Below are 288358 nucleotides of genomic sequence, written 5' to 3'. Positions count from 1 at the left end.
TGAACTTTAAGCACTTCTTTGGTGACTAAAGAGCATACAAAGAGCACCAAAGAGATCACATATATGTTTTAAGTTACATATGCTTTAGTCAGTTGCTGGATTTTGGATCAAGTAAGCATGGCAGAGTATAAAATCCTATCGGGAAGACCTCTGTAAACACTTCAGCCTCTTCTATCTGTCTATTTTGGTGGCATTTTAAATGTTCAGGTATAGATATAGGTATAAATATACATGAAAGAATTAGATTTTTTTCCCTATTTCCATTTAGGTTGAATCTAGTAACAACTTGTGTTTTATCTAGAGAAGCCTACAGAAAACTTTTTTATCTTTTCTACTCCAAAAATCTCTCCTGGTATTGGAGATAAAACAGCTTTAGACTCTCATAAGCTCTCTTGGTTACCTAACCAGACACAGACAAGTCTTTACCAATTCCCTGACTCATTAAGAACTGGTTAAAAGGCAACTGATCTGGCCCAGCTCTTTGGGCTCTGCACAAGTGGCTGGAGTCAGGGTTTAAATGAGGATGTGGTGCTGGAAGCCTGGGCTGTATTTGTAGCTGTGAGAGCAGGGGAGGGCAGAGCTGTATTCACACATATACATGCCATTTAGGCAAAAGTTAAAGCAGAACTAGAACAATTATTCAGCTCCAAGCATGTTTTAAGGGCAAGATGGAGTTTAGACCCTTCAGGCAGCAAGCAGAAAGATGTTTTGTCACTAGTGTTTGAAACTATGAAAGTGGGACATTTTTTTCCACCAGTGCTGCAATAACCCACTGTGCAAGGCAAGGTTAAATTTTTTCTTTTATCAGAAGCCAGTCCCTTGAAGTGTTGTTAATGTCTGAAATAAAATCTGAATGTCTCCCCAGACAGTGTGATGCTCTGGGCCTCTCTTTTCTCTTTGGGTCCCCATCCCACTGGACATGCCATCACATTAAATGTGTATTATTTAAGTTGACCCATGGGAGAAGGCATGACTGTGTCATGTGCTAATGGCCATATTTTTAGGATTACCTACCAGGATTGTACCTTGGCCACTGGCATATTGCCTGAGAACATAACAATAATTAACAGTCTTGTACCTGCTTCTGTAAAATTTTGTTATTAATTTGCTATTTTTTTACTCTTCTTAATGCCCCTCTGCCCTTCCCTGTTTTATTGCAGGATGGTCTAAGGCTTCTTTGATTTCAGTTGGAATATATGGAGAGAGAAATAACATTTCCTTGCCCTGGAGAGGTGTCAGGACCCATAACTCCAGTGAGATGTGGATGCTTCTCAACAGAGTGTGTGGAAATAATGAAACAAGAGAAAACACCAATAACTGGAGAAACAACTGGTGCTGATGCTTAGCATTTTATGGCATTAGTTAAACAGAAATTTATTTAGACATTGAAGTCAATGGACAAATGAAGTTCTCATCGCATTGGTGTAAGAGAGCATTTACTGACATGCCTCACCAGAGATAAAAATTTTACTGTGCTTCAAAATGCTGGCCTTGGCCATGAGCCAAATTGTGTTATACCTACTTTTTTTTTAGCACAGGGAGATTCTTTCATTAGCTCTGGCTGCAACTGTCTATGACTGCTGCTCTGAAATTTGGTATCCTTACAAAAAAATTGATTTTTCAAGAGAATTGAAGAGCCCGGCTATTTTTACTTGGCAAAACAATGGCTGAGAGGGGATGTGACTGCTAAGTGCAAATACATCAAGGAGCAGTAAACCTGAGGGAGGTGAAAAAAGCTATTTAAGCTAAAAAGTAACTTGGCACATGAACAAACAAATGCTATGTGGCCACGAATAAAATTAGCAAAAGTAGAAGCAGGTTGCCAATGATCCAAACAATGAGGAAAGACCTTTCCAAAAGAAGAAATGCAAGCACAATAGTGAAGCATTTTTAGGATGTAGTTTAACTAGTTCCTGAAAGGGAGTAAGGGGATTCATCTTGTTGCTATGGCTAAGCAGAAAGACCTGAGATCACTTCCATGTCAGGAGGGTATTTGAGCGAATAATCTCTTTCTGCTGTCTTGTTGCATCCTATTTAACATCAACAAAGACTGCAGGTCCAGTAGTGGAAAGCAAAGCAAAGAGGTGGCATAGCATGACTCAGTCAGGTCACTTTCCTGGAAATTCAGAAAGCTGAGAATTTGGTGAATGATACAGAGTGAACCCTCATTCATGTCCCTCTTGAGATGCTGGAGGACTGGAGTAATGTCCAAGATTCACATCAGGACGCAGCCATTTGTTTTTACCAGTTAATGCTTTCCTATTTTCTATATTTAAAAGATATTTAAAGAAAAAAAACTGTAAAAAAGGTGAGATCTCCCAAGCACACAAAGCCAGACACTCTGGGAAAGAGATAATCATTCCAACACCTAAATAACTAATCTTTAGTTAAACTAGTGTTGATTATTAAACTGAACACCTGTCTGCAAGCCTTACAAGTGTCTGTAGGACCACTGATCCTTTGATTAGCATGCTAATTTAACTTTCCATCTTTGAAGAGTACTTCCCTTTAACAGATTCCATAATATTGCTGAAGTGTTTGCTCTATTTCCTGACTTCACTTTTACTCTGTCATGTCACAGCTCTTTAATCACCAAATACTCTTTTGTTAGATGTAAAGAAGACATCAGCAACTTCCAGCATGTCAACTGAAAATATACCAGCAAAAATCAAACGCTTTCTTAAAAATAGAGTTTGACTATTGATATTTAATGTGACACATCCCTTATTCAGCTGCAACAACGTCCCTCCATTCTTTCCAAAATGATGGGCCCACCTGCTTGTACTGATCTAAAATGTGAAGATCAAACTAAACACAAATACAAAGCTATTTTCTAGCTTTTCCCAAAACTGCTAGACAGACTGCTAAGTCTCAAATATCTCATACACTACCATTTACTTAACCATCAATCTTCTAGCTGGACAGCTTATTAATTTTCTCACCAAGAGGTTCCACAAACCACGCTGCCCATCACTTGAAGATTCCACCTTGAGAATGTTGTATGAGATGCTGCCACTTTGTTTGCCTTTTCTTCTGTCCCTTGGCTGAGTGACATGCCAGTTTTGTACAAGGCCCAAGTCTTCATTCCTTGGAGGAGCAACTCTCCCACCAATTTCTGATGAAGTCTTGTGGAGCCATCACCCAACGTACTGCTTAGTATTGCCCAGCCACTTTCCTCAGGAAACAAGCAGTGAAGATCCTGGTCTCATCATCATCATGAGGAAGATCTTTTCACTGTCCTTGTGAGCAGGTGTTGATTAACCTCATTTCCTGGGTGCAGTGTGCAGACAGACTTTGTGTCCTGGGAAGTGATCCATGCACAATTGCCTCACTTCTCAGGACCATTATCATCAACTCTTCCTCTTTGCTGATCCTTTGGAAAGGGGATAATTTTTCCCAGGCTGTTCATTACTGTGAACAAGGGAAGGAGGGGCAGGAACAGCAGCCACAGTTTGACAAATGACCCTTAGAAACAGATTAAACAAATGGTAAAAATTAGCTATGCTACAAACTCCCTTAACTCCCTCTACCTTCACTTTTGCACAAGCGCCTTCCTTTCCACCTGCCTTCCTGTAATAGGCTCAAAGAGATCTTCTCAGGGTCCTTAATTATCAGGAACACATTAATGGAGAGGAAGGATGACCAAAGCACACACAATTAGTCACTGAATATAATTGTAAACCAGGACATGACTAGTTGATTCTCAAATCCAGCATTGCCCAGGCACCAATAGGAATGCCCAGAATGGGAGTGCTCTGCCCTCAGTAATCACTTTCACACCAAAAACTGTGTCACAATGACTTAGATCAACAAGAAAAACCAGTGTGTGCAGTGGAGTAAATTGTTGTCATACCCCCCTCAATGGACCCTCACCATCTCTGGAAATGAGAAGGTGCAGAGTTTGTGCAGACCTTTTTTTGTCTCCCATTTGGAGCTGAGGAGGCAGCAAGGCTTAGAGCACAATCTGTCAGTTTAGGACACCGGACTGGTCAAATTCATCCTAACTTTGTCAGATTTTTTTGAAAGACACCTTCTTGTAGGAATATATTCATGCTGGGAGCTTGAGCGCAAAAATAGTGTTTCTGCATTGGTTAATCTCTAAGGTGTGGATTAATAGAGGCTGTGAAAATAGACCTCTGACCATATCTGGCATGGTTGCTCTTATGGTCTGATGCTGGAGGCTGCAGAGACATCCTTGCCTTCCTGCTCAGCCTGTCCCACCATGTCTCCTCTTGCAACCATGCAGCTGGTAGTGAAACTTAGCACTGGGCCACATCTCCTATCCTTTGCAGGATTGCGCTGACTTCTTTTCCTAAGCTTCATCTGAAAAGGGCCCTTTTCCCTCCTGCTATTGCTTTATGTTAGTCTTCTAGTTCATTTAATGACAATATTTGCATGGAAGTAGTAAACTGAAAAAGACAGCCAAGCTGTCTTCAATTGCCTTTCCAGTTTTGATTAAGGTCACCAAATTCTGCCCTGCTATTAAACAGGTGCATATTTTAAACCTCACTAGAGACTACTTCTTTCAGTAACTCCCTTCTTTGAAGGCAAATCCCTTGAACTAAAACTCTTTCATCTCTGCAAGGAAGATCTTGACTCTGATGAGTCACTTTTCCAATGTGCAGGGGTCTTCTCCTGGAACAATCAAAGATTTTGTAACAGGGTGTTGTCCAAAATGTGGCCCAAAGTGAGGAATGCTGGCCTTGACATTAGACTATATCTGGGTCTCATTTCTCAATGGCCATGACTGAGACCACCTAAACACCCTTTAACACATCCCACTGATGTTGTAAATCCCAACCAATTATCCCATATCACAAAGCCTAACAAAAAGGAAAGCAAAAGCTACAGAGTTGCTTTCCTTACTGTACTTATGTGCCTGTTATTTCTTACCAACAAAAAGTTACTGCATCAGCATATTAAAATAGCTGATTTTCTAAAGGGAATAAATTTCTGTCTTTATTTCTTAATTTTTCTTCACAGTAATGGAGATTAGTCTGAATCAGTCCAAACACTTCACAGGAAAACTTTCATTTTAAATCATCTGCATGAAGTAGAGATCTGGAGAATGGAGATGGAAGAGTTTATCTCTTGGTCAGCCAAGCACAGGGAAGAGAATTCACAGATTAAAAAGACAACAGCGAGCCTGAATAGCATCTATGTCTTTGCATGTGGTGTTTACCAAAAAGTTACATTTTCAGTGAAATGTTTAGAGGGTCCTTTTGGGCTAATGCTGTGTCACAGCTTCACTTTTGCCATTCCATTACTGCTATGAACCTTTCAGTAATAAACACTGAGATTTCATCAGTGTGTTGTGAAGGATTCCTTGCAATAAATCTGGAAGTTTCATTTGTACAATTTTGATATGCACCAGGTTACACACTTCAGTCTCCATCTGTAAAATGACATCTGAAATGCCTGGTTGCCAAACATTTAATATTGCTGTCCTCCTTTTCCAGTGTTACTTTAATTTACAAATAACATGTCAAAAAAATAGCCATTCTTGTACTGGGGCAGATATGTGCTGAGGGCCAGATTGCTTCATCAGGTCAGATGATATCAATAACTTCAGCATGTGAGTATCATCAACCATAGTCTGTAAAAAAGCATCAATATGTGAATATCATCAGCCATAGTCTATAAAGAAGCAGGACACTTGTGCAGGTGCCTGTACACATGAGCACACACAAGTGCATAGGTGTGCACATACATTTGCACTGTAAGGAGCACGAAATACAGTGAGAATTTTAGAAAAATCTTCTGCGTTTTGCCTTAAAAATCCCTAGGTTTGGATACCTTAGAGACAGCTTATCCTTAGCACCAAGAAAGTTTCTTTTCTCAGCATGGAATCCCAATAGTAGCCAGAGGCCTAAGGAGTTTGGGGTACAAAGAAAGGGCCAGGACAATGTCTGACCTTCCATCACAGGCCACACCTGACACCAGCACCTCTAGAAAGAGGACAAGCCTGAGACACGCTGTCCTGAGAGCCATTTGCCCTCTGTCCTTCACTGCCAAGTCAAAGCAAGAGGAAATCTCACTATCAGCTCATGGAAACAGAGCTGTACACAGTACACACAGTCATCTTATAAATAACTACCTATTGCAAGTAGCACCTCATTTGGAAATTGAAAAGTCTGGGTCTCCTAAAAGTGATGCATGTTTGACTCCTGACAAAACCACAAGAGGAACATTTTGGGGTGAAGAGAGAAAATCTGCCAAGCCACACTATGTGAGATCTCTGAAAGATTAGCTTGTTGGACTAAGTGTCTGTGTAGCCCAGCTTCCCTATTTATCCAAAGTTGTAAAGTAGGTAGGATTTCAATACACCACCTACCCTGTGTGTCTCTCCTTGATAAAGGCTTGATTTCTCATTTGGGAGCTAGAAAATTGTCCACTTCAGTGAGAACCTGTTCAAGGAGTACTGCTGGGCTACACAGGGCTCTTTTTCTCATACAAACAGATAGAAGATTAAATCATCAGTTTTGATTGCCATTAGCAATGCAAATAAAAATGTGTGTGTCTGAGTCACTACTAATCCAACACTGTTTCAGGGAAACTGCAATAAAGCCTGTTGTGAGATCTTTGTAAATAATTTTAGCTCCCTTTGAGTCATTGGTTGTACTGATTAACTCCAGGCATGGGGTATCCACCACCTCTCTGGGCTACCTGTTCCAGTGTTTTGCCATCCACATTGCCAAAAAAAATTTCTTCCTTGTATCTAATCCAAATCTGCCCTCCTTTAGTTTGAAACCACTACCCCATGCTCTGTTGCAACAGTCTGCTGAAAAGCTTGTCCTGATCTTTCTTGCAGGGATTATTCAAGGGGACTACAGAAGTGACTCTGAAGTGGTGTGTTCAGCTTTGGATTCCGTGATCCCCTAAGCTGGGCAGCATTTATGTCTGCAGTTGGTTGCTGTAAGTGTTGTGAGCAAGGCAAGTACTTTGAGTGTGAAGTCTGAGGCTGTCAACAGGTTGCAGATAGACAAGTAAGTTCACCACAGTTGTGGTCAGAGATTTCTGCTGCTCTTAGAGGTCAAGTCTACCCTTAGTGAAGTGCTGCAGGGAAAGGAGTTGCCTCAAAAAGGGTCAAGTTTCTAAAGAAGTGAGAAACCAAGAACCACGAGTCATTGCCCATTGCAAAGCCAAGTAATATCACTCTAATTTTTTATGAGGAGAAACACTTAAAATACTAGAATCATTTAGGATTGAAAAGACCCTTAAAATCCAACACACACTGCCTTATTTTTTGCTTCAAAAGGATGAAGCTGACAGAAACACATTTATTTCATTGAATTCGCATAAATTGTGAGCTTCTCTAATTTTGCCAGCCAGGAATTTCACAAGAATATTACCCAGTAAGATTTCCAAAACACTGCTCTTAGGTTTGGAATTTTATGAGAATAGCCATTTCCCTTGGCATTTTGGTGCACTTGCTTCATGTGAAAAGTAGAAACACAGAGGGCTCAAAATGAGAGGGAGAATTCCAGCAAAATGGGAGTCAAATGGGAACTTTCTAAAAGCTATGGTTTGGTATGAGTTTGCTGATGAAATGGGCAGAAATACCTTGTTTTTCTCAGAACCCTGTTCTATCTGGGTCTCTGTCCATATCCCACCAGTTAGGATGGTGGGCAGGGTTCAGTTCTTTACACAGATCCTGTACAGGGAATTTCATTCTGCATGGGAAGAGCAGCTGTTAACAACTCTGTGAGGTCTGAGCTTCAGAGAGTTAACTCACAGCTCACCTCTGAATTTGACTCTGTGAACTAACACAGCAGCTTCCTTCCAAACCTTCCAGTATCTCCTTGATGAAAAATTTTTAAAACAAGATATCAGAACAAAAGTGTGGTTAAAGACTATGTGGTTAGCAGAGAGTTTTGTCTACCCCTGAAAAACAAGAAACTCTAAGTAAATATTTACAGTCTGCCCATTAGAAGTTCAGACACAAACCTACTAGAGCTATTTACAGTTTGCTGGTTAGGAGTTTAGATACACACTAATATCAGCACTCAAGAATTAGTCACTCTTCCTACTCCCATTATGCAATGAATTCAAGAGAAGAGTTTCCTTCTGTGATGTTTGCTGTGGGGAAGGTGTATATAGCCACAGGGCAGCTTGGCCAGAGATGCAGAGTTCCCACTGAGGAGGTGCCATCTCACTAGCATCCAAGGCAGTGTTATGTGAACAATCTGAATCCTTCAAAGTGTCTGGCCATGGCAGAACATCCACACACCTTAGTAAGTTGCCTTGGTCCCCTTTTTATGGGTTTACTTCTCAAAGGTGGCTAAATTGAGAGTGGTTTGACAGGAAGAAACCAGGCAGAGGCCTTCTACATGGGCACCTGCTTTGTTCTAGGCTCTGTTTTCCATGTCATCTGTGTAGACACCAATGCTGCCAGCTGCCTGCTCTTCAGGCTGCTCAATATCTTCAGAGAAACTAAACAAGCAAACCAGAAGCCACAGGTAGGCTCTGTCTGCCTCTGCCCCAGAAAGAAGAACTGTGTATCACAGCTTGTGCTTCACTCCTGCACAGGCACTCACTGCTTCACATTAACCACTGCGTGTGTTCACCAGACACTTCCTGGGAAAAAGCCTCTGGAAACACAGCTTTATACCATTGAAAAGGGTCTGAAATACAGCTATGAAAACAGTTGCCTTTTTTATTTTCCTTCCAGCATAATTTATATTTATTTTTAACATGGCAAAAAGCTTCTAGAAGAATCACTCCATTACAGGAAAAGGACAAAGAAGAGTGAGATTGAAATGTAGCCCAAGCAGGTGCATGTTGCCCTCCCAAATGCTATTTCCTTCTTTCCCATTCCCTTCTCCTTTGACATAGCTGGAAGGTTGTTTTCTTAGCACTGTTGGAAAGTGAGTCAATTGTGAGCTCAAGCAGGATAACTTTGGGCAGCCATGAGTTAAGAATTAGTTAATATTAGTTTAAGTAAACAGTGCTATTAGTTTTACCTTTCCAAAATGTGATAACAAAACAATAATGTAAGTCACCGATTCCTGGCCTTTCTCCAGTATTCTGAAGTTTTGTTATGATTTACTGGATACAACAATGTCAGGCAAATCTATTATCTTTCAGATGGCTGTTTATCTCAAGCCTGGTCTCCAGACCTGACTTTTTTTCAAGGCATGCAGCTTTATCTTGAATTCACAGAGATTGACCTGTCTGACTCCTGCTAGAATATGCTATGGTTACTTTCCAAACGATACACAAATATATACATGAAAAAGCAAAAACTAAGCATATGGTGATGCCAGAATTTTAGTTACATTCTGTGTTGGGGCAAGTTCTGAGTTTATTTTACTTTTAATCTCTCTGGTGGAATGAAACTGGTGGTATACAATAGCATGCCTACATCAAAACATTGGCAGATATATTGAGTCTCTAATTCCACTGACATAAACTCCAGAGTGGATCTCCTTCTCCTCTTGATGCTCTTTACAAGTTCCACTTTTACTTTTTGTTTTGTTGGACTGGTTTCTAGTTTTGTTTTGCTTTCTTTTAATCTGGAATTTGAACCTATTACATGCAATGAAATGACACATCAGTAAGATTAGCTCCAGGCCCCAATATATTAAAGGTGGGGTAATTGCAGTGTGCAATTACTTTACATAAGGTGGGGAATTATAATGTGTGGATCCAGGCCTCATTTAGATTGGTGTTCAGATGTCTAACTGGAAAGGACTCATTGCTGGGTCTGAAAATGTTTGTTGGTGTCTGTTTGTCTTCCAGTCTTTCTATCAGGTCTGACTACTCAGATATTGTGCTTTCTCCTTCCTACTGCAGTGCCCAATAAACCCTTTATGACCATCACACATTGTATTTTCATCAAGTCCTTTTACACCGGGTTTGCTCTTCGATTAAAAACATCACCCCAGAATCTACAGCATGGGAGCACACAATTTTGGAAGAATATTGCATAGAAAAAGTATGTGGTGGATTCTGTGGTATAATTGCTTAGGTATAAGCATTTCCATAGTTAAATAAAAAAAGCTGGTATTAAGTAGGAAAGCTCTGTAAAGAACTGGGTTCATGCTATTCTCAGCATATGGCAATGATGTTTTGTTTCTTATCAAGTATTGATTCACAAAGAGTTGCCACTGCTTCCTGCAGCACAGAGGAACCTTTGCTGCTCTCAGAACCAAAATGAGAACATGAGAATTTAATAACCTACCTGCTTCTCTGTAATACCTCAACAAACCTGTCTCAAGCTGGAGCCCTGCCTTTTCATCTCCTTTGATGCACCCAGTGGCACACATAGAGGAAAAACTGTAAAATACTATAAAACTGCAATTGCATTTTTATTTCATGACAACACACTGGTAACTGATGACATGTCTGCACAGGACCACCTCATTATCTCATTCTTGACAGTGTAATTATGGAGCAGGATGCTGGAAGGACATCTACTTTGGGTTTCTATTTACAACACTAAAATCAAGAGAGGAATTTTCCTGGAGAAGGTCTTGTGCTGTCTCTATGTCACACTAACACACAGAAGAGCCCTGCTGAGTATGAACCTAGAATGTGGTTGACAATTTCTTCTTCTTAGGTTCACAACTGATTTATTGTGAGGCAGTAAAAGTAAGCACAATGTTGATGAGGTTATAATTTGCTTCTCTCAGGGAGATGTCAAACCATTCTCAGTAGTTTTTAGGAAACAAAGGGCTGCCCTAAGAATTTGTGGATGACCCATCCCTGGAAATGTTGAAGGACAGGTTGGATGGGGCTCTGAGCAACCTGGTCTAGTGAAAGGTGTCCCTGCCCACTGCAGCAGACTTAGAACTAGGTGATCTTTAAAGTCCCTCCTAAAAAAAAATCATTCTATGCTTCTGATTCTGATTCATAGCACTGGCAGGCATAACACAGGAGCTGACCATGGGTATTTCTGCTGCAGATGTTGCTCTTCCCTAGGTCCTTCAATGGAGCTTCCCTTGAACTCTGACCTGGCCAGTGAAATAAACAAATTGTCCACCTGCAAGGCACATTACCCAGTCATTTGTCCCACCACCTGTATTAAGCCAGAAATGTAATGGAAAATGTCAATGCCATTGCCTGCTTTGCTCAGCAGGCTCCTCTGGTGTGGAAGACACAAGTCATTAGGCATCCCAGACTGATGCTGAAGGCAGTGTCAGCCAGATCAGGAATCCCAGAGGCACTTCATCAAATGCACTGTCAGACACAGCTGGCTGGTGCTGAAGATGATTTGCTCTGCATGCAGAATCACAGAGCTACATACTGGCATGGGTTGGAAAGGACATCTAAGGTAATCTCATTCTAAGTCCCCTGCAATGGGCAGGACAACATTCCCTAAGCCTGAATATATTCCACTAAAACCAGCATTAGATTCAAGACAAAGTATTATAATGGTTGTGGGAAGAAATCATAAAGAGATTGTGTTAACTTTTCCTCTGATGCAGCCTTCCATCAGCTCCTGAGTCCTAGTGCTAGGACCAGTGTGATGGGTGTGTTGGGTGGTTTCTGGAGAACAAGAGAACAACATCAAGTATTTCCTCTAGAAAAGACATCATGTATGGTGTCTTGACAGGCCTTGCTCTAAGGCACTATTAGTGGACTCTAAATCTGCAGGAAAATGCAAATACTTGCCAGGCAACTAGGTTGGAGTTAAAAGTTTCCCCCTGTTGTCATTGCAAAGATAATTTTCTCTTGTTTTCAATGAAGCCTCTGTTACCAACCTAGCAGCTTCCTGGCTTGCCTGTTAGATGCAAATGGCTGCCCCTGAACTCCAGTCTGATACCCAGGTTGGGGATCATGCTGCCATGTGCCTTTGCAAGACAGCTGACCCAGATTTGCAGTCTTGTCTAGCTGCAAATGCTACGCAACTGGTCACAAGGTCTGGGGCATTCCTGCTTCTGCTCCTTGAGGGGCATTAAAATCTGACCTGTTTACCCACACAAGATATCCCTGGCTGAGCTGCATTTGTTGTGTCCTTGTCTATTTTTCTAATTTTTTCAAATAGTGAATCTCTAAACCAGTCAACATCATCTGGGAACGGCTGCAAACCCCAACATTTTTTAATTATATGCACACATAGTAGTGAACAAAGATTTGTCAGTGATCCTCCCGTTGGCACATCTCTGCTCAAAAGAAACGTCTGTCTTTTAACCATACTCCTCTAAGCCTTTCTTTTATGAGGCATCCTGTTATGCAAGACCTTGGCTGCGATCCAAACCATATTGGGCCCCTTTTAAGCATCCCTTTTACAACCTATCCTTTACAGTAACACACCAGTCCCTTGTTTCCCAACAACAACTTTCTGTACAGAAAGCTTTCAGCCCCAAAGAAGCCTTTAGACGCAGCAGTTGTGCGATTTTCACCATAAATAACAGCTCTTATTAATCAGCAGCATTAATCTATAAAGGCATTATTCCAAAAACTAGCAGCTTTTCAGAATTTGCTGAGAATGTTATGAGAACAGTAACACATAGAAAATCCCTTGCATTTAATTAGTGTTGCATTTCTTTGGGGCTGTAATGTTCAGTGCTGGTAAGATACTGTCTCTCAGTCGTCACTTGGAGTGACCGAGAGGACACAGTGTATACAGGATCGATCTCCTGGTCCCCAGAGGAATTCTCCTGAACTAATCACTGAGCCTGTTATGGGCTTATCTCACAATGACTTAAGAACTGAGAATGAGGAGATCTCGATATCCTGTTACACACCCTCCTTGCGCTACCATCTGGTTAACAAGCCACTGCCAGGGAAATAATTCATCTATCTGTAAGTCTCCATAAAGAAGGCAAAGAGAATGAATTTCTGAATGAAATGTAAAAGCAGGTTGTTACCTAGGACATGGAAGAAATAAAATTAAAAAAAATAGAAGGCACCATTGAGATTCAAAACTCTTGCTGTAGATTGAAATGAAAAATTTAGCAGCTTAGTAAAGACATATTTCTGTCCTGTAGACAGAATACTACCTGTTCTTACAAAGCTCTCCACCTCTAAATAGTGTGAATGTCTTTTAAATTCTTAATATTTTAGTCTTAATTTGATTTTTTTTCAAGCACTATGCAGTGATAGGTACATATAGATGCTTTCCTAGGGAAATTATAGCTGCTGTCTTGCAAATTATGACTCAAACAGACTTGGAGGAAAGGGTATTTTGACAGGAGTATAAAATACCACTGGATTTTTTTCATTATCATTAAACATAAAGCTCAGAAGAGCATATTTTATGCCTGGATTGGCAAATTTTCAGGCCAATTTGAAAGCTGAATTACAACACTTAATTGAGAAAGTGCTTATTGAACCATACTAGCCACAGTCCCTAGCGAAAATGTGAAGGTGTCTGTGCTTAAAGACTGGGCAATAAACCATAATGGATTGCTAACAGCAAATATGTTACAGCAACAAGCACAATTGTAACCTGCTACCATGTCCTCATTCCTGTGACACAAAAAATAAAATCCTTTGCTCTGACATTTTTTTAAATTATGCTGAGTAATTAAGAGATGACAGGTTTTATGGGAAAGAGGAATCAAAATTAAACCTGACCTTCCTGCTGCACACATGGACACCTGCAGAAGTAGACCATGGATCACACAGATACACACATTCCTTTCACAGAGTCACAGAATGGGTCAGCTTGAAAAGGACCACACGAGGTCATCTGGTCCAACCTCCCTGCTCAGGCAAAGTCATCCTAGAGCACCTGGCACAGGATTGTGTCCAGAGGGTTCTTGAACATCTCCAGTGAGGGAGACTCCACAACCTCTCAGGACAATCTGCTCCAGTGCTCGGTCACCTGGACAGCAAAGAATTTCTTCCTCATATCCAGGTGGAACTTCCTGTGCATCAGGATCTGCCAATTGCCTCTTGTGCCTATTGCTTGGCACCACCAAGATGAGCCCAGCTGAATTCTCTTCACACCCACCCTTTAGATATTTATTCACATTATGAGGTCCCCTCTCAGTCGTCCCTTCTCGAGGCTGAACTGGCCCAACTGTCTCAGCTTTTCCTCTGCAGAAGCCCAGAAAATAATGTGTATTTATGTGTATATAGCAAACACCGATAGTCAGACTGCTGTGAAGCCAATCAAGGACTGTTGGCAAAAACAGCCAAAAGTTGTTGGTAATAGGCAAGGACTGTTGATATTAACATGCTGCGAGGAAGAGCATTTCTACTTACCCTGACAACCTCTCTATATTCATTCCAAGTGGTGGACTGCTTCCATCTTCTGTGTATTTCCTGCTTATGCTTGAGTAATGACTTTGCTCTGTCTTCAGTATTCTCCTGAGCAGAATATCTCTTAGGTTTGCTTTTCCCCACTGAACTTAGAACCTGGTCTCTCCACACACTGGATCAAAGGCAACTGGTGAAAAAGAACCTCCTTCACTGTCTTTAAAATGCACAGCTTGCTGGTAAATCCAGCTGCGATCATGCAGCTGGATCCTGCTTTTGGATTGACCTCAGAAGAGTGAGACCCACAGATTTGTGTAATGAGAAAAACAAGGCACTGCTTCTAATGCATTGCAGAACTTCAGGACCTGTAGCAGCCCTCTCCAGACTCTTTCCAGCCTTACCAAAAATGTGAAGTTTCATTAATTTGTGAGGCTAGCCTGATCAGGCTAATGTATTTGGGGAGAATTTAAGTTAGATTATTAAATATATTTTTGGAAGAGAGCAGAAACAGGAACAGGGGAAGAGCATTTTCCCCATTACTTCTTCACCTGAAGCTATCATTGTGCAAACATGATTGGAAACAAAACAAGAATAAATGAATTCATGACTTCAGCAGGGCCTTAATTCATTTGCTGTCAGGTATTAATTTAAGCTGCAACTAAAACAATGGGCTGTTGGGCGCCATTGGTGCAGCTGAAAGCCTGGTGCACATGACTTTTCCACTGGAATGCTTTCAAGGTCTTTTTCCTCTTCCTATCCTAGCTGTGAAACCTTTATGCAAACGGTCTTAGTCACAATTAGATTACATCAAAGAATGTTTGTCTTGGTTTCAAGCCTGCTTGGGCTAAAACCAAGATAAATTGCAAATTGGCTAAAACCACCAAAAAACACCCACTTTTTCTGGTCATTACAGATGAGGAATGTACAGTGCCTTTAGGTCTTATATTTCCACCGCCCTATCCTGTCCTTAGTCAGCAATTTGTTAGGTAATTGGAAAACAAAGTTCAATAGACTGTCTCAGAGTGGGTGGGGATTTTTTCTTTCCCCTTTTGGCTTTTGTGCGTCACAGAGTACTTACAAAGGAATGAACTCACAACCTGACCTGTGTAAAAGTAGGCACATGTGAAGCACAAAGAGAGGAGGCAATCCTCAGTTCATAATCCTCAGAGACAAGTAAATCTTAACATGACAAATGACAAGGGAAGGCAACATTTTTCCATCTTTTCCTCTCCCTCTACAGTGAAAATCAAGGAAAATAAAGAGGTACCAATCCAAGGAAAATAAAGAGGTACCAATCCAACAGGGGAGCTTGTTCTCCTCTGTTGCTAATGTAAAGCCTCTGCCCTAAAAATTGTTTATGGGCTAAAAAATGTAGATGAGGATCATTTTGGTAGTCATTTAAACAGAAATGCCTCTGGATGGACACACCAGGACATGGCACAGCAAAGCTGTGGGAGCAGAGTTAAACACCCTGCAACCAGCCAAGGAGGGATTTGAAGAACAGCTTTGCATTAACCCAAGTGTTTCTCTCAGGTCTTGCCATGAAATAGGTAGTGAAAGTGGGAGCCATGCCTGAGTTTGCCATCCATAGACATGGGAGGCATGGAAATGTCTTGTTTACACCAACAGTGCTGGTGTGAATAAAGATTTTGTCTCTGGTAGCTGACAGGGCTGTGAGGTCTCTCACCACCTCAGGGCTGTGCTGCTCAGTACCATGCCATTTCTGCTGCTTAAGTTTTAAATCAGCATAGCTCAGTAGACATCCATGGATTTATTCTGGACTTTTACCATTATCTTTTAATAGAGGTGGACAGAAAAAAAAAATAAATGAAAAATAGTTAAAGTACAAAAATACTCCTGTCTCGATATAAACCATGAGAAATATTTACTCCTTGACATTTGAATTGGCCAGTTAGCCCAAAATATATTTTCTCAGAAAACAATTCCATGAAGGTACATTTTCAGGGACATTTTTTCAGATTCTTTTCCTTAAGTATTCCTGCCAAGGCTGAAGGTGGCTGCCATGCCTGCTAATGCCATGCGATGAAATCGCTCTTATTTAATCACAGGATGGCATATAGGCAATGCAGAAAATTTTAACAGCTGAGGATTTTAACAGTTTTAATTTTAACAGTTCAGGATGTCAGACAGCAGTTTCAGCTGTGTGCTGCCACATGGAGATGATTAATGTACTCTTCTGGGATGCAGAACAACTGTAATAATCTCTTAGTCCAAACTGCATGAGGAAATTGTTGTTGATGGTCAGCTTCCCAGGTACCTGCAACTGTCTGCATCCTTACCTTCCCTTTCCAAGCACTCTTCACCTCATTTCCATGTCCTTCCATGTCCTTACTGCAGAAGTTCCTCTGGGTTTTGGTTTTTCACACACCACCATTCTTTAAATAGCAACAAGATTATTTTAAGAATAACACAGCCCTTTACAGTCAGAGCAGAGATACAAAGATTGGTCCCTAAGCTAGGATGGAAACTGCAGTTTTAAACATGAATAAAGAGACACGGCTTTTAACAGATAAATGTGTTACTGCACTTTAATTGTGCATGAACGGTAACTGATACTCTAAATGTCACTTTGGACATTGCATGGTTCATTTTTTCTTAGAAGTTGTAGTTTACAAGGTGAAGTGATGCTGAGTTCAGAGAGACAGAATATGGCTCACACTGCTCCCAGCATTACTTTGCTGATATTGGCATACAGCATGGTCTGGTCTGGAACAGTCACAAGAACTTCAAGTTGATGTTTTCATTTTCATAGCCACTGAAGCTGTCGCCAGAGACCAATCAAAAATTCCGTATGGCAAAAAAATCCCCCAAACCACTTTGTGAACAAGCCCATGAAATATAAATCCATCCAATTGACTAGACATATGAGTAATTTACAATGGACTAATCTATATTGTCCCATTCAAGTCTACTGCTCAATATGCAGCACAATATGTCCTGGTATCTTGGCCATCTCCAGCTGTGCGAGGGACAAAAAAACCCTGTCAGAGGAGGACAGCTAGTGCCCAAATCTCAACCAGGAAAGAATCATTGAGTGGGCTTGGTGCTGCACTGAGGCTGGGAGACTGTCCCCCAGGTGTGAAAACACAGATGTGGTCTAGGATATAATGTATACACTGCTTGATGTGATATGGAAGTTAAGTGCAAGCTGATAGATAACCAATCCCACTGCACTATTTTTTGACAAAAGAAAAGATTTTCAAATTAATTCAGTGACTTCCACAGATTTTGAATGCCCTCATGATTCACTAACTACATAGGCATTTTCTCCAAAGCTTTGAAGTACTAAAAGAATGAAAGTATCACTCTAAAAAATACAATTCATATGTAAGAAAGAAATTTTTACTATTATGAAATGTTCTGTTTCTGAGGACGTTGGCAAATGCTTCTTTGATGCTTTGATAATGAAGTAGAAATTTATATTTTCAAAAAGTATGGGTGGTTTGGGGTGAATTCTGTCTGTGTGTTAAATTAGTGTCTGATTTCAGGCCTGATTTACAGAAATGCTGAGAAATGCATCTTTGGAAAACAAGTCATCTAACGCTGCTGAAAATCTCAGTGAGAGTTCAGATCCAAACATAGTTACAAATTTCAGGAATGATTAAGTCACTGGTGGTCTGGTTTTTATCCCTTACAATTATTGTGATGACTTATGAGGTTGGGATCTGTTTCCAGATTTAACGAAAGCATGTGACAGTTCTGATTTGGCATATTCTAGGGTCAAGTGCCCGTGTAAATTACTGACTTGACTGAAAAGCATGGATTAAAATAACATACTAGTTTTTAAAGAAAAAGGCATTGGCAAGCTACTGCAGCCTACATACATAAGCAATTGCCAGCCAGCAAAATGTTTTCAGACTCACTGACAAGGCAGTCTGAGGGATTTCTTATGATCATTTAGTAAGAAACTTTAGAGAGCTCTCCAGGGTGAAAAGTTTTCACATTATTGCATTGGACACACAGCTTCTGTTATACTTGGGTTTCGTGATGCCTGTGTGCCATTAAGTGATTTTTATAGCACCAAGGACCTTATGGACAAGGGTTTTATGGTTCTCTGCTTTGCACTGCCCACACTCACCTTCCACATGCCATGTAGCAGGGTTTGCCTTCCCATCCCATGTCTGCAGCACACAGCAGTCTTCTGTGAATTACTGGGGGTGAAAGATGAACAAATACATGTCTGGTATTAACTATTGTTATCAAATGATAATAAATGGAGCCATTGATCTCATCTGACAGAGCAGCTTGGGTCAAGTGACAATGCAGCATTCCCCACTCTGGAGCTGTTCAGCCAGCCTGGTTTAGGCTGGTTGGTCAGAGGAAGGCTGGTGGTGGTTGGGTCTCCTACAAGATCATCTGGTCAAGGGGCTTCTGGATGCTACTCTTGCCTGGAAATGCCTTAATGGGCTTACAAAAAACTCTCCTTGTCCTCTCTTGAGGCAGTAATGGCACTGCATGGCAAGATTTCTTCTGAGTTTGACATCAGACAAGTGTTAGATTACACGTATAAACCATGAGTTCTTTGGAGTATTTTTGTGATAAGATTCCTAATTCTAGGATGTCCCTGAAGGCAGAAACAGAACCAATCTCAGTAAGATATGGATATGCTCAGTGAAATAAAGAAAACAAACCATATCTAGTGAATATAGAACACATCATATCAGACACAAAAGCATAAGCCAGCAAAAAATTCTGTTCAAACAGTTGAACGAGAAAATTTCTGAAACATTGTACTTTTAGTGTACCCGATTTCTCAGGTATTTCAGGATTTCTCCTGTTTGAGGGCATTGTGGGAGAACTCGGCATTATTTGCTTTTTGTAAATTAATTTTACATCAATTGTGTTTGCTGTCAGAGGTAGAACAAACTATACCTGGGAGCACTTGCAGAGCTCCCAGATCCTCTGTATCCTGAATGTGTGACCTGCATGCTGTTGCATGTTGCAAACCAGGAAAGATAAAAAAGTGACCAAATCACTTTCCCTCCCACCCCTTGTTGTATCCAGCATCCAGAGATGTAACAGCAGCAAAAGTGGCAGATGCTGTTAATCTACACCAAGTGGTCTGATCAGAAAGCGAGAGGTGATGGGAAAATGCCGGTCAGTGCTGACTGTAAGAAGGCATCCAAGACTGAATTCCTGGCAGACTTGGGATGTTTTTATAATTGACTTGCAGGTTGCAAGGGTTTGTTACCTTTTTTATTTTTTTTTTTTTAATTCACATTCCTCAGAGTGATTTTTTCGTTTCTCTCCCTCATTTCTCTGCACAGTCATGCATCACTGCATGATTTTTCTGCCTTGCTTAGTGGTGTAATGGGGAGGGAATGTAGGGGTGGCAGAGAAGTCACTGCTCGTGACCCGACAGTGTGACAGCCATTGTGGCTGGCAGGGAGCAGAGGGAAGGCTCTCAACAGAGCCATTGCCCAAGTTGGTTTTAATCAATTTAATGGTCAACATTCTGGGGAGAGAGGGAGGAAGCGGACCACAGACTAACATGGTGGGGTTAATGGAAAGAGAAGTGATAAAATATAACCTTACAGCCTGCTGTGCAGCAAGTCTCTGAAAGATTAGAAAGTTATCAAGCGAGAGAACAATTAAACTGATTTGTAATTAACTCTGCAGAGAGTAAAACCAGCAGAGTTAATGGAAGGCAAAATGCCACTTGCTGGGTTTGTCCCTAAAAACTGTTCCAGGCCCTAACTCTTTTTCTCTGTCCCCCTCAGCAATGTCAAAGAGCTGGAAACGAGGCTTGGGGCAGCCTTGCCCTGAGTGGGTGCATTTTGGTTCTGTTGGGCTTGCTGCAAGACAATGGCAGTGTTCACCCTGTCACTGCTGCCCGGCACTAAAGATAATCCATGGAGAGAGGGAGGCAATTTTCCCTGATGCTTTAGGCAGCTGCAGAAATGCCCACCATAGGCATGGCAGGTGCCAGCCATGGCTGCAGGCGAGAGCAGGGAGGAGGCAGCAAGCCCCAGCCCCAGCGGCGTGTGTGAGCAGAGCTGCTCCTCCTCTGAGCAGCCACTGCACAGAGCTGGGCTTACAAACAGCAGTGCCCTGCTGATGACCCACAGGGACTGTGGGGACATGGCCAGTGTAAGGCAGACGGATGGCCAGCAGCTGCTGAGGATGGCTGTCTTAGCTCCAGCCCTGGAAACGTTTCCTGCTGCTCCCTTGTCTTCACAGTCATGTTCCCCAGCCGTTATGCTCATGGCTAAGTTTGCTGGAGCAGTAATGTCCTGATTGCTTGTGAAAACATTTGTTTTTGTGGCTTAATGGGGATTTTAAAATAATCTTGCTCAGAGAGCAATGCATCCTCTTGGAGATGCATATTTCAGGACAAACCCTGGCTTACTTTAATGCAGCTCCCATTCCTGCCCAAAATCCCCTAACTCAAGACTACCAGGGCGTTTAACTAAGACAGTCATCCTGTCTTTGGTTATAGACTAAAACACCACTCACAGCATGTTTACTTTGTAGTGTGGCTATAATCTAAACCCCTAAATACTGCCAGCATGTTCCTGCCTTGCCATAATTAGCAGGGTGAAGTCACTGCAACCACATGGCGGTTCTGCAGCGTGACTCTCCTGCCCGGGCACCATGTGTGTGGTGCTAACCATGGCTGTCTGCAGGGAAGATGTGCCATTCATTCAAGTTTCCCTCTTCCCTCTGTGCTCATGGCTCACATGGCTACCTGGGCCACAGAGGTGGAGGAAACTACCCAGGTGGGGGCACAAGTGGGATAGATGGGGTCACTTCAGTGATTCAGGTGGATGAGAGATAATCCCACTTAGCTGAGAACTTTGCTCAGCAGCCCTCTATTTTTGCAGGGTGCATGCCTGTGCTTTGCTGTGTTTTGGGGCACAGTGTGTTTTTTAGTTGCAGTTTATTGCTCTAAAGCTGCAAGCAGCCTAAGAAACTACAGGGTGAAGCTTGTTTTACTTTCTGCAATAATAATGGAAGGAAGAAGAAAGGGAAGAAACAGAGGAGAAGAGATGAAGCAAGGAGAGAGTTAAATAGAGAGGGGGAGGAGGAAGTTAATGAACTTGCTCCATCTAATAAACAGTTTCCTTCTCTCTCCCCATGAATGCTTTTGTTTCACCAGTCTGTGCCAGTTTCCCAGTGCTCCCTGCCCCCACCATCAGAGAGTGAGTCCATCCACCACACAGCACTTGAGCTTTCTCCCTGCCACAGCAATGCCGCAGGCAGAGCAGCTACCTTGAAGGAGGGAGTGCGGAGGCTGATCTTCATGGCCCAGACAAACCCCAATTTCTTTTCTCAGTGTGCCAACAGGGATGGCAATTATTGCCAGGGGGGGTGGTGGCTTTAATGATGTGGACACCTGTTCCCTGAGAAATGGCCTCAGCTCTCTTTGGCACGAGTCACTGCTGAGGCTCCTCAGCCACAAATTGCTTTTCCATAAAGGCAAAGCAGCTTTGTTTATAAACTGCTGTAGATAGGCTGGAGTTTTCATGATGAGAGCACAGAAGCAACAGTCATTACAGCCATATAAATGAGTTTATTTATTCAGCAAGAGCACATCTGCCAGGCTGTCGTGAGGTAATCTGCTGCCGCTATAGCCCACAATTAATGGCTGCTGGGGACAAATGAGATGGGAGAGCAACTTGTGTGTGGGGAAGGGAGAGCTCCACCAGTTTCACAGGGGACCCTGTGCTGCCTGTCCCAGCACTAGCACCTCGTGGTGGTGAGGGACTTCCCCGGGAACACCCGAGGATCTGGGGTGGCAGACCTGGTCCCAGCCTCGATTCAGGTGTGCACAGCAGGAGCGTGCCCGAAAGAGGAAGGTGCTGGGAGTGCAGCCACAGCAGCTACACCCCAAAATGAGCAGTCCAGAGGGTAGGGCTGTCCCCTGTCCTTATTCCTCTGGATGCTAAAAAAGAAGTAAGAAAAAATCCAGGCTGGAAACAGAGAGTGGATTCAAGACTATGGATTTGTAGTCCAGACTGTAAAAATGGTATCCTTCAGGGGCTGTTAGGATTCAGAGCTTTGACTTGGTTCACCAAAAACTTTGGAACGGTATCACTGTTCTCTGTATCACTTTCTTGGCTCTGATTTTGGGGTGGGGGTGAGTGCAAAAGAGGTGTTAATCCAAGGGTTTGGTTTGGCCTCTTGCTCAGCTGGAAATGAATACACTGCCTGTGGCACAGCTCCTGCGGGCAAGTTGCAGGAGATTAGTCGGCTGTCATCTATTTGACCCAGTGAGGCCTGAAGAATTTGCTTGCAATGGCACTAAACTGGTCAAATGCTGAAACATGAAGGACAGATGGAAATAACTGTAAAATGCTGTAACCTGGCATGTCACCAGCACTTCACAGCTTTCATACCGACTGCCAGCAGTGGCAGAAAAAGACATTAACGGGAAAAGTGAAAGCCTAGAAGACCTCTGTTACGGAAGGCAATGCTGAGAGAGGTTGTGAGCTTTTCTGCACAGCTGGGCCTGTAATCTTCTGAATTGCTGGAGAAACATGGCAAAATAAGAGGGTGTCACATGCAAAGAACAGACAGAATTCCCCCGTCCTTTGCCTTCCACCTCCAGGGGAAGGTAGAAGTGAGTGGCAGTCCCAGCTGACACTGCTGCTGCTTGTCTGGTCCCATCCAATGGTCCTGACAGATGTTTTAATCTACTGTTTGAAGAATTACTTCTGCACAGCTCTGCTGTTCAAACATCTGTTTCTGTTTAGATAGACAGAGGCATTTCAAACTGCACTGGCCATGCCACACACTGGGAATTGTTTAAAAGGCAACCCAAGTTGCTTACATTACTCAGCTACAGCATGAGGAGGATTTACTGCAGCAAACCTTGACATATTTTTAAGCCCTGTAAAATAGATCATTCACGAAAAGGGAACCAGTTTGCTTCCTAAATACATCCTTTATAAAAGGGGGTATTTACAGTTATAAATCCATAGAGGCATTGCTTGAAAAGCCAGGGCTTTTCTACTTGCATCCCTGTTCCCATGTCAGGGGGAAAAATGCTTGTTTAATGATGATTTCATTGTCCTTGGCTTCCCCAGCTTTTGTAGTTGAGTGTGTGTGTGTGTTTTTGCTGTACCACTTCTTGCCCTACTGCTGTCAACACCCGCTGATTACTCCTGCTCCAAACAGCCCATGACACATTACATGTCAAAAGATTTCTGTGCTGAGCTTCCCAGCTTCTCAGTGGAAAGAAATATGAAGGAGCTACATTTCAGACAATGGTGAGAGCTCAGTATCACTGAGCCAGTTATATTTACATTACTTTTTGCATTTTTAGATTCAGTATACCTACCATCTCCTTTAATTACCCTTGAAATTAAAGAATATGTTGTCATATCTTTTCCTCTGACTTGCCTAGTTGTTCAAGCCTCGAAATACAAAGCAGATGGCAAGATTTTCAGCTGGTCAAAAATCATGGGATATCACATGTAAGGAATATCCTGACTGCTGACCATCAAGTGAGAGCTGCCATCATCCAGCCCTTTGCCTGCATTCTTGTAACAGGTGGAGCACTTTGTTAATGCATTTGGCTGATTTTCAATGGTGAAATATTCCCCCAGGGTTCTGGTTTTAAAAATAGCAGAAATTGGAGCTCTGTCTACAAAGGGATAGAAGGAGCATACTGTGAGATCTTGCCTCTTTTGTCCTACTGGGAATTGCTGGGCTAAAACCACACACTGAAGGATCATGCTGCTTGTTTTCTTTAGCATTTTTTCTCCTTGTCTGTGACTTTTCAGACTTGTGAGCCAAGGAGGTGAGGAAGAAGTCTCCCTGGTTAGCTTTTCTTTTCCAGTTACAGGCTCCACTGACAAGCACCTCTCAAAATCAAACCTACAACAATACTTTTGTCCTTATACACTGTTTCTATTCTCTATGAACAAAAGAATAGGTTAAAAGGAAGCCCTTACATAAACATGAACACACTGGGTTGTGGCTGGCTGTGTTTCTGTGCACCAATGGTACTTCTATGCTATGCAATACTCAAGGGATTTATTCTCCTTTAGAGGTTTGGTTATAAGACACAGCTTCATCAAAGTCCTTAACTTGTGCAACTCTAAGGGTGTAAATAATACCAAGCTGGGTGAGCAGCTCACCTTCTTTAAATTAGGTTTGTTCAAATATGTTCCTCATTTGGGCCCTGCTGTAATTAGCCTGGAAACAGCGAACAGCCAGTTGCATTGAGCTGAACTTTTCTTTCATAGAAGTGCCAAAAACAATTTAAAGAGACTAATGATATTTCCTGAGATCCACCTGTTGCTCAGTTTCCCTTCAATTAGGCAACAAAGGGGAGGTGCAGGAACCACTTCTTGTTATAAACACAAATTAGTATTCGGACAAATGAAGCTGGGAAGAGAAAGGCAAAGGCAAGGAGAAACAATGAGAGAAAAGCAGCCTCAGCTTTATCATGGGCTGGCCATGCGCAGGAGAGCTCAGGAAGAGGCACATTCCGATGCGGTGCAAAGGCTGGAAGAACAATGCAGTCCTTCCTCAATAAGGCATTTGAACACGCTAAATTATCCCTCTGGACATTATATGGAAGTGAAATACATCAAAGTAAGAAAGGAGGAAGAAACACATTTTTGCCTTGATGAGGCACAGCCCACGATTTGCTGAGACATGACAATGGACTTGTAGTAAAAACACCAAAGAGCAGATGAAGGTTTTTCTGGGGGAATGTAATTGCCTGCCTGTGCTCTGCCACTGTGTGAATGTGCCTTGGGGGCTCCAAGCTTTTGGGCAGCTCTCTCTGCTCCTGCTGCACTCCTGACTGCCTCCACATCCCTGTCCTCTATCATGCAGTTCCTTGACAGTACTCTCCTCTCCATTCTAACACCTTCATTGACACCTATGATCACAACACAGATTTAAGGAGCTACAGTCCCACTGCAGCACTGTCTAATGCCTGTAGGCACACTATTTAAAGCCTGTAGGCACAAAGCAGAACAGAAGATGACTAGTACATTAGTCTTTGGGAACTATCCAGCACCCAAGAGCACCTGTGCAGTGTCCTGGCCTCCAAAGGTGCCCCTTCTATGGAGTTACTGCCCTGTTAAGCAGAAGCCTCTTCTCACCACACAGTATCTGAGGAACCAGATATTTACTGATAGCTGTCAATGGGGGTCAAATGCCCTGTTCCAGCAAGAACTTTCCCCAGGGTTGCCCTAGCAACTCCTTCTGTCCTGCCTGTGACCAAGGATAATGGTTATGAGAATGATCCCTAGCCATCACTCTGGTGAGCCAGGATGAGTTTCCTCTGGTTCAGTGGCCCTTGCTTTGCTGTGGGTGAGGTGTCCAGCTCTGGTCTCAGACTCTGTAGAGAAAGGTACCCCTTATTGGCTTCCCTGTTGTCATATGGGATATTCCAAGGCTCCTCCAAGAAAGGCCAGGAGTAAGAAGAGGTTTTTCGGGTATCCAGGACATTGGGAAAGAAGAAAATAAACCCTTAAACAGACTGTCTTGTAGCTCCTCCATTGCTGAACAGCACCTGGGCTTTGCAGAAGGCTTGGCACTGTAGTTTTGACAGAATGCTATTTTCCTTAAGCTCCCTGATAACACTGACATTGCTGCCAGAATCTTCACTGAGGAGCGTTGTGGATGTGTCCTGAACAGTGGAGACCTGTGTCTGCAGAGGGTGCAGGTTACTCTGCAGTCCCCCCCGCCCCCTGGGGTGCCAAATGCAGCGTTCTCTCATCCCTAAGCCTGCATGTCCTTATCTACTCTGGAAGGAAGCCCAGGTCTGTTCTCCCCCCTGCCTGACATCTGAGGGACCACTCCTGTGCTATGCTCCAAAGAGCACGTTAGTCCTGTGCTGTCAACACAGCCTGGAAAAGCCACTCCAAGGCTTCTCCAAAGGTGTTACTTAGGACACGTTTCACACCTCATGGTCATATGTCTTCCAGACCCAGGTGACATACAGACACTGTTATGGGAACTCAGCAGAGACTGGTGGAAAGAACACTTATGATCTTTGTCTGGGAACCTTGACAATGCTTGTTAGTGCTCTCCTCAAGAAGCTCACTTATTCCTGAATGGTTTGTAAATTCAGATAACCCATGTACTGCCCAAAATATCCCTTCCTTCTCTCTTTGGATCTAAGAGATCTCTTTGTCCCAACACTGGGAGACACCACAGCCAGGTACTTTCCCAACAGATCAGGTAAGAGCAAGTAATTGACTCTTCAGGAGGAGGCTATTCTGCTTTCAATTAGGAAAATTTGTGATGAAATTACATTGGCGCCTATGATTGTGAAGCATTCAGTCTTATTTAGCAGATGCCATCCCATGGTGATGTCCATTTTGGCAACTGTATCCTTGCTTTGACATGAAAATAGTTGCTGTCTAGGTGAGTGTTCACTGAGAAGGGACGTGAAAAACCCAACCCTGTCTTTTAAAGAACTAAAGATCATGCAGGGCAGTCTAATTTGGGTGTATTAATATGGGGCTCAGTTGGGTATGGAGGTGACAGGGATTTGGTGATGAGGCCTCACTGTGGTGACGTGAGCTTGATTAAGTCACAGGGAACAACATCTGCTAATGACCCCAGCTCTGCCATTACTTTGCCCAAGGAAAAAGTTTTCCATATGTGTAGTATTTATGTGTTTACATCCATTTGCATCTCCAAACTGCACAACCACTGTTCACATTGCTCTCAGAGCCTGCTGGCATCGTGTTTTCACAAGTCTGCAAAGTATGGGCCAACTCCTACTCTGACCTTCAAGCAATTTGTGGAGTTCTTTCTCCAGAAGCAAAGCTTCACTTAAAACTGCGGTTGCTTGATTAAATGCTCTTTGGGGCAATTCCCTATTTTACATGAAGGTGGAAGAACACAGAAATATTCCTACAGAAAAAAGATAAAGTTTCAGGCTGGATCACATTCATGAGCACATGAAAAAAATGCCTCCATTAAGAAGAATGTAAATACCCTTGAAAAATGGCCACCTCTCCAACTCTTACATTTGGGTTTTTTCTTGTGTACATGTACTAATAGCATATTAGTACATATCAGGGAGAAAAAGCACCTGCAGTAGACAGTTCACTCAGCCAATCATTCCATCAATGATTTACATCATATAAGCATGGGATTATCATGTTATTGGGAACTGTCAATAAAGTCACAGCATATCACCTTCACTTTTTTTTTTAATGTTGTATTGAGCATGGCAGTGAACCCTGAGCACTGGGTTGGATTTGTCTGAGGATCTGGTACCTGTTGTCCAGTATAAAAATCTCTATGTAGAAAGTAACCTGTGTTGTTACATAGATATCTTGCTGACCTTTGCTTGGGAAGCAATGCACAGCTTTTGCCTAGATACATACATACACATTTATTCAATGGTGTTATGGAAGATATGTATTCCATGAGATTGATGGAGACCGAGGAGAGGAGCTATCTGCTATGTGAGACCTCAAGAAGTCTGTGAGATGCACAGTCCTTTGTGGGGCCACAGTAGGAAGTTCTTTGCTGTGCCTCACAGAGTCTTAAAGCCCATTTGTACTTGCAAAAGCCAAAAAGGTGTGTATGTCTGGGTCTGGGGAAGTGGGAACCTTCCAACCTCCCCATCTTACCTTGACTCAGTTTGACGTTATTTCTACCCAAGTAAAAGCAACAGCTGATTATGTATAATAAAGATAAATGCTACATTACAGTACTGTGTTTATTAAATCACTGCATTTGTAGGGGAGTTCCTTGGCATTGTTTGTCCGTGATATAAATATTTTAAGTCTCTGTCGGTAAGTGAGGCTGGTGTGTGTATATTACATAGTGTACTCTCTTATCCGGTTAAAAAAAGCAACAGATGCAAATTGTCCAAACAAACATTTTGTTTCTCCCCACAGCTGGCCTGATTGTCATCATTCCTTCCAGCCTCAGGCTCCCTCTCTGCTCTTGGTCAAACATGTTACATTTACAGGTGTGGCCTACACTGGTGAGGGACAACCCGAGCCGTGGATTTCCCCTTTCCCCGCTGCTCAGACAGTCTCCCACAGATTCAGCCCCAGTGCTCCACAAAAAGTCAAATTTATATGCATCTATAGTTCTCAACTGCAGGCCCTTTTTCTTTTCCAGTCCACAGTTGAGAGAAGAGAGAAGAGTTTATTTCCCTCTTTGCAGCAACCACTTACATAACTGCATTTATGTTGTTGCATCTCCTCTTAGTCTAGTCTTTAATCTAAACAACCTCAGTTCCTTCAGCCTTCTTTCATAGGTTATGTTTTTAAGCTCTCTCATCACTGTTCCTGGATTGATTCCAGTTTGTCCACATCCCTCTTAAAGTGTGGTGCCTCAGCCTGGATACAGCACTCCAGCTGAGCCCTTCAGCACAGAGGAGTTACTTTTCGTGCTTTATTATGCTCAGCACTCCCACTATACTTTCTATTTCACTATACAAAAAAGAGCAAAGTTATTCACCACTGAGGGGAAAGCAGGCTTTCTCTGTGTCAGAAACAACCATTTCCTCACAGAAAGCTGAAGTAAGATCACACCAGTTGCATCTGAACTAAATTGTGGTGCTCTGCTATGGCTTACTTCATGGTTCTGAGAACTTCACAACTCTTAGCAAGCCACTTTCTGATGAAACTGGGATTTGAGCTTGGCAGTTGGGTCTTACCCTGCTCCACAGTGACCAAGGCAGTGTTTATGAATCCCCTCACAGCTTAGATAGGGGCACCAATGATAGATCTGGGGTGTAAAATGAAGGCTACCAAAATGACTGGCAAGTTCAGCAGAGAGGAAGGAGGAGGAAGGAGATGGCTGTGGGCAGTGAACAGTGGGATCATAGCAGCTACCAGCCAAGGACACCCAGTTTCTGAAAACGGACCCAAAAGAAATGGACTTGAGGAAAGGTAAATTTCACTTGGCATCAAAACAAATGCCTAAGAAAGGGTTATTTCTGATCTAGCTGACCTTGCATTGCACAGATGTCATCACACAAAACCAATATGGCAGAATTACAGGAAAACCACATCAGAGACTGACGTAGACTCCAGCAGCACCGATGAATCCTTGTGCACCCACATCCCAATTGTGTTCAATTCCACAGAATAGATTTCAGGTTAACAAAAGAGTTTAAAACTAGTGAAATGCATGTAGTCAAAGAAAGTGGGATGGAACCACATTTTTAAATGGATCAGAAAAGGTGAAGAAAACTGATGATCACCATGGGACTTGCCTTGAAAGGCAAGGTTAACATGGGGGCCATAAGACCTGAGTGTCCCTGGTGAGTAGCAGCGGGGGCTTGAGGTGTAGGGTGTAGGTACTCACAAGTGGGTCAGTTCTTCATCTCAGAATCAGCTTCCACAAGCAACTCTCCACACCCACTACATATGGTGTTGCTTCATTTGAAAAGTGATATTTGTTTTACAAATGAAAAAGCACCAGAAATAATTTGGTGCAAAGATGAGGAAGTGAATATTATTTAAAATTAAAAAGGTAGCTGCTTCTCTAGCTGCTGTAAAAGTATTTTCTCCGGCATGATCCAAGCAATTGAGAAGGTCCCTTGTACAAATTTAGAACCTTAATTGCAACATTTTTCATTGTCTTATATTAATAAAAAGTGGATTACTTTGGCAAAAAAGTCAGATGATATATGAATGTCTAAACCAGAACTGTTTTCTGTTTCAAAAGTGATTATGAAAGCTATTCAGCAATAGATACTACAGTAAGAAGCCCAGATAGATTCAAGGGTTGTCAAAGGAGTGACCCAAGATCACTTCATTCACCATGACTTTTATAAAATAATCTTGATGCACAGGTGATACCCTGATGAATTGGGAAAGAATTTCATTACATGATGAAATTCTTCATTATTCTTCATTATTTCTACATTAAAAATCTAAATTGGATAACCTGGTGCCAGATAATGGAGTGGTGCATGTAAGATGCAAGCAAGAGTTGAAACTTTGTTACTGTCATTAACACAACATATAGGAGGTTTTACCTAACTAATCAACTTTTAGACATCAATGTTTAGGTAGCTAACTTTTTAAGCAGCCACCCAGATTTAACAACAAGGGCTAAAGTGTTGATGAAATTAGTAAATATTTTCCTTATTTTATGGTGTCATTTTGACTAAAAAAATCACCACAGAATATACTGAAGCATTTAAGTCTGTTTCCTTTTTCATCCTACCAACTCATCTTATTTTACAACCAGCAGGAGGCCCTGCTTTGTTTCTTTGGCTGAGTTATAGACTGGAAAATCTATCTGGGGAATAGATGCTCAAAATTTTCTTCCTGCCTCATGACAACATTATAGCTCTATTTGGAATGTACCTTTCAGGTTTTCTGGGTAAAAGCTTCCAAAGTACACACACCACTGGCATCTCCAGCCAGCCCTGACTCCTTGAAGACAGCAATGTGGGAAGGTGGTGACATGTACCCTGTGCATACAACATTGCCTGCTGTACTCCTGGGGTCAGTATCCTAGAGACAAAGAATTAAAAATACCAAAACAAACCATAAAATGTTAGCAAAACCAGGATGCTAAGCTAGTCACCCATTTCCAAAGTATTTTCCAGCAGAAGCATGGCTCAGGAGATTAAGGAAAACAAGGCTAAAAATCAACTTGAAAATAAGTATTTTCTTGGAAGGCGTAAATAAGCTAATCCATCATCTTACACTTTCTTTTGAAAGTGATAAAACCACCAGTGATTAATAGCTGAACACAAGTTCACATGACAGCATCTCTTACAGTAGCATTTACCATACATATAATAACATGTATAATAACCTTTGTCAGCCCCTGAGATAAGCTGAAGGCTGCCCTTTTGTTTAGTAAATAATTTTTCTATAGAAAGTCAGTTTAGGCTTAGGATGCCTGAGTTCTCTGGTGTTGTTTTTCAGTCCACGATACATTTCTCACTGATATTGCTGATAAAACTATTCTTTATTTAATAGAAAATACAATATTTAACAAACACTGCATTTTGTATATTTCCTACTATTCTTCAGCTGATTTTTTCACCAACCTACATCAAGCTAAAAGAGATAGCTGGGTTTAGATTCACGAGTGACATTTCAAAGTCTAGCATGAATTCCCTTATGCTGTACTTGTTTCCTGGTATGCCTCCTGTGGAAAGTGCTGGAAAACGTAGCCCAGCCCATGCCCATGCCTTGCCGATGGCACAGAGATGCAGGGTTTGCCCTCAGCCCCACCTTGAGCAGGATTTGGTGTGGTGTGAGCCTGTGGGCATTTGCCAGAAGATTGAAGGAGGGGTATTCCATGTGCAGCTTGGCAGGGAGGTGAGGGCAGTCCCTCGCAGCTCTCAGCCCTCCATTGTTTCCCTTAAGCTCTTTAGGGCAGGGATGGTGCTGGGCAGGAAAGCTCCATTCTTGAGCAAGCGCTCTAGCAGACAATATATTTCACCTGGTTTTGATTTGAATTCTCTATACATTTTGCATATATTACAGTATTTCCTAGCACTGCCTTAAATATGTGCAAATGATGCATGTGGAATATTTATATAGTTTTAAACTCTTTTAGTCAGCCATAGTTCCTGAACCAGTTCAAACACCTCCTGTACTTGTGTCATTCTGTGGGGTTTGCAGGCTTTTTGCTGAAAAAGAAAGACAGACCATAGGTAGGATATAATCAGGCTTTTGCACAAAGCTACAACAGTGGGAAATGTAAATAATCTGCTTCTAGTCTCCTCCTCTGAGCAGTGTTGGGTGTTACTCAGCAGGTTGTGCATGGAAATGTCTTATAGATAGTTTTATTCCAATTTGTGTCTCACTGAGCTGCCTGCCTGGGGGACACTAACTCCCATGCAGATCTGTACATTTTCCTCAAAGGAAGTGAGTGCAGAGTGCAACCACTGCTTTTCTTGTTCCCAAGAAATTTTAGCATTAGAAGTATCCAGTGTAGCAAGCAATGCACATCTTACTGGGAATTTTCCAAGAATGGATTTTGTACTCAGAGGATGGCTTATTAACAAGCAGAAAGCAGCCCGACAAATTTTGCATTCACATAAATAGACATAGGATTGCAACAGATGGGGTCTGTTTAGGTTTGGCTTTTTTTTAACAGCACGAGGAAGGGTTCTCAACTAAACTGCATTAGATGATCCATCAGCAAGAGGGTTCAGTCGAAAGGACTGAAAGGGAAAAAAAGTCCCATTCATTTACAGCTACAGCCATCCAAGCTAAAGCCTCTCTCGCCTGACAGCAGCAAGTGGCAAACTTAGGGAAGCAATGGGTCATGAGAAAGGTCCCATTAGATCAGTGGGAGCACACACTAAACAAATACAGTCACATGGATGCACACATTTAAATACTGCCCAAGGGAATATGTGGACATATGTTCAGTGTGGCAGCCTCTAGGCCTCAAGAAAGCTATGTTTAAAAAAAAAAAGAATTCCATCAATCAGTCCCTAGGCCCTGTGAAGTATGAAGATGAAAACTGCAAAGGAAACGTGCTCAGCTCTCTCCACCAGCTGCCCCATTAAGCAGCACTGCTCTGCAATACTGCCCTGGAGACCCTGCAACTTCAATTCCAGTCTCCCTTTAAGCCCAGATGAGAGAGAGAGAGGGAGGGAGAAAAAAGGAAGAATTATAAAGATAGACTAGCATCATTTAGCTTTTTCTTTGACCCATCCTTTTTGCCAGTGATAATGAAATTTACTTTTTGTGTTGGTCTCTGTCCTTTTGAAGGAGCTGACTGAAGCCTATATGGTAATAGAAATGCTATTAGCACAGCAAAGCAGGGTAGAAAGAAAAGACAGACACAAACTCGAACATGATAATCTGACTGTGCCAACTCAGTTGGTGCCAGCCAGGGCTTTGTGATGCCATCTGCAGTGATACTGTCACTGGGGCATTTCCCTGCCTAGGAAAATGGGATCAAATCAAAGTAAAAGAAATGGGTCTGCATCCCTTAGCACTGTACCACTTGCAGATGATAATTTAACAGTTGGATGTGCTTCTCAGGGCCCAGGCACATTGCCACAGTGTGTGCGCAAAGCCTCCTCCACGATCTGCCCAGAGGCAGGCAGGTCAGGGTGGCTGTGTCCAGAGTGGCTGTGCCTGGGGGCAGGCAGAGCAGGGTGGCTGTTCCCAGCAGTGGCAAGACAGGATGGCACTGTCTATGGAGCTGGCAGTATCCAGGCTGTGGCACCCCTTGCTGTGGGGTGCACATCTTTGTCATTCCTGTCATGAGGTTCAGAGTTGTTTGGTTTGGAATAGCCCTGAACAGCTGGATCATCCAGGTCTGTATCCTCCCTAGTGCTTTTGGAAAAGCTATAGAGAGGACTTTGGGTGTATCAGCATCAGCTGTTAGCAGCAGTTTCAAGAGACCTTTTTCTTACCTAGTCTTGCTACCCAAACTGGGCCCAGGATTTGGTTTCTTATCTTGTGTTGCAGCTTGAATTGCTGCTAGTAAAGCCCAGGGTAAAGAATCAAAAAGGCTTTTGCATAATGTCCATCGATGTTTAATTCAGCCGTGCAGTGAGATGTTCTCCTCTCAGATGCACACTCCCCCCAAGGTCCAGCTCTCTCCCCCAGGGGCCTCCCAGCTGACCTTGGTCTCCAGGCAGAATCAAGGTGAGGCCTAATCAGGGAAAAGGGAGGGAGAGCCTCAGGAGCACCCATGTTCAGGCATAGGCACAGGGGAAGGAGCCAATGGGGTGTAACTTAGGAGAAGCCCCTCCAGGGCCTCCACAATCTTGTACCAGGCAGTAACACCACCATTGCAGCAGCACTTGCAGGATGTCACCTGAGATTGTGCTTCAGCCACCAGGCTGCCCCCAGAGAGCAAAGAGACACTTTGAAGGGTGTCCCCTTGCTTAAGGGATATCCTGCTCCCATGTGCCTGAAGATACTTTTCCTAGGAAAAGGAGCACTCTGTCCTCTGTTTCTAGACCAGCCCTCCTGGTGGCCTTGAAGTATATCTTTCAAGAGTCATTCTCCTCATCAGAGTAGGGATTGGATATAGGCAAAGCTGGCTTTTGGAACACTACAATGTTTGAAGCAGCAATGTAACTGTGGATCTGTCACCCCATTTGTACCTACCAGAGTTTGCTGGCCCTGAGGGTACTGGGAAAAAGCAGGATACCTGCTGGGGCAGGACAGCAGGGAAATCTCCTTTTTATGGCATGTTGGAGGAAAAAACCCTAACTTTATGTGAATATCCTGCAACTCTTCAATGCCCTTAGAAAGCTGTGTTGTAGGGGGTTTGCAACAGGCTCAGTCCACAGCAGGCAGTGCTGCCATGGGCCCTGATAAAATTGCACTTGGCACCCATGGGACCTTTTCTTGCTGACAGAATTTGGTCTGTACTTTGGGAGCATTGGGTACAAGGGTCAGATTCTTAGCTTTGCTAGGTAGGAGCTTGTAAGGGTTGTGGAAAGTGAGAAGGCCTTTTGAATGACAGAAGAAAAGCTGTACCAATGTGACTGGTGCAGGTTCTCCACCTTCATGTGCTCAGTGCTCCCTGCCAAAGCCTCCTCCTGGCAGCAGCAGCTGGGAGCTGGTCAGAGGGTGGGGAAGAAAGGTGTGGGGAAAGCAAGGCTTGGGCAGGTTAACATTTGTCCCTTGGCTTTATGCTGATGTCCCAAAAGATTTCATCCCCTCCATCCCCCAAATCAGCCCCATTAATCAGTGGTGAGGAACCTCCAGAAGTGCAACCATTCCAGGGGCCCCATGCTGACTGGACACAGGGAGAGACAGCCCCAGTCCCTACTACAGCACTGGGTATCCATCTGCTCACTTTGGGACAGTCTAAAACCCAGCCTAAGATTCACAACCGCTTGACATTTTACTTCTGAAAGACAAGACCTTTTGAGAAGAAATACACAGGCTTCTGTTAGACTGTAAGCTGAAATATGCAAGCTCACCTCCATTATAGACTTGCTGAAAATTTAAAAGACATCAATAATTTAAAATCTATCTATCTATCTATCTATCTATCTATCTATCTATCTATCTATCTATCTATCTATCTATCATCTATCTATCTATCTATCTATCTATCTATCTATCTATCTATCTATCTAATCTATCTATCATCTATCCATCTATTTCAATATATGCTTGGAAAACTGCTCACAGATAATTATCACTCCCAGTACAGATATGAGTGTTCCCCCCTCCTACTCTCCCTATACACAGAACCCTTCACACACAACAAAGAGGAAGGCAGAAGCCTGCATTTTATGTCCCTTTTGACCTACAACATGGATCTGTTCCAATCTAGCAGGTAATTAAGTGATGAGGCATCCTTTTAATCCACATTTTATGTTCACAATCAGGTCTTTGGGGTATTGATATAATTAAATCATGTGATCCCCTATAATGAAATCCTTAATTAGGGAAAATATAATTAAACTGGGTTTCTTAAAAACTGAATGTCACAGTGCCTAAGTGTGTTTTTCTTTTAAACAGGCAGAGCATTTTCTTTATACATGCAAAGCAATCAGACTAAATCTCCTGCTGATTTTTTACTTAATTTTCTGTTTAAAATACCACTATATTTAATAAATTTAAATGGCACAAAAGGATTTGAAACAAATTTTCAAATATATTTTTTTAAAATTAGCTCAATGCAAGGTTACCATATTCCAGACATTTTTCTTTGTATAACAGGAAAAAAACTACTCAAGCTGAGACCTGTGTTTAGCAAATCTCATGCTCATAATGTTTAAGATTTCAATTATGAAATGATGAAAATGAGACATATTTTTGGCTTCTTTGTTTACTTTTTTAGCATTAAAACATTTCTTTATAAAAGTTGCCATACAGAGAGCTGCTGAAGACCCTGAGGAACTATTCTTTCCCTAAACTCTCTCTAGAACATTATTCAGCAAGTTTTGGTGGGGGCAGAGGAGGGGGAGACAGAGTGGGGACATGGCCCACCTTTGGTCCCTCTGTCTGTCCCCTTTGGGACAATCCCTGTCGGAGGTTTTAGTTTTGTGGACAGAGGTGGCCTTTTTGTCCTCTGTTGGTCCAGCCTGTGGCACAGTGCCACCTGCTTTGTACTTAGACTTTGTGGTTTCTCAGGTAGTGTAATCAGTGACATTCAGGAAGAATGAGGGGCAACAGCCCCTACAGCAGCAGGCAGGGATTTTTGTGGGGTGCACACCTGGTACACAATGGGTGTGTATTTAACAGGTGGGTGCTGTGGAGACCTGAGATGAACTGTCCAGGATAAATTTGTGAGTATAGAGACATCCCTTCATGCAACCTGGCCCATTCATCTACTTGCTTTCCTGAGAGAGCAGCAGGAGCAGAACCCTTCTTTTTTATTTCCCCATTTGTGCTAATAGATGGCAGATTGGTTACAAAATAGCTTTGGGTATCAAAGATCCTAAGCTGACAAGCATCAGCATCTCCTAGCTGCTCAGGGCTGCAGGCTTGGCTCAGGGTCACAGAGGACAAGGGAGGGGCTTGGGTACCACCTCAGCAATGGGCAAATGAAAAGGCTGGCTCTGCTCTCTGTATCCTGCCCTGGATGTCATCAGACCTCTGCTGCCAGTCCTCCCTGTGGGGGCTCTGGGCTGGTAGTGATGTTGTGGTTCCCTTTGAGTTGAGCAGTATGTCTTGTGCTGGAATGAAAAGGGAATGGAGGGATGGAGAAGGCAGCATGTCTGAAATTGCTAGAAAATAGTCTTTGAAAGAGGAAATATAATTTAATATAAGATTGTGCAGAAAGCAAAATAAGTTTTCTCTGTTTCTATTGCAGTAAGATCATCTTTGGTAGCAAATGACATAAAACAAATCTAACCTGCTTTATGTTGATAGAGAGTGAAATGCTGTCTCTTTTAAAATAATTTGATTATAGCTGCAAATACTTAACCACTTGAAAGCAGTGTTTGCCTAGCTGCGTGAGTGCAAGTCAGTCTTCAGGAAGATAAACACATCTTAGACTTGCCATTGACATTTCCAAAGGAACTGGGCTAGAAGCTTTTAACTACTGACAAATTTTCAGGGTCCACAATAATGCTGACCCCTGAAGACAAGTATATAAAATATTTGCATTATTTCTGGAAATAACTCTTTAAGAGAGCACAAGCTTCTGACAAGTCTCCTGAAGGAAGTGGGGAATCCAAAACTGGTGCTTGGGTGAACCCAAAACTGATGATTATTGTTGACACTCCAAGCAAGATTATGTATTTTAGAATTCATTTTTCAGGAAAACATCAGCAGTTGTGAAAAATCACCATCTTTGTAGGACATATGATTTTACCTGTAGTTAATTTCTGACTGAAAATGGCAGAGAGATTGGCATTTCTCTGTCTCCCTTATCCCATAGATAGGATGCTTGATTTTCCACTGGCCTCCTCCAAAACCCTGTACTCCACATCACTTTGTGTTTCTTTGGCTACTGTTTGTGTTTCTTGAAGAGCATTTGCTAACAGGCAGTGATGAAGCACACTCCTAACACCTTTCCAAGGTAACTGTAATTAGCCAGGTTTCCCAGCTTCTGTCTGAGCCTCAGCTTCTCCTGGGCAAAGCTAATATATAAAAGAGCCAATCTAAGGTGTTCACATTTGCGTTTCCATTCTGTGGTGCAATTCTGAATTTCTTCCTAGTCCTCGCATGCTGTACTTCAGCTTGCACCAAGGAGCAGTTCCAAAGATCTCATATTGGATTTTTTTCTGTGCAAAACCAAGCTAAAACACGCGCTGCAAGAGCCCAACGTGATTTACTCCAGCTGCAAGTGGACATTCAGTCCTGGGGATTGCATGAGGGTGAGAGTCAAGAAAAGCTGCAGAATGCACCCAGAGAGCTAACTCTGCCATGGGCTGCGTCAAAAGAGTTGTGACCAGCAGGTTGAAAGAGGTGATTCTACCCCTCTACTCCATTTTTCTGAGTGTGGACATTGTATTTACCTCGAGTACTGTGTCCAGCTCTGGGTTCCCCAACATAGAAAGGACATGGAACTGCTGGAGCAAGTCCAGAGGAGGTCCACAAAGATGATCAGAGGGCTGGAGCATGTCTCTGATGAAGACAGGCTGAGAGAGTTGGGATTTTTCAACCTAAAGAAGTGAAGCCTCCCCAGAGAACTTACAGCAGTCTTCCAGTACCTGAAGGGAGTCTACAAGAAAGCAGGAGACGAAGTTTTTCCAGGGGCATGAAGAGATAGGACAAGAGGGAGTGGCTTTAAACTGAAGGGGAACGAGTTTAGATTAGATATTAGGAAGAAATTTTTTACTATGAGGAAGGTGTGGCACGGTAACAAGTTGCCCAGAGAAGCTATGGTTACCCCACCCCTGGAAGTGTTCAAAACCAGGCTGGATGAGGTCTTGAGCAATCTGGTCTCCAGGAAGTTGTCCCTGTACCTGGCAAGGAATTTGGAACTAGGTGGTTTTCAGGGTCCCTTCCAACCCAAGCCAGCCTATAATTCTGTGTTCAGGGTAGTGGCTGGTCCTCAGCAGCAACCATGTCTGATGGTGCACTTGATGAGGTGCCTCTGGGGTTCCTGGCCAGGCTGAAACTGCAGCCAGAGCTTTCTCCCAGCCCTGAAACACTGAGCCATTGCTGCATCAGGACTGACTGGCTGGGACAGGCCTGGCTCTGAAACTTCTGCAGTAGTGACAGACATGGCACAAGGGTGTCCAGAACTGGGGAGGGAGCCACACTAAAGGAATCTTGGCAATATGTTCCTAGAAAACTTGAGTGTGGAGGCTGGGGTGCAAGCCCAATATTGTGGTGTAATCTCCTGTCTGGCAATTGCTGTACTTGCAGCAAAACCACTGGCAGCTGTGGTTTAATCTCTGGACCACAGGAAAAATTTTCTCTTGTGGTTATATCTGCCTTTTAACACATTGTGTCATGTCTGTGGTGCAGAATGAGAGAGAAATGTGGTTTCCCTGCACACGTTGATGCAGCCACCAGTGTGGAAACAGAGTCCTTAGCAGCACCTTGGAACAGAGGCAAACAGCACACAGCACCCAACGAGGAGAAAGCCAAGAACTACAGGGCCAGTACAGCTGAGTACCTGCTGCACACAGTGTCCACACAGCCTCTGGGCTCCTGGACAGGATCTGGGGGCTGGGGGAAGCGGGGAGGCCAACACCCTGCTCCAGTGCCTACAGGGCTTTCTTCATCTTATGGCTCCTGCTGTACTGAGTGTCAGCAAGAGCTGGAAACCACCAGCACAGGCATATGAACCATGTGTCGGCTCCTCCCATGACAGTCTTGTCATGTTGTCTATTGGAAACAGGAAGAAAATTATTCAAAAGTGCAGACTGGGTAAGCAGTAGCATTGCTGAAAACACCTGGTAATCACAGCACGCCTCAAACTGAGCAAGCAGCACCATGTCCCTGCTCACAATTTTTTTTCAAAAAGTGAAAAACCACAACCTTGACTGGACAACACTTTTGTGCTATGACGGCCACTGAAAATGTTTATTTCAAATGCTTCTGAGGTCTCAGCTGGGGCAGTTAGACTGACTATGGGCTCTGATACTAGAAGGCAGGCCAAAATTACAAAGTTGAGGCACCACGAAAGGCTTCAAGGAGTGATTGACAGGAATAGGTTTGCCTTCCCAGGGAGGAGGGAGAATAGAAAGTGCTACAAGGAGAACATCCCTGTGTATAAAGGGATTGTTGTGTTAATGAGTAAGATCAGCCATTGCTCATCACCTCTGGCACTGTGACAAGATTAACTACATTATGAGGCAACAAAGAGATAAAAGCAATGCAGAGAAAAAACCATAATAACTAAAAAGGTATAATAGACTTGTTTGGTATAGTCATTGCATACATCATTGGAGCAGGGTAGTTTGTGAGACTGAAATCCCACCAACCAATATTTAAGCACAGGGTCAGGCAAACCCACAGCCTAAGGGGACCTCCAGGGGTTCTGGAGGTCCTTCCAGCCAACATTTCAACAGTACTGATGAATAATAGCAATGAACCAACAACATTTTCAGGTTTTTTGTTGTCATGGAAAATGGTGCTGAGACAGCCATCTTCGATAGACTATGTAACCATCGTGTTTTAAATTAAACTATCATGCATACACTGTTTTTTGTCTATCTTACTGTAATTGCTTGTGTTTAGCAAGAGGCAATTTGAAGGTTGTTTATCTTTAGCTCTGATTTGCAGCCTAAAAAGAAGCAAAAAGGAAGACTTTCCATGGCTTTATATCAGCTTAGACAATCAAGTATAAAAGATTGTAAGTTAAGTAAATGATTCAGCATGTTTCTCTGCTCCATAAATAGCATTTTTAGCTGATATGACCAAAGAGAAATTGTTCCAGTGCTTCTCATTCTGCCTTCCTTGGAAAACAAATTTTCCCCAACATTAGGGACATATATTCTCACACAGCAACACTGTTGACTATGGTTTTGCTAAGGTGCTCCACTTGAATATAGTGGCTGCTAGTTGGTTTGGAGTTTGGTTTTGGGTTTTTTTTTTGCAAATAATGTCTCTTAACAATTTGTTTTTGTTGTTGACTGTTTTATGTTTTCTCATATTTTTGAAGAGGATTTTAAGCTTCTCTAATTTTGAGAGTTTTATATGATTCTCTCAAAGTAAGAAAATCAGCTTTATTGTCCTGTCTGTTGTGCACACACTGTGCTGATTTCAGGTTAGTGAAACACCCTGTCAGAGTTAGGCTCCGATCACATGCAAGTTTCACAACAGCATCCTCCTCCGTATAGAGATCCAGATGGAGCCTCTTGTTTGCACATTTGAAGATGGTACAGAAATGTGCAATCTTGTTTCCTCCCCACCCCCCCCTCCAGAATCATGAGATGAATAGTGCATGAAAGACCCAAGAAGCTTAAATGAACATGGTTCCTAACATTAACTGTTATTATAATACTGAATTGCCGCTGATGTGCATGGCTTTCCCAGAGAGCATGTGTCTCCCCAGATTTTAACAGCAGGCCCCAAACTGATGTTTTCACAGAATCAGCACTTTAGACATTTGAGTGCAGCTTCTATACTTAAATTTTGTGCAAAACATTAACCACTAAAGTACTTGCAATGCCAAGTGTCCTGCTCTACCCTCCAGCTTCTTCAGCTACCAGAGAATAATGGAAACTTTGCAAAGTGTCAACTATTTGTTTGATAACTGTCGTATGCTTCAGGAAGATGTATTGTCAATAGTTGTCATCTCGGGAGAAATGTTTAACAAGAATGCCTGTTTGTTTAGCAAAGCTAACGAAGACTTGGAAATTGAGCCTTCTCATAACACACATCACACATGGAGCCCCACAGGACCTCACACACCGGGTTTGCTTCACTGTACATACGTCTCAAGCTCAGCACTCTCAAGTTTTATGAAGATTTTTCTCAGGGCTTAATTTGATGCAACTAGCAGCTATTTTTTTTTAACTATCCAGAAATTGCTTGCTTTACAATTTGCTTCACTGCTACAAAGTTTGTGGCTAGAAATCACAATATCCACACTGTTCCTTTTCTTCAAACATTTGCTTCCAGCTCTGCACTCTGTGTGATGCTCTTTAGTGGCTTCTTCATATGTTCCATTCTCACAAAACAACTTTGCATTTAATTAAATGTACATCTTTTTTACATCTAAACATCAGGCTTTTATTGACAAGTTTGTTTTGGCAGAGAGGGAGTGTGGTAGAGGAAAGCTAATTACAAATTGCTTCTTAAGATAGAAAAAAAAAAGCCACCACAGTGAGACTTCTAGCAAGGAAGAATGGATGGGAAAGGGATTGCTTCAATGGACAAGACGGAGAAGTTTTATACTGGGTAATGTTTATACAGGTCTCTCTCCTGGAGCACCCAGAGAAATAGACTGCATTACAGCACACTCAACTCATTTTATCTTACCAATAGCTCCCACCCCTAAGCAGTGGGGGAACACTAAGAACTAAAAAGCTAAACAGGCTCACCTTCACTGCCTATGGAGAAGGGAGAAGATAATATTTGAAAGTTTCAGGAAGTACATCCCTTCTGTTCTCTCTTTTCCCATTTTCAAAGCACATCCTCTTTTCCACTGTTTCTTTCATCTGATGCACTTTCCATTTCAGGGGAGAAATACCAGTTAACTTGGCAGGCTCAGAGCTATCTCTATCAAGAAGACAGCTCATGCTGCAAACCCCCAAAACATCTTCCGAAACCCAAACAAACTCTACTTTTAAGACTCACTTCTCTCTTTTTTTTTTTTTTTTTCAAGATCCCTGCAAATAACTCACTTCTATTCCTTGGCAAGCTTGCAAACTCAGGTCCTACAACCTCTGCCCTCTCTAAATCTTCACTATGCAGTATAGTCCTCAAGCACACAGACTTCTTTCCTTATTACTGGAGCCAAGAACCTTGTTCCACTGATTGCACGAAGATAACATCACAGGCAGGCACATCTTTCTTTCAGTTGCAGCACTGTCCTCCCCAGCACAGAACCCTTTTCCCTCCCAAAAACAGGGGAGCCCTCTGTCCTCTATTTATCTCCACCTGTCTGATTCTGGCCACACTGGGAAAACACCTGCAGTGGTTTTACTTCCACCCACCTCACTGGAACCAGTAGCTCCCTGTGATATGTTACAAGGACATAATCTTCTTCAAAGCCACTGACACTTTTTCTTGCTGGCTTTTAGCTGTTAATTGGGAAATTAGCCTGAGACTCACACTATAAAAAATCTTTTGTAACTTGAATTCACACCTGAGCCATGCTGGAATTCATGCTTGTGTCCTTCTGGCACTGTGGGCTGCTTTGTGAACTGTGTGTCTAGAACACAATCCATTCTATTGCCACATTGCTGGAAAAGAAGGAGTGATGCCACATGGGGGACAAAGATACAGGCACATCTAGGTAGAGTAAAGCAAAATTTCTTTTCCTTTGAAATATTTTCTAAGAGACAGCACTACTTTAAATTCACAGGCAATTGGAAAGGACAACAGTCCTGTATGATTAATCTCACAGGCAAAAGATAATTAAGATATTCTCTCTATACTGCTAAGAACAGGTAAGTAGAGTTGTCTCTGATCTTTACTTTGTTTTATGTTGGTTTTTTTTTTTCTGGTATAGCCTCTGAGAGGCAACAGCCAAGGGAATTCATAGCAGTCAAACCTGTGCCAGATCACATCACAGCTGACATTGTACCTCCAGCAGCGGCCTCCCACTGGATGCTCCGGGCAAAGACAACAACAGAAAGTGCCAAACCAAACTTTGCTCCCCATGGGCAGTCCCTCGTCCTTTAGCTTCAAAAATACCAGGATCACAAAGAAATCAAGGGCACCACTGTATAAAACTGTATGAGGACTCAGCTGATTGAAATTCTTAACAAAACTCTTGATGTCTTTCAAAAGCAGACTGAGGCTAAGCTCCCACTGACCTAAAGTGGGCTTCTCCTGCTTCTCAAGGAATTAATGGAGCACACATCACTCTTCCTAAGATACCTATGGAAAAAATTTCTTTTAAACCTTCTAGCAACTGATCTGTGCCCTAAGGCAAGTTCAGCTTATTGTGCAGATGAACACTGGCTTCTTTTATTAGGATCTATTCCCAAAAAGTTAACTGTCTATTTGTTTGTTTTGCCCACAATGTAGAGAATTTTGCAAGCTGACCATCAGTCTATTAATGAGCCTCTTCTTATACTTGGCCTAATTTTTCTCTTCATTTATTGAACATGATCTTATGATTGCCCAAGAAATATCTCTAAAAGGAGTGAATTGGCTTTCTCTGCATATTTTTTAGGTACCCAATAATTATTTTATGATAAATCAAAATGAAATGAATGAGCTCAAGATTTTTAGGAGTTTGTCTTCTCTTAAAATTGTTTTCTGATCAAATATATTCACCAATTATAAAGCCAACACCACTGTGATCATCCTGCCTGATCTTCCCTGTAACACAATACTTAAAAGTCCTCTGAATCAAGTAAATGATCTCTTTTTTTTTCTTTCTTTCTTTTTGTTCTTTTTTTTTTTTCTTTTGGAGGTTGGAGAAGAGATGAGAAAAGCATGTGCTTTGAAAGTCTCGGGTAATAGAGAGTCCATCACAACTCTCAGTAAGTAATTTCAGTGGTTCATTGTCCTCTGTTGCAAATCTACCCTTTAGCTTGCATCTGCCTAATTTCAATTCTTTGCTCTAGGTTTTGTTGTCTTCTGGCAGACTGAGGCTGCTGCATTGCCAGATTTCCTTTCCCAGGGAAGGTGCTTGGGCAGAGCAGCAGCCCTTGCTGCTGCATTGGAGATAGACATTTCCTTGTTTTTCACTCAAGGCTGTAGCTCTGTCCAGCTCCCTGCCCTGAAGCCTGCTCTCCCTTGCAACTTTGCTCTCTGACAATCTTTGTATATAAAATGGCTTTTATTTTTCTTCCAGATCACTGATAAAAGTGTTAGTGAACTTGGCTCAAGAAGACATCAGTTGAGAGTCACTAGAAAGATATTTTCTGCTTTCTGTTAACTTTGGAGATGTATCAGTTGGTTTCTGGCCAATCCATCTAGTGTATTTTATATCTTTCTAGCCTCTTCATTAACAAATCTTGCAAGACCAAGGCTTCCATACACAGTCCAAGTGTCTCAGTCACCCAAATATGTAAATTCACTAAAAAGAAGAGAGAAATAACATTGCTTGCATAAAATCTATTTTCTTACTTCCTAATTTGCTGGCAGAAACCATACAACTGCCTTCTAATTCCCCATCAAGTAAATATCACATTAGCTATTGATTAAACATTATTTGTTTGTTGTCACAAGAAAGAAACTCAAAAAAAAGAAAAGAAGGTTTAATGTAGGTAGGAGGCTGTGTGGAGGAACATCTGTTCTCACTAAAAGCATCAGTTTATTGCATAGCATTAATTGCCAGTACCAGGACGGTACAGCAGTGCTTCAGAGTGAAACCACCCAAGGCTCCCACATTCTTACATCAGCACAGGCCTCCTAAACAGCTGTGAGCAGAATAAAAGTCCTCTTTCCCTGTGTGAATAACATTTCCCAGCAATGCATCTAATGTGGAAAGCAAGGGTGGCTTCTTTAGGAAATTGAAGGAAAAATAGGCCTTGTCCAAAAAAACACCCATCACAGCCTTTTTTTTTTTTCCATTTTTTTTTCCTTTGTTTTCTATTAAGGGGAGGGGGAAGCTGCAAGGCTCAGGCAGAGACAAAAGACGAGATTTGTCTTCAAATAGCAGCACTTAAATGCTAAGCCCCGGCCACGGCAGGTGTTTCAATCCCTGATGAGCAGGTGCAGCAAACTGGCTATTGGGTCTTGCAATGCCCTCCAGCCAGATTAGACCATTCATTCATGGAAAGAAAAGGAATGTGCAAAGCCACTGGGGATCTGGCCAAACGCTGGGTGACTCTCAAGACCGCCAAGCTCCGAAAGTGCCCAAGGCCAAAATAATGGGAGCCTCCACTCTAGTGCCTGCCTTGCATCTGTTGCTCTGTGTCCTTGAGTGAGCACGGCAGAGCCTGCGCCAGGCCTGGTCTCGTCCTGCACACCATCCCTTGCCAGCGCTGCTGTCTCCTCCTGTCCTGGGGAGGCAAACCTGGGCAGGAGGGCGATGAAGGGGCATGGCTGGGATGGCTTCTTTCCCCCTTTGGGGTTGAGGGATGGGAGCTGAGAGACCCAGCGGGTAGCTCCCATGCCCCCATGGGTGGGGTGTGTGGGCAGGAAGAGGAGCTGGCACAGGTGGCAAAGGTGTGTGCAGGGCTGCATACACAGCCCAGGCTCAGCCTCTGCAACGTGTGCATCTGGGCTCACATGAAAGTTTAAAGGAATTTCTCTTGATTTGCTTCAAGCCTACAGTTTGAGCTGGAAAAGCAGCATACTTTTGCCTCATGAGTGCGGCTCTCATGAGTGAGGCCCTCAAGGCACCCCAGATACATGGGCAGTCCACACGGGGTGACATGGGGAGAGGGGCTCCTCAGCAGCCGCCCCTCACCAGGCAGCTGGGTCCCACACCCCATGTGGTTGTGCCTGTGTGGGACAGGGCCCACGGGGGAGACACGTGTTTCTCCTAAAACGCTGCCAAATGCGAAACAGCTGAGTGCCGCCTGTGTGGGGCGGCCATGCTGCCAGCAGCTGGCTGAACCCCACACAGCTCCATGGCTGCCAGTGAAGGGGCAGCGTGCCACACGCATTCCTGGGGGGGCACGGTGTGCCTGCACAGGCTGGGGGACCTGCTGGGTGAGCATCACTCCTCTCACTGCTCTTGGTCCTCTCTATGGGTCAAACCTTTCACCTCTCTACCTCCTCCTCAACCACATGCAGCCTCCTGTTTCCCCACTCCTATTTCCCCACACCCTGTAAAAATGAGACAACAGCAGGTGTGTTTGAGGCAGACCCCACAATCCTGCATTTATCATTTGTGGGTGGGATATATGGCAGCCTAAAAGCCAGCAAAGAAATCATATGTATTGACAAAGGGCAGGCTTCTTCCACCTCCTGCTTATTAGCTCCACAACTACCATTAAAACAGACACCTCATTAATGGCTTGTAATGAGCACCAATAAAGCATGTGCTGGCAAATAATAAATATATGTGGTTATTTGAGATGGCAATTACAAGTGTAGCTGATGTTGTTGGATGACTCAGTTCTGAAATATTATGGTTGGGCAGGATTGCACCAGCTAGTCACAGCTTGGTAACAAGGAACTGGCAGATTGACCAGGCCTTCCTTCCCCTTGGAGGATGCTGCCTGCTTTCCTTCCATTCTCTCAGGCAGCTCAGTGGGTGCGATAAAGAACACATTCTCTGATGCATATTTGTGCAGAAAATATCTTCCTGCCTGTAACAGTGCCAACATATACCTGTAGAAATAATTTCTGCAAAGAGTCAAGCTATGTGGCCAGGATCTGGGAAAGCTCTTAGAAGCATGATGAGTTGTAAGCATCACTTGCTTCACTGGAATGGGTATAGAAGTAAGTAGAGTGTAGGTGTTTGTGGAATAGTCTGAGAGTCCAGAAACACTTTGCAAAGCACAAATTATGGTCCTGAACCCTTACATAGGTATGTAAAAATGGTGCTGCTTATTCAGGGAATGAACCTAGAGAACTTGAGGAAGTGAGGATCTAAAAAACAACATAATATAATCACCTCAGTAGGGATGAGTATGGCAACTGGTGATAAGGAAGAGGCAGGCAGCAGGATGGCTGCTCCCTGTGCTCAGGAGCAAGCCTGCTGATGTTGTCTACTCCCTGTTCATTTCTTGCCCTCATGGAGTAGCTCCTGGAGGTTTTTTAAAATTCAACCTAAACTCCCACAGTGGAAAGTGCCAAGGGTAATTCTGACTGTGACTACATGGCAACTGAAACCCAAAAGACAAATCTGTTATTCTGGTAAGGGCACTCTCATGAGCCTTTTGCAAAGCAGTCACCACCTGGGTCTGCCCTGATGTCACAAGTTTCAGGTCCATTGGCTTCACTGGGGACCAGAGCATCCTGTCAAGCCTGCACATCTGGAGAGGTGCAGAGCTCACCCAGGGCAGGGCAGGCTCAGAGCTGACTTTGGACACATGCTTTTCCCCAGGTTTTGGGCAGCAGCATGGGAAGACTACTACAAACTCACATCTGGAGCCATCAGGACAGGCACCTCCATGAAGGAGTGTCTTACTCAGACCCCACTGCCTCCAAGCATCCATGTGCTGCAAAGGCTGGCCATGGATGACGGCTGTGGGAGAGATGCCCCATACACAGCCTTCAGGTTACCAAGATTGTGCCTCCACCTGATTAAATTACACCTGTTCTGTCACTCATGAGCTTACTGGCTTAGAACAAAGGGATGGATTTGTCCCAGAAGGCCAAAATACTATTGAAAAGGCTATTTCAGTAATTTGCCTGACAAGTAAGTGCTAAAAACCCTTAGAAGAGTTTAAAGAACTGCAGTTTTGTGAGGCTGGCTCATCAAAGAAAAGTCTTTAAAAATTAATAATGGACAAAGTAACCTGCCTTATTCCCTCACAAGAAGGAGACAAAGAACACTGGTTATTCCTGCAACTGCCCCCTCAGACTGACCCCCAAGACTGGATGACACCCTGGGAGAGTGGGAGAGCATGGGGCAGGGACATTTCAGGCTGGCATACATGGCAGACAGTGATTTTACTCTGCAATCATAATAAGCACTAGGGGAGAGAGGAAAGGGAAGATCAACAAGCTTCCATAGTGCAAACATACATCCTGGTCTGGCAGCAATGCATCACAGCCATCCTCTCTCAGGCTCTTTGGGTGGGCATGTTTACAGCACAGAGCACAGAGCACTAGCAGGGGCATGAGGAAAGCATCACAGCTGCAGCAAAGAAAAGTTTGGTTAGACCTCCTGAGTTCATCAGAGCATTTCTGATTTTGGGAGTCAGATGACACCTATCTACAGCAGGCAACCCCTTGCACACAGAGGGTATAACAGAGTGTGGTCCTCCCTGTGTCCTGTGTACACCAGCACCACCAAGCATGCAGCCCTGATCTGCTGGCTCCTCTTCTGTCTTCTGTCTAGATACATGGTCTAATGCATGTCTCAAAAAACTTTTCAAACAAGATGCCTTGTGTACCCCCAACTTCTGATGCAGTAATATATGAAGGGTGCAAAGTGGCATGTTTGCCCTTGATTTTTCGGGTTCTGTAGATATCTCATCGTTTACATTTCAGAGGCATCTTTAGCATGTTTCTCACCCCTTACACCTACACAGCCTTTCATCTGTAATAAACTCCTGTAGCATCAAGGAGGTAGGACCCCAGTGGTAGATGAACACTCTCCTGTGTATCTACAATATGCTGGCAGGCTGCAGGTTCAGGCACACAATGCTATGTGTCATCTTGCACAACCAAAATGTAGCTGCTGAGAGTGAGCGTGGATTCTTATGGGGCTGGCTTGAATACTTCAAAGTTGATCCCTTGCAAGCATTTTTTACCTCCAAAGCACTGTGTCTAGAAAGGGAGACCAAAGAAACCTGGGGCTTGAAAAATCCTAAGACACTATCATTTTCACTGCCAGTGCTGCAAATGCCTCCTTTGATACGCTTCAGACAGATGCATTATTTGTGCTGTAATTTGGCATGGATTTTGCTCCCCTATTTGTATAGTGTGCCAGGTGCCTTGCTGTTCATGAACCCAACCCCACTGCTACTAAGGAGCCAGGAAAGCAAACAAGCAGTGGTGACATGCCAGTGGTACAAAACGCTCTCATCTCTGGAGGCCAGCAGTGAGGGCAGGCGTGTAAGGCATGAGCTAATACCCGAACGGCAGCCAAGAGGTTGAATGTGCCTTCTCATTTCCTCTGCTTCAGGAGGTTAAAGGTGGGCCTTTCATGTTCCTTAAGTGTAGCTTTGGTTTTGATGACTCAAACTAATCGCACATGGTTGGACACTTACATTTATAGCAGATTGTGCCTCCTGGTAGCTCTCCCACCACCATGGAGCCTTCTACCCTTTTAAGGAGGAGCTGGGAGTTATCAGCTAGTTGAAATTAATATTGAATTTTATACTAATTCAAATGCTTCATCCTTTTCTCTCCATGTTTTGCTTGCCTCGAGCCCATGATTGCTCGTTTCCTTATCTAGCGTGCCCCCCTCACTTGAATGCTGTCCCCAGCTTGTTTGGCAGCAAGCTCTGCGGACATAGGACTTGTCCAAGTTCTCCTCCCAGCTCTGCCAGTAACCTTTGCAGGAAGAAGTTTCCTATTAAATGTGAGGTGTTAACTGTTCTCCTGCCTACATATTCCAAGATGTTTCCTGCTCATATTTCAGGACCGGTCTGCGATGTTGCAACCCCCACTGGGGCCGTTCTGTCAGTCCAAGCATTTAATTAGCTAATTACAACCTGCTGACATGAATACACAGAATATGGTGTTCGAAGAGCAATTTTTTTTTCAATTCATTTATTATTAACCCCCAGTAAACATCTGATATGCTCTTCCCCGAGGGGACAGAGTGGTAATTGGTCCCTTGAACACTGAGTTCCCTTTCTAATCTGCCTGAGCTGGAGCCGAGTGTCACCATCTGTCAGTGTTTGCATATACAGCCCACTGCGCGTTTCACGTGGTGAAAGGGGAGAAAGAGAAAAAGGAAGCTGGAAAATCTCAGGGAAGGATTTTGAATGTAGTCAGGTCCCAGCTCCTCTGCCTGTCACTCACCGCTCGCACATCTGCACCCGTCCCGGCAGGCGGTGCGGAGGGCCCAGATGAAATGCCCTGCCCAGGGTGCTGCGCTAATTGGGCAGGCTATCGTTAGCCCTGCTTTCTTCCCTGCTTCATCAGGCATCTGTATCATGTCTGAGGTAGGGCTGGAAATTACTCTCCCCTCCAGCATTCTGACCAAAGTGCCACAAAGCAGTGATAGCTGGGTGATTTTTTTGGAGGGGACAAGGATGTCTTACAAATACAAAATGGTATGGGCACCAAAATGGTATGGGCATCCCTGGGGAAGCATCATAGCTGGAGACTCTCTGGTGAGCACAAATCTACCAAATGAGGCTTGGCTGAACTACTCAGTGCTACTGAAAGGAAAGAAACTGATGTTTGTGTTAAAAGAGCTCCTACAGGTCCCCTTGGTGCTGTTCCATTTGGAGCTGTGGCGGTGTGAGTCAGGATGTAGAGAATCCCTGCTCTAAAGAGCCAGGAAGGGCACAGGCAGCAGCAGGGGAGTGGCAAGTGGGAGCAAGGAGCAGGGGGTCGTAGCAGGGCAGGGTGGCTGCTGCAGTGTGCCCAAAGCACAGCTCAGCTTTTCCCTCCAGCTCATATGCCTTATTCTCACCACACAAAGCTTCCTCCCCAGCAGTATCAGAAAGGCTTAAACCAAACTCCTAAGAATTGACATAAAAAAAATCCTAGCAGCTCAGGAAACTTCCGGAAGACTTCTTTATGGCATTTTAAAGCATCTAGACACCAATGCTGCTCCAGTACCTGCTTTCTATGAATGCAGCACCAGTTGCCAAAATGTAGTAAATTCTAGGAAATACCTAGAAAAAACAAGATTCTAGACTTTGATTGCACCCACAGAGACATTTTTGTTTAATATGGTGAGGATTCTCCCCAGTGGTCTGCAGTATTTTCACTGTGGTACATGTGAGGGTCCACAGCTAGAAAAGGCAAAGTGGAAACATAGAAAGAAGCAGGTGAATCTGGGAACACAAAGAGGTAAGGGAACTTTGGTTATAAGTAACAAAATCTTACTTATAGTCTCATTGAACGTTTTCAAGATATCAACAACAAAAATGTGCAACTGTCTTTGAACTTATGGAAATGTAATTTGCCCACATCTGCCTTGGAGGAGGAAAATGCAAGAATCCAAAGGTAACAGAAAATTAAAAAAAAAAAAAGTGAAAAAGAAATAAAGTTCCTGTTAAGGAGGAATGGGGGAACACCAAGTACATTGAGCAAGTTGGTTTAAAGGCAGATGACTGTAGACACTTTGTCTCTGTGCCACTCTGTACAGATGGGGAAAACTGGTGGTTATCCAGAACTTACCCTCTAAGAGTGAATCAAGCATGGACAGGTAACATCACTGAGCCTAAGACCCACACGTTCAACCCTTCCAGGAGAAAAAAACCTTATAGTGCAGCAGCTGGGTGGTTTAAACAGAGTCTAACTTCTGGCTAGACTTCTTTGTCTCCAAAAGTTGATGTTATCAGGGCTCTGGCCCTGACCCCAGCATGGCTTTTTTGTATGTGCACATAGCAATGAACCCATCACAAAGCCAGTTAACAGCATTCTCTATAGCAATGTATCAATTTCTAATTATTTCTGATATACAGCATAGCAGAAATTTCTGCTTTAAGAGACCTTGAGGATCTGTTGTTCTTTAGAAAGCCTTGAGTTGCAGTTCAAGTACAGGCTGGTGATATTTTGCCATCCTGAAAGATCATTCAAAGGTGCTAAGGGAAAAACCTCTGCTATGCACAGATGTGAATCAGAAGGCCAGAAATGTTGGGTTTACAGAGTCTCCTCAGCCTTTAGATCTGGGAACCAAGCATGAACTTCATCTTACTTCAGAGATATTTGGTTGCTGGATCTGGTCCCTCTCCTCCTGCAAAAGAAAGGTTCCATTCTGATACAATTTTTGTGTGCATGGTCCAGTACACCACAGGTGTGTGCCTGTCTCCTTCTGGGACACGTTTTCTCTCCAGGTCCCTGCAGATGGGTGGAATGAGCCTCAGCAAGCAGGCTGACAGCAGCATCTCCTGAGAGGAAGCCTGTAAATCAGTATTTGTGGGTGTCAGGGCAACCCCATGCACATATTTACAGGTGCCCATTTTGCTCTTCAGCAGGGCCTGATAGGACACCATTCCATGGGAAGGGAGAAAGCTGTGTGTTTCTTGAAAGGGGTGGCCCAGCCATAATAGTGGGTGAGGGAGGAAAGCTGCTGGTGGTGATGCTCCAGAAAACAGCTGCTTTTGGTAATTCAACTAAAGTTGCTCAGGGTGTGGAGGCATCCCCAACACAGCTCCAAGGCCCTGCTGCTGCTCTTCCCTATGTGCAGCTCCCCTGGTACCTCCACCACCCTCAAAGCAAGGCTCAGACAGCCACCAGACACTCCCAGCTCACAGTTTTAGGTATTTCTTCCATGGATGGGGGATTTCCATGCACAACCCTGGCTATTCTGGATGAGCAGAGGACAGGGCCCTTGTCATAGGCCTTGGCACATTTGTGTTAAGCAGGTTTTGGGTAGATGCCATGTGCAGATGGATATAGAGCATTTCAGCTGTTCCCTTGTTGTTTGCTACAACAAAAGGACACAATAATTTCACTGAACCCTGCTGATAGCGCAGAAAACGTTTCTCTTCCCTTTTAGCTGGCCTGGCTTTTTTTTTTTTGGCCTTTTTTTTTCTTTAATATGGTATTATTCAAACAGGTTGGCTACTGACAACTGAGATCATGATGGCAAAGACAGTTTAAAAAAATATCATGAATTAATTATTTTCTCCCATGCCCGGCTGTATCACTTATCAGGCCTTCAATGGGAGCACTGGCCCAGCTCCCTTACCACGTGCACACTAATGGCTTGCTCCTCTATTATCCCTTTTGATCAGACACAGGTGGACAACAAGGCCTCCTCCTTGTCTGTTGAAAAAGGTGCACACTGTTGTCAGGGTGATTATATCTAATTACATCCCAGTTAATTATCAGACCTGAATAATTATGGCAGAGCTACTCTCCTCCAGAGATAGGTGCACCTTCCAGATGTCACACTGCGGTCTCCACAGGGCAGTTTCCCAAGACCTTTTGTTGGGATGTGCTGGCTGCAGGAAGGGGCTGCGGGGGAGCTGCTGAGACCCATCAGGGACCAAACAGTCCAGTGGTCTTCACTTGCCCTCCCTGAACTCACAGTTAACTGGGCTGAGTTGCTTTCTGCTGTACTGGTAACAGAGCCCCCGTTCCCCTCCTGCTGCACCACTGGGCTGGAGGAGGTAGAGAAAAATCGAGAGTGAAGTTGAGACTGGGATGAAGTGAGAAGTGGGGAGGAAGAGGTTTTAAGATTTTCTTTCATTTCTCTTTATCCTACTCTGACTTGTTTGGTAATAAATTAATTTCCCCAAATGGAGTCTGTTTTGCCCCTGACAGTAATTGGTGAGTGATCTCTCCCCACCCTTATCTTGACCCACAAGCCTTTTGTTACATTTTCTGTCCCCTGTCCGGCTTAGTAGGGAGGAGTGCCTTTGGTGGACACCTGGCACTGAGCCAGGGTCAACCCACATCCCATGAGTGATGCTTATATGTGTGTCCTGATGGACTAGATCAGGTGATAGCAGTCATCTCAAACCCCATGTGTTCATACTGCCTGCAGCTTCTGTACGGTCTCCTCAGCCTGGATCTAGCTGTTTTCTGAAGTTGTGAATCTCTCTGACAACCTGAAAACAGCAAATATTTTTTTTAAAAATTAATCTATTGGATTCAGTATAATATATGACTGGTTTCACTTCAAAGGCTACTCCAGAGTCTGCACTGTGGGCAAGAGCAAGAAAGAAACAGTGGCACAAAAAACACTCCAAACATTTATCTAAGACATGCATGTCAGGTGTGCAGAAGTTTATAATAGTTTGTATTAAACCCACTTGAATATTTAATTTCATGCTGTAATTGCCTCACTATGAAGACACAACAGAGACTTCTGTCATAGGTGTTTTCCTAGATCCTTAACCTAAAATGTTGCATCCCCATTGTCACTCAGTGAAAAAAAAAAAAGGCATAAAAATAGAATAAAAACAATCAGCTTCCAAGATTCTTTAGTACAATTCTGACATTCTCTTTATATTATAAATATCAAGCCTTTGAGTCTCAGTTTGATCTTGGGCTCAGAAGATGCATCTGCATTACCATTTGAATTTGAATCTGATATGTGATTTTGAATAGTTTCTCACTGTGGTCCTCATGGGACACACTTTTCTTCACAGGGTGGAGTGACCATTTCTACCCAGTGCCTCTCCAGTGGATGAATATAAACCACAGTGCACACACCAGGAGTGCAATGGTTGGGCTGCTGCCACTGAATGTCTGTTCTGTGGGATCAGAGCAGATGCAGTCCCATGGAACAGTCCCAAGGGCACATGGCATGGGTGGTGGGTCCCCAGCACCTGCCGTTCATTCCACAAACCTACTCCTTCCCTGACAAACTACTTGCTGTTAAAGGTTTAGCAACTGATGTCTGGCAGCATTGAGGCAAACGATACATGTGCTAAAAATTTCTGTACTAAATTAGCTCTGAAATGACTATTTTTTCAATTCGCTCACTCCTCTCTTGTGTCTGGATAGTAACACAGGTCAAATAGGTTTTCTGTTTGCTAGCAGTATATCACAACCTACTTTTATGGTATTTATACAACATCAGGACTTTTTCACCTTTTTAAAAATGTGAACTCTCCAGTCTTTTCAGTCTTTTCTCAGATGGGAAATTTCACACGCTCTTTTCCATTCCTGTCACCTTTCTCTGAACTCTGTCTTGCTCTGGTGCAGGCTTCTTGTGAAACTTGGGAGTATTGGGTGTCCAGTCCTGCATATTTTATTCCAAATGTGAATGCATCATCGACGTACATAATTAATTGCTTGCATTTTACACATTATTCTCTATCCTGCTCCTTTTGCAGTCTAACATCTTGCCTGACCAATAAATTAGAGCTGTGATCTGCATCCAAATGATCACTGAGACGTCCACCTGTGACACTCAGCTGCTTTTCCCAAGTCACTGCAGGTAATTGAGAGCTCTGTAAGGCATATGAGCACATCCATTTTTTTTTCTCCCCTTCAGTGTGCAACACTTTGTTTGAACAGAGCTGAACCTTGTATGACACCATGTCACCCATTCATCTAGTCAGATAAGGTGCCTCTGAAGTTGCTCACAGACTTTTCAGAATTTGACTGATTCTGTATTCTTTGCAGATTTAGTGGATTCACAACGGCTTTTTTCCCAGATCTTTCCTGAGTATCCTGGGCAACCCAGGAGCCCATATGGATCCTTAAAAAAACCTGAAAGGCAAATTTTTGCTATGATGAAATATAGATTTAAACTTAATTTCTTTTTTTCCTGCCTCAGAGTTAAACAAAACTCACACATGAGCAAACATTATATGGGAATTTTTTTTCTCTCCTTTTTTTTTTGCTGTCGTCTCTCAGCATCCAGAGCTGTTCCACCCATACAGGTGCAAGCAGAAAAAACAAAGAGTCCATTAAAAATCAGCAAGAGGAGAAATCTCACTCATAGACCACTCCAAAAACACCGAGAACACACTATGATACACGCTGGTATCCACTAACAGCTTTGTGCCTAGCAGGAGTTATGTTCCTCTATTATATTGTAATTAAAACACCACCATTTTCCTTTACTTCTCTTATTGTCTGAGGTTTCAGGAGCACTGAGTGTCCGTCCCCATTTTTATTTCAGTTTTCTTTTGAGGGTAGAGCAGTGCACGATATTGTGTTGCCCAAGACTGGCAGACTCCAATGTGGCGTGGAAGAGAGGGACAGGAAAGGTGCCAAGCAGGAATTAAGTCTGCATTCTACCAGAACAATGCCACATCATGCAGACGTATCCTGGAGCATACAGCACCCTAGTGATAATTTCACAGAATTAATTTTCCCAAAATTGAAAAAAAAAAAAAAAAGGCAACAGCACAGAAAGGATGAGGCAAATTACCAACACTAATCAGTCTCTCTCTCTCTTCCCTTTCTCCTTGTATGATAATTATGATAATTAACAAGCTAACAAGCTTCTAGTAAAAACAGTTCCAGAATTTCAATGTATAATTAATATTTACATCCATAACAAGTTGTCATTTATGGTGCATGTTGATTATCTTTTCTTCAAAGGAAATTGTGCTTTATACTCAGAAAAGAAAAATCCTTCAAGAACTAAAGGATGCACTAAAAAGGCATCCTAAATTCAGAAATCTTGTCCTTATTTGCTATTTATTTATGCAGTGATATGCAAGTGTTTTAACATCTGGGTTTATACAAATTATGAGTGCACATATATAAATAGATGCAGTTTAATCTTTTTCTTCACAGAAGGCCATAAATCCACCACCATACTCAAAATCCCTTGTGTTCCAGGTGCGTCCTTGCCCATAAACCTTGTATCATTTTTTAGCGACCTATAAAACCAAGTTCAGGTGACCAGTCATTTCCAGAAATGATGGGTCCTTTTTATGCAAAACAGCTGCTTGTTCCTGCATGTTTTCTTCAAGAAAAACCCCTACATCTGTAGTTTTTCACATCCTGGGAAATACAGAGCAGGAGGCAAACACTTCACTAAAATAGGGTCAAATTTCTCAATGCTCATGTAGGGTGGTAGCCATGCTCAGATAACACAGTGATGATGGACAAGAGTTGCCTAGAGAAGTAAAAGCTTCTTCTCTTTGAGTATAAAACATCACCCAAGGGCAGCTTGCTAAACTGGCTCCAACAAACACCTTAGAACTGCAGTTTCTGCATTATAGCTGAAGGATACTATAACCTGAGAGGACAGATACTATCTCAAGGGTAAATTTTGATTTGAGTTCCTTTTAACTCATCCAAATGTGATGGTCCTTGTCTCACCTTATGGCAAATGGCTGTCCTCAGACTCTCCCAAGATGATGGCATGTCTTGGTTTGAAAAGATAGGTGTCTGCTAAGGGAGGTAGGAGCTTCCCTTGAAATGGAGAATGTAAATCCCCTCCCTCCACATTGTTATAATTTTGAAAATGAGGGACTCTCGGGCAAAGATATGGGAGTAGGAATAACAGTTCTTTATTAGGGAAAAAATAAAAGTGAAATAAAAATGCAGTAATACAAAACAACACTGACAGAGTCAGAATACAACCTGACAGCCTGTTGGTCAGGGTGTTGGTAGCGGTGTGATTGAATGGTGGCTGCAGCCCTCCTGGAGTGACAGGTGTGGTTCTGTTGAAGTAGTGAGCCTGTAGAAAGGTGGAGTTTTCCTCTGAAGATCCAGTGGTGGTGTAGATGGGCCTGATCTTTCTCTGGGGAACCCAGTGGGAAAAGGCTGTCTCTGGTGTTCCAAATCTCTGATTATATCCAGGTAGGAATGCTTGGCTCCTCCCCCTGGACAGAGCATCTCACAATGGGATGATGTAATTTTATCAGTCATGCAGTGAGACTCAATGGCCCATTAACAGAAAATATTTTCTGGAGGGAGGATTGGTTGTGAAGAGATAAAGAAAACTGCCCTTTCTGGTTTTAACAGGTGGCCCAATTAACAGAAGATAACTGCCCCACCTCTAACAGATGGCAATAGAACACACACCCCCAGCCACATCTTACATTTCCAACTCAAGACATGGCATTTCAAAGGAGTAACTGAAGGAGATGGGACAATGATTAACTCGGCATCAAAAAAGAGGTTAAAAGATGAAGAAAATCTCTAGAGATATACAGAGAAGAGAACCATTGAGAGATACAGCCAAGAAAATTCTGGCAAGATTTACTGTTCTTATTCATTAATATTTGATCCAGCAATGTATGTTCTTTGGCCAGTTGTTTTTCAGGTGTTGTCTTCCCCACAAGTTCAATAACCAAAGGAAGCACAGGCGGTAGGGGAAGGGCTTGCTCCACCAATCCAGCCCCAGGGGAAGTACGATGGTGCTGCAGGGTGGGAGCCAGCTCATCCTCCAGCTCCCTCCAGTGGAGACCACAGCCCATGCCCCCAGGGTACCTGCTTGACAGGAAGGCTGGGAATAGGGAACAAGGGGAAGAAAAAGGGAGGGAATACACACAGGGGAAACTAAAGTGGCTTTGGGTCTCTTTAACACACAAGTATCCTGAAAAGGAAAGGCACTATAAATATCCACAGCCTAGAGAGAAACTCACAGGAGTAGCCAACTTCAGAAGGGAGTCTACACTTGATATTTAAGTTGGAACCAAAGGTAGATTTATTCATAAGTGAAACTGGACCTGAATTCTGGCATTACTTATTTGCTAGATGAGATGAAATATGTGGTCTAGATATACAGTCAAGTCCACAGAACCTGAACTAATTAAAACACTTCATTAAATCAGTCACATCCCAGCTGTGGAGCATGAGCTTTCATCTACCAAGTCATCATTCTGTACAATATTTCATGGCCAAAAAAAAAAAAAGGGAAGAGTCATGACCAGGTGCTTCTTCCAAACTACTACACAGACAGATCCCTATAAACTTTGGTAGCTAAGTCATCTTGTTACTGTTTCTTAAGTGACTAGCAAAGTTTGGACGAATTCCTTACAAATATATTACACTCACTTTGCTTGGATGCTTGCACAAAATTGATTAAATGCACACAAAAAGTGAGAACAGAAATACACCTAATGTGCAAACCTAGAAAATGCCTTCTAAGCTCTGACTCCTATAGTTGTTCCGAGCCTGGAGGTGGGTACATTGCCATGATGAATGAAATATAGAAGTATTGCACACAGAATGCTCAACAGCTGTTGGGCCGTACATTTGATTAATAAGGGCAAAATAATGACACAGGAGACTTAGATTTCTTCCACAAAGCATTTCACCTGGTACCATATGGCAATTAATTAAGAAACTAGGACACTACAAGATAAAAGCTCTTTGAATTTAAGTTTTTTTAATGTATTAAAAATTAACTGATATTTCTCAAAGTGCAATTTGAAGTGGGAAATCTTTCTTGTGTGCTTCAATCTCCACTAAGTGGGTGTGACTTTTGTATATATAACATATATTTATATTTTTATCAGTGAGGGGAAAAAAAAGTTTTAGCATTGCAGGTGGCACAAGATAACACTTCTATTTATCTATGTGCAATTCAAGAATTATGGTAGGAGTTAGGCAGTTCATATGGTCCTTTCAAGCCATAAAATATTGTGATGGAATGAAATCCCTCTTTTCTTGTGGAAACCGAAGCATTTCTCTGCTGTTGTCAGTCACTTACTGAATATGCACTGATCCAAAAGTGTGACTATTTAGAGATTGCTTTGGCAAGGAAAGAGTTCGACAGCTATACAGAGGCAAATTTACAGCAGTGCTACTGTCAGTAAGGAGGATGCAAAACTGCTTTAAGAGGGACTAAATAATAAGCTCCAGGTGAAAAAGAGGAAATAGGAAGGACACATTCTTGCGGGACTTTCAGTTGAATCAGGGGACCCTCTGGGACAGAAAGAACAAATCTACCTAGCCATGATCCTGAATGAAGGCTGCCAAATGGAAAGGAAGTTGAAAAACTTAGAGAGTTTTACCCCTTCCCAACTCTTCTGAAGAATAAGAAATAAAATTAAGACATATATGTGTGTGTATGTGTCAATGTGTGCTTATTATTCTTCAGATCTTTCTCTCATGTTCTTCTTCTAAGCAGTTTGTAAGACTATATTAGAGTCTGGCACAAAGCCTGTCTGTGCCATACCCAGTATGCTTGTACTGGGTCTGCAGCTCCAGAGAACTCCAGAGGACAGAGTTTTGGAAAGGGCTGGATGTGCAGCAGAGGGAGTCCACAGCTCGCAGCACAAGCAAGCCCTTTCCTGAGACCCCACACTGGGGTGTGAGAGATCCCATGAAGAGAATTCAGGTTAAAGACAATTTTGGCTCACTTTTGACTGACACTGAACAAACACAAAAACATTTCTCACAGGTGGGAAACATTGCTTCTTACTTGATGGTGAACTAAAAATTTGACATGGACTTTTATCACATCCTTGGAGGATGCCCCAACAAAGCTTCACTTACTGAACAATCAAGCTCTGTTATTAGCATGGGGAACTCAACTTTGTTGGGACAAGAAGACCACTGGCTGCTTTATTCAGCTAGGCTCTTTTTGATAGTCTGGGTTCAGACCATGGGGACAATGACTCACATCTTAAAATTAAAAACATCACTACACTGAGCATCCAGATTTTCATAGGGTCCCTGTTTGATTAAATGTGTTTTAACTTATAGTAGAGAAGGAAACAAATCTGTTCACATAATAAATAAAATCCTCCACTTGGGATGCACAGTGCAAGACTTGGAGTACCAAGAAGCTGTTCTCATCTCAGAACACAGCTGCAACAAGGACATAATCCAGAGTGGCACCTCTGTTAACTTCCAGCTTGGATTTACTTATTTTCTACCTAGAGTTCTGCCTACATTTAGCTGGTTCTGGAGGTGAGTTAAGTGGAGCAACCAATAGATGTTCTTTTGTGACAAAGTCTCTGTTTAAGGACATGATTTAAAGCATTGTTTTAAATTCACCCCCTTGGACACACTCACTTATTTTGCCTCCCCATGAGGACAGGTGCTGAGTCTACAGAAATGTAGGTGCTATTGGAGATATGTTCACTGGGAAAAAACATGTAGCTTTTCATCATGGTAGATGCACTGATGCTCTCTACTATGCTCCTTGATTGAGGACATTTTATCTGATGCGCCCTCTGACAGAACTCCTTGCTATATGTTATTCTACAAAACTCTTGAGCAAGAGGCAGGGCAAGCTTACTGTGACAGTCATGGCAGGATGGCTTTTCAGACTGGAAGGAAGTGGGTGCCCTCCAGCATGCCATCTTTCAGCTCCCAGAGAGGCTACAGTGTGTAATTCATAGCCCCCAGCTCATGCCTGTGCAATCCACTGCCTCACAGCCTTGGTGGCTGGAAGCTGAAGGTGGCTGGAGCAGACTAGAAGCTGCAATAAGATTTGCCCAGCCATGCCTAAAGGTGAGCTGGGCAGACACTCTAAGCAGTGAGTATGAGTGAATGGGCTTAATCTTCAGGTGATCTCAAATACTTCTGAATTGATTCGACAGGCTTTTGTGCCTGCTCATGGATGGCAAGACCTGTGATGGGCATGGGATGTGAATGCATCATTGCTCTCCCTTTAGACAGGATAATACAGTCTCCTTTGTGGATAATTCTCAGCATGTAGAGAGAGCTAGAGAAAGCTAGTAGCTCTTGCCAATCTTGCTCTGCATGGGACTTTAGGGCAATAACTCCCTGGAAACTCCCTATTGTTCCCAGGAGAAAAGCAATCTACGAATCTCTTGACTCAGCCCAGGACCATCCTTTATTCTCCACCAGTGCTAACCCAAACAGAGTTTTTAAGTTAAAGGCTAACACATGTAAATTTAAAAAGATTCCTTAGGAATCAACAGAAGGTTTTAATGTAAACATGGGATTTGTACACAGCAAAAGAGGCAGTGATAAGGAAAAGAAGAAAGGAAGGAAAGCAAGCAAGTCCATGCCTAACCCCATGAGCCTTGACTATGCTGATTATAAAACATAAGGACAGGTACAATTGTTTGCATTTTATTCATGAGAAAGTGAAGTTCTCTCTCCTTCACATATTCTTTATTTTTGTCATCTAAATCTACTCTGTTTCGACTGGTAGCCATTCCCCCTTGTCCTATTGCTATGCACTCTTGTAATGCTTGTTTATTCACTGTATTTTATCTCATGTTGAATATGACTGACTTTATGAATATCATTGCTTGTCCATGTGTCTCACTGGTAATTTGGACCTTATGCTGCATTCTTGTTACCTTCAAACTTAGAGATTCCAAATGTGTAGGCACCATTAGAACTGATTTTCCCAAATCTACTCCATTTTTGCACTCTGCACACATGGTTTTTAGTCATGCTTTTCATGCAAGAAAGCTTCATACAAAACAAGTGATCTCTACCCCAAAGGGAGAACAGAGAGATGCTGGGGACATGGCCACAGTCCCCAGTCCCCAGGCCTCATTCCTCAGAGTGAGAGCATGGGCTCATTGCCTGCCTTTTTTCCTGGAGCAGGTTGTGCCTTCTGGCCTGTTCTCTGCACTTGCATGGAAAGAAAATGCCCATCGCCTTGTCTTCTTAAAGGCCATTCACATAGGGGAAAATAAAGAGCTTTGCCTTAGTCAGAACGTGTCAGCATTTGAGTCAATGGCAAACCTGATTTATTTTTTCTCCCAGTAGGTAAGAATGTGCTTCTGTGCAGAATAACAGAAGACATCCTCCACCACCCCCTCCTCGCTGCCTATTTGTTTTCTCCCAGTTAAGTCTGTGAGGAAATCCTCTTGGTAAAGCCAGTTAATAAGATTAGATAAATGTCTTTGAAACCAAAATGCTGATATAAAAATCAGAACAACAGAGCACCAGCTGGCTTTTCTTTTGCTCATTCAAATGCAGCTGGAACACCACAGCCAGTAACGTGCAAACTGGGAGTGATAATCAATAAGCAGTGAAACAAGAGCAAGATGCCTCTGGAGGAATTTTCTCTTGGTGAGAAAGATGGATTAACTCTAATTCTCAAGGCACATGAACAAAAAGCATTTGCCTAAATTCAGACATAGTTTAAATACTGCTCCGGAGAACCGTGACAGCCTGAAATAGCAGTGAAACAAGATCCTCAGGACACAGCCAATGATGGTATTTAATGTAGGCACTGGCTTTTTTTGATGCAAGGTAGCTGCTGCATTGTATAATAAGGAACATATAATAACTATGTATAATGATTAAAGGCTGTTTAGTTAAGGACACAGGGTGAGAGAATGATATTGCTGACTACTATAGCTCTGTGCATACAGAGGCATGCAGTTCTGGGCAACTTATCCAGCAGGGTGCTGTGTACACAGCAGGCTAAAGACAGAAACATTAACTAAATCACAAGTTCGGATCATTTATCTTATCGTCGCATGGGGGAAGAGTTTATCTTTCAAGCAGGCACACCTGCTCTCCTTGTAAAACTTTACTCATTCCATTGCCAACCGCGTTCTTTCTTCTTGTTCAAACATGCCGCTGCAGGAGTGGGATGGAGCCTGGGGTGGGTGTCCATCTTTCCTGGAGCATCTGCACATCCTGTCTCAGGTGGGAACACCTGCCTGTCTAGGGGCACCGGCCCTTGGCAGCAGCACAGAGGCTCCATCACCCATTCACATCACCCACAACAAGGGTGCCAGGCTGAGATCAAAAACACTCTACAGGCATTTACAGAAACAACAAAAATTCCTCATTTTGTGCTTCTGCTTATGGAATAAAGCAATAGGAATTAAATTTGGGAATCTGATGGAATTTGATAGTTTCATTGCATTGTGGTAGTCTAGTGAACTGGGTTAAAAATCTCATTGACTGGGATTTCACATGAAACCTGTAATGTCTTTCAAGATAAAATAGACATGAAATGTCAAACCTCTGGCCAAAGGGATAACGCAATGAGGGTGGCATAAAACCCAGGTGGATGAATGATCACCTCAAAAATTATACTGAGTTAAGCAAAGATCACATAAATAGTAGAAACGGGGATTGGGATCTGAAAAAGTCATGTTAGAAGTGAGAGTGTGTGCCACCAAAGTGGGAATTATTTCAGTTAATCTGACTTCAATTCTAGGCAAGTCTTGTCCTATAGATGAGGAACTAAAACAAGAGCAGGTGCAGGGAAATGTTACAGGGCCTATTCATGAAATAACAAACCTATTTTATGAGTGGATACTAAAAAAGCTGTGCTTGTTTAACATTAAAAAAAAAAGGAATCTGAGAAAGGATATGGTTCCTTATTATAAATACATTGAAGTGATATGCAAACATTAGACAGAGAGCAGAGCCACCAACTAGGGGACAATATTGGCACAAGAACAAATTAATATGAATGGACTGTGAAAAGAAACTTGTATACTAGAAGAGGGTTTCTAAGCAACACAGACAAAGTTCTGGTACAGCAGTACAGCAAACAGATGAGTAGGAGCGACAGATTATTTCTGGTATTTGACAGAGCTGAAAAAGATCATGTGCAATCTGGTTGACTGAACCAGCAGCACCCAGCACCTAGGAGGTCCCTTCTAGTCCCATCCTTGACATTTCTAAATGGTTTTCACTAATCGGAGGGGAAACTACATACACAAAGGTCAAACTTGATATCTTTGGAAAATTTGTATAAAAACACCTGAATAAATAGAACTTATATTAGGCCAGTTTGTAAAAGTCAAAAGGAAACGAAAGCTTCCTTTTGATTGCTAACAGCTGCAATCCCTGCCATCCAGCAAGGCTGTTGGCAAGAGAATCCCCACTGTCACCCACCCACCGACGTACACGGCCGGGGCACTCACGCTCACACCCTTTTTGCTCTGAGCCTGCAGAAGCCTTGGCTATAGATCACCAGGCTGCAGATGCCAGGCTGCAGGGCTCCCTCCATCACACATCCTGTCTTTCCCACAGACAGGACAGCACCTTGCTTGAATGTTAATGAAAAGAAACTCTCAAAATATCCACAGCATAGGTTTGACACAGTTCATGTTAAATTAAACTCCATGAATCAAGTACAAGTATGTGCATATGTGGTTGCTCTTTCCTGACATCAGCGTCTGTCTTGCTTCAGTATGTTCACCTGTTTAAAAGTAAGGGATGCTAAGAAACTCTGTTGGGCACTACCTCATATTAGCTGGTATAGATAATGAACCACAAAAAAAAATTCAGTCCCACAGTAACCTCCCTTCTCCCCCCACCCTGCTTCATTATATGTATGCAAATCACATGGGAGACTAAAGCAAAAAAAAAAAAAAAAAGAAACATTACAAATACCGTTAAATTGTTCAGTATTTCTGGGATGAATAATAGACGATAAATAAATAAACAACAATGGTGTGTGATAAAGCTTTAAAGCTCACAATGTGATTCCTCATGTCAAGTAACTACTGATTAATTTGAATAGAAATTAACAGCAAACTGGAAGATAATTGTGTAGAAGCTCTGTATCCTGGATCCAGAGCGCAGGTGCTGGGACACATCTGCCCCCAAGGGTAGCACAGAGACCATTATTCTTAACCAGAAAACACCCTGCCCCACTTTTACAGCAGAAGACTCAGGAGGACAGAGAAATGCTATCAATTTGATGGGCATCAGTTCTGTAATCATCCCACAGCCATGTCCCCAGAGGTATATTTAGTATCGGATGCATTTTCTACCAAATAAATATTCCAGACTTCAGTGTTAATACACCATTAAAATGACACCATCATGCTACATGGAATACTATAAATTAGACCTTGAATATTAGAGGCCAGACAGGAATAGCCATTACTCTCTCCCCTGCTCCTTTCTCCATCACTGCCTACCCTGCCAGAGAAAAATATTTGTAAAGGAAGCAGCTTGTCACAGTGTCTGTGACTTTGAGGCAGACTCTCCACTGATGCAGGTTCCTAAATATCAAGAAAAGAGTGCTGGGAGGGTCAGCTGGAGAACATTTTCAGTTCAGAGCATGGTGTTGAAGATGTGAGCTGGGTTTGCTTTATCTTCCCTCCTGCCACTTTTTCTCCTCCCTCTTCCCTCACATCATCTCTCCCTACCCCTTCCCTTTGGCACTATATAAACCAGAGGGCAGGGCATCCAGCTGCTTCCACAGGAGAACAATGTTTGGGCAGAGTCCATGTTGACACAAGTGCATTATATCCTGAAGGGTCGACTGCAGCTTTTTGCTTTTTTTTTTGTTACACTTCTTTTTTATCAAGTGGTAAGAATTAACCTTCTGCTTTTGCACAGATGCCATTAGTTCAAAATTTATGAGCTCATCTAATTGTCATCTCCTATCACTGTACTATCCTGCCAGTTTAAGGGCAGTATTTTCCCATTGATATGACTAGAAACCCTCCCCTTCCTTAACATTTAATAAAAGGTGCATGCAGGACTGGCTAGACAACCAGGACTCCATTCTTCCATCTTGGGCTTTTCTGAGCAAGGATTAGGAGGAGCCTTATTGCTCTCTGCAACTACCTGAAAGGAGATTGTAACCAGATGGGACTTGATCTTCTCTCCCAAGTAACAAGCAATTAGACAAGAAGAAATTGGCCTGAAGATTGGCCTGAAGATGCACCAGGGAAAGTTCAGGCTGTATATTAGGAAAGATTTGTTCACCAAAATGGTGGTCAGGCATTGTAACAGGCTGTACAGGGAAGTGATAGATTCACCATCCCTGGAATTGTTAAAATAAAATGTGTGGATACAATGTACAGCTTGAGAAGTACCTTGGTCAATGCAGCATCCTGCAGCTCTGAAGGGGCAAAACAGCTTCAGCCACCTAGAGGCAGCAGCACAGCCAAAACACTCTGACTGCTTGGGAAACAGAATCATTCCTCACCATTTCAGAAAACATCCCAATTCCATAAAATGCTCTTAAAGTGAAGTTCAGTCAGTGGAGTTGCTTGCAGAGAGGTGAATCTGGGACAATTCCACCTATTACCCAAGGATATATCTTTACTAGTGAAGTTCCTCACAGATTTACGACTGACAATCTCAGAACAAACAACCTGTGGTTCTTCTAGATATTCTAGGCACATTTTCTGCATCCTATAAGTCTGTTTTTTTTCTGGTGGCAATATTCTCCACAGTCTATGAAAAATGGACTGTCTGACGGTGTTTGACTATTCTTTCTTTAATGTGATCTCTACTAAAATCAGCACAAAGAAACACATTCCTCCTCTCCCCCCACTTCTAAAAATTGCACATTAATAGTTCAGTGTGCAGATACATTTTAGACATAAAAACAATCAAGCAAGTCAAAGATTTTTGGTTCTTTTAAAGAAACTTCCACCAACTCTTTGTGTGTTCACTCTTCCAAAACACAATGCCATGGTATCTCAGGGTTTCTGAAGTGGCAGTGTAGGCACTGTACTCTTATGTTTCATTGAGTGCTCGTTCAAAACAGCTGTATGTTCTATATAAAACATGTTTACATAGTAAATGTACTTCCTGTAGACACAAAGAAATGTTAATGAATAACCATTCCTGCATTTCAAATTTTGCAGGGCTGTGGGAAGGATCAGTGCATGACAAAATAGTTAATGTTCACCCACTTTCTGGCACATGAAATCTGTTACTACAACTAATCCCTTACAGAGAAAAGAAAACATGGAAAACAAACTGGCGCTGGCTGGTTCTACTATGCTTTTTTTTTTTTTTTTTTTTTGAGAAACTGTGAGATGCATATACATGGGAGAGGAACAGAGGAGGTATTCAGTGGAGAATGCCAGAAGGCATGGACTCCTTTTGGTAGGCAAGGCTGTTGGCTTTAATTGTATACATTGTCTTGGATTCTCACCTTCAGAAAAAACGCCAGTTTGATCTCACACAGTATTCACTACCCATATTTACATCCTATTGCCTGAGGCCCAGGGAAGACAAACAACAGGCATTTTCCTTTCAATTTCTATCTGAAAATCTATTTGGCTTAAAAGACTTCTTAAATAAGAGATATCCACCGATCCTTCAAAATTTTTAAAAAGTAAATATCAGGTGTTCTAACTTATAGTGGTGCCCTGAAAAAGCCTCAAAAAAACCTCATTTCTACTCTAGGCGAAGTTCTTCCAGAAACACAAAGATATTAAAGAATCTAGTATTTGCTTTGTAGCTGTGAAGTCCCACACATGATCCTCACTTCCCTGCAATGCAAGCCACTAAATTAATGAGGTTTTGCTATACAGCAAATTTATCTGAACTACATGGCTCTTTCTTCCAGTCCCCTGAAAACACACAAGCCTGAAAAAGATATACAGTTAGAAACCAACCCCCTTCAAGGGAAACTGGAACAGCGTGAGCAGGATCCTTACCAGAGTAAAGGAACTGCCCCAAAGAAGATGGAATAGGAATAGTTCACAGCAGCCAGGAATCTGCTCTGCATCTGCAGACCAATTTATGAAAAAAAGGTGATGCACCACACATGGGCCAGATGCACTCATGTAATGTAGGCAAAAAAGAGCTCTGCTGGGGATGCTCCAACATTTCTACACAAGATTTCACAGTGTACAAAAAATCACATCATGTGATTGAAAATCTTTTCTAACTGCAACCTCTCTGCATGGTTTGAAATTGCTACTGTGGACAAGGTTTTCAAAGCCCACCCAACAAGCAATGCTCAACTAGCTCTTCTTCACAGGGCAGCATATGAGTAGCACATTTCAGTTTCAACAGACTGAAAAATCATTACCACAGCAATAAGCCTGAGACCTTAGTGAAATTTTCTCAATAAACATATTTCTCGACAATTATAATTTTTGCTCAAAAAAAAAATATATATTGCTTTTGAAAAACACCCTTTTTTGTTGTGTTCTCAGAGCAATTAATAAGTGACAATCTGAATTTTTTTCTTTTAGGAATATCAATACTTATGTTTTGTAAAAAACAATATTTTACTAATTTATTTATTAAATTCAAAGGACTCATTCTTTTAAACTATGTAAGGAGAGGGGAAGCTGATGGACTTCTGACAAATTCCAAAAGTCCTCAGTAAGTAGTGTGGAAATGTGATGAACCTCTACTTAACTACTAAAATGTTTGCAAAAAAAATTTTTTTGATGCATTCAATTTCTCCAAAAGTGATCGGAAACAAATGAGAAAACAGGTTTCTACAGAAGACACAATCAGAGACACATATAAACAAAACTGATTAAATCAGAAGAAAACTTGATTTTTTTATACACATCCTAAGAAAAGAGATAAGAATGTGAATGTCAGCATGGAGTGCTACTTTGAATTACCAAACACTGCCACCATGTGTTCACTTCAAAGGCCATCAGGCTGCTTGAAAACCACTAGATGGGATTTATTAAAAGATGAAGTAAATCAAATTTGTTGCTCTATCTCTTATGTAAACGTTTCTGTATAATGCAGTAGTGATGACAACCCTAAGAAGTTTTTAATTACTTTTAGTTGCCGGTGTTATGTTTAATAAGAACACATGGTTGTGTTTCTAACCCCTCCTATCGCCATTGAGGAAAGCACAAACTAGAGAATGGCTCAAAGAATGCAAAGAACAAGCTTTGTTTTCACACACAGATGCCTAACCATAAAAGATATTTCATTGTACTTGTGCAATACCCACCTCAGCAAACTTGTAGTTGATCCTGATGCTCCCTAGAAGGTACCAAAAATCACAAATGTTGAAATGGCTTGAAGCTATGTCAGGGAAGGTTTAGGCTGGATATTAGAAAAAAGTTCTCCATCCAGAGGGTTTTGGGGTACCAGAATGGGCTCCCCAGGGAAGTGGTCACAGCTCCAGCCTGACAGAGTTTAAGAAGCTTTTGGACAGTGTTCTCAGGCACAGGGTGTAACTCTTGGAGATGGTTCTGTGCAAGGCCTGGAGTTGGACTCACTTATTGTGGGTCCCTTCCAACTTGGCATATTCTGTGACTCTCTTGATAAACTGACTAATTGAACTTGGACAAACTGACTTACGAATCATCACTCCCTCATTAGCATTATCTAGGTAAAAAAAAAATTCAACACCTCTCCTCATGGAGTGCTGCAGCTTCCAAATCTGTATATAGATTTATAGATATTTAGATTTACTGTATGAATACCTCAAGGAAAACACAGACCCTGGGGAGTAAGGCCGACAGTTAAAACAGATACAACTAATACATGGATGAAATACCACTCTTGGAAGAAAATATTTTTTGGTACAATTCTAGATATATCTCGATACATAGTTATTCCAAGCTTCTTTTGCTCTCAGAAATGCTGATTGTTCAGAGTTTAGACTCTTTCTTACATCTTAAAAGTGATTCTAAAGAGATGGCAAAGATGAGTAACTGAAGTGGAAAAGTAAGTAACTGATGAAGGACAAACCAAATGACCTCTACCATATCTCTTGCCATTTGTTCTTCAATGTGCATTGTAGAATATACACTTATTCTACAGCTCTATTCCACAAGTCTTTTAACAGCAGGAAAAATCCATAAACCCTGCATGCAAATGACATGCAGGGCTGTCATAAGCCATAAGCCCTGCATGCATAAGCCCTTCTGGTAAATGACAGCATTGAGTCAGAATAAGTAACTGGATTGTCCCAGCCTGTTCCAGATTTATTGTTTAACAATAGATGGTAGCAGTGTTCCCATCAGAGAGCTTCAGAGGTAGGAAAACAAACTGAAAAAACATCTTTGACAGAATTGCCAGAAATCCTTCATGCTTCTTACCTCAAACTTGGAGCAGCAAATCACATCTGTGGCACTAATTAGGAAAGAAGAAACTGTCAATGTACTTCATCTTAGGTAAAGCAAATGCAGTGAACTGAATTTAAGATCATTTTACCAAAGTTCAAAAATAGCAACAAAAGGAGAACTTACGTTGTTGAAAATACATTTCTGCAGTCTATTAGGTGCCTTTTAGTATATGAATGCACTTTCAAAAGGAAAAAGTGTGCCAGCCATTTATGTACTTTCAAAACATAACTGTGTGGTAATTTCTTGATCTTGTTCCTACAATGAATATATAAAACTTAATTGATTTTTGTCTTAGAATACTTATCACCATCAAAGCAAATGTCATCATAAATGTCACTACCAAGACACACTTAGCAGCAGTTAATATATTTGAGCAAAGTCAGTGGGTACAAAATAAGCCTCCAAAAATATAATTAGGATCTACTGACTCAGGCTTTAAAAAAAGCTGACTTTTAGGCTTATACACTACATTAGACTAAATATTCTCTATTTCTAGATTTAATCTATTTTATCTAGTTCAAACTTCTTCACATAGTTTATTTTCATGGCAACAAAAGAATTTTTGGGAAGTGACAAAGCTAAATTTCAAACACACACAATATATTTCAAGAGTAGCACAAAGGAAGCAGTATGATCTTAAGTTTATATCCATCCCCCACGATGAATAAACCAAACTAGCAATTCTCTAGCTGTGATTTCTAGTCAAGAAACACTGCAAAGAAGCTTATTAAAATGTAACTTGAATCTTTAATCCTTTGTAGAGCCAAACATTCTCCAGACATTACCCTCCAGATTTAACTCTCCATAGGAGAAAGCAAATGGAGAGACATTGGTGGTCTTCTGTGAATCTGTTCTTCAACCTATGTATTCCTTTGAAGTTCTACTTTTTGGTGATGAAAAAGGGGGAGAATTTATTTTGAAAAACTAAAATATTCAAATTAATATTGTGTGCAATAAGAGGATAACTTTCTAAACCACAGTGAATACATGTGTGTGAGCATGTGCGTGTTCACATTCATTCCATATGAAATTAACTAACTAAATATGTTTTGGAATGAGAAGATGAAATTTAACAAAACAAACACATACCCTGCAGAAGTATCCTTCTGCAGAAGTAGCCATCCTGTTCCCTTAAATCCTCATCTATAAACAACTGGTTACTGTGTTACCAGCTCTGCCTCAGCCTTAAGAGCAAGATCAGACTGTTCACAACTAATAACAACCACAGATGCCAATGAGCACTATTTTAGGATGAAAGTTCATAATTTCTTAACCTGTCAATCACAGTCTCTGACATAAGATCTCATGTATTCCAAAGTAAAAAATGACTTTTCGGATTTAAAAATTTCCAGAGCTTTTTATTCACACTTTTTTCTTAAGTATTTTTCAGTACAGTAGGAAATAAAAAAAAATACAAAAAATATAAGAACAATCAATGTACAAAACACAAAATATATTTACAGTAGAATTTGTATCATCCTGATTTAGTTCATGCTAAATCTTTTTCAGTGGATTTGACAACCCATTCTCCGGAACCTTGATCATTCATCTCCAGCATCAGCAGCTACCTTCTGATAAAAAGAGTAAATTTTGCATCCAAAATTTGAAAATGACGTATGAATTTTGTCTTTGAATTAGATTTATCAAGTATGAGGTCTCCGTAAACTGTTTAGATATAACAATGTCCAGACAATCCTAAGCCCATTTCATTCACGTAGCTAGATGCATTAACATTAGCTTTCTGTCACTGATTTTCTTTATTTTTATCAAAGTCTTCTTTGTAAGTTCCATGGTTTCATCCCACTTGTTTTTGTCAGGGCTTGTGTATGTCACCAAGTTCTCAGTGTACTGCAAGACTGACTTCAAAAACCTATGAGAAATAACATTAGAGAAAAAACTCCTTTAAGGATTTAAAAAGAAAAATTAAAAAAAAAAAAAGAGAGAAGAATTTGCAATGCCTGACTTAAAGCTGCAAACATCTTCTTAAAGCTGCAAACATCTTCATGTTTCCAAATCTCCTTCAGGAGGATTGGATGATCAATACATTAAGGTTTGCTCTAATTTGGAAAACCCTCCCTCTCAAACTAAGATGGGAAAATCTTCAGAACTGCAATTAACAGCACCATAGAAAGAATAGAGACCAAATGTGTGACAGAGTTTTCCCCAAATAGCTTCCCTTTGCTTTCTTGGTTTGCATTTCTTGCAAATGTTTCACAATGTATGTGATATCCAACCAGCTGTTAATTAACACACAAGGAGTAAAGTCAGCAGCATACTGAATGCAACTTTTATGTATTAATATTCCCTATCTACACTTCAAGAAAGTTATTTTAGCTCCCGAATGAACATTGTCCAAGGTAAAATTATGACTATAATGATGAAAAATCTCTACAGTACACATCAAAATGGAATTCTGGGGCAATTCCTATTTTCATAAAGTAAATTTATATACTCACTTTAGATACTGCTGATAATCAAAAGGATTCTTCTTACAAACTGAATGAACACTGACTAGTTCCACAGTAATCAATAGTAAGATGAGCCGCAACACTGGAGACAAAAATTTAATGCTAGAAGTAAAATAAAAATACTTAAATAAACAAACTAAAACCAAATTCAAAAGAAATCATTAATATAAAAAAATATTAAGACTTCTGCACCAAATCTAAATTGCTGGATATTGTAGAATTGGGGGGAAAAAAAGACTATGAAATGTCCCTCAGCAAAAAGCAGTGCAAATCCCAGAAAAGTAAACAGAGACTATAAACTGAAAATGAGGGGGGAAGAGAAGACAAATATCTAAGATTCCAAAGAAAAATTCATGAGCTCCCATTAAGCCATAGATTATAAACTACAGTTCAACTGAATCACAAATGTGTATCATCAGTTGTCAGTTTAAGCTATGTTTCTTAAGTAACATGGTTAACATTTTTGGGAACATTACCTTGCCAGGCACACAATACTTATAAAACTATGGAAAGCTTCTATGATTAGGAAAAAAATTAATGGAGTATTAAAATATCTTCTATCTATAAAGAAATTGATTCAAGTGTAAAGATAAAAAGCAGTAAAATAAAGAAGATAGAATCTTCAAATCAGTTAAACCTATTGCAGTCAGATAAAACTTGGAAATGGCATTTATATACCCAAATAGGAAAAGCCAGAAATTAAAAAAAATACAATCTAACATTCAAGTAGTACCTAATTTGAAAGCTTTCAATTTACAGTGACATAATCTAGCAATGCCCTCCAAATTAGTCTCCAATTTGAGAGTTTCTTGTTATTTCAATATTGCTACTTAATAGAAATCTAATAATAATCTGGTAAATAAATAAATATGTTTGACACTTGAGTCTGAAATGGTTAACAAGAACACGTGAACACTGTTGACTTTAAACTTCCAAGTGAATCCACTGAAAGGCAGCAACAGCAGCGTGCAGCCATTCTCCCATAAACCTAACCACAGAGTAAAGCAAAACCAGCAGCCAACCTGTTCAGCATCCGCCGGTAGTTGTGCCGCTGGCGGGAGCGCAGAGTCTTGTTAAGCCACTGCGTGTGTCTCAGCCCAGCGCCGGCAATAACCTGTTGGGACACTTGATGGCACTGCGCGCTTATTTTGCGGAGAACCACCACTACTTCCAGGACAGGTCGTGGGCAATACAGCGTGCAAATGTGTGTATCACAAAGTTCCACCAGCAGCCTCCAAAACAGAAAGGGATTTTTTAACGTCAATCTTTTGTTAGCTGGATTAAACATTGGATACATTTCATATTAAGTGCGGTTTGACTCATAATGTTTTAATTCAGAAAACCTGGAAACAAACTGCCCTTACCTCATGACTGAAAAAAAGCAAGATCTGTGTAGTAGGAGTAGTGATTGTGTTTTCTATCACTTTATTGAATATAAATGCAAAACTGATTATGATGAATATGTTTCCCATTTCAGATCAAAGAAACACAACCACAATAAACAAAACTGCCTGGCTGAAATTATACACTGAACACATCAAATCACAGCAGGGCTGTGGTTGAAGTCTCCCACCATAGCTCAACTCACAATGAATTAACCTCCACCAAAATAAAACTCACTGAAACAAATGCTATTAATTAGTACTCCCATTAGTGTGTGGTCTTTCTTCTGGGCAGAACAAGAAGCAGACTTAACATTGCGTAAAATGCAGGTGGTGAGGCCATTTTTTTAATCAACACCACACCAGATCATGCTTTATTAAAGCTCACAAATATCTTCCTGCTGTCATATCTGCTACACTAATGCGTCACACATCACTTTAAACACTCTGTTATTATAGAAGTGTTTCTTAATCTCCCTCTGTTCTTATAGAAGTGTTTCTTAATCTCCCTCATGCTCAGTTTATCCCTGTGAAGTGATAAAGGCAGAACACTCTAAAGGTCTAACACACCAATAATTAGGCTTCTTTCCTCCAAATAATGAATTTGCATATTGGTGGGTAGGAAGCAGAAGATCCACATGCTATGTAAGTAACAGGTAAAATCAGCAACAGGTAAAGTCCTCTTGGCTATATGCCACTCATGCCTAATGGGTTTGATTAGGATATGTTTTGTTCAACATATTCATTCAGTCGTGGGAATCTTAAGGCTGCTCTAAGAGTGGCAATTAAAAGTCAAACTATTTTGATTATTATTCCAAATTGGGCACTGGAACTAACACACCTCCAAGTCTGACACTAAGTATAACAAGATATTTTCTCTTTCTGAATCTTGATATTAGAGTATGAAGAATAGAATTACATAGCAGCCTATTGCCATTTTGAACACCACACACAGCTGTGACACCAAGCACACTAAAACAATTTTCTGATGCAGTTTTAGCACAAACCAGGCTAAAACCCAACCTAATCTAGTAAGTACACAAATACTTAAAGTATTTTGGTTTTGTGGTCTGAAAAAAAAAAGGTTATTTTTTCAGTCTAATTTCCAAGTAAAATCTCTACTGTAATTCCAAAATGTACAATGTCTCATCCTTATTTTGAAGATGATGTTCAGCTTCAATCCTAAAATTTTCAGATTAAATCAGTAGCAACACTAGAAAAGTGCATAAAACATTTAAGTGTTTCTCTGCAAACAGGCACAGGATAATTTAGGTTTGAGAATTCTTACTTTGGGCTGCAAGTAGATGCTGACAGCAGGAACCAGGAGGGCATCAAACTCACCTCTCTGTTAGGACACTGTTGATAGGATCATCTGAACTACAGCAATTCTGGGGCATATAATGCTGCAACTGAGATATAATTTCAGATATCATCAAAATTAAAGCATTAGCTTCAGCATTTCCTTCCAACCTTAAAAACAAGAGAGAAAAAAATAATATTTGACACTATAAAATGGTCAAGTACTTATTTCTTAAATGGCATAGATCAAGATGCAGATTTTTTGGATAGCAGTGTATTCAGCATCCACTATAATGCTCTCATATAATTTCTTTCCCTTCTACCTTACAAGCAAGATTTTCTTTCTCCAACTAAAGAAACCTTTTCTCATTGTTAGCAATATTCAAAACCCCTCTTAATCCTCCATTCATAAAAAGCCTACAGTATACTGGTTATATGATAGATGCATTAAATTTTCTTCTCTCAGTTCTAAACAAGTACAATATCCTCCAGTGATATTATTAATGACTTCCTCCTTTTCAAATGATGATAGAATGCTACATTCTTTTTCTAACTAATATCTTACATAAATTTTCCCACTGGTTACCTAGTCCTTTTCAGAATAAGGAGTTATGTTGATCTTATACAACACATACATACCCTTTAATCTTTTGTTCTTTTTCCTCAGGCACTGTTGCCAATTCAGGCCATAAATGGATGCTCTTCATACATTCCAGCACCTCAAAAACATACAATGAAAAATGTTTTGTAAAGTAGAGACTTTGACATGCTTTTTTTAGTGGCCCATTTAGAAAAAAAACTGCAACAGACAGGAAGTTATTTGTTCACTAGTCATAACTGTGTAAGCTAACTTCATTTGTTAAGGTTTAGGTTAGGGCAAAAAGTCTGGATGTACACTTCCACGCTAAAACATTATCTGAACAAACTAATTTAATATTCTATTTTTTTAAATATAAAAAATTAACTAACATTACTTTTGCAACACACTGTTTGCATGCTGTTGAAAATAAAAGGACTAGGTATGTCTACTGCAATCTCAAATCAATAGAGAAACATCCTCAAGCAGTTCATTAAATTGATTGGCAGAGAACTACATTGGAAAGTAGATTTTGCTACCATGACAGAATCTTAACAGCTGGCCTTCATACAGTAAAAAAACTTAGTAACAGCCTAATCCTGGAGACAGGACCTAGCAGTGGTTCTGACATAAAAAAACATATGGAGATTAAGAAAACTACAGAAAAGCAAACACTCAGGTAAGAATTTAGTGATTTAGACTATTTAGTGATCTAGAAAACAAATATGGTATTAATTGCATTAACAGGAGCGTGCATAATTATATCTCATTTTAGCAACTCTGATTTCCTTTATGTTTTAAAAAATAAACCAAAAGAAATAATAAAAATATGTAAAGTTTGAACTTTTTTTAGGACAATCAAAGCATGAAGAATTAGATAATTTTGAGGATTCACAATTTTAAGGACCACAATGCTGTCACAGATGGAAGTACCTACCTGTTTCTTGAGTTGGGAAATTGGATGAAATCGAGATTGGTAGCAACTTGCACAGCTCATCAGTGGTTTTATGACCATGTGTTCCTGATTTACAAGATCACAGACAATACACAACAGTTTCTCTAAGCTGTTCTAATCATATGCAGACTTAGACTTCATTTTATGCATGCCACCTATAGAACTGATGTCAATAAACACTTCCAAATGTCTAAGGGTTGAAAGAAGTAATTAGTACAATGAGAGGTTAAAGCTTAATTTCACATATTTTAACTATGAAGCCTGACAGCAGCTGACAGAAAAGCAACAAAGTATTCTCTTAGTGCAGCAGCACACAACACCTCTTGAGAAACCAAAAAAAGAACTGCAACTAATAAATGGAAGATTTATCTCATAGGTTGCTGCAAGATATTGAAAGAAGTAATCTCAAATATAAACAGGAAACTGGGGAGAGCAAAGACAATAATTGCTGATGTTGAGAAACACAGTGCTAAGCAAAAAGTGTTTACAAATTCATAGTGTAAGTATAGATACAAGTAACACTTCTATTAGGAAGGCACTACTATTTACAGTGTCTCAGGAAAAGAAAATCTCAATAACTACACACTACATACCCCAGTGGGTGAGCCACAGATGTTCTACATACCTTTCAGATAATTCTGCAGATAAACAGGCTGGTTCATCAATACAATTTGACAAAATTAACTGGAATCATTATAATTTACAGATCAACCATTTGAATAAGGACTGGTTCAGCCAACAAATTATAGTACAATAGGAAAGGGTAACATTTTGGAAAACCTTCTGTACTTATTTCCGAGAACAAAATACTGGTCCCTACCTTAAGAGAAAACATAGCCTCATCTGAGAATCTGCAGAGAATTGTAATAGCAAATCCAACTATTTGGTTAGCTATTTCTCTGGGAAATGTTTCTAGATTGATCTCTCCATGGCTTAAACGATCTCTTATACGTGGACCCTCCTGGTGGTTCAAGAAATCCCAAAGGAAGTCCTGTGGAAACACACACCAACAATACAGAATTCTATTCCATGTGTATTCATACAAAATTGAACATATTGTGTGTATAGAATATCTCTGAAAGACAAGTATGTGACCATGTCTATATTATAGGGGTGTCCAGATATTCAGAAAAAAAAGCCAGTGCAAACTGTACCTGTAACATACATTCTATACTGTGACAGCTATCAACAGATTTCCATCAGCTTTGTGTCCCAGGCCCTTCACAGCCCCACTGCCTCTGGCAACAGAACAGTAACCTCAGATGTCCCCATACTCTCAAAAGACCTCTAAACTCAGCCCCCCTAGTTTTCCTGATCACAATCTGTCTGGGTAGTAAGATGCAGAATGTGCTCAGTAGGTCTGAGCCACATTTTTGTGCTATCTACCCAGACAGTGTAAGGCATGTCTCACAAGCAATCAGAAATAAGTTTTGAAATATCCCTGTATGAGGCATCAGTTCCTCTTCTGCTCCATTCAGCTGAACTTCAGGAGTCTAAAGACAAATATATCTGAGACACTTATATTTCAGAAAGAAATCTAGTCCCAGACCCCAGTACAATATAGCTTGTCAGGTATGACTTTGCATCCTCCACAATAAAAAAAGACTAACAAGCTTCTAAAGTTCTAAGGTTCTAAGCTGCTGGACATAAGCTATATGAAATAAGTGAGTATTAGGCATATCATAAAGATTATTACTAAGTGAAACAAACAAACAAAAGACAACAATGACAAAACCCTAGAACACTTCCAAAACACTTTCCATGGCAGGCTCTTTAAGAACTACAGGTAGCTGGTTGACTTCTTCATTATCCAAATGCTTTGCTAGCATCTAGGAAAAGAAAAATTGAATAGAAATTTATTGAATTATTGAAGACCATATAATCAAAGAAGAAACACCAACTAAAATAGTTTTCCTAACCTGATGTGATTACTTCTACTACTCTAGAATCAAGATGCCTAATTATTACTGACAAACAACTTGAAATAATCCAATCAACTTCTGAAACTGAGGATTTATGCTGACAAGATTTATTTGTATTTATTTTGAATAACTGAATCTAGGAAAAATAGCAGAATGTTGTTTCTGTGGAGTGATGAATTTCAAGATAAAAACATGAAGAAAAAAAATAGTCTGTTCATTATAATTTGTATTAATTTTGATATTTGCTGAAGCATTCCAAATTTAAAGTGTTTACTGTCCACCATCTTTTACTTGGGAAAAAAGTTAGAAATAATGCCATATTCAACAAAAGAAAGTGCATTCTTAACTCTAGTAATGGAAAACATGCATGGTTTAAATTCTGACATTGATATATATTTAGAAAAAATCACAGTACCTCATCAAAAGTGGTGTAGAGAGCAGAAGACTAGAACAAAACACAAATAATATTATTTGGCTTTCAAACAAAATCAATTAACTAGTCATGTATATAAAACTTTAGTTTATTCATTTGCATAAGATACCAGAGGTGCATGAATAGCAAAAAAGTCCCCTTATGAATGAAAAAAGGCATTTTGGGATCTTGTGCTCAGTTTTTTAAAGCAAATATATCATGTCCTGCTTTTCACCCTAAACTACTGTTTCTGAACTTTAATCTTCCACTACTTTTTCAGTCCTTTTTAGAGGCAGACATTTAAAAAAATATTAAAGGCATTCATGAATCACAACTGGAGATCTGTAAATAATGTTACAAAATTGATTGAAATTTTGTGGGGAAAATCTGTAAATGGTTATAGACATTAGACTTCTAGAATAACTCTTTTGTAAATATTGTAAGCACTAAATCATAATTGACTTTAGACAAAAGTTTACCTCCGCTGTTAGCAATCGATTTGGACATTTATTAGTTGTAGTGAAGAGCAATCTAAGTCCAGCTTCCAGCTGAGGAAGTAAGAGAATCACACTGTCAGCATACCTGAAAAAGTAACAGAGATATCCAAAGGGGTGTTTTTCTTCCTTATAAATATAAAGCATTTCAGAGTTACAGTCTCAGGCTAAACAACCCTTACAAAATTCCTTTGTAATGCACTTTGTAAACAAGCAATAAATGACTACCTGTGCCAAACAGAAACTGACCACTGAATCCAAGCTCAGAGATGAGAATAACTCACAAAAAGATGGAGCATGGGAGAGGAAAACAAAACAATACACTTTTTTTTAAAATTCAAAATATGTGTGATTTAACATATGAAGATTTCTTTCCACTTGCTTTGTAAACCTCTCCTTTTTTGCTACATCTCCAACAGCTCTTTTTGGGCTTCAAAATATAGTTTATAATCTTAGTTGGCACAAAACAAAGCCATAACTCAATGAACTTTCCAAGACATCACCGTAACAAAGCATAACTATATGCTGTGAAGTAATTTAGTATGAAGCCTTGGAATCTGCAAATGTAGTTATAAAAATACAGAATATATTCTTTTTAGTTTCTATTTAAAAAAATTACAAAATCTTACCTGCTTTGCTTGAAAGCTGTTAAAGCAGCGATCCAAAATGGTAACATAATTTTTAATACAAAACTGGACAGTTTTACAAGTTCTTCAGCTATGGAAAGTATTTCACTATTAAGATCTGCAAGTTAAAAAAACAACATTGAAAAATTACACATAATCTACACTTCACTAAGGAATTTTAAATATTTTACTAAAAATATGATATAATTTCAACATTTGTAAAGGGAAATTTAAAAGTTATCAATTTTCTTTTAACTAAGCAAGTACAACAGTAGCCATACTTAAGATCAGAATTTAAATATGTAAGATTGTATTTCTGGTGATAATATAAAATTATAGAGTAAAATCAGTTTAAAAAGTCATGTTTGCTTTTTATTGAAAGACTACATAGCAACTGGACCCAGCTTCTATTGAGTTGTTCTCTATCTACTTCAGATACTTTAGAAAAGTATAATATTTATGAATCATTTTTATTCAGCCAGAATCAATACAATAGTATGAACATTTGAACATGAGCACGTAGTTACTATTTTTTAAATTTTCTGTGTTAAAAGTACAGCATTATAAACTAACACTTCATACTTCAATGCTACCGTGTAATGAAACCCACACTTATAAATTCATATTATAAATGTCTTATTCAAGAGAAAGCTTAAAATGATAAGTGTTACTTGATTACAGTAAGTGTTTTTTCAAAGCAAATCAACAGCCATAAGATTTACACTACATAATTATTGATTTGATTCCCAAAATCCCTGTCTCAATTTCTGGGACAGTTGTTCCACTGATTATATAGCATGAATGGACCATGATCACCACTGACACCAAGATCCCCTATATGCTGTTATTGCCTTAAAATAGTAGGAATAAACCAAACAAGGTGTGTGGGCCAGGAGAAGATTTTAATCTGACACTTCAAATCCTTCCCTGAGAAAGGCTTTAGTATAGTAAAGATGTGTCACCACCTTTTACTCTGTTTCAACACTACCTTCCCTGTAAGACTCAGGGCACTCTGCTGGGACCCTTGCAGCTGGAACCCATTGATTCTGAAAAAAGTTAGATTTCATAAAGGCAAACTAGATGACTGTTACATGAATTATTGCATAATCTAAAAAATGTAACATACAGCTGAAGTCTTTTAGAAGCAGCCATATTTCACGTTTCAATGTGTTGCAATTATTTTAGAATGCAGCAGTCTTTTACTCAATAGTCAGTGAACTGTCTACATATTAAGAAGTTGCCCTACAAGCATGACTGGTTCATCTAATGACAGTGTATACAGGTATCCTAGTTAAAATTTAATCTTGGAACTCTGGGAAATGCATTATTTTGAACAGCACTTTTGGACAAGGAAACAATAGCAAATACAGGAAAATAAAATAATTGCTAGTGGTTAAATACTTGCCTGGAAATGCATCAAGCTCCTCTAAGCTAATGAAGATCACATAAGGTCGATGTACTAAAACACTTTTAGTTTGCAGAAGATAAGTCTGTAACAACTGACCCAATCCTGCAGTTAAAAAGAGCAGCATAGCACAGTATCTAGGGAGAATACCACAATATATTAGAAAAGCTTATACAAAGAATTTTTTCTGCAAAGAACCAACATTTGTGAGTTAGGAACAAAGGGGTTTTTTTGCTTTTTTAAAAAACACCCAGAATGTACTCTCCCCATCTAAGTAGGAGCACTTAATAATTAATTGCATTCATAAGCATGAAACAAAGTGTAGAATTAGATTAAAACATCACTGTATTCTACATTCGCTGCTGTTGCTTCTCCTTCTACCCCATTACTCTGTCTTTTGTTCCAAGTTACTCCTCACCTGCCCTGACTTAAAAAAAAAAAAAAAAAGTTAAATTTTCTTGTTTTCCCTAACAGTACAAAACCCTGCTGGACCTAATACTGGCCATCTTTGTAATGGCTGAAGTATTCTATGGAAATCCATTTCCAAAAGAAGGAGAAGCTGCAAGGGAAATTTCTTTCCCATAAGAGAAGTAGGGGGTTACTAACCACTTTCCAAGAACTCACAAGTCTGACTGGTAAGAAAAGGAGTGTTCTTTTCCTGGTAACTTACTTGGCAGGAATTTCTTGTGGTGATGCAAATCCATGCCACAAAACATTACGAAGGTTCAGACCATGTGGAGATCCAATGAATACCCTCAGTACATTCATCTAATTAATAAATAAAGCAATTACTGCATGAAGAAATCTATTATTTTTTGCCTTTCTTACCCTTCTTACTTTTATTACCTTTCCCTGGCAGTAAGGTTCAGAAGTTATTAAGAGACTACAATGTCTACTGTCAAGATGACTGGCCATCACTTGTCACAGTAGCAGAAACTCTTTACTTGCAATTCCCAGTATTCTCTGAAGGAGAATCTCTCAGGTTATTTGTACAGGATATAGAATAAAATATGGGAAGAATCAAACTAGCTATTAGATACCCCAAACAGTTATGACAGGCAAACAAATGAGATCAAGTTCAGCTCTTACTTCTTGTACTATAAATCCAATGTAATTTAACGCAAATTAACACAAGGTACATTTGGTAGGAAGAAAACCAGCTCAGTAGTTATTTCTTATTTCAAAACTATGTACTTACTACAGCTTGTCCAAAGACATCTGCAAGCTGCTCAGATGCAAGCAAGTCTCTTAGAAGGAAAGGACAATCATTACCCTTAAGTAAATACACCTATTAAAAAAAAAAGAGCAGAAAAGATAATAAAAAATATATTATACTTCTTTGTATTTCAAACATATACCTTGACTATTTTACCCAATAACCATTTTCATTATTGCAAAAACACTAACCAAACAAAACCCACCAAATCCTTAAAAAGGCATTAAATTCCGTAATTTCATTACCAATTAAAATTTAGACAACATATCAGGAATTGTGATATTTTATTTAATGTGACCATAGTTAGGCTTTTCACAAGGTCTATACATATACTGCTTTTCTCTTCCAAAAAATCCCACAAAAACCAGTAAGGCACAACAAGAACACCTAATTAAGGGAATAAGCTCTACCAAGGACAGTGTATTTTTACAATAGAAATTTACAGGGTCGGTCAATGTGAAAGGGAGGAGACATGTGGTTCATATTCTGATTCAGACAGTTCTTTAAACTAGATTTTATCCTTGTTGGACAATAATAGCATTTCAATTTTCAACTGCTATCACAGCTTCCATTCTTTGTACTCTCCCTGACATTTTTTCCAATCTTTGGTGATTTTTTTTACTGAAAAATTTACCACGCCCCACAATTGGGCAAATTGGTTTGTAAGTTAGCCCACTGCTCTTTCTCTGTCATTTCCTTCTCCAGAGCTCCTCATAGATATTGAACAGCTAGCCATTTTAACTTACGTGGCTATAAAACAGCCCAGCAGCAAAAACTGTTTAAGTAGCTGTTTCTCTATTCTCCCTAGGAAAGAAGATACCCAGTAGCCTGTTTTTCCAACTGTATGCCATCCCTCCCGGAAGTTAAAACACCATCAGATCTTCTGTGGAAGCTATGCTATCCTACTTCAGTTAAATAAATCAGACTAATTAAGACCTACTCTGTACAGTGATCAATCAAACACATCTCTTTCCTAATTAAATTAGTTAGTAACAGCACTCACACAAGCAACTCTACAAGCACGTTTCCATCAGCACAACTGGATCCAGGAAAGAACCTCTGTCCAACTCAAAATGTATGTGGGCTATTAGTGTACTACTACAGAACAGGGTAATATCACTTTTTTCAATGTACAGTTAAATCCAAGAGCTCATTCCCATCTTATAAAGCCAAGATAGACTTCTCATGCGGGCACTTACGTCACCCAAGGCTCGCTCCAAGCATGATGTTAGTTTCATTAAGCCTAGAGCAACTCCTGTAGCTTGTGTAGATTGTAAAACATCAAACACTTCCAGAAATACCTGCATGATGGGGGAGAGGAAGAATGTTGTGCTCAATATTTAAAAGGAAAGATCACATAGCCAATAGCACAGAGAAACGTAAATATTCCTCTGTGATAATTGCTGTGCAAATGTAGAAAGAAAACCACGCCAAAGAAATGAAAGCGTAGATACCTGGAGAGAAACTTCCCTAGAGTACCTCTTGATATCTAGTGACTTACATATTTATAAATATCCATAATTACTTTACAAGGTAAAACTTGGCATTAGGCACATATTATTAAAAAACAAAATCCTACAAACTAATGTTAGAACAGGCCCAAAGCTCCTCATGTTGTCTAACACAAAATCTAATTACAAAGTCAGAAAAATTATAAGCAACCATCTATCAGAGAAGGACAATTAGTTACAAATTCTAAGCACTTTTGTTCATGGATGTCTCTTCTGTCTTCTCACATTAAACTTCCACAAAGAGTTCAGGTGCCAAAATACAAACTTAAGAGAAATTTCCATACCTCTGTGCAGTTTGTCCAGTGGAACCACGATGCATACTGAATTACAAACTGCTCCTTGGTCAGAGATTTGAAGTACGAATTAACAGATTCACAGACAGGTCCTAAAGATCGTATGCTTTTGATATAATCCACACTTTGATCTTAAATTGAAAAACAGAAGGTGATTAGGGTACCAACCTTCCTGAAGGCCTAATATTTTAAAACTCACTAGGGATAAAACCTGCTACAGTTTGTGTACATATTTAGCACAGACAATTTTATCCCGACTATTTTAGCACAACCAATACAATACAATTTACTGTCCAAAACACCACACAGAAAAGGTATTAAAAAGTAAAACTGCAATGCAAATCCAGGTAATACCAAGCACCTTCTCTGAATATAACAAAAAAACAACCCAAAAATTCTACCCCAACAAAAACTTAACACAAGAAAATATGAAAGTAAATAGGATCATTGTGTTCTGCTTTTGTTGAAATGTGAAAAAACTACTAGAATTTCTATAGAAATTCCATACATCAAGCTGGAAGCTAGTGCAGGCTCAGTGAGAATCAAAATGCACCACTTATGGCCTTTAAAGAAGGAAGATGGATGTGGTACCTTACAGAGTGGTATCACTGCCTCTTTTTGATGGGACACTTTTTATAGGAAAACAAATTCTTATGGTTTACTGAAAGCTATTTCTACCACCTCTGGAAAGTAATAACAGAGCTTGCATGATGGAATTTGGCAAATTAAAATTCTATTAATTCATCAGGACATAAATACTTTGTTTTGGTTAAAAAACAACTACAAACTATTCCACATAGAAGTGAAACAGGACTGTACTTCTGTACAACCGAAAGCTGGGAAACACAAACAGAAGCAACAGTAGCAATATTGATGGCCCCAGGCTTTTAAATTTAGCACAAAAGGAATATAAAGAACACAGAACAAAACAATTATGGGGTTGGAGAGAAGCAGAACTGAACCCCTTATGTTACAGGCACATAAAGCTGGGAACCAAGATGATGGCAAAGTAGGAGCTACTTAGGTAGCACAGATGACACAAACCTTAGGAGCCAGCAAAAGCCAAATACCAAATGCAGATGAAAAATTTAAAGCTTTTTGTAGATATGAACTCTACATAGTCTAATCTGCCACAGAGCTAATGCTGTACTGTAACAAACTGTCACAACTCAGCTAGAATTGCTATGAGCTGTACTGAAATTCTGCATCAGTCTTACATGCATCACTACTACAGCAGGTAAACACCAACCTGATTCAAGGTAACACACATGCTCTGTAACAGCTGGCCAACAAACTTCCCCGTTTCCAGATAAAATATTATCAATATCATAGGTGTCTTTCTTCTCAAATCCAAGTTTGCAAATCACATAGTGCACCGGTTGAGAAAGGCAAGTAGTGACCGAGTCTGGCAATGCCATCTAGAAAAAACACACACACACACACAAAAAGAATCCTTGTAACAAGAAAGCCAGAAAGCACACGAGAACAAAATCTACTAGAACATACCCATCAGCACAGCTACACAGGCAGTAATACACTGTCTGTAAACAAGCTGTTTGGGTTTGCAATGCAAGTTTCATTCACATACTTGATGAAAGGAACTCTCAACCAGAACTACCTTCATAAAACTGGGGGAAAGCATTGCTCTGTTTTCACAAGGTCAGGAGGGTGAATTTCAGAATGGTTATATCTAGTGAAACTGTGACAAGATAGACTGAAGCAAAATATCCTGGTTTATACATAAATTTTCTGCCTAATCTGAGCTTGCAGAGAAACTGATGCTACTTCAAGTAAACCAAGAGCATCAGTCCTTAAAACCAGCAAGATCCTTGGAGGGAGGCAGGGGAAGAACATGTGAATTCTGTAGCAATGTTAGTGTAATTTAAGCATTCATGCTATTTTCACATTAGTGTGAACAGAAAAATGGACTGATTCAGAAGCACACATTTAAATTTTAAAAATTGCACAGATAAAACTGTGCCACGTTAACAAGGATGAAAATGCTTCTGATTTAGTTAAAAGAGTCACACTTCTTCATTCATTAGATAGATAAGAAATTGTTTGATAATGAAGTACCAGAACTAATAACAATGAAAAATATACCATTAAAGTTAAATTAAAAACATTTTTCCTCTCTAATTAGGTGGCAGAATTTACCCTCACAAATGTAATTTCTGAATCCATGGCTTCAAGGAGAGAAGAAATATTTACATAGCTGTCAGCACTAAGCAAGGGTAACAGTTCCCACTGGAAACCGCTATTAGTTGCCATCTGGAGTACCTACCTGCTATTTAAAGAAAAAGAAATTTAAAAATCTACAATGTTCCGAAGACATATCATTCAATCCATCTTAATTTGTGTCTCTTCCGCTTCCCGTTCGCCGTTTCTCTGTCAGAGACAGAAGGCCAGAGCAAAACCTGCACGACCGCTGTTACCCTTTACTGCCATCACTTCTGTAACACGGGCCAGGCACGGGGCGGTGACCTTTGCAGGGAGAGCGGGCTGGCACTGGCAGAAGCGGGGCAGGGCAGGGCTGTCCCCTCCCCTCCCCTCCCCGCCCTTTCCCGGGGCCCGGCCCGGCGCCTCCGCTCCGCCATGGCCGCCGCCGGCTCCGTTACCGCTGCCCGCGCGCGTCGCGTCACGGCCGGCTCGCGGGCAGGGCCCGGGCCGCCGCACGCCGCCCAGCGGGACCGCCGCCGCCGCAGCCATGGAGGGAGGGAAAAAGCGCCAGGATAAAGACACGGTGAGCGCCGCCAGGGCGAGGGGCGGCTCCGGGGGTCTGAGCTGGCCGGGCTGGGGCCCCGCCGGGAGCGGGGGCAGCGGGCAGCGGCCCCGGCGTGGGGGGGGGGGTGTGATGCCCGTCTGAGGCGGGGGTGCCGGTCCTGGCCTGCGGCGCTTCAGTTGGGAGGGAAGGATGGGGCGGGGAGAAGATGGGATCTTGTGAAAATTGGTATGAGGAATGCTGCTCCCTCTCGGTTTGGGATAGCTCTGCTCTTTCTGCTTGGTCAGGTGTGATGTTGGCTCATGCCCTGCGGCTGTCGTGCTGCCTCAGGCGCTGCGAGCCCTGGTAAAGAGAAGGGGCGTCCTGCCCTTGGTGGGGCAGTCTCTCCAAGTCGGGGTTCTGCTCTAAACCTGTTCTGAAGGAATAAACAAGAACTCTTTCCTGTTTGTTTTAACAACTAAACCCCATTGATTGTTAAAATGGACTTACTAACAAGCAGAATTTCATGTAAATAGCAAAAGCTTTTTTTTTTCTATTAGCAATCTTCCTTCTGTATGTCCAAAGTTAAGCCAATGTACTCGAGTTCAGTAGCCTAAGAACAGGCATTTTTTGGTCAAGTGCTCAAATGCAGTCAGTTCTTGAAATTCTGAGTGTTTTATTCAGAGGGTGCAAATATTTTACAGAAACATAATTGCCACATTGTGCTAAAACTTCAGGGTTTACTGTGTATTTTATACAGTGATGTACAGAAGAAGGTTTATTTACTAGCCACGTCTATAGAGAAATCAAGATTTTTGGTTGTCTCACTAGTAAATGCAATGACTTTTTGCAAGTGATTATAAAAACTCCTGTCACTAATAATAGCAGGTAAACTTTTAAATATCACCATTGTTAGAAGTTGTGTGCTATAGACATGAATTTTCTTCCATCATTGGTGATAGAGGTTGAAGGTAATGTGCCTCAAGCTGAACCATGTCAGCAAAGAATCACTGTTTGGACTGCACCCTTTTTCACAAGTTCATTGTTACTCACATGGATAGGGACACTCATTTGAAGACCTCAGCTGCAAGACTTGAGGTGGTTTTTCTTCTGTTAGGTGATGTGTGATGAGCATGTCAGGGCTTTAGTCTTTTTTTTTTTAGTCTTTTGAGATCTGAGTTTGCAGTTACTAGATAATGAGTGTCCACAGGCTAAGTGCAAATGTGTTTGGTCCTTGTGTTTTTAGAGTAAATGCCATTCAGAGTTCAACAAACACCAGCAGGCAATTTGCAGTAAGGCTGCCAACATCACTGCTTTTAAGGAACTAGAGGACACTTTAGGTAATGTCCGCAGTTGTTGACAGAATGAATGTGCAAGCGATTTCATAGAGAAGAAACTGCATTTCTTCCCTGATTCTTAAAACTCCTCAGATGGAAAGAGTTGTGAGCCCTTGAGTAGCGCATCTTCTAAAATAATTCTAATTAGACTTTTATGTTATCCTTAAATGACTTTTTTTTCAGTACTTCTTAGCATAAGCCTTGCATTGTGATGTTATTTCACCTTTGAGTTCTTTTCTGCTCTCCTGGTAAGGAATTGATGATTTTCTCTCAATGTTAGGTTCTAGCAGTAGTCAGGAAGTGGAGCTGAGACTGAAGAGTCAGTGAAACTTGGAAGTGGTTTGTTAGGAAGTAGCTGGTATGGAAGACCATTGCCTGTGGCATTTGTTATGATCTCATCGTTTCTTGTGCTTTTCTGTCTCTGTCTTTGTTACTATTTTACAGTTCTATTTTAAGCCACCGTGGTGGCAGCAGGTAACATTTTTTTGCAACATCAGACTTACTTCTTGCATTCATAGAGGGACAAGTTTTGTTATGTGTCTTGAAGATACAGAGTACATAGCTGGATGGGGAGAAAACGTGATCTTCAGAGATCTTGTTTTCAGTTCCAAGCAAAATTACAAAGCTTTGCACACTGGAGCTTACTTTTTCCTTTATTATTTTTTTTTTAATGAGCAAGTTAAATCATCATTACATAAGCTACTATTTTAGTAACAAGGAATAAGGACAAGCAAAATGAAGTAGTAAATGAACCAAGTCTGTATTTTGGGTATTGTGTAGGCTATTTGAATGAGAAACTTGAACTTGTGGCTAACAGTCTTGGATGGGTACATTTATATCTGTGTATTTTTCCTTGGAAAAGGGAGTGGATTCAGGGTGGTAATATGGTGTATCTGATTGATGAGTTTAAATGCATAGTTAATGCAGTTAAAAGAATTTAAAATTGAGTCAAAGTCAACCACTTCTCCTGTTTCAGGCAAAACAGTAGTTAAAACAGCCAGAAGATGATAACCAGCTTCTAGCTTTCTGTGGTTTTTGTTAACATATTCCTAGATTAATTGTTGGGGATTTTTTTTTCTCTTATCTGTACACCATTAAGTATTATTTAGAATCTTTAAACTCTAAAGTAATGGCATGTGATGTGGATTTTTTCTTATTATTTTGTACAGTCAAAAGGAAAAAAACCACAGGATGCTTCAGGCACAGCTCCAACAGAAGGAAAGGCAAAGTCAAAAAGCCGTAACACGTACAGACTGGAGCCACGCACTAAAGTTCAGGATGGCTTATTACAAGACAAAGCTCAAGCGATACTAACGGTATAGTATTATTTAAATTACTTGTCTCATTGCAAAAGCAGCTTGTCTTGCAGAAATATTTGCAGAACAGTGAATATTGCATAAACTTAAACACACATAAATCTCTGCAGTCTTTTGAGTTTTGGCACATGGATGTAATGTGAATGTATTCCGTTTTGCAAAGTGCAGAAGGGCCTCTGTGAGGTCACTGCTGAGCGTGTGCTGTTTAGGTGGAGCTGAAGCTTCATAAATTCTTGCATTTTTTAAAATCAAATTGAGCTACAGCACAGTTCAAAGTACCATAATTCACAAAATGTCCAGTTAGCAAAGGATCATGACATCAAATTTGTGGATTTCTATTAATTCTGCTAATATCACAGGACCTGCATAAAATTACTTGGTATCCTTGACAGTCAGATTGGTACATACACAAATGGAGCAAATAGAAAACAATTTGTTGAGATAATCCACAGGTGTTAGTGGTATTTTGAACAGTTATAACCAGATCTTTTTAATTCTGCTGTCTGGAAGACATATCTTGGGTATTTGGAACAGATACTTGTAGCACTGTTTTCCAGTGAACTGAGGCCAAATAATGAAGAGTACTCTCCTGATTGTTAAATGGAGATTGGCTGGGCATGTGTGTCACCTTTAAAAAAACAGATAAAACATTTCAGAGTAAAAGTAGTGCATCCTTTGCTGTTTGAGACCATCATCTGTACTGACTATTCAACTCACTAGTTCTTCTCATGTTCTTGTAATGAAAATGACTGTAAAGGGTGTTTTTTGCAAAAGACTACTAGGATGAAAACTAAGATCTTTCAAAATTGTTTTTGATAGAATAAACTACAAGAAGCCACATACGATGGAGCTTCTAGTCCCTTCCTGTGTGCTTCAATCTCAGAAGAAATATTAAATGCTGTGAAGGAATTGGACTATGACCGTTATAAGTATGTGGTATCAGTGCTAATTGTGGAAAAGGCAAATCAGGCAATGATTGTAAGCAAACATATTATTTGTTACACCTTTTGAAAATTAAAAACAACTTTTAAAACTGTGTGTTATCTCCTAGATGTTCTTTCACTTTCAGCAGCTTAACTTGTTTGAGGTGGTCCTGAAACTTTTATGTTCTTTATGGCTAGTAGTATCCTAGGTGACAATTCAAGGTGCTGCTGTGATTCTGCCTAACTCTCTGAGGGTTGCTGTCTTCATGTGTTCAGTAAGTGGTAAACACCCCCAACTGCACATACCTGTCACCCACTTGTTTCTGCTGCCTGCTGTGCCAGTACAATTCCATGAGTTCAGCGAATTTTGTTTTTCTTTGTCTGGTGTACTTGGATCTCCATTTGGGTTCTTGCATTCCATGTGAGATGCTATGCAGTTGTAGTGTGAGGTGTCATGGAAGAGAAGGGTGGCAGGGAACTGCAGGGTGGATGGTAACTGCAGCTGCCACCAGACATGCTCCTGGGACTTCAAATTAACATCAGTCATCTGAACTTCGAACACCTAAAATAAAAGGATTCTAGATTGTGCTGTGTTGGTATATAAGTTTAGTATTCCAACTACCTTGGAGCTCCCATTGGCATTCAGAATGCTTTTATCTGTCTAGTAGAGTGCCAAAGAACACTTCTGTTTTGCAGTGTTCATCATCAATTCTTAAAACCTGATTGAAACCAACCTATGTTCAGTGAGTTACATAAAACATTTGAAGGGTGCAGCTTCAGTACCAAATCCAGTTTTTGCATCTACCTGCTTTTCTGGTGCCATCCCACAGTATGCCGCCTCTTAAGAGGTGTTTTGACTGAGAAGCTGTAGGTGCAAACAGATTAGTGAAGTGGCCCAAGTTAACTTTTTTCTCCCAAGGAATATGTTTATTTCAGCCATCAATTCACACAGTTTAGTTTTGAAAACAATTTTACCAAAAAGGCTGAGAGCCCAATAAATTTACAAGTAGGCTGTAGTAAGCTGGAGGTGGAAGAGTGGGGGATGTGATTTCTTGGTTGTAAATGTTCGCAAAACTGATGTCTGTTCACACTGACATTCAATTGCTTTTGAAGGGGTGCTCTTACTGTATGTTAAATTGTAACAAGTGAACACAAGAGAGAATTGGAGGTTTGGTGCTGAGCTTTTGGATCTCTCTGTGTGGGAGCTTTACTGTGAAGCAAGAACATGTATTTAACATTGAATAGGAATTGTTAATTTTATTCAACTTTTGCATTGTTGTTAATAGTTGTAACTCTCCTAAAACGATTAATTAGCATTTAGATAATGCTGGGTATATAGGTTCACTTGTAATTTTTTCTCTTTTATCCCTTTAGGTTGCCAGCAGATGCCTCTGGGATGCTCAAAGAGACACTTGGGTTTCAGCTAAATGTGAAACTGATACATTTATTGCACTGGCTTTGGTAATGGCTTGTTATTACGACTAAAACTCTGAAAGTCGCAGCTGCATTTGTGCATCACAATACATGGTATATTTGAAAATTTTCAAAACATCATTATTTTAGTATTCATGTTTGTCCTATTGGTGTTGGCACACTGAAACTGACGTACATTGAAGATAATTTTGCTCGTTTTTGCTCTGTTTAAAAAAAAACCAAACAAAACTGCTTTGGAAATGTTTATGGTTGAGTACATATGGGCTTCATCTGTTGTAATGCTCTGCTGTGGAAGTGGGAGCAGCTGGTGAGAGGCCAAACATTGCAAAATTCTGAATGTTGCTTGTCTCTTGAGTGTCTAGGACTGTTCACCAATGCTTATATGCAGTTGCAGGTATCAGTTTTCTTAAAAGCATGCTTTTTGTAAGAAAAGCAGTGTTCATTTTTCATTTTCATAGTTGGTATCTATGATAAAATGCTGGTCTGCCTAGAAACTTGGCTGGGAGGGAAGCTGTGTTTTGCAGTCCTAGAAACTTGTGTACGTTTCCAGCCGTTTGCCTTGAATGAAGTGTAATTTCAGTTATTAGGTTCCCCGGGTCATAACCTTTGGTTAAGTATTGCCTCGGGTCTGGTTGGTGGACAAATACTGAATCGAGCGAGTTAGGTAACTTTGGTCTGGGGGCTTCTGGTGGCAGTGGCAGAAGGACGATGGGATCAATCTCAAGGCTATTGAGAATTGGTCTGTAACTGGCAGGGGCAGCACCGATTGTATTTTTTTTAATGAGACTCGCAGATCTGTGAGGTGTGTAGACATCAGCTTTTGGATCTGCCGTGCGTGGAAATCTAGCGCTGGTGCCTTTGCCACGTCCGTTCTATTGTTGGGAGCGGAAAACAAACGCGGACGGGGCGGGGGTGCTTTCCTACGCCCCATGGCCAGCTTGGGTCTGAGCAGCTTTGGAGCCGCGGCCGGGCAAACCTCGAGGGGCGCTGAGCAGCCCGGGCGGCGGGTGGGCGCACACGCGAGGCCGGCGGAGGCCCCGGCCGGGGGCGGCGCCGTGGCTGGGGCGCGGCCGTGCGCTTTGTTCGCCGGCGCGGGGCCGTGCGCGCCCACGGGGCCGGCTGCGTGCGGGCGGGCGCGCGCGCCGCCCCGGTCCCCGGGACGAGGGTCGTTCCCGTGGCGAGTAGGGAGGGCTGCGCCTCAGCTCCGCCCGCCCGTACCGGCGGGACCGGTACCGGCACCGGGAGGCGGCGCGGCCACGGCGCGCAGCGGGCTCGGCGCGACCGCGCAGCGGCGGGGAGCGGCCGCACGCGCCCTCCCTCCGTCGCAGGGGCGAGCGCGCTCGTAGCGGCTCCTCCGAGTGCGCCCCCCGCCCCCCGAACCCCCCTCCTGCGGGGGCTGATGGTTCACAAACGTAGCTCGTCCCCGGCTGACGTTCCCGGAGACGGGAGCCTGCCGGCAGAGCGGAGCACCCGGCCCTGCTGGGTGCCGGCTCCCGCGCTCGGCGCTGACCACCCCGCCGGGGGGATGCTGCCCCTCCGTCCCGCGCTGCTGCCCAAGCGCTACCGCGGCGGCTCGGCTCCGCGCTCGCGGCCGGGCCGCGCGGCTGCCCGAGCGACGGCGGCAGGAGGAGGAGAAGGGCGCGGCGGCGGCGGCAGCACCGGCGGCGACGGATCCCCCGCGCCGGTCCCGCGGGGCGGCCCTGGGTCGGTGCGGGTGCCGGTCCGGCGGCGCGGGCCGGGGTCGCCGCGGGCTGCCCGGAGGGGGGCGGAGCAGGAGCCGCCGCGCCCGTGCGCGCGCTGGCCGGTAGGGGCCGCTGCCGCTCCCCGCAGGGCGCGGGGGGGCGGGGCCGGCGGGCGCGGCGCGAGGCCCGGTCGCGCGGCGGCGGCGGCGGCGTCGCTCCTGTTGGCCCAGCCGGCGGCGGCCATGGCGGCCGTGCTGTCCCCGCGCCTCTGCGACAGCGACCCGGCCACGCCCGGCGCGCAGTCCCTCAAGGTGAGAGCGGGTGGCGGCGGCCGCGGAGCTGCGGCGCAACAGCCGCCTCGGCGGGAGGCCTCGCGCGGCCCCCGCGCCTCTCACCCGACCCGCCCGCCCCGGGCTCACCTCACGCCCGCTGGGGGAGCCGGGCGGCGGGCGGCTTTCCGCGCCCTGGGCCGAACTTTGAGCGCGGGTCTGGGGCCGGGTGCCCGGGGCCCGTCCTCCTTCGCAAAAGTCCCTCGGCGTCTTCCCGGGGGCGGCGCGGCAGCTGAGTGCTCGCCGCGGCAGCGCCGCAGCCGGGAAAGTTTGGGTCTGGCCGTGGGCAGTTCCGCGTTGGCCCTGCCGGCTGCTCCCGCGCATCCCGGGCACCGCGGGCACTTGTGGCGCCAAAGACTCCCGGTGCAGATCGGCAGTCGCCCTTTGAAACACATCTCGAGCTGTTTAGGCTTCTCGATAGCTTATTGAAACAGCGTTACGTCGATCTTGCAGTGACAGACGTACCAGAAGTTTGTAACGTCACCATGTTTCGTAAGGACTAACAAGCTTTTTACAGAAACGTGCGTTTTCAGGGAGAAAGGGACTTTTTTGGACAGTGTTTGATTTTTCATGTAAAGAGAGCCACAGAACTATCCCTTTTTTCCTATTTTTCAGCAGTAAAGGTGATTGAGCAGCATTGTGCCTTTAGATTGCAGATGTTTTCTCTTTATGTAGTAAGTCGTCTGCAACAAACTCGTGTGATTAAATTTCGTGAAATTTTAAGCAAATAAGGAAGCAAGCATGGAAATGGAGAGAACTGACCTCTCTGTGTTATGGACACTCATACTTTGTAACAGTACCGGGTATAATCAATGAAAATTACAAAGCGAAATGAGAAACTGATTATCAGGCACTTCCACCAAACTGTCAGGTTGAGATCTGTCTTTTAATGGCGTTTTGAATTCTCTTGGAAGTTTTGGTATACAGCGGGTTGCTTTGGCCCTTTTCAGGTCTTTGTCTAGCAGTTAAAAAGATTTGGAGTGCATTAATATTCTTGTGGGAAGTAGATGATGAGACAGCTGTGTCACAAAATATTCTAATGCAATGTTGGTTTGATTGGGGGCTGCTGCTTCATTCGTCTGAGTTCACACAGGGTATTCTCAGCAATACTAAGAAATGGCATTACTGCTAATGTGAGTGGAGATGCTGCATACTGCTTTTTTAATGATGGCTACACTAAGAAAACACAGTTCCATTAAAATTTGCTTTTCAGTTTTTATAACTGTGTGAAATATGTTTTTGCTCCTTAAAGAGGAAGAAGAATTTGTATAAAGTTGCAGAAAATAAGAAATAAGCCAAAAATCCAGGAGATAAATGCTTTTTGTCTAGGGCCTGTCTTGATTATAACATTGTGAAATGTTGCTTAGTAAAAGTAATGCATTCTTTTTTGCTGGAATATTTTTAAATTGATATTCCAAGTTATATGTTAAGTAAAACATACTAGAGTGAAAGACATTAGCAAAGGTAGACCTAATTATCAGTGTTGTCATTTCTAAATAAATAAGTATAGTTGGGCTTGATCCATTTATTTCTGACAGGTTAATTGCTCTTGCTTAAAGTTTTCACAGAAGTTAGGAAATTGATTCTGTCACTCTGCTCCACTTCAGAAATTCAATTACTTAAGGAACTGTTTTATTCTTGACTCAACTACTGGTCACGGTAGACAATGCACCTAAAGATTGTTGCTGTCTTTATCTCAGTTATGATCAGACAGGGTTGGTCACTAAATGCTTTGAGATTTCTGATGATGCAGGTAGGAGTTGCACAGCATTATGGGACAACAAAGCAGTGAAAACCAAAAAGCACAACATTATCTGAGTCACTCTCTTCTAGATTTCACAGAACTCTTTGTTTTGCCTTGGGTCTTTTTTTCCTCGTCTTCATTCTTTATTCCCTTTTGTTATATTGATCACATGAGATCTGAATTGTGACACCTGTCTGAATGTTCCCCTTGAATGTAAGAGCCTTGTTCTCTTCTGTATCTGTTGTAATACCAAGTTGGGTTTTTTCTTCTGTACATTTTTTCATCTCAAGTCTTTGCTACTTGCTTGCAATGATATTTTTTGTAAACTGTGTACCGTTCCTTTTATTTTAACTGTATACCTGTAAACTCCTGTGTTGCTTTCAGTAATATTTCCCTGATTTTGTAAGCATCAGCTCTCAGCAAGGAGTTGGGCTTTTGTTTTGCACTTCCTTTTGGTGTGGAGTGCTAGTCAGGTCAAGTGCCAGAGGTAGTTTACATCAGGAATTATGAACTTGGTGGTCAGAGCTACAGCTCTGTCTATTCAGAAGTCTACCTATGCCACAGGTGAGAAGCCACCCAATTCTCCTACTGGGCTACCACGTGTCATGCAGATAGTTTATAACAAAGAGTAATTTGTTACGTAGACTGTCCTGTGAGTTGTTTAAGACTGTCATAGAATGGCTTACCAGTTCAAGTATATTTAAATTGTGGATTGCCTTGCAATGCTTTTGGTGTTTTACATTATCTTTGGAGTCTAATTTTTTTAATATTTATTTTCATTTCAGGATGACACAGAAGAAAATTCCAATGATGGCAGCCAGCCATCCAAAAGGCGGCGTATGGGCTCAGGGGACAGTTCTCGAAGCTGTGAAACTTCCAGTCAAGACCTTGGGTAATACTGCTTTTTACAATTCCCACTTTTTATTGTAAGTCTGACTTTATTCTTCAGCATGCTTAAGTATTAGCTCTTTAGTCATTACTTGTATATTCTTCATACATCTTTACAAATGGAGGTGATGTCCTATAAATAGCTAGATATCTATTCCTCCCAGCATATTTTAAGGCATTTTATTTTAGAGTGCCACAAAAAGTGTTGCATCTGATTTACAATCAGAAGCACAGGTTTACATGTTTTTAAGACATTGCATACTTGAATGAATTTTGACTCTGTAGTAGTTGCTTTTCCTGGTGTCCTCTCCATTATGATGGATATCAGTTTCTTCAGATTCTGTCCCTTAGCATGTTGATAAATGGAGATTTAGAGAAATATAATTGAGCTTGGGTACAACAAAGTGACTTTTGAAATGGGTTAACAGGATGCATTGTTTTAAAGTGCTTGTCCAACTTTGTAGTTACTGTTCATTGGCATATAAATGGGAATTACTGAATTTCTAGGGAGGTAAGTAGTATTATTAAGGATTGTTGTGATTTGTTGTAACATTGTTCTTATGTTTAGGTATAGTTATTTTCCTGCTGAAAATTTGATAGAATACAAATGGCCACCTGATGAAACAGGAGAATACTATATGCTTCAGGAACAAGTCAGTGAATATTTGGGTGTGACTTCCTTTAAAAGAAAATATCCAGGTATTTATTTTTAAAGTCTTTCTTCTAAAAATTTGAATTCTTAAACAGTTTGGATGTAGTCTCTGCTTCTTTGGTTATAGGGTGAGCTAACGGTTAAAAAAAGACCCAGGAAAAGGAGACCTGGATTAATTATACTTGTTCTTCATATTTTCATTACTGGAAATATAATGTGTCCGCTGGTTTTCAAAGTAATAAAAGATTTTGTGGTATTGCCATTGAAAATTTGCAAACAAGTCTGATTTGAGGCTTAGATCAACAAGTTCTGTTTGAAAACTGGTGTCAATTTTATTTTTAGTGATTTGTTGATGATTTCTTACTATAACTGGATCTCTGTATTCTGTTTCGTGAATTGTAGCAACATTCCTATACTGTGGAAAAATATTTAAAAATATGTTTGTGGAGATTGTAGTATTTGAGCCTCTGTTATCCAGAATTGTCAAATCTGGCTCTTTGTTGGGGAATTTATTTTTAAAAGTTATGGCAAAAGAAAAAATACCGCACTTTCAGTGCTTGGTAAAATTTTCTGTATCTGAACTTACACATCAGGTTTCTTTAGTTTTTATGTAAATCGTAACTGTAGAGAGGGTCTTGACCTACTATAAGTCAAGAAAATTTATCATGTCCCTACATTGTTGTTAAATTTAAAATTAATTTATGAAGTTGTCATGTTTCTTGAAATAGCAGTGTAATACAGGCTCTAGCTGCCTGGAAACAAAACTGTTGAAATACTTTGACAGTGTTTATGGGGGAGTTTCAGTTACTGCACCCATTTTTATTTCTTTTTTGTTTTTTTTTTTGGTTTTTTTTTTTGAGATTTAGAAAGGCGAGATTTATCTCACAAGGAGAAACTCTACCTCAGAGAACTAAATGTTATCACAGAGACTCAATGCACACTAGGTAAGAAAACAAATTGTTAGACTTCTTATTACAGTATAAAAAGTAAATTTAGGCACTCTGAAAAAGGGGTTCAGTTTGGTAGAGAAGAATTGCATCCCTCTGAAGTGGAAACATAAATTCTAAAATTAAAACTGGTTTATTTTTGGCTTAGTAAATTGGCCATGTTGTATCAATATTCCAGATTCATTATTAACAAATATATTTTGGATCTATTCTAATTACTTAGAGGGGATTTTTCTATATTCTAAATTAACTTTTAGAGTCTTTTTCTCTTAGAAAAGAGACCACCATAATAGTGTGGTCTCATATATATACATTATATGTGCATAAATGCATGGTGGTATATATGTATATATTGCATATATATGTACAGAGTGTCTTTATATACGTTAGTCTTATTTTGCTGGATTGCATTGGAGGCATGCAGACTTCAGTGTATCTTAAATGGCTCAGCTTCTATGTTAGAAATTAGAAGAGTGTATTTTAAGGCAATTGAATATATTTGAAATAGATTGATCTAATTTCTGAGGCTTTTACTGAAAGGGCTTTTTTCTTACTCTTCTGAAATATGTCATTTGGACATGTAGAGTTTAAATTATGGTGCCATGGGTTTTTTTCTGTGTATCATGGGTCTGTGGAAATGTAATGTTATTTTATATGCTAACAATCTTTAGTATACCACCTTTATTTCTCACCTGTGAGCTAATTTTAACTTAACTATGCATAAGAGAACTGTATCTAATTTTTATATGGAGAGGTAAAATGTTATGTTCTGCCTCACCTATCCAATAGAGATGTGTGCTAACTACCCCTGTTTTTAAAATTATAATCAGTGGTAATGACATAAATCATTCCATGCTATTGTCCATGTCTGGAGATTAGTTGTGTTAACTACCCCTGTTTTTAAAATTATAGTTATAATCAGTGGTAATGACATAAATCTTTCCATGCTATTGTCCATGTCTGGAGATTAGTTGTGTTGGAATCTTCAGGGGAGGAGATCTGCATTGTAGCTGCAAACTGAGGCATTCTGACTTCTGAGCGTGAAATGCTTTAATCGGGAGTCAGGAGTCTGTGTGCAGTTTGCTGCTCTAAATTGCCCTCCTAACAATTCTTCCCTGATTTGTATAGAGACTTTATGTAAACCTCCTAATTTCAGTAAAGGTTCTGCAGGGTAATGAAACTTCAGCAGCACTGGAAGCTGAAACTAACAGTATGCAAGATCCCATCTAGAACAAAGGTTCTGCCTCACCAGTGAGTTTAAGTAGGTGATTGAGTCAGTGTGAAGGGGTCTGTTGCTGTAAGTAATGATATGAGCCTTGGGTACAAGCGAACTCCCAGTCAGCCTTGAAAGCTAAATGGCACAAGTTTGCTGCTACTTGAGAAGGAAAAGCATTGTGCACAGCAGGTTGTTGTCTTCAGCTACTCAAAAACTTTGAGTTGGTCATTGTGAGATATAAATAACCTGCAGTTACTTTTGCCAGATAGCATCATTATTACTTTATTTATTTTAGGTCTAACAGCTTTGCGTAGTGATGAAGTAATTGATCTCATGATTAAAGAATACCCTGCCAAACATGCTGAGTATTCTGTTATACTGCAAGAGAAAGAACGGCAGCGAATAACAGATCATTACAAAGAGTATTCTGTAAGTAATTACCACTTAAGTGAACCAAATCTGCAGTGGGAGTGTGAGAAAAGGTTCTTCTCTAACTGATAGCGAAATGTATGTGAATTAATATATAATTGTTCTTATTCCAGCAAATGCAGCAGCAGAACACACAGAAAGTAGAAGCCAGTAAAGTTCCAGAATATATTAAAAAAGCTGCCAAGAAAGCTGCAGAATTCAACAGCAATTTAAACCGAGAGCGGATGGAGGAAAGAAGAGCCTATTTTGATTTACAGACACATGTAGGTAGATTTAAATTTCTTACCAGTTGTGAGGAAGGAGCTCCTTGTTTGTTTTAGTGAAGTTTGTTTTGTTACCATTTTAGCTATTTTTGGGGGGGTGGTTAATGGGTAATGCTGCTAAAAATAATAATCTAAATATATTTAACCTGCAGACTTTTTAAACTTGAAAATACTAGTCTCAGAAAGCTTTGAAAATCTCAGAGTTACTTTGTTATCATCTCTTTATTCTGATAGTAGTAGCATAAAACTAAGACCGTTGTTTATTCATATAAATGGCTAATTCTTCTTTTGAATAACTTCAAAATTTTGCCTGACAATACCTGAAGTAAAAAAGAAAGCTATTTTACACGTAAAAGTGTGCTTGTCAATATTATGCCCTTGTTTTTTGTTATTTGTTTTATTATTTTTGTATTGCATATGTTACATGCCTCTGTGCTTGATTAAAAAAAATCTGTCATTTCAAAGCAGTGCTGTTCTGCTTCTATAGAGGCAGAAAGCAAAAATTTTCTCTGCAAATTGTTACATGGCAGACAATTATGGAAAGTTTTCCTTTTCCTGACATTGACCGTGTTAGAGACAAGAAAGTGGATGATTACTTCTATTTCCTTCTAAGAGAAGGAAGGCTTATTGTGTAAGCTTCTCCTTTCCGTTGTATTATGTATTTATATATTAACGGATATTTTTTATAGTACAGTCTGGTTTCAGAATTAGATGGCACGTTCTTTCTACTCTAAAACAATTTGGAACAACATTGATAATTCTTGCTAAAGATGCCAGTCACAAAGGTTAATGTTTACTGTTTCAATTGCTAGATTTTAATTTCAGTTTTATTTTTCATAGTGTACTGTTTAGAGGGGTCTTACCTAATCTTTGTTCAATCCACTAGATACTTAGTGATTGGATTTAATCCATTATACTGTTTTGGGATCTCTTATAATTTTAATGCATTGAGTTTCTCATGGGAGAACTCAGGTAGCTGTTTCAATTCAGTAAAACTGGCAAGTTAAAATAATACTTGGAGGAGTATTTGGTGAGGAAGGCTCAACTGTTTGTATGTGAAACAAAAATGTCATTGCTTTATATTAAACAATGCAGATTATCCAGGTGCCTCAAGGAAAATACAAAGTCTTGCCTACAGAGAGAACAAAGGTTAGTCCTTATCCAGTGGCTCTCATACCCGGCCAGTTCCAGGAGTACTACAAAAGGTATTTTAAAAGCATTCCAGCTGCCAATTCTGTAGCACTGATCTCTTTTGTCTCCATCTAGCAAGTGGAAAACATTTCACTGTCTTTGCATTAAGGTTTCAAATTAATTTTAGTTTTAGACACTTGATAGGCTTCAAAGATGCATAGTGTGACAGCTGTTGTTAAGAAAACAGTACTGACTTCAAGAGCACTGTTCTGCTGATATATTGCAGTGCCTGAGATTTAGCCTGCTCAGGTATTTCCCATGGTAAAAAGGGACATTGATTTCACTCCTGCCACCCTCCTGTTTACTTATCATCTGCCTCTGCATGTGCTAAAATTAATTTTTTGTATCAAAGTGTTGTTATGCTGGCTTCTGATCACGAGTCTTGCTGTTCCATTTTGAATTTTTAGAAACTCTTTTTAAAAAAGTTTGGTCTTATGGTTTAAGTTTGATGTTGGATTTGTAAGTGAGAGAGAAAGACATTGCAAACTTTACATTTCATGATCTTTACATTTCATGAAAAATGTGTTACTTGACTTATGTGTTGTTGACATAAATTTAAGATTTTACTAGCAGTGTGCTACCATTGAACAAATCTGTACAGATTTGACGATTTTGCTGAAGTCTTCTTATTGTACGGTAGAGATGGTATTCATGCTATATGTGCTTGGTTTTCTGTAGAGAAGCTCTTTGTCTGCATGTGCCTTGCTCCTTCCAGTGTTCATACAGCCCACCCCAAATTTGCATGTTACAGGATGTTCCTGAAGGACTTCAATTTTATTAAATCAATTGAATTAAAGTTACTTCATGTTATGTTTATTTTGCAATTGTAAGCTTCTAGTGAAACTGCTTTTCCATCTCAGTGAAGGACGTGACCTTTCATAATATGCAGCAAAATAGTATCCTGTTCCTTACAATGCTTGTCCTCAGCAGTAAGAAGACTTCCACTTTTTTCTTAGTCTTTAATGTTAAAAAGAAAAAGGATGGATTATGTATGTTGAGCTGTATCTGGATATAAGCAGTGAGATTACACCTGTACATTCATCTGAAACTACATTTTCTTGTTTTCTTGCATTTTTTTGTTCTTAATAATCAGCTATACATCTCTATTCTTTACTTTGCTTTGGACATGTTTGTGTGCCCTGGGTTAGAATTGTACACGTTACAGGGCACAGTACATGGATAAAAAAAGTGTATGGTCTGTTTGGCATAGGAGCATGGATTGGGTGAAACTGCAAATTGTGTTCTATGAATATCTGCTCTACAAAGAAGACAAGTAGTATATGTGGCATCGTGTTTGGGAGGAGAAATTAGTGTTGTTTCCTTTGTTTTCAGAACTGCATGTTTTTATGTACCTTCCTGAAAAAAGGAGACTGTTATTAAAGTCCCTGCATACTGTGTAACTCAATACTTATGCATAAAGTACACATGAATGAATGCATTTTATTTATTTAACTTCAGATACTCTCCAGATGAACTTCGTTACTTGCCGTTAAACACAGCCCTTTATGAACCTCCTTTGGATCCGGAGCTGCTGACGCTGGACAGTGATGGAGATTCAGATGATGCAGAGGAAGGGCGAGGTGATGAAAAAAGGAAAACCAAAGGCAATTCGGTGAGACAAATTGAAAGTATTCTTGAACAAAAAAATTCTTTTCCTTGACTTTTGTTAGATTAATTAGTTTCTTAGAATCTTTTAACATTTGCAAAATGAAGGGAAGACCTTTTTTAGTACTTTGGTTTATTTCATAACATTGCTCTCCATTGCTTTTTGGTTTTGGTCCATTTTCAGAGTAAATTGAACAAATATTTTAGGCCTTTTCTTCGTTTTTTAAAATTTTCTTTCGTTTGTTTTGTTTTGTTTAAAAAAATTTGAAGAAACTTCCCAATGCAGCTCTTCATTATAGCCTTTTTCCCAAGGGGAAGTTGCTGGCATTTCTGAGGAGAATGAATATTATAGTTCCGGTCACAGTATATTTTGCTGTTGGAAGTCCCACAGAATCTGTCCCCAAAGCAAAGGCATTAATAACCTCATAACTTTTTTTTCTGTGATGTGGAAGCAGCAAGTACTGACTATAGAAACAGTAACTTAATTCCAATTTAAAAAGAAGGTAAAAAACATTGTGGTTTTTTTACTTTACAATACATCTTTTAAAAGATATTTATGTTCTCTCCACTTATGCAAATGCAAAATTAACTGCTAGCTGAAACTTAAGGGAAACTTTCACATTCGTACCTTGATAGTGCTTTAAATGCTCAAGAGCCAGCTGAGTACACCTGAACCATTGGTGTACTGGTGCAGTTTGTATGTTGGGGACAATCTCTTTCCAGAAGTTTAACCCTGCTTTTAACAGCAGTAGAATTTCACAGTGCATTTAGCAATTTCTAGCATGATTGATGAACATGTTTGATGGTGGATATGTACAAGTCTAAATTTTGTCATGTAAACATTTATCTTCTTTGAATTTTGTAAGAAACTTATAATTGAAGAAAGGAAGAGGTCAGCTTGTCGGTTAACAAAAAGAGAGAGAGGTGTTTAACACACTGTTTCTGCTTGCATTTTTTTGAGACAAAATCATAGAAACATAGCATGCTGAATGTCAATTCAAGTTTTCAGTTTAATCACACTCCAGCTTTTTTACAGTTGGTCATTTGGTCTTTAACCATATTTCCCCAGTTTCCTTTTCCATTTAATTCCGTTCTCATTAATGGTAAAGAAAAGTAACTGGACCAAGCAGGCTATCCTTCTGATTTTTCACAGAGGCTCAGAATTTTTTTTGTGACAGAATGCAGAAGGAAAAATGTCCCTGAGTTTGAATAGTGTAGAGAAGTGTGGAAGATTGATAATCAGATTCCTGTGAAGTGGTTTTGGCTGTGGGAGCAGGGGTTCTTGGATAGTTAATCATTGAGGGGGACATATAGTTCAGAAAAAAAACAGGGGTGGGACATGGTCAGATTTGGAGTATCTCCCATTTGTCAGATCTCCCTGGTGAGTGCCACAATACACTTTATAACTTCTCCTTTTTCACACCTCCCCCTACTCCTTTGTTGGAGTTGGTAGCAGTTTTCTCTTCTGTAGTGTTTTAGTGGGTCTGACCTAAAGAAGCCTTCCCCTGAAATACTGGTGAAACCTACCATTTCTTGTTGCCACATAGTTCAGTCTGCTTTTGTGTTACACTCTACCATTTGCTCTGTGTCTGTTTTGTCTGTTTTGATTTTAGGTCCTAGGGCACAGGCTGATTACTATTGTGTTTTTACAGAGTGTGTTTTAATGTAGGGCACCATTGTTATTTGGCCTCTTGGGTTTTATTGTAATAAATGTGAGTAATCACACTGCTTCCTTCTGGAGCTTTTTGGAAGCCTTTCTTAACACTTTTCTGACAAAAGTCTTGTGCTGCTGCTCTTAATTATGCCTACATTGATCTCTCACCATCTTTGAACCTCTTCCCCTCTTTCTTGCCTCCTTATTCCTCAAAAAAAAAAAGAGAAGCTTTTACTGCAAAATAAATTCTGTTGTTTGGTTCTGTATTAAATATGGAAATGTGTTTTGCCATTGATGGCATTCTTCTGCTGCAGTCCAAATTAAATACTCAGATTGCTCCTGGTGAAAACAGTAGGTGAGGGTGGCAGAAAAAAACCTTCACGTGTTTAATTCATGGCAGTCCTTGTATGCTTTAAATGCATGACAAGGGCACTTTTAACTTTTTGCTGGCCCTTTACGTTGTAAACAGCATATTGCATTTAGTTGATTTCTTGCTGATTTCTAATGAAAACACTTCAGAAAATTATACTGTTGTGCTCCCCACAGTGGTACCAAGACCAACTGCAAAAACATGACTGCTGATGTAGTCTCTTAAACCAGAAAAAAACAAATGATAAATGTTGTGAACAAAGGTGCTCTAGATTGTGATAAACCCCATGCTTTTGCAGAAGGAATGACATACCCTTCTCTTACCTTAGTTGACTCTAAGGGGCATAGGAAAGACTTGTCTGTCTATCCAAAAAAAAAAATATATAGCTATGGTATTTTTATTATAGGACAATTCGTCTGGCAATGTATCTGAAGGTGATTGCGCCACAGACAACCAGGAGGATTCTTTTCAGGGAAGACAAAAAACAAGAGACAAAAGTGCTACTCCAAGAAAAGATGGTTCCAAACGTTCTGTATTACCCAAATCAGTTCCTGGGTACAAGGTCGAAGAAAAAAGCCCCTGACTGAATTTTACTCACCAGCTTCTTCCTGAAGTATTTGGTTTTTTTAATAATATGGAACTTCTGCTTGCTGTACTTCACTAGCTGTTCTCCTGTTGTGTGCTCCATCTGTTTGCTTCCTTATTTCCTTTTTGCTTATATTTTGCGTGGGGCTTTTCTTTACCCTAGCTGTACAGTGGCCTCCTATTGGGTTAACTTCTTAGATTCATAGCAATAACGCTAGAAAAATCCATTGTGGATTTATCATTGGAACTCAACATCTTTCTGTCTGCTTTAACATGGCAGTCAGAAATATGTGCCAGTTTGAAGCTACCACTCACTGTCTTTTACTTTTTTTCCTATTTTGTATGGCAGCATACCAAGAGATCAGTCCTATAAAGTGCAGCGGTATGGCTGAGCATATTGTTACAACATTAATTTTAAATACAGCCTTTTATCCTGCAATATTATGATGTATAGGATGGAAGGCAAAAAGCTTATTACAGTTGTATAGGCCACACTATGTAACCCCTGTAACAGTATTTGGAAAATAGCTTTTTATGTAGTTCATACTATGTAGTAACATTTGTGGGCAATATGCTTTTATCTAAACTAGAAACTTAAAGAGGATGTTAAGACATTTCAGCTATCACGCAGTGATTGCCGAACCTAAGACCCCAGTCTTCAGTGTTTCTATATAATAATTTCAAGAATTATGATAAAAATGCTTTTCAGAAGAAGTGAGAATTGACATGCATTGTTTATATGTTACTGTTCTGCATACTGAGAGAGGATCTGAATAAACTGTAACACATTTAAAGCAGGTAGTTGTCTAGTCCTGTTCCACTGAGAGGAATGAGAATTTTCCATTGACTCAAGTGGGAGCAGGAATAGATCCATAAAAAAGGAAAACACTAAGTTAAGATCGGGTTGAGTGTTTACCAGTGAGGATTGCTTATTGATAGTTACGGGACAGGGAACATTTTTGTCAGTGACAAGTTTGTACATACTGAGAATCTGTCTCAGCAAAAGTGAGCTGTTGATGGCTTGCATTTTATGTTTATAAATACTTACTATCTGTGTTTACCAAGTTAATAGTAAATAAACTATAACTTACGATAAGAAGCTAATTTCCAGCAACAATTGGACAGCTTTGATAAATTTCCTCTACATACAGTATCTGTACAAATTCATAACAGACAGCAAGCTCCAGTTGCTTTTTCTGTTTTCAGGAACTTATTAAGAAATGCGTGAACTGTGTAGATTTAGAATGTGGTTACCACATATATATATTTTTTTATATGTAACTTTGCAAGAAGTTGTAGACATAGAATGCATTTCAGTATTCCCATGAACATGAAATCCAAAGATGAAGGCTGAAATTTTTCTTTAGCTTTGTTTAACTTGACATTAGAAATTGTGTGCCACTAGTTTACAGAAGCTTCACTTAGCTGCGAGATGCCCAAGTGTTTGACTAGTTGAATCTATTTAATGGCCTTATGAATGCATAGAGAGAGAACTAGTGGAGCAGAGCTTTGGTTTGAACTTAAAATTGTAGAAGAGTGGTAGTAGTATACAGCACTGCATTTTGAGAATGGATTCCCACAGCAATTACTTACTGTGATTCTGTCAGTAACAAGGTCTTAGTTACAGTGCCTCATCTTTACAATGTCAGCATACATTGCCTGCATCAACCTGTTGTTAAGTCAGGGGTGGTGGTGATGTGTTAGGAGGGTGAGAGGATTGGCTTTCTTGTTTGTGGGAACGTTTGAAATACTGCAATAAGACAAATTACATGAGCTGTTTTAACAAGACAGAATGATTCTTGTTTGTGAGTCTATGAAAACATCAGATAACAATATACCTACCATATGTGCCTGCATGTTAAGGCACTTTGAGCCGAAGGCTTAACTGACTCAAAATGTTTTCCCTGTGAAATGTTTATAATACTTTTGTTCTATATTGTTCTCTAATATTGGACTATTTTTGTAGGACACTAAACTTTTGGTTACATGTAGTTAAAATTGAGGGATAATTGCTACGGCATCAGCGTATATATGTATAGCCATGTTATGAGTATTACAGGATTCCATACATTTCCACTGAGTTATTTTCAAGTAATAGAAATACTGTATTTTATATGGAGTCTTTTTTATTGTCAGTTCTTTAACAAAGAACGATTAGCATGTGTTTTACATTTTGTCATGTTACAAGTAGTGAGTCTGTTGCTGCAGGACTGACTGCTACAATTGCACACACAGGGTACTGTTAAAAGTACAAAAGATTTTTTGCACATAAAACTGAAATGTATTGAGTATCTTTATGTTGCAACACTTCTGTTTTGGATCACTGTATATGAAAATGTAATGCTTCGCATTCAGAATAGAATGTTACAAAAATGGTGTAGTTGGAAAGCTTACTTTAAGAGCTGCAGCACAGCAGCATGGAAGTGAAAACCTACACATCACAGTCATCATTTTGACCCTGCATTCATTTTCTCTCATATCTTATCCCAGTAAGATGGGGATATTGAAAGCAAAATTTACTCCTAATGAGATGGGATATTGTGACTTCCCCTTTGGAACTGACAGATTTTTTAATAGCATTTCTAAAAGCCATTTATGGTGATAGAATGGAACTGGATTAAAATGTGAATAGTCTTGATTTTTTAAAATTTTGTTGTTGTTGTTTTTGTAAAAATACTTCCATACTGTTGGAACTTCATTCTTAAAAGGCTGTGATTCTCACCCCCCCTTAATATGCACAGTTTCTAATGAATACAGGTTAGTGAACTAAGTCTAGATGGAAGCATTGTTAATAAATGCATCTGTAGCAATGTCTACCTTGAGAGTTATGTGTATCAGAATGTGAACTGCACACACCTGTAACACTTGGATGTGTCCAAAAAGCAGCTCGCTTTGGCTGGAGTATTGGGAAGTGTGCTGATGTATATTAAAGGCAGTAAAATACAAATCTGTAACAAGCCAGAAGTCTGATTAGAAAAGTTTGCTTGCTATTCTGGAAAGGCTTCGTTTCTTATATTACAATACAATTTAAAAATAGCCTAAACAATGGAAGGGTAAATGCTGCCACACTGACAAGGTTTAAGCATGTGCCACTTTTGTTGGGAGGAGCAGGGTATAAAGGTATACATGTAGGACACGTAGTATAGTTAACAGTAAAAGAGTTTATGCGTGGTTTTCCTTCCATTATATTTATTATTTTGTAGAGATGTTTGTGTGTTAGACTTCTTTTACTGTTTATTATTATATTTATGTATAAAACAGGTTGACTTTGCTTTTTTAAAATAAATAAGCAAAAAAATGTCTATGAATGCCTCTGTCATCTTTTGAAGGAAGTTACCTATAAACATTTGGTGTGGTATTTTGCTTTCTTGAATAAAACTCCTTAGACTGAACAATTTGATGCAGGCTGTAGCCATGTTTTGACATGAAAAGTACATTGAAAACTTCAGAAAACTTAAAGCAATGCATCCTGATTTTAGAAATGAGGCAAGATACTAATTACCTTGCTAGGTGCTGTCAAAAACTGGCTGGGGAAATAAACACACTTAAAGATAAGTTGTATTGCAAAAGATCTTTGTAACTTTTTTTATTTATTGTGTTTTCACTTTTTAAATTTGTTTTAAAATTAAACCTTATTCTTCTCCCCATGAGTGATTGGTAGTTGACTGGGAGTCTTCTTACTGACAACCTGTTTAGAGCCTTTAGCTCCCTCTGCTAGTTGGGTCTTTGCAGCAACATTGTTTTTTAAAAACTGGTGCTAGTCAGTTTAACATCAGTGAGTACTACATTAATTGTAGACTACATTTCTCACTGAGTTCATTATGCAGCAGTCAAAGCTCAACAATGTAACTACTGCCATGTTTCTGAAATTCAGAATGCTTTAATTCTCCTAAGGCCTCATCAGGATGACACTCTTGTTGTATCTACGAAGTTGATGTACAGAATACCTAGGCAGATGTTTCACATGTTAACAGCCTACTATTTCTCTTACCCTTTAAATGGATCTCATGGACCCAGACACACTCTGGATGATAACTTAGAAAAATTATAAATGTAAAAATCTCTAGTCAAATCCAAGGCTTTTGTTTCTTAAATTATTATGACTGGATACAAGAAGGAATGATAAAAGGAATACAGCCCTGTACAGCATAGCTAACCATATAATTTGAAACTGCAGATAGGAAAAAAAATAAAGTTTATTGTTTTTATAATTAATTTTCTATATGTAGGGACAAATGTAATGCAAAAAAAAAACCCTGTATATTTCCTTCATATACAGAAAATCCACACAGAAGTTCATAAAGAGTATTCTATATTGGAAGAATCTTCCTGAAATTTTTCACCCTGTGTCACATTTAGTTTACCATAAGGAGAATGTTAGCTGATGAATTAATAGGAAGAGGCAAGTACATGCTTTTGATCCAATTTGATTTACATAAAACTCACTATGTATAAACAATGGAAAATTTTATATAGTTTAATCTATGTTTTTTTTCAGTGCTGCTGCTTGTCAGTAATTGTCACGTGTTTCAGGGTTCACACATCCTGACAGATAGTTTATAGATTTTAATAGTTAAGGAGATAGATGACATTTCCTGTTGAATCTGTAAATTCTTCTGGAATGAATTTATAGCCCTCTTCTACCCTTCCAGCCAAAGGTCATTCCAAATGCTATATGTGGAATTTGTCTGAAGGGTAAGGAGTCCAACAAGAAAGGAAAACCTGAAGCTCTTATACATTGCTCCCAGTGTGACAACAGTGGTGAGTATCTACATCCACTAAGTCGATTCCTAAGGATCCAGATCTGTTTGTGGACATACTTAGTGTACTCCATGTGTAGCAGGAGTTCAGTTGCCTTTTCTGTCCTTTGTTATGACACCATCTCTCTTTCATGTTCTTTGTGCTCACACTGTGGGATCTCACCAGGAGGTGACCTAAGCTTCATGTTTGGTAAAAGCAAACAGTCTAACTAATTTTAAATTTCATTTCAGGCATAAAAATAATAATGCTGGTTTTAATCTAGGCCACCCTTCTTGCCTTGATATGACCCCGGAGCTTGTTGCTATGATTAAGACTTACCCTTGGCAATGTATGGAGTGTAAAACGTGCATTATATGTGGGCAGCCTCACCATGAAGAAGAAATGATGTTCTGTGATGTATGTGACCGTGGTTATCACACTTTTTGTGTGGGGCTTGATGCTATCCCTTCAGGTAATAAAGTAAGAGTTACTTGTTCCCTCCTCTTCCTCTCAAGTCTTGGGCTCATTCTCAGAATTAATACATGAACTAATGAATTAATACATATTCTTTTGAAAGAATAGTTTAAAACAAGTGTGAAGAGTAAGAGTAAGAAACAGTATAGGAAAACATTCACACTATAGGACTTGATTTTTTTACTAAGCTTTATTTCTGTATATTTGGTTGTGCACAGTTAAACCTCGCATTTCCTGTGCAGGAGATATAATTGGCTTTTACAGCATAACCCAAACAGGCTCGCTCAGAACTATGTTTTTTCCATTTCCACAGAATACTGACAAGAATTACCTCTTTTCATTGAAGAAACCTGTAAAAGAAACTGTATTGCTGCATATTGCTAGAGCATAGCTTTCACATTAATTGTGCTGTTTTAGCTTCTAAATGAAATAGTTATCTCAATTTAATATTTGTAAATATCTCTAAACCCTTTCATTCCCTTTTTAATTCTTAAACATCAAAACTGCAACAGAAGTACCTCCATAGGTAGGCAGGCAAGCCAGTAGCTTTAAATTGCCAAGTCACTCATAGCATGTGGCCAACTCAGGGCAGTAGAAAGAAAATACAGGTGGTACTGTTGCTTTACATGTAGTTCTATGTCCATGGTAAGTTCATCAATTTGTATTCAGTGGCAGTGACAGTATTCCCTGGACAGTACTTAAAACACTGTAATGCCCCATTTTGGGAAGCACTGGAGCTGTCTGTCACTATTGTACAGGTTCTGTGGCTGATTTCATTTTGAGGCTGACCTAAGAATATAATCAAAATAGATTATATGTCTACAAAACTACAAAATTACCAAAGCAGCCATTGATTCCAGCTGTTGTAATAAAAAGTTAAATGCTTCCCCAGCTGCCATTGATTTCTGCTCTGAGTAACTTCACAACCTTGAACTGTAGTCATTCACCTGAAAATATGACTGGCAAACTCGAGCACTGTTTGTAAAACTCTTACCTAATAGCCACCTCCTTGGAGTCCTGGCACTTCTTGAGGTCCATGAAGATTGGTGTAGCCAGTGGTTACACATAATGGGTGTGCAAAGGAGTGTGAATTGTGTATGCTGCTTTATAGAAAGGACGCTTAATTTTAAAAGCATTTGTTGTTCGCATTAAAGGAAATACTGCAAATAGATAGGCACCTAACAGAATGGTGAAGGGCTGCCTAAATAGGTAAGAGAGTAACAAACTTAGTTTCCCAGTAATTGATAACTTTCTTTTCTTAGGTCGCTGGATTTGTGATTGTTGTCAGAAAGACCCTCCTGTACCCAGAAGAGGAGGAAGAAGGGGGAAAAACAGCAAGGAGGGCTAAGAAAGCCCTAAAAACTTGCTGTCCAAAACTTAACTGCACAAATTAAAGTGATACTCTGGTGCTATTTAATCAACCACTCTATAAGAGGAGCAATACCACTTTTTTTTTTCTTTTTACTAAATAAACTTTGTCTATATAGTGATTTTTTGTGATACAAGTCACTACTGTCCGGTCAGGTGTTGAGAGAGGCAAGCCAAATTACTACTCAAAAAGGAGAAGTTTTTCAGTAATGAAATTTAAATTTTACATGCATTTGTATAAAATAATAGCAACATACTCGTTTATTTCAGTGCACTTATCAGTAAGCCCTGTGAAAAGAAAATTACAGAGCAATTTAATGTACTTTATTTGCATAGCAACTGGTTATTCTGAAATACTCAACCAAAGCAAAAAGTATTCCTGGTAAAAGTAACTTCTAAGGAAGAGTAGGCATGAGATGACCTTCTTAACAACATACTGCAAAAATCTTTCAGCAGAAATTTTCTGTGCAAGCTAATGACTTATTCATAAACATGTGCTTGGAAAAAAAATCAGTCTCAAAAAGCTATCAAGGGAAGTGTAAGAAAGCACCTCTCAAGTTTGAGATACCTGTATGCTGTGTTGTTTTTAATGAGACGAAAATGTCATATTGACAAGTAACAACAGCTGAAGGCTCCCTCTCCCTGCAGTAATAGCAAAGAAGCAACATGCACTTGATTCAGGTCATGGATTTGTAGTGGTGATGAGTGACTGGACCAACCTCTGTTTGACAGATGGCTGATGTGATGTAGAGCACACGCAGTCAGAATACAGACCATCTATTCCCTTAGGTGATTGATTGTTTTCTCCTTTCACCCTAAGTTCCTCAACTTCATGAATACACTCAAACACGTTGCTGATCAGTTTTACTGGAGATGCTTGCTCAGAAAAGAAGCAGGTTTTATTTTTAAATATGCTCTAAATTGAGAGGGGGACTGAAGTGCAGTAGTTTATTCATTTTTCTTTATAAAAACAATAGAAAATACTGAATTGGAATTGATTTTCCTAAGCACCTATTTTAAGTGAATTTAACAAGATCCCAACTATACATTCATTTTTAAGCCCTGATCTCTGAAGAGCACTGCAAATACTGTCCTGGCTGCTCATTTTACATATTGGGGAGGATTTACAATATAAAATTAAATATGGCTTTTTCTCCCCACTTCCTTTCTGGTTTTGGAAATGTAACCTAAATATCTCTTCAGGAAACATAGTGAGTATTACGTATAACAGCAAGTCATTCATACCAATTTCACAGGATGAAGTGTGACTTAAGTCCAGTGTATATCAATTTAAAAAAGGATTTCAAGTATTAATTTCAAGATTCCAATAAGTATAGTCCAGAAAACAGACTCCTCATCCTGAGATTCATCTTCTGTAGACTGTGAGTATTTCTGGTTTGCCTCCATCTCCTCAGGGTTGTAAGAAGCCTCACCAAACGGGTACTGTACGACTGTTCGATCGTAGTACACCTTCATTTCAAACTCACTCTCCAGGTGAGAGGGGTGCCCGTAAATCCCTATTCCCACAGGGCGGCGGAAGTGTGCAGGCACGTGGACGATGTCCTGGCCACAAGTCACAGACTGTAACTCGTACTCATCAAAGCTGGGGTGCAGTGTCACATCTGACACGTACAAGTCTGCGTCACCTTTTAAACTCTGCATCTGAAGAACAATCTTTCCCTCGTGATTTAGTCTCAAATAGCTGTAGTTTCCTGCTCCAATCTGACCTTGGACAACATGAAGAAGAATCCATTCCTCTGGTACGTCCTCTTCCTCAAAGGCATTTACCACAAATAGTACTTGAGCTGTCACAAATACTGTCAGGATTCTTCTCCAGTGTGTTGCCATGGTCTTCAGTTGTATTTGGATTCTTCCTGTGTCCGTGTTCTACCTTATGAATATAAAGCAAAATTCAGATTTTAGTATATTCCCTTCTTGGAAGTAATCTATTTTTTTAATTTGATAATTCTTAAAAATCCTCTCTAGTCCATACAAATTTAACTTTAATTGTGTTCATTAACTTGTATTTTTTAATAGTCACAGAAACCATGTTAACATTCAGAACTTTGTCAGAATAAAATTACTTACATTTTCAAAAGTTAAACAGAAATTAATCAAGCCAGTATTCTTTCAACAGAACTGACATCGAGACTTTAGTTTCACTCTACCTGCATGCATGCCAAACTTGACAGATACCCAGGAGGGATGAAACCCAATAATGATTTTAGCTTCACTTTAAAAAACCAAACAAACAATTAAGGAGAGGAAGGCTTTTGCATGCTTGAAGATGCTTAACTTTATATGAGGTGCTTAAGGCATCCTATTTGTGCTCCCATCCTCATCCTCCCATCTTCAAAAGACAGTAACGGTGCAAATCTGGATGTGGACTTGAAGCAGTAGGCATTCCAGCTTGCATTGGGATGGAGTTAGAAATAAAAAAAATATCTAATGAGGTAATACATTAATTCATGATCTTGATGTATGGCTTGTTTCTAGAACCAAATTTGGCACACCTTCCCTGAAAAAAATGCATTTACTTTCAGGAAGGTTTTGTTACAATATAGATGCTCAGCTCTTTACAGCACTTGGGTACAAAAGATAAAGCTGAAGGTACCAGGAGAAGGGGAAAATGGAAAGGACTGCTGCAAGATCAAAGCTCTTACAGCCTATTCCCTCCCTCCTTGCTGCACGCTCCTAGTCAAGCAGCCTGAGCAGCCTGCCACACTCCAGCCCTCTGAACAGCTGCACTAAGTCTCTGTGTGCAAAGCAGCAACTTCCAAACCTTGCTGAAGGCTTCCAAAGCATACAGCTGACTGAATTTGACATGCAAATCACAGGAGCCACAAGCCTGAACAACTTCGTTTAAGAGGAAGGTTCTCATCCCCTAATTCCTTCCATAAGGACTACAATTATCTGAAACCAGAAAGCTGCCTGTAACTCGTTTTGTACCCTGCTAGCACCAAAACAAACTGCATTACTTCCACTGAGATGTCACTTAAATGTTAGAAGTTCTACAACTGAATGGATCCAGGGCAGAAAAAATTAGAAAAAAATACCCAACTGTTTCTGTAGTTTGACGTTTTCTGTCCCAGAGGCCTCTCTATTGCAAGGTCACAATTCTGCAAAGACAGCATAAAAGAACGAGGTGCAGCATGTGCTGAACCTGCCAGACTGACAGAACTGCCTCAACAACCACAGGAAAAAAACAGTCTTTTGTCTCGACCGTAGGAGGGAGCTGACTCTGTCACTTGTCCATCGAAGTAGTGATGAAAAAGCCGAGCGGAGCCACAGGAGGAGCTCCACATCTGACCAGAAAATAATTAAAGTTATCTAGGAAAGAACGAAAGCGTCGTGACGCTGGCACAGCGCTCAGGAGGAGAAGCGATTCCAAGAGACCTTGGACAGAGCCACGAACGAGGAGTTCTGCCACCCCGGTTCGCCCCCGCCTCTCCGCGGGCGGGACGCCCGCCGGGGGCGGCGGCGGCGGCTCTGGGGCAAGCGGGCCGCTCCCGCCGGGTGGCCGCGTCGGGCCGGCGTCGCCCCGCCGGCCAGGGGCTGGGGCTCGGCTCACCTCCGACCTGCCGCGGGGCTCCGGCTCCGGCAAGGCCGCAGCTACGGCGAGGAAGAGCAGCGGGCACTCACGGACGTGCGGCAGCGCAGCGCGGCCGGGGCGCCGCGGGAAAGCCCCTCCCCGGGGCGGGCCCCGGAGCAGCGCGGCGGCCGAGAGGAGGCCGGCGCCGAGGAGCCGGCACGCAGGGCGGAACGGCGCTCCCCCTGCGCGCCCCGGGAGCCGCTCGGTGCGCCCGGCAGAGCCCGGCCCGCGGCGGGAGTCGCTGGGGGCGGGTGGAGGCGCCGCACCGCCCCCGAACGCCACCGGTACCGCCGGGCGCTCCCGCCCCGCCCCGGGCACGGCCGCGCCCCCGATATCGCGAGAGCGCGGCTGAGGGGAGGGGAGGGCCTGGGGAGGCCGGGGAGGCACCGAGGGCGGAACGGGGAGAGCTTGGTACGCCGTGGGAAGCGCTTTTCGCCACGAAAGCCTGACATTAGAGTAGGCGTCCTTCAGCTGCGCTGAGACTGGAATTTGGAGGATAGGTGTCCCTTCGTGGGTCAGTGACAGTTTATTTGACTGTCGGCATAAACCTGACCTCAGATCACAGAACAGAAAAGCAGTATGACAGAAAATATACCACACACCGTTATTGAATACCCATTGATTTCGACAGTTACCTTGACGTGGCTGAGCTGCTTAAAATCATAAGCAAGAGCGAAAGTTTGAAAAAAACAAAAATCTACATGGAGTGCCTTGTGTACTGAGAGATTCAAGAGAGCCTGTGTATGTACCCCAAGGCCCTGTGCTGAGCTAATGTTCTATCTTCAAAGCCCTCTAATTTCATACACCCATGTAACTTGTTCTCTTCATTCCTAGCTCAAACAAACTGGCTGCATAAGACTGCCAAATGCACGTTCTGATAAATTTTAGCTTTTTTGAAATCAGTTTTGTTTGTATAAAGACTTTTATTCTGCTTAAAACATTAAAATATTATAGTTGCTAGACCTCATTTTTAAAGTTCTTCTTCTGATTGAGTATTGAGACCACTACAAATATACTATTGGACACAAAAGCATGATATGATAAGGAACTGTTATTTCCAGCAGTCTTTCATTTTCCACATAGATGTCAATTTCACTGAAGGTGCTGGAGTGAGACCAGAGAAGGGAAATGGAGCTGGTGAAGGATCTGGAACACTTGTCCTATAGGGAGCAGCTGGGGGAGCTGGCGTTGTTTATCCTGGAGGAGGCTCAGGGGAGACCTTATTACTGTCTACCATGTGGAAGGAGGCTGTAGCCAGGTTGGGGTTGGTCTTTTCTCCAAGGCAACAAATAGCCAGACAAGAGGTGGTGGCCTCAAGTTTTGCCATGGGAGGTATAGGTTGGACACCAGGAAAAATTCTTCACAGAAGGGGTGATTAGACACTGGAACGGGCTCCCCAGGGAGGTGCTGGAGTCACTGTCCCTTGTATATATATATATATATATATATATATATATATATATAGTATATACTGTATCATATATATATATATATATATAGTATATACTGTATCATGAAAGGCTGGATATGGCACTTACTGCCATGGTCTAGTTGACATGGTGGTGTTCGGTCATAGGTTGGACTCAGTAATTTCAGAAATCTTTTCCAAGCTAATTGGTTCTGTGGTTCTGTGATTTGAGATAGGTGGGTACCCAAGGTGTGGGAACATGTGGAGCCAAGGAAACAAAAATAAAAAATAATTGTCAGAGGTGTTTCATGGGGGTGTGGTGAGGTATAAAATTCTTCCTGCACATTTACATGTCAATAATGATCAGTCAAGAAACCAGTCCAAGATCTCTGATACTTCTTTGGATTGCTACTAGTTATTATGGGTAGTAGATTGTTGAAAGTATCATAGGTACAAACATTGAAAGGTGAAAGTAAAATCAAGTGAAAATTGTAAAAAAGAGTACTTAACTGCCTAGAAGCAGTTGCAGAGACACAACATGTTTCAGAACAAGTTCTTTAAGATTCCCAGGGGTTGGTTGCGTGTCAGAACAGCACTCTTTTTGCTGTGTCAGCATTTATTTTTCTTTACCAATGACTAAACTGTCATAACACATTCATGACTGTATTGCTTGTGAAAATTGTCACCAGCATAATAACAATAAAATTTTCTCTAATATTCCCATCCACAAGTCACAGTTCAGAAAAACAGTGTCATGTGCAGTACACTGAGTTGCCTCTGTGTAGCTGGTTCTCAATAGAGTGGCTTTATCCAAATTCACATGCACACACTAAAGAGAATTTGGACTGGTACTTTGTCCAGGCAAAACTAACAAGCACAGAGGACTATGTTGTCAGTGATAATATATATCAGATGCTTATATAGGGCAAAAATGCTTGTAGTGTTAATTACAGACAGACACAATTAAGACATCCCTATAGAAAGTATCTGTTTAAAAAGAAGCTGAGGCTGATATTGACTGATCTGCATCAAAACGGTTTAAGTTGATGCAGATCAAAAACTTGGTCATAAAATCTTAACTCAGGTTGAAAGGGACTTCTGGACTCCTCTTGTCCACCTTCCTGTTCAAAATAGTTCTAATTAAATTGAGTTGCTCAGGGTCATGTCCATTTGACTCCTGGACAAGACGAGATATGGAGATCCACAACCTCTCTTCAGAAACTTGTTCTGATATTCAACCACTGTCATGATATTTTAAAAAATTAAATACTGATTTGGTATGACCCTAATTCGGTTTTCCCAGGATCCAGTTTATCACTGAGTGCCTCTGAGAAAAGTCTGTCTTTCCTGTATCCTCCAATTTTGTAGTTGTGGGCAACAATAAAGTCTCAGCTGTCTCTTCTCCAGGCTGAAGAGACTCAGCTCTCTCAGCCTCTCTGTGTACAGCATTTTCTCCAGCTCCCTGACCATTTTTCTTGCTCTATACTAGGATTGCTCCAGTATGTCAGGATCTTTCTTGTAACAAAACCCCCAAAACTGTACACAGCACTGCAGGCATGGCCAAATAGAGGGGAAGGATCACTCCCACAACTTGCTGGCTACTCTCTATTACTAACACAGCCCAGGATGCAGTTGGCTGCCTCTGCTGCAAGGGCACCGTGGGGGCTCATATTCAGCTTGTCCAGCAGGATGTCTGGATCCTTTTCTGGAGAGCCCCTTCATCCTTCAGCATTTCATCTTGCACGGAGTTACTCTGTGCTAGACGTGGGATTCCACTTACTCTTGTTGGACTCCACAAAATTCTTGTCAGCTTGTTTCTGACTGCTCCCTCCAAATTGGCATCATCCACAAACTTGGGGAAAATAGAAGGTTTGTTTTTCTTGGTGCCTCACCACCTGCATTGTAAAAAATATGCCCCCTCTGTCCAATCCAAATCAACCCCCTCTTAGTTTAATGTTTTTGCCCTTTATCCTGACACTACAGATCTTGGTAAAATGTTTGTCTCTGTCTTTCTTATATGGTCACTTTATATATTCACAGGGTGACTATAAGGTGCCCCTAGAGCCTTCTCTTTTCCAGGCTGAAAGTTCCACCTGACTATGAGGAAGAACCGTGCAAGTGACCTCTGCTGGAACAGATTGCCCAGAGAGGTTGTGGAATCTCTCTCAAGATATGAATGTGGAGATATTCAACAATTGTCTGGATGCATTCCTGTGCCATGTGCTTTAGAATGGCTCTGCTTGAGCAGGGAAATTGACCCAGATGATGCACCATGGTCTCTTCCAATCTGACCCATTCTGACCCCTGTGATTTCTGTGAAGAACCCAAGTATCTCTTCTTGTCTTTACAGGAGAGATGTTCACCTCTTCCTTAAGGTCCCGCTCCAATGTCTGTGTTGTGCTGGGATCCCCAGCGCTGGGCGCAGTGCTACAGCTGGCGTCCCACGAGTGGGACACGGGTGGGACACTCCTGGACCTTCTGGCCATGCTGCTTTCTGTGCAGCCCTGGACATCGCTCTGGAGAGCCAGAAAGCAGCCCCGGGGCATGTTGCCCCGGTGAGGGAACAGCGGCTGCCCCCGCGGGTCCGCCGCGCTCTGCGGGCGACCGAGGGCTGTCCCGCCCGGCCTCCCGTCAGCGGCGGCGCTGCCCTGGTTACGGGCCGGGGCCGGGGCCGGGGCCGGGGCCGGGGCCGGGGCCGGGGCCGGGGCCGGGGCCGGGGCCGGGGCCGGGGCCGGGGCTCTCCGCCTCCCAGCGGGAGGGAGCCCCGAGCGGGGCCGTGAGCCGTGGGCCCCCGGGGTCAGGACGCAGCCGGCGGGGGAAGGCGGCCCCGGTGATCCGGCTCCGCCGCGGGGCCGTTCGCAGCCGCAGGATGGAGGGCGCCTGGGCCGGCTGCGCCTCTGGAGGAAGCCGCGATCCTGACGTTGTCCGCGAAAAGCACTTGTTTAAAGGCAAACTGCCGGAGCCGCTCTTTCAGCTGGCGTGCAGTCACCATCACTGCGCTTTCCCCGTGAGTCGCAATGGGTTGTGCGTCTGGAACACAGCCACTGCTCAGGTAAAGCTAGAATAGACCCCTTGGCAGGCTGCTACTTTAAACTAATTTATAAATAAAATACTTGAGGGTAATGTAGAAGTGTCAGGTTTCACTTCAATGCTGGAAGGCTACTAGCATTTTTATGAACTTTTTTTATTGTGATAAGAATAAAATAAGCTGTTGTGGTGGGTTGGCCCTGGCTGGCAGCTAAACCAGTACCCAGACTCCCGCTGACTCCTTCCCCAGCAGAGTAGGGGAGAGCATAGGATGGGAAGAAGTGAGAAGTCACATGTAGATTCAAAGGTAGTTTAATGAGTGAAGGGAAAAGAGAGAAAAAAGCTATACCAAGGCACCCCCTACAACCAGACTAAGCCCAGCACAGGCTTTGAGCAACAGCCACCTTAGAGTCAATGTCCCAGGCCCTCAACACCTTCTTGCATGCAATAGCCCAGTTCTATTGCTGAGCATAACATAATATGGTAGAGACTATCCCCTTGCCAGTTCAGCAAACTGAAATATTTGTTCCAGCTGTGTCCCCTCCCGACCTCTTATGCATCTTCAGTTTATTATTGGGATGTGGAAACTGAGAAAATGTGGGGAAAAAGAGAAGGCCTCTGTGCTGTGCAAACAGCATTTGGCAACAGCCAAAACATTACCCTGTTATCATCACTGTTTCTGTCACAAAATCGAAAGCATTGTGCCATGCAAGCTGCTATGGAAATAAGTTAACTCCATCCCAGCCAAACCAGTACAGCTACATTGTAGTTTAGGTGATTTTGAAGCTGTAAATAAAAATTAACTATTGTTCCATTTGTATTTTTATATGATTCATAATCTTTGTTTGAAGTTTTAATTTAACTTTTCTTTATCTACATTTGTCAGCCATTATATTTGTCAGGGCATCATTATTCAATTTCTGCATTGTCATTTGGAAATAACATCAATCCACTCCTTGTCTGCTCTGCCTCTCATGAACGTGTGATAGTGTGGAATCTTGATGAATGTACGCAGAAAGTGGAAGAAGGTAGAGTATTGTTTATATATATGTGTGTCATCTATATAAACAAAGAAGTGATGCAAAGGAAGCCATTCACCACCAATCACTCAGACCAGTGTCCAGCCAGTTTCTGAGCAGCAATAACCTTGGAAGGCCACCCCAACACTTCCTTTTCTCCCACTGCTCCTTCTCTAACGAGATTGCTTTATTTCTGAGAAGCACGCCTCAGTCACTCAGATTCAGCAGCAGGAACAGCCATATTAGTGCTGTGCTTCTCTCCTGCTCTTCTTCGGCAATGCCGAGTTGAACCAGGCCGGCAGCACAGCCCGTCCTGTCATTGTCACAGCCACCGGCCCCGGGCGGCGGCGGCCCCGCGGCGATGCTGAGCTGGGTCCGGAGCTGGCCGAGGTGCTGTGCTGTTCGCCTCGGGGCGAGCAGAGAAGCACTGCAGTGACGCTCTGCCACTGTGGAATACAATGGACAGAAGAAAAATAATCATAGCAGTACTGCATAATTAAACATGCAATGCCGAAGTACTTCCTTTTCTGGAATACTTGTGGAACTGGTGTTTTGTATCCTGCTTTGCCTCTCCTTCTGTCTCTGGAACATTGTTTTCGTGTGTGTGTGCGTGAGAGACACCAATGCAAGTGTCTGATCTGGGAGAAGAGTGCATGAGTGGAAGAGCATTGTGGTGACATAGCACACAGAAAATAGGAATTTTAGTGTCCTGACCACCATCTTGGTTTGGAGCCTCAACCAATGGCATTAGATTCTAGGGAGCAGGGCTAACCTCTTTGCAAGCTTGAATTCATTGCAAAGTAGGAGAATAATGAAAGAAAAAGAAAAAAAAAAAAAAAGAAAGATCTGCACAGTCATGATTCACTGGATTTCCAGTGGCAATCTGTCCCCTTTTGGTGACAATATTTAAAGTTTTTAAAGTTGCATGGCAATGTCCCACACTAGTGACAAGTTTCTGGCTTGTTGCCTGTAATTAGAGATTTGCCAATGGCTTAATATAAGGGAGTTCTCTTGTACTCTGTTCCATTTTGAATTTGCAAATCTATATAATATAAAAACTAATGTTGAGCTCATGTTATCAGTGCTTTTTAAAAATAAAGGTCAATTTTAATCCATGAAAGAGTAATATAGACAATCAAAGGGTACTTCAGGAACTGGGAATAAAATGGGACTATGAATTTGGAGGAAATAAAACTGGAAGATAAGAATAGAAAGTAGCAGAGAGATAAAGAGTGTGTGTAGTTTTGATACAAAGACATTCGGCATCCAGATTGTCTGCTGCTTGATTTTTTAATTTTGTTTCCATCTACAGGCTCTTCAGCAGATGCTGTAAAGACTTTGTCTCCACAGACTGTCCTCTGCACATTCTTGGCACATTTTCTCATATTATTTCTTATAAACTGGGTCAAAGTAGTTAAGGAATTCTTTGTGTGACCTTGACCTGTTAATCAATTGTAAAAAGACTCCACAGCATCTAATATGAATGCCTGAAAGGACACCTGTAGTTGTGCTTGTATTCTAGAGGATTTGTTCACTATGAAATCCTAAAATTTCATGACGTATCCAAACTATCCTCACATCATTAAAGGCAGCATTATAAAGTAGGGATCAGCAGAAACCAATCTGCTTGAACCAGTGAGATGACCATAATGAAATCATGAAGACAGGATAGAAATATGACCTATTCTCAGATCTAGTCTTATCTGACTCTGTAATGATATTTAGTGGTGTACTTTCTCTTTCAGCCTTTTCCCACAGAAAAATTAAAAGCAGAGAAGGAAAATCCTCTTTACTTTTTGGCTGAGTGACTGGCATAGTCTCCCAGAAGAAGTATTTTTCAAAACCATGGTTTTCTGGGCTTCAGTTAGGATTTCTTACCTCCAAAATGAATGTGGCACTAGTGGGTTCCATGGGCACATCACCCTACTCCAAAAATCCTTTCCCTTGCAATCTTCAATAGAAGCAAGAAAGCATGATTTGATGGGAATGATTAATATCATAAGGAGTGACAGATCATGTCTAGGCAACAGGGCAGATGGAGGAATTCTGGTGGTCCATAGTTCTCTGCTTTTTTCCCCAGTACCCTGGTGTATGTAAACAGTGTGTTTCTCTGTACATATTCCTGACAGAAACTGGGACAGCTCTGTGGATGGTAACTGCTATGCAAATTTTCCTAGAATCACTGCACCAAATTTTTATATTTCATTGAGTCTCATTAACAATACAATTGCTGCAGGGTTTACACCTCGAGGAATTGTTATAGGAACTCTTTTGGGAATGGTGCTTCATATAAGATTTAGTCCAGATGATCAACAAGTGGCAGTATGTGCTGGAAATCAGATCTACATGTTAAGTGCAAAGGTGAGATAGCGTTCTTTGTATGGTATTGGTATTTCTTTTACTTATTCACTTTCAAATAAAATCATGATACAGAAATGTTAGTAAAATTAAGCAAAAACATTCATTTTGTGTCATAAAATAAGTAGGAACTGGCACTTGATAATGCATCACATATCAGATAGAAGGCTATGTTTAAAGAGGTGAAATGAAACAGTATCTCAATAACTTAAAAGTAGAAAATATTCTTAGGTCATCTGAAAAACTGTTCCTGTATCAGTCAGTCTGAAGAAGCAAAAGTAATGTGTAGTGGCTTTGCCAGCAGGATGGTATACAGGGCTTCAGTTTCAATAATAGAAATCTTACTGAATTATATTTTGAAAACAAATCTGACAATGCTTTGCAAGAGTTATTAATTATCAAAACACTTAATTGCCAGTTTTATGTTGAAGTCCATTCTGTTTTTATTTTTGACTTGTTTAATCACAGAATGAGGCTGTACTAGCTGAATTGGATGGACACTTGGCTCCGGTGACTGCTGCTGAATTTTGCACATGGGAGAAAAGTATGCTCATATCAGTGTCAGAAGACAGAACCTTTAAGGCAAGGAAATTGTAGAAATGAAATTTAAAAAGAATAACTTAGTGAATATGTGAAGTATTCTTCTTTATTCCCCTTTAAATATGCGTTGAAGATTAAGTAAAAAATATATTTGACTTTATGGAGATAAGGACATTATTCTTCGAATTGCTTGGGAAATTATAATAAAAATCAATTACTCTTTTTTAAAAGAGCAATGCAGGTTTTGTATATTCAAAACTTAACACATTGAAGTATTAACTTCAGTGATTATTATCATCTGGCAAATAGAAATATTTTTATTAGCTTGGCTGTAACTGAAATGTTTCAGGTATGCTGAGCTGAAGGAAAACATTTCCCTTTGATTCTGATGATATAAATTTGAATTTTCCTTTTTGGGATTATTGGACTGGCTTACTGTATGCAATGCACCTCTCTCCTCTTTTCTTTTTCATGTATGCCTTTTCGTAAATTGACTAAAATCACTGAGAGATCAACCTAAGAAAAATTGATACTTTGTGTATCCATATCATGTGAGTTTGCCCTTTCTCATCAGGGATGATTATCAGTTGGAGAAAACCCTTCATAAATGGAAACAGGTGCTGAAAAAAAAAATTCTTTCCTAAGAACATCACTTTGAATGCCTCCATTTTTCTGTTTTCACCAAATGATGGCTGTTAAAAGTTGTGTTTTCAGTAGATATCTGAGTAGATACCTATCTTTATATCTTTTTAATTTTTTTAATCTAAAGGTGTGGGACTATTCTACCAGCCAGTTAATATATCAGTCAGGAATAATAACAGGTACTTTTTCTATTTTTAAATGTATTTTTGCATAGTAAAAACCTCCTATCTCTAAATAATAATCTATGATTATTATAGAAGTTTTGGGTTGATTTAGTGAAAATAATTCCTGTAGACAAGGTAACAGTAAACATACTATCCTTTAAAGCCAACAGTAAAGAGTTTTTCCTTTAATGTCTACTTCCCAATGGATAGTTTTAGTGTACTTTCATAATTCTGCAAACCATGCCACAGCAGCTTGGGTGACAGGGTTCAGGAAACCACTGCAATAGCAGCTTAGATGATGGGCAGTGCAGAGGCCTGCAAACACAAAGCCCTCAGCAGCACAAAGGCTGAGGCACACAAAGCTCTGTGCAACCATGAGAACTGCAGTAAGGGCTTTTTCTCCCTGTCTTTATAAATAAGAAGATTCAATTTTGAATGATGTATTTTAATTAAATATCTGATTTGTGTTTACTCTATAAATGCTTTTCTTTCTTTTTTGAGCAGCATTTCCTTTGCTAAGTCTGCTAATTGATGAAGAAAACAAACAGATTATCACTGGATGTGCTGAGGGACAGGTAAGAATTGTTCATTAAACTCAGTCTCTATGTCAAGAATCAACTATTATTGATGCTTCTGTCTATAAAAAAGGTTCACAAGCTGCCTAAGTTTTTTGAATTGTTAAAAGACTTATTTTAGTAAGCATAATTCAGTGCTTTTAGTGTAAACCACAAAAGGTAAATAAGACCTCTATTACAACACAGAAACTTCTTCCTGAAAACCAGGAAAACTTGTAAGAGCACAATCAGCGATTATATAAGAAGAGCACTCTGAGAGGCTATAAATATATCTGTTTTAAAAGAAAAAAAGTGAAAAATAGGATTCTCCTATTTTGGCCAAAAAAAGGAAATGCATGACAATTAAATGAAAGAGGCTCTGATTTCAGCATGTGAGAATTCTAATAAAAATGTGGTAAATGTGAATATCCATTTCACCACTTTAATGGTAAGAATATATTTACATGAAAATTTCCAGATGTTTTTCTTCAGTGTTACTGTTCCGTAATTCTGAAGAAAATTAAAGCTTTACCTGTAGCGGTGTCTAAACCGAGAAATGTGTAAATGAAATTCATGACCCACATGACCCAATGAGTAATTGCATCCATGTTACCTGTGATTTTTAATTGTGAGAAATATTCTATAAGGAGCTTTTTTCAAAACACATAAACATGTGGGAATTAGATGTACAGCTCAAACTGATCATTGCTGCTTTGATTATCTTTAACAGTCTTAGGGATACATATAATTGGAGTTCTTGTCCAAGGTGAGATGCCATATACAAAAGTTCACTAATTACATCTATGGTTTTAAATACTGGATCTTTAGTTTGTATTCATGTAAGCTTTATCTTTATTGCAATTGCTTTTTCTTTTTCTTGCAGCTTTGGATCTTCAGTTTAATCAGTGATCATAATTACCGTTGTGTAGCACATACCGACTTAAAGAAAGAGCAAGAGAAATTCTGTCATAAAGTGTGGAAATCTGGCCAAGAGATAGGTAGCACAATGCTCCTAGAATGCTCTTTATGGTAGAGTCTAGTTGTTACTGGCTGCTGAGTGTGTGCTTTTTTTACCATGATAATTTATTGTAAGTGGTAGACTTATGAGTCTTAGACTGTGACATGGAATTCTTACTGAAGCTGATATGTAGTTGGGTATTGGTATATCTGGAAGGAATTTTGCATGTATGCATGTAATAAATTCTTGGCCAGTGCATTTGTTCATGAAACATTACATCATGTGCAGTATTAAGTATTTGTTTTGATTGAATTCATTGTCCAAGGCCTCAGTGAGAACAGAACCAATACCTAAAAATTAATCCCTTGTCAAAATGCAGTACTATTTCTCAGTTACCTTTGAAGTTGCTTTGGTTCTATTTTTTTCCTTTTTTTTTATCTATAACAGTGCCTTCATAATGTGATATTTCTCTGGCTGTGATATTTCTAGTGGTGTTACGTGGAGTACATATAAGTCTTTATAGGCTGCCCTGGTAACCCCAACAGGGTGATTCCCTGGGATCAGACTGGTTTGATTGTTGCCTTGTTGTGCCTTGGATGGCCATGAGTAGGTGACAGCCTTGGTACAATGGTGTGGTGGTTTGACAGGAAATGTGTTTTTTGGGATGCTGTGTTTTGGGCCAATGGATATTCAGGCTTTAATATTGGCATTTAACCTGGCCATTGGGACATGGACACGCCTCTGAGAACACGGGGTTAAAAGCAGAGCTCTCCCCTGGGAGGGCTCTCTTGGGTGTCCGGCGGGAAAGAGTTCGGGTCTCTGCCCCGGCCCAGCTGCTGGCTGGGCAGGGGGAGGGGAAAGCCATGTGGCTGGAGAGGTAGGCCTGAGCCCGGGGTGGAAGGGTGGAAGAGAGAGAGAGAGACCGGGAGCCACCGGGCAGCCCCCCCCTGAGAGACAGATAGAGAGAGAGAGAGAGAGAGAGAGCCGCTGCCTGGGACTGTAACCTTGAAACTGGATAAACATGGGCCTGTGCCGGCAGCACGGCTGGGACGGAGAAGAAGGAGGGGGGTTCAGCCGGCCACTTGTAGGAGCTTTTAACCCCTTTTTGGAGAATGAGAACTTTACAGATCATTGACCTCTCCTGGAAGATAGAGTGGAAGATGAGGAAGGAAATGTGCAAGTGTGAGAGAGGTCTGGGCGAGCGAGAGATAGTAGAAGAGTAGAGAAGAATCCAGTGGGAAGAGATGATGGAGTGGCTTTTGCTGGACTCTTTTTGTATAGCCATGGACAGACCCATGTTCCTTGTGATACAGAGACTGCATTCTAGGGGGAGGCAATGGCCTCAGAACCAAGAGGGTTCAGTGTTGATGCCCCTCGGCTCCAGGGGGTGAAAAAATATGGGGGGGACAGGTGTCCCAAAGGAGAGATTGTGGGGACAGGTGTCCCAAAGGAGAGACTGTGCCTTTTTTGGATCGGGACAGAGCATCCTTAAAAGACAACCCTAGAAGCAGCTCTGGTCCGTGTTCAGTGGTGAGAGCACTGGACATGAAAAGGAAGAAGTCACAATGGCAGATGTACTCCAGGGCGGTGCCACAGAGTGACACAGAAACACACGAGGCTTCGACTGTGTTTCCAGGGGAAGCCCATGGTACAAGAAGGACTCCTCTCCTCTTGATGAACTGAGGATTGATTGTCTAAAAGGTGGTGCTGGACCGAGAGTTGGTGATTTGAGGAATAAATGTATTGTGTTGGAAATTTGGTGGGGGGAGGAGGAAATGCATTTGTGAGGTTTTCATTTTCCCTGTGTGTGTGCTCCTTTTTATCTGTAGTTGTAGAGTAGTTAATAAAGTTCTGGTTCTTTTTTCCCTAAGTAGGAGCCTGCTTTGCTTATTCCTGGTCACATCTCACAGCGGAAACCAGGGAGAAGGTATCTTCATGGGGGCACTGGCATTGTGCCAGTGTCAAACCATGACAAATGGGAGGTCACCCTCTCCCTGGTGAGGTGCAGACCCCTGTCCCCTCAGCACTGCTGTGGCTTTCCTAGGGAAAGGGAAATCTGGTTTACCTTGCTTGCACTTTTTCTGGATCAATGACTGTTGTATTCTTACCTGCCTAGGGGTCCAGCTTCCATAACCCTGAAGTCCTAACCTAAGGAGAAAGTCTGCTCCATTTCTTGTTATTATTTAAAATCTATGGATCTGACTTTCATGTTTGAAAGAGAGTGATGTAATATCTGTATCTAATGCTGAATTTGGTGCTAGTAGTTCCTGAGTGTGAATTACGCATGCAGAATGGATTGGAGACTCCTTGGGAACAGGGAATTGAGGTGGATTTTTATATTGCCTTTGGATTATGTTGTAACTTTAGTCTCAAGACAATTTTCAGGCTAAGTGGAAAGGTACCCAGCATATTTAAGAATTGTTGGAATATGGCTTTCAGTGTCACTTCTTGAGATGAAAATGCCTAAAACCTGCAAAATCCTTTTCAGTCCATAAGTAGGATCTTTGGATTTTTGTCTCTAGGTATGTGAAAAAACCTCACGTAATAACAAGGAAAACCGGCTCTTAGGAAATATCCATCTTTTGAAATAGAAGTTTCTTGGGTGTGGTCTTAGTTTTTCATGACTGCTACAAATTCTCTCTTCAATTCTGTCTGTTTCCCTTATTTCATAGTATTCTGATAGCTGGTATTGTTGACTTTCTTAGGTGACGGGCAAAATAATTCCAAGCTTTGCAAAACAGACAACATGAGACCAGAAGGATCAGTGGAAACATCATTGCCTATCCTCTTAATTGAGCATTGTGACTTTTTTGTATGTTTCCATAATGAAGAAAGCATGTAAGTCCTTTAAAATATCACCTAGTATTTGAGTCAAATTTATTTCTTGGAGTTCCTATTGGTTCTTGGATTATTTTCACTGCCAATTTGTACTTTTTGAAAAATGCAGTAGGAAAATCAAATAATGTTTTTGGTGATCTGCAAGTTTTAGTGGCCTACTCTTAGGAAGATAACGTACACAAGCTGATACAAAGTTAGAATTGGGTTTTATTCTGAAAAATAATTAAATAAAAATGTCATTGAGAATATCCATTGTAACATCTATTGATACCAGCTGATCAGGAAGGATGAGTTAAAAAGTAATTAATAAGTCAAATTTATTTTGAGTTTGCTTTTCTAAAGAAATATCTCATGCAGCCACTGTGTGACTGTGTCAGTTTGTCTTCCAAGTTTAAATAATTTTTGAACTACATAACCTGCTCCAGTCAAACTTCTGTCAGAGGGACAGATGTTTCAGAACATGATGCTTTTTCTCATTCCCATGGAATTGGTTAGCCAGGTAGAATTAATTCTTACATTGCATTTCTTTCCTGAAGAGAAGTTTAACCATATTATCAGACACTTGGAGATCTGTTCAGGACATTCCCACAAGATCTGTCTCAAATAACAACCTGTTTGTGTTGCATTTTATGATTGTCACCTGTATAAATTTCTCAGCCACACCATGTTTTAGAAAACTCTTGTCCTAACCTTTGCTCTGTGGTGGATTATTCAGGTCGAACTGATTAAACTCTGGTTAGATATATAACTTTTGATAAACAAAGAAGAAAAGTATCCAGCAGTACTGGACAATTTTGGTTGTCTTTATGTTAATTTAAGTAATTATTCACTGTTATTTTCATGCTACCTGCATATTTAGAAGTACCACCATTGAGAGGAAGGAAGTGGTGATTTTTAAGATGCACATCTCAACCATATTTTAATGCAGTGACAGCACTTGAAGGTCAGATGATGAATTATTACAGTCTGTCTTACTGCTTGTATAATATCACTCTCAAAGCATCAAAGCTTTGCCTTCATCACAACTGTAAGTTTGGTTTGAACAGCAGCATATCTTTAAAGATGACAAGTTTTCTGGCAATAAAGAATCCACCATGTCCCTAGTGAATTTGTTCCAGGAACTGATTTGTTCAATTTTGCTTCTAGTCTGAATTGCTGTCTTTTAATATACAGGACTTTAGTATGTTTGTCACTCTGATAGTCCAGTGCCAGCCACTATCCTGTTCCTTCCTTGGACAGCAAATTACAACTCATGAACAAGTTGCCTCTGCACTTCCAGATAAAATAGTTTGTACCTTGTAGAAGGCATGTTTTGTGTAACATTTGTAACATTTGCCTTTGGAAATTTCTGAAACTCAATCTCATTTATTTTTCAATGCCCTTTTGGGACATGGTTGCCTGAAATGGATCCATTTGAAATCCCATGGATTATTTGAAATAATTTTCTGAATTGAGATAACATCACTTTTGCATTCCCACCTGTTACTGCTACACAGTGTACATCTAAGGTCTATTTGTTCTTTCAGCTATCACATCGCAGCTGAAGGTTTTTTTCTGCTTGTAAACAACCATGGCCATTAAATTCTTACTATTAATTAAGTTCCATTATATTTTGGGTTGAGAGGTTTGTGTTTATAAAAATTCTTTTCTATTTATTTTTTAAAAAGAGTGTGTTGGTTTTAGAAGATGCTTCAGATTTATCTGAACAATTGAGCAATCCCTGATATACTGCTTTTCCTGCCTGCAATGAAAAGCAACAATGAAACATTTTTGGAACACTGACGTCCAAAATTAGGCATCTCACACTTTCCTAAGCTTTTTGACATTGAGCAATCTCATCACAATGGATTTTATTATTTTAGAGTTGGAGTGAGTTAGGCTTCCTGGATATATCACTTTATGGTGTTCATAATAACTTGGTAGTGACACTTTTTACATAATTCAAAGAATTTGCAAATTAAATCAGTCTGTTACTGCTGCAATGAAAGTAATGCAAACCACAAATAAAATTATTCATATCATATAAAAGTATCACAAACCAGAAATGAAACTGTCTATTCCAGTCTGCTTCTTAACAGATTTGACTGTATACATTTGGGGTTTTTTTTCTTTAACTTTTTTTTTTTTTCTGAATAATGTTACAGCTTCATATTTTCAATATCCTTACTTCAACTCTTGTGGTCTGATTTTAAATCAAACTAGTAAGTCTACTGACTCCTATTTGGAAAATTTGTTAAAATGTTGATGCCAATTTTTATTTATTGTGGCATCAAAAAATTTTTAGGTTTTTTTGAGAATGACAACTGTTATTTTGTTACAATTATCTTATGCTTGATAATATGTTTCTTCTGTGAGGCTGGTAACTGAAATTAACAAGCCCATTGGTTTACTCTCTGGTGCTTGCAGAAGCCGGATTTCATTACCCAGCTGCAATAGTACTGCCACTAATCACAGGCTGAGACAGACATTCCAGACTTGCCTGGGTTTTTTTCCCCTTCAGTTTGTGCTGCTTTTTCTCTTGTACTTTAATTATGTAAAAACATACATTGAATTTCCCTGTGTTTTGGGTGTTCATATAAGAGTGTTAAAAGTAAATTACGAGTGGATTTGTCTCTTGGTATGAATTTAATTTTTGTGTATACAATGCTTTTACAGCATCTCCCAACTCTTACAAACCACAATAACATTTTGAAGAAAAGTATTTCCTGGGCAATTTTGGATGTGCCATGAAGCACTTACATGAATCAAGGATTGTGTTCTGCCCAAGGATTGTGAAAACTGCTCTCCAGTTTTCAAAACTTCACCAATTTTGCTTGAAACTTTGAGCTACAGATTTGGAAAAAAAAGCTTTAGATGTAATGTATTTTTTCTGTGTGTGCTTTATTATTGTTGCACTGGGACTGGGCAATGAGAATTAAAAACACCGATTTTTGTTTGTTGTATGGTAGCAAGAAAATCTTCTTTATCCTACTCAGAGATATTTTTCTCCTTGTTTTAATAGATATTCTTCCCAGAATACTAGCTATTTTTGGATTGGAACATCTACTGGCTTGTTAATAATTAATTTGGCAAACTTAGAATTGGAAGCTCTTTTATCTTACAGAGGTATGTTTAAAAGATATATGATTACATGATAATGAGATTGCTTTTGTTATCTGACATAAATAGTGTAAGAATTAGGTTGTGAAAGAGCAGAATACAATAGAAACCAAATGTTTTTAAAAATGTTTTTTTTCCCTAATAGGTTTTGTATGTTTTCCTGGCCCTGGTGATTTTTCTCAGAAGAAATGTTCATGCTAGATCTCTGTAGTGGCTAGCCATGAATTTTTATTCAATTTTGCAGTTCATAAGTGTTAAATACAAGTGTAAAATACAAGTTATTCTACTCCATTATAATTTGAGGGTAAAATAGAAGTATATACTCTGAAGAGAATGGGTTAGGGTCATGTCGAATTAGTATGAGTGATTTTTTTGTGTGTGTCATAGAGATAGGTTTTTTGTTGTGAAATGCAGGTATTATTTTATAGTACTTTGTTCTTCTTGATAAAGATTACAGTGATCTCAGCATTCAGATTGCCAGATCATGTGCATTAACAAGGAAGGCAGCTAATGGAAAGGTGAGTATACAGTAAATGTTGCTTTAATAAATGTCAACAGTTACAGTTATTTTCCATAAATATTTACACATTTTGCTAACAGATTAGTGCACAGATTTGTGTTATTTAATATGACTTACATGGTAATTTCTTTGAAGAGGGTTGATTCTTCATTATGGAATCTGCTACTTTGAAGCAGATTTTCAAGGGTTATATATAGTCTGAAGTGATTAATAAGGAAAAGGTGAATTGTTACAGTGTTCAGGGTATACCTTGAATGTCAAGAATGACCATTGAAGAAGCAGAGGAAATCTTTTATGGGGAAAAAAAATTGTTATAGCTTGTTTTTCAAAAAAATGTTAGGATGTGCTACTTCTGAATCCTTCTAAATAATCTGTCAAAACGATTTGGGTTGTGAGAAAATTTCTGTTGAAAGCCACTAAAAGTGATTTTAAGAAAATGGAAGGCATTCTTATCTATATACTCCATTTTTGATATTGCAATTTTCCTACAGAGGTAAGCTCAATCTAGGCTACATCTTTAACATAGAAGTCTTTTGCTTTAGATTAGGATTTTGTTTAAATTCAGCTGTTAGCATGTTCTCATCATGTTGCTGAAGTCATTCTTCCATGTGTACTTCTCACTACTCGCTGCAGAATTGTCTCCAGTGTAGGTGGTGTTGGAATTTCTGTCACTGTTATGTATGTAAGTTTGTTAAAACACATTTAAGCAACATAGGCATATTCTTGAAGGATAGCTTTAAACACTCTACCACTTACTGCTCTTCATGACTAAATCCATGGATATTTTTGATTAATTTTTATAAATTTCAGAAATTGATTTTATTTTACACTATAAATGCATTATGTTTTGAACTTAAATTATTGAGTAAATGGAGTGTTAATTTATGGTGATTGCTGCAGGTTTTATGCTTGATTTCCTCGATGTTTGAAGATATGATTGCTGTGTTGGAAATTAATCTTGCTGCATTGGTGAGAACTCAGCACAGTGATTTTCTCCCATGTGGAAATGAGAAAAGTCTATCAGTTATTGCCAGGTACAGAATTATTAAATGTTTTCTCTCCAAGTTGGATGATGAATTTGTTTATCTGGCACTACAGTGTGTCATATGGTTTTCTATAGTGCTGCTTGTTGACACGGTTTGATTTTACTTTTTTTTCTTATCATGCTTTAGTTGTATTGAGAGGGAGAAATCACAGAATCAAAGAATGGTTGAGTTTGGAAGGCACCTCTCAGGTCATCTTGTCCAACAACCCTGCTCAAGCAGAGCCACTTGGAGTCATTTGCCCATCACAATGTCCAAACAACTTTAGAATATGTCAATGGAGGGAGATGCCACAACCTCTCTGGGCAGCCTGTGCCAGTGCTCAATCACACCAGTAAATAAGTGTTTCCCAGTGTTCAGAGAGAACCTCCTGTGTTTCATTTTTTATGTATTGCCTCCTGTCCTGCTGCTGGGTTTAGGGCACAGAGCCTGGCTCTAGAGTCTGCTTTACAGCCTGTATTGCTACATGGGCTTGTTCCTCCTCTGCTGCAGAACTTTGCCTTTCATATTGTTTAGCTTCACAAGGTTGCTGTCAGCCCGTTTATGTAGACAATAAATGTCTCCCTGGATGACAACACAACCTTCTGCTCTTTAAGACACTCTTCTCAGCTTTGAGTCATCAGCAAACATGGTGAGAGTCACTCTGCTCCCTTATCCAGATTACTAATGCAGATTTTGAATGGAATTATTATACCCATGGAATCATATGGAATGGAGTTGTAACCTCTGGGTTACTCTACTAGTTCCTGCTTTCCACCTAGATCTTGATCATTACAAGATCAAGGTCTGGTCTTGGTTGTTCATCTGGTTTTTAATCCAGCTCAGTGTGTGTTCATCCAGACCACAGTTCATCAGCTTCTCTGTGAGGTTCTTATGGGAGACAGTGTGGAAAGTTTTACAGAAGTCAAAGTAGACAATATTCTCATCTGCTTTCCCCTCATCTGCCAAGACACTCATTTTATCACAGAAGTTTATCTAACTGATCAAGCATGACTTCCCCTTGGTGAATCCCTGCTGGTTGTTACTTTCTTGTCCTTTATGTCCCTAGAAATGATTTATGAGAAAATGCTGACATTTTGAAGATGAAAGAACCTCCACAATATACACTGAAATGCAGATTTCAGTGCTTAAAATAAAATCATCAGTTAATGTTCACAAAACTGGAATCCAGCATGTAAAAGCAATGGTCTGTGAATTGAGTCAGGGCCAAGGCTTGTCTGTGCTGCTGAGTATCTGAGATGATAGCTGATCCACTATGCCTAACTTGTTTTTGTTAAAATCTCATTGCTATTGCGCATGTACACACACATGTGCAGACAAATAACTAAAAAGGAGTTTTGGCACCTTTTTCTAATCTGACATTTTTGTTCATTGCATTGATCAATTTTTTTGTGCTTCATTTTATAACTTAGGTGTACTTTATTAGCAAATTCTCCATTGTGTAAAGGTTTAAAGAAGAACATGAAAGGACCTTCCAGTAAAACACTTGGTAAGTATAAACCAACTCTGAAATTAATTAATTAAGTTATATTTTTAAAAATAGTAGCTGACTTCCAGCTGGCTTGTGCCTAATACAATCAGTAAGTTGTTTTTTGGTTTAAATATATATTGCATTATATTTTTACTTCAGTAGGAAGAATTTTAGACTTCTGTTAATATTTCATATCATACATATGCAATTGTAGTTAAAAATTATGGTTCTAAGTATTTTTATTTTTTCAAAAACCATTGTCTGAGAATTTTCTTTGAATTTTAAAAGTGTTAGAGTGTTGAAGGTTTACATTCTTGTAAGTCATTCTTTTTCTATAGCATGCAGTAAATTTTTCTGTATAATTTGTCACTTCTTTCTTAACTTTGGTTATGTAATATACCAAAGAGATGTTTTGGTATATTTTGTTGTTCTTAATAATCTTTTGCCAATACTATTAGGATGTTTAGGAAGTTAATTTTTGACTCAATATTCTACTGCTTAAAAAAAGAGATCTGATGTCCAGTTGCCATTGAAGCACCTGTAGCTTTTTTTTTGGTGAGCAACAATAAAATTTAAAAAATATTTTAAAAAATGTTTTCATCCTTACCATTTGCATGTATTGTGCCTGTTAGAATATCAAAGGTTATATCTCTAAGGTTTCGTGGTGTTTTCAGAATGCATCTACAGAGTTTTGTCTAGAATTTCAGGCTGCCTTGGACACCCAGCACTGACAACTGTGCTGCCTTTGTTGACATCTCATGATCAGATAGATAAGTGCTGTAATGAAGTCTTTGGTCTCTTAAGGTGTGTGGTACTGGGAGCTTCTCAGGAAGGGCCTTTTTTGTGCCTCATTGCTGCATTAAGAGAAAGGATAGTTAGTGGCATTTGATGGGACTTCTACCCTCAGGATAGGTAAATTGTCCCAATCCATCTGGGTTTTTTCCCTTGGAATATCAACAAAATTTCCCCCTTTACAATGTTTGTTTGTTTGGTTTGTTTCTGCTGATATGAAATATTCAGTTTGGAGCTGAGGGGTGCCCACTAGGGCTTCCTGGTACAGCACTGGGCATGCAGACATTACCCATGACCTGAGCCCTGTAGGAACACAAATACTTAAAGGTATCCACCAGTTAGCTGGTTAATGATCTTTAGATCCATTCCTTAGTCCAAATATAGGCTGTGAATGCATTATAGCTAATGCATACAAAGGCTAAGCAGAGGCACATAGAAAACACATTTTCTAACTGAAATGAATGGTGAAAAAAGTGATTCAGAAGAGTGTTCTCGCTGCTTCAAAGTTTAAAGTTCCTACTTACTCATGTAACTGGAGGAGGAATGTTATACAATGTAACAGTTCATATATCTTTCCTTTTCTCAGTAATCATTATCTTAGGGTGATTGGTCATTTATGTGTTTTGTAACATAAGGAAACATCAAGTATTTATATTGTGCAAAACCATCTACTTTCACTGTAAAAATATAATGTTAAAAAACATTTTAATGTAAATTAAATTATTTTCCTACAGGAGTGAAGAACACAGTGAAGGATAAACCATTGGTTTTCCATAATAAAATTAAGTCATCAGGATATACAGCAGCACCACGGTCAGTAGAAATATTACTACTTTCCCTGTCTTATTGGTGTGTGATATTATTTCACATAACTATGTAGTCTTATGATTGTGAAATTAATCACCTGTGAAAAATAGTTATGGTGCTATCAAAGAAAAGAATTTTAAAAACATAATGTAAACCAAAATGTTCACAGCTTCGGGCCATTGTCCAACTTCCTTTTGAAATCCATATTTGGTATCCTGATTCTTTCATCTGGCTCGACTCTTGTGTTTTCAGCTTGCAGAAAGTATTGTCTGAGAACTTTTTTTGTATGAATTTTGACTTTCAGAATATGCTACTCAACAAATAACTCACAGAAATCAAGGTCCAAACTCAGGCATTAGAATATTAGACATTTATATTGTCATCAAAGTGTAAATTCTCTTTTCTATTGACATTAGCCACAGATGTAAATAATAAGAAGGGAATAGGATTGCTTTTGCTTGAAAAAAGCTGTTTTTCCCATGCAAGGTTTAATATTTCATATAAGAGTGTATGTTTTCTCTCTCGTAGAATGGCCATGTTTTCTCCAAATACTAATCTGAAAAAAAAAGAGGTATCAAAGTGGAAGACCAGTTGTAAATGGTAGGTCATCTAATGATGGTTAAAGGAGGAACAAATTAAAATAAATTTAAGAAATTAAAAATGCTTCTGTCATTGGAACTTTTTAGTAAGGGTTGCCGCTAGAACTAAGGCTTGGTAAATTTGATATAAAAATTTATCCCTGCAGCAAGTGATTTGGTTTATCAGACTGAATTAAACTTGAGTGCTTCATATAAAAGAAAATACGCATATCTATTTTCTTAGATTTGTGTTGGTAGGAAGAACAGGTGCTAAATATGGTTGGAAGCTAAGTCCTAACATGTTCTTAAGCTGCAGTTCTAGTCTGAAAAATAACTGAATGTGGCACAGGGAGAAGTGATTTGAGATCATGTCCCTCATTCACCCCTAAAAATCTTGTTACCTGAAGTCAATGCAAACTTACTCCAATGGATTTAAACAGAGTGTGTGCAATAGTATAAATTGACCAGTGGAATCTTTATCACTGGTCAAAAAGAACAAACGTTTTTCTAAAGCTGACATTTTCATGTTAATTTTTATGGAATGTTAAATGGGGATATTGCACACATTTTTTCTCTTTACTCTTATATAGTTTTTCCTTTAAGTAATGCAAACATGAAAGTAAAGAATTATTGATGCCATAATTTTTCTTATTTAAAAAGAGATGTTAAAGTGTTAAGAAACCCACTTAATAGCTCAAGACTAAGTTTTTGTAAACCTTGCACACATAGGAAGCCTTTACATGAGTACTTCACATAATTTCAACTTTGTTTTAGCACTGTTTTATATAGGTTAAGCTACTTAGTATTTTAAGTTGTGTGTGGGTTTTTTATTTAAATTGCCTTTTTTTTAGCTAATATTACATTTTTCCACAAGGTCTTTGTGAACAAGGTAGACTTGACATTCTTTAAATACGTTTGTGACTTAAGAAATTCTTTTTTTGCCAGACACTGTTAATTCTTGATCTTGTGAATTCATACCTCTTACTGGTAGGAGTAGTTTAAATATAATAATTTAAAATGAATTTGGCTCCAATATTGGATTTGACATATTTTTTTCCAGCAAATATTTATATAAAGTTGTTTAGAATAATTCCCAAAGCACATTAATTTCATAACTGAAATGAAGATGTACTAATTTCTTTCTTTTTTCCTTCTTTGAAGTAAAAATAAAGAATATCCATTGGAAAGTTATCCTCCAATCAAATATGAGAAAGAGATATCTGTTACTTGTAAACCAACCCCAATTTTTTCTGTTCAATATTCTGGTAAGTACAGGCTTTATAAAAAGTGCAGTTGTGTCAGTGTGAAGAAAGAAATTAAAAGTTTGTGTGGCATAGTTTCTAGAGACTGGAGATTTAGTGTGGATAAATCCACAGAAAAGTTTCTGACAATACCACATACTGTTTGATCATAATTTTTTATCTTTGCAAAACCATGCAAGCTGTTGCTACATATGCAACAGGATTCTATTTCTGATTTTATGTCTTATTTCCTTTTAAATTTATTCTTTGTCTTTCCCACTACTACTTGAAAATTAAGAGTTCTTTCACTAAGGAATTTATTTTCTAGCACATTTACTTAGTTTCATTAGGGTGTATAAAATACTGAAGCTCTGTTTCAAAACACTCATATTTCTTATATAAATATTATTCAGTTATTGTAAATTGAAATATTAAAAAAGGAATTCTCCTATGTGACCCAAAGAGAGGGATTTTTCTTAACTGTTTTGGATAAATGACTCTTGCAATAGGTTTAGTCTGTTCGAATGTAAATATGATTAAGCAGAAAGCACTTCCTAGATTTGCAATCAAGCATTCTACCACATATATAATTATGTCAATCTACACCATGCAAGGCAAAATATTTTCAAAGTATTTAAAAACTTAAATAACTGTAAGTGTTTTGAAGATAAGAACAACTTTAATCCTCGGGAAATAAAAGCAATTAGATGCAATCAGTGACTTTGCTAAAATATATTCCATCTCTGTTCCCTAGAGAGTTTTGCTATTATGTTGTAAGTATAAATCTTCTTTTAGTTTGAGGAAGAAAAATCTTTCTCTCTTTTTCTCTTTGTCTCTCCCACACCCATGCATGCACACACAGGCTTAAATAACCCAAGTAAAGCAAAAAATTCAGATTTTACTTTTTTGAGTTAAAAAATTATGTTATTTAGAGAATATGTCCGGACCAGAAGTGAATTTGCCTACAATCCTACCAAATTCTGCAACACTGATTGGTGATGTTCATAAAAAGTTAGTGTTAAACATATTAAATGAATATCTGGGTTTTGTTTTGTTGTAGTGACATACATGATTTTTATGATTAAAAGAAGTAGCATATTAGCTTCTTTTTGCTTTCAGATGTAAATTATTAAATGCTCTTCTTTGTAGGGGATGGAGAGCTGCTGGCTTGTGGCCAGGGTGACAAAACTGTGCTGATATTCAATTCCAATCTCATTGATGTGCATAGTATTTTTTCAGGTAAGTTTATGAATTATATTATAAAAGATATGAGTTGAGTTGATGGTTGAGTTCAATCTAAAATGGCATGGATTCCACTTACATCACCCTAATATCAAGAGAGAGGAAATATTGATGATTCAGGACGTAAAATTTATTTCTCTGATTGCTTAATTTGTCCTAGAATTAAAGTGACTACCAGGTGTTCACATTTCTCAATTTTTTGTGGGGTAAGAAGAAATCTATGATGATATATACTGAAATCTTCATAATGATGTATAATATGTATTACAGTAATTAAAGGGAAAAAATAAAGGCAATATATTGCAATAATAATGCATGTGTATATTGTAGCAGTATGTTCTGATAGTTTGTTAGCCAAAAATTGACTGTGATGACTTGGCAAAAGATGTGTTTGCTTTGCAACTCCAGACTTCTAGAGAATAACCATTTAAACAAAAAGGGACTATTCCTAAGAGGAAATCCAAAACTACAAAAGTGTATGCATGTGTAAACATATATGCTTTTAAATGAGTCTTCAACACCAGATTATGTCTAAATTTCTACAGGAACAATCTGTTAAATTTTTAATAGCTGTAAATGTTATGGCTTTAAATCGATCCTGCTGCATGAATTTTCTGTGAAATCTCATAATGGAAAATAAATGTTTTTTACTATTTGGCCCTAACAAGTATTAAAATCAGACATCTTAAAGATAATTTAGAGAATTATTTCTCAGTAAATAACTCTGAAAACTGATTTGTGGAAACAGTTTTTCTTTTTGAGTAATTTTCATTATATTTAGTGTAAGAGGTGACATTAAGGAGGCAACACTACTGATATCATCCTTCTTGTCTGAGGAAATTGATGAAAATGTGCCTTGTGGACAAAGTCTTTTTTTTCTACAATAGGAAGTTCTTAAGTTTTTCACTGACTTCCTTCATTGATGCCTTTAATAATTTATGTCGTTTTTTTTTTTTAATAATGCACAAGTCTGAAAAGCAATGTGAACCATATTCTAACATGTATATAGTTCTTTCCAAAAGCAACATAAATGTTGAACTCCCAGGTAAAGTAATGCATGGGATTAGGAACCACAAACCATTAGTTGCCTGCTTGTTTCATTCACATCATTTTTCTGTGTTGTTCAGATTACCATGCAGTCACTTGTTTACTTTCTACTTTTGATGTTCTTGTTTTAGTACTGTCATATGTGATAACCATGAAGCATTATTGTCACTTAGAGCTACAATCAATGGCAATGTAAAATTTTCTTTTTTTTCAAGAAATGGAAATTGTATCTATTCTGCTAAAAAATTTCAGTTTCAAGGCAGCATTAACATCTGAATATTGCTGCTTATCAAAAGTCATGGCTCTATAAGGCAGCATCAGAGGAATGGTATAACAGCAGTTTTGCTGTTAGCCTGATTTATTCAGCCTTGTTCCCTGAGGGGTTGAGTTACAGTTTTAAGCAGTTCTGCATTCTTCTTCAGTGGTGACTCTTCAGGTGTCTGTGTCCTGTAGTGAAGTGCAGGTGATGTTGAACAGCTGTATAGAGTTACAGCCAGCATGGCCTTTCTGAATAAGTCTCTTTACAAAACCAGCTGCTATTCTTCTCAATGTGCTCTAGTGCTGGGGAGCCCTGAGTAATGCCTGTTTTGAATTTTACTGGGCTCTTTCAAGCCAGCTGGCATCTCCTTCACTGTGCTTTGGGACTCTGGGGCCTGGAGAGCAGAGATTCTTAAGCTTTTTGCGTGGCTCTTCCAATTTTCCAAACCTCAGATTTTCCTAAAGTTTCTCAGGTTCCTTACTACTTTGGTGAAGAGTTTTGTATTCTGTTGTGGTTTTCTTTTTTTTTTGTTTGTTTGATTGGTGTTGTGTGTTGTTTTTTTTTCTTTAATGCAGATTATTCAAGGCTTCCAAATATTTTTAGGAAATGAAAGCCTTTAAATAAACCTTTCTGTTGTGAACAAAATAAGAATAATACTTATATGTGTATTTGAGCAGTGCCTGTGCAATTTTCTGGTGAAAATTCTACAGCTGTTTGGTAACTGGGAATTAAAATACCTATTTTATAAGAATTTTTGTAGACATATGTCTACAAAATGAAATATCTCAATTGCTGCGATATATTTAATAGCTTCCTGTAATTTAAAGCAAGCTATTTTTTAATATGAAACTTTCGTTGAGTAAAGATAAAATATGCACAAGAGGGCAGCATAAGAACTTTGAATGTTTTAAGACTAGATGAAATTCATTAGACTTCATCTGACAAATTGCAGTAACATGCATCAAAGTCTGTAAAACTTGATTGGCATGTTCTTTTTTGATCTTTTTTATCAGCTTCAACATAATGTTGGATCAAATTAATAATTTTACCTTTTGACTATTGTTTCTGGCTTTTAAAGTTTTTTTAAAACTTATCTTTTTTTAAAGATAAGTTTCTGATCTTGTTTTTAACAAGCCATTGAAGTGGCATGCTTATTTTATTTATATGCCAAAAATATCTAGCTCAGTAATAAAAGGTTAATAAAAAACCCCAAAATATTTCAACCCTTTTTGATGTCTTAAGGGGTTTCCAGACCATGTTTAATATAAAATTTCATTATAATATAATACTCAGATTTTTTTTCCAATACTGAATCTTTGCCTATATTTAATTTCAAGGATATTTCTTGAAAGTGCTCTTCCAATAACTTTGAAAAATTAGAGTTGGAATTATCTTTGTCTGTTCATTAGTGAGAGACATTTTCCTGTGTTTTTTGGTGGAAGAAAATTTCAATAGCTGGTTTACTGTTACCAGTTTTAATCCAACCATTTGAAACCTGTACTTAGAATGTATTTTAATGTTGTGCATAATTATATTAAAATACCTCAAGTAACTCTAGAGAAATTTATTAATGCAAGACATTATTATTTTTATTAGGTCATGATGGTGCAGTTAACTCTGTTGGCTGGAGTCATGACAGGAAGTGGTTAGTTTCTGCATCAGAAGACAGAACCTTAAGGGTCTGGTCAATCTGCAATAAGGAACCTGCCCTAATTCTGGTAATTGGAATCTACCATTCATTTGGTCACAGAGAACACTGTTTTACACTTTTATCTACTTCTGTTTTAAAAGCTTTGTAGAAAGAACCAATTTCTAGAGCTACTGAGTGGTGACTCCCACTGATATAACGATCTGGGTGATCTCCTTTGACTCCAAATTAGGTTTTTCTCATGATAATTTAGGAACAGAAAAAATCAACCTTGTTAAAAAAAAATCCCAGTGGACACGTCTGGAAGTTTTGGTTTTAATGTCTGGTCTGTATGTAGTATTTTCATTGGCTCAGCTTACTTGACTTTAGTCCATTCCCAAATTCAAAAAGAAGTTCAGAGTATGAAGCTAGATTGTATTAGATTCAATTGACTACAGATATACTGCCAGCTAATTTAATTAAATCTTCTTTTTTCAGAGTAATAGATGTCAAAAATAAGAAGGGCCACTATGTAGAGTTTAACCTCCTGGCCTATGATCAGGATGACAGGGAGGTTCTGTCTTAACATCAGGAATCTCAAACAAAAAATATTTATTTGACTCTATTCTTAACAAATTCCTTTATATTTCAGGGTAAAGAGAAGTTCCATAAGACTGTACGCTTTGCACAGTTTTATTTTATAGATACATTTATATTGCTGTGTTGTGGAGCTGAATTTCATCTCTTAAGTTTCCATCTAGACACAACCAAGGATGACCTAAAACGGTGAGTTCATTAACAGACCAGTGAAGTTCTTGTAAAGTTTGATCTGCAATTTTGTGTGTGGTGAGGTGAGGTGAGCTGAGGGGGAAAAACTATTACAGAAGATAAAAAACTGAACAAATAGTAAAAGCTACTTCCAAAATATCTTAGTTTTGAATGGAAGAACAAAAAGAATTAGGGCTGCAACACTGAAGTCTTAGTTGATATTGTGAATGGTATGTTTTGTCTGTTGATGGTATTAGTCAGTATTGGACTGCATCCTTAGATGGGGAAAGCTGGTCTGTTTTCTTCCTCTATTTCCTTTGTAGTTTTGCTGCTGCACAGAAAAACGTACTAAGCACAAGCTTAAATATGTTTAGGAATAGGAGTGCTTTCCTGGATTGAGGCATGAACCTGGTATGTGGAACTTCACTGAAATGTTAAATGGTCATACAGAATTATGTAATAGTTTTCTTCCATAATCTGCTTACCTAGTTTGTTTTACTTGTTAATTCTTAGTTTATGGGGATATTAATAAACCACTAAAAAGGTAACCCAAATTGTTACATAAACTTCAATTTCTAAGAGATGAGAACGAATGTACAGTGTCCAGCTCAGTGTGTCCACAATACCTGCCTGAATTTTAAATGAGTTGCACTTTGAATTGAAGATATACAGGACATGTAGCAAATGCATTGTGTCAAAAAAAATTCCTTAAACATGATAAAATTCTGTTGTTTTTTTTTTTTTTTTTAATAATGGGTACTCTTCTATATCCCCCTCCCTCTGTTACTTTGGTTCAGTTTTCTCATAACTTGGATTTTATGAATCTCAGTTTACTCTTGGTTGATTTGCTTTTTATGTGAAATTCTACCCATGTCATGCCCTGTGAGGTATTTATCTGTGTAGTAGTCTGCAGTGTAGAAGAAAGGTATTTCAGCCAATTCAAACAATTGTTGCAAAAAACTTGCATTTGGGAAAATCTTAACTGTTTTAATCAGCTTCTTTCAGCGTGGTAAATTGGACCAGAGGAAACTTCATACTGCCTTTATTAGATTGTACCTATTTTATCAGTCAGCTTATTTAAAGTTAGCTTGGGTAGATTTACCGAAAAATAGAAATAAATCATTTGCTCTTGAAGTCTAGTACAGTTTATTTTTTAGTTTATTTAAAAAAAGTACTTGTGGAAACTACAAAAGATTCTTGGATTAAATTGCAAAACACTGTATATTATCTTCTGCTTCACCATCACTACTAAAGTGGTTCTGATGTCCATCTGAAAAGATCAGCAGATCATTGTTAGAGAATAACAATGAAAGGCAAAAACCAAGTCACTAAGCATTTTTCTTTTGAACAGATCTGGCTGACAACCATATTGCTTTTGTCAAATGATCTCAGTTTTGCAAACTTCTAGCATTGTTGGAAAGAAACAGTAATGATTCCTACTGCACGTCATGCATGGACTTTTGCACTTTCATTAGACAGACGTGCTAAAATGCAAGTATGATATTAACTGGTACACAGGCAGTTACTTTAACACTGTGCAGACAGTGTCCAGCAATGGCTAAAACCCTGGTGTGTTATCAATGCTATTTTGATCTCAAGTCCAAAACACAGCACCAAACAAGCCACTATGAAGAAAATTAACTCCATCCCAACCAGACCCAGTACAGTTGTTATTGACTCTCTATTCTTTCGGTGACTTCTATGAAAATCACACTCTTCTTGCCCCACATATCCATATCCATGGAGTTCTGTTTTCTGTTTACTATAAGAATAGATCCATGTTGCCTATGTGGATATATTCCAGTAAACAGAAAGTTCTAATTATATTGAATTACAACACAGTTTTGAGTTGTCTAATAAAAAAGCCTGAAGCCATTTTAGAGGCTTTGGCATGTTTGCCACCTCTGCATGGAGCTGGCAGGTAACCCACAGGACCTTAAAAAGTTTTGTGTTTATTGGGAAGCAAAATTTCTTTGGTACTGTGTGATCAGTCCCTTATTCTCCTCCCATCTAAATGGAAATTATTGTTTCCTCACTGTTTTCATTCTTTTCTCACTGTTTTCTCCTCATTTTCCTCCTGATTGCCCTATCATCAGCACATTAAATGCTACACTGAAACCAGTGGCATATCTGCTTTCTGAACATAGGTACTTGACAGACTTTAATCTCTTCAATATTTTCAGTATACATACAGGATTATTTTAGTGTTTCATGTTGATGGAAAATCAGTCTTCTGTATATGAATATCATGGGTTGTTTTTCATCTAAATGAGTTTGGTTACTAAGTTTTTAACAGGCTTCAACAATAAGGCAAAAGATCTGTCACTTTAATTTTTAATAATGAAAGAAAGCATTTTGATTTGTGGTTCCAGTGGGTGTTAACAAATCATAACTAATTTCATTAACACAAGCATTGATTTGATATTTTTTGCAGATACAAACAGAGGAGTGTTTGCAAATTGGTACAGAAATTTCCCATGACTTCAGCAATGGAGATTACCAGCCTTTCAGCAGTAAATGAGTTCTATTCTTGTATCCTTTGTATTTCTTATTTTCTTTGTAGTTCTTTGGACTTAATGACATGGGCATCAGCTAAAGGAAGTAGCATTTGATGAATTAGTACTCCTTTTCTATTGGAGTAAAAATCTTGTAATTTTTTGTGATGTTGAACTTCATCCTTAGACATAAATTTTTAGTGCTGTAAGATTTTTGGTGTTGCACATAGAGCAATAAATACAACAGAGTTTATATATATGCTTATTTATCTGTATTTTTAATCTGTTTATATGCTTTTTTTCCCCTTTGGATAAGTTTAACTTTAACACAGAGAACTGAACAGATATTGTACTTACAGCTGGCAGCAACCGAGCGTTGGAAGTTTTTGACCTCAATGCGGGCTGCAGCACAGCAGTGATACAGGAAGCTCATGTTAGATCAGTCCATCAGATCTGCCAAAATAAGGTATATTCTTTATTGAATTTTATTTCTAATACCACTACAACATCATCAACAAAGAAATCAGAGGCTAAAAGTAGAATTGGTAGTAATCAGTAAGTTTTTATATGTTGGGGAGGATGGGCAAGAACATGAGTCTGTGTGATAGGTCCATACAGATTTCATTTGTTCTCTAGTGTAAAGGAGGGAGCAGTGAGACTGATTGAGTCATCTTGCTATTAGAGAAGTGTTTATTATCTTTTGCCTTACTTGTGCTAAACTGTATTACTGTAGTCCAACAGGAATTTTTCCTTATGTAAGTGTTCTCTTCTGAAGCTCAATCTGACACCGTGTGATTTATTCTGAAACTTTGGAAACAGCAATAAAAAAAAGTTCTCAGTACTACAATAGAATAGATGACTTAAAACCCCTCATCCTTGCTCTTTCTTTTTTTCCTTGAAGACTGATTTGAGTATTTGTAGTTTTTATGGTAGCATATGTTCTGGAATGCCTGCTGTGTTAGGTCTGGTTGAATGTGGTGCTCCATTCCCAGTTGGAAAGTCCTTGCTTCTGTGGGTTTAAAACAATCCTTGTTATTACTGTTGTAGAACTCTTTGTGGGTTTTCCTTATAGATGTGATCTGGTAAAACACTTAAAATTGTGCTAACTATTTCAGTACTGTTTGTAACACATATAGGCTTAAAGTTCTGGCTTTTCTTTTTGCTGGGTCAGCTTAGTGCCTTCAGGTTATTTAATCAAGAAAAACTCTAAAGCTGTGGGCAAGTACTCACTTGGGAGAAAAAACTAGATGTATGTGGTAGAGCAAAGAAAACTCACCATTTTGGAGGACATTTTTACATCAAAGTTCTCTATTTTTTTCAGTTATATAAAACTAGTACTTAAGATAAGTCAATAGGAAAATTACACATCAACTATTTTATTACATCGGGTAGTTTAAACCTATTAGAGCAAATTAGACTTATAAAAATGTGCAGAATGCTGTGTGCAAACTACATCATGTTCAAAGTATGAAACACACTGGAATCTAAGGTTCTCTAGTGATGAGACACGGTTCAATGGAAACAAACCTGTGGAGAGAAACAGTTCATTCTGAAAATCCAGTGCCTACACCCCAAAATTTATGAAGGCTTTCCTTTGGATTATTCCTAGTCTCATTGTGTGGACTACATACTCATTTGTGATTGCAGTATACATATTCTTGAAGTGCATTTTCTTCTTTAGATTCATGCAAATCAGTTCTCATGTTCCAAGACTCTTTTGTGATTCCATTTGGATAATCGTTAAGTGGGCATAATAATAAAATTTACTCTTTAAATTAATAAAAAAGCAAATCTATTTTGAGGTTGTGGTAGATTATAGGGAAAGTATGTTCCAATTATATGTTGGAGAAACCTGTTAGCAAATTATAAAATGCATAGGGTATCCTGGAAGCCTAGATGATCAGCATGATGTTCTCTTATATTTGATTTTAGACAAAAACAGCTGAAGCAAGTATATATAATTTGCCTTGTAATGACTTTGATTTTAAATTTTTCTTTTGATCTGTTCTAGAGATTGTTTGCAGTTGCCAAACGAAATTAATCTCAGCCTTAAGTATTTTGATTAAGATTATCATAACAGTCCATTGCTTTTTATACTGAATTTTAAGAGACATAGTAAAATGAATTGAATGACATATCAAAATCATCTTCCTGTCTTAGAGTTTAGAACATATGAGATATCAAAATAGATGCCAATTTGAGATCAGATCACAAAGATTCAGAGCTTTAGTGTTAATAATGCCTTTGTAATGGTGCAAAACACATTCTTTGAACAGAAAACTGTCATTGTGAGCCACAAATATTTGGATGGTATTGTGTTCTGCTAGCACAGTTATAGAGTACACTCATTTTCACAGAAACAGCAAAATTTTCAATTTTCTGTTCAGACCCTTTTGTATCAAAATTCATTGGTCCATTAGTTAGGAAGTCTACTTGATGTGAAGAGTGAAAAATGTAATGGGTAACTCTGAAGTTTCAGTCAGTTAACTTTTTCCTAACCATAGTTACAATGTTGGCAAAAGTATAAGATCACCAGAAGGTACAGAGTGCTTTCTTATATATCTATTGATACATGCCTTTAGCGTAAGCCAGCTGCACTCCTTGGATGACATAAGTGGTGCTTATAAGGAATTAATGAAGGAAATTGAGATTCTATAGAACCGTATCCTTCTTGAGGCCAAATCTTATGTGAAGGTTGCAATGTAGTTAATCTAGAGAGAAGCTGAGAAGGGATTACAGTGCAGGATAAGGAGGCTGATGGGGCAGAAGAAAGGGATTTGTCTATCAGAATGAAAGCATAGTTTCAAGAGTGTGTGGGATTTTGCTACTTTTTGCATCAGATTCTCATAAATAATAGATTATCATAAATTGATGGGCTATAAAAACACAAAGTGAAAAATAAAATTCAGCTTGTATATTATCCCAACAAGTATATATTTTCTTTTCTTTTATATCAAAGTTCAGTAGCCAATGTCATTTGAAGATACAAGTATATGTATTAATAAAGTATATTGCCGCAAAATTTCAGGGCAGAGAAGGAACAAATGGATTGCTCTTCTTAACTTTAGTTTTTCCCTGTATTCTGTGTATTCTATAGTAAAGGAGTAATGCACAAAGTAAATGTGTATGTGTCTGTAGAACTTCTTGTTTTGGATTCTTGCGACCAGTGCTGGCTGAATCAAGGGGTGGTGAGCAAATACTTCAAAGGCACAAAAAAGGGTGCTCTTTTACTTTTAATGAATGCTGTCCTTTGGGCTACTACTGTCTTTGTCTTTTGCTTTACTCTTTTTTTTTAGTTATACAGAGAAAATGTGAGACTGTGTAGACTTTGTGGGGAAATGTGTTGCACAGTACATTTTAATTCATCTCTTAGAGCAAGCTATGCACCAGCTTTCATAATGAATAGGAGATTCCTGGCAGTCAAATACTGATTGCAGGAAATTACCTTGAGGTTTCTGTGATGTATTCAGCCAAATCAAGAAAGTGAATGGTTAGGAAAGGAAAGAAAGTGTTTTAACTGTTTCAATCTGGTTCCCTGGAGAAAGAAGTCTTTAGCCAGCAAAAAGGCTGGGATTTGCCAATGTGGATGTTAAAATATCAGAGGTTTAAAACTGGATTTAATTATTTAAAAGTATGAAGCCAAAATTAGTCTTGTGATGAATGAATGCAATTGCTACTGAAGTCAATGGAATTGGACACTTAGCCCAGGGCTAACAATGTCTTATAATTAATTGTTGAAGTAACCTTTGCTCCCTCCCTTTCACTGCCCTTGTTTTTGTCCCAAAACATCCTGTACTGTCTTGTGCAATCACAAAAAGATCTTCCCCTGCTTCACATAATGGATCCCATACCCTGATTTTAGCAATCCCCATCAGTCAGTGAGATGCCCCAGATAACCTGTCTCACTGACTGTCCTGGTGGGTTTCACCCCTGGACCAAAGGGCTCATGGCTGTCCTGGGACAGCACTGGGAGGAGCCAAGGCCGTGCTCCATTTCTCTGACTGGATTATGGGACTTCCTCTACATGCTCTTTGCATGCTCTTCCTCTTTGCTCCTTTGCATGTGTACAGACAAGCTTTTTTTCACATAATCTAACAAATATTTACTGTTTGTTTCTTAGATGGACTAAATTATCCACTGAAAGGGTGGTTGGTCACTGGACTGGATTCCCTGGGGAAGTGGTCCCAACACTAAAGCTTTTCAGAGTTCAAGGAGCATCTGGACAATGCTCTTAATCATATGGCGTAATTCTGCAAGGAGCAGGGAGTTGGACTTGATGATTCCCATGGATCTCTTCTATCTCAAGATATTCTATGATTCTATAAATAATTAATGCCATAGAGAATAGTTACCTGAAACTGATTTATTGTTTTACAGGGATCATCCTACAGCACTCAGCAACCTGAAGCTTACAACCTTTTCCTGACCACAGCTGCAGGTGATGGCATCAAACTGTGGGATTTAAGAACACTGAGGTAAGAATTAATTAGGTACCTTGTAATAAAAAGCTATATCTTTATCTTGCTAAAGCTTTATCTTTATCTTTATATGCTTTATCTTTATTCAGAATTCATACTTGCTCTCATATACAAGTAGAAATTTTGATGTGGAATCTGAACAACAGGTTAATTGAAGTTGACTAGTTTTTAGATACCAAGCAAAGTGCTCATTCCTCAATTATAGTTAGTTATGTGGAAGCCATTGAATATTTAGGATTTTTCATCTATGTTTACCCACATTTGTAGATCTAATCGTATATATATAATGGTGCCCTGAACTGAATGCTAATGGTATTTCCAAAACAGCATGCCATTACTGCTAAAATAAGTAAAATCTATGATCTATCTTTTAAAATATAAGCCAATTGCAGCAACATTTTTAAAAACCATGTATGTAGTGCTATAAGTTTGCATGACACATTACCATAAACTCAGAATTAAATGCTACACTGTTTCTAAACACCTTTCAATTTTGAGAAAGCCTTGGGACAAATTAATAGAACATCAAGGAGGGAACATTGCTCAGGAGAAGTAATACCTGGGGCAAGCTCTGTTGTGGAGGCCAAAAGAATTATGTTTAAAAGAAAAGGGGATTGGGCAGGAGGATGTTTAGGCTTCAAAGAATAATTTCCTATTTGCTTTCTGTGTATGTAAACATAGCTATGGAAAGATGTCATATAATTTTTCTAGTACCGAATTTTCTATTTGGGCAATGTTTAATAAACCTTTCATTTATTTCCATCTTTCTGTGGTAAGAATACATTAAATCTATAGGGGGCATATGTGTTCTTTTCAAAATCATTGCTGTATTACCTTCACTCAATGCCAGAAAGTAATGAAACTAGAAACTGCTGGGTTGGAATATGTTACCTTCTTATGTTTTTCTAATAAGCTGCTCAAACTGTGTTGCTGAAGAGTAATGAAAAAGTAGAAAGCTTTTCACAGATCACTTATCTGTCTCTTTGTTTCTAAATACTAATATAAGTAAAGTCAGTGAAAGGTAAAATAGTTAAAGTGTAAAATCTGGGCAATCAATTAAATGAATATGTCTTGAGAAGAAGGAGCAAATTTATGTATGTTCTTGCTGTATATTTAATTTGGCTAGGTCAGTGTATTCTAGTATCCACTGTGTTCTATTAGCCAAGCTTCAAAAAAGTACTTCAAATCCTTAATGACAGATATTTTAAGGGTGCTTGTGAGGTACTATGTATATGTGTGTGTTTGTTACACATTACACAGTGATCAGTAGTATAAACTCTTGTGGAGAAGAAATAGAAAAAAAAATTGTTTTTTTCTTGTTAGCAATTTTCAAGGAACAAAAGACAAACAAACCACATTTTTTAAAATGAAATTTTCTGCCATTGCTCAGACCAGAGACTGAGTCTTCTATATTTTAAAATCTGTTCCTGAGTTCTCAAAAGGAGTAAAACTGTTCAATTTTTCCTATGTGTTCACCAGGTGTTTTTCACATAAATAAATTTAAAATGTCTAGGTTTGGAAAGGTCTGTTTGAACTTGGAACAAGTCTCTGCTGAAGTGTTAGGTCTACTATAGTTACACAGACTGAACACTTTTGCTTTTTTTTTTTTGTTCTTAGGTTTTATCCAATCAAATCCAGTCCATCCCTTGCACTGTTGAGTACTTACAGGAGAGATTAGTTCCTAAACAACCTTATGGTGGGCCAGTACCTTTAATCTCTTAAAGTTGTTGATTTGTAAAGTTGGTGCATCAACAACTGTTTCCAGTCCCTCTGGAATGACCTGCCTTTGTTTTTCCTTTGGGTTTGCCAGAATAGGGTTTGTTTAGTGAAATCTTTGTCCAGTGTTCTTGCAATATAGCAAAGGTAAGTCCACCTTCTCATTTATATTGTTTGCAGGGTTGTGGATAGTAACACTAAGTCCAAGATCTCCACTTTATGTTTGTTGATTTTATTCTAAATATTTTCCCTAGCTGTCCACAGTGAAAATTATTTTGCTTTTCTTTAATCTGTTTGTTGCCCTTGAGAATCTATCCATTGTTACTTTATTTAAAAATTCTGTTAAGTACAACATTTTGATTAAATAAGGGGGAAAAATACCTTCATCACAGTGCTCTTCAAAGCTGTTGTTGAAAGCATGGGAAATAATTTACAAAATAACTGCACAATTCCCTTGGACTCTTAGGGGGTTTTTAATTCAGTTTCTTTGGTGATGGTTCCTTTTCATATGACATGCATTCCTTTTCTCACAATTGACTGAGGAATCATAGCAGGATGCTCTGGTTCCTTTTTGATCTGCACAGATTAAATCTTCAAACAGGTTAACCTGGCCTATAGCTTTATAAGTTTTGGATATATGAATGTTTTTGCTTTGAGTTCTACAAAAAAATTGCTGTTCAACCTGTGTTATCAAATTACAATTTTTTTCCCAATGAAAATTCATTTAACTTTTCTTATGTTCTTGAATTTGGTGAAATTATTTAGCAAATTCAATTTTCATCATCTTTTTTGGATAAAACTGTGAATTTGTCTGTCTCTTTCACTATTGATGATCTGGAGGAATTCCAAGATTCCTTCAGAGAGTGCCAGAATGTCTCATGGGTTCCTCTGAAGGTGGTACAAGAAAAGACATTTTAACTTTCTGATGTTGTCAGCCAACCTCACACAGCCAGGTCATCTTGCCAATAAATGAGGGAATCTTGGACACTGCTAGTGGCTTTTGGATTTACTCAGACTCTTGCTCCATTTGCTTTGAAATGCATGGATTTGTAAAGTTTCATTTGAAGATTTTGAATATTTTTTATAATTCTCCTGCATTCTCCTCATTTATAACTAAAGCTAAGAAAAGCTCCAGATGATCTACAAAACAGGTTTAGGAAAAAAAAGACAAGGAAAATAGTTTTTCTTGGAAGAAGAAAAATATGGCTACTCTTCTTCCAGGTTAGGATAATGAACTATGTGACCATATGAATACATGGTTTAGAGTAAGATAATGACCTTTGACCAACTTCCAAGATATTTTGAAGAGCAATTTCAGTCTGTATTGTCAAAAAGAATGACTACTTGGAAAAAAAGTAAAATTTCTTTCTCTTGTGTCCAAGGTGAAAGCAGTAAACACAAGAGTTAGGCTGAGATGCTGTGGAAATCTGAATGAGGTGGACATTATAGTCACCAGGCTCAGGATTCCCAAAAAAAGACTCAGAAAAGCATTTAATGATCAGGAGGTGCAAAAAGTTAATACATTCTTACATTTTTGAAGGAGTTGAAGAGTTCTTTGTGATGAAACCTTGTAGACTCATTAATGTAAGACACAAGAAACTTTACCATCCTTTCTCATACTGCTGTGTGTATTGAATGTATTTTGGAGACATTGCTACTCTTACTGGATTCAGGAATGTAGCATTGATTTATACTCAGCCATACCTGTTGTCTCCACCAATTCAATTTAATATCTCAGAAAAGTCTGGATTGGAATGACACAAGTTGCTGAGTCCTTTAAGCCACAGAGGCCAGATATATCAGAAAATTCCAATACACTAAGCCTCCTTGTCTGCCAGTCCCGCCTGTGTTTAGTGGCTATGCTCATGAACATATAGGGCAGTGAGATGTACTTTGACATCCTAGTGCTGTAAAACCAATGCATAGAAAGAATGTAGAAACTTAGGAATTAATCAACATTCAATTCCCTTACACAGTAAACTCATAACAACAGGAAGTATCAGACTAGACTAAATACCAGCTGCTTTAATATGTTCATATATCACTTAAATTTCATATGACAGTTTTTAATTCTGCTTTACCAGTCTGAATCCTTTCAATTTCTCACTTCCTCCCACTTGTAGATTAGATAATTCTGTGCTTGAAATGTCCAGAAGAAAGGAAATTTCTTTCATTAATTCTATTAGGAGAAAACTAAAAATTCATAGAGTTGCACCCTTCACTTCATTAAATGCATTTAGAATATTGACTAAACACTTAGTAGCACTAGCTCACATTCACTAGCAAAGTTACATGAATACAGATATCTTCATGACTGGATGATAATGAGAAAAATTGTGTGTCCAGTTTTCTGCAGCTTCTCTTGCATGGGTCATTCCAAGGAGTCCTCTTCCTCAAGAGAGGTTTTAGAATGTGAAGTAGTGTAAAATTTTCTTCCCTGAGGCAGATTTCAGATCCCCTACAAAGCTTTTAGGCACTGGTGTGGACCTTCCCTGCTCATCAGTAAATTATGGCTAAAGCCATCATGCAATAAAGCTTCATCCTTCTTTGTGTCAATAATTGTGTGACCTGGCTTGACATCAGATTTTCAGATGTATATTTAGTCAAGTAACCAGCTGCACTGTGAGGACCCTTACTGCACCAGTGGGCCTTAATTGCCCTGACGAGCCTTGGAATCCCAGCCATGAGCTCTGCTCCTTGCTTCAGGCTGTAGAAGTCTGTAGAAATGAGCTGGAAGAAGCCATATGAAGTTCAGCAAGGGGAAGTGCAAAGTCCTCTTGGCACCAAATGCAACCCCCAGGCACCAATATATGCTGAGGGGGCAACTAGGTAGAAAACAGCTTTGCAGAAAGGAGATCAAGATGAACATGAGCCAGAAATGTGCCCTTGAGGCAAAGAAGGCTTATGATGTCCTGAGCGGTATGAGGAGGAGTGTTGCCAGCAGGCTGTGGGAGGTGATACCTCCACTCTGTTTAGCACTGGTGAAGCCACACTAGTACTATGTGAGCAGTGAGGTTGGATAAGATGACCTCCAAACTTGCCTAACAATCTCAACCATCATGTCACTTTGTGATTCTATGAAAATTGCATTTTTTCTTTACTTTCCACAGAAGAGATAGGGTATGGGAAACTTGCTGGGGTAGCTGATGTGATATTGACTAAGAGAGCAAGATGTACAATAACAGCTGTAATTGAAAATTAATTTAAAAGGCAGGAAAGGGACAATTGTGCTATGCTGCCAGATGTGCTGTGCTTAAAACCTACCCAGAAATTGTGAGAGCAGGGCAGAGTTAGTACAGCCTCATTTGGAAGTCTGGGATGCTGCTATGGTAGTGTGAGAGGTAGATGTAGTAGGCGCTAGATTACTGTTGCAGGTAATAAGACTAGCAGGGACAAGGTGTTAGGAAGAGCTCCCAACACCCAATCCACTAACACTTATGGTGGTAGGAGCTGCCTGCCTGTGACTTATACTCTGATCAGCTGAGAAATGGAAGTTCAGCTGTTGAACTATGCTGTTTGCTGCTGAAACAGCCATTTTTCTTCTCCTGAAAAAAAACCAAAAAAGGCAGTGGATGCTTATTGGACACAGTGAAGATTTGAGGAATATTGAACCACTTGCACGTACTGAATTGCCTCAGCTGAATACTCAGCTGCACGATAATGCTTTGATGTATGATCCCAGAGAAAATCAGTTTCACCTTCCTTCAGCCTCTGACAGAATCTACCAGTTGTATGAAGATAGTATTAGACATTAGGGCAAAATCTTCAAATAGTGTTCTAATGCTATGCCACTATGTTATCATCTCTGAATAGTGTTATGCTGCTGTGCCGGAGGAGCTTATGATCATAAGCTCCGCTGGCAACATATTTTAGCAGAATTCCCACAGCCACAGGGAACTCATCTCATACTTTTTCTCACATTTGCACTTTGAGAACTTAGAGTCAGACAGGCAGTTTGAATTTTGAGATACTTTTCAGTTTGCATCTTCACTGTGAACTAGTTGCTTGACATAATCCTAAGCAAGATACAAATATATACATACTCAGAATTTGGTTACTTCTTGGTTTCTTGGTTTGACTTTTTTTTTTTTTTCCCCTTGTAGCTTTTGAGTCTAGTTATCCAGATTTTGAGGGATAAAAGAGTGTCTGGAGTTCCTCCAAGTTTGGGACTGGAGGTGCATGAAAGTATAGAGGATGGGGAACACAGGGATGTGGTCCCTGCTGGATGCTATGTTGAAAACATCAGGAGCTCCTATGTGAAGGGTTTGCTGTTGGAATAATGAAATTAAACCCACATGTTCCGTACATCTAAGGTGGCTACTACTCCTACTGTCAAGTTAGACTCACATTTTGCAGAGCCTCAGTAGATCTGCTGGTACTGAAGAGTCTGTGAACAAATATCAGAGCACTGGCACAAAGTAACAATACAAATGAAAGTGGTTTAAGAAAAAAAACAAAACACAAACTTTTGTTTGCAGTTTTCTTTTTTTAATGCATCAAGTAGAATGAAATAGACTTCTTTGTTAGAGTATTCTCTTATTTATAAGGAGACACACATTCCAGTATCTTTCTCTTCCAAAGACAGAAAAAAATAGTACTTTTTTTTCTAATATTATTCAAGTTTTTTAGCAACATAAAAAGATACATATTTTGGAATGTAGACTAAAAGATGTACAATGAAGAACATAGGGAAAATTTGGCTGTTTGCTGTCCCATGCAATTACCAGATGTTTGTCATGGTAACCCCTGAAAAGCTCTGACCAGAAAAGCATTCTTAGGAGGCTGGAGAGCATGCCAGCTGGCCACGTAAAGCCTGCAATATCCAAAATAATTTGGATCACCACCTGTTGCTACTTAAAAAAAAAAATAGAAATAAAAAAAAAAAGCCTGAAAGAAGACAATCCCTAAAATATGTTAAAATCATACACATAGTATCTATCTAATAATGCTATGATTTTTTTGTCCACCTTTTTCCCCATTGCTGTAATACCTGTAGATATCTGGAGTTAATAGATTGAGTAACAAATTTCTACTTAATTCTGTAGAAAGTTTAATTGGAATCAGGTTTTTTTAATTTAAATGTGTGTAGGATTTTGAGAGGTTGGGGAAGTAGCTGAACTTGTAATGGAACACATATCTTGATATAATAGAAAAGTTGAACAAGAAAACAATTAAGAAAATAGAATCCAGGGTGTTGGTTATTACTGCGGCTGCACTAGCACAAGGAAAAGGGCACTATCCTTTGACTGAGACATTGCTTTATACTGCTGTGGTATAGCAGAGAAAAGATCAGTGAAAACCTTAGAATCCTGTTAGTTCTTGTGGCTCGATTTATAGCTGAAATATTCGAGTTACTGGTCACAAATACTGCGATGTTTCTTTTGAAAGGATGTTTTTTTCAGTGTTTTATTAGGAGTCTCTTCTGTGAAGAACATCCCATTGAGGAAATGATGTTTTACAGGCCCTGACAATGAGGTCTTAAACATTTAGAAGTAGTCCTGATGACCAGTCCTCTACTTAAGGAAGAATGGTGAATCTGAAGACACCTTTGGAAGGGACAATGGATATGAATTTTGTTTATTTTTCTCATGAAGAAATTTCTTTCAGATGTTGCTGTTGTATCTCACAAGTATAAGATTAAAGAGAATTTTTTTCCTCAAATTCTCTATGAAAAGGCAGTCAGAAAAAAAAAATTCCCTGAAATTTGCAAACAGTGCAACTGGGACTTGAGGCTAAGTTGTATGAGAAGTTTACTCTACACAACGAATAATGTTGTGTGGATGCCTAACTGAGGAAGAAAATACTGAGGAGACTGAGGTAGCTAGTATTCTCCTTTGCTGTAAATAGGGAGCTTGAACAGAGGCAGGTTATTCAATAGACCACATGTGGCCATTGGTTACTGAAAGTCTCTCAATATTCTTGTGAAAAAAGGAAGTTGCAAAATGTTTCTACATCTTAGTCACAGTAATTGGCTATCTTCATAAGCTGCTTCTCTTGAATTGTAGTGTTCTCTTAAGTTGGGTTATTTTAGCAGTTTCAGGATAGAACTTGTCTGAGGTGAAGTGTCTGGTTACTGTATGCTCAAAAGGTCTGTTAATACCAGTAGTTTTGTTATACAGAATACAGTAAAGTTCAGAGTTAGGCTCTATAAAATGAAGTATTTTCATGCATTCAAATGTGTCTCTTTTATGCTTTAAGGAGTGATAGCAATTAGATCTGTAGTGTAGTACAAAGTAGTGTTTTTGTTTAAGTATGTCTCTTTCACCTGGGTGAAACCGTCTTGGCATTTAGTACATTCTTACACATACATATGTGTCTACAACAGAACAATATGGTATAAAAATTTAGAGCTTTCTGCACATAGGTTCTGTCGACTGAATTTACTTAGCTTCTGTGATTTCACTGGCCAGGAAAACATGTATATCACAGGAGCTGGCAAGATATTTTACTATTTCAAATTTGTTCCTGGACCTAGCATACATAAAAAAAAAAAAAGAATATATGACATCTGCATTATGGTGAAGTATGTGAATTTGTTTTGTAAAAAGGATAGGTTGACTCAGTATTCATAATACAGACAAAAGAGGAATATAGGTTATTATAAGTCTGTTTTAAAATAATTCCTCAAAGGTATAAAAATAAACTTCTGAAATGAGGTATGCATATGTAAATCACAGGTCTGAATGGTGTTGAAACTTGTATTAAAATATCTTTTAATATCAAGGAAAACACTAAATAATATCTTTTTAACATTAGTTTTGTGCTGACTGCAAAGTTCTTTACAACCATGTGGTGCTTTTTATGTGGATATTAATCTTCAGCTCATTAAAAACATTATTATTTGTAAATGGCCCGAGCATGCTCAGCTATTTAAAACTTACTCTACAATGCTTCTTGCAATATTAACTTGAAAAGTAAGAAATTAATTCCTTGCATTAATTTTAAATCCATCCCTACAGATAGGTAAGAAGTTATCTACAGTTATAGAACAGAGAGAGAGAGAGATAGAGAGATTTTTCACTTTGGAATTCTTTGATGTTTAGCTATTGTCTTTCTTGACTTACCATATACAATAAGTTAATGGAATAGAATGTAAATAGGCAACAAAGGTGAAATATTCAGATTTGGGTGTAAGAAAAGCAAGCAATAATTATTTATGCCATGATTCCACATATTGCATCTTCATTTGGTATAAACAACTTGAGGGAGATTTATAAATCTTCATGGAGCAGACTTTCACAACACCTTCCCCTTAGCTAACTGATAGGCATCACAGCTCCTCCTCTCTAATTAGTAATCATGTTTCTATCCCTGTAAACTAAAAAAGGCCAAAGCATGGGATTGGTCATTGTTCTGGGGCAGTTTTGTGTGTTCATTTGATTTTTAGTCATTAATGTTCTTTCTTCAGTGTCTTCCAGTTTTGACAAAATCCTACTGCTGATATATTTAAAACTTTATTTGTGGATTTGCCGTAGTTAATTTGTAGACTAAGAAAAACATGATACCTAGGAGGATTTCATGAAAATGACAGTAAAAGATGTTATTTTTAGTTGGGGTTAATAACACTGAAACTTCTCTGTAGGTGTGAACGTCGTTTTGAAGGGCACAGTAGCCGCTGCTATCCATGTGGAATTGCAGTGTCTCCCTGTGGACGCTTTATAGCCAGTGGATCAGATGACAAATATGTAAGTAGTTTTTGCTTATTTTTCCTCCTAAACTACAGGAACTACTCATTGTATCTAAAAGAGTCTTTTCAGAGGATTCTAGGATTCATCTTAACATGGTTTACTGGAACCTATGATACTTCTGTATAGTCCATTAACATGTAGCAGTTACAAATGATTCATGATTATTTTGTCCAAAAAATCCCAGAGCAGCTAAATCTTAGCACTCAAAGTAATTGTTAAAAGATTGTTTCTATAGGTTTCCATAATATTTGACTCTGAATTGTCATGTGCCATCAAAGATGAGGAGAATGGTGTTTCCTGTAGCACAGCTTTATGTGTTGTATATATATCTGACCAGTAGGAAATCTGTAGCAAATACAAATTAATGTACTTAAGCTCCCAAATACCGGGTGATGAATCTTTTAGTATGGCTAGAAAGCCATGAACCAATGAACCAATCAGCTGAATAAAAAATGAGAAGTCATTCAACTGGAGTTAGTACTTTCCAGACCCTTTGTGTGTGTATTTTCTCCCCTGACAGTTTCTCTTCTGAATCAATGTCAATAAAATTTAATTATTTAATTATTTAGAGAGGAATCCTGAGTAAAAGTGTATTGATACCTTTTGGAGTTTGCACCTAATTTTAACTCAGTATGCCTGCAATGTTAGCAGAACATTTGTCTTGCTGTTTGTGAAGAGATGGAAGATTGCTAACTTGTACTATAGGCCTTTGAAACTGGACTGAGGTTGGGTTCATTGCAAATACATCCTTTTGAAACAGCTGGGTAGGAATGCTGTTGAAATTTATTTTAGGTATTTCTAGGTTAATCATCAGAACATGACACAGTTTCTGGTCAACATCAAATTCAGAAGAGGAATTTACTCTTCTGGATATTTTTGAAATACAGGCTCAAATAATGTGTGAAGGTTAGAGATTTTATTGGCAGATTGCTGGATGTTTGGCAATAGGTGTTGTGTTCTTGACATTTTAATGATAAAACATATTTTTCGAGTTTCTGAATGTAGCTTGCAATACAAAAGAAGGGCTTTTTGCTTTGCCTGTGAAGAAATGCATTTAATATTAATCTCAGGTTACGATATATATGATATAGTAATATATTTATTTGAGGCTACTAACTAAAGTTGCTTTTGAATTGTATAAAAATAGGTGCAGTCACAAGACCTTTTTGTCTTCTCTTTTGCACTAGGGTATTTGTTTGGAATTAGTGCTGATTCAAGAAAAGAAAGACAGCATGATTTTGTCCTAACTCCAAATTCTTGGCACATGGTGGGTCATCAAAGGAAGCTGAATAGCTGGCATGCATCCTGCTCCAGTTGGCATGTGGTCCCTGGTGGGCACAGTGCCAGTCAATACTTTTTAGTCTGGCTCCTGGGTTGGAATTTTGCATAATTTGTGTCCTGTGTCTATAGAGAACTTTCATTGTTCTTCTTGTCCCCTCAGGAAAACTTAGTAAAGTCTTGGACTCTTGCTTATACTGTACTGTTAGGACAAAATGCAGTTTTGGGGCATTTTTTTAGGAAGCTTCCCTTTGAAGTGTTGAGGCTGGATATACTTTTATGCTTTCTTTTGAAACAGAAAATTGAATGCTGCACTGAATAGTCCATTCATATTTTTCAACTAATAGCATCCTGACAGATGGCTTAATGTGTGACTGGACAGTTTTAATAGTATCAAGGAGTCCCATATTCCTGATGATTATATGAATGAATGTCTATTGGAATAAGCTACATGAAAAAATCAGTAGTGTGGATACAAAGCATTATCTTAAAAAAGAGCATTCTGGAAATAGGTTATGTACCTTTCCACTGAGAAGCAACTGCATCTTCAGTCGTCTTGGAGTTTACTTTATCAAGTGCAATTCTTACACCCTGTGGTTAACAAATGCGATTGATTTTGAAGCCAAAAAAGGCATAATTGAAATACAATTGAGAGACGTTGACCCTAAACTGCTTTTTGTATTTCACAATATCTGAAGCATTTGACAAACAGGAATATTTTGTCTACAATGAATAATAGCAAAATCACATTCCTACAGGACATAGAATAGCAACCCAAAATATGTTATTGTAAAAAAAGGGATGAAAATTCTGTCTGCCTTTTTTTCTACTTTGAGGGTGTAAGACCTGTTTTATATAAGAGCTTGATGTAGCTTCTGTGTGGCTGAAGTGGCCACATGGTTTTATGTGAACTGCTCTGGTGCATGTTAGTGTGAGACTTGTAGATACTGTAAATTGGGGTTGAAAGTGTTTCCCTAAATGATTACTCCAACTTCCTTAAGAGAACCTTTACCAAGACCTGTGTAGGACCTTACAGTCTGATAAACAGATAACCAGAATCCTGGTTTTGGACTGTGATTGTCCTTTCTGTAATTAGTTGTGACTAGCAAATATAAAAGGCTAACACTTTTAATGTCAAATCTTTTCTGCATCCTAAATAGCCTAAGGTTACAAGAGAATTTAGTTGACTTTTGCTTAACTGAATACACATAATATTGTAATTTTTAACCATTTTACAAGTGGACAATCTCAGGTTTCTGAATATCAATATTATCAAGGATGTTGGACCTTAATACATCTTAATTGGGTTTAGATTTCCATTTTGCTGGACTCTATACAAAACTGTTGACTAAAGCAATCTTAGTGTAAAAAGATATCTGGACAGTGTGAAATACTACTTTTTATAATAAAAAACCCTCATTTTCTTTCTGTGCTATGTAATTCTAGTTAGCTCTTTTACTTTATGTCTAATTAGCCACTTAATTTTTGTCTTTGAAGACCTTAGGGCTCTCTGAAAAAATTCCAAGTTTCCAGAAATGAAGTAGGGAATGAAGAAATAAATATTTGTCTCTTTAATTGCTTTCAGACTCATTCTTGCTAGCTCTCTTTGAACTGTAGACTCTAAGAGGCACATTTTGACCCTAGTGCTGAAATTGGATTTTCTAACATAAAACTCTCTGTCCATGCCAAATCTCAATGCCTGTGTTCATAGCTCACACAGACTGACCCATATCACAAACCCAGAAATTTTTCAGCATATCAGGTTGCTGCATGAAAAACAAAAATTACATGGGTAATGTACGAAATTCTCTTCCCTTTTCTTTTTACACTTTTCAATAAAGCCTAGGATTTTGCTTACAACACTGTCTTTGAAACACATTTTAAATTCAAGATTAAATTTATGCCTTCAACTGTGAAGGCACCAAAGCTTGAAGCAGTAGCCCATAGGGCATCATCATTCAAAGGAGTAGCAGGAGACAGGATAAAGCAATTTGGTTCTTTTACATAACATCAGTCTAATACCACGTGTGAGTCCCTGAATATTAACCTTCATGCAAAATTGATTTTAGAGTGAGTTCTCATTATGCAAGTGATGCTAGAAAGTGATGCTGGTCCGGGGGCAAATCCAAAGAGTTTTGCAAACCTGTGAGTGGTGGCTGGATGCAAAGCCAGACCTGATATTTTTTGCAGACTGAGTTATTTTCAGATACAAGATTCTGCATCAGGCATAATACAGACTGTAGAACTTGTTTATAGTTGACACCTTAATTTAAGTAGCTACAGAGATTGATATTCCAAATAAAATATCAATGCTGCTAAGCAATATACTGTAATGCTTTACTACTGGAAAAATACATTTGGGAGTTGGGTTGCCAGCACTCTGTACATCTACTCCTCTTGCACTGCACTACTTCCTAATGTAATCATTGGCAAGAAGATTGTATTTCTCAACCCCCATAAATATATTATTATCCACCTTAGTCTTTCTGTGGCTCAGTTCTGACTTATAAAAATCGAGATTAGCAATGATATCTTTCCTCTCTCCTCTTGTCTTTAAGAGTTTAGATGAGGCCTGTTTCAGTTTGTTACTGTTGTGATCAGCTGCTTTGATCTTATATGAAATGCTTCCATCCTTATGTGTCTGTGGTGTGATAAGATTTAAAATTGCATCTGATTAGGTTAAAAATGACATAAAATTATCTAGATACACTACAAAGAAGAAACACCTCAGGAAATCCCAAATGTGAATGATAAAATTGTGTTGTTGATTTTCTCCCTTTAATAGCCCACTTCATTAGAACTTTTTAGGTACTAATAATGCTAGGTAAAAGACTACAAATGAGGGAGTTGGCAAAGATATTCTGATGTAGTTGTATGTAAATGGATGAGATAGGACTAGTTAATAGTCTAGAATGCTTTGTTCCATATCTCTTGGGAGTGTATCTTGGAGGCATCACTAAGGTTTAAATTAGGTATATTTGATATATGTTGAAGTATGCTTTATTACTTTATTTGGAGAAAAGAGGATATTTTCTTTACCGAAAAATTACTTTTAGAACTGTATGCTAACATTGTATTGGTATTGAAGTTGTTGTCTTGGTCTACACTTCATACCAGAGGGCTTGCAGAATCTATTGTATGAAGCAGTGGTAGCAACTATCTGAAGCATTTTGGTTTTCAGTGTGATTGGTATTCCAATTATATATCACTCAAGTTTTATCTTATGTGTCTGTACTGTTTAACTAAGATAGGCTTTAACAGGAAACATCTGGAGAAAACAGCATTAGTAATGTTTACTGTGGAGAAGGCAGGACTGACATTGCTTGGCAGAACAAAATCCATAGCAGAGAATGAGTGACAGGCTGTGACAGCCTCTCTGCCAACTGTTGATGGAGAAAATCTACCCCTTTCCAAAGAGGAGCACAGTATTGTTTTAGTCTTGAATCTGAGGTTTTTTGGATTCCTTGGTAACGTGGTTGGCTGTTAGGCCCTTTATCCTAGAAGTGTACAGATAAATACTGCTTTCTTGATCATACAGTCATGACTTCAGGTATGCTGATACTTCACTGTCTCTTTGGATATATCTTGGAAGATGACTGAAAATCTTGTCCTTTGTAGGTTATTTTATGAAGCATGGAGTTATATGAGTATGAGCACATTAATTGTTCTTGTGTGCTTTATGGTCAGGTCGGGCTATTGCATATCTAGGCCAGTACACCACAAAACCAGATTAGCAGCTGAGAGAGGTGGAGGATGATTTTCTGGTGGCTATAGATGTATTGTTATTTAACTACTACTACTGAACAACTTTTTTTTTTTTTTTTTCAAACTGTATTTTATGAGTCTGTAATTTGTTACTATGTTAACATTGAATTTTGCTAATGTTTTTGAGACATAGGAGGAAGTGTGAGAAATTAGCCTTTTTGCTAAAGAAAACTAATTTTATAAAAGATAATACCCCATGTTCAACTGTAGACAAAACAGGAAGGTGAAGTAGATATGAATACCCAATGTTCATTTTGGAATGCATACAGCAGTGAGGTGCTAAAAGTGGATATATAGTTTTATATAGTTTATATAGTTTTATATCCACAGAGCTTGTGTTTCCTATATGCGTACCTCTTGGTCTCAATTCTTGACAGTAGTTGAATTTTGGGTATGATTGGTACATCTGGTACAAACATCTGGTTGAAGGTCCTTTGCAGCATATGAACCTTTCAGTATTGCTGTCAGTCAACACCAGTGCACAAGCAGGAAATGCAATTATTGGTACTGTTGAAACAGAGAAGAATCTAAGCAGCAGTCAGAAAAGAGCCAAAGTGGGTGTGATACAACCATGCTGCTTCATAGTGAGATGTGAATTCTTAGAATAAAGTCTTTAACTTATAATTCTGTACTCTGACAACACTATGTGTGTTCTAAAAATAAAGGCAACCTAAATTCAGTGGTGCGTGGTGCTGCATAAATTTCATATTAAAACAAATAAAAACAATCACATACATTAGGCCTTAAAATTAGCAAATTAAATAGGAATTGAGTTGGCAAAAATTACAATTTGGAAGCTTCATAGAAGGGTGGCTTAGAGAAGGAAGTCAGATATGGTTTATGTAATTTTTTTAGTGAGGAAAATTCAAATGTATTAGCTATAACTGCCAGAAGATTGATACATTTGAAAAACATCCCCTGCATCTTGAAAGATGACTGATATGTGTAATATTATTTTAATAATAAAGAGCATTAATAATGTTCACTGTCACCCTATTTTTAGTTATGTCAGAGGAAATCATATGGAAACTGGGATATTACAGTAGTGGGAAGTTTCTGTGACTACCAGAAAGAGAGCCTCCATAAGAGTCATTAAAAAGGAAAGGGACTCTGAGAGGGTGTACTGTACTCAACATTTTGGTGCCAGGCTTGATTAGACTTTCCATGCTACCATGTGGTAAGTGTATAAGATATCTTGGGATTGAAGAGCATTAATCAATGCTTAGGATACTTGTGAAATCTGTTTTATTATGTGTGGATTTGGCACCAATACCTATAGTTAAGGTAGTCTAACACTTTCCACTATAATTTTGTTTTAGTTGCTTATAAGTAAGGACATTTTGGGCTGAAACTTTCCATGCTCGGTGTCTGCTTCAGGTTAATTGTTATTTTTCTTTAGTGTAAGTAGTTCAGGAGTTTTTTTAGCTTGAAATTGAGGAAAAATACATGGTTCAGTGGAATATGTGGCCCAGTATAAATAGGGAGCGATGGAGTGCAAGTTAAACACTTATATTATGTACTGTGGGATTATGCATCAAGTTTGATGGCACTGGTGGAAGCAAATGGCCAATAATGCCTTATTAATAACGACAGATGTCTTTTATAAAAACATGTTAGATTACCAAGGGACTCTGTCCCTCTGTCAAGGGACTTAAACATTTCTGTCTTCTGTAGCTCATTTGAAATATTAGGAAAAATAGTCACAGAAAAGTGATGACATTGGCCAATCCATGCAAAACATGTGAGGAAAACACTCTATTTGTGTAAGGCCAAATTAGGTATCTTAGATATCAATGTCTTTCTGTTTGTTTGTTAGTTGTGTTCTTTTGTTCTTTTCCTGTGATCTGTTTGTAAAATACATGCTTCAGCTTAAAGCCACAGCAGCAACAAAGGGTTTTCCTTGAAACTGGTGTTGCTTTTCTGATCCCCGTGCAAAAGCTGATAACAAGGAGAATTCTTCTGTTATTAGTCAAGTGCTTATGATTTGCTTTCCCCTCTTTCCTATCCTAGGAGGCTGTAGGAGTTTAAGTAGTTTGACACAAATGTTTATGGCCGTGGGTTGGATTATGGGGCAATGGGAACAGATGGGAACAAGTTTCTTTGAAGTTAGAGTGTGAGAAAACAGAGGAAAGAATTTACAGTGAAACTCTGCAGATAAAGCCTCAATTTATCTAGCACACTCTGTCTACCAATGCAGTAGAATTAAGTAATTTTCCATTTGGATACAAATCCCTCAAGGCCCCACTCAAGGAAGGGCCTTTTTTCATTCTTCCCTGTCTCTTGGTACAAGTCTAGGGAAGAAAACAGAAGCTTGTGTCTACTTGTAAGGTGCTAAATACACTGTCACACTCTGGGTTACTGAAAACTGACTACTCCAAATGTTCTTCAAATGTCTAGTGAAAGGAAATACAAGTAAGTATGTGGTTATGGGTCCAGGAAACTTCTTTGGAAGCTATTGGTACAGGTAAATTATTTTTACTTTTGGCTGACCCTCAGCAAGAATTGGAAAGGAAATACCAATATCTACTGAATAAGTATTTTTATTAGACAAAATTCGTCTTAATATAAAAAAAGGGGATTGACTTTGGCTAAAGTCTAAAACATTATATGCACATATGCATTTTGGGTATTGCTGAGTGCTTTCTAGACTGTTTTGTTTTCTTTTTCATTCCATTTAGTTTGCTGAAAATCTGTTCTTCCTCTGTCATTGATTTCATATTTTCAAGCTTTTTTATTCTTCTGTGGCTAGTGTTGATGGTATCATTTATTATTCAGTTACTGTTATTTCCTTTTTTTCTGTAGAGAAGACTATGCTAAAATAATCTAGTAAGTAAAGACTAGAAAAAACATTTGAATGACATCAGAAAATACAGCAAAACTAAAATGATGGCAGACTGTAGAAGAAGAATGTTTATACTGGAGTTATTCCTCTTGTTATGAGTGTTAGTTCTGTTAAAATATAATTCTCTTTGAGGTTTATGTTTTATTTTGTTTTTAAACTTTTGAAGTTAAAAATAAATGTACTTTCAATCTTTTACCAACTTAACTTTTATTCTCAGAATTTAGATTGTCACTGGCTAGTTGAAATATCTATGGCTAGAGCTACTTAAACAGAGCTGGTTTTATCCACTTTTATATGATGACGTTTTTCTTTTAATCAGATTTTATTGTCTTGCATGTCAAAATTACTCAGAAAATTACTTAAATTACTTTTCCTTTCAGTTCTTGGAAGAGATGACACCTGCCACAATGTATTAAACTATTCTTGCATGTAGCTAGAGACTCTGCTCCTTTATCTGTTGAACCGCAACACCTAAATATTTAAGATTTTTGGGGCTAGGAATATGGTATTGGAAGGACATTTAGCAGTAGCTCCATTAGGATAAGGTTTGTAGGAGTGATCAATGGGCAGGTTGTGTTCCCTGCCATGTTCTGTGTGTTTTGCCTAGCAGCTGTTCAAAATGAGCATAGAGTCTTTGTGGTAAAGGTCAGAGGAAAGGGCTTTCCCATATCTGGTCTTTCCCAATGCTTTGGTGGTTAGCAGGTGGGTTAGCAGGTGGGTTTCTGCCAGTGGCTGCTTGTCATGACTTTCCTCTGATCCAATGAATCTGGCTATACAATGTGGAAATTTGGAAAAGTGCTGCATCCCAGCCTAATCTCTAGCTCAGGGCTAAGAATCATCTCTTGAAGGGTGGGAGGTAAGGGTTTGAATGCTTTTTAGGCTGAGAAGTGTGACTACAGCACCAAATACGCTCTCATTAGATTATAATTAAGTTGCAGGACTGCTTCACAGCATTTTTGAAAGAAAGGTATGAGCCAAATGGTTGATTTAGAAACAGTGTGGAAGAGAATAAATAACCAGAATACCTGGGTTTAACAAACTTTGGAGTTTTGTTCAAAAAATAATGAAATATTATCACATCTATTTTACAGAGTGGAACAGGGACATAAAGATTAAGCCAAAAATGAACATGGTCCTTCCCAAATTAAACTGAGGACCTGGAATGGAAAACTAATTTTTACTGGATAATTCTGCCAAAGTTCTGCAAGCCACTAGATTATGATGGAAAAATTTCAACTTCACTAATGCCTCTCTGTGATATGTTCTCTTGGTTAAAAGATGGAGCATATTTCTTTGTGAATCAGAGAATTTTGTGCTCTTGATTCTTGCTGTAATTGATTTTGCCTCTTCTCTGTTCCTCCTTCCAAAAAAGGGAACTGAAGCTCAAAGAGGCTGACCTGGAACAGAGGCTAGACAGAGTTAAAGGAATCAAGTAGGTATTTAGTAAAAGGCCTTCCAAGGATACACCCTGGGCAGTACAAGACCTAAACAGATATGAAAATCACCAATATCTTCAAACTGATTTCTATAATTTGGGAAAATTTAGCAAATGCTTAAATTAACTCAAAAAAAAAAGTATTTAGAAAGAATAATGCACTCTTTCCCCAATAAATAACTAAACATTACGTGTACTTAAAGAAGCAGGTAAAAAATTACCCTTTAAAAATACATTTTAAATTATGTTCTGTGGAATTTAAATCCTTTCTTTTAAGTAGAATCTAATGCCTTTCTAAATTAGATAACTCCAATGATTAAAATTTTCTAACTTCTTTGTAGGCTATATATTTAGTGTTACTATACTATAACTTAATGCTTCAAGAATGTGGTTGTTTTTTAATACTGAAAATACCAACTCATTGTTTTTTAGGCTTACATTTATGAAATGCGTTCAAGCACTTTTTTACAAAAACTGGGGAGACACACAGAATCTGTAATCAATGTCAGTTTTAATCCCTCATCTCCACAGGTAAGCCATTGCTTTTTTTTTCCTCTTAGTAATGAAAGCATGTAAAATAACTCAAAGGCCCTGAAAGATTTAAAAAGTAACATTATTTCAAGTGTGCTGTGTCAGAATAGCTATTGAAATTGCTTAATCACAATATTTTGAAAAACTGTTACTGTTGTGCTTTGAACCTTTTAGATATCTAAAAGGTGAAAAGTACTTCAAAGATAGGTGAAAAGTACTTCAAAGAACTTAGGCATTATACAGTAACAATTTATATTTGTTTAGTGATCATTGTACTATGTTAACAGCATTACATTTCAGTGTAATGGTTTAATTGCAGTGCAGCAAAGAGGTTTGTTTTCTAAGTATTATTTTGACACCCAAGCTTCCCTGCAGCTAGTTGATCTTGTGAATTCTTTGTATGCTGTTTTTAAAGAAGTTAAATCCTATGGATTTACCCTCTTTGTTTTCATATATTGAATTTGCATTGAAGCCTTATACTTTCTACTTTTTTGTTCCTTACTTTAAAGACACAACAATGGTCACTATATATATTTATGTAAGGTAGGACAGTAGCTTCTGTTTACTTCACTGCCACCTCACCACTGACTATACTTGTTGCTATTAAAGATACTTATGGAGTAAATAAAATTCATTTACTTGTAGGAGTGCTGTAACATTTATATATCACCTTCCATTTGTATATCATCTTCCATTCTGTGATTTTAGAAATTCTGGAAGTTTTATTCCTTATGTATATATTGTTTGAACTGAGAAATTGCTGATTGCTGTCTTAGAGTTAACATTACGTATTTCTGGTCTTTGGGTTCAGCAATGTTATATTCAAGCAAATGGTACAGTTTATTAAACTTTACAAATTAAGATTAGTGCAAGGTTTAGCACTGGACATACTTCTGCAAAAAAGGTATAATATAAGAATAGAGCTGACTGTAATCTTGCAGAATTCTGATCTGTGGTCCAGCTGCTGGAATGCATTTTGGTGAAAAATGTCTAATTAGAGTTCAATTTTTAAAAGTCTAGGCTCAATTGCAGTAGTAGTGTGAATCAAGACTTGGAAATAATTAAGTTCAAGAAAATCAGTTGTTAATCAAGGGGGAGGAATCTACAAATGGTGTAAAATAAGCTTTGGCTGTGGCTCCAAGCCAGACTGGTATGAGAGTGTGCCTTGGGGCACAAACCCTTTAATACTGAATTTTATCAAACATTACACAGTCAATTAAGTATTATAGTTAGAGCCAAATCTGATGTTCAAGAGCCACAAACCCTTTTCTTGAAGAGCTCTTTCTTGAGAAACCAGGCCTGTGGTCTTGAACCACTGATGGCTTTCCCCATAGATAATCTTGTGGGGAAAGATTTCGAAGATGGTTTTATCAGAAACACTGTACTATATAACAAGGAATGTGTAAAGCTGCTGCAAATTTACAGATGAAAGGTAAATTTGATAAACCAAATAATTCTGCATGATATGCACTCCAAAATGCTTTCTAAATAATTCTTTTTAGGGGGGTTACAGAAACAAAAACCAAACCAAAAATCCCAAAAATCTACCTGAACTTTCCAACATAGAATTTAGCATGAGATTATATTTAAGGCACTAGGAGAAGCTGCTAAGCAATGATAAACCTGTAGAGTAGAAAAGAAGAAAACCATAAATTAATCAGAAAAGAATAATCCCATACCTTGAAAGAAAGACTTTGTTTTATTCCAATACTGGAAGATTTTTGTACACATTTCTACTACTGGTTAGGGATTTAAAATTGACTCTGTTGTTTCATCCAATGTTTGAATGAATGCAATTAAGATTTATATTTGATTCTGAGCAGCCACTGCATAAAGCCCCATTGCATTCAAAGGGAAACACTGGCAGCAGAAAGCAAAATGGGTGAAAAAAGAAAGTGGCTGATGAGTGAAATTCAGACATTATAACTAAGTCTTTTGCTGTGGAAACATCCAGCCAAAAGTGTGGTGTTCTGTCAGTGCTCCAGTTCAGTTGTTGCTTGCCCGGCACCTGTCCATGAGGTAGCTTATTCCAACCATTCTTATAACTCTCACTTGCAGAAGTGTTCTTCCAGAAAAGAGGGAAAAACCCTGGATGGATATGATATTATTATAGGGGGCATTGTTGCTTTCCTCATATGGTACTCTGAAATAATTATAAAATGATTGCTATGAAAGCTGGAGAAGGGGAATAAGCTAGAAAATTTGCATTTATCTTAATTTTCAAGATGATTTCTCAGTTTTGGCTTCTTGTTGTCACTTCCTGGTTTTCACTCATTGTTCAAAATTTAAGTAGGGAAGAATATGTATCTTACCAAAACCATTAGTAGCATTTCAATCTATTTTAGAGAGTATACATTAAGAGTTATTCTACTGTTTAACTATAGTAACTGTAGTTATTGACTATAACACATTTAGTCAGTCTAAATTAAAAAAGGGGTGAGTCTTATCTACTAAATATGGAAACAATAAGTAATCTCTGTGATTTTGAAGCAGGATAAAAGCAAATGGGGGCTATGATGATAGTTATTTTTTCATGACAGAATCAGGACTTTGAAATCAGTGTGCATTGCTAGCACCCCATTGAAACACTATGGGAGGTAGTTTCATGCTTTTGGTGAGCTGAGCCTACACAGTTGGTCAGCTGGCCTGGCTGAGAACCTTCTGAAGCAGAGTATAATTCAATTGAGTGGCAAATCAGAGATGACCAAGAAAGAGAGAGACTATTTAAATGTTCTTCCTATTTAAAGAGAGGTCAGCATGTTCTCATGCATCTTGGTATCAATTCTTAAACTCTCTACTCATTTCACAGACCTGTTCTCTTTTGTTAAATATTCCGTATACAGTTTAGGAGTAATGCAGTCTTTGTAGGAAGACTGTCTTTGCCAAAGACTGTACTGTAATTTATGTCTGGTTAGAAGATATTTCCTTTACCAACATTCAGCCAAAGGAGACAGTGTCATTAAAAAAAAAAAAATAGAGCCTCCTGCTGACCTTTTCTGAGGATGAATGTATTTCTGTCCTTGTGTTCTTGAACTGTTAGCCAAATCTGTGTACTCACATTTGGTTAATCTCAGTGAAGTGAATGATGATAGGGACCGGAAATTTCCTAAATTTAACAAACATACTGATTTAATTTTCTATTCAAATTACTGAAGTATCAGTCTGATTATATATCAGATCTGATTATGATATTATTATGTTATCAATATTTAATTTTTATTCACCATCATATTCAATATCCTTCTCTTTTTCATCCTCAAATGTACAGATTTATTGTGATGGTATTACTAAAAAAAAGAAGGGACAGCAGTTAATGCAATTTGTCCTAATATTTCATGGGTTGTTATAGATCAGCTTGTAAATGGTACCAAGATACTCATATAAAGCAGTTCAAGGCAGCTGCATGCGCCCTTTCTTATTCTGTAAGACTCTAAGGCTTATGAGAGGTAGAAACTGGGGTAAAAAGATCTCTTCAAAAGGTAACAGCACCTGGAGTATTGTTGAGCAAACCAATCACTGGGACATGACTTAAACTTTAGGGGGTTTTTTATGTAAGATGGTGATTTAAAAAAAATTATTAGCAGTCATTGACTGATACAACTGTGTTGTATACAAGCCTACCACATGTTAAAAATCTTGAGATAGTCTTCAGGTTTGGAGAAATGGATAACCATTCAACTTTCAAACTTTCAACAGTTAAATTGATTTAGAAATTGAGTCAAAGCAGAGAAGTGCCAGTCTAAGTATCTTGGGGGAAAAGAGGATCTTCAGCTCTACCCACCTTTGGGAGATTCTCAAAGTGGGCTTGGTTTCCTACAGTGTCTTGTTTGGCTACTGCCTTTAAGCCAGTGGTTATATTTGCAGATCTTGGCTCTTGCCATCTTAAAAACTGCTTTGACAGAAAAGAATGCAGATCTTTGGGCTGTTCCACTCTCCAGCTACAAGGGCTGCTGAGCCTGTGGATGACTAGGCTACTAGTGTGACACAGCAGATAGTCCAACTGAATTTATTCCAATCCCTGAGAATTCAAAATTGAGTTCATCACTGAACAAGTATGTCACTGTTTATAGCAGAAGGATAATTTCTTTTGCAGTTTCTAACAAACTCCAATAATGTTGTGTATCATTATATTAAAATATGAGTTGATGTTGTTTAGTGCAATAAATTGTTTATACCAAAAAATTCTTGCAAATAAATATGGAAAGCATATGAAGAAGCATGGTAGATTTTTAAAGAGAAAGAAAGAGCCTTCTATAAGCTAGGAAGGACAATATAATTCAGTTCAATCATTGAATGCTCTATGCATTTTAAGTGTGTTGCCAGCAAAAAACAGCTGTACACCACATGATTTTAGATAAATATGCTTGCAGAGGCAAGCATCTCAATTCATAGCATATTTGTCATAAAATCTTTATGGTACGTCTTACAAGGGTAGATACTTTATTGAATGGCACTGCTAGGCTGAAAGGGCTGGTTTGGAATAATTGGTTACTCTGCTGTTCAATGTGAGTTCTGTTTACCAAGTATCTAGACAGGCTTCCCTGTGGACTGAAAAGAGAGAGGATTGGCTGGGAGCGGGAAGGAAAGGCACTAACTGTAGTGATAGGGATAATTTGGAGAACAGACAGCTTCTTGGAAACTGTCAGACAGAGAGTGAAGAGAGAATGGTGGAGACTAAGAACTGGAGGAGAAGAACATATGTATGGAGTGAAGTGATGATGTTGGAGAGATGAAGAGAGTGCCTAGAGGGAGGGAACGAAAGCCCTAAGTAAGAGATGAAAACTGCAAGGCTAAGAATTACGGTTTCTAAACTTCTGGTTAAGCCTTGTTTCAGAAAGAGATAGGGAAAGTGAGATGCCTGTCACCTGGTTTTCAGAGCTGCTGAGAACAGGAGGTTGCTCTTAACAGTTTTGAAAATTAGTGTGTTCAGTGTCTCAGAAAAAACCCCATCTTTTCAAAGGAAATAAAGGGAAGCTTCCAGATGAGATAAACCTCACTTGCTCCCTTTACACACTACACAACTGTCTTTTAAGAGCCGATAATACAATATTAAAAGGGGATAAGCAAGTGAGCACCTGCTTTTAATGCTCCATGAAGGGGCATGTAAAAAAGTATTCTGTGAAGTATACTTTGAATACAGTCTCCTCCTCTGTCCAGAGGATCTGAAATTTGCCAAACAGGAAGAACTAAAGGGCTAATGGTTAGGAGTTTGTTCAGCTACATTTTCATAGAGAAATAGAATTTTCAATTTAATTATCTTATGTAGCACTTTAGGAAGCTGTCAAGGTATCTTATTTCTCTTTCTTGAAAAGTGTTGTATTTAACTCACTCAACAGATAGTATTCATAGCATTCAGTTAAACATTTGTTGATACTAGAAACCATTCTGTGGGAAGTTCCAGTTTAAAGTTTCTGGGCTTTTCATGTAGAACAGGTACAAAGCCTCTTCCTCCATTTCAATTAAAATTCCAGCATTTGCATTCTAAGATTTTCCCTTCTTACATAGTCTTTGAGAAATTTAAAGCCAAATTAATTGGCAGTCATGAATCAAACGTATAGTGGATGTATAACAAATCAGAGTTCATACATTAAAATATATTTAGATGAAGTACAACCAAAATGAAGTGTGGAATAAGCTGCATTCTAAATGAGCTTTTGGAAAAGGGAAAGCTAAGTCTTAGCTAACAGATTAAATATGAAAAGAAAAACAGACTCAACTTCTGTCTTAAATTAAAATAGCAACATAAAATGATTCCAGCTGACTGATGGAGTATGATACAGCCACACCAAATATCTTGGCCCAGCTCCTGGCTGTATCTGAACTGTGTTCAGCATAAAGGGAGAAAGGCGCGAAGCAGAAATTCTTTAAAGCTGCCTTTTGTGCCTCTCTTCTTCCAGTCCACTTTGTAAAGTGAAGCAGTCTCAGAAGTGCTTGATTCTGCAATCCCTAACAAGTTTTCCCTGTGAGCTGATTTGGCAACTGGGGGGACTTTTGCTTTGCCTTCTTGCTTTCAGGGCTGTGCTGTGTGGTGGGGTAGGCAGGGAAAAGTACATGTTGGTAAGGGGATCTTGTGCCCCTTTCTCTTATCTCATAGAAATATTCAACATCTGCAATCACTGCTAGTTGCTGTGCTTCTGAAGAGTAGTGTTTGAAATATTTAAAAATTATGGTAATACATGCATTAAAATGCTAATTTTGTCATCTGAAGGGACTGGTTAATTGATGCTTTTTCATAAATCATTCACAATGTTTCTGTCTGGAATATTGTAGTTGCTGAGACACTGTGACGTGTTTTTTTTTGCAGAATTGTAGTTGTATTCTATCCAGCTAGTTATTTGCTCATGTAAGAAGATTTCTTGAAAGAAATAGATAATTTCCCTGCTGATATATCATGCCATGCCATGCCATGCCATGCCATATCATACCACACCAGAAACAAACACAAATCTGGGATTTATTCCAACAGTTAATGCCTTCCTTTCTGCTCCTCTGCTAACATCTGGGGCAAATCACACTGACTCTGCCACTGCGTTTTTCTTCTGTGACCAGGTAAGGAATGACCAACACGGTCCATTGCAGAGAGAAGCTAGATCTGGAGAAAGAAAAGCGACAATTATGAAGACTCTTTTAAAATGTCAACGTGATGTGTGTAATTCTTTAACCTGAATCATAGAATGTCTTGGGGTAGAAGGTACATTAAATACAACCTATTCCAAATCACTCTGCCATGGACAGGGTTGCCACCCATAAGACCAGGTTGCTGAGGGCCCCATCCAATTTGGTCTTTAACCCTTCCAGGGATGGGGTATCCACAACTTTCCTGGCCAACCTATGCCATTGCTTCACTACTCTCTGAGTAAAGTATTTCTTCCAAGCATCTAACCTAAATCCCTCTTTTAATTTAAAGCATCCCCCCATGTCCTATCACTATTTAAATGTATAAAGGGTCACTCTCCTTTTTTATAAAACACTTTAAGTGCTGAAAGACCACAATAAGATCTTCCTGGAGCCACCTTTCCCCCAGGATGAACAACCTCAGCTCTCTCAGCTTGTCTTAGGAGAGGTGCTCCACTCCTCTGATCATTTTGTTGACATACTCCAACTCCACATCTTTCTTGTGCTGAGGACCCAGGAGCTAGATGCATTATCCCAGCTTAGGTTTCCTTAAGAGCAGAGTGAAGGTGGAGAATCACATTCCTTGACCTGCTGGCATCCAGCCAATTCCTTATCTACCCTTCAAATCCACCTTTCAAATCCATGTCTCTCTAGTTGAGAGATAAGGATGTCATGTGGGCCCTTGTCAAAGGCCTTGAGACAAGCCAAGGTAGATGACAACTGTCAGTTTTCCCTTGTGGACCATTGCAGTCACTCCATCATAGCAGGTCTTCAAACCCTGTGAGGAGCAGTAAGGACTTTGAGCTTGTTTACTTTGGAGAAAAGAGGCTGAGCAGTGACCACATTGCTCTTTACAGCTTCATGAGGAGGGAACATGAAAGCACTGATCTCTTTTCCCTAGTGTCCAGTGACAGGACGTGTGGGAATGGCTCAAGGATACATGCATTAGAGGAGGTTTAGAGTTGATGTGATGAAGCATTTCTTTACAGAGAGAGTGGTGAAACACAGGAACAGGTCGATGCACAATGCTTGAATATTATGCTTTAATTTTTGGTCAGCCCTGAAGTGATTAGGAAATTGGATTAGATGATACTTGTGCATCTCTTCCATTTTAATTCTGCTCTGTTCTATTTAATTCTAATTAAATTTCTAATTCAAATTTAAATTTGAATTTTATTGTTTCTATCTCCTCCTTTCCCAAGCAGTACATGCTGAGTAAATCTCTCATATTTCTTCCCAGCCCTGCATTAGTAGAAGGGACTGAATAGCTAATCATGTTCCAGCCTAGGTGTTGGCTGTGTCCCTTTGTGAGAAGAAGGCATGAACCTTCTGATGGGTGTGAGAGCTGCGGATTGTTGTATGATGATTTGAAGGACTGAACAAAATTTGCAAAAAGTATGTGGGAAGTGTGTTTTTTAAAGTTTGTGTTCATCAAGTTCAGCTGGGTTTCCACAGGATGTCAAACCCCTGTATCCCTGACACTTGCAAGGCTCAAAGACAAAGTGCTCAGTCTGAAGCAGGTGTGCTCCTGAGCTAAATGGTTGCAAATGTTTTTGAGGTGAGCAATACCAATACCTGTTCATTTCCCTGTGGATTTTTTTCCCCTTGTAATCAGTTTTAGAAATGCCTGACCTGTTTTCTCTGAGAAAAAAAAGCTAAAACAAGACAGCTTGAGAACAGCAGTGCTCATCAGAGCAGAGGTCCATTGGCCCAATGCTCTTCTTCAAAGTGGTCAGCCATCACTGTTGAAAGGAAAGCTTATGAATGGTGCAGGGCTGCTCCTGCCAGGATCCAGAGAGTGTAGGCCTCCTCTGGCTGGGACTGGCATTCTCTGGAGCCTCTAACCACACAGAATCCTGCCAAGGACCCAGGGGATTTGTCTCAGCTCATCCTGGGCCCTGCAGTCCTGTCTGAGTGATGCTATAGGTGTGTCCCTCGTGTCCTTGTTTCCTTGATGGGCCTGGGACCCACAATGTAGATAGCTGCTCTATGGATGACTCAAACTGGGTCAGAGCTTTTTAGGGATAACTCCAGGCATAACATAACATAATTATTCAATTTTATTACATTTCCTGCACTCAGCATGAGCTGAATAAAGATGAGACTATCATTTGCCTGAAAAGCCTGGAGTTTTCAGCTCCAGAACCACTTTCAAGGGCACGTCATGAAGATTACAAGTGGAAACAATATTTTTATTTATTTTCTTTTGTCTTTCTGAATCTGTTTCAGAGCCAATGCTCACAAGACTTAAAACTATCTCAATATTCAGATTATTCAAGTTTTCTTACAGCTAATGCAGACATGTCAAATCCTATCATTTAATGGTCTTTTCTGAATCCCAATAATGTATTAAAATCTATTTATTCATTATTATGGATTACTGAGTACAACTTTATATAAGATAAAATTTATTTCACAAGCCAGTTTTTACCTTGGCATGACTTTATAGACTTTGCTCTCATGAGGTCTCTATCTTATGTCTTTCTAAAGTGAAGGAATTATTTTTGTATCAAAAATGCTTAAAGATAGGACTATCTTTTTATCTAGAATTTTTGGGACAAAGTGAAGCCTTTTGCTTATTAACTAGTTGAAACTCAAGCATCCATTTAGAAAATTACTTAACTTGTTCAAGGGAAATACAATTGCTCTGATGCAGAGACTTTGAGAAATGATAAGGGTAGCTAAATCCTAAAGAAATATCTGGAGTTGTGTCTACCCAGATTTGTCTGAATAGGTGTATATATTTAACATCTATGTGTACCATGTATTATACCTAGACACATTAAAAATGCACTTAAAATTAATGAAAGAAGCACTTTTCTGATAAAGTGTGAAATCTGTGAAATTCTACATTGAATTAATAGTGCCAGGAAAATTGTTTTTAAAAAAGCTAGCTGTTTGATTTCTACAGACATTTGACCCTGATTAGAGAAAACAGTTTTATTAATACATTTATAATATGTTGTTTTCTTTGCTTTCAAATTTAGCAATTTAATTACATATGAAATTTTGAAACAAGTGGAAAATAAAATTACTTTGTTGTGCAACTTTTACTAACACAGGTCCTAAAAAATGACTAGTGAAATATGAATCTTATTTCTCACTGTTATGCCAAGATAAATTTCTGGCAAAGGCTTTTTATTAGTGTATCCAAAAGCTGATAGAGTGCTCATAGTTTTAAATCTCAAATTATAAATTTGTATATTCAGCAGAAATAGATTTTTTTCCCCTTGTTTACAGTCAAGACAGAATCATCTATGGTCTCACAGTGTATATTCAAAACTCATGGCCATAAATTCAACAGTATTTGTTAGGACTAGACCTTGAATTTTAATTAGGGGATAGGAAGTTTCCTGAGTTGTAACATAGGTTTGTCAAGTATGGTTTTCTCAGACATAAACTCTATGGATAATCTAAGGATTTAAGGAACTTCCTTCTTCTTTATCTTCCATTATGTAGTTCTGTTTTCACTCATCTTTAAGCGTTTTTTTCTGTTTGTGTTTTGGGTTTTTTCTCATTTTAAGCATTAAATAAAAAAAAAGGGGGGGACCTTTCAGAATGTTGAAATTTGCTTGAGATATTTTAGTGTTCAGAAACTTCATAGATAAGGTGAAAATTAGTAGATATACTATCAATATGAAAATGTTCCTCACCGGTAAAATTTTAAAAGAAAAGTTATTGATATACTATTAATATGCTGATAGCATATTTCCCAGGATGAGCAATGAACTCCACAGAGAGAATTATTCCTGAATATCTATGGCAGTTCAAAAGTTTTGAAGGCCAGCCTTTCCATCCAATTTTTCCCCTAGTCCTATATAGTCTGGCCTGCTGAAGGCAGCAAAAAAATATATATCATATTAAACCTTTTGTTTTAGGCAAGGGATTCCTTGTACAAATGCTGATCCTGTGTAGGCAGTTTGAGTACATGAGCCTTCATTAACTCTGTCTCAGCAGTGGGCCTGCAAAGGCACAAGTTGGTCTTCACTGTTTAAAATAGACCATGCTGAAATGTAACACATGAGATGTTGCTTTTTGAAATTAAAATTCTAGGTTTGAGATAGCCTGATGAGTGTAGGATAGGAGCCTTTGTAAAGCAGAGTAATTGAAATGCAATTACCCACTTTGACTTTGGACAGAACACTGAGGATAAGAAGTCTGTAGTAGTTAAAAGCAACATCTGATTCCAGTTATCAGATTTTAGCTAACCTTTCTATATTAAAGAATTTTTCAAATAAATGTATGATGCCAAATATAATAAATAGTATGATAATAAAAAAATGAAACAGAAATTGTAGAGCTATTATTCTAAGAAAAGGCATAGAGCAAGATTACAATTTATACAAAGAGTATGTCATAAATGCTACCCTTTCAAGGGTACATATTTCTAAGAATTACAAATTCCTTAGGAGTAGAATTAGAATTAGAGTTAGAATTCCTTAGGAGTAATACACAGAACTGTCAGGCAAATCTTGAGAACTTCCAAGAAGATGTACTGTAAACTAAAATTCACACTATACATGGCAGCAGTTTATTGTATCTGGAGCATATTACATTTTCTCCTGTGATTCTAACTAGAAGTTGCATTCCTTCCATTCTATCTTCATGACTGTTTTAATATGAAGTTTGATACAAAATTGAGAAATTTTTTTGTTTTGTTTGAGAAGCAGTCCAAAAGTCTATAGGAATACATCAGTTACAACAATAGATTCCTATAAATGCCTGTCATGCAAAAAAGTAATAGTTACAAAGTGTTGAAAAATCATTTTTTCATAGGGTGGTTTTCGAGAAATACCTTTAGTACTCATCATAAGGATAAAAGAAGTACCTAATGAGGGACACCCAAGCTATAGGTCGTTACAGAATTCATAAGGATTTCTGAAATCCCTTATTTGTCTTGCAGAATACTGTTTTTTGAGTATGAAATAAGAACATGGACTATCTTTTATTTTGCTTGTAATCTAGATGTGATCTAAAAGTTTTGAATAGGTTCCAGCTAGAGGTATCTCCTCTGAAATGTAGGTTTTTCCATCAATAATTTATGTAAGTAGCTATGATACTTACTGAAAGAAGTGTTTTTCACTTCAAGTGTGTTCTCTTTCCAAACTTCAGACTTACTCTATATTTGAAGGTTGGAAAAAATTCTGTCCGTGAATGACTCAACTTCAAAATGTTTTGTTTGCACTGCAGAATATGATACACTCTCCATTGGGAAGCTGCTAGCCTGGCATGTTTAGCTAGTTTTCCCGCTGACTTACCAAGTGTTATGCAAGCATTGCTATCCCATGACTTGAACAGCTCCTGTTACTTTTACTTTGAATATGAGCACAGAGTTTTAAAACATCTTATAAATAATAAAGTCCTTCATGGAAGTTAAGTGCAATATTTCAAGATACAAAGGTCTGTATGAAATAAATATGATTCCACTTTTTCTTCAAGTGTGAGTTATATGCCTTTATTAATTTTACACAGAATATCCTTTTCTTTTGAAAATATTTAAATATGCAATATGTCATGTAAGACCATGGTTTGTCTTTTGACTTTGCTATCTGAGAAATATTTTCCAGAAAAAGGTAGATTACCCAGCAATAAAATGAACTTGCTTTCTGTAGACATATAGCTAGAGGGTGGAATAATTAATGAACAAAATATATTTTGAGTCCCAGGGAGTATTATCCAGGCACATATAGACATTATAAATCTCTCAGCCACAGAGTATGAGTATCATCCAGAGGAAAAGAAAACCTTTATGGAAAGGAAGCAATGCTGGATTAAGAAAACCCCTCATTGTCTGAATCAGGTTGTGTATTATGGAACTGTGATGTGTGTTAGAACAGCTAAAATCTTACACATATGTTATTTTAAAAGGAAAAATAATTATTAAACTTCAAGGAAAATATCCTTAATATGTAACGAATATATTAAAATTGACCGATGTGATGGAGTTTTGTACAGTGAAATGAGTCATATTATCTTCTGTTTGCATGTCAAAAGAGGTAATGCAATTATCTAGAGCTAGCATTTCTGGCCTCTCTTTAAGAAGGAAATGCAAAAAAAAAAAAAAGAATGTGATGAAGTCTGAAGAAGAAAAGACTGTTCTTCAGGGGCAAGTCAAAGAAAACAAATGTTAATATATTTGTTAAATTACATAGTTAAGACTAATGCTGGAAGAGGAAGAGGTTTTTGTTAACTTATAATGCTATGGGGGAAACTTTAAAGAAGACAGAGATTTTAATTTATTTCAATGAAAAGTTTTATAAACAAACTATATTATATCAGATCTGAAGTCCATTTGATTGACACAACAATCAGCTGGCCAGCCTGCCTTGGTGCTTACAGCTGAAGTGAAAAACTGTCATAGTTTTAAAGGTCCCACTTCTGTAAACACTTCCTGTTCCAGTGAGCTATTTTGGGAGTTTTAACATGCAGTGGTTTCAAAGAAGTTGTGCCAATAAGTAAGAGTATAAGAAACAGTATTGAAAATTACTTAATTTAATTTAGTAGGGAATTATATATTATATGGCAAAGTGCCTTTCAACTTAGCCTCATGTATGCCTTTATTTCTGACATGATTTGATTTGTTAAATGTTTTCTATTTTGTGCCTGATGGACACAAAGTATGGCCTTACAGTTGAGAAGGAGAACAAATGAGGGTCCCTCAGTTATAGTCAAAATGTAGAATGAAGGGCTTCTTAAGAGCTAAATTTAAGTTACAGGTCATTAATGGATGATATTCAAACCATGTGCAATGTGCATCCTTTCATTTTCTTTTCCACCATGCTTCTGAGTTACAAGCTTCTAGATTTAAGAATTGGAAAGATCTGAAAGTAAAAATAAATTCTGCTACAGTTAAAACTAAGAGAACAGCAAAATGACTGAGAGTTATACAGTACTTGGTGCGAACAATATTCTGTTGGAGTATAGCTGGACCATACAGCAATGCTCATGACGAATGCTCCATAGACAATGGTGGCTCTTTATTAATAGTGATATTGGAGTCTGGAAATGTAAGTAGATTGCAAAAACATGCGGCCCATATTAATGAATCAGAAGTTGTTGTACTTTTCCAGGCTTTCATACATAAAGAGTGTAAGGTATCTGCGATGGATGTTGGCTTATGCACTGAATAGCAGGACATAAAAACACTCAAGTGATTTAGGCTTCTAGCTTATAAATCCTTTCTGAAGATGGAATTGGAAGCTGCTCTTAAGTCACTCTTATTTATTTACCATTTATTCATTTGTTAGATCTTTTATTCAGTATTTGAGGTTTTAGTCCTTTGAGTCAACTTATGGAGACTCTCACTGTTGTTGTTGAATGGCTTGAGTTGCATTCCTCAAGCAAACCAACAATGGGTGGTCATAACACATTGGCAGTCTGGGAGAGTCGATCAATAACAAATAGCTCCTAAATAGGATGTATCATGGGTGGTCCAAGAGTTTCCTGCAAAAGACAGTTTCTGGAAGAAATGGCTTGAATGAGTGTAATGCTCTCTGTTTATAGGTATGTTCTTGTTTAACTCCTCTAAGCATGACTAGCCTTGTCACAGCCACTCATTTGGGAAGGAGACATAGGAAAAGAAGATACTGCATACATAATGACTCCACATGAAACAGTCTCACAGGTCGCAGTCTCACTTGTAGGCATACTTTGGTAAACTGGGGTTTTATATTTCAGTGAAGAAAATCAGAGTTTACAACTCAGTTTATAATTATGGAGGCAGGTATGGCTCCTGGATCGCGATAAAGTAGTGAAAGATCAGAATATTTGATTATACATCTTGCAATATCTTTAGAAATAAACTCTTTACATTAATTGGTATAGTGGTATAGTTGCATTCTTCTGAAAGAACACAGTTTTACTTCACAATACTGTATACAGTTGCACCCTTGTGCTTCTCTATTGCCAAACCACAGAATTTTTCCAAACTTTGAAGTTGAAAGAAATTTGTGTGCCAAAAAGCTGTGGGGAACTGTTGATTTGAATGATGTAGTATGGAAGTGAATCACCTTGGTTACCTTCTTATTAGAGGAGAGCTTCTTTTTTGTTGACTCTTTCTTAAGAAGGAGACTTCAGTAGTGCAGCTCCTTTGTTTAAAAATCTATTCTATTGCTTGTGATTTCAGTGCCTTCCATGTATTCCTCATATGCCAATGCACTGATCAGTTCTTAGTGGTTTATGTTAATATATTTATGTCAGAGAAGTTGAAATCTAGCCATGATAAATGAGCAAAGTAGCCAATTTTTTTCTTTTCATTAGTCTGGATACTATATGTTTATTCTTCATTAATTGTAGTCTATGTCTTTCTTTTTATAAAATGCCAATCCAGAAACAGCAAAAAAAAAAAAGTTTTAAGTGGAAACAAATGAAGAAAAAACAGAAAAACATGTTGCTAGAAACAGCTATTAGGGCTGAATCATACTTGAGTTTTGTGGATGTTTTCATTTTAGAGTGTCATTTGTTTACTAATTTCTGACTTTTTTGGGGCAAATTACTAACACATGTTTTCTCAGCTCTCAAGAAAAAGTGTTTTCATATTTTTTAAGGAATAAGTGAGCAAAAAGACATTCTTTGCACTTTTTGTGTGCTTGCTCTTGTCTGTCTTGAAAAATGTTTCAGTAACATGAAATATCTGCTACAATCATAGCAAGAATCTAGTGTTTTCATAAAGTATCTTTTACTAGTTTATGTGAAGACACTGTTGCAGTTCTCTACTGCATTATGCTGTATATTTTCAGTATTTTCAGTAAACCTGACAGGAGTCTACACTGCTCAATTTTTTTTTTTGTGTGGGAGAAAAAAGGGATCACAAAGAAAGAAACAAGAAAGTACACTGCATTAGTATTTGATTAATTCTGACACACAACGTGGTCTTAAGGGCAGTTAGGAGTGACCTAGTGGTAATTTTTATAGTTAGTTATGCAAGAATATAAACCAGCCTATTTAGTTATTGGAATCTGTAACATGCTTCCATTTTTTCTTATATCCCTACTTCCCTAGCAATATGAGAATAGAGACAGACTAGTGAAGTCTTTATTTTAGCTACAATTAGGGTTTGGTGTTTTTTTTTTTTTCTGTTATTTGCTGTTCAGAAAACTGTAGTTGATGAGGCTACAAATCTGAAAGGTTTTTTTAGGTCAACATTGATCATTGCATTTGCAAGATAGAATTTGAAAGCATATTTGATTTTATTGCAATTTTGCTTGATAAAGAATTCAGAAAAATCAGCTCTTGGTTTCATTTATTTCCAAAATTCATAATGTGAATCTGAAACCAACTATTACCTCGCAACAGGTTGATTTCACAATTGATTTCTTGGGTGGTATATCAGTGTTGATGAAAGAGTAAATTATCCCCTTTTTGATTTTGAATCCACATCACTGTTTAGTGGCACATGAGTAAGTAAGCCTTTCTATATGTACACACAATTGTAGAGATCATCAGAAAATCTATAATTTGCCTTCTTATTCTGAAGAAAGCTTCAGGTCTAACTAGTATTCAGTACCTTGAACCATTTGTGTCTGCTATTATAGTCTGCTTTTAATTGTGATGCTATAAACATTGTCACTTGTCATTGAAGACATTTATTTCCTCATACTATTAAAGAAATACAGATATTTTAAATTAGTTAATTACCTTTTCCAGCAAAATAAAACACTTTTTTCCTGATGGATAATGGCAAAGAATTCATTTACTTCAATTCAAAGAATTGAAGTAAATGAAAGCAAATTAATGATCTTTTTGTGCTTTCACATGTTTGAAAATTTCTAAATGAGAGTCCAATTAGGCAGCAATCTTTTCCTCTCAGTACAGTTGAAAAAATATTTTTTGCACAGCTAGAGCTGATACCATGTGTGGATAATGAAATCTTGTGGAACTGTTGACAGCCCTTTGTGATTTCCATGTGTCCTTATCCAAGCTGCCCCATTGTAATTTCAAGGAGTTTCTATTAGTAAGTGGCTCAGCTGGACAGTATGTAGTACTACTTTGCTTTGGAAATCAGCAGTGGTGAAATGTCATTTTTGGCTTACCTTTGAAAGTCAATACAACTGCTCCCAAACACAGTTTGAGAAGAAAGTTTATATTGACTTAGTTAACAATACAGCTCCTGATTATAACTGTCCATATTGAAAATCACTTGCCAGGGATATAAAGGTCCAATATTGTAACTCTTTCAGGGACTGTTGATGACATCTGCCAGCTCAGTAGTAGGTTTTCAAAAGATGAACAAATTTTTATTTTTGCGAACAAAAATTTCAGAAAGTGAAATATTTGCAGAGTAGCTCATGTGTCTGTCTCATATTAATAGACTATGGATGCTGAGGATGAATAATGAGTGGTAGCCCGATATTATCAGCACTCTCTAATTTTGTTCCTTGTCTTATATCAAGTAACAGAACGAGATCAATCATAAAAGTATTTGCAGTAAAACTAAACTGCTCCTTCCGTTTTTGCTGGTTTGTTTTGTAATGATTTTCTATGCAGGAATTGTGATAATGAAAAACTTTCGAGTTGCCAGCTTTCTTAAGAAATTGTTATTTGTCAAGAGTTGCACGCTTGTCAAAATTATTGACAGGGCACTGATGTTGCCAGAAATACAGCCACCATCCAGGCTTCTGCATAGCTTTGGATCTGTAAGGAAACTGTGCATGGAAAATGCTTTGGAAACAGCATGGTGCAGAGTCAGAAGTGGTATGGGATAGAAGTGGGAAAGAAGGATGACAGTGAATTAAATGTAGGTAAGAAAGATGTAACAAGGGAAAAAAAAACCTACATGAACACACAGGGAAAATAAAGCAGACAGAAATATCTATTTTCACAGAATTCTAGACATTTTTTAAGGATGTATTTCTTTTGGACAAGCACTAGGAAATTTTCTAAACCTCCAGCAGATGAGCCAGAGAGTTTGCAACAAGGTAAGAATATATACATTTTTAAAAAAAAATGACTTCATGAACATTCTTTGTGTGTCTGCTTGTCACAGCACTCAGAGATTGAGTGATTATCCTCACTTGCTATAGACGGTCTCCTGCTGTGGAGTAATTCTATGGTCAATGTGTGGGCAGTTGAGAGTATTGGAATTTCACATCTGTCCCACACTCAGCATGCCCAAAGCTAAATCTTCACATTCCAAAGAACCTTAATCTGTGTTTGGCATTAGCAATTGTTATTGAATGCCCATTTTGGGCTTTTTTTTGAAGGTATGCAAATAATATTATTATTGCTGATGTAATATGGTCCTTTTTTTAAATAGAGAGGTTATATAAAGACTATGGATTATCTATAACTACATATGAAATGTTTTGAAAATAGTAAATATTTTCAATTTTAAGAATTGTATTATTTTGAAAGAATAATATTTGTCTCTTAAAATTTTTAAATCACAGTTATTTTTCTCCACTTGCTTCCACTTGGTTCTTCTTTATGTTGCTCAGAGTAAACATGTAAGAATTTCTCTCTCTGGAAGTCTGTATGGAGGCTTTGGTCATTCTCTGAAAAAAACTTTATCAAACATGCACATTTTCTCCTAATAACCTTCAAGATTTAATAGTTTCAAAGACTAACAGTATACCTTATGTTCTCCTACTTTATACTACCCTGACAGGTAACCCCAAAGACTATTACATTTATAAACTCTTTGGAAGAAATTTTCTTTTGCAATCAAGCATCATCTTTTTTGGTTTTCCCATGCTACCTATTAATTTAGTTTTGAATTTCAGATATCTATCCATGCAAGTAAAAATACATTATGTAGTACTAATTAACACGTTGCAGCATTCCACAGCTGTTTGTTTTGAATGTAATGGCAGGCTAAGGAATTACTTGTTGCATTTATGTCTGACACAAATGAGTTGTGCTCCTGTAAGCAAGATGCTCAAAGCTGGATGCAGGAACAAACTTTGAAAATTTGGTAGTGAAAATTCTTAGCTTGCAGTGAAAAAAAGGAAGGGAAGGTGGTGCATAGTCAGTTTTGTTTTGAATCGAGGGATGGCAATGATGAAAAAAAGGAAGGATTCAAGCAATTAACCAGATGAGGTAAAATGACATGGTTGCAATGAGTCCTAGACCTAGATAAATGTTTTAGCTGTTTAAAATAATGTGGAAGACCATATCTTGAGATTCTAAGGAGAAAAAAGTTGGAGGAGTAGCACATAACCTAGAAGTGACGATGTAGAAGGGCATTTAAGTTGCAGATAATCTCCAAGTTACCTGTCCCAGTGAAAAGTTACTGTCTACAATGATGGAGAAGGTATGAAGAAAAATTGCAGTGAAAGAGAAATAAGGATCCTTGTTCTGGTCTTGTTGGAGTTAAAAAAATGGTGAATCATTAGACTGGCATGAAGATTGGTCTGGAAGAGAAGTTTAACTCTGAGTTGTTCTTAGAGAAGTAGTGGGTTGACATTATTTAAAGTTAATATGTAAGTGGGGGAAAGAGAAACATAAGAAGATTCCTGTGAAATGTTGTTGGGGAACTTACTGGGAGATAAGAATGCTCTTCTGAGGGACTGATAAAAGATAATCAGGACAGAGAAGAAACATGGAATCCAAGAGACATCTAAAATCTAGAAAAGCATTATCAGCTGTATGGAAGGCAGCTTGATAGATAGAAGCAAGTACAGATGACATATTTACTGTCAGTTATGTCTAGGAACAGATCATTGGAAAGAATATCAGGAATTGTTAAGGTGAAATTCAAGGGCAAAAGGTATGTTAGACAAGAGAACTGCAAAAAAACCCTCACCAAACCTGACTCTAAACAGTTCATGCTTTGTTATTAAGTAAATGAGAGATGATCTGTAATTGGAGAAATAAATGTGGACCACTGGAGGACTTTCAGGGACACAGAAAATAAGGAATGGTTACATTGCAGGGAGGAAGAGTCAGATGACATTGATATGTTAATAAGTAATGGAGAGAATAAAGGAAGTAAGTTAATGTGTGAGACTGGGCCTCTGAAGCAAGGGAAGGAGTACAGAAGAGGAATATCTCAACTGACAAGGCAGCACTGTAGTAGGGGAAAAGAAAACTATGAGAAAAGTAGAAAATACTGTGGAGAAATAGGGATGATTAGGAAAGAAACTGTAGTGATTAAAACTATGAAATTTCATGCTAGAAAAGAAGCATTATTTAACCAGGGTAGTAACCTCACCAAAAGCAAAGAAAGAAGATTCTCAAATTCTTTATTGAAGTGCTTGCTGACCATTCCTATAGGTGAACATTCCCCTTTTCAATTCATCTGCTCAGCTGAAGCAGCAGAGTTAGCCAGGTCACTCCTTCATGTGCATACATAATAAACAAACCTAGTCTGTCATTAGGGCAAGGGTACTTCAATTGCAATTCTTGCTAGCCCATATTTTATCTTCCATAGAGCTTGTCTTTGGGATCTGTATTCATAAATGTGTAAAAGATAACCCTTCATGAAAAATGCAGATAGATCTTTGCAATTTTTTTTTATTTAATCTTTTTGGGTATTACATATTTTCTTGCAAAGTGCTGTGAAACTCATGCTTTGGGGATGCAGATGGAGGAGTGTTGTCTTCTTTAAGAGTCTTTAGAATGCTTTCCTCTCAATTTTAACATACATCAGTTTGAGTCTCTCAAAAAAATTTCTTTATTAGCTGTGTAGGGCAATATGATATTCCTTATGGACTAAATTTTATAGGCATGATGGCAGCCCAAGGATATGCTATTTCAAAGTGACCCATCAGTCTTACTACTTACTTACTTACTTACTTACTACTTACTACTACTACTTAAAGTTCTGACGTTTTCAAATGAAATAAGAACCAAGGCAAAGGATTTTCTTTATGTATACAATTCTTACTAGTTTGAGCTTATGCCATTAGTGTTTAGATTTTTACATGCCAAAATAGTTATACTTTATGTTCTCCTATATGGAATAGTAGATTTTCAGAAGGCTAATTGCACCATCCTACCCTATATTTATATATGGAACATATTATTAATCTGGTTGCTTATGTTTATTCAAAAGGTACCTTTGGAAGGTGACACATTAGCACTGGCATGCCTGTCAAACCTTGACAGTTTCATGGTCTTGGCTTTGTACTGGCACTTGAAAAAAAGAAGAGGAGATTATTTTTTTCCATTTGAAAATTCTTTTTTTCCTGAAGGAAATACATCTACTAGGTAAAAATATAATAAGATTTCCCTCTGGTTTTGATGGGTCTATGATGTAAAGGAGAAATCTTACTCAGGCAAAACTACAGAGAAAAAAGTACCAAGATCACAAGCTTGTATATTATACAGGGATTTGTGTAAAAATTAATCTTCAAAAGAAGTAATAGAAATTTATTCTAGCAGACTACTAAACCATTATGTAAAATAATTATATACAATTAAACTCACAAAACATAACAAAAAGAAGTTGAAGTAGAACAGAATCCAGAAGGAAAGAAAAAAACAAGAAAAAATTGTGTATTCACACACAATTCTAGTGCAAAGCTTTAAAGTTGCAGGAAAGGGTAGAATGAACATTTACTTTTATAAGATGAAAAATTCTTAAAACAAGAAAGGGTAATGAAAAAATATTTAAAACATCAGTAAATATGAGTTGAATAAAAACAGAAATATGCCTTGGATTTGTGAGACATTGATATTAGAAATGTAATACATTTCACCAAGAATAAGAAATAATAATTGATTAAAAATTGAGTATTAACTTGATAAAAATAATTATATAAAAGAAAATATATCAAAATTATTTAAACAGAAAAAAATTTGCTCTGATGGCTGTGTGGGAGAAAATTTCTGTTATGCATCAGTGGATTCTCCATTGTTGTTTGCATGTAAGATACAAAGGATTTTCTTAATCACTGCGCATAAGAATGGACTAATAATGATTGTAGTATCACACATACTTTTGTGAGTGGATGCAGTTTTCCAGGCTTATACTTATAAAAATATATTTTTAAATCCAATTGTTCTAGGAAGGAAATAGTTTTAGTATTTTATTTTTAAAAGATGTAGCATGTTATTAATTTATACCAGAGCCATTTTAAAATACTTGTTAAAATTCAGAGAAAAACTGTAAAATAGATTAATTTTTTAAATCTTTTAATTGTAAAAAGAATTTTAGTCCTTTATGATATAAAATATAGTCACAGGACTGAAAATGCTGGGTTTGACAATTTTTCATGAAATGTTTGTAACAGATCCTGAGTGCTATTTTATTTGGCTATGGAGTCTGCTTTTCAGGCCAAGAACTTGGGGTTTGATTGGCCTAACTAGGATATTATATAGTATGGTGAAAAATCTTGATATTTGGAGACAGGACCTACTTCTAAATATAGAACTTTGCTTAAAGGTTAGTAGGTTGTAGTTGTACTTAATATGACAGTGATTTTAAAATACAAGCAAGTGTGTTTTTGTGTTTTGTGTGCTCTAAGTGCAGGATTGAAACAATGGACCTTGCTCTGACTGACATTAGTGAAAACAGCCATCTGTTTTATTTGGAGCAGTGTCGTGTCTGGAGGCTGTCATGAAATGATAACAAATAGTAGCAAAGCCTACTGGAGTAATACCTAAAGCCACAGTCAGGATGTTATATAACATAATAAATGGGTAACACAAATACACTAACAGCTTCTTGTGGAAAGATGCATATACAATAGGGCTTTTCTCAGAACCTATTCAAGAAAATGTTAACATCTTGAAAGTCTGAAAAAAGATTTTTGTCATCATTTTCTGTATATTTCACATAGGTGAGTGAAACTGATTTTCATAAGTTTTCATGCATATTTCTGTATCTGCCAATTAACTTGACAGGTTTAGATGTGTAAGGATAAAATTAAAAACTGACCTGCAAACTTTGGCAGCAAACAAGACCCCAGGCTTTTATAATCTCTGCAATACCACAGGGCATGTTCCTAATTTTCCATTGTTTACTTTTTGAAAATCTTAGGGAATGTACCACATCTCTTCTTGACTCTCCAGCAGAGGCAAATTTCTTTTGATGTAGTATTTTATTTATATTCTGCATGTTCATCTTCCACATTAGTTTCTGGGTCTTGAATATGTTGCCTGTCTTGACATTTCACTGTTGACCTCCTACTGTCTCCTAAATGAATGGACTGAGCTTCACCTGTACTTCTGGTTTGGCAGCCTACTTCCACTCTTTAAAGAAGGAACACATACAGCTAAGCATTTGGGTATTCATTCTCTGAATTAGGCGGAAGTATCAGGAAAAACTGACATTCTCTCTACTGTTTGTCTCTTTAGGAGCTCAGGTATGTTCATTTTTTGGATTCCTATTTAGTTACTGAGAAAAAATGTGGGTGGTTTTAGTAGAGAATTTGGTTTTAGATTTCAAGGATTAGTTGGTCCAGGCATTCTCACCTTCTGCATGGCTGCTCAGGAAGTTCTTAATAACTTGGATCAAACCCCAGTGCTTCTGTATATTATGTGTCAACCATTCAGGGGAATATAAAGGAAAGAAAAAGTACAGAGCTCTGTTTCCCCTGAAACATCTGATGCCAGGAGCTTCTGCTGCTAGCCATGGCTTCAGCCATAATCAACCTTTTTGCATTTTTCCTCTATTGTTATGTCTTCTGCTAACAGGACTACTTATAGGAAGATGCCAATTTTTCTTCTCCAGGACCAGTTTAGGATTCCTTGTTGGTTCTATCTTTTGTCTTTATCTGAAGCTCTAATATAGTCCTTTTGTTTCTGCTTTGTCAAGATTTTTTCCTTCTGTAATTATAGAGGAAAGCAAGGCATCATTTTCTCAAGAAAATTACCTCACCGGCATGTTAGAGATGTCATGATTTCAGGGCTGCTTACCAGTGCAAGCCTCTTTAATGGATTGGAATAAATCTTTGATGCAAACTTTGTAAATCTGCTCCAAGGAATATTGTATGACTCTGAGGGTTAAAGCAAGTTTACTTGGCAGATAATTAATAATGTAAAGGAAACTGAAAATACATAGTGAAGAGGACTGGCATTCCGATGCTGAATGTAATCAGATTCATTTCAATCCCAGAAGACCCATTTGTTCCCCATTTGGCATGAGGAATTCTGTAAACTGTGTGAAGATGCACTTGGCATCAGTGTCTGCTCAGTGCTCTTGTGGAAGATTATCAAATTTTTTCATACACTGAGATCTGTAACTTTGAACAATTTCTGCTTTCTCCCTCTAGAGACTATATCACTGAAAGGGGTATCAAATTACTGTGAACCTTTTATGTCTACAGTATCTTCTTTTAATAAAAATGACCATTTGGTAATCAACATCTTTCCTGGAAAAATACATAGATTCAGGTTTTTTAAAAAGATATGCTGCATATTATTTGCTTTTCCTGATATGATTACTCCTGAGGCTTTCACTATATTCCTCTCCAAAGTAGTGCCAGCTTTGTGCATATCTGCTGTGAAGGTGCTGGAGAGAATTTTCAGCAGCAAGACGTCAGCTCAATCCAAAGGGACTCCGAAGTAAATTCTGGAAGTGTGTCTAAGTTAGTGATGTGTGTATTTACAGTCTGAAGATAGATAGGTGCTTTTATAGAAAATTATGCAACTGCTAAAGTTAATATGTTCTTCTAATATCTCTGAATTTGTCTAATTGAATAGGCTAGGAATGATAAAGTCTGAGGCCATTCAGAGGATGAGTATGCAGTGATAATCTCCTGGTTGAAAAGATTATTTCTTCAAAAACCAGAGGGATGGTGAGAGGGAAATTCATAGGAAATTGTTATCTGTATTCACAGCTGCATTCCTACTCTTTGGCCCTTGTTCAAAGGGAAAAGTTGGATTTGTAACAAACAAGGTGGGGCCCTCTCTTCATCTTTTCTTTTAGGTTCAGATAGTGGGACAGGGAAACCTCATGGATATCTCTAGTCTTCGATGCTTGATGGCACACCTGTGCACAGGCTGAATGTCTGTGCAGACTACTCCACTTTAAAATACTGATATATGACTTCCCTTTATCCTCAATACTAGAGTAGGGAAACACCCCAACTCCATCCTTCCTTACTCAGGAGTTCAGGGTAAAGGAATGTTGGAAGACTTTTCCTTAATCAAGGACGATTGGATTAGAGAACACCTAGGCAAACTGAACATCCTCAAGAGTCCATGGGCCCTGGCAGGATGCATCTACAAGTGCTGAGAGAGCTGGCGAACACCATAGCAAGACTACTCTCAAGCATTTTTGAGAGCTCATGGAGATCAGGAGAGGTGCCTGAGGAGTAGAAGAAAGCATCAACCACATCTTCAAAAACGGGAAGAATGAGAACCCAGGGAAGGTCCAGCCAGTCAACCTCAGCTCCATCCCTGAAAAGGTGATGAAATATCTCATTCTGGAGGCCATCTCTGCCCACATGGATGACAAGAAGGTGATCAAGAGCAGTCAGCATGGATTTGTTAAAGGTAGATCATGCTTGACCTACATGTGATTCTGTGATTTAACACCTACCTGCTATGAGTGGAGGGCAGTGGTAGATATTGTCTACCTTGACTTCAGCAAGGCTTTTGATACTGTGTCTAACAACATCCTTGTAAGCAAACTCAGAAATTGTGGCCTGGATGAGTGGACAGTGAGGTGGATTGAGAACTGGCCGAATGGCAGATCCCAGAGTGTCATAACCACCAGCACAGGCTGTAGCTGAAGGCCTGTCACTATTGGTGTCCCCCAAGATTCAATACTGCGTCCAGTCTTGGATTAATGACTTGGATGGAGGGGCAGATGCCTCCTCAGCAAATTCACTGATGACACAAAGTTGGGAGGAGTGACCAAAGTTGGTAGGAGTGACCTTCAGAAGGACCTCAACAGGTTGGAGAGATGGGCAGAGAGGAGCCTTCGGAAATCAACCAAGGGCAAATGCAGGGTCCTGCACCTGCAGCAGCGTAACCACATGCAGCAGCACAGGCTGGGCCCAGCCCGCTGGGAAGCAGCTCTGTGGAGAAGGACCTGGGGCTCCTGGTGCAAACAGGCTGTCCATGAGCCAGCAGTGTCCTTGTGGCCAAGAAGGCCAGTGCTATCCTGGATGCATTAGGAAGTGCATTGCCAGCAGGTCAATCCTGCCCCTCTACTCAGCCCTGCTGAGGCACATCTGGAGTGCTGTGTCCTGTTCTGGGCTCCTCGGGACAGGAGAGACATGGAGCTCCTGTAGATGCAGCAGAGGACTACAGAGACAATTAAGGGTTTGGAGCATCCACTTATGAAGAAAGGCTGAGGGACTTGGGCCTGTTCAGCCTTGAGAAGAGAGGACTCAGAGGGGACCTCATTAGTGTCTATAAGTATCTGAAGGGAGGATGACAAGAGGATGGAACCAGACCCTGCTTGCTGGTGCCAACCAACAGAAAAAGAGGCGATGGTCAGAAACTGAATACACAGGAAATTCCACCTGGATGTGACGAAGAACTTTTTTACCGTGCAGGTGACTGAGCACTGGAGCAAATTGTCCAGAGAGGTTATGGAGTCTCCCTCACTGGAGATGTTCAAGAACCATCTGGACACAATCCTGTGCCACGTGCTCTAGAATGACCCTGCTTGAGCAGGGAGGTTGGACCAGATGTCCCACTGTGGTCCCTTCCTGCCTGACCCATTCTGTGATTGTATGGCTCTGTGATATTTATGTAGGTGTGCACAAAGGATCCAGCCTTGCTTTAGTCACACTAGGCTTAAACTCATCAGTGGAGTTCTAACAAGCCAGCTTGTGGTCTTGGACAGTTAAACTTTTATTCCAGCACTGTAAATGAGCTAATGCTTCTTGTCAACCTTACTAACTCCCTGGAAGGTCACACCAAACTAACACGGCTACATTGCTTCCGAGCTCACATATGTAAGACTGTGTTGCTCTATGCTAAACTCTATGAACCTGCCTTGTTTCTCTGTTCACAGAGGGATAACTCTTAATTTCATGCCTTCAAGTTCTTCATTTTTGTTTCTATGATGATATAAACAGCAGACTTCTTAGAAGACTTACAGTTGTTTTAAAAATGTGGTTAAATTTAACGTATGCAGTCCAATCACCCCCTGGGTTGCTAACGCAAATGTTTTTATATGTATATTTGAGGCAGAGAACGCTAAATGAGCTTGTTACTTGACTTGCTACATTTAAAGTTCTCACTTGGCTGTACAAATCATGCATTTAGGAAAAGCACATTTTAAGAAACCTATTAATCTAGCTTCTCTACTGTTTTTACTCTGTGAGCTAAGAAGTTCCAGGAAACTAATTCTGGTTAGTCTTCTGTTAGTGTTCTGAGTGTTTCGAGAGTGTATATTATTTTAGTAATTGGTTTTGTTCCAAATTGCAATGTGATGTTGCATTTTTTCCTGCAGAACATTTCTCCATATTTGCAATTTTGAAAAGTTAACAGAAATTGGTAAATATCCAATGCTCTGGAAATTAGATTATTGAAAATGTGTGTTTTCCGTGTGGCTTGCTAGCTAGAGGAAATGTTTATAATGATGCATATTTATTGCCTTCCATATTTTATAGGATTGTAGTCAAAAACATTAGTAGGAATCTGCATACTTTCCAATGACGTACTAGAAAATAAATTAAAACATAATTTTAAAAAATGTTTTGCATTTAAAAAAAAATTCATTTCAACTTTTCATTGTGATATATTGTATATGCTGTTCAAAAGATATTAGCTTAATGAGGAACTGATAAAAAGCAAATGTTATCATTTGTAGGAACTTCAGATATAATCCTCATTTCCCAAATGGCATCAAACAACTCTAAATAATTGTTTATAAATAATCTTCATATTATGAAATAAATATTTCCACATGTAGAGCCTACTGTTGCATGATAAAATTGCAATGGTGAGGAATCTTAAAATTTCACCTTTGCCAAGTTTATTTCACCTACCTGAAAGATTAAACTTCCTAATTTAATAAAGTTAATATGGAAAGTGAAAAGTGAAATCAGTTCACATTTCCTCTCTATTGTACCTTGCATCTGTTGGTGGAGAAGTGAAGAGTATTCCAGATGTGATGACATACTCTTTGTAAAAGTGCAAGGTAAAAAAACATGTACACCCTCATCAAATATTTTTCACAGGAATAGGAAACTATTGAAGAGACATGTTTAAGTCTTAGTCATTAAGACTTAATGAGATTTAAATACAGATGAGACTTAAATACAGATTTAAATAATGATTTAATGAGACAATGATTTGATGAGACTTAAACACAGATATTAAGATTTAAAGGTGAATCTGCACAAGATTTCAATAATCTTAAAAGTTTCTTTATAAAATTAACTATGATCACAACAGGACTAGAGTTTTCTTTCATATTCTGTATTATATTATGAAACTTGGACTATATTTATGAGTTCAAGAAAAAAAATACTTTTAGAAATATCTTACCTGCATAAAATATGTAAATTCTCCCTCTTTCCCTCTTGTGATATCCTGAGTGGTTTACCAGGTCTTTCATTCTCTTTGAGAAGGTCCATTTATCAAGAGTCATCTACATTTATATGTCCACAGTTGAGCCCTATTTTGCCATTAAAACTTTGCATCTTGGCCCACTTCTTGTAATTACTAATGTCAACAATTATAATCTCACAATATTAAGACTATTTGAAAAATTTTAAAATAACCATCTGCTGAATGGCAAAAGTGAAATGAATTATGGCCTTCTACTCAAGATGATTTTACGTACTGTGGTGATCATGAATGGAAAATTCACGTCATGCAGCTGATCCTGCTGTAGAGACTTGTAGATGCTTTTTAGCTGCCTACACTGTAACAAATCATCTTCCACTTTTTGACAAGAGAGCTTTTCCATTTTAAGGCAAGAAAGCACTCAGATTTAGGACTTATCCGTGCTTTTTGGTGTGTTAGATTCCAAGTGACAATAGCCCGTGACTCTCAGAATAGAGCCTGTGGGGGCTATAAGGATACACTCACACTGCTGCTAATGAGTCACCTGGTCTCCTTCAGGTACAGACAGTTGTCATGTGTCACTGAGCAGTGGGAAGGTACTTTCTTCTGGTGGTGACATCTCATTATGTTTTATGGCTTTTGGCTGCCAGCAACTGTACTTCATTATATATGGAAAACACATTTGGCTTCTCCTCTTCTTCAAAGTTCATCTTAAGAATTACTTTCAGTAGTTGCTTCCAGAAGTATTTTTGACAAAGTGGAATCTGTTTCATTCTTTCAGAAATTGATAATATAAGACTAGTGCAATGATTTTTTGTGAAATTACATTTCTATTACTGTGATTAGGAAGGTACAATTCTGCAGCTCATGTATAAGGTTGAATTTTAATCTCAGGTTAAACTTTGTTTCATACATATGTTTATGGAAGATGAAAATACAAATTTCATTTTTTTCTACCATTTTAGGCAATATTAATAGACATCTGGAATTATTTTTATTTAATAATTGTATTTTTGCTTTAATAAGTTTCAGAATACATGTCCTAAATGTCATTAGTAAATATTAAGAGGCTTTAGAGAATTTAACTTACATAAAAAGATCATGCTATATTTTTTAGGATAGGGCAGAACTGAAGGTTTTTAGCATTTCCATAATTTAATGTTCTTAACATTGATGGTATTTAAAAAAAATTACATTGATGGTATTAAAAAAATGTATATAGATTAACTCAGTACATCTCAGTAGTAAATTTTTCAGTATAAGCATATAAGAAGATTTGTAACTAATAATTGTTTTTTTTTCTTTATTTAAATTGTTAGCCCAGAAGTAAACTAAAACTGAGCAAAATTTAGGATGCCTCAAGCCACTGTGGTAATTGCTAAATATTCTAATGATATGTCTGATTTTCTACCCCTTTCTTTTAGCAACCAATCTGATACATTTTATTTCAAAATATTTTGAACTATGGTGCCAATTTAAAATGTATATGTAAGTACACTGAAAAAATACATCCACCTGCAGTTAATTTTAACTGGGTCTAGATCTGCCAGGCACAAATTACTTCATTATGCTGCTTTGGGCCTCTGTGATCAGTACTTAGCACCTAATTAAAAAAAAAGAAAAATGTTGTTCTTTCTCAAAGCTTTTGTAATACAGACTTTATGCCACTTGGAGAAATTTTGTCAATATCATATGGGGATAGAAACAACACTATTCAGGATGAATCATATTGATAATTTCCTTTTACTCTTGCATTTTTTTTGAAAATGTTGAATGCAAGAAGTAATAGAAATACTTTCATACAAAAGGCTTACTCTTTTTATAATTGTCTGTCTTTTGTGATACATCATTTCATAATGAAGTGACTATTTAAAATATGGAAATTCCATGAGAATATCTGAGTTTTGGTAAAAAAATACCACAGTATACTCTGTGTAAACATGTTGAATCATTTGAGTGTGGAATAATAAAAGAAGAAGTGTGAGGCTATTAAATTCTGATACAAGCTTCAGTTTTAGAAAGAAAAATCCATTCCTCTGGTGTTTCAAGGCTAATTAGGGGTGTAAAACTACTTCTTTGAAGAGGAATGCCTGATTACACTTGTGTGGCTAGGTTTGCGTGAAAGAATTTTGATTTTAGTGCATTTTCCTGTGAGCTAATGTCCAGATTTTGAAGTGGAATTTGAAATTATACACCTGAGTGGGATGCTAGTAAAAACTCTTTTTCATTTTTTCCTCAGTTTATTTAGTTACTGAGTGAAGAGACAGGATTGTAATGTCAATGATGTCATGCAAACATTAGTAGCCTCAGAGATTATGGCAGGCTTTTGAAGAATGTCTGAGATTACATTTAAGTTGTTTCAAACCCATCATTAAAACAAATGATCTGGAAAACATTCCTGATCATTTGTCCAGCCATGTAAGTTCCAAGTGTATTTTGCAGACTTTCAAAAGTTGCTATTGTAAGGATAGAGTACAAGTGTTTTCTACATTAAAAATTTATTTAAAGTACCACTAATTATGCATATTTTTAATTTAATTGGATTTTGCTTTGATCTCTGCAAGTTTGGCTAGTCCTGCCACTTTCTTTCTCATATAATGATTGAACCAAATAACTGCACAGTGCTCTTTGTTGTTTTTCATCATGCAGTATCTTCAGATCCCTGCTTCACCAACCTAATATCACAAAATCATAGAAAGGTTGAGATTGGAAGAAGCAGCTGGAGGTCATCCAGTCCAATCCCTCAAGATCAAGCTGGCCACCTGCAGCCGGTTGTTCAGAGCCATGTCCAGTCAGCTTTTGGATATCTTCCAGAATGGAGGCTCCACAATGGGGCCTCCATTTGCTCTCTGTGCAAATGGACAGCAATCTGACTGCAAGATGGCCTTCAATAAGCTGTAATTATGACAACCCTTTTGTTACAATGACCCACATTAAAAGTGGATGTGTGACTGAAAAAATCAGCAGCCAGATTAGCAACTTTTTGATTGTGCAATGTTGTGTCTGCTGCACAGTACTTGAGATAGAGAACTATGGAGAAGGGAGAATTGCCTGAAATCCTGAAATAATGGGGAACCTCAGTAGAATTCTCTAGTCCATGCATGAAACTTTCAAAAAGTATTCCTAGAGAAACAACAATGACAGAAAAACTTAAAATCTCTTTCGTAATTTCCTGCCTAGTAATCAATGAGTGAGGACCTGGAACAGACTTCTAGTTGGAAGTTTTGGGATAGAAAGACTTTTAATTGCAGAATGGATCTTGATTATATATGAAACAGATAAACATTTCTTGATCTAGAATACTCTTTTCATTCTATGTCCTATGCTTACTTCACGGTGAAATGTCAGTGCAGGTTATTATTTAGGTCATCTGGAAATGAATGATGCTGCCAACTCCTGCACATAACTGCAGCCACATGCCATAACCTATCCTGGAGGTTCCCTTCCTAGTGCCAGCTCCTTTTGTGTAGCATCAGTTCTTTGGTAGTACCCAAAACCATGCACGTCCTGGTCTAACAGTGTTAGCTGTTTGAAGTATATAGACATACAGAGACACAGACACACAGAGAAATATGTATATATATGAAGTGAATATTAAATAAAACATTCAGAATCTAAAAGGAAAAAATCCTCTATGAATTGCAGTAATCAGCCAATAGATACAGCAATGCAGGCCATAAAAACTATTTTCAGGAACATGTTCCAGACTATGAATCCTGAGTGAAGTGAGCTTCCCACTGCCTAATCCTGGGTAAAGAGCCAAACCCTGGGAAAGGATGGAAGTTAAGACATCTCTTTATTTTCATGGTTCCTCTGTTGTCTCTGTTGGCAAACATCTTCCTACTCTGTGTGCTGGTATGGATTCCTTTTTGAGGTGCTTACTTTTCTTCTGCTGTTTTATGGACAACTGAGGTGACCATCTAAAGAATGAATTCCATGGTGGAATTTTTTGGTAGAAGGACCATTTGCAGCTGAGACGAAACTGACTATGATATGACTCAAAGCAATGAAAAAGTGGAGTTACAACATGGAAACCAGTAGAATTATCCAGTTTAAATCTGGTTAGGAATGAGAATCTGCTCCTTAGTCTTTCTTTATTCTTGCAATTGAAAATATTTTTGCGGTGTTCCTATTTCACATCTCAATCTCTGCAGGATTTTAAAGCTCTGTGAGTCTCTTTTTATGGCTACAAAACAGATGAAGCAGTCAACATGAATACCTAAAGCAGAAGTCATAATCTTCGTTGGTGGTATAAACCACAAAACCTAGAAATCATTTCCAGCTCTTTGTAGTTGATGGTGACTTTCCTTTCAGTTCCAATGGGAGCATGGCTTCATCCAGGAACATTGAAACAGTTCAGCTTTTTTATCAGAAAACAAAGAAGTGCTGATTCTGAGTATGAACTATCAAAGGAAATAAATTCCAGATATGAATGCTTACAGGCTGTTTAGATACTGTAAATTTAGAACATATTGTAAAATTTTAGGTTGGGTTAGTCTAACAATGAATAGGTTTATTTCTTCTAGAGTTTTTATGTTTACGAATCAGTGAAGTAAGACATTATAAGCTTCCTCAGTGTAATATCCTGAGGCAAGCCAGCTGTATTTTAAATAGTGTTGTGTGTTTTTGTATGTAAATTGATGTGTATTTATAAGGACATAGTAATATTAACATAGCACTCTTGTTTAAATGCATATTCTGAACCTTTTTGGGTTCAGTAAAAAAGGCTCTGAGGTACTTTTTTTCTGAAGCACAACCAGTTCTTTATCTGAAACACAACCAATACATAACCAACTTTTAAAGCTTGAAGAAAGTAACAATAAACTCTATGTATGTGTATGGATATGTGTAAATGCCCATAAAAACATGAATTGGTAATTTATGGCATGATTTTACCTAAAAGCAGAGGAAATGTTCATGGTATGTTTTTAATCTCTTATTGATGTTGATGTAAAGGAAAGAAAATGGAAGCCAAAGAAGAATTAGCAGTGGTAATGAGACATAGGAATAGAAATTATTTTATCTGTGACAGAAATAAGATTGAAATAGCTTCAGGTGATTAGCATGGTACCTCTAATTAAGGTAAATTAGAAACCCGTTTCTTGGAATACAGGCATAATTGGCACATGAAGTCATCCTATTTGTTGCCAAGTTTTGCACTAAGTGCATTGAATGAGGGATGGCAACATATGAATGTCAGACATCAATCAATTTTTGTAGTTTATTCAGTCTACATCAGTGGTGCTGAATCACTGCGTGGGACACTAGCAAGTTTTGGACATTGCATTTCAGGAAATGCTCTACTGGCCTCAAGAAATGGTATCTATTATTGACTCCAGTAGGCTTGATGCAAGCACAAGTTAGCCTTTGCCAAGGAAAGCCAAACTTCTATGTACAAGGCAGCCAAGTACCATATTTGTCAGTTTGAGGAATAATATGTGAAGAATAGTACGTCACAAATTGCATCATGGATGAGCAAAACATCAAAATCACTCATCATTCTCATCTTACATGATGAGTGAAACAATTTTGATTCTTATGTTGTCTGTAGAAACTGTGTCTCAAGCATTGATAGTACTGTGCTGCTTTCTCTGTGGCCTTCAGAAGCCCTTGCTCTAGACTAGATTTTTCCCTTGTCATGAATTAGCTGTGCTCTGTGTGGATTCCCAGAGCAGGAAGTATTGCTGTGCTACAATCAGACACATTGACATTTGACTTCTGATGTAAGAACCAGTGTGGATTATTGTGTAATTTGGGACTGGACATAAGATGGGGTCTCCCACCCTCTCACTGAGGATGCTGTGCATGCTTAGGGTGTGGGGACAGTGTAGAATTCTGGAATAAAATATTGAAGACTGCAGAAACTAGGAATGTTCCTTGCTGTAAGATTTTGGTGTCTGAGATATGTTTTCTTTGTGTTCTGGACCCACATCAGCTCTGTTTTTCAAACAAGTCAAAATACTGCAAAATTCCTAATTTGATAGTAAATTTGCTAATTAATTTAGTGGAAGTATAATTAAGTAATCTGAGGTAAGGGTCAGCTTTCTGTGCATCTGAAATCTGGTAAGGAAAGTCAGAACTGATGAAGTGGCTTACTATCCATACTGTAAATTAAAGATCTTAATTACGCTCCTGGCCCACAAGAAGTCAGTTGGAGTTTTGGCAACGGAAAAAATCCCTGCCTTAGATATGGGGGCCTGTTTATTAATTTAAATAAAGCTGAATGTTTTTATGAATGAAAAGACAGAGGTTGCCTGAACCTCAGATGGGAGCAGGAATTAGACATGAATGGCTAAGTCTTGTTTTGAAGTTTCTTCTCCTTTTTGACTTGAATACTTTTATCAATATTGATGTGTTTTATTCCTCTTCTCTGTTCTTAGCCTAGGAAAAGATTAAATAAGTTATTCCATCTTACTGGGTTTTGATCTTTCCAGTTACAGTTCTTCCTTATGAACTTCTATGTCTGTAGTTTCTTAGTTTTAGACCTGAGACATGCAGTAAGACGTTTACTGCCTTTTAAACAAATGTTCACCAAGCAACTCAGTTTATCTACTAGAAAGAAAATATAATTTACTGGTAATTTTTTCCTAGTTATTTAGGTTGAGGAAAAAAACCCAAAATGATAAAATGAAGGAAATCTAGAGTGTTTAGAGATTGATAGAAGAAAAAAGCAAGCAAGCAAACAACAGCAACAAAAAACAAAACAAAACAAAAAAACCCAAAACCCAGAAAACCCAAAAAACACCCTACACTACCAAACTCAGTATTTCCAGATTTGTGAACATAATTTGAAATGGATCTTACATAACTGTAGTGAAGAGTCCAAGAACAAGTTGATCAATTAATTTTAACACATCAAAAGAATTATTGGGAGTTACTAGTTTTACTTGCCTATAAAAATGTAATTTAAAATGAAATAGATGAGAATTCTGCTTTTAATAAGCACATAAATAATATTTATTAAAGGCCGACAGCAAAGAAATGCAGTGCTGAAGTGCTGAAGTAGGTAATACTTTTAAAAGCATTATGCTTTAGAGAAACTTCCCAGGAGGTTCCAGATGAATTTAATCTGAGTCTTAAGGGAAGGCAAAAGGTTTTAAAACTAAAGTAATGAGATGGGAAAACAGAATGGACAGCACTGAGTGAAGGTGGCCCTGGGTGACTGGTCAGGCTTATCACAAACTTGGTGGCAGAAGGGTAATCAGGAGAGGCACTGCAGTACATGCCTACAGAGTGTGCAGGGAACACAGACTGCACCTTGCTGGCAGTGGAGTTATGCTTTACATTAAAGACAGCATAGAAGAGAGGCAAATTAATAAACTTCAACAATAATGAGTCCTGAAGAGGCTGAAATTCCAGTCCTATATGGGAAGAATAGAATATTTGTATACCTGTTTATCTTTAAATCTATCTGTTCATTTGTTTATGGATTTGTAACTGTGGATCAGTTACATTTTCATAATTCTTTTGATGGGATTTGGCACATATAGGTTGTGTGGAAAAATATTTTTATTCCTTGGCCTCTCTACAGCCCCAGTTTACTAACTTTGAGACATTGTTTTCCTCTTATGACTTTAATCTGTTGAATAATTTGACTTTCTATAAAATTATCCTTCCTATCAATTCTAGAAAAAACTCTTTAAGGCAAAAAGCCTGCCTAGAGCATCTCTATATGAACAGCATCAGTGGGTCCTTTAACAGCTGTTTAATGTCTTATTCATGGTGGCCTCAGATATTGAGTCCCTCAGAATAGGCAAGCCACCTCTGATATGCAGAGCATATCAAATACAGGAACTAGAGACACTAAAATTGATCAACCCTATCCATGCACTGAGCATAATTGGAGGGAAAATGTGAGCATGTCATCTGCAGGTACTATAAAAACTGAAATGCTCACTTTGAGTGACACCACCTGTACTTACCCCTGTATGGTTATGCGTGCATGATACACCCCAAGGAATTATGGTTGAAAGCTCTTAACCTGTTTTTTGTATTTTCTTCTCAATTCTCATTTCTGCAATAGGAGAGCTATTTAAGAATAAAAGTTTCTGTCTTCTGTTTGAAAAAACCCCATGTGGCTTTGATCTAGCTGCTGAATGCTTAAGAGTGCGGCTGTCAAATTAAACACTCATCTTTCAAGAAAACAAATCTTTCCAAAGTGCTACTTACATGTCTTCTGTTCTTGGCTTAAACTACAAAATCAGAGTTGGTAAAGCCTTCATGCACTATAGATCATAAAGGTGATGAATTCTTCATTGCTTTAGACTCCACTTTCTGAACAGAAAAAATATAGTAAAATCCAATTCCATAATGTCTCCTTTTCCTGTTGCTCTTGCTTGTTGGTAGTTGTGAAACAAATGCAAAATTCAAGATCATTGGTTCTACTTATGGCCTCCTTTTTTCATAGGATAGTTTGAATAATGAAAGCTGAAAATACTAACCTCCTAAAAACTATATTCCCATCTGTTCTGCTTAGATACTGGACTTTTGGCCAGATGATACTTTTTGCTGTGCAGCTTGTGTATTTCTAAAAAATTTGTGTCTCTACTTGCATATTATGCATACTTATACTAACTGAAGGAAAACAAAAGGATGTTATGTACCTGTGATGTGAAACCAGCTGAAATTGCTTTGATTCTTTTTATTTCCGGAAATAAAATGGAATGTCTTGAAGCCTTCCCTGTATACATACACATATATGCATATGTGTGTTGTGTGAAATATTAAAACAAAATATTAGTTTGATGCATTTCTATACAAATTCAACTGTTTGTGTTTGTGGCTTAAGAAAATCCAGGTATCTAATTTGCAGCATGGTCTTCGGGGTTTTTTTTTGGTGTGGTATCACTGCAGAAACAAATTTCCCTCCAACCAAAGTTAATTCTAGAAAAATATATACATTGTATTAATATGAAAGGTAATGCAGTAGACAATGTCTTGAAAATCATACTGTTAATTTAACTCACAGCCTTCCAACACTGCATGTCACTGGTTGAGCTTAAATATCCAATAAACTTTTATATGTTGTGCAGACCATGAGGTAGAAGAGAGCTGTGTTCAAGAACTTGTTCTCCTCCCCATTCTGGTGCCAAATGTCATAGGTACTTTTAAAAGTTTGAATTTTTTTTGTTAAAAGCTCAAAATGCACAGAACTTCAGTCTTGTCCTCTGTCCTTCTTGAAGGTCTTTTCTTCCCTCATAAAATCTATTGATATAGAAAATAGTCTACACTTTCATAATATTCCATAACATTCTAATGTTTGTCCCATAGGAAGCTTTTACATAGGTGTCAAATTATTCACAGGACTGATGCCAAGATTTGAATATGTAATAGTAAGACATAATTAGTTTGGGAATTTGGTTTGTTTTTATTTTTATTTTTTTCCCTTTTTTAATTATGAGTAGTATATTGACTTAACTACTATAGAGATTTCAAGTATAATGTAAAACACAATTTTGGAGCAGCATGTTTGGGAGCTGAGGGGTTTGAATGAAGTAACATGTTTGCATTATTTGGAAATGTAATGTTGGCATAAGTTAAACTGTTAAAAGAAATCTTATTGAGATTTCTATGGATTATAAATACAGTTGAGAACACTATTAATCAATTTTAATAGCTCTTAAGTGTGATAAATCAGGAATTTCAAGGGTCCTACAGGCTAGTTTTTTAGTAACTGTTATTATCTGTGTTAATACGAATTGGAATTAGCTTTCTCCTGTTATTATACTGCTATTATACTATTAACTAAAATTTCTATACTGCTTGAACACAAATCTGGCAGAGTTCAAGAAGCATTTGGACAATGCTCTTGGACACATAGTGTAACACTTGGGGATAGTGCAGGACCAGGAGTTGAACTCAATTACCCATGTGAGACACTTCCAACTCAGCATACTCTGTGATTCTATGAAGTGTGCCACTTACATAAGTGAATATGCTCTTTCAGCAGTCAGGCATAGGCATTTATTCTAATATCTGAAGGCTAAACTGGATGCCCTGTGAGTGTGTATTAGCAATTTAGTTTGGATCAGAGATGTGCTTTTGAATCTGCCAGTTGTCCCTACTTATCCCACTTCACTTCTCATTGCTGTATCCTTAGTGTGGGTGCATTTTGGGCTTGTCTCTGACAACATCCAACTAGAAAATGAACTCAGTGTCTAACAGACTTTCAATCGATTGTACCAGAGCAGAGCTAGTTTACATCAACTCATATAATGTCTAAATATATAACCCAAGAAAAAAACTCATTCTAAGGACAAAAATTATCAATAACACTGAAAGAATTCAGGATGCTAATGATTAATTGATGCCATCAAACCCTCAATTTTTAATGAAATCTTTCTTTAAGCATTAGGCTTTTTTTTGGTATTATGAGTATTAACTGCCTAATGATTGGTTTATTTTTGTTAGGCTTTTGAAACATTAGTTGAGCTAAATAAAGACTACTGGCTCTGTATATAGGTATATTCCTTTTGTTTGTGGCAAGATATTGAGTGTAACACTTCTCTGGAGAATGGTGCAGTCAAAGACCAACCCCATTTTATCAATAGCCAAGGAAAATAGGTGAAAAGGTAAGAGAAAGGGGAAAGGAAGGAGAAGGACTTGAGAGACAGCAGTTTAGAGCATATGACCAACAAGGAGGGATCATAAAGCCAGGACGTGGGCATTTTTAGTTCAGCCAACAATTCAGTGATGGGTTTGGTACTACCAAAAGTGTGGAAGTGATTAGTTGGAGTAGAAAGATAATTTTTTATGGTTAATAAAAGCTGAAGGTCCCTGGAGGCAGAATGTAATAGCTGTGTAGAGAATACATCTAGCAGGTGGAAGCCAAGCTGTGTTTCAGTACTGTCAGAGGACATCACAGAAGGAATGACTGCACATTGCAGTTTTTGAGGTTCAAGTTGGACATTAGGGAAAAAAATTGAAAGACAACTAAGACGGCACTTAAACACTGGAATGAGTTGTGAAATTTCATTGAATTTTTTCAAGATTTAGCCAGACAAAGCCATAGCTAAGCTCATCTAATGTTTTAAGTAGTTCCACCTAGAGACCAGGAAGATAGACAAGATGACCTCCTTGTAAAACTTCATTTCATTTAAAATTATTTTATTTTAATTTGAAAGCTAAACAGGGTTTCTATATGATCTCCTCTTATAGAATAGAATGAATCTCTGATTTTTTCAGGTTACGTTAGTTTTCTTTTGATAACATGAAATAATAAAACCTTTTTTTTTTCATGCACACAATAAATGGCTACAAAAATTTAGAAAGGACACATTATTTAGGTATTTTACATTTATATAATCTTTCCAGTATGTCCTGGTTTTGGCAGAGACAGAGTTAATTTTCTTCCTAGTAGGTGAAGTGTTTTGGATTTAGTATGAGAATAATGTTGATAACACACTGATGTTTTAGTCACTGCCAAGTAATGTTTACACCAAGTCAAGGATTTTTCAGCTTCTCCTGCTCTGCCAGGAAGAAGGCTGGAAGGGCAGAAGAAGTTGTGAGGGACACAGCCAGGACAGGTGACTCAAACTGGCCAAAGGGATATCTATACCATATGATGCCATGCTCAGTGTATATAAACTGAGGGGAAAGCTGGCTTAGTGCATCTGCTTGCAAAGTGTCCAGCCATTGGTCAGTGAGTGGTGAGTGTTGTGATCACTTGTTTTGTACATTATAATTCTTTCATCATTATTGTTATCATTAACATTATTGTTATTTTCTTCCTTTAGTGTCCAATTAAACTGTCTTCATCTCAACCCATAAACTTTCGCATTTTTATTTTCTGATTCTCTGCCCCAGCCCCCTCGGGGTAGAGCGAGTGAGTAAGCAAGAGGCTGTGTGGTGCTTAGTTGCTGTCTGGGGTTAAATAAAAACACAACAGTAAGTTGCGGAGGTAGATAAAGACATATTGGAAGTCTTTGGAAATATGTTATTATCTTAGATAGCTGTAAAAAGTAGAGTTGCAGAAATTAGATTGGATGGTTCTGGATATTCTATACTTTCAGGTTACTTAAGTGAGAGTTAGAAAAAGAAAAATAAGGGAATATAAATCAGTGTCTTGAGAGTCAACACTTAGGAGAGATTAGAAGAATTGATCATTGGAGATATTGAAAGAGGGAATACAAACCCAAGAAGATAATTCATTGACCACAGAGTTCCTTTATCCAGAGGAATAAAACAAATAAGTCAATGTATCAAAGAAAGAACAGATCAAGAAAAATGAGGATGCAAAAAGTTACCCAAATGAACTTGTCAGTGCATGAGCAGCCTATTTGGTTCCAGCCCTTCATATTTTTCATCAGTGGTGAGAAATAACTGTAAATCTTAATATGCAAGACCTAAACACCTTGAATTTTTAATGACTAATAAGTGGTGTCATTTGTAGATTGTCCCTTTCCTTCTGAGATACAGCAGGTTTTCAAGTGCTTGTTTGTAGAGTAAGTGCAGAAAATAGTATTGCCTCTTATTTTATAATTAAGATTTTCTCAGCCTAGTGAAAGAAAGCTAATGCAGCTGAAGGCTCTTTATGCATGTCTTCAAGACTTGCCCCTTCATAAAATTTTTCAACATACTTTCTTACAAAGGAAATTCTTACTCTACACTTAACACCAATAAAAATCAGAAAACTGTATTTGTTGGTATGCCTGATTTAATTCACAGTATTTTCCATCTTCATTTATTCCAGCTCATTTTCTTATTTCTTCCATATTCTCTTCTTGAGTCATACACAGTGAAGTCTGTTTGACTTTCTATGTGGTTTTAACATATGCTTCAGTTTTACAGACTGTTGATGTGTTAGCGGATGTTGACACAATTTTGAAAATAGCTGGAAAAGAAAAATCTAAGTGAAATGGGATTTTCAGATTAGTTTGGTTGAGAAGAGTCTATGGTGTTTTTATTTTTTTTAACAAATCCTGGACCTCTTAACATAGAAGTAATTTAAATATCATCTTAATGTTCTTCATTTGGTTTGTTGCTCTAAAGCAAACTGCTTACTGGAAAGATCTTCATTAAAGCCACATGTTCTTTTCTTTTGAACTGCAGCTCACCACAGCCACCTTGGATGGCAAACTCCGATTGTTCCTACCCTGATACTCGCCAGCCTGTGGAGCTTTGGCCATGGTACCCTGAGAATAATGACTTGCTGAGAGAAAGGAGACTGCTAACTGGCCCGAAGAAAGTGGCATAATATTCCCTTTTAAACTACAGTTTTCTTCTGATGTCATTTTCAGGAAGTTCCTCAAGCTGTTCTCAAAGTTTTTCTGCTGTACAGTCTGTTACCCTTACTGCAAAAATAAGGGTGAAAGATAACGAAAAGGATGAGACTACTCATTCTGACTTCATTCTAGCAAATCACCACAGATGTGGCTTTCAAAGGTCTTCTTGGGTTCTTATGGTCAGGTGCATTCTGTAGTGCTTTGCTAGACAGGGGACTACTTTAGTCTAGACTGAAAATTCAAGTAAAATAATAAGTGTTCCATTTTTAAAGCTAGATCTGTTTGTGACAAATTTTTAAATTAACCTGACAGAAAGAAGGATTGTATGTCTTTCTGAAATGCCATGAGATTTCTTCTGTTATACTTCTTTGGGGTTACTGGAATCTTTGGGGTTACTGGAATCAGCATGGATGTTGTTTGAGGTTAGAATTTTGCCAGCTTGCTATTTATACCACATTCTGTAAATTTCTTAGGAAATATGTTACAAAATTCTTCTCTTTAAAAGAAACTATTTCTTTTTTTTAAATAACTGTTAAATATTTTCAAAAATGTTAAAATAATATGAAAATAAAATTATCAGAAAAAAATGTTCATTTTAGTCTTCATAGGTTACTTGTCTTGCTCTTAGAAAACAGTTTTTAGGCAACTTTTTTTGGGGGGGGGGTTGGCCAGTCTCACTCTTCATTGGCTTTAGCTAAGAGTAGAGAGCATGTATGTGACTGGTGAAGGGAGATGCAGTTTTTATTTTCCTTGCAAAATTGTGCTGCCTTTTCAAAGTTAAATTTCCCAGAACAGAATTTATTGATCAGATTACTTAAAAAAAAAAAATAAAAGAAAAGTTGGAGTTATTACCCTACATCCACTTTAACACCAATCAGTAAAGCCAGATCATTTTCAGTACTGTAAAGAATGTTTTATTTAATAGATGTACTTAATTCATGCATTTAATTTTAAGTATAAGTAGATCAAGTTATTTCTATAAACTGTTTAGTTTCCATTAAGCATTCTTTTGTAAAGTATTTAGTAGTTTTTTGCAGAGCAAAATCATACAGTGGTAGGATACATGGTATCATATCCAGGTATTCTCCTATTCTCTAGAACACAGTGGTCTCATCAATGACTATAGGAGTGTAGTGCAGCCTGATCATACTCACAAGAACTCTGAATATCAGAATCAGGTTTTGCATGAGCAAAGAAAATGTGAAATAACCCACTTCAACACTTTTAAATAATTTTTCAGTTCAAAATCAGATTAACCAAGAAGTCATGCTCTATGTTGCAGCTAAATGCTAGTATGCTCCACTCACAAATTATCAACAAGATTTAAATTTTAATTTCCACCAAAGGGATCCTCAGGATGGTCTTTTTCAAACGTAATTTAGCTAATTTTCTCATCTGCATGCTGTGGATTCCACGTTAAGAGTCACTATCAAATACAGAAGACAGCCCATAGCTGTATTGGCAAGTTAAGTGTTTCTGAGCCATGGGTCACTACTTAGTAGTGACTGACTCTTCAGCAAGGCTGAAATATCTGCCAAAGGGCTGTGACCTGTAATTATGACTATTTTTTTTTTAAGCACCAAATTTTTTGACAGAAGAATGATTCTCAGGCCTAAGGTAGAGGACACACGGAAAAACTGTGAATTTTTGCTGCAAGCATGGAGGTAGTCACAATCCCCACTGGACTGAAATAAAAGGGAAATGACACCGGCAAGGGGGGCTATTTACAGACGTGAACGAGACGGGGCTGCTGTGGAAAGTGTCTTGAGCTGTTTATTTTTCAGCATCAGTCTCATTACATGATTATGACAATGGGAAGATGCTAGCAGCTCACATTCCAGGCGGCAGGCCAAAAAACTTAATGTTACAACTTCCTTTATAAGCTTCTTGACCAATCACACAAAGCAAAAGCATATTGACAGTAGTTCTATCCAATCACCATAAGCACACGTGCCTTTGGTTAAAACAATGCTTGCTTATTTCGAATACAATACCTACTTGTAAGCCTCAATGCACAGCGCTCCATTATTAAGCTTTAACCTTCCTAATATTTTGCTAGATAAACTTTCTGCAGCTTAGAGAGCTATTCAGACAGTGTTAATACACAGGCCATTGTTCTATTTGCCCTTGCTTTTTCTATAGTTTAAATAATTTTTCTGCTGACCTATCTCATGGCTGCTGCTTTAGCTCTACTCACAGTTCTGTTGTATCTGAGGCCTGCCTTTTGCAGCCTTCCCCAAAACCCTCTAATTCTATGGATTCCCACAGGAAATACTTCCATTTTCTACATCTCTTACCTTCCAGAACTAACTGCTGTTAGTGCCCAGTCAGACAGTGTGTATCCTCAAAACCTCTCATAATCTTGAGCTAGTTTGATCTCTGAAGGAGGAACTCTTCTTCCAAACATATGGTGTTATCTCTCTTTCCTTAAAGTGAGACTCAGCTGTATTCTGGTTTCTTTTTTTATCAAGGACTTTTTCTGGATAGAAAACTCTTTGGGGCATTTTGGCTGTGACCACTGCATCATCAATCCGGGATGAATAGAGACATTCATCTGTTCAGGCCTTGCAGATGTGCAGCTCTTCGACAGCCCAGGAATTTGTTAACCCCTTTTTCCCTCAGGGGAGACAGAGAATCTGTCCTACCACACAGGCACTAGAACTTTTCAAATGGAAATTCACTGTAATTTTTTTCCATCTTAAGAAAGAAAAAAAATCCCCCCTGAACTCCTCATAAATGCTTGAATGCTTGTGGTTTTGAGAATGGAAAACTTTAGCTGACACACTTCAAGTTTGGCAAAGTTAAGTGCTTGAAAGAAGATTTTCTAATGGCAAATAGGAGGAAAAAACTGTTGTGGATGGTGTTACCATCTTATAATATTATATTTAGAATTTTCACAATCCCTAGAATTTTCATAATCATAATCCTTCTGAGATATCTTTGATAGAAGAACACAGGAGGGCATATTTAAATACTAAAGAGTTAAAGTCATGAGGGTGTATCCAGAAAAGCACCATCTATATCTTTGTGTTTTTAACAGGCAAAACTGACAGTTTACATGTTCAGTTTCTGTTCTAAAACCAAAGCTATTTGAAATTAGAAAGTCCCAAAAGCAGATAGGAAGGATTCTTGGTTAGCTAAGGTGGATAGCATGTTTCAGCTAAAAACATTGACACAAACAGCTGCAAGTGTATATAGTTAATATGTAGTTTTAAGGAATTTTGAGTATGCTTTCAGACTGCTTTTAGGGGAAAAGAGTGATTATAACTCCCAAATAGCTTAAGAAAATTGAAAGTCTTGCTTTGAAGGATTATGTAGCAATATGTGAGGAAAACAGCTGGCAGAAGAATAGTCTAGTTTCATTAAATGTCTGCTGTGTCATATGTCTTTGAATGTCCTATATGCTGGGGAAAGGAGTGGTGTTTTTGTGACTTTCTGTGTGCTGTTATGTGAGGGACTTTCCCAGCTGAACATCTACCAAATGCCACAGAATTCTTAAAATGCATAGCAGTTTTTTTTTCTGGTGCTGTAAAGGTCAGAAAGCACAGCATGGTGGCCAGCACTGTTCTAAAGCAGATGCTGTAAAAAACTGTTTGGGATTAAGAAGTTTCCAAAATATCAGGTACTACCCAGTATTCTGTATAAATCAAATACACAGACAAGCTTGGGTTGCACTGTCAGGAGGAGGTAAAGAGCAAGCCCATGAACTCTGCTTTCTCTTGGCCTTTTCCATTTCATTAATTCATGAAAGAAGTGCTTTTTTGGATGTATTCTCCAAGACTATATTGCTTTCCATTGTATATGATGATTGCATTTAGAAATAAAGTTATATAACCCTGGAATATCTGGAGGTAGTAATATCAGCAGCACTTATTCTTATTCTTTGCTTTCTTCCATTTTTTTTTTTCATTTGATCATACCAAATTGTGATCAGAACTGTGTTGTGGCTTTTATTTTCCCTTTTAAAGAATGAATAGATCTATTTGTCTCATGGCATTTTATTGCAGAAAGAGAAAATATCAATAAAAATCCATAAAACTGTTTTTTAAAAAATTGGCACATGTCTAATAAATAAAAGTGAAGTGTTAGGTAATTTCTGTTAAAATCTAATTTAGGATGCCTTGCCTCAATGCATGAATGGCAGTCAAAAAACACAGAGCAGCAGAAAGAAATACTAAAATAAGACCTTCCCTTAAATCCTTGCAGGTTTGAAAGTGAAATTTCTTTTAAGGACAATGTAAGATGTTCTGGGAGATACTGCTTTTTATCTTATTGTCTACATTGAACTTCTACCAGCATTCCCACGATCACTTAAGCCAAATTCTGCTCTTCAGAGTTCTGCATTTTGTTAAAGCCAGAGTAATTCTCCTTATTTTTATGAAAAAGTTGTGGCTAGGAGTGGACTCCATCTCAGGCATTTTTATAACTTTGAAGAGGAAACAGCATACTTGTGTTAATAACAAATTTTGTGACAAAATGGTATCAAGTCTAAAAGCTGAATACACCTGTGAAGGCCTACAGAAATCATTGACGTCCCGTGTTAGCTGGTTTATGTTAAATCTTTATGTTTGATGTGAATATACTGTCTTTAACTAAAAACACACCTTCATTCAAAATTTAGTGTTAAACTGAATGTCTTTCATATACATATTTTAATGAAAACTGAATGTTGTTAAAGGAAGATACTGGACCAAACAGAGTAAATTATGTAGCATAAATTAGATTTATAGCTATAATGAATTTGATTTAGCAAAGCAATATACATTCCATTCCCAGATTAGGACCTTCCAGATTAGTTTTATGTTGTGTCTGAAATGCAATGAACCACAATGAAACATTTCCACTGTCTTAGGTAATGTATACAAATGCCTTCCCTTCTGTCCAAACTAGAGAGAGTTTGTGACTTCTTTGGTTTAGTTTTGCTGGATGAAAATATGTTCCAAAGTACAAAGATATTGTAAAATATTGTGAAAATTAACTTGCCTCTGCCATCCAGTCACAGAAGGCACCCTGGGAAGTCATGTCTAAAGACCAGCCCAATGGCCCAAAGCATTTACTTCTAAATCATTCCTAAAAGATGTTTGTCTAAACTACTCCTCAAAACCTCTGGTGACAGAGATTCCACAGCCTCCCCAGGGGGGAAATCCCCTTGGTGCAATTTCAACCCATTATTCTCTGTTTTAATCCATTAAGCAGAGAGGATAATTCATTGCCTTCTTGTTTTAGCAACTCTCTACAAACTTGTCAGTTGTTATCATGTCTCCCCTCAGACTTCTCTTTTCTACTTTAGACAAAGCCAGGTCACTCAATCTGTCTTCAAAGGTCATGTTTTCTAGACGTCTGTTAATTTTTGCTGTTTTCTGAACCTCCTATAGTCCCATGTTCCTCTTTCTGGCAGTGCAGTGGTCTCAAAAACTTACACCAGTATGTGCTGTGCCAGTGCAGTGTAGAGTGAAGGCATGGCTTAGCGTGGCCTCTTAAATATGGCACACATAATTTGGCATTCCACTGTGCTGTTGAGTTGGTCCACAGATATGTGGCATTACTGACTCACGTCCATCCCCTAGGTTTGCTGGATCCTTCATTTCAGCTTATTTTTCCAACTAGCTACCATCACATTGCATTCTGATCCTGCACTCCGAACTGCCTCCAGCCTTTCAGGTTTTTTTATTATTATTATTTTCTGTTAATCAGATCAGTAATGATTCCAGAGGGTAGAGAAAGTGGATTGCCTGCTGATTTGGCTCCTAGGTTATATATTCACTGCCAGAGAAGGTATTCTTTTTATTTCACTTGCTCTACGTGGTTCATGCTCATGAGAAAAGACATTTAGTGAATACTTACCTGAAATTACTGTCCCCAAAGTGAAGGCAGGACACTTCAGCTTTTACTGATGTTGCTGAGGACAAAATGTGTCATTGTTACTTTATTATTTCATGGTGCAAATTTCCTCTTCCTTCACTCATCTGGGCTTTGTGTAGAGGCATTACCCCTCTGCTGTAAAAAAACAATCCTGCACACATTTATGTGCAGACATTTTAGTTTTATCTGAAGGCATAGGCTTTGAAACACTGTTGGTCTCACTCTCCTTTTAGGTTCAAGCAGTTTCATACAAATCATAGAATAGTTTGTATTGAAGGGAACCTTTAAAGGGCACATTGACCAGTCCTCCAACCATGAGCAAGAACATCTTCGACTGTATCAGGTTTCTCAGAGCCCCACACAGCCTCATCTTGGCTGTTCCAGGGCTAGGGCGTTTATCACCTTTTTGGACAACCAGTTACAGCATTCCTACTGTGAGAAAAGCAACATAGCTGGAAAAGGACCAGATACATTGGCCAAAATGCCTTCATGATTGTTTTACACCGAATCTCTCCAGTCATTTTCAAAGAGTGGTTCCTCATTAGCACTGATAGAATTAAGGTGAATTAAATCTCTGACTTTACTTCCCTCCAAAGTCATTGTAGTGAGTGGCTGTGTTGATTCAGCCTCAGTGAATTATGATTTTTAGAAGGAATAGCAAAAAAACCCCAAAGTATTACTATTATCATCTTCAAGACAACATTTTCTGATGTTTTATGCAGCTTCCATGTAAAGGCTACGTTGTGCCACTGCAGAAGCCTACTGGACCTACTGGAGATTTCTGGCTCCTGTTTCTCTCATTAGCTCTGTTAAGGATAGGGAGCTTGGATATTATTGCATAATATGTCTCTGAGCAGTTGAATTAGGAGAAGAAAAGAATTATGCAATTTTCTTGAAGCCAGAGGAAAAACGAAAGCTATGTAAGGTAAGCAATTTCTCCATTGTTTTGGGCTTTTTATGTGAAAATTAATAAGAATAAAAGCAAAGGATAGAAGTTAACCTGATTTTTCTGCACCTTCAGGGGTTCAAAGGTCTGACTCTCATTAGGTCTAAAATCCTAATCCAACATTTTTTAAATCTCTACATGAAAGAAGAATTCTAGTCATCTACCAGCATCACTCAGTGTATTTCTGCTTGGGACAATTACAGGGAGTAAGCTTAGGCACAGAACTTTCTTATACATTCCGTTTTTTAAGCCTCAGGGAAACAGTAAATAAGAAAAGGCAGCAATATCATAAATACAGGCTCAAATTAAGGGTTCACTGGAATATTGTTTGAATACTTCCCATTTGTCTGTGGGGTCTGTAAGGGCAAACTTAGAGCTCCTAGAGCCATCTTGTAATGTGAGCTGTGAAAAGTAACCACAGAGTAGCGTGGTTGTGGTTCTGCTTCCATGCTGTTGCTCAGCAATCTGCCAAAACGCCTGGATGAACTGCTTTTTACTTTCCCAAAGCAACACCTGCCCCTAAATTTACTATTTAAGCTCTCATTTAGGCAGAGAGGCAGTGTGTGTGTAGTTTGCTCTCCCACAATGCCCAGAATGTCTCGTTTTACCCGCTTGTAGACAGGGCTCACAGGCAGCTGCCCATCCCTGGCAGGAAGCATTGTCTCACATCTGTTCACGCTGACTAACCCATCCCAAAGCCAGGCCTTGGGGGAGGATGCTGGTTTCAGGTAGTAACAATCCCCCAAAAAAGGACACCAGAGGCTGAAACTGTTCCTGGCCCAATGCCACACACCCGGCTAGGGTTGCACCAGGGGGGAACTTGACCTAATGAATATAAAACACAGTCTCCAAAATCAGAGAGAAAAAGACATCTTGAGAAAAGGAAATAATAGCTGAAACAAATGAATGAAGTGCCTTCCACCCTGTGTGATACTGGGCTGTGAAAAACACAGTTGCAATGAGCTTTTTTTCACTTCTCTAGTTGAAACCATTGTGATCAGTGGTCTGACATTTCATTTCACCCATTATTCCTTTTTGCTCATACCCATGAAGTCATAATAGTGAATATATTCAAGTGAAGCATGATGTGTAGCTATGGTATTCAGTAAATAAAAATTACCTTTTTAGTTCACTCATCCAAAGCTTTTTTGTTCACTGCATTTTTTGTTTGATTGTTTGCTTTTCAATCTCGGGATAGTAAGCTGCACTGAAAGGAAACAAAATTGTGTAATAAGACAGTGGTAAAAAAATTTTTCATGTTTCCATCAAGAGATAAGTGCTTTTATTTTTCTTCTTTAGAAATATTTATGCATTTATACTTTCTAGATTGCCAGTTAATACCTTAATACAAATAATCTTTATCATCTCACTTTTAAGCACCTATTAAAATGGTTTGCATGCTAAGAAAAGGCAGAATAATCTAACACCAGTGATTAAAATAAAAACTGTAAGGATGATGTGAAAGAAACATAGTTGGGGTGGAGGAGACTGGAGATTTAAGACATTTTTCTTCCAAGTGTGGACATCCACTAAGGATAATGAAGTTGCACACCCATTATATATGTCATATATGTCATAATATACACACACTGTCATCATCCTTCACAGTCCTTTGGCAGACAGACTGGAAAAACATTTTAAAGTTAATAAATGACAACAGTAGCTAACACCTAGCAAAATCCATATGAATTTCATATTTATTGTGTAGGTAATACATTACTTAAGAAGACACATATAATTAGGAAGGGAAATAACTTTCTCCCAAAGGGAAACATGTAAGAAGGGTGAGGTTTCCTCCTGTAGTGCCTTTTCCAAATTCCTTTTTCCAGTAGGTTGCAAATTATGTGAAAGATACAAGAGCTTCAATTCCCAACCTTCTAAAAGATTCCCTACATACATAAACTGCCTGTATTTTCTCCAAATTGAGTAGAAGGAAAATAAACTTGGTTAAGTGACTAATTTTATCAAGGCCAAATGTTATCAAGGCCAAATGCGATAGCAAAAGCTATAGCCAAAACAGAAAGAGTTTTTGCTGATAATACTGAATCCAGGCCCATGGGACCCTGGCATCAGGTAACACACTGAAGAGTACTCCCCATGAAACTGACCTTTGGTGTAATAGAAAACAGATATTTCTATAGAAATGATAAACAAAATTAAATTAGTTGTCACAAACATTTTTCTCCCTATCCTAACTCCTTCATTGATACTCAGTTGGAAAAACTTTCTAATATAAAATTTTGGATTCAAATGTAATGTCAGAAAAAAACTTTCTGAGCTTTCCTGGTTCTCTTGACGCTTAATACGCTAGATGCTTGCCTGCCTCTGCTTTTGCAATTTGCCATTCACTGCAAAAAGGACTCTCCTAGTGTCCTTTACTTTGGGTAACAAAAGGCTCAAATATAAATGCCTGAGGCTTCAAAACTTTTCCTTGGAATTTTTTCCTTAAGGAAAGAGCTCTGCAGAAATTCAAAGCTCCTGTCACATTTAGCTCCTGTTTCCCTTGCCCTTCCTTTGTGTGCATGCTTCAGAGTGAATATGTCTCTGGCTCCTATCTGAAACTGAATTAACAAATAGCCCCATCCGTGGTGCTGACAAAATGAGAATCTCTTCCCAGGAAAAGTTATATTCTTAAAAGGGCTTTGTTCTACTTGGGGACAAAATTTCAAAGGGCAGGCTTTGGGTGTTCAAAACATGGGGGGATTTCCAGGAAATTCGGCTTCATGAAAGAAAAAATGAAGTTCTCCTCTCCTTGCTCCTCCTGTCTGGTTTGTAGGCAGACAGGCTGCCTGTCTCCATATCCTTGCTGTTCATGATAGGAGGGATCATAGGAAGATGCTTAGATGACAAGGTAGATACCTGGCAAGGGGATCCCCACAGTCCCAGGTGAGGCCTAGGAGATAGTGAATAGCTACTCTTATTCCTGAGTAGTGCAAGGAACAGCAGAGACTGGAAGCCTGAAAATCAAAACTACTGGATGGGGAAGGAGCTTACCATGGAGTCCACTGCTTGGCCCTGGGGCTGGCCCTTGCGGTCAGGGACAAAAGCTTGGAGACGTGGTGAGGCTGCTCATTCACCTTGGAGGAGCCTCTGCCACCCACAAAATCCAAAGGCCTCCAGATCCCTGGCATCTTCTTGGAGAGCCTGAGCAAAAAGAGAGCAGTGGAGACGTCAAACACATCCTTTGCCAGGATGCTTACAGGGAAACCAGGAGCCCTAAGTATAGCTGGGCTGAAATGACAAAACAGCAGCCAGTCCTCTTCCTTTTCTCATGGGAAAAATTTCCACAGGAGCTAGTTAACCCTCCTGTATCAGCAAACACCACAAATGTACAGGATTTGGAGGTGCTAAGAACTAGAGTGCTTATTTGCTCTGACAGGATGTGTTTACAAATCCTGCCTAGAAAAATGTCTTGCTACTCCACTCTTTCAGACTTTCAGAGAATAAAGATCTGCTGGCCCTTATGCAGTTAAAAAAAAAAAAAAAAAAAAAAAAAAAGAAGTTAATTGCTTTTCTATCTATTAGTGTTCTCTTTGATGGTCAGAAATCCCGAATTTCTAGGCTCGGACTCATCAGCTCGTTCTCACTTCCAATGTGTATTTGCAGAAGAACAAGAGATTTTGGTTTTTATATTTTTGTCCCATAAATAATTTTCTGTTAAACCATTTATCATTTTGATGAAGGTTTCAATTAGAAGATGAGGTTACGACTAGACTGACTGGCAAAATCCCAGTGAAAGTAGTAAATTCAGGATGCATCCTAATGAACAGCAACTGCATGGGATCTCCAGGCCATGAGAAGTATAATTTCTCAGTGAATCCCCCTGCACAGCTTCTAGACCTGGCAGATGACTCCGTATTCCAGTGGCTTAAATTCAATAGCAGAACCACAGCTTCAAATTGTATTGACTTAGTTTCACTGAACAAAGAAGGAAGCAGGAGAGGCTTTCCCTGAACTCATCTGCAGTTTTAAAGTCAATTGCTTGCAATTCAAAGCCTGTCTCTTCTGTTATTCTGGAATCCTCTCCCTGTTTTCTCCCCAGAGATCACAGGCCACAGGGGATTCACAGGGCTTGCTCAGCCCATTGCCATGCTCCATGCAACAGAGCCAAAGTCTTTGGGACAAGACAGCTGCAGCCCTGACACACAGCCCCAGTGGCCTGCAGGGTCTCTGCCTGCAGTGTTAGTTGGGATAAGGCTATGACAGATTTCTGGGATCTCTGTTGGATGTCCCAGGTCCTGATAAGTCATGTGAGATTTATTATTTATCTATCTCAAATTTATCTATTTATTATTTATTTATCTCACATTAAGATGTGAGATTTGCCCTAAAGTACAGGCAAAGCACAATGGATCGGTGTTGCTGTCTGGAAATTCTTGTGTTGTTCCTTGCTGGAACAGTGGGGCTCTGCTCCCTCTGCTTGGGAGAATATCTTGTTTCTCAAGACTGTTCTCAAAAGCTGATGAGAAGACACCCTCCTAAATTTTTTCACCATGACGTTCTTTGTGAAGATTTAAATATGAAATGCCAAAAAAGCAATGCATACAAAAAAAAAAAAAAAAGAATGTAACTTCCAGTTCCAAATGTGGAGGGTGATAATGAAGTTCACGTAACATATGGGAAACAGTACTGCTCTGTTTAGCCACTTGGCTGGAAATGTAGACTCCATGGTGCTTGCTATGCAAACAATGCTCAGTTGATCTATGAAAACAAAATCATGGCCATATATAATACTAACGATTAAATGCTCATTCTCCAGGATCACAAACCATATGGCTTTGTGCTAGAACGTACACAGCCCCAAAGGACATCATGTGAATATAAAAGATTATTGACTCACGATGCCCTGGTTGCGTTCTCTGGCAACATCTCTTCAAGAACAGAGACACATACATAAATATGAGGACTCTAATGGGATTTTTTCCCCTTCATCTTAAGGCATTACTGCCAGCTGTGTTTAGAACTTTTATTAGCAAAATTACACATGTTGGTAACTTTGAACTCTGGGTTGCATTGATGATCTAAGAAGCCAGATAGAAGGATGAAATAATGACATATTGCAGCAATGTTGAAAATGAAATTATTTTCATTCTGTTTTGCATGATGCTTTTCTTCTCATATTTAATTCCTTCATAAGATAATAAATAAAAGATGGGGCAAGAATAGCTTGCCTTGATTTGTACAAATCCTCAGAAATACTATTGGTGTTAGACACAGACTTTTTGAACCTCCATCCTCTTACTGTTTTGGCTTCTTCTCAAGGACTTTTTATTTCACTTTTCTTGGACTCTCCTCTCTTCTTGCTACCTTTGTTGTATGTCATGCTTTTTTATAATTCCTGTTAGACCTGCTTGGCAACCTGGAAACCTTTGATTTGCTGAGCTACGGAAGGCTGCTGATGGTCCCCACAGTTCTCTTTCCGTGCTTCCTCTTCTTTGGCAGCTCTTTAGGGATCTGGCCCCTGGTGCAGATGTGTGGGCTCTGCTGTTTTCTACCAGAGTGGAGGTGCACAGAGGAGGAGTGATACGGTTGGTACAGGGGTCCAGGCAGGTCCTCTGAGGTCCCTGGGGGCAGAGAAGGAGCAATATCTCTCCTGGATGGGAGTGATGGCAGCCAGAGTCTGACGAACATGCTATTAGTAGCAGAGGTTCTGAAATCTCCTACCGAGAGGGAGCAGGGTGCCAAGCACCTCCTTAGGGCAGAAACCACTGCCTGGATGGCTGTACCAGAGTCCTGGCTGCTGGACACTGTAGCCAATACCCAAAGTCACCTTTCTCCTTCCCACTGCAGATTGCCATCTCTCCAGGCATATTTAACACCTGAAGCACAGTGTGAAAACAAATTTTTTTTGTTTTCAAAAAACAATGCAGCAAAGCTGCATTTTTTTCAAATCAAAGTTGGATTAGCAAGATTTGCACAATAATTTGTACACATGTCTTGTTAATTGTTCATTCTGTTTCTATCTAAATATAGGAATTGTAATAGGGTTTTTTATTTTTTGCACTACTTGTGTGTGTAAATAAAAGTATGTTTGAATATGTGAATGGTACAGATACTTATAAATTGAGCCACCTGAAGCTGTTTCGTACAACCTAGTCCTTAGATTGGTAGAAAAATTAAATTTAAGTAAATTTAACTCTTTCAGCAGATAATTGTTCTGTCTTAGAGGTCTTCCTGGATTTGGATCTTTATGGATTTTAGCAGGAATCAATAAGTACCAGATGAAGACCTGCATCCATGTTAGTCTGTTGCTAACTGTACAGGAAGAAACATCAGTGTTAAAAATCCCAGAGTTTACAAAAACAATATTTTCATGTTCAACAGTTTCTGATTAAGGCCTTATTTTTTTCAAATCTCGTTCTTATGCTCTAAGTATGTTCCTGTTAATCTGATGCTTTAAGTTACCTTCAGAATGCTCTGGAGAATTAATGAAGTGCTTTACTTTCCCTCCCTGTAGCAGTTAACTTCCTCCACAGAAGTGTAAATGGAGGTGCAGAGCTGTTTCATTTACACAACACACCTGTAGTAGAGGCTGAGGGAGAATCTTGGATTCATTATTCTCCCTCCAGCCGACTGACGAGTCAGAGCTGCCTCACTTCAGAGCTATCTCAGCTGCAGGGCTGTGAGTTGGCCATGTCACTGGGAAAACAACCATGATGGTTTGTCCAGGAATTAAAAATCCCATGCTCCACAGCTGTTGATATTTTGCTTCCTGAGCCAGATTTAAGCAACTTATCAGTAGTTCATAAATGAAATCTTTTATCTTTCTGCCTCTGTTCAGCTTAAGCTGTAAACAGGACACATTGTGTAATTTTTCTAAGCTGAGCTTGGCTGAGTATGGCTGCAGCTGTTAATCAAACTGAGTAAATGTAAACATTTGATCGTCTAGAAAGTACGGAAAGGTATGCTTTGTTCTCAGTTGAAATCAATCGTGCTGACCCACCAGAGCATTGCAATATGTCTTCTGGGCTATCATCTGAATTAAGAGCTATCAGATAGACAGAAATCCAGCTCAGAGTTTTGGCTCTGACAGTAAAAGCAAGGCTGCAGGTGAAGCAGCAGATCAGTTTGCCCAGAACTTTCCAGTTCACTGGGTAAAATCTCATTTCAGGGTAAAATGTTCTACTGCTAAGACAGAAAGCTGCATTTGAAGTGAAGACATCTAACTGGCAGGCTGCAGTGATGTGCTGGCCAGGTCAGAGATTTATGCTAGCCTGCACCCTGATTAGGTCACTGGCAACCTGTGGAAACAAAGCAGGTTGTACTACAAAGTAAGGGAGCTGCTTTCCAGGTCCTGAGGAGAGAGCTTATGTTTGCCAGAACATTGAGAAGTATCATAAACAGCCAAATGGGGACTGACATAAGTTCTTTATCTGAGACGTTTTATCTTGTCTGCCAAGTCCTTAGCTCCTGAAACAAAGAAACTCTGTCTTTGCTCATGCAGAGCACCTACAGCCAAAAGCTAGAGGTGACTGAGTTACCCTGTCAAGCTGCTCTCTGTGCCTACCAGATCCTTCCCAGAGCCATAGTCCTGGCTCAGGCTCAGTGCCAGGGCAAGCCTAAGAGAAGGGGCCACTGGCAAACAGTGGTACCAGAGGCGATGGAGGGGGTGAAGGTGTCATCCCCACTATTCTCCAGGTGCTGCTTTCTTAGAAGAAAGGCCTATTCTGCTTGGGACATGCAAGAACAGGAGTGGGAATTGAGAAAAGAAAACCAAGGGGACCCAAAGAAGGGCAAAAGGGCCAAGGGAGACAGAGAAACATTGGTCTTCTTCAAAGCATAGGACAGGCAGCTGTAGGTGGAGGAGGCTTTGTGAGGCCATATGACCTCCAAGAGAGCTAAATGAGATCATGCTTTGGGCTTGTATGGCCACTGTATTAAATTAGGCAGACCTGCACTGATTGGCTACTTAATCCAGAGGTTGAATTTTTCAGATCATTGGTCACACCCAAGTTTCCTGTAGGGATATGTATTTGCAATTTGTTTTGACTCTAAACGAAGATGGCATCAGTTTTCTTCATAGCTGAGTGGGACCATTCAAGGGCCAAATAGAGAAACTCAAGGGAAAGGGCAGCAGGGATCAGTTAGTACAAGACAGGTTCTTTATTGTGGTAATCACCACCCTCGCCATTTGGCTTTGCAAATGCTGTTTTGACTTACAGCAGTTTACAGTGTGAATAATTTCCCCCCATCTTTTATCACTTTTTCATCATGATTATTATTTTGTCTCTGTTGGTTTCCTCCCTGCATTTTTTCAAGTGCTTCCAGACAAGCTGGCTGCCCAGCACCCTCAGCTCACATATTGTTGTTATTCCCTTGGAGCAGCTGGCTCTTTCCTTACAGGGACACAGTTGGTGCTGGTTAGTGGATTTCTCTATAACAGACATCTGAAAGGATTCCCTCCTCTATGGAAATTTTCTTTCCATTCTGAAACATCTTTGCTCCTTCTCCCTATGTAGACAGTCAGTTGAAAATGCACGATTGCTTTCAGGAGGAGGTTGGGTTTTATTGTTTTGCTTTAGTGACTGAAGGCATACAGCAGATCTCACAAGCCAAGCCCTATATGGAGCAGCACCTTTTAAGTTAACAAAATAATACTGATAAAAATTATGATTTTTAGGGGTCTGAGGGATTCTGATCCTCAGAACTGGTCTTTCCTATCAATACTAGACTAAGAATTTCAGAGCTTGAAAGAAATCTTCCTTTCTGTAAAGCCCTCAACAAAAATAGGTCCAACAGGAAATACAAGAGCTGCAGTGGGTGAACAACTCATGTTGAACATGTATCTCATCTGGACCACGATAAAGACTTGTATTAACAATTATGTGCAAAGAGCTTCAATGTTAACAGAGCAAGCAGTAAAAATGCAACTTTTCCATCCTGAAGCCCTTAACTTTGAACCCTTGTCATCATGAAAACAATGGAACATTCTCCTGTACACAGCTCCCCTAGGGGATGAACTCAATGTTGCTGAGCAGGAGGGTACTATTAGAAATGAGATGTAGTCCCTGAAGAGATTTGTATCGACTACATGGCTTAATGCCCTGTCAGAAAAAAAGGGATGTCTCTGGTTTAAACCCATGGTAGCAAACTCACAGAATCAATTAAAGATGAAAAATATGATCAAGGCGAATTGTAAGAGGAGAAAATAGAAAGAATTCAAGATATTTTCATTGAATTCTTATACCACCAGACACAGCTGACTTCTGTCCTGAAATTCTAAAGCTGAGAATATCTTTGTCCTTCTGATACTAATTTTAAATGAATCTTTGAAAACTGAGAACATTTCAGAAAACTGAAGTGTGCTAATGTTCTGCCAATATTTCAAAAAAGTGCTACACTGTGTTCAGACAAACAAAATACTTGATCTAAATTAGGTCTTGGATAAAATAATAGTGTAATTAATACAGGTATCAAATAATGGTTAAAAATACAAAGCTATAAATTCTGATAGCATGATTCTGGATGCATGGAATGTTATTGTTAAACAGAAGTTGCATACATCTTTGATACAGTTTCTAATGACCAAAGCAAAAGATCTGCATGATGGAGTGTATTTAGACTTTGTAAAGTAATTAGCTGAGTCTGGCAAGGTATTTGAAGTTAGAGCTGCAAGAAGTAATGTGTTTTAAATAGATTCAGGACTGTGTGTGAGATGAATCTCATAAAACTCATTGAAAAAGTAATCATCCCAGGAGAATTATTATCTAATTAATTATTTAAGAAGGCACTCTGCATTAAGCCATTGTTTGGCTGGCAATCTTCAGTGTATCCATAACATGGAGGAGAAAATATAAAATGAATAAAATCTGCCAGTGTATCAAAACTGGTGGCCTTGTGCAAAAATGAGAACACAGCAGCTGGAGAACACACAGCAGGCTTACACCTAATGATTAAATTGCAATATGCGACTGGAACACAGCTGGGGAGACCTAGAAGTGTAGCAGAGTGCTTTTGCTTTGAACTTGTCAGACACTGAAGATTCAATGCTGCTGTCAGCCAGGAAAAGATGAAAAAAATTAGAGAGTGCAGGTAAAAAAGAATACCAGAAACAATTCAAAAGATAGAGAAATTATTTATATGGCAGTATTTTAGATTATCAAAAAGATGGGTCTTGGTTGCATAATTTGAATACCTTTATGTCTGGGGCAAAGCAAATATTACATTTTTATTTAATCCATACAAGAAAAGATAACAAGAATCTGTAGTCATATGTTTTATCAGTGCTCAAGGAAAACTACCAAGGGAAGTGGTGAGTTCTTTGTCTCATGCAGTCACCAAACAGGGGTGCCTTTGACAGTAGTGAGAATGAATGAAGTGACAAGAATGAGGAAAATGGAGCTTCTCCACAGCATAGTCATGGGACCTGAATGCCTTTAAATCCAGCCTAACCCAGTGTTGACAGGAAAGGTGCTTGGCCATATTCCTTCACTCAGATCCTTTCTAGCAGGCAGTTAGTGAACTCTGGAAAAACCTTAAACAATGATCTCAAAGTTGTTCTTAATTTTTCTGTAAATTATAGCAAAAGTGGTAGATTAGTAACAAAGTTTCAAGCAAGAAACCTTATATCTGTTCCCCCATCCTTGGCTTTTCAGCTTTTGGTTTTCATTAACAGAATGCAGTTATAGTTGAGAAGACAAGATCTGGGTGCTGGTGACATCCATCACCAACACTGAACTCCATGTCTGCAGAACAATCCAGCACAGTGGATAAGACAGACAATGGAACTGTGAGCCATCTGCATCTACTCTAATCTTTTTGTCATCTGGAAGGAGTTACAAGGCCAATGGCATCTTCTGCAACTCTGCATGAGACCAGAAAAAGCTCTAGATGGTCCTTCCTTCCTCCCTTTCAACATTGCCATCTTGACTGGTGTGTCTAAAAATGCTGATTTAGGTGAAGAGGTGATGAATTCTTAAAGTGACAGAGTTGTGGGAATCAGTTAGGAGCTCAGAAACATAACAAAATTTTGCTTGACTTGAGTGTGAGCTAGTGTTTCAAACTCAGAGGTGCCCTTGGGATGGGTATTTTGCAGTTGGCAGTCAATTGCCTCATAACTCACCTCAATTTATTCTTAAAAATAAATCAAGCAGCAGAGTATTTATTGAGTGTTGGGTAACTGATGAATAAATGTTATTATTTTCTTTTAAACAGAAAGGCAGTTGACAAAGTTGTGTCTGACAGTCAATTTAGACTTATGGGGAAATTGTAGGCCTGGGGTTTTCACCTGGACAAGCAATGTTAATTGGATTTGGGAGATGAATGCTATAGGAGTCCATTCTCATCACTAAGGCTGTGGTCACATGGAGGGGTGATTTCATAAGAGAGGGATTCAGAACCCAGGGGAAGCTAGAAAAGATGTGTATTTGGAATGGGCAATGTTTCAAGCCCTTTAGAGGAGATTGTGCACAGATTTGATGGTGAGTGTGCCGAGGGCCTGGGAGTCTGCAGACCTGCTGTGAAGCCCTGAGTCTGGGGCAGTTTTGTCTTGGTTCAAAGCGTCTTTGAAATTCAAGTGTGTGTTTTGGAGTTGCTGTGCAACATATCCCTCTGGTGTTGAGGAAATGCAAACTTAAATTTGGTGTTGCAATCCATGATGTCATGGGAACATTATAGGGTGAGATGCATATCTTCTTTGTGGTCCTCTTTTGAGCAGAGCCATCACAGGAGGATGGTAAGTTTTTGAATAGTCCTCATACTGGGATTTAGTTGGGTTACTCTGTTCATGGAGTCTGCTCCTTTTTCTTTTCTAACACCCGTGACTCACTAATGCCATCTGCTTTATTCTTTTATTTTGGGTGCCTGAAAAGTAAATTTCACTTTTACAGCTTTCTTGCACAGTAAAAGATCAGAGTTTTTAAAGCCACTTTAAACATATTTTCTTGAGGTGCTGTTATTTAAAATAAAATTTTAATGTTAGCTGCCACTTTTTTCCCCAGTTATAACAATTTACAGGCTCTTCATGGGGCTTGGTCTCTGTGTAGCATGCCTACAGAGGCATTTTTGATCAGAACTGGGAATAAACACTGAGAACCAGACTCTATTTGCAAACTCCTGATGGCAGGGTTATTTTAAGGAACTGTTAAAATACCAGGTACATGCTGCTGGTTTTAGTTGTTTCTGTGAAAAATGAAGCTCGTCCTTGAGGAATTTGTTCTGTTACTCAGAATTATGTTAGTGAAGACATGATTCACCCTTTTTCTGGCTGAGAATCTAGTCACTCTCCACAAAATGATCTCCGAGATGTCTATCAATAACCTCAGATCTCAGCAGGGCTTCTCTTCTGTCCTGTGGGTGACATACCACAGAGAGAACGTGAATGGTCTGTCAGAGCCCGTGCGCCAGTATCAGGGAATGCTGCACATGGCTGCACTTTTCCATGCAATAAATAAATACACTGACTCTGAAGCACAGATTATTTCACTGCCAATAAAGTGCAGAGACTATTTTAAGGCAGTGTGCTGTACCTACAATTCACAGGGTGATTCCTGATGAAGAGAACAAGACGAATCCTCTATTCTGCACTCTGTGCCAAAAACCAACCGTAAATAACTACTGCACTAACCCTGCAACATATTTTGGTGTCAATATTGAACTCTGTTCTCCATCTCCACTTGAATTTCTGCTCTCTTTTCAATGTGGTGAGACAGTTGTCAGGAGCACTGTGTTAGTTAATATCAGTTATAGACAGGATGAAAAATGAGTGAGAATTGCGCTATCAAGGGGAAGCAAAGTCCATGCAGCAGAGGAGGAGTTAATTTCTGCCCAGAGCAAAGGTACTGAAATTTAAGTACACAAATTCATTTGCTTTCTATAATTTCATAACAAAAAATGAAGCCAGAGGTAATGCCATTTTGCCATAGATTCTCACTGAACTATGGCTCATTAGTTACTTTATGTTGCTTGGCAAGGCCTGTTTACACGTACAGAAATTCAGCTGATACAGTGAGTCCCTTCTCTCCTCACAGACACCCCAGTATTCCTGCCTATCTGACCATGCCCTGTGGGTTTGCCATCTGTGTGCTTTATACAGAGCTGAGCACATATGCTTATTTGAGGAGGAAAAAAACCTGTTGAGATGCATTCCAGCTACACTGGAATCATATGGGCTATTTCAGGCCAGGCCTGAAAATATTTCACCATGATTCACATTACCTTTTCTAGGTTTTTATGAGATCAGAGATCAGAATTATGGAACTCGGGTCCAGGATTGTTTGAAATGCAACATTTGAAGAGTATGGTTGAAATCTCTTTTTGTCCAAGCCATGGCTCTTTCAAACCCTCTATTTTGACACAGACTAAAATGACCTTCCCAAAACTTCTTCTTACATGCATGATTCCGGAGGTCCTTTGTTGATACTATGCACATATTACACCCTTGTGCTGGACAGCAGGTGATGGAGGACAGTGGGAGAGCACTTGATCATCAGTATGGAGCCTTGGAACACTTCCTGGAGGCTTTGAAGGGCCAGCAGAAGACCATGGGGTAGCTGACAGTCAGATTGGGGCTGCTCATGAGCAGATTGGTATTTCCACTCTGACAGGGACCAAGGGTGCCCTGGGATGAGGAGTGCACCCCTCTGTTTGCTCTGCTGTGTAATGACCTCCTGAGGTCCCAGTGACCCTTCCTTAGCTGATTTAAAGTTAATTCACTTCTGATAATATTCACATATTGTGTGTTACATGTTTGTTCACTTTTTCATACAATCAAGTCTTTATTAATGCTGATGATAGGGTCTTGCCATGCTATTTCACAACACATTCTGTGTATCTACAGTGAAATGGTGCATTTATGATAACAATATAAGCAGGCAGATAAATACAAATACCCAAGTAGAGGTTTTCCTAATCTTTTATGGCTTTCAGTAAACTTTGGGTTTGGTTTAAGGAGACTTACTTATGATCCCCAAATGGTTTTCTACTGTGATTGCCTTCAGACTTGATAACTTTCCCTTTATTATGCGAACAAACCATTGAGACAAAAGCCATCCCAGGCTTTGATCTTACCCAAACCAGCAGTTGGTATTGTTTCCAGTGTATAGTTCAAAGTACACAAATCACCAGTTTAAACTATAGCTTAAAACTCCATTCCAGGCACACTAAATATTATGTTCATTTTACTCAAGATATATTTCCTCAGCAGCACGGGGATATAGTCTTGACTTGGTCTCCCATTTCCATGAAATTCTTTGTTTAAGTCATTCCACAGTGAATTTTGTAGGCAAGGAGCCAAGTAAGTAAGTGAATGAATTGCTAGCAAACTTTTGACTGCACTGAATGGTAAATGATCTCAACTTCCCGTTTTTAGATCTTTACGTGATTTTTATGCAAAATGTAAGGATTGTTTAGAATGTCTCATCTTCACCTGAGCTCTCTGTACAGACACATACATACACACAATCATTTCCAGGATTTCAAGTCAATGTTTCAGCCAATGAAACTTCAGGGAGGCACAGCTTTTCATCTTAGGAAAAAACACTGTGATGTGCCACTGGACTAATATTTAATACATGCAAATTCTAATCACAAACTGACAGGGGTTTATTTTCACCTGAAACATTGAGGATCCCCAACTGGCTTGCTCAGATTTCAAGGATGCTGAAAATGCATCTGTAGTTAAGACACACTGGACTCTCCTCAGCAAAAAGTCTTGCTCTCTTGGCACCAGAACACCCATCTCCCTCTCACCTTGCAGGCATTTGAAACACTATAGATTTGCCTTCTCACCTCGACTGAAATAACAAATTGGAAACCAATCTGGAACAATAAATTTTTCCCATTTTCCCCACAGAAAGTTTCTGCACATGCAGGAATGAAGCAAAGGCATGAAGTAAAAGAAAGCAATTGGGAAATTAATTAATTGACATCCTGAGGTAAACAACAAAGCTTTAAGAGAAACCAAATCAGCCCATTTAACAGGAATGAATAACATGATCAAACTCAACTAAAACCCCAACAATAACAGCAGCATCTTTCACAGATTCTAGGCGAGCTAAGTTCAAGCCAGCAAAATACTTTCCAGTTTATAAAAGTTTTAAAAACTGCCAGGGGATATGTCCTGGCCTTCACAGCAATGGAGCAAGAATGAGCTCCAGCAAATCACATGGAAAAATCATAAGGGGAGCAGATTTTCCAGGCGTTAATTCAGTGCAAAAGGGGGTCTCCCTTCCAATGTTACAGAGCACTTGTGTGTTAGTGGTCTCCTTTCTCACATCACTGAGCCCTGTTGGATGGATTGCAGGGGGTCTCTTTCCAAATACCCCTAAGTCCAAAGAAAAGGAAAGTTCTCTCTTTTCTAGTATCAATCAATTATTAGAAAGTGGATATATAGAGGGTCACAGGTTTTGCTGGAGAGGGTTGGTTTTTTTCTGGAGGAGAAGGCAGGAATAGCTATAAGGACTTTGGCACATGGTCGTTATGGAAAAAAATATGATAGATTTTAATAGAGTGATAGTCTTCCTACAGAATTCAAAAGTCAATTTGTATAATTGTAAAGGAGGGATGTTGGATAATATTTCTATTGCTTTTCTTACTTTTTGGGCTTCACTCATTACATTCCAAAGGATTTTTCCATAAGTGAATTAAGCTGAATATATTGTACTGGATGCCTCTACATTTCACCTACTGAAATACCTCTGAGTGAGCTTTACAAATACAGAGAGTCTTTAAAAGTCTGCAGATATACAATGTCCATTCACTTTTACATGTTTTCATGATGTTGATGTGTTAGTTCTTGTACAGTTTTCTTGAAGGGTATTTTCATGATCTTTTAATTTGAAATAGCCAAACAAATCAGCAAAGCAGATAATAATTTAAAAAAATCCTATGCTTTTTCTGGTTTTGTTTTTTTTCTTTTTTTGCTGTTAGAGAGAGGTGGTCAGTGTTTTCAGCCCTCTTACAGGGACAACACAATGTGATCAGTTTGTGTAGATTGCAATGAGATTGCTTTGTATAAGAAACGCTATTTAAGCTTACAGAAAAACCTCTACAAACACTCATTAGTCTGTCATATTAGTTTTCTTTGACTTAATGGTCACTCTGCACCAAGACTTCTACTATTTCCCTCTACCCTGCTCAAAGGGAGTGTGCAGGGCATCCGGGTCGGGTCTAGAGAATATTTAACAGTTTCGTGCCCTGAAACAGATCTTGAGCACCTGATTAAATTGATGTCTCTCAAAATCATCTTGTGAGTTTTTTGGAAAGAGATAGAAGGCTAAAACCAGTGAAATTAATTATTCTGGGAAGATGTCTAGCAGTCTCCATTGCCCATGGGAGTTGTATCAATAACTAAATAACAGCTTGGACGTCCATGGTTTTGAGGTGAACCCAACTATAAGCAGAGAGAAATGCACTGGACATGGTCACCAGCTCTAGAGGGTTCCTCAGGAGGAATTCTCTCTAGAAAATCTAAGAAAACATTTTTTCATACATATTTTGCTTTTAAAGCTGAGAACTCCCTAACACACTTGGATGTGCCTTATAGTGAGAAATAACCAAAATGTCTAGTTCAAACTTTCCTAGCTGACTTAACAAAGTAAATAACCAAGTTAACATTTTTATTATCTCTCATTGTTCCTGTATTTCCTCCTTGACCTTTCAGCTACTCAGAAATTTATAGCAAATCCTTCTGTTTGTCACTGTGTTATAGATAACACTTTTTTAACTGTAGGCTTTCAGCTGTGCAGCTCTAATCCAGCATCCAGCTGCTGAGCACTACTATGTTTATTTTCCAGGCCATGAACAAGCTAGAATACACTTCACAGTACAGAACCTGTGGATGTTTACATCCTAACACTTCCTGGGTCACAGACCCCTTCCTATATTTGTTTGCTTTGGTTTTGTAAGAGCTGGAAGAACAAAAGGCAAATTTTAAGTTTCCTGCATCCTTAAATCTCCCATTTGCAAAACATAATGAAATCTGTCAAAATAATGTTAAAAGAGACTTTTTTTTTCTGAAATATTTGTGAAATATCCAAGCTTTGGCTTATTTCTCTAGATACCTCAGTCTTCCTGACAAATCATATGTGCCCGGAATGTCCAGCTGCATCTTCTGCAAGGAGAATTTGGGGGGAGGGGGGTTGGGTACGTTTGTCCTGTTCCTTGAAGAGTGAGGCATTATAGCTATAGCTGTTGAGTGATCATTCACAGCACACAACCACAGGTTATGGGATCAAAGGCATCCTGGGCATCTAAAATCAAGAAGACTTCATGATATTATCAGGACACAAATCAGATTCAGCTGAAGAAATTCAGGAAGAAACCATGGGTTGGTTTTAGTTCAATGCGAGATGCAACTTCTTTTGTTTGTTCATCTTTGGTAAAAGTACAAATAGCAGTTTGTGTTTTCCAGGAAATAGCAAAGCTGGAAGTTCCTGTCCCTTGAAACTTTTCTGCCTTGGGCAGTGTGGGTGTAGCTGGTACAGAGGCTCTCTGTAGGGAACGTGCCAAAGGCTGCTCAGAGACCAGCATGAGGCTCTTTCTGTGCTACAAATTGCTGAATAGGTTAGGGCAATCTCAGGAGGAATATGTATTGCTCATATTTTCCTTCTTAGTTAATTTGGGATGAACATTTTAAATCTGTATTTAGAGGCTGTTCTGCATCTAAAGAAAGCATCTGAAAACCTAGAAGTTGCACAGAAGTTTAGTGCCTTCTTTCAAATGCAGCAGTATAGTGTTTCCTTTTTGCTAATTGTCCAAATTCTCCACATTAAAAATATTGCCATTTTTTACTCTTTATCATTTTACATTTCTGAAATGAGCACAGTGCAAATTTCTTTCATACTGCCTAATTCCATTCTAATGTCTTTGAATCCAGAGTTTACTGAAAAATTATTTAACATAATTTCTTTTTTATGAGTAGAAGAAATATTTTCTAAAATAAAAGTGGAAAAGCACTTACAAAACCTTCAAGAGAATTTGTACAAAATTATCAGGTTTTATGTGCATATTGTTGGAGGGAAATTTCCTATTGTTTCCCACTTAAAGCCTAATTTTTACTGCTCAACCTGCAAATACCACCACTGTAGTGTAGTTAAATAAATGTGACCATACAATGGTCAGTGCTGGGTGACAGCATGGAGGGGCAAGATTTCATGATTGGAAGGTACAAAATTGAATGCCCAGCTTTATTTGAACCATCCAAATTTCTGGAGTTTGCAGGAATGGGTCGGAAATCTTGTGAGAAGACCATTTCAGGAGTGATTTATGATGTTTCATTTTCCCAGTCAAGATGGGGAAAACCCATTTGAATGTTAGTCAGAACCTCAGGTGAGTGGATTTTGATCAACCCCAAATAATGAACTATGTGGTACATGGTTTCTCCTTTGCAATAACCACAAGTCCCATGTTTGTATCTGGTTTTATTTCATACAGGAAAAAGATATTGCTTGCCAAGTAGAAGAGGTCCTGAGGGACTGCTTCTGCAGTTCTGAAAACACATCAAGTGCCAGAGCTGACCTCTGCTTGCATTGCATGCATGTGTGTAATGAAGATTTCTACTTTTCTTTTTGTTGTGGAGATAACCAGAAAAGTAAAAACTGATCATTCAGCTTGCATGCCTGTCTCTGGAACTCTTGCTAGAAAGCAAGACTTCTTTCTAGTCCAGATTTTGTGGGCTTAGGGTTTGTTGCTGTAAAAGCTATGGGCTTGTGCCATCTCTATTCTCTCCTCAGAAAAGGGATACCTGACAGATCTGTGGCTCTGTATAAGCTGTAATAAAAATAAATCCAATGGGCCTGGGGTGATTGCTTTTCTTCCACCAGAAATGCTCTGTGGAAGTGGAAATAGAGCTGAACTCCTCAAATTAGGAGTTGCATCTGAATTGGGAATTATTTATGCAGGGCAGATAGATGTGTATGTGTTTATGGTATGTACCCTGACCCTGCAGATTTTAGGATTCACCAGAGGAAGTGAAAAAGTATGTTGTAATGAGGCAAATGCAGCTGCTGCAGCTCAAGGAGAGTTGAAACAAAGTAGTGTAGAGAAATCTTTAGGATGTTGACAATACTGTTACCTTGGACAGCCCACTGTTTGCTGTGCAGAGATACAGTGAACAATCTCCACTCTCAGCAGTGGCTTAAGAAACTCCCACTGAATCACAAGAGGCACAAACACCTCAGCCATGCAATGCCTACAATGATGGTGTGCAACAGATTCAATTGCCCTCAAAATTCCAGCCTCACATCCTCAAAGTCGGAGGTGTCATCTGTTTTAGAATGGAGGATACAGTCAGGCATGTCACTTCCTACCTTACCTTGGCACTGGGACTGAAAACAAAAGGACTTGCATTCCCAAGGCTGGACTGAGTGTTCAATCTTGCCCTGGTTGACTTTGCAACAGGAGGTTTGGGAAACATGTATTTCATTTTCTGCAGGAGAACCACTGTCCAGGTGAGAGCTCCAGCATGTGAGAGGGTGGAGACAACGGGTGAGCCTTGCCAGGGGTTGTGGGAGGCACAGGCACAGCCAGACACACCGTGCTGCTGCTGACAGCCTTGGCACTAAATGAGGCTGGCTGTGCTCTTCTGAGAGGAGCTAACAAATGCAGCGTTTTGTTGGCATCACACAGTGTAAACATGTTACATGCTATTTACTTTCTTTCAGAGTAGAAATGGAGAAAGCAGCTATATTGACTTCAGCTTTTTCCAAAATTTAAGACACATCAGACAGAGAGTTAAGACGAAATTAGGTCAGAGGCTGAGACCAGTTAATGAAGTTTCAGTAGAAAAGGTTTTTGATCAGGAAAGACTGAGTCCTTCACAAAAATTGCTATGATATCTTTTTAGTCACTCTAACTTCATACTGTAAATTTCCAATTAAAAACAATGCTGATCATAAAGGAAATAAATCCAGTGCATGTGCATTTTGTAGCCTAAAGACATTTACAGCCTATGAACTGTTGTCATATCTATTTAAAAACATTTGCAGAAGAAGTTCTCAACTGTTTATTTCTGTTCATCTGTCAACCTTTAGTTCTTTACCTATAAATGTACCCAGACATTGTGTTCTCATGCCCACATGTTTCGAGCATACACTTGCAGGCCTAAATTTTGAAATGTAGGCAGATTGCAATGTGAAGGTTTTGTTTGGTTTTTTTAAATTAAAACCTCAACAAACAGGTGTTATAGATAATCAATATCACATAGGCCTTTAATAAATAATGCTGTTTCTCTCAGTGAGATCTAAAAGTTGAAGTAAAGAGATGTTCAAATGATCTCTGTGATCAAATAATTTTCAGCAAGATTTTGGTGAAGGCATATTGATCCATGAGCTGCAGTTTGGTTGCAAGGTGCCCTCTGTCCCAGCAACCATAAGGGTTTGACATGTGCAAAGCCTAACTTCAAGGATGACAGTGTTACAGTACCCAGCCTTGCCTTTCCTGGTACACTCTGAGAACCCAAATCACTCATGTAAAAGATGTGGACAGGATGTATTCGTAAATTTAACACTCTTTTGAAGGGGAGGTTTTTTAAATTTTGTTTTGTTTTGTTTTTGTGTTTGTTTGGGTTTTTTTGCTGATGTTTTGTTAATACTCTGCAGAAAAAAATAAAATATAAAAAATATTTTGTGTCTCTTTCTGTCTCTGAGGCTTCTCATTTATACTTACCAAATCTTTGGATCAATGTAAGGAGTGATTTAGGCAAAAAAAAAAAAAAGTCATATAAATAGAAACAGAAGACAACAGAATAGCCATGCTGAGATAATGAACTTGACAGGAAAGACAGCAGTGAGAATTATGGGATGTTGGTTCTCTCCCTGTGAACCTGATCCAATTCCTGTTGTTTTGTACCATTTAAGAACATGTACGGGAATTGTTTATGATGGATGGAATGAAGAAGAAGGGAGACAGAAGCGATCTCCTTTGGCTGGCCTTTCCCAGGGAGCCTGACACACTCATGACTCAGTGAAACAAACACATGGAAATCCTCAGCCCAGTCCTTTGGAGGTTGTGTAACCCACAAGTCATTCCAGTCAACTGGACACATTTACTTGCTTTATTTGCTTATATTTCAGTAATATCGGAATGATTCTGTGCTGTATTTTGGTATTTTTTTGGGCCTATTTGTTTGTCTTTCTTACATATATATGCATTAAGATTAGAATTACTTGAGCTGAACAAATTCCTCTGAGTTACTACCTGGCATTCCACAAGGTTTGAGGAAGAGATCAAGGTTCCAAGTCTATAAAGGCCAGTGTGGAAAGCAAATGAGAAAGAAGGTACAGAAGGCAGCTTTTTGTTGGGTAGGTTTGGGGACAAATTTTTTATTTCAGGACATGAAGGAAGAAATCACTGTCTGTAATGGGGAAAACAGACTGTAGACACTGCAGAAATCCTGCTAGAGCTTGACATCCAATAGCTCTTGCTGCACGTGGCCGTGCTGTGCCCTTGCCCTTGGGGTGAATAAAACAAATCCTGCCTCAGAAGAATAGAGAACAGAGTGTCAGGCAATCCACACTGATGCTAAAAGATAGAAATGCTCCTCTGATGTGTGTAATGTTTTGCAGCTTCCTAGAGAGATCCTACTCCTCAAAATGAGGTGTGGCCAGAAAAGGAGACATTACTTGTTGGTGTCCAACAGTTTTATTTTCATTTTTCATTCATGCCTAACTGCAGACACAGATCTGGAATTGTCCCTAACATGTAAATGAGGAATAGTCTTTTATAAGGAGGGTGATTAGGCTTATAGCAGGAATAGGAGGCTCTATTCTTTTTCCCTTCTTTTGCTTCTGAGAGGTATCAGCCTGGGTGAGAGGAGCTCCTCTTCCTTCCTGGGCCACTTTCCTCTTCAAAGCAGCATGTGGGAGATCACACAGGCTCATCACTGTGAGCAGTGTCTGGGTGCTCTTGGAGTAAGCTGGGGCTCCTGCCTGGACCCCACTGTCCTGGCTGAGCCCCACAGGAGCAGTCCTTCCAGGGCTTGCCTATCTCCCCCAGAGACACTCTGTGCCTAAGTGGGGTGGGAAGGCTACAAGGTCATGGGCTATCTCACAGCATGGAGCTCAGCAGAGATTCCAGCAAGGTAATGCAGTGAGACAAACAATAAAATTACTCATAATAAATAGCTATAACTTCACAAAATGAGTTTACCATTTCCCTCCCCTTCCTTGCCTTCTCAATGTAATAAATGCACTCATTGTCACTGCCTTTTGGGGTTTTTCACTGTGTTCTGGCAGCAAAGTACCCTGAGTCATAAGCAGAAACAGACTTATATTAATAGCAAATGTCTACAATTAAACTGTGAATGTTACTCATCTCTAATAGATAGACTCTCAAGATGTGCAGAAGTTGGAATTAATCCAAAATTGGTACAGATACTCTGGATTTAGCATGACTCCTATCTTCTTCCAGGAGCATTAAAAAAATGATAGTGTTGCCATTAAAAAAACTTGATCTATAGCTTGTTTTAAATACTTTCAAAATCTGGCAAGAAAGAAATTTAAATAACCATGAATCTCACAGTGAATGTGCTTTGGCTTAAATGTTCTTTTTCACCTAAGTGATGAACCATTGCAGGGTACATTTCATTAGCAGATAGCAACTATACCCTACATTCTGTCATGGAGCAGTAATATGCTGCCTAACATTGCAAGCGTTTTATTTAAAACTTTTGTGTGCCCATAGAATAAGCATAATTTAAAAAAAATTAGTACATTTTTTAAAAAAACCAATGAATGACATTTATTAAAACATTTTCCATAAGGTTAAAATCCCGCCAGAGTCAGTGGTGTGGCAAGACAAGGCATGTTTTGCCAGAAATTCGCACCTCAGGTGTTGTCTGTGTTGAATTTTCATGTGTTAAATTTTCCTCTGATATAGAGACAACATAAGATGATCCCTTGGCACTACCCCATCACTCCTGTGCCACAACTTCACAGCTGGAGCTGTCTGTGAGATGTCCTTCTGGTTGTGGCTACTAATATGCTCCTGAAAAAAGAAACTTTTTTGGGAGCAGATGGAGATCAGGGAAACTTGAGTGTTGGTAAGCTGCACCCTGAGGAAAAGTGGGTGTGATGGATGAGGGAGAGTGGAAGAGGAACATAAGACATTTTTGCCATTGCAGGAAACCTTCCTCATCTGTCAGCAGCTGACAGTACTCTGTTGGAGGGGAAGCAAAGAAAGACGTGATGAACAAACCAGGGCAACAGCATGCTGTGACACCACAGCCACGTGTCACTCTGGAAACCATTTCTGCCACAAGTGACAGCCTGTTTGCACCCTGAGCCAACACAGCTGGTCATTCCTTCAGATGGTCCAACTTTCCCCCATCCTTGTTGCTCATTGTGTCGAGGGAACTGAGATTTGTTTCTCCCACACTGTTCTTTCCCTCTTGCCTTGCCCTCCTTGCCCCTTCTAGGCTCTCAGGTGTCAGGGGAGCCCTAAATGCCTGCGAGGAGCCAGCCTGCAGAGCCATCTCCATGCTCCTCCTCCCGAGTTCTTGGCCAGAGCAGACTGAGTTCTGACTGGGGACTGCTGATGTGTTACACAGAGCAAAAGCACAGTCCCAAATGTGGGATCCTCCTACCTCAGTCAGAAGCTTTGGCTGCTCAGCTGATTTAATTTTGTAGCTGAAAATATTATTAGTGGTAATAAATTTGTCCGCCCTTTTGGAAATCCAGCCAGTGAACCTTTACTCTCCTTTGTAATGGGATGGAAAAGGATGGGGAAGGGCTAAAGTCCTAAAAAAAAATATGGCACCAGAGAGCTGCAGAAAGTACAATGCACCAGTCATGTGAGAAGAATGTTTGCTGCCATCCCAAGGGGGTGATGTAAGAAACACCAGTTGAAAGGATTCAGACAGAAACAGACACACACTCACACACTCATACACACACACTACACACATGCAGACACACAGACACACACACAGAGATACACAGACACACACACACACACAGAGACACACACGCTCTCACACACACACAAAGGTGCGATGCCGATCTCATGAAAAATTATCACCAAGCAATGAGGCAGTGGCTCCTTTGTGCACCTCATCTCTGCACCAGAGAGATCAAACTTGGTCCTTACCAGGGAAACACACAGCAGATGCCTGGGTCTAAATCTCAGGCAGACTAACACAGAATAGTGTGCTGTAGGAGGTAAGTAGCAAAAAGCCTGCAAAAAGTCTGCATTCTGCAGTCTGACTTGTGGTGTTCCCTTCACAGGTGACTTTTGCAGAGCACCCACTGAGGTGTTGTTCTTTTTTTGGGTGTAACAGGGCAGGGCTAAGTATGAGGGACTTGGAGCTGTGCATTCACTAGGGTTTGTATTTTGCTAAAGATGAGTATGAATGCAAAGTATTCTGGCTTTGAATTTCTTCTCCATGCTCAAGTCCCTCTAACACATTCACATTCACATTTGTGACAAGTGATCATACGTGTGAGAAAAAGTGAAGAAGATCCTTCAGAGTGATAGTTTTACTATGGTGATAGGTAAATATTTAAATTCACAACTAGTATAGAAATTCTAATTGTCCCATGAAACTTTACAGGCAGGAATAAATCTGCAATTCAGAAGTAGACTCTGTCTTCATAGCAGTGGTGGCATTCATAAAATGGGGTTCTTGCTTCTCTGCATGGGAGGAGGACACAGGCTGTCCTGCACCTCCCTGGGCATGCAAGACCATGGGCTTCTTGTGAGAGCTTCCTGCAGGCCCATGGATCCTGGTGGGCTGCAGCGCTGTCAGACCTCTCTGCTCTCAACAAAGGAACAGCCTCTCCCCTTTTGCACTTCTCCTTATCTCTTCTTCTTGGGGGAGGTTCTGGGTCCAGGCCATGCACTGGCAGCTAGAGGGAAGAGGACAACTGATGGGCCCTGCAGGTGAGCTGCCAAAGCAGCCACAGCAGCACCTGCTCACACCTCACTTTGAAGGGGGTGATCTTCTTCATCATACACATGGCTGATGCTTTCAGCCACATTTTCTTGTTGTATCTGGGCTCCTGGTTTTGTTTTTTCTTTTTTTCCTGAAAGGAGAAAAGAAAAAGAACTGTGAGTTTGCAAGATATGTGTAATACCTGGCCATGGGGAGGGTGAAGATGGTTTGTTTCTGATGAAACGTCTTTTGTTTGGCAAATTGCAGACTACGATGCCATTGGGCTGATGCAAACTCTATCTTTCCAGTAAAACATGCTTGGATAGTTTTGCCCACATCTGTTGAAAGGAAACATTTTATTCCCAAGAATTGTTATCTATTTCTCATATTACAAGAGGGACTTTTTTGGAAGACTAATTTTTTTTTACTTTGCTGAGGGTCACACTTTTGCATTGCATAGAGATTGGGATGGGTTAAGGATCTGCTGTTGTCAATGGATGTCTTTTGAAGCTGGGATCAGAGCACCAGTTAGATATGCAGAGTGTCTCAGCAAAGAACAGTTATCAGTGCCTCTGATTATTAGATAACTTGGTGACCTGGTGTTTCTTCTTCTAATAGCAGCAGTATTGTGATGTTCTGCTTTCTGAACTGGGGAATGTTAAAAATTGGTGAAAGAAAATGGAGATTGCAGTATTTCTTTTGGAGGGCAATCTCCTTTCTTTGATTAACAAATACCTGCTGAATAAACTAGTGACATTTCTAATTAAATGTGGAAGTCGCCTAATTGAACTACATCCCAAATCCATGTGACCCTCTATATATTTTCAGTTCATGGGCAGCACCAATTTCTCCAGAGATGGCATAAATAGCCTTGGGGATGACAGGTGTCGTAACCAGCAGTTAAAAGCTGGCTAAGACCTAAAACACATTTTAACTTTTGCCTTTTATCTGTCCTAGTAACTTGAATTAATTCTCCAAACTCATCTGAATGTTTGATTGTAGATCAGGCAAAATACAAACTGTGGTAAATTTTTCTATCACCAGAAATCATACAGTGGTTCTTGGACAGAAACAGAGCTTTCCTGCTCCAAGGATGTTAGGGTGAATTCCCCCGTACTTCTCTGAGAGTAGGAAACAAGGCGAGGCTTCAGGAGGTAGAAAATTTTGCTTTAAAACAAATTTATTGCATTGAGGATGCATTCTCATCACGGGGTTTTAAACATGAACATACTGTTATACTGACCAAACTCTGAGGCATGTGTGCTAAAACCAGATCTAATAAGTTCTTCTCTGAAGGACAAAGTGGTCCCTTCTCCCTTCCATACCTAACAAAGTAAATGATGGCTCCTTCTTGTGTAAGGAGAAAAGACAGCTATTGTCATATCTAAAGCTGGAATAATAATTACTTGTTGCAGTAGGAATGTCAAAGATCTTGCCTGGTTATGTCCATTTGGCATAGAACACCTTTGTTTATGCCAGGCTCAGAGAAATGACTGAACTCATGTCTTTTGATTGAACACTTTGCACACCAGAGTTTTCCTAGGACAGTATAAATCGTCCAGAAAACAGTAACGTGATGCTAAGATACAAATCATCATGTAATAAAACTACTGTCTGTCTCAAATTTTCTTTTCAATGTGGTTGAAATTCTAGCACTGATACTGCTTTTGTCAGCTGATGTTCTCAGACTTTGAGGCATTTGACTCCTTGTGTGACAGATGATCTTAGCAAAAAGCTTTTTACTGATATGAGATTCACTTGATAAAATCACAGTTTGTGATCAGATTTTCTTTTTTATTTAATTTAAAAATGCTATTTTATAGCAAGATCTTGGTGGTAAACTGGTTCTGGGAGCCTTTGAATCCAACCAAGTTACTCAACTAAGAGAGCTAAGTTACTCTTCTGCGGTAGATTTTGACACTTGATGGTTTCTAACTTTGTTTGTGGGCAGTTTGTGGTGAATAAAAGTTTGAATGCCATCCTCTTGCAATTCTGCTGGCTTCTGAACCGTACTTTGATGCTCTGGAAAGATAAATCAGTGGCCAGGTCAGGTTTCTTCCTGATAAACAGACAAAGCCCTCATGAAGGACATTACTTGGATACATGGAGACTAGGTGACCTAGTCTAGTGATGTTTTGGGCTGCTGGCACCACAAACATGAAATTCCCAAACTTGACCCTGAGTGGTTACACACTTTATTAGTCACTCTGTAGTAGATGTCTGCTCCTGAGACAGTCAGGAAATCTCTTTTCAAGGCTGAAACCAGCCCAAGTGGGCTTTGGGGTAGGAGGAATGGGGGTAAGATTTAAAGAATGTGCAAAGAGAGTATCCTTTCCCCTGATGTCACTTTGTCATAAGTAGAAACAGATGTCTGCGTAAAGACCGTCTATTTTAAGTCTTGCAAACAGGGATTTTTCTTTGAACTTTTCAGGAAAAAGCAGAGAGCCACTGATAGTTTTTACACAAAGAAAAAATTGGTTTTTAGTTTCAGATCCCCCAAAGCCATAACACATCAATAGCTGGGAATCACTGTTTTTGCAGAACCTTATACTAGGGTAAGGAAGCTTGACACTTTGGCACAGAAAGAGCTCTAATATCCTTCTCCAGCTTCCTTCCTGCATTGTTTCCACAAACCAAGGAGGAGCTGACCCTCCATACAATCCACCTTGAGTTGCCCATTGCCTCTCCCTGCTTCCTCCCTGTCTTCCCCCATTGTAATGATGGGGTTTTTTTCCTGTGACTTGGCCCTGATCACTGTGATTTTGGGACTTGATGCTTTACGGATCAGCAAGAGATATATGTGAATAGGAACTCTGACATTCCCTGTGCTGCCATGAAAAGCCAGTCTGAATCAGACTAAGCATAAAAGGAAACTCTTGCAATCTGGGACTCCTCTTCTGAAAATGGGCTTCTGAAAAGGGACATTTTTAAAATTGGTTTTTACAACAAAGTAGCAGCTTGGTGATGCAGTCCAACCTGACCCCTGAATTTCTGGTAAAATTTGTCCACATAATGCCTCGGGTTTTGGCCAGTAGTACATAAGAGTTTACTAGTAGTTTGTGAGCAGAAGCCGTCAGGATATTTCTAAGAAAAAAAATGTATATTCATATGGCCAAATAGGGTAAATGAATGCATCTTTTCATTGCTATAAATTGTGGACAAATCGGTGTGATATTTGGGAAGTGGTAAATATATCGCCTTGGACCGGCATTACAGGGAGTCAGGAGAGAGGAATGTGCAGGCAGCAGGGAATCTCCACTGTTGTATAAACCTAGCTGCCCTAGCTGTCCCAGCTTGGCCTCAGGCGTGGGTGGGGAGTGACGATCTGAGGAGTTAAATGTTAAGCTGCAATAGCAAAGTCTACTGGCCACGGGTTTCAGGCTGTGCTTCAGGCCGCTGGATGCCCTGTCAGCTGCAAAGGCACTGCAAGCCCTAGGGGTTTCATGGGAAGGTCTTTACTGCTCCATGGGAAGAGTTCCTTGGGAAAATGGGAGGGAAGCGTGGTGAGCTCAAGCATTTTGAATGACCAGTGCTCTTGAGCCTTGTATGTCGTAGGCAGCAAGGGGCAGCTACGTTGACCATGGCTCTCTCAGTGACAACAACAGCCAACACAAGCTGGCCTCTTGCTCGCTGCAGACTGATGATTTCATCTCTTCTTTCTGAGTTTTGCTCATTTCCTCAGGCCTCAACTCTTTGTAGCCAGATCTCTGGAGTTTTTTTATACTATGTTAGGATTCTTTTCAAATGTCTCTATTCCCCCAAACCAAAATTGTCCAATTATCCTAGGAAGAAAGCCTCTCCAAACATGCCCATCAAGATGAAATCTATCACACAGAAGAATAAATTTCAAGTAGGATGGATGCACATACCCTTGGGTGGAATAAACTTCTATATTATTAGCTTGTGTTTTAAATGATAGGGTCAGAATGCATGCCTAGCCACTAAATAATTTGGTTTCCGGAAGCTTCTCTGGATTAGGACACAGTAATTCTAGTAGCTGTATATTATGTAATGTAAATACTGAAAAGCCAGCCCCACAGGATGGAAAATACCCCAGGAGTTTATTGTGGCTTTTCTCCCTTTCATATTTGTTTTTCCTTTTGCTACTTAGAAGTACATGAAGTTCCTTACCTTATTGAACTGAAAACAGAGAGTGATTGTGGTATTCTTTCAGGTGTTTGGAGATAGAGTTAAGGGCTGTAAGGGGCTGTTTTCTTCTTCCTCAGTGCAGGCACCACCTCAAATTTCTGTCCAAGAAAAATGGAAAATGCAATACAGACTACTCCAAAATCTGAAAAAGATTTTTTCCTCCCAATAACTGCAGTTTTATTAAAAGATCAGTTTACATGCTGCTACATTTATTAGTACTTTGACTCCTAGCCCCATAAAACTACATGAAAAACCATGGCAGTCAGACCACAGGCACATCTACCTTCTGAAAAAGTAGAGCTGTGCTTGGGTATGTGGAAATTGTTTGGCAACACATAAGAAAGCCAGAAACTGCCATTGTGCAAGATGATGGTTTTCTTGGCATATAGGTGCCCTCCAGACAGGATGGTTTTATGGTGTAGTCTTGAGCAGTGATTCAGCATGGGAATTCATCATGACGTTATTTATAGCTTTATGTCTCTGCCTTTCTGCAAACCACATCCATAGACCTCCGGTCTGGAACCCCAAAGCAAAGATCATACATTGAGCACCACCTGAGAAAAGTCTGTCTAAAAAGTCTAGATGTGTCCCCCAGGCACACTGGGGAAAGGAAGAGATAGAGTCTGGCTATCTGGCATCATTCATCTGCCTTAGCCATGAGCTCACTGTCTCCTTACATCTCCTGACTATAAAGAAAAACGGCAGGCATGGTCCCCTACAGACAATTCCCCTACTGCACCCTCTTGACTTCTCTCAAAGGAGAATATCAGCTCATTTAAAGGCATGTTGGGAATTAGGAGGCATAGGTAACCCTCTCCAACTGTTATCAATTTTGGAGAGCTTGGAGCTGGATCTACAGTGTAAGACAGGGTTTAGGTTATATATTAATAAAGTAATGTAAGGTTTGGGCATGCTTGCACTTTGCATTAATACATTCAGTTTCTTAAATCTTTAAATTATCAAATTGAAAACCAGAACATGGACACATGAGCATAGTCATCATTTGGCACTTACCTTTGTCACTTGCCACAGGCTCCATCCTCAGTAAATATCTGTGGTAGTGTTCACAGAGGTTCTTGGACAAGGGAAGAGATGAGAATGTTGACTCTATGTTCAGAAGGCTTGATTTATTATTTTATGATATATATATTACATTATAACTATACTAAAAAGAAATAGAAGGAAAGGTTTCTTCAGAAGGCTAGGTAAGAATAGAATAGAAAAGAATGATAACAAAAGCAGCTGGCTCGGATAGAGCGCGAGAGCCAGCTCTGCTGTGACTGGGCAGTAAATCTAAACATTTACAGGAGACTAATCAAGGATCTACTTGTTGCATTTCACAGCAGCAGATAACCATTGTTTACATTTTGTTTCTGAGGCTTCAGCTTCTCAGAAGAGAAAAAATCTTAAGAAAAGATTTTCACAAAAAGATGTCTGTGACAAATCTCCATGAATTTCCACCTGTCCTAGTCTGATACTAGCTTCTCCCAGCTTCTCAGTGCTGCTGTTCAGGCCTGGTCATTCCCATTTTCCCATCATAACTTCCCAGGGCAGCCACAGTGGATATAAGTGTTTCCACTGTTTTTATCTCCTATTGTATCACTGTATTATCTATTACCACCATTTTTAGTTTTACTTTCCTTCATTCAGCTCTTCTGCTAATTTAAGTCCTTTCTCTTCATCCTCCCTCCCAGAGCACACACCCATTACGTGGTCCTCACGCCGTTCTTAGCTCTGTTTCCATGTCCTTTTCCCCCACGTCTCCAGTCATCTTGCTCCTCAGATCCATCCTCTTTGCAACCTCAGCTTGTATCACGGCCTAAAAAGAATCCTTAGTGAAAAAATAAAAAGTGTAGGAATGATTGATGTGCCTGGGCTCAGCGGGGAGCTTCGTGGAACTGTGCCTGCCTCACTAGATGGCACTGCAGAATAGCCTGGCAGCGGCTCCTTGGGGCTTTGATAGAGAGAGGCTCCAGGAAGGCTTTGCCTGTGGTGGGGCAGAGCACAGCTGAATCCACAAAAGGGCCTGGCTGGAGTCTGAGCAGTTTAAACATTTTCTCTGCACAGATGGAGGTGTGTCTGGGAGCAGGGAGTAGGCTTCTATCATCCCAGACTGAAATTTGAAAGAGAAATTTCCAAAAGGTTTTCCAAGTTTAAGATCTGAGAGCCCTAAAAGAGGACAAATAAGCATCTGAGGATGTCTGTGGCCAAGAAAGGTGCTGAGAACCCTGATATAATCTTCACATTCTGGCTACAGGAAATAATGCATTATGGGCTCTTACAAGCACTTATTACATATCTTCTAATTCCACATTCTCCTTTTGAGAGGTCAGTGAGCCAAGGACTTCTCCCAGATTTTCTTTGTGGAACTGAGAATGAATTCAACTTAGAAGAGAGAGAGCTGGAGAGATTACATACGTTAGACTAAAATGGAACCATCAAATAGGAAACATCTGTCCCCAAGGACTGGAAGGGAGCATGAAGTGTTTCCCCCTCCAGACACTCCAAACACATAACTCAAGGCACTGGTTTGTAGCATCTGTTTAAGCCCTTAGCAGGTGAGAAAACCTGTGAGTCTCCACAGGATCCAGACAGAGGAACAAAGGAGACAATGGAGAGAGGTAATTATTTTTTTCTTATTGATCATTTGTTGGAAACCCAGGAATAAGCATCAGCTCCCTCCTTGGTGGCCTGATCATCTTGCTCATCTATCAGCGTGCTGCAAAGCTGGTACAAAAAAATGCATTTATTCTTCTTCCGCAGTCAGGCTCATATTTTGGCTCCATGGCTGTGAATCCACTGCCATTCTCAGTCCAAACACACAGAGCACTACATGAAGAGATCCATATTTAGTGGCAATGTGGGAGAGCTGATATGGCCTAACAATACTTGAAGTGACCAGCCTGTGAGTTGGGCTGGTTTCCGGTGGAGGAGGTGGCTTCAGCAGCAGTATGAACCAGGTGGGTGCCACCCTGGAATTAAAGCACTATCTGTGGCCTGTTTTTCTTCTGCTGGTTGCAATTCCTCATGTAGCAGCTTTGCTTAGGGACCCTCTAAGATGCCCTCTCTTGCTGACAGTGCCATGCAGGGAAGAACACAGTAAATTAACTTCCCCTAGTGCTACAGTAAAGCTAGAATCAGCTTCTTTTCAGAATGGAAAGGACAGATTTTTTCCCTTAAATGTAGTCAAGCCAATGCCCCCAGAACTAGAGACTTCATCTGGCCTTCAGTCCTAATAATGCTGTGAACAAACATGCAGTGCTAGTAAAGACTTTTCCAGATGCAGCTTTTCCTGGAAGCGTACCTGGCTCAGGGAGTGAGCACTCATTCCCCTAAACCTTGTTCACATCTCTGTAGGCATTGCAGCTGATTCCTTCAGGGGGAGGTGGCAGCAGGAGGTGGCTCCTTCTTGCTCCTCTGTCTCTGGTCTAGCAGCAGGAGGCAGAAGGGAGCCCTGATGTTGGGCTGTTTGCTGGCCCTGACAAGCCTTGCCTGGGCTGTGTGTGGTTGGTGGGCTGCCATGGGAGCCCCTGGCAGGAGGGAGGGACATCTTGAGTGTGATGCTCTGCTGTGGACTGTTGCTTCATGACTTCCTATCCCAGACATGCACATGTCCTGCCTTTCCCTGGTTCAAGTGAAGCTCTCCCAAAATGACATCACTGTCCTAAAAACCTTGAACTTCAAATAAACTCCCTTGGGTTTGCTTTACTGCCCTTTTGTCTTTTGAAATTTAGGTTTAACTACATCAAATTCTTCAGCTTTTCTCTGCAACTATTAGGATGAGAAACTTTGTGGAAAAAATAAATTCACACCCTCTGTCTGTAAGGCTTAAAAATAAGCACCAACTTTTGTGACATGAAAGTTCCTTAATTCAGAATAAAAGGCTATGATCTGGTAGAGCTGTCACAGTAAGAATAACATGTGGCTGCTTTCATTCAGAAGAAAGGATCCTGGTGCCCAGCAAGCTCAAACTAAGCATACCCAAAGCTGTGCAGATTTTCTGATGCTAAGACATCATCTATGCTATGGATACATCAGCTGATTTGTTTTGGGAGCCAAAACATTGCTGACCCTTTGTAGTGTGGCCAGAGAGTATGTGCCTGAGGCCTGGAACAATTGGAAGTCTCAGAGTGATGCAGTGCTGCTCTGGAGTTTTTCCTTTTTTTTGTTGAAATTCATTACCTTAGTTCAAAATATACATTAATTTATCAGCTTTACTTTTTATTTCCCCATGGGACATAAATTTTCTAACATTGTTTGAGGTAATGTCTGTACAACATAGTAGCACTCTGAGGGTTGCTGCTTGATTTCACCTTGAGGTCTAAACCAGTCTAGCAGCATTTTGACTGCTATAGGTAGCATTATTTGCATTGTGTGCTCCTGCTCTTGAAGAGGCACAGTGGAAGAGTAAGCAAATAAACCTCCCTACCTCGGGGGATTGAACAAGAACACTATTACCTGATTGCCAAAGCATAGCTCTGTCTTCAATGTTTGCAGCTCATTTCACGGGGTAAGTAATTTTTAACCTAGGCAGATCCTTCATGGAAGACAGTGCACTTTTAGGTGACATACAAACTAACTGAGGACCAGGGAAGACATATCAGCCAGCAGATCAACCAATATTTTCTTTTTATTCCCTGCAAAAAGTCGAGATGACTTACATGATGCTCTGTCTGCAACTGTACAGCTAAAGTGGGCTGTGCTTCTATAGCAACCTGTGGAGAGCACCAGGTGTTCTCAGCTTCTGAAGAAAGGATTTTATTTCCTTCTTTCACAGTGCCAAAATTGTGCTAGGCATATACCACACTGCCGTCAAGATTAATGAGGTTCATACCAGCTGTGCCTTCTTAGCACAGTAACCTCCAGTTACTTCTCAGGGGTGAAATGGAGACTTTTGGAATAAAGGAGAATAAAAGTCTACTGAAAGGCTAATTCAGTATTGATAAATTCAGGTGTTCAGGGCAAAAAAAAGATGACTCCACATGAAGAAAGTTCTGGATCATCTGGCCATCTTCCATTGTTGTGAGTTTTCATACTTGCCAAAAATTCACACAGGTCTTGGGGCAGGTGTTAGCATTAAAAGAGTATCAGATGATCTGAACTCCACAAAGCTGGCAGATGCACAGTGGGCTTGTCAGCAGAAATTAAAATGGAACTGCTTCTGATAGTGATGGAAAAACCAATTACTTAGGGCTCCTGTTCACTATATTATTGTAGTAATGTTATATGGGGTGTGACACAGGGTGTGGGCTCTCTTCTGTTCCCCTTCCTCACTGCTCAGGTTGTTTTGTTCTTGTCAGGGAATAAGGGTGTCACAACCCAGGCTGACACGAGTCCTTTCCACCAAGGAGCTTCAGGGTCAGACACAGCTCAGGGCTTGTTTGTCTGCAGGTCAGGAGTGCAGCCCTGGCTCTTCAGCATGTGTGCTACTGGAGTTTTCTGGTGCAAGTAGAGTCCCTGTCTGCCAATGCAATGTAGTGTCAGTCTGTGAACAGCCATGCATTTCTTAATTACTTTCCAGATACTCCTTGCAAATGGTTTCAATTAGTCTAGTCAGGTCTAGTAGTTTTCCTGTATGTACTGGGTGTGCTTCTGAGAACAGCCAGCTCTGAACAGCTACATGGTTGGCAGATACAAGGAAGAAGAGGAAGAAGAAGAAGTAAACATGGTGTTCTGAAGGTTAGAAACAAAGAGGAACACCCCACCTCCTGAGAGGTGCCTGACTCATGCTTTTGCAGCTGTGAATCCTTTTTTTTGTTTTTCCCTGCCTCTTTTACATCAATGAAAAATCTCTCTTGCCTGTTAGGGAAAGGCTCAAGCTGAAGCTGGTCCCCACCTGATTCTCCTCACCAGCTAAGACAGCCAGATCCATCCAGAGCTGGGCTAGGATGCAAGCCAACATGTAGCATGCACAGTTTAATTTTGTAGGGAGCTCAGATTTCAGTACAAGCATAAGACCTGTTCTAAGGTAATGTGGCAGAGCACATGGAGTTCTCTCCCATGTGTGTTGAATATCAGTATTCTGTTAATACTGCTTAAACTGCATGTGTGCTCTTTACACTAAGCCCTCGTTGTGTATACTGACACAGATCTGGTGATGACTTTGTTTCTTAGTGAGCAATACAGATTTACTCTTTATAGAAGCAGTCATTTACTGCCTGTTTGGGTTTTTGTGGCTTCTTTTTTTAAGGTACTCAAAAATTCTTTCATATCTAGTTTGTCAGTCTGTGGGGACATGCTTGACTCTCACCCTGTAATCAGAAAGCACGGCTGGGAGGGATGGGCTCACAGGTGACAATTGGGAATAGATACTGGAGTTTGCAGGCTGCACAGGAAACACCCTTTTACTTCAGGGCAGCAGGAGAAAGCAGGCAGACAGTCTCAGAACCCATATCTCAAGTCCCACATTCAGTTTGTTACGCTGAGGTCAGGGAGTGATTTGTTGTTGCACATCAGATCATTATCAAGAGGGCAAGGAGGTAATGAAATGCAAAACAAAATTCCCAGTCCTGGGAATCTTATCACCTAGCTCACAAGCCAGACCTCATGGAGTCGCCAGAAGGGGAAGCAGCTATACTGGCAGAAAAGAGCCTGTGTTCTTACATATCATTTTTATTTTCAAACACAAATAGACTGCAGAAGAATAAAAGCAATCAGCTCCACTGCTGTGACCAGCTTCTGGGCATGAACTCTCACCTGCGCTGTCTGCAGCCAGCAGCCTGTCATTCAGCTACAGTGCTTTACAGAAGGACTAGCAGAAATCACCCTTTGTACCCAGGGACCCAAAGTCAAGGCTCCTCCTCCAGAACTCTCTGTGGAAAGCTGAGAGCTCTGGTCTGCGCAGCTGCCAGACAGCCAGCTCTGAAAAACAGCAATTCACTTTGGTAGCTCTCACCTACTACACCAAAGCAGAGTCCCAGACAGAAACTGCAGCTTTCCCAAGCAGCAAATGCTCTGGAGCAGTTGTGTTGGAAAGGAGTCTCTGTTTTTCACCCAGCCTGTGTAACCCTTTTGGAGTCTGCACTCTCCACTGAATACCAGCACAGCAGAGTCTCCAACCACAGCAGTGGGGAGCAGTGTTAATCACTGCACTAATAAATATAGAGATATGCTGGTAAGATGAACCCATTTCTTCTTTTATTCCTCCTAAACAAGATATCAAAATGTCTACAGTAATATCCACCTCAATTTACACCTCTCTCAGTGCAAGCAGAAATTTGTCTGATAGAGCCCAGAGCATCAGGATAAGTTTCACCAAGTTAGTGCTTGATTTTGTGCCCTTCTAAGGAGCAGAGAGGTGCAACAACCTGCCAGGAACACCCTTGTTTCCCCACCATTTAGCTCCAGACAGGCAGGGGAGAGGATCTGGCAAGAGGCAGAGCACAGCTGCAGGGACAAAGCAGTTCTCCTCTCGTGCTGGTGAGAATACCTCTCTGTCACATTGGTTCCACCAGCAGGGTGGAGGAGAAGAGTGGGAGGAAATTCCTTGTCTTGCTTCCAGCACTTGCTAATACCCATCTCTGCAGGAATGGGGCAGAGTCTGGCCCTCAATAAATGGGCTCCTTGGGGATGAAAGGTGCTGTAAAAGTGCGACGACAAGCATGCAGCAGTTTGTTGCTCTCTTTTTCCCCTTCCCTTGATCCTTTGTGGATTTGGCTAGTTGGATCTGTGCTGTTACTGTGTCGGGATTCAGAGAGCAAGCAGCAATGAATTTCTCACTGCTACTGCTCCAGTCCTAATAGCAAACAGCTGAGTGAAGAATGAAGTCCCGGCTGAAAAACAAACAGAGCTTTCCCTGCCCTTGCCTCGGCTGTTGCTGGAGCAGCAGCAGCTTCAGTGTTATTGTAAGCCCCTGGTGTTAGATGCCAGTTCTGGGGCTATAAGTGTGGTTATATTTAGCCTGTCGCCACTCTATTGTTGGGGAATGGTCCAGACAGTGCTGCCTTTTTCTGGATAGGTAGAGCCCAAATTTCAAGTCAGGATTAGTCAAATTCATTTTTAAAGTAGTTTCCCACGTCCCATTTTACCAAGCAGAAAAATCATGCGGTGCAGAGAAAACAAAGCAGAGTTTAATTGAAAGCGTATTTCCATTATTTTTGATTGGTTTTTTATAGCTGGTAGTTTTCTGAAGAGGTGAAGGCAACTTCTTTTTTTCTTTTTTTTGAAGCAGCCAAACGTTTTAGCATGACTTACTTTATTTGAGCAGAGTGAAAGTTGGCAGATTTGCTTTTAACTCTCGGCCTCATCAGCTTCTTGGGCTGCTCCACAGTAGTTGAAGTTATGCCAGCATTTCCATTATAACATTCCCCTCTCTTCTCATTTTCGGGGGTTTCATTCTTGGCTGTAAAAATTTTCTCTAGGATAAAATTTTGGCACCCAAAGTCCCACTCCAGGTGTGACTCTTAAAATCATCATGAGCCAAACCCTGAAATTAGTTTCTACTTAGTCTTTAGTTGCTAGCATGCAGTTGTATGTTCACTTCAGAAGAGCTCAGCAAGAGAAATTATAGGCTACAGATTAAGGGAAGGGTGTTTTTCCTTAATGGAAAGTGAACTAGAATAAATATACAAATATTTGTGAGATATACAGCTGTTGAACTGAGGTTGTACAATCACCTAGGTTTTCTAAAGGGCTCATGGAGATACCATTTTCTTGCTTCCCACAGACCTCATAGCATTGTTGGGTAGCTCTACATAAAGTGAATGTCCTGCTTTATGATTTCCACAGCTCTTGGCAAAATGCAAGAGAGAAGGTTGCCCAGGGGCTGGGTTTCTGCAGTCCTTCATGCTGTATCCCCACGGCAAGTCTGGGCTACAACCTGTATTTCACAGCCCACCTTGTGGTGCATGCCTGTCTGCAGGCTGGCACAGAGCACTGTGTCCCTGGTCTCCTTACACTGTCTCCTGGCACTGAAACAACAAATCTCTCTCTCAGAGAGAGGCCACAAGCCTGGGGTGATCCTGGTTGAACTCAGCTACCTCCATGGGTTACAATGCCATCTCATGTCGAAGCTTTTGTGGATATCTGTGGGACCATGGTGCAGGTACCTAAGGGCTAAGTACTTTAGAGGAATTAATGATCATAAAGGGATTGTAACAGCCTGCAATGCATGACTCCAGTCCCAGTAGGAGCTGGACTTCTACTGCTGTTCAAAACAGAGAAATAGCAATCTGTTTTCTTTACGTTCTCATGAGAAGAACATGTCCTCATATCCAACCCAGAGAGAAGCACTCTTGTGTCTTGTAAAGTGTCCAGGAGTCACTGAAGAAAACCTCTTTTGACCAACTTTCAATGCTCTGAAACCAGGTGCTCTGAGACTGGGAGTTAGAGCCAGTCTGCTTCAGTCCTTGGACAGACTCAGCAAAAGAACAGACAATGTCAAGAAAACTATGCTGACACTTCCATAGAAGATCTGTAAATTTCCTGTGTCTCCATCCATGTAACATTTGATTCCAATTAGCATAAAAAAGCCACAGACTAGTCTGTCCTGCAAAGTTGCCTTGCAAAAAAGGACTGAGGTCTGCCTGCCAAGGCCCATGGAGAAGTGACAAGGCAGCCTGTCCTTCCAAAGGCAAAGAAAGAAAGAGAGGGTATCCAACAGCTCTCTCATCTCAAACATACACACTTCTTTAAAAAGAGTGGTTAAAAATTTGGGTTCTTAGACCAGCTGTCCCAGTTGCCTGTTCCTGTGCTGGTCTACACAGACCTTTTCAGAACCTGTGTCTATGTTCAATAACATAAGATCATAAGGAGGAATGTGCGGTGAAAAGTATAAAAGTCATAAATTTCCTTTATATTCCCTAAGTCCTTCTCATAGGCCCTAACAGCTTATGGCTTACAAACCTTCTCCTTGTAGATGGAGCCTTTGTATTTGATGATTCTTGACAGCTTTTTCTTTCATTAGTTTGGTCAACTTTGAACTCATATAACCTTTGCAACAGTTCCACTGAATAATTAAACATTGTGTGAAAAAAACACCACCCTTTCTTTGCTCTTACTGCACTATCACTTAGAGTTCCTTGTAGTGGGAGCAAGAGTGAGTAGTGTACTTGCACATGTGAACATAGGAACTGAGGAGTAGGTGTTTGGAAGGCATTGTTGCCTGCTTCTGCTTTGATTGGTGAACTACTTATGAATTTCAGGAAGCCTCTGAAGAAACATTATATAGGATTAACTAACTCAAGGAAATCTTGTGTTGTGGTGCTGTACTCAAAAATACTTCAAAATAACTAAGTGGCACTTCTAAAAATATTCCTGGTTTGAGAAGAGAAATGAAAAAGCCAAAGGTATAGTTACAAGGGAGTTATGGACAGCTAGGCCCTTGCTGCTTTTATTCTCCTATTCCACACAGTGGCTTAGGAATGTATCAGAGGGGCAAGTGTTGGTTGTCACAGCCCAAAAGAATGTTTGCCAAGCATCCTTCCCTGGGGATTATAATTTCAAAGAAAATCGATTCTTTTGCTCTGCTAATCACTGTTTCGGTTATCTAACCCTTGTACTTTAAAGATGTGACAACGGCAGTCATTCAGAAGCAATTGGATCTATGTTCTCTATGTAAATGTTTTATATCACCTGCTAACATTTTTCCATCACCTCATACTTTCCATAGTTGTGTCTTTCTTGTGAGGAAAAAGAAATCTCTTTCTCCACCCACACTACTACCACATATACCAGCTGACATCAGACAGCAGCTGTTTCTAGTTTCAGTGAAAAATATAATGAAAACCAAAATGTCTAATGTGGTATGCCAAAAAAAAGTGTTGTTCCAAATGACCCAGAGGTATGAGCATTTTTAGAAGGAAAATGTCCTTTTCCAATCAGCTTTCCCTGAAATATTCATATGCCATCACTTTCAATTTATGACCATTTCTACTTATGGTGTTGGTCCTTTATCTGGTGGAGTTGGGAAAAAAGCTGCAACAGAGGAAATTGAAAGGCTTTGTGCCTGTTCTTTTCCTATATGGCACCTAGAAATCTTACGAAGTGCACAAAAATATAATGCTAATGTGCATATAGTCCACCTGACAGACCACACTGGTCACAGAGAATAGCATTTAAAAACATTTAAAAATGTAATAAATAAGTGGATAAAAACCCAGGTTCACAGCATTCACTCTTTTTTTTTCCTAGCTTAACTTCTAAGTTTGCTTTCTTTTTTTTCTCCAGCAACAGGGCAATGATGGGAAGGTTACTCTGCTGACAACATTTTTTTCATACTTATGGGTTTCCTTTCCTCTTTGAGATCTACAGATTCTTTGTCAAAAAATAATTCAAGAATTAATTCTTCTTAATGCTCAGTTGCTAGCTTCTGAGAATGGTTGTCATAATTCCTTTTTTGTTGTTCTTGAATAGGAATGGATATTTGTGGAGGTTAGTGTGCCCCAGTTCCTTCATTTTGCTCACATGCCCTCTTACAAGGAGCCAGAACCTCCTTGTAAGTCCTTAGAGTCTTCCTCTGGAGGACTCTAAATCAAACCAACTGCAAGGACTTACAAATTGGCTGAAGGATGCCATCTTTGCCATGATATTGATGAGCCAGATCTTTAGTGCTGATGAAAAGTATCAAGTTCCCCTCAAATACACCTTAATTGCACAAGCTTCTTTTGCTCCTTTAAACGCAAAATGGCATGTTTGTAAAAGTAAAGGAAAAATATATACAATTGCTCAAATTTCAAAGTTAGAAAAGCACAAGAAGAAGAAAGATCTGTGCTGCTGGGGCCAGATTTTCAGCCCCACCTTCATTTCTAGCTATATCTAATGTAAACTGAGAATCAAAGCACTCGTGTGTGAGCCAGATGAGGGTGGAGTATGCCGAGTGCTAATCCTTAATGTACACACAGATGAAAATTGAGTTTGTGCTCTTTTTTTTTTTTTGTACTTTGTTTTGTACAAAGAAACCCTGAAAACTATTGCTTAAAAATTAATTTGAAAAATTTTTAGTTACTTAAACTTTTAGATGTTTATGTGGAGGAATGGAACAGAGTGAGTCTCATGAGTTGGTTTCTCCAGAGTAATGGCAGTGGCATATATCTTAACGTAAGAATAATACAGTTTCTAGTGAGCATATTTTACAAGTTTTTGGCAGACTGAACAAACACACTTTTCTACCTGTGCTTTATCCCATGAATGAAGAATCTTTTGCTCTGGGGAAATAACTTTAGGATTTTCCTGTACATACTAGACGTAAGAAACCTGCATCTGCCTTTTTATAATGAGTTGATGAAATATTACAGGAAATTCAAAGAATTCAAAATAACCTCAGCCAGAAAGTAATAAATATGGTGCATATTTGAACATGTAGAACATTCATTAAATGCTAATGATGATAATAATGCCTGAAAAATGACTTGAAAAAGAACACAAAATCTCTTGTGAAGCACAGTTCTTCCAGGAGAGGAAACTTTCCTTTGGTGGTCACATCAATCTGGTCCTTTGCAAAGGCACATAATACATCATGGCTGGCTGTCTCCTCAGGAACGCCTCGGGAACAGGGTCAGGGGGGTGTTGAAGAGGTCAGAAGAGAGGTGTTAGGTTTCTGCTACATGCAGAGAAATTTTGCACAATTCTTGCCAGATTAAGGGCACTTCTGTCTAAAATTGGCAGTTTCATCACATCAGGAACACCTCTAAATCCCTATTGTAAAAATAAGTGAAAACTTTTTCCCCACCCTTAGGCAAAGAGTTTCACTGGCACTGTTTGAAGAAAAGAATGGCTCTTAAGTTCAACCAGCCCTGAAATCTGAAGAAGGCAATATTCAAGGCTGTCCCGAAGGCTTTGATGAATAATTTGTTCCTTTATTTAATTTTTTTATGTAAGCAGCTCTGTAAACCATTGTTACCAGTGGTTATGAAGATTTTCATACTTTATCCCTGAGTTTCAAGAGAAAAAAGGTTTATTCTGTGCAGCTAAACAGAGAGGGAAGGGAAATATGGGTACTACAGCTCCGAAATCCCCTGGCTGATATTTCTATTACCTGTGAAATTGCCTTTTATTGCAATGTCTAGCCTGGAAAAATTCTGGAACATCTTATGTTATTCTTTTTATAGTTCTTTGAACAGAAGCAACTGGATCAAGCAGCACAATTGAAGACAGCTTCAAAACACTCTCTCTCTCTCACTCATGCTTTTGAAAATTGGCTACCATTGGCAAGAGAATGTCAATTATTTCCTCTCTGGGACGAGGCTCAGGGTAGGAGACTGTATATATATTAACAAAAAAGAATCCCAAAAATTCAAACCCAAGTAAGCATCTTGCTGGGGGCATGTCTGTGGCACCTGGCTGTAACTGCATCAGTGATCAGGGTTACTCCTGCCTCTGGAGCCTCATGGCCAGCACAGCTCTTAGTGTCAGTGTGGAGAAAAATGCTTCTCATGTATTACAACTCTAGGTGAGTAGGGAATCACCACATCTTCTTACAGAATCATAGAATGCTAAGGGGCTGGAATGGACCATAAAGATCACTTAGTCCCAACCCCTCCAGCGATGGGCAGGGACACCTCCCATTAGACCAGGTTGCTCAAGGCCTCACCCAATCTCATCTTCAACACTGCCAGGGCTGGGACATCCTCAGCTTCCCTGGGCATCCTGTTCCGGTGCCTAAATTTCCCTTCACTCAGCTTATACCCATTACTCCTTGTCCCTCTAGTTTGTGATGTAGAGTCCTTCTCCAGCTTCCCTCTATCCCCCATCAGATACTGGAGGGCTGCAGTGAGGTCTCCACACAACCTTCCCTTCTCCAGGTTGTACAGACCCAACTTAGCCCGTCTTTGTAGAGGAGGTGCTTCAGCCCTCTTATCAACTTTGTGGCCTCCTCTGGAGTTGCTCCAACAGTTCCATGCCCTTCTTATGCTGGGGACACCAGAGCTATCCTGCAGTAAGCATTACAGTTCTTGAATTTTTGGGTGACCAAAAGTTACACCAATTCCACTTCTTTTCCCAAAGGCACTGACTACTCTCACTTGTCTGTACCTCCAGCTTTAACTTTTCATACATCCATGCAGCTTCCTTAATGTGTTCATATTGATAGTGGAAGTAGGGTAGGATGAGGGAGCTGAAAGGGGGTTAGCAACAATCAAGAACAATATTAACACACTGCTGTGTGAGACCTGGGAGATGTGACAAATTTCACAGCACTCACTGGGTTCCCATTTCTCTCAGTAGTTTACCAGTACAGAGTAGCAAACTTCACTCTGATTTTGGACTGTAACATATGGTGTGGCAGTGGTGGTAGTGTTTGAAACTGAGTGAATTGAAATGCTGACTTATTAGCTCTCCCTCCACTCCTCTCCCACTCCATCCTCCCAGGAAATATTTCACTGGTGTGAAGTGGAAAAGCTTAGATCCAAGTGGCCTCAAAGTTGATCCTTACATTATACACATTGCAGTAACTGTTTCTGATTCTCACTGTTATATCCTTACTCAGCTGAGGTTGCATATGATTTCATCTCTGTCTTTATCCATTGACCTTCCATATTATTTGAATTCATTTAATCAAGTGTTATTTGTGTTTCTGTAATCCATAAAACATCCACATAAAATTAAAGCAGTGTGCATAAACAACAAAGGATGACTGCCTTTAAATCCAGTAGACAGCTTTTTATCAGTATGACTCAGTTGTGGAGGAAATCTCCAGATAATAGTTGAATAGCAAACTAAAATCCAATTAAATCTTAAGTAGTAAGTACATAGCATGTTCAACATGTTATTTGCTACATGGCCTGGTATTTAAGTTTGATCCTGTGCTCAGGAAAGTTAGTGGAAATATTTACACTGTTTTTTAATTTAATGTCTGACTATCTATTTAGAGGGCATATTTGAATTTAAAAAAATACCTTAGGCTCAGAATTATATCTCTCCTGCTCTTGATAAATATATGCTATATAAAACTTATCATTTCTACTGTTTTACATATGCATTTCCTCATAAAATACTTCATATGACAAGAAGTAAAGAAATCTATTCCAGCAGAAGCTGTGAGGGTAAAGGTCAACACTGTTTACTCACACTTGGAATGTGGTAAGGTAATTGGAATAATGTCAGGTGCAACACAGATCAAAGTTCTATTTTAGAAAATTCCATTCTTAGGGATAGCACATCCCAGAAGAGGAGAGTGTGCAGTAGGAGTTGTTTTAGCACCAGAAAGCATTACCAGCAATATTGTTTATGGCATCTAGTTTCCTTTGCAGACACTCAATCTAAATCCTATCCATTACTTATATCATGTTTGAGAGCCACAGAATTCAAGGGAAATTGAGCAGTTAGGTCTTAAGCATAAAATCAGAGTGTATCAAATTTCATTGTATCAGTTTTTGCTAGCCTTGAGCTGAGTTTAATGTTTGGTGAAAGAAGCTTTTATAAAGATGGAAAGTTTGAAGCTGAAAGCAAGAAGAGTTGAGAATTCCTTGGTGCTTTGTTCCACTTGCTAAAACCAGAGCTGCTGCAGCTTCTTTCTCAATTGCACTTGGCTGACCTCAGTCAACAGATATTGTTTTTCTGTCATTGCCTTCTCTCCTACTCTATATTTATTCTTCTGCTTCCTATGTTGTCTTCATACAGGATCTTATACCTGCTACAAACAAGATATCTGTCAAGTTTCCTTCTGCAAGACAAATTTATTGAATGCTTCTCATCTCTCACAATCAGTTCTTTTATACCTTAACCTTTTCCTGTGACTTTTAACTGAACTGCCTCTTTTCAGTTCTGACCACAGTATTGATTCCATTCCTGTCCTTTGAGTCTTTTGGGATTGTACTGCCATCAAACGCCTTTTTAAAACTGCTCACTTGGTTTCCTAGCCTTAAACTTGAAAAATTTCAGCTAAAACCCAGACCTTTGCACACACTTTTGATGCATTAAGCCTTGTGCATGAAAGTTGGTACTATACTAAGTAGCCTTGTTGCTAAATTGTTCATCTTGCCTCAAGGCAGGGGAATAGAAGCCTGAGGTCCTTTTCATTGTGTTCTACAAGATTCTTCCTTTTTTTGTGTGTGTCTTCGATTGTTGTCACACTAGCTGATCTTTTTTTTTGCCTCTCTGTAAGTACTGGCCAAGTGTTGGCACTCTTGCAGTCTGTTGGAGTTTCTGAGGAATAAGGGATTGGCCACATGCAGTGAATGGAGTGAAAGGAAGAGAGAAAGAAGGTTATAAATTTTCAAACAGAGACTTTTCTGGCTAAAGAAAATACAAGCAAAATTCTTCTTGAATCAGAACAGTTACTGTACTGGAATTATCTGTCCTTTCATTATTTATTTAGATTTCAGCAGTTTCTTGACTATAACCAGTTAAGATTAACATTTGGATGAATATATCCTCTGGAGGCATTTTAATTGTATATTTGAGTTTTTAACAAATCCTTAGTAAAATGGCAGAAACTGATAAAATCTGCTGCTCTCAGTCGCTTATTCAAGTTTTCTGACAATAGAGAGGGCTGCTTAAGAGACAGCTGCAGAAGCTGAGACTTGCATTAGAAATGAAAAAGTCATGAGTTTTTACTTTGGCATGATTACTCTTTTTTTTCTTTTCCCTCTGCTGCCAGGCAGCACAGCCATACTCTAATCCTTTGCCATGACTTCGTAGATGAAGTCTCATAATCAAAACTTTCCATGTGCCCTATCCCAAAGAGAATTGGTGGGCTGATGCAGAGACTACTGACTGCTACTTTATCTACACTTTGCACTCACTACATCTACACATCTACACACACTGCAGCAATCAACCATACTGGTGTGAAGAGGGAGTAGCTTCATTACAGCAAACAGAAATTCTGCTGGTTTAAATCAGTCCAATTAAGAACATAATTCAGCTCATCATTGATTTGCCTTTAAGTGTTGCCTTTTACATGTGGCAAATGTTCCAAATTATTCTTCTATAAATGAAGGTTGCACTTATACTGCCAGCAAGCTATTTTCTTTCTGCCACTTCTGGTTTGCCAAAGGAACAGTGGGAGAGAGACATTCTCATGGCAGCAAATATTTTTGAAATTTAATATCGTCATAATTGCATAGTCTAAAGGAAAGAAAGAAGAAAATGTCCACAGCCATAATCTAAGTATCGTGTCAGCAGTCTCCATCAGTGTCTAACAGATTAAACATATGCTATTTTGGTATCGCAGAATTGTTCTTATACTTTCAAAGTTTATTGGTTAGATTTGTTTATTTAACAGCAACACCCTATTTTTTAATTAGTTTAATTATTTTTGTATCCAGCTTTTATTCTTTTTTGCTTTTAGATTCAAGACATTTATAGGAAAATTTTTCTTCTGAGAATTTGCAGGTAGATGCATAATATATACTGGCAAATCCACATGTGTTGACAGTAATTATGTTTACTGTGTGTAAGTGAGGGAAATTAAAATTGTATAGAGGTTGCAAAACTAGCACAGCATGTACTATTAGCAGAAACTCATTTTGCTGGGAAACAGATGGAGAAATATGCAGCCATTTGCTTATATGCACATTAGCAATTGCACATGTTTGCAAAGGAGAAGTTTATAGACAAGAATTGCACAGTTGTGTCTATACCTGCCTATGCATTACTACATGCCCATAATTTCTTCATGCGGTGCAATTTAGATTTTTTTCCAGTTTCATTCTTATAAATCAGATTAAAACTAGAACATTAAATCAAGGATTTTTTTTTTATTCTGGTCTTTTCTTTTGTTCATTACTATAAAATTTTATTTTTTTAGAAGTTATGGAAGTCTGGTGTTAAAAGTATACATCCATTTAATGTAAAGCAGTTATTTGATTAGAAATATATGGGCTGTTTTTTGTAGTAGCACTAACACTCAAAAGGGTGTCAGTGACTGTACCTCCATATAACTTCATTTATAAAAAGAATGTAAGGCAAAGAAAGTAACTACTAGCTAAAAATAAATTGGACTTGTATTGCAGTCCAACATTGAAAGCTGTTGATGCATTTCATGAAGCTACTGAGAGTCCCTCAGAAGGCTTTCTGGAAGCAGCCAGAGATCACTTCTGTTAGGCATTAAGTGGAAAGTGCCTCAGTTTCCTGCCAAACTTCATTGCACTTCTGTCTGAAGTGTTGGGCCATGAGGCTGCTACTACCTTTGTTCTCATCTTACACTGCTTTAAGAACTGTCCATTTTGTGCTGCATGATAAAGCTCCTTTTCATGTTTTCTGCTTTTGTAGCTGAGCAGACACGAAAATCCTGTGAATTCACTCCCCTACTCCCTTGTCTCCCTCTTCTCTTCCCTCTTCCAGCTCTTCCCCTGTGTAAGTCTTTGGACTTTGATTTTATAAGGTCTATGATTTAATTTTAATTTTTTTCCATGATATTTTGACATTTTCCTACAGAAGAGCAGTACAGGGTGCATTTTGTCCTCAAAAATATCTGTTGATATAGCAGCTCATATGATTGACTGAGAAGATATGCCACCTCTGGAAAAATTAAATCAGCAGCCTTAGTTTGCAGCTGGATAAAAAAATGTTTGGAGAGAAACTGCTTTTCTGAGACAAAATCAAAGGCAGTGTTGAGGCAGCCAAATTGGAGTAATACAGAGACCCTGATCCTAGTAAAAACAAGTCCTGCATATTGAGAACCTTTGGTACTTGCACAATGTCCTCTATTGAAATTTGGCTTCAAGCACAATACTTTTTGCTGGCTCCTCACTTCCTAGAGACTCATTCCCTGTGAGAACAGCCCTTGCCTGTTCCTGCACTAGTTTCTCATTCATTACCTGCTTTCCTAGGCTCTTATGTTTTAAACACATTTAGGTCTCACTTCATGATAAGGCTGGGCTGTTCAAAGGACACTTACTTTTGGGGGTATTGCAGGGAGTGTGACCCCCACTGCTCTCTGTGCCTATATTAGGACAGCCCAGGACTGTGCACCGGGAACAGATCTCCTGGCCTTGGCCTCTCCCAGTAGTACTTTTTGCAAAGAATGACACTTGAAGTGAGTTATGAACTATTTTTCCCAAAAAACTTACATTTTTTGGTATTTACAGGTAAGCCCTATGAAGAGTGATTGGGGCTGGGAGTGAGGGAGCTGGGGTTGTTTAGCCTGGAGAAAAGGAGTCTCAGGGGTGACCTTATTGCTCTCTACAACTGCCTGAGATCTGGCTGTAGTCAGGTGGGGGTTGGTGTCTTCTCCCAGGTGACCAGTGACAGGACAGGAGGACACAGCCTCAAGCTGCACCGGGTGAAGGTTAGGCTGGATATTAGAAAAAATTTCTGCATAGAAAGAGTGGTCCAGCATTGGAATTGGCTGCCCAGAGAGGTAGTTGAGTCACTGTCCTGGAGGGGTTTAAAAAAAGACTTTTTTAAGGTGCTCAGTGCCATGGTTTAGCTGATAAGGTAATGGTAGGTCACAGGTTGGACTCGATGATCTCAAAGGTCTTTTCCAACACAGTTGATTCAGTGATTCTTTGACTGTTTAAAGGTGTCTTGGTTTGGAATGGGTTAAGTCTTCATATTATGTGCCACATTCTGGTGTGAGTTAAATTACAGTGATCCAAAATGACATAATTGCTCCACATATCAGGGTGATTCACTAAGGCTGAGGAAGATTCTGTTCCACAAATTAAAAAACAGATTTAAAGAAGAACAGATTTAAAAGGGTAAGGCTTTGTTGATGTTGTCAGCAGCAATATTAGTGCAAACATTTCATTGAAAAATGAGAAAGCTAATGTTAATCATTTTAGAACACTACATACCATACTTTTCCAAATGCTTTTTTTGACCTTTAGCACTGATATTTTTTCCCTTGATTGCCAGCTTAGCATTCTTAAATGATTGTGAAGCAGAGGTTCTGGTGAATTCAGGGTTCATACTCAGCAGCAATACTATCTTCTTCTAATGCATCTAGAAATGCTGGATCAAAGACCCAAAAAATGAGTCGGGACAGGATGTAGCTGGGAGTGATGCTCAGGACAGGCAGCAGCAGTATTTTCCCCACCAAGTGATACAGATGAATCATAAACTGAAGCTATTGGCTTTGAAGGATTTTAACAGCCTTCTTTAGACTTCAGGCTAACCCTGCTCTAATAATTCGGTCTTCTTCAGTCTAAGATGCTCAAAACTGGTGAAATATTTGAAGCACAGAATCATTTCAGTTAGAAAAGAGGCCATCAAATCCATCTTTTGACCGATCACCACCTTGTCAACTAAACCACAGTGCCATGTCCAGTTGTTTCTTGGACACTTCCAGGGATGGTGACTCCACCATTTCTCTGGGCAGCGTGTTCCAATGCTTAAAATGGACTTCACCCTTTCCATGAAGAAACTCTTCCTGAGCTCCTTCTCAGCTTGAACCTCCCCTGGCTCAGCTTGAGGCTGAGCTTGTCCTACCTCTTGTTGTCTGGAAGAAAAGGGCAACCCCCCACTACCTTTCAGGAAATTGCACAGAATGACAACGTCTCCCCTGAGCCTCCTTTTCTTCAGGCTCTAAAGTACCCCAGCTCCCTCAGCCACTCCTCAGATGACTCCTTCTCTAAATGCTTCACCAGCTCCATTGCCCTTCTCTGGACATGCTCCAGCACCTCAATGTCCTTCCTGAATTGAGGGGCCCAGAGCTGGACACAAAATACTTGAAGTGTGGCCTCACGAGTGCTCAGTGAAGGGAGCAATCAATGCCCTGGTCCTGCTGGACTCTCTATTTTTGATAGAAGCCAGGATACCAATGGCCTTCTTGGCCATCTGGGCACATGCTGGCTCATGCTCAGCTGCTTTCAACCAGCACCACCAGGTCCTTTTCCACCAGGCAGTTTTTAGCCATTCTGTCCCAAGCCTGTAGCACTGCCAGGGGTTGTTGTGGCCAAAGTGTAGGACTCAGCACCTCACCTTGTTGAACATCATACAATTGTCCTCAGCCCATCAATCCCAGATTCCTCTGCAGACCCTTCCTACTCTCCTTGGAGATCAACACTCCCACCTAATTTAGTGTTGTCTGCAAAGTTATTGGGGTGCATTTGATGTCCTCATCCAGATCATCAACAATTGTACTGAACAGGACTGGCCCAATTGTCAGTCTGGGCTGCCCACCAACTCCATGAGGCACCATTCACCACCACTCTCTGGGCGCAGCCATCCAGCCAGTTTTCAACCCAGCTGAGTGCACCTGTCAGTCCTAGTTATTAATTAATATTTGGTTAAAATTAATTGCATTAGTTGCCCATACCAGGATACATATATGACTCGTCCTAGAAAATCTTTTTTGCCATATGACTCTGCCATAGCTCCTATACACACTCATAGTTTCATGTCTACAAATAGCATATTTGCTAAAGCAAACGCATCAACTTTTAATTTCATGAGGAAAATGTTCAATGGTTTCAGCTTCTCTAAAGAATAAGATAATCCGGTCAACTTTTGGTTAATTTTTTGTCAATTGCCTTGCTAGCTGTGTGCCATTTCCTTCATTTCTGTGTCCAAATCAAGTAGTTGATGTTGGCCTATAGAACCTACTCCTTGCTGAATGTGCACTTCTTTCTTCCTGCATTACTACATTTGAGTCTTCTCAAGGAAAATCAGAGGGGCTTGAGAAGTCTCAAAAAAAAAGATCTTCAGTTGTGGAATGTTTTTAGCCTTTGTTTTGACAGACCATGAATCAGGGAACCTTAAAGGAAAGGTATGTCATTTGTTGCAGTCTTCTCTGAACATGACAGTGGGTGGAACAGCATTTTTAAAAACCACAGTCTATATGATTTATTAAGTTTTGAAAAGTGTGCATCTGTTCAAGGTCCACACATCAAACATATTTTGTTAATAATAAAATGTCTTCTTAAGTAAGAAGCTTTTTGAAGGAGTACAGTACACTGTGTGCCTTGACTTCCATGTGCTTCTAGGACTATGAAACTCTAGCTTACCTAAAAATGCCCCCAAATTCACATTCTTTTTTGGAGATAAATTTATTGAGATTAGAAAAATTTCTAAAATGTTTAGAAATTTATGTGAAATAAGTTTACTTACTTCACATAAATTCAAATGCACCAAAATGCAATGAGAAAATTTTAACTTCACTTAGGAACCAGGAAGGGATTCTCTGTAGCTGCTTCGTCATTTTTGGTGGTTTTTTTCGCCATTTATGCAAATAAAGCAATAAATTCTACTTCCCTGTCCTAATACAGTAAAGAAAAAATTATTATTTGTCCTGTCAGAGACAATTTATCTTCAAGATCCAGATAATATATTTACCTTGTGACTCTTAGTGACCTCAAATTTGTTAGAAATCCATGAGCAGTTTTAAATTCAGCCTATTGTGAAAACTTTAATCCTACAGAGTTAGGATTTTTGGCCACAAAACTTAGCTAAGTATCACTAAAAGCCTCACTATTTATCCTCTTAGAAGAAAAATAAGATTAAGAAAAAGGAGAATATCAGGAAAAACTTTTTCACTTTAGGTTTTCCTGAGTGCTGGCACAGGCTGCCCAGAGAGGTTGTATAGTCTTCATCCTTGGTCTGGGGCAACTGGTTGTAGGAAGCTCTGCTTGAGCAGGGAGAGTTGGACAAGATAATGCTTAGAGGTCCCTTTCAACCTTCTTTTTATGACTATATTTGAGTATGCAGAGATTTTTCATACTTTCTTTTGAAAAGCTTCTAAATTGAAAGCTGAATAAGTTAACTTTTGCCACAATTTTACTGTCATTCCACCAAAGTAAAAGCTCATCTTGTAAGATAATTATTTCAGCTAGCTGTACCTATGAGCACTTTCAACTAAGAGTAAGGAAAAATGCTGGTGGAGGCCACACAGAGGTTTACATTTGTGTTTTGTTTGCACTAACACATCCCAGGCAGCCCAGAAAATGCCATATGGAAAGCATGGGGGAAGGGAGTAGCTAGTCTTCTGAGATGAATCTTCATGAAATTACATTTCTTGGAAGAATATCAGGGAATGCTGCAAATAAAGCACAGCATATGTGTAAAGATGCTGTTGTCTAGACCACTAAGGATTAGGTGTTCCTTCTTCTTTTTTCAAAGCAATGCTGTCTTCTCTGAAAGATGAAGCTCAGGCCCCAATATGTAGTTAGTGGCTGTAAAGAAAACAACTTCCCATGGCATTTATTAGTTGAGCTCTGTTTTTAAAAACAAAAGCAGACTGAGCAGGCCAGATCTTAATGCTATGGGAGCTCATGCTCATTTCTGTGTGCTTGTCTTCCCCTGGGCCTCATGCAAATATAACCTGACACCACTCATTTGCAGCACTCTTCATTCTGCTAGCTTGATGAAGGAGTGTTTTTCATAGTTAATAGCAATTAACTGGACAAAATAAAAATAACTTTTGAGGAAGCTCTTTTACTTTGAGTGATGAAGGAAATTTGTGCATTCTCTATACAAATGCACAGACTCACCCAATCAAGTCACTGAAGCACAGGGAGTGGATCCAGTTGTCATTCCCAAAAGCACAGTCCCTACACAATACCGATTGAGTGCAGTTTGGTCCTTTTCTCACATCTCAGATGAAGAGCATTACTAGTTCTTCCTTGTACTTAGCTTTGAAAATTTTTGACTCTTTTTTCCCCCTCTGGAAGAGAGTAAAGCTTTATTTTACTTTTTCTTACACAAATCTAAATACTCTCAAGGTGTCTAAAATGCCATTGTCCTGAATGCACATCCTTTAGCTTAGTCACTATAGCTTTCTTCTGATATTTTCCTGAATTTACATATGTGGCACTACTTCAACTCACCAATGTTTATCCACAAAACCTTAAGTAACTATTCCCAAAAATATTTCCATAAAAAAAAAGTCCTGAAAACATACCATACGATCTAGAGTTATTTAATGAAAGTACCATCTGAAAAGTGGCACCCCAAAAGTTTTGCAAATGAGTAATAACCAATTTCTAACCAAGGCTAGAAATTCTTAATTAGGGATTTTCAATAATTAGTGCAGCACAGTAAAAATATTTCTAGCATTCCTTCCCAGAGCATCCAGCTTGATGCTTTTAGTAAAATTAGTCAATGCCTTTTTTTTCCCTACTGTTAACACAGAAACTCAGACCTTTTAATTCTGTCACTGCTTTGCTAAAACAGCAGTTTCTTAAAAGCAGTCATTAGGGCCAACACAAGGTGAACGATAGCAGAAAATGATCAGTGAATTAAGTCAATCCCTTAATAAATGTCCACAGTGGGGTTTGCAGGATATGCTCTGTTTGGTGGGTGAAGCATCTAAATGCATTCCAGTTTAAAAAGTATTGTTGTCCAAAGACTTGGTCTACCGACTCAGCCTGTGTCTGCAATGTAAACAAAATGATGGTTGAGAGCTGGAACAACCTTAATGAGTCAAGACTGAGATCAAATTCAGAACTAGTCACTATTTTCCTACTAGCATCCACATATGAGTGAACATGCAATTATACAAGATTCAGCATTTTAAAAAACAGAATAATTAGGAAAAGGCAATTGTAGAACAGATTTGCAGCTATAGAGAGCTGTGGTTGTAAAACATGATTCAGTCTGTGAAATTGCATTAAAAATACTTGTATGGAGAATTTTTCTTTGTGCACAGTTCATGTTAGCTGCTAATTATTTAGGAGTTGAGACCTAGATAAATTATCACATCATAAACCTACATACCATGTTATTATTAACTGTAAATTTTTTGTGAAGCAAATGGAAGCAAATTGGTTGAAACTTTTAGTAGCTGAATGACACTTTCAGCTTACATGGATATTTAACACCCTGATCTCTACTGTGAGTTGGAACATGAAGGTGGAATTATTAATTTTGTATTACAGTACTTTAAAGTAACGTACTCAATTAACTTGCAGACAACATTTTAAAAATGGAAAATACTCAGCTCATTCTTAGAGAATGCAGAATAGCAAACTGGCCAGATGCTTGGAGACCATGGCTTTTGTAACTTTCCTATGTCATATTTTTCCCTCCCTCATGCTAGACATACCACATCATTAGACAAATTTTTTCACAGCTTCTTTTCATAGTGCATGTACATCTTTGTTAGTGGGTCCACACTCAACATGGTGAAAGTAAAGTTTCTGAGTAAGAGGTTGCTGTGAATTTTGCAGTAGTTGTACACTGCCTCAGATTTATCCACAATTAGGTAGGTGGTCCTAGTTTAGGAATTATTTTTGGTTTGGTTTTGTTGATTTTTTTCCCCCACCTTCTATTTTGTTTTAAAAAAATGGTGTGACTAGGATCTCTTAGAAATCAATAGGGAGGCACAGAAAGAAATTGAACTTGTGTGACAAGAGATCTGTCAATGATGCAGGTAGAATAAGTCACTTCCTGAGGAGCTAATCTCTCTCCTGAGTGCAGGGTAATGCTTGAGAACTCTGACAGGTCACCACAACTTTGGACAGGCACAGCTGTTTAGGTCAATCCCACATGTTAAGCATCAGGTCAGAACTTGCCCCATGCAGCAGCCACAAGTAAGCTCTGACAGACTTGAACTTCCTTCTTCAGAACATGGTCTTATGGAAATGTCAAAACAGCTCTCTGAAGTAGCAGAAACAAAGAGAGAAGTGGCTCAGCTGTTGTGAGTACTCAGCAGTGGAAAAAAGAACAAGGTAAAGAATGTAAATGCTACTGTAATTTTACAGTGCATCCTGAACTTGCTGTGAGGTTTTGGTGCCCTCCTCAAAGTGGGTATGATAGAGTGGGGAATGTTGTAACAGGGTCACAAGGTTGCACAGAAAAGCTGTGGAAACTCCGCTGCTGGAGGTACCAAAATGACAACTTGGGCCTAACACTGAAGGTGACTCTCTTGAGCAGGATTTTGGACCCAAAGACATCTAAAAGTCACATGCATCTTGAATTATGCCATGATGAAAGGTAAGGGATAGCATCTGTATAAGGACAAAAAAGTTTAGTCTCTTCAAATCTGGCAAATTTGGGAGACACTGTGATTTTAAAAACCATGAACAGCTTTATTGAGGGTGGATAGACAGACAACTGTTTCCCTTTTCCACTCTAAGGGAGGAGATCTGAAATTACGTGCATGCTGCTGATCTAAAATGAAGAGGAGGGGACAGATCTTCTTCACAGAGCAGATAACAGACCTGTGGAACTCTGCTAAATCCCACAGCGATTGTGAAAAAGTTACCTCAGATCAGGGGGACACAGTATACATATTTGAGAGATATATCCACTGACAGTTCCTAAATATGCACCATTACATTTGCTTAAAGAAGCCAATGATGTGACCCTCACTAGTGGTCTGGAAAGCATTAGAGGGAGCTGGCAAATATGGTTGGCTTGTTCTTACTCTTGCTTGCTTGCTGGCGGGTGGCCATTGCTGGAGACAGGATTGTGGGCTGAACTACCCTTGGTTTAAAGCAAAAGTGTCATTCTTGCATTGTTTTGGACCAACAGTAAGGACTCCTTGATTTTTATCCCTTCCTGGCAAAATGACTTTTTTTCATCACAGCTGGCACCAGCCACCCAGATATGTTAGTCTTTAGATTCGCTACCTCTTGGCTAATTGAAATGGGAATCCATAGTAGAATTTAATATTTAAGGGCATAAATACCCAAAAATTCTTATATAATACATATTTAAGTCAAAAATACTTAATACATGTAAAGCTCATAATAACTCTAACTAATTTTTGTCCTTAGCTTAGAATCTCACTCATTATCACCCTTAAGGAATAGAAACCACAGAAATTTTTTCTAGATTCCTTCAAAAGTAATAGCAGTCTCAGAGCAGTTTGTTTACAAGTAAATTCACAATTCAGTATAAGAAGCAACTGTGGATTGATTTCTTAAGTTTTAAGTTATCCTGGGGCATTCCTGATACTTATATACAGTCGCAGTTTGGCTGGAGATAGCAGACACATGGATGCCTCTGAATATTCCATGCCTGAATTAGATGGTTTCCCTGATGAGTCCTTTTTGACTTTTTAATTTTATTTTTTAGATGGTGATAGAAATGTGGCAAGTGGTATTCAAAGCACTAAATCTGAACATTGTAAAGCATATTATGTTGATTGTCCTGGCATAAATTTGTTTCAGCCTCAGGCTGGTACAGGAGGCCAATTTTTCTTCTTCATGGGCAACATTTGGGGCTAAAATGTAGCTTCAAGATTTCAGCTGTCTGGCACTCCAAAGCAGCTCTGGAGGAAAATAATTTTCACTGTCAAATAAATCAGTCTATTATGTTTTATCTTGATAAATTATTGAAAAGATGCTACTGGAAGAGGAAAACAATAATGAGTGATATTTTCTTACTCTGACTTAGAAAGTGAGGTAAAATACTGGAATTAATCTCAAAAGCCTTTGCAGGAGCTTGGAGATTTGGGTTTATAAGTAGGCTTAACACATGTTCTGAAATGTCCTGCATCACAAGACACAGTTTAAGTATAGCACTTTATGTTCATGATCCAAGCATTGGCAATGGGCTCACTAGGTTAAAGAACACCTGCGCAGGAAAGCAGGCGAGATCTGGCACAAAAGAGTTCTCCTGCAGGCCACAAATGGAGGAGGTTACTGTGTGAGACAAGATGATAAGAACACTGAAGAACACATGACATTTTCACCTACATTGTGAAAACAACTCTCTGGAACATTGTGGAATTTCTGGACATGATTTGTAGACATCTATCAGAACATTTTGTTCAAATTGCTTCTAGTCAGACAGTAATTGTATTTAGCAACAGAACAGGAGATTAATGGGTTTGGAATGATCAGACAATAAAACCAAAATTATGTAACTTTTTATTTTGATGAATATTGCCATAAAATAACTCCTCTATCTCCTTGCCATTTATTGTTTTAGTATAAAAGTATTTCCAGGGTAATATATTTTCTAAATTTGATGAAACATATACCTTTGGGTTTACAGAAAATAGAAGTAAAACAATTTAACTGATATATAATTCTTATAAAGCTATACCTTTCTTGCTGCCTCCCAAACATCAGATTTGTCTGATATAATAAATTCTGTCAAGTTCTTAAAATAGAAGAGTGGATGGGAATAATGTGTTAAAGAAGCAGGGAGCCAGTCAGACAGTCCTCTCCCTCTGGCTCTTGCACAGCCTGTGGACACCATGGGGAAACTGCTGGTTACTGGGGCATGCAGATAGTGTGCTATTGTTATTCAGACTGTTTCTTGGTTCCTTGTAACAACCCTGCATCTAAACCTTGCAGCTTTTTTCTGCTTTTCAAATATATGGCTCTTATAAGCTTTCCTCCCCTCAAATTAAAACTTCATTTCCCACCTAAATTAATACAACATATTTTTTTTGCCCATCTAGACAAATATAATTTTTTCTTATATGCTACCCCAGGACAACAATTGCAAATTCACATTTTCTTAAACCACTGAAAGTTCTCTCTCTGTTTGGATCCCTTTACTGGTTTCTGTTTCTGTATCCTAACAGCTGTAGCTTAAGCATATTCCCTTTTCAGGCCCTTCACAGCCAATCTCCATTTTGGATGTCATTTTTGACACTGTCAAAATAACCTCTTGTCATTTTTTATTTGTTGCTGGAAAGTTCTATTCCTGCTTCTAATGAGCCCTGGCCTTGTCACCTGTTATTTCCAACAGTATGTTAATTCTTCCTGTTTTTTCATGTTACTGCTTTTCTATGGAAGGACCTCCCTAAAAGTCAAATCATTGCTTTCCTGTAAGTTTCTCCTTGGGATTCTCTTCTGTGCTAATACCTGCAGAAAATCTGACACCTCCTCTGCCACAGGGTGATTAATATAATTTTGTTCTCCTAAGCCCTCTTATATCTAATTTATCTTTTTTGCAGTGTTTAATATTACATATATTTCTTTGGCATAGCATTTTTCTTGTTCTGTTCCTGGTTAACTGGCTATGATCAAGACTAAAATTTCAAAAGTAGACAGACATAAGCAAAAAAATTAGAAAATAAAAGGAATTAAATACTAAAACACACACATACTTTTTTCACATAGGAATTATCAGCATTTCTAGAAGTCTTGGAAGTATCATTTTGAACATGGCATGAGAAAATTTCAGTGCTGAGGATATCACCAGAAATATCTGCTCTTCAGATTTGAAAAGGAAGGTTTGCAAAACTACAATTTAAATGATTTCCATTTGTAAGTGCAAACAGTCCCACATCGAATGGAAGCAGAACAAATGCAAAAAAACTAATAATCAAAGCAAAAAATAGTTCTATGCAGGTATGAGAATACCTTCATTTTAATCATAAGGTTTTAATTTTTCAATTTCCTTAGCACTAACAGAGCCAGAAAAATCACCATTGTTTTTTTTTATTTACTGCTGGTACTTCTGTCATGCCTCAGAACTGTTTCCCAAAGAGCAGATGAGTGTGTGGGCACATCAAATACTAAGCCAATGCACCTGAGTGCCCTAATATTCAACTTCATAAGTATAATATAGTCCAAGCTCCACAATGATGTAATTGACAGCATCACTAGAGAGCCAAAGAAAATAAATGATATACCAGCTGATACTCTTAGGCCAAAATATATTCAGGAAAAATTCTTCAAAGCCAGATCAGTACTGCAAAATGCATTAATTATTAGTAACATGTCAAGTAAGTATTTGCTTTGCGTCACTACACATTAAAAGTAGATCCACACACTATGAGCTTCCTCCCATCTTTCACTGGCAGTCATGAGATGTTACTTTATGATTACATTAATTTTATTTGTTTGTGCTGTTCCTCTTTAAAAATGATCACCTGGACTAAGTGCAGTCATGTTTTTTGGTCAAAATGACCATGGCTACAGCTCCTTCCTCCCAGTCCCCTATCCTTAGCTCTAGATTTCTATAAGTCCTTGCATATTGGGTGCACAAGGTCACTTTGCCAGTGTGCCGTACTCCCTGCCATGGGGCAGCTGCTTCCAGGCTCAGCCCAGGCAAAGAGGGCATCCCTTTTGCACAGGGAAAACAGCACTAACTGAGGTACTTAAGGAAAATCTGTGAAGGAAACATAGGCATTTGTGGCCTTTAGGCACCTCAGGAAGCTAGAGAGGGTGTTTGTTTCTTTATCTTGGAGTTGGGAACATCAATGATAATTTGTATGCTTACATACTTTTTTTGGATTTTATCCTTGAACACATTACAAAGGCCCAAGATTTGTTTAATCATCTTTTATTCTTTAGTTTCATAATATCTCCAAACAATTTTCCATTACCCTGTTCTGTGAAGCTCATCCCAAAAATATTTATCTTGGCTGACAGCAAAATGAAGCAGTGTAGCTGACATCTGTCACAGATTAGTGGATTGAAAAATTACAAGAAACAAATTTGGTTATCTGTGCCTAGTACCATTTGAGATGTCTTTTCAGTTCTTTGTGACACCAGCTCACTTGTGCCTAAGGCTTTCCAGCTAACTAGCAACTACCAGGAGCCTTCATGTGTCTGTAATGTTGTCTAAAATGACCACAAGTCAAATATGCAAATCAAATCTATCAACCAGTTATTGTGGAACAAATTTCTTTTCTTCTAACCAAAAATAATTGTCAATGATACATTCATTGTCTTAATTACGTGGCCATCCCTAAAGAGGTCAGAGCAACTTGTTCCTGGCATTAATAAAAACACATATGAAAGCATCCACTCCACAGTAAATGTATGGGCATGCAGGGACATGCAGTATGTAAATGCAGGGACATTAATAGTTTATTGACCTCAAGGAGGGTTTGCAAGTTCCTAAAGACATTCAAATTCACACTGATGTCTGAATAAGAGAAGATGTACGTACAATATTGAAGAACCCTGGTTTGTTCCTTTTCCTGAGCTAGTCCTAAGAGAAAAAATGCACTTCAAATTTTTATGTTATGTCTTTTTATTTGTGTTTGGCTTCTTTTAATTTCTATTTCATAGTTCCTAAAGAAAAAAAATCTTAAAAGAACCCCTTTCATACTCTCTTTTATAGAAACTCCATGGATTGCTACTGGAAAATTGGTTCACTACTCTTATAGACTTATAAAACCTTTCAGTAATCTTTCCCAGACTGGAAAAGATGTATTTTTCAGTAAAGTAAGCAAATATAATATGGGACACACATAGGGCTCAGAGCTGTTGGGTTAGAAGCCACTGGACTGACTTTAAGTATGATTTAAGATCCTTGAACAAAGGAGTAGCTGAAGAGGGGGCAAACATTCAAATATGATTCAAAAAGAAAGGACAGCCCAGAATGGAATGTATGAAAGGAAGGTACTCAAAGGGGGGTAGAAGAAGTTAAGACAAAAAATTACAAGGGGAAAAAATCAGCTTGAGGTAACATTTGAAAAAAGCTTGAGGTAACATTTGAATGAAATTGATCTGAAATCAACAAAGACCTCTCATGACTTATGTTCTTTGTCTTGGTAGCAATCACAAGAAAAGAGGTGTGATTGGAATTGCTGAAATTACTTTGAGAAGTATTTCATTTCAGTTTTGGTAAAGAAAAAAAAGTATACTCTAAGTATCTTGAAACTTTATATAGAATTGCTTGCATGATCCTAATTTGATGCCAAATGCAATTGATAGGATTGATTTGTGATGGGATTAGTTGAATGTGACTTTGGCCATTTGAAAAAAAATATCTACCCCAAGCTACTTGTATAGGCTGTCCATACTGTCAGTGCAGCAGACAAATAACTCCAGAGTATGATTCATCCTGTCCTGAGTTTGATGCCTAAAATAAGTGAGATCAGTTACCATTTGGAGGTGTCACTCCTTATCTCCTGAATATAAGTAGTGTAAACATTCACTTTTACGGTTAAGTCAGGAGAAAAATTTCACTTTCTCAGTCTACATTAACTGGCTTAAAACAATCATCTATAAATCATCTTTCTCAGTCTACATTAACTGGCATTAAAACAATAATCTTTTCCTAAGTGAAAGATTTGTGTGGTTGTCAATAGCTGTTCAGAATTTGTTATGGTCATAGAGAAAATACAATATATTTTAAGTTCTATTTTGTGAATAGTTCATTAGCAGCAATAAAAAGGAGTGTTGGGAAATTACACAGCTTTCTAATGAAGTCACAAGCTTCATTAGAAAGAACTTCCACAATATCTTCAGACCAGTTTAGCAAGTAGGATGAGAATTCAATTTTATAATTTTTTTATTCACATACATTCTGTGCAAGAATCTTATACAAAGAAAACCACTACCCCTTTACTATTGAACTCTAAAATACAACTCCCTGTTATCTGCTGCATGAGACATTACACCTGTTTTTGTGACATGTTCTGTGACATAGGACATAAAGTTCCTTTGCTTTATTCTTTCTGCTTTCTGTTATTTAATATTATTTTCAAATTATTTTTTTAGTACAGAAAATAACATTGTCAAACATTGCTTGGTGTAGGATTTCCATCTTTATATATACTGGAAGAGAGTAAAACCACACCTTCTACATACTATGCCTTGGCTTTTTAATTGTTTTTCATTTGTTTCCCTTTTTTTTAATACCCATGGCATTATATAAAGGGATTCATTTTAAAACAGTCACAGTTGTGGCTATTTCAAGTAGCTTCCAGGTATTTGTGATGTGTGCAACAGAGCTGAGCCCTTATGGTTCTTGATATTTTTAGACAAAGAAACATCTATTACTGCAATTCTGGTCCCAGTGATTTAGGCACTGATGTACCCTGACAACCTTCCACACTTCCTCAGGAGAATGTGACATACCTAGGGAGTTTTAGAGAGTCAGATCCTGTAGTTTACCTGCCCACAGGTTTGTGTGGCAGCAGGAGTGAAAACTATCAGGGATACAATCTTGGATTCATATCCCATGTTAGGTCTGCAAAGTCCTTGAACAACATTGAAACTCATGATGCTGATGGTGCGACATCAATTATGCATTCCTAAGTCCTTCTTCTGTGCTGTTATAGGATTCCAAGATAGTTGACCTAAATCTGTAGCTGCTTTTATATCTAACAATAAATTATAAACACAAACATTGCCTGGAATGTTTTGGAAGAATCATGGGAGGACCACAAGTTACTCAAAAGCCTGTAATTCAAGTAAGCTGCAGATGCCGAAAAAACTTTCCAGATATGTGTGGTTAATATTCATCATTATGTGCATTTTTTCCAATATGACTAAACAGCTTTTAGGCCAGTCTTGCATTCCTGCTCACCTAATTGGAACGATGACCTGGTGCAATCAGACACAGTGAACGAAGTGTGCTTTGTAAGCAGTAAACACTCTTCCTTTTCTGAGTGAGAAACACTCTTCCTTTTCTGAGCCCAGTCAAGATCCACTTGTCTGCTGAGAACCATGGCATTCCCCTTCCTGATTTCTTCTGGCTGTCTCTGTTTTGCAGATCAGGCTTCAAAAGTACTCTCTGGCAAACACAGTGTTATCTGTGGCACTGTCAATGTAATCTGTGATCATTTTTGGGTTTGTATATGTTTCTTTACAGATATATCCATATAAAGATGAATACATAATGCTGTTGTTTTCTTTAGAACAATGGTAATGCACTAATTGTTACTGCATAGCAGAATGATAATGGTTGCAGGAAAAATGGTCTGAAATTGCCAGTGAGGGACTAGACAAGAGCTAGAGCCAAAGCAGAAGCACAGCTGAGTAAGAGAGGACAGCTGGGGCCAGGTGCTTCTGGGGGAAGGTGGGGACTCCCCATGGGGGACCTCTGAGGCAGGGCTTAGCAGCCAGAGCCCATCCTACCTCCCCAGTAAGGAGCAGGACAGCCGGGAGCATTGGTGCCTCTCTGGGGATGGTGATGGGCTGAGGATGGGCCAGGACAGGGCCCGCCATTGCTGACTGAGATTGGGTTCAGTGAAGGAAATGAGAGACAGACATGGCTGCAGGAAAATGAAGCAGGAGGATGGGAGCCACATTCGAGGCAGCCTCAAGGAAAGGGGCTAAGCCCTGGTCTCCAGCTCTTCCTTTGCAGCAGAACAAAGGTGTTCTCAGGGGTGTACTCAGGACAAGTCCTGAGAAAGACTCCTTGAACAGCTGCTAGCAGGGTCTCCATCAACAGGAGCATGTATGGTATTACTGCTTCTAGAATGCCTTAGATATGTGAGGCATTTTCTTGGCAAAGAGTGAGACAAATTTTGGTACAATGTGCAAGGCAGACCATTTCTTGTAGCTGGGTGCTGTAGGCATAGGTTCCTCAAGCAGTAGTCTGTGGCCAAGCTCCATCTGCAAGGCCTTGCCAAGTTACCACCAAGTGGGCATGGAAAGGAAAAGGTCACCAGCCACATAAGGTTCCTGTGCTCTTAGCTCATCTAAATCTGATATTACTTTGCTGACTTTGTCTTTCTACTGTTAAGATACCATCTTCAGCCAGGCTTTGTGGGCATGAAGGAAAACCTGGCATCTCATTCTAAGGGACAGAGGAGCCTGGAGGCAACAAATCCATGCATCTTTCAGTTTTCTTTCTAAGTGCTGCCCAAAGCTTCTGGCCCCTGTGTAGTGCAGGCCCTGCTTCATCCTCAGCTTCCTGCTCCAGCCATTGCTAAATGTCTTGCAGAACCCTGTGACCCACTGGGACAAAGTTTCTGATACTAACAGGAAGATGAAAACATCGATGAAGAAGCAGCAAGAGGGATATGACACCACTGAAATCATCTATGTAGAAAGCAAAATTCACTGCCTTGCTGTTGTGCCCAGTGTATAACATGTGAAAGGAAAGAAGTGAAGGTAAGTTTCTGAGCTCCCTAGGAGCACTCAGAATTCACATCTCCTGCTCCTATCTAATGTCTGTCAAAGTGGCACATCCTACCACATAGGAAGAGAAAATCTGAGCTCCCCCAAGGGCACCTACTGCTAGATTAAAGGACTATGATTTGGTCAGAAATCAGAAATAGTAATCCGGCTGCTAGGGAAAAGACATTTTCCCTATGGGTAGCACTGACTACCAGTTCTTGCTGCATTCATACTGAAAGGCAGCTGTCATTCAAAAGCTCTTGCTTACCAACAAACCTTACTTTGCAACTAAGACCAGCAATTGATATACTGAAAAACACTCTTCAACCTTAAATTGGAGAAGTTACTGCAATCCAGATGCCACTGTAATTTTCACATTACCCAAGTGAAAGCAAAATCTCTCTTCCTTCTGCTAAGCAACAGAAACAACACAATTGAGAAAAATAACTTTAACATCCTGAATTTTTTAATTAATTACAGCTGATTGACTCATTTGTATGTTTGGAAATTTAATGTTTTGGTCCACATGGAAATATTTACTGCATAAAACAAAGCAATAAATATTTTTTCATCATATGGAAATGCTGTAAATTTATAACTACATAAACATGTTTGAAGAGAAATCACTTCTGAGCAACTATTTTGGAGCTCTGTCTTGGGACTTGGAATCTTTTCGAGAAGCAGCTGTTTTTAAAGCATCCCTTCTCTCCTCTTCTCCTGGTAAGTATGTATATTGAAAATATTTGCTTATCACAATCTAGTTGTTAGTTTGTTCTGCAGAACTTAAACCGAATTACTTGAAGATCTAGAGTGAATTGTTTTCCTAGTGTAAACACATATATCTGTCAACAACGAGGTAGAAATCAATCCTTTTAATGATATTTCACCATGATGCATCCTCGATGTTCTTTGCCCAACATCATAATGAACCATTTAAAGTAAAAATTAATTAAATAGCAGCACGAAGGGTAGATCAGTGTTGGAATCCTAGTTGGTAAGAAATCACTGCTCCAAAGCTCAGATGTTCCTTGTTCCCTTTAGAATTCACATGCTTTCTGGCCAGCAATAAGCTGACTCTGGGGCTTCTAATTAATAAGTGCTGAGACCACAGGATACCAGCAATAACCTGGTATGGGTTCATTTTTCTGATTCAAATTAATCAAAAAAACTTCCAGTCTGCTAATTTTGTCCTTCCAAGTTTAACATTGAATCAACTGTTTCTGTCTAAATCATTCAAGCTTTGCGCCAATATGAATATCATATGTCTCCCACAGCTGGCACACCGTTGGCTTAAAAGCATAAAGCTGGCATGCAATCTATATCCTGTGTCCTGAATACTTGGGCTGAAATTGTGTACCCAGAATTGATTTTTCATTGGATATATATGTTTCAGGGAAATAGCAGTACACAGATCTGATGTGAAAGACATGAAAGCCACAGATACTTCTGATCTCTGCCTAGCTTTAAGTTCTGTCACTTTAAGTTCAAAAGATAAGCTGTAATTTAGTTTATGGATTTGGTTAACTGTGTAGGAAGTTTAACATTGACTTCATGGGTTCACTTTCTCCTACACAAAGAAGCCCAGTGATTAGTGATAACTCTGTGATACTGCTTGAACTCTTAGAAACATCTGGCCTTTCACAGTTTCCTGACAGAAGGCAGGCATTTTTGTCTGTTGTATGGTAAAATAATGTGTCATTGTAATGACTTAATTACCCACAAAGCAAAGTGATGGGCTGGTCATAAAACATTTCAAGTCCATTTGGGAAAAAAGTATGTCTGGGGAAACGATCAAACAGAAGCTTGTTTTCTCTTTCTTTCTTTCCTTGAAAATGCTCATGATAAATGAGACTGAGAAGACCTTACAGTATGAAAAATCTTAATCTGCTGTTTCAATTACTAGGTCTATAAAGTGAGTATGGGATGAGATTATTATGTCACCAACTGAAATAGAGGAATATATCAGAAAATTTTATGCAATCTGTACATAAAAGCACAAGAAAATGTGTAATAACATCATTGCTACTAGTTTGCAGAAAATGAGAACTTAAGTTCAGACAGAATAAAGCACAATATAGAGTATGATCTAAATGAACACACTTGAACCTGAGGCTTGATAAAGCATACACATTACAGAAAGCAAATGACAAAAGAGTTCAGTCAGATGCCTTTAATGTTCTTTTTTGGTTTTAGCCATTTCTTTTTTCACACTACTGATTAAAAGCAGCAAAGAACACATGACTTGGCTTATGCCTTTTAACTTGTAACATTAGAAGAGCACTATCATCTTTGGAAGTTATTTTGCATTCACATTATGAACATTGTTTGAATTCCTAGCTGTACTAAAATGCACGGCAGCTTGGCAGTTCTCTTTTTAACTTTAGCTGGGCCAGTTTCTCCCCTTTTTATATACATAAGGTAACTTGAGCACCAACACACTGAACAGTGTCACAAACAAAATGACACATAGAAAAAGGAGCTTTCTTGGACCTTTAATTTCAAATAAACAGCAGTGACCTACAGGAGTGTGTGCTCCTTTACCTGCTCAAAATATCAGTCACTATATGTTCTTGGTATTTTTGATCAATATGCATTTTTTACAGACCTTCCCCTGACCTCAGTATCAGTTGGCATTGGCATGCTGTATCTGACTCAGCAGATGCAAATCTGACAGGAAAATGTATCTTAATGCTACAAAGAAGGACAAAAGTTGATGGATGGATGTGCTGAGCTGCCAGGGCTTGCCTATCTCATATAGCAGCAATGTGAGAGGTTGGAAGCAAGGAAAAACCCACTTCACAGAATTTTCTCCAATCAAACTCTGTTTTTTTTATTGGTGGGCAGATGTGAAATTTGGTTAGAGATTACACAGATATTTGTTCTTTTCCCTATAAAATGCTAATCCTCATGTAAAAGAATCACAGTTAAAACTACAGACTTCTAAATTAAACACAGGGCTTTTGACAGTAATTACAATTTTGCCATTAAGGCAGCTTTACCTAAGTGCTTGGGCACATGTTACATTTCATGCACATGGGTAAACTTGTTGAAAACAATAAATCTATTAAGTTTTTTATTTCTTGGCTTATATGCTTTCTTGAAATGGAATATAACGTGGGAGGAAAAAAAGGGCCAGAAGATAGAGATGTAGTAGAATTAAACATACAGAAACATCACTCAGACTTATTGCAGTCTACTGTGCCACTAATACTAACTTTATACCCAAGAACATGAAATACTGTTCATGTTGGGGCATCTGCACTCCATGTATTGCTAGCATGCAACGCTGGGGTGGAGCACTGCAGTCATATTGAAGAGTGGCTGGAGAAGTGGAGAGAACAAAAGAAAAATGTCCATTACAAAACTGAAGGAGGAAGGAGACAGTTGTGCTGTCTGCCCTTGCTTTTAATAATGAAATTGTGTGTACACAAGGGTACACAAATACTGCTGGTGTATCCCTCCTTTCTGTAATTAAATACTAAAAAAAAAAAAAAAGTACTGGAGAAATGTATGAGCAGATTTTCATGAACAACAAGGAAAAAAAAGAGCAAATTCTACTTCACAGGCTCTGTGTTTGTTGCCATATCTTCCTCTCTGGAAAACATATGGACTGGAATGGTGTGGGGTCTGCAGCTTATCTGCCAAGTATGGAAGGTGAGAACATTTGTGCTGTTCAAGCACAAGAGCTATTCTGGAAGAGTAACTCAAAAAAAAAGCACCTTTAACCTGCATGCAGACATTTTATAGATGGCATAGAGCTATAGCAATAACAAAGTTCATCAAACTTATGGGCAACAAAAATATGTTATTGATGACATTGGCATGTTCCCATTTTGCAATTTATATAAAAGCAAACTCACAGTGAGGGGGTGAGGAGGCTCCTCAATGCAACTTAGAGTAAAAAGCCCAACCAAATCAAACACAAAATCCAAATTGGATTTTAAAGCAATTCCACCACTTAGACCTATGTGATTTAGGAAACTGGATTGTTCTCTGAAGGTTCTCACAGATTAGGTTTCTCTTGCAAACCAAGTGCTGACTGCAGGGCAGTTTGCAGAGAAGATACATTCCTTCTCTAGGAAAAGTCAGGAGATTTAATATGCAGCCAGAGCTGGACAAAGCAAAAGCAGGTGCTCTGTGCTAGAGAAACGAAGTGAGGGGAGACGATGATTTATGTTTAGAAAGGTTAAATGTTTTTGTCCAGACTTAGGAATGTTCTTTTTTTCATTATTATTACTTTTAGTAAAAGATTTCTGAGAGGAAAAAAACCTGTGGTTTCAAGAGAATTTTTTCCCCGAGACATATTAAAGTTGTGCAAGAAATCTTTATTTTTTTTTTCTCTCCAAAATTTAGTTTTCAAAATGGAAATACTTGTTTTGACACCATTCATGTTCCTGCTATTTCTTGGTAGACACATGAGGGAAGCCACGGGCATGGTACATCTGCATTTTAACAATGTGTAGTGCCCCTGATCGCTGTGGGTATTTGATCTGTGTAGCTATTGCTGTGAAAAGCTGCATTAAATTATTTTTTCCCTCAAGCATAGGGAATACGTTTTTTACTACTTTTTTTTTTTACCCAATAACAAATTCCACAAGTAGGCCTCAATTAATTTTTATGTATTTTATTTTTCATTCTATTTACATGCATGCATGCAAACATTCACAAAAACTCTATCCCTCACTTTCTGTCTCATTTTCAGGCTGGGCTAACTTTTTAAGAAAAAATATTTTATAGAATACTAAGTGCTTACCCTCTGCATAACTGCTACTCAGCATAATCTAGAGTAGTTGTGGGGGAGAGTCCTGCATCTCTTTAAAGCATTTTGATTTATTCTATTGAGTTGCTTCATTCATTGGCCATGTAAAGTATGGAAATGTTCTCAGAAAGAGCTACTACTCCCTTCCCATTGATGCTGCTATTTTCTGTTCCCTCACAAACCATTGAAGAACAGAAGGAAAATAAGAAATAACAGTGAGTCTCTCTCCCCTCTTACCCAGAGCCTCAGAACCTGAAACTCTTTTGTCTGGAAAAACCAAACTAGTGTGGGGAAATTTAAGGTGGCGTATAATGACTATTTAATTTGCTTTAAAACTTTTTTAGTCCTAGTCACATTTGCTATTATGACAGTAAAGACAATGTCTGTCTATTGTCATACCTAGAACTGGGAAACCTCTGTGAGTCCTCCTTTCTAGATCTAAGTGAAAAGATTGCTTTCCATTTTTCCTCTGTCTTTCCACTAAAATTTATAGATAATGCTGCTACCATGTTATTATCAAAACACCAGCCAGGTTCTTAAACTGGCAGAATGTATCTTTTGTAGCGTAATAACATCACTACCACCATGCTGAGAAACTAAGTAATTAGAAACTCTGATAATTCCTCAAAATAGAATACAGTTGCTTATTTCACTCTTTTCCACTGAATCCTTTTCTCTATTTTTTCACTGTTTGGTATTTGTGGTTTATTTGGATTGAATGGTCAGACAGTATGGCAAATGGCCCATGAGGAGACTGGGCTCTGTTCAGGTCTGTGAAATAACATGAATGTTTATCTGGCTGAGATGGTAAGATACAGGGAGCCTTATTCCACTCAGCAAAAATATGAGTAGAAAGAATGGGGTTTAGGATTTCCTTTCCATGTCTACATAAATGAAGTCTTTACTTCCTGACTTGGCATTTCTCAAAATATGGGGTAATGGTACATACCAGGTTGACTCAGGTAGAACATCACTGCCATCCAAAAATGTCATTGCTTTTCCAGTAGGCCAGAGAAATATTTCTTGAATAGCGCATAGCAAAAGAAATCTTTTTATAGCACCTATTTTATTAATGGGTTTTTCCCATTTCTAGTGCCTTACTTTTTTTTTCTCCTCTCTGCAATTTTCTCTCTCCAACTTCTCAATCTTTCCTTTTCTGCATATATTTTATTTTATTTTATTTCTTCTGTAGATCATCACTTTAAGGAAACATCACATGCTGTTCATGCTGAATTCAATCTGAAGAGATGACCTGATGGCTTTTGTGCTGCAAATCTTACAATTATATGAAAAGAAGTTTGTAACTCACCTTTCCTTTCAGTCGCCATCATTGCTATTGAGGAACGCGAGCATCAGCCTTTCCAACTGGCTGCAAAGGATCCTAGCTCACAAGCGGCTGAATCTTAGGACTGCAGTAACCGTTTTCTTCAGGGAAAAAAAAAAAAAAAGAAATTTCTGTTGCTAGTGAAGAAGTGAAGAATGATCTAGACCCTGTACCTTTCTCA

The 288358-nt window shown here is 39.0% G+C and overlaps 5 protein-coding genes across 11 annotated transcripts; 3 read left to right on the top strand and 2 right to left on the bottom strand.

Moving 5' to 3' along the window:
* Positions 1-71712: 71712 nt before the first annotated feature.
* Positions 71713-95032, bottom strand: ERMARD (ER membrane associated RNA degradation). The gene is made up of 18 exons (XM_054514405.1): positions 94748-95032; positions 86185-86353; positions 84927-85066; positions 84331-84432; positions 83114-83203; positions 82586-82683; positions 81916-82052; positions 80514-80628; positions 79870-79972; positions 79394-79423; positions 78818-78885; positions 77877-78048; positions 77039-77122; positions 76164-76243; positions 75567-75695; positions 73866-74075; positions 72832-72945; positions 71713-72245 (listed from the first exon to the last, which is right to left on the bottom strand). The coding sequence occupies exons 1-18, from the start codon at positions 94979-94981 to the stop codon at positions 72086-72088; spliced, it is 2235 nt and encodes a 744-aa protein (XP_054370380.1). The 5' UTR covers positions 94982-95032; the 3' UTR covers positions 71713-72085.
* Positions 87536-93243, top strand: DYNLT2 (dynein light chain Tctex-type 2). The gene is made up of 4 exons (XM_036380740.2): positions 87536-87678; positions 90143-90289; positions 91109-91267; positions 92587-93243. The coding sequence occupies exons 1-4, from the start codon at positions 87643-87645 to the stop codon at positions 92695-92697; spliced, it is 453 nt and encodes a 150-aa protein (XP_036236633.1). The 5' UTR covers positions 87536-87642; the 3' UTR covers positions 92698-93243.
* PHF10 (PHD finger protein 10) lies at positions 94031-112905 on the top strand. 4 transcript variants are annotated; one of them, XM_036380736.1, is made up of 12 exons: positions 94520-94639; positions 97187-97293; positions 97858-97988; positions 98808-98885; positions 100400-100533; positions 100647-100796; positions 101892-102001; positions 103446-103599; positions 106023-106178; positions 110854-110962; positions 111225-111413; positions 112678-112905. In XM_036380736.1, exons 1-12 carry the CDS (start codon positions 94571-94573, stop codon positions 112761-112763), a joined length of 1473 nt encoding a protein of 490 aa, XP_036236629.1. In that variant the 5' UTR covers positions 94520-94570; the 3' UTR covers positions 112764-112905. The 4 variants fall into 4 exon arrangements, with proteins under 4 accessions (XP_036236627.2, XP_036236629.1, XP_036236628.1 ...); XM_036380735.2 differs by having other exon boundaries at positions 94525-94639; positions 98802-98885; XM_036380734.2 differs by lacking the exon at positions 106023-106178 and having other exon boundaries at positions 94031-94639; positions 98802-98885.
* Positions 111587-116638, bottom strand: C3H6orf120 (chromosome 3 C6orf120 homolog). 4 transcript variants are annotated; one of them, XM_036380739.2, is made up of 3 exons: positions 115845-116270; positions 115080-115192; positions 111587-114674 (listed from the first exon to the last, which is right to left on the bottom strand). In XM_036380739.2, exon 3 carries the CDS (start codon positions 114629-114631, stop codon positions 114074-114076), a length of 558 nt encoding a protein of 185 aa, XP_036236632.1. In that variant the 5' UTR covers positions 114632-114674; positions 115080-115192; positions 115845-116270; the 3' UTR covers positions 111587-114073. The 4 variants fall into 4 exon arrangements, with proteins under 4 accessions (XP_036236632.1, XP_036236631.1, XP_054370382.1 ...); XM_036380738.1 differs by lacking the exons at positions 115080-115192; positions 115845-116270 and adding an exon at positions 116355-116638; XM_054514407.1 differs by lacking the exon at positions 115080-115192 and having other exon boundaries at positions 111587-114670; positions 115840-116271.
* A 3929-nt stretch (positions 116639-120567) lies between these two features.
* WDR27 (WD repeat domain 27) lies at positions 120568-212393 on the top strand. The gene is made up of 24 exons (XM_036381445.2): positions 120568-120835; positions 121697-121838; positions 124066-124190; positions 124656-124769; positions 125497-125548; positions 126038-126108; positions 126971-127085; positions 129751-129883; positions 132885-132988; positions 133433-133500; positions 134403-134536; positions 135958-136034; positions 137543-137621; positions 138144-138215; positions 139355-139458; positions 140584-140673; positions 143579-143700; positions 144262-144395; positions 146812-146909; positions 147217-147338; positions 151250-151347; positions 160649-160751; positions 170507-170605; positions 211628-212393. Exons 1-24 carry the CDS (start codon positions 120653-120655, stop codon positions 211673-211675), a joined length of 2487 nt encoding a protein of 828 aa, XP_036237338.1. The 5' UTR covers positions 120568-120652; the 3' UTR covers positions 211676-212393.
* Positions 212394-288358: the final 75965 nt, after the last annotated feature.

The sequence above is a fragment of the Molothrus ater genome, chromosome 3 (genome assembly GCF_012460135.2).
Source record: "Molothrus ater isolate BHLD 08-10-18 breed brown headed cowbird chromosome 3, BPBGC_Mater_1.1, whole genome shotgun sequence".
NCBI classification, from domain to species: domain Eukaryota; kingdom Metazoa; phylum Chordata; class Aves; order Passeriformes; family Icteridae; genus Molothrus; species Molothrus ater.
This window is presented reverse-complemented; position numbering and strand designations above follow the sequence as displayed.

What these genes read in the sequence shown, in the direction of transcription:
- DYNLT2 (XM_036380740.2), top strand. Translation starts at nt 87,643, where the DNA reads ATGGAGGGAGGGAAAAAGCGCCAGGATAAAGACACG. An exon ending in AGCGCCAGGATAAAGACACG is followed by an intron (nt 87,679 to 90,142) that starts GTGAGCGCCGCC and finishes TATTTTGTACAG; the next exon opens with TCAAAAGGAAAAAAACCACA. An exon ending in AGGCAAATCAGGCAATGATT is followed by an intron (nt 91,268 to 92,586) that starts GTAAGCAAACAT and finishes TTATCCCTTTAG; the next exon opens with GTTGCCAGCAGATGCCTCTG.
- PHF10 (XM_036380734.2), top strand. Translation starts at nt 94,046, where the DNA reads ATGGTTCACAAACGTAGCTCGTCCCCGGCTGACGTTCCCGGAGACGGG. An exon ending in AGAGACTCAATGCACACTAG is followed by an intron (nt 98,886 to 100,399) that starts GTAAGAAAACAA and finishes TATTTATTTTAG; the next exon opens with GTCTAACAGCTTTGCGTAGT. An exon ending in ATCATTACAAAGAGTATTCT is followed by an intron (nt 100,534 to 100,646) that starts GTAAGTAATTAC and finishes TTCTTATTCCAG; the next exon opens with CAAATGCAGCAGCAGAACAC.
- ERMARD (XM_054514405.1), bottom strand. Translation starts at nt 94,981, where the DNA reads ATGCGCGGGAGCAGCCGGCAGGGCCAACGCGGAACTGCCCACGGCCAG. An exon ending in ATCGATTGCTAACAGCGGAG is followed by an intron (nt 79,424 to 79,869) that starts GTAAACTTTTGT and finishes GTTTTGTTCTAG; the next exon opens with TCTTCTGCTCTCTACACCAC. An exon ending in TCTACACCACTTTTGATGAG is followed by an intron (nt 78,886 to 79,393) that starts GTACTGTGATTT and finishes TTCTTTTCCTAG; the next exon opens with ATGCTAGCAAAGCATTTGGA.
- C3H6orf120 (XM_054514407.1), bottom strand. Translation starts at nt 115,917, where the DNA reads ATGCTGTCTTTGCAGAATTGTGACCTTGCAATAGAGAGGCCTCTGGGA. An exon ending in CAAACTACAGAAACAGTTGG is followed by an intron (nt 114,671 to 115,839) that starts GTATTTTTTTCT and finishes TTCATAAGGTAG; the next exon opens with AACACGGACACAGGAAGAAT.
- WDR27 (XM_036381445.2), top strand. Translation starts at nt 120,653, where the DNA reads ATGGAGGGCGCCTGGGCCGGCTGCGCCTCTGGAGGAAGCCGCGATCCT. An exon ending in CAGAAGACAGAACCTTTAAG is followed by an intron (nt 124,770 to 125,496) that starts GCAAGGAAATTG and finishes TTTAATCTAAAG; the next exon opens with GTGTGGGACTATTCTACCAG. An exon ending in TGGAAGACCAGTTGTAAATG is followed by an intron (nt 138,216 to 139,354) that starts GTAGGTCATCTA and finishes CCTTCTTTGAAG; the next exon opens with TAAAAATAAAGAATATCCAT.